The sequence below is a fragment of the Mustela nivalis genome (genome assembly GCF_964662115.1).
Source record: "Mustela nivalis genome assembly, chromosome: 10".
NCBI lineage: Eukaryota > Metazoa > Chordata > Mammalia > Carnivora > Mustelidae > Mustela > Mustela nivalis.
This window is the reverse complement of record NC_139029.1, coordinates 14,754,258-15,023,239: the sequence shown is the minus strand read 5'-3', so window position 1 is coordinate 15,023,239 and position 268,982 is coordinate 14,754,258. Positions and strand designations below refer to the sequence as shown.

The window sequence follows — 268,982 nt, the reverse complement described above, 5'->3', positions numbered from 1 at the left end:
ATGGAAAATCGAGGAACTCACTGTTCCTCTCTGGGACTTATTTTCTTCATTTGTAATATGGGCCTGCTCCCCCTGCCTCAAATCCAAGTGAGGCTAAATAATAACAGAACCAGTTTCTTGGGGATGTTAAATCAAATCTGTAAAGCTCAACAAATGGCAGCTACTATTATAAATATTATTCCCTTTTCAGGAATGTCAGAGGCAGTTAAGGTGGCTCTAAAATTGAGGGAGCCAGAAGAGGAGATGGAAGAGGAGGAAATCAGAGATAGTTGAGGGCTGAAGACAGGTGATCCTACTTTGGCCCCTTCCCCAAAATCAGAAACAGACAGATGTCTCAGGACAGAGATCCCAAGCCAGGAGACAAGAGAACCCATGGGGTCAGAATACCCAGGCAGCAGCAAGCAAGGCAATGGCAAGGCAGCCCAAAGCACCAGCAGGAGAGGCCGAACCAAGTTCTCAGTATGGCTGAGAAGCAGAGCCAGGACCGGGAACAGGAGGCGGAAGGAATGTCAGAACTACAGGAAGCCTATATAGTGGGGCCCAGGGGCTCCGCCTACGAGCATGGAAGGCTTTCAGTACTCCCAAGCACTGTCAGCTCACGGAGAGCCAGTGTCCAGATCCATTCTCGACAGCTGTCTGTCTCACAACTCGGGCCTGAAGGTGTCTGGGAAAGCAGAGAGACCATGATAAAGTGGACCTCCTTCTCAGCGCCTGCTTGACAGCAGAGCTGTCTGGGGAGACCAGGGCCAGGGTGTGAGATGGGTCTTGGGCCAAGGAAGGGCCAGAGAACACAGGCAGACAGAGGGTAGAAGGAAGTACAGGGTTCTGGGCAACTGAGAGGGGCTAAGAAAGCTGAGGAACAGAGTGAGGGAAAGCCAGAAGGTGGGAGGACAGACACAGGAACAGAAACGGAGACGCGCAAGGGGAGCACAGCGCTGAGGGACCAGAGGGCATCTCGGGCAGAGGAGCCCAGCAGCTGCCTGACAAAAGGAGAAACTGCTGAGCTTCAGAAGGCATCTGACTCCAGAAAGGGGGAGGGGGTCTAAGGGATGTGGGGGAAGGGGCGAAGTACGGCCTGGCCTGGCCCAGGCAATGACTTCATAGGCATCTCCCCCCACTCCTTCCTGAGCCGCCAGCCCTGGTGACCCCCTGCCCACATCTCAAGGGTCTAGGCCAAGCAGGCGCTGACAGGGGAGAGAAGGGGCCCTCCTGGGCTGGGCCCCCAAGCCTGGCATAGTGCCTGCTGGGGAGGAGGGGCCTAGAGGCCCAGCCCTTGTCAGCATCCCGGCCGGCACTTCGGAGGCAATTAGCAGCCCAGCTGAGCTAATCCCCCGCCTGGCGAGGCCAACACAAACAGGCCCAGGCCGGGTGCACACTCGCCTCCCTGTTTGCTGAGGGGCCCAGTGGTCCGCCAAGAATAACACCAATAACCCGGGGCCTTCTCTAGGTTAAGAGGAGGACCAGGGCTTGCTGAAGAGCTGACAGTGCCCGACAGAGCATACTCTGGCCAGGCGCCCTGGCTGCCCCAGAAAGGCAGCCACTGTTCCCAAGCCTTGGGCCAGCCGGGAAGAGGAAGCTGGACACAAGGAGCCATATACTCTGATTCAGCACCCATCCCCACCTCAACCCATGCCACCTGTGAGGGAGAAGAGCCAGCTCAGGCCTGTGCTGCCTTGGCCAGCCTGGCAACAGAGCATGCTGGACACAGGAGCCCAGAGGCAATTCAGACTTGCACCCTGCCCTCAAGGGGTTCACGGTCTAGTGAGAGACCACACTGTGTATGACCTTGGAGCAGGGCCAGTCTCTAGTCCCATAAGCAACACCCCCAGACTTATTAAGAAGGCTACGGTAGAAGCCCCACAACTGAGAAGAGCAAAGGGGACCCAAGAGAAAATAAAAACTGAGCTCCAGAAACTGATAAATGGGGGACACAGCACCAAGGGAGACAGGAGGGATCCAGAACAAACTCTGGCACAGACTGGTCCTGGACCAGGAATTACTAGACATAATTAGTTCAACCCAGCAACCACACTGGGAGAGCCCAGGCCCAAGACAAGACCCTACTCCTACCCCCCACTTCCTGATTCCACCTCCCAGCCTTCAGCAGGACAGCATCGCCTTTTTGAGCCAAACCTTCTATTCTCAGTTTGGTTCCTCACCTACCCAGGTTCTTCTGGACTTTGTAGCAATATCAAGAACTGCAGCCTCCTTGGAGCTTCTACTTGGGAAAAGTGACACAGCCTCCCGAGATGAGCCAGGCCCCTCAGGACACTGTGTCAACCATCAGAAAGAATCAGCACCATCGCTCACTGAGAATCTGCTGACTACAGGGTCATGTCCACACTAACCATCACCCACCAGCATTACCCCACAGCATGATTACAAGCAAGCAATGGAACATATGTATTTCCTATTGCATAAACCAGCTGAGAGGCCGGTGTGTGACTTAACCCCATTTCACGGATAAGGAGACCGAGACCCACAGAAAGAAGAGACTTGCGTACAGCCAGGGCCCACGCCTTCAGGCTCCTAGTCAGGATGTAGTGTGTCACCAGGCCTCTTCTCTAATCCCACAACCATCTCCACCTTCCCTCACCCCACTGCTGGCCTAGATTGACCTTTGATAGTCCTGGGCCAAAGGGCCTCAGAGCCTTGAGCCCAGCACTCCCCACAAAGCAGCATTATGTCTCTGGCTGGGCTAAGGTCAAGTCTATGACTCTGCTGGAGACCTAACACATTGTTCTGTAGGTTTCATGCCCCAGCTTTCCCTGGGGCAGAGAGTGAGGAAGGCTGGAGTCACACTGCCAAGGCTGACAAAGCCAGAGCCGGCAATAGCAGCCCAGCCCTGGCTGGTGTGGCGGAAGGTATAGGTCTGGTGCCCAGCCCCCCAGACAGGCTGTTGGGTTCCTAACCACACCCAGAAGGGGCTGAGAATCCACAGCCTGAACTCTCTCCGGAGTATTCCCATGCCTCCTCTAGAACACCTAATCTGGACCAAGGTATAGAAGATGGTATAGAGGGCTCCTCATCCCCTTCAGTTCAGACAAAAAGGGAGGTATTTTTCAAAAAGATCTTTTACTAAGAAACTGAAGAAAAGCAAACAGATCGTAAACACACAGAAACCAATGGATTGGGGTGCCTGGGTGGCTCAGTGGGTTAAAGCCTCTGCCTTCAGCTCAGGTCATGATCCCAGGGTCCTGGGATCAAGCCCCACATCGGGCTCTCTGCTCAGCAGGGAGCCTGCTTCCTCCTCTCTCTGCCTGCTTCTCTGCCTACTTGTGATCTCTGTCTGTCAAATGAATAAATAAAATCTTTTAAAAAAAAAAAAAAAAGGAAGCCAGCAACCAGAAGATTCCAAGGCAGAACTTAAACAGCCCCTAACCAGACCCCTGTAGATGCCGCCTCTCTCTCCCTTCCCGCCACGTGCCGTCTCTCCCAGCCATCAGGACCCGGGTGTCACTCTAGCTCCACTGCTGACAGCCTGGGGAATGTGAAGCAAGTTAAAACTTCTGAATCTCATCAGTTAAAGAGAGGTGAGGACAATGGCAGAGCCAAAGTGGACCCTGTTCTGATTCCAAAGCCTCTACTCTACACAGCCCTCACCGCAACCCTGTCATTCTGGAGAACCAACTGCAACACTGCATGGGGTGATACTAACGTTTGTCATCAGCCAGCACCTGGCTCTTTCTTGAAGACAGAGGGAAACTGTGTGCTAGGCTGAGAGGACAGCAGTTTCCTGGCCCCAGAAGGGTGCAGTGACACTCCAGTGTGCTGGGTCTCTCTTCTCCTGGGAGTCTTTCCATCCCTTCTCCTCCCTTCTTCCTCCCTTCTCCTGCAGCCTGGGCCGCCTCCTCGCCACCATCCCGGACAGCGGCTGGAGCCACCTGGGAAGCTTCAGGGATGGCTGATGGTTATCGCGGCCAGGACAGGGCGAGTTGCTGCCCCTCTGATTCATCACAGAGCTGGAATAAATCCAGAGAAGCGACCAAGAGGATGCAGGGCTGCTGCTAAGAATTCAGACTGCTTCAGTCTGGGAAGAGGGAGGCTGAGAGAGAGGGTAGCTCAGTCACTCATCAGAGGGGGTTACGGGGAGGGAACTTTAGACTCATTCCTCAGAAGAGCAGGCACAGTGTGGTGCCAGAAGCCTGAGCACCAAAGTTGCACTGATCTGGGAATGAGTCTCCTCAGGCCTCTTGTGAGCTGGGTGACCTCAGATAAGTTAACCCCAACAGTCCCCACTACCCCTTGCCCCATGCCATTTCTAAGGCTACTGTGCAAAATGAAGTGTAATATAGACAGTGCCCAGTCAACAGTCACCTGGCCCATTACCCACATGCACGTTCTCCTTCCCACCGGGCCAGGTAGCACAGCCATACGTGTGATGAGAGCAGCCCCCCCACCACACACACCCCACCCCTGTCTGCTCTCAGGCACCCACCTGCAACCACAGCAAGAGTCAGTGGGACAGGAGGGCCCCAGTATGGTGGCGAGAGAAGCAGCTTACTCCCCTCCAACTTGCTCTCAAGCATCAGAACCCCCCTGTCTAGCCTGCCCAGCAGAAGTATCAGTTCATTAGCAAGAAAGGGGTTCTCAACGTTTAACCTACACCTCTTGCCTTTAGAAACAAAACCCTCACGTTATTACCTCCAGCTGACATTTTAAAATAAATCTGGTATCTAACATAAGCCTTTCAAATTACATGTTATTTGTCTACCCCGGGGGGGGGGGGTTCAGTGCTTAAAAGCCCTGGAGTCATGTAACCCCAGCTTTACCACGTCCTAGCTGTGTACCATGGGTAAGTCATTCCACCTGCTTCCTTGGTTAGAAACTGAGCTACTGTGTAGATAAAACACGAAAAGCACTTAGCTGCCTGTCACACTGCTGGTACCAGGCTATTAAGCTAGCACTATTGCTGTGGACATCACAGAATGCTCCTGTGGCCATTCCCTCGCCCACGATTCCAAGCCTGGCCAAGCCAGATGTTTCAGGGTGGAACCCCTGACTTCCGCTGGGCAGAGGACACACTTTACAGAAAAACAGGCAGGCACCCCTTTTGCAGATCTGCGCTTCCCGTGAAGTACACGGCACACAGGGCCACACACACTACTGCTTACACTTTCATATCCTCCTTCTCAGACTGGGAGCTCCCACAAGGTGGGATCCAGATCCTCTATTTTAAATGGGCAAGGAGGGGCAGGGAAGCTGTTGTCGGCCATCACTAAGTAAGTTTTCGATGAACCAATACAAAAAATTATGCAATGCAGCCATCTGCTGAGCCCCAGACAGGCTCGAGGCGGACTACCTGAGGGCAGACTGCGCTGGAGCAGGCGCACAAGTGAACACCACAGATCTGCAGCTGTTATTCTGCACTCCCTCTCCAGAACAAGAGAGTCAGGCAAACAGACGAAACCATCTTCATCTACCACTATGCCTGGATTGCAGGACCCCGCACCCCTTTCAAGGCCCCAGAGAAGAGCCTCAGCCGGGGTCCAGAGTCCTGGTCCCTGTGCAAGGCCTCCCCGGAGGGCCAGCCCACAAGGCCTCATTATAAATGGTGCCCTGGACAGCCATCTGACCCACTGTCTCCTGGTCCTCTCATCCCCGCGTTCCTGAAGCCTCAGCCAAAGACAACAGTGTAGACTCATTTCTTTGGGGCCCAGAGCAGAAGGCTCCCCAGCACCTGGGAGCAGCTGGAAGTTGGAACTCAAGGACTCATCGCCGCTGGTCTCCCCATCACGTGCCAAGTGCATCTATAAACAACCCTTCTCAATGGCTCCATGCAGCTGTTCCCAAGGGGACACAAGGGAGAGAAAGCAGCTAGAATCAGGGAAGCCCATGGCTTACAAGTCAGATCTGAGCCAGGCAGAGCTTGGTCTGGAAGATGCTCCCTGGGTATAGCCAGACCTGCGCTGCTGGCCCTGTGCCTAGAGTCTCAGATGGTTCCATCACTGCCCAGCATTGCCGCCCCGTGCCAGGCTGCTGAGACCCCCAGAGGCATGGGGCCCATGTCACACTGCTGTAGGTCCCACTGTTTTACAAGCTGGCGGAGAAAGAGCTTGCTGGGGCGGAGATGCCTGGATGCTGGGCTGTTATGCGTGATCCTGTTTGCTATAACACAGCCAGACATTCCTAGGACCTGGAATCGCGCCGAGGCCGTGGAGCTAGCTTTCCCGGCCATATATCTCCAGGCGGGGGACAGGCCTGAGACATCTGAGATAATAAAGACATGATTGTCTCAGCCCTGGGGCTTGTCTCCCCTTTGTCCCAGGGCCCAGCAGCCAACACGAAGTTTAAAGACATCATCCCCCTTCTCCTGGGAAAGTACAAATGCACCAGATTCTATCGCCCCTGGGGTGAGCTTCCCAAGAGCTAGGCCTGGGATTCCTGCTCTCAGCTCACCAGAGCAGAAAGCAACCAAGGGTCCATCCACTGGCAGCACCCAGGAGACTACAAGTAACTCGGACGCATGAGAGCCACTCGGGGACATGCTTCTCTGTGTACGCATCTCTGACTTCCCCCCAGCGCTACAACACAGCAACTGTGCTGCTTTAGGGATGAAGACACTGAAGCTGAGAGAGGTGCATGGACTCATCAGAAGTCACAGCTGTTCGATGGCACAGATGGTCTCAAACCCAGATCTGTTCTACTCCAAAGCCTGCAACTTCCTTAGTAGCTCTAAAATTCCCCCCACACACGCTTTCACATGTTGCTGCTTCCCCAGAGTCCTACTTTTCAACTCCACTGGGAGCGGCTTAACCTTCAACATCTGAAGGGAAAACTTCAGATGACTGAAGCAAAATGCAGGCTCCTTAATCTGCAAACCAAGCCACCGCCGCTGCCAACCTGGTCCCCAGTGAATCACGCCCACCTGAGTATGACCACGGGAGAGCCAACAACCTGCCCAGCGGCCCGGAGCTTCACAGAAGGAAAATGGACGGCAGAGGTGCTAAGGAGGAACCTTATCCATTTTGTGAATTTGTGCAATGTCAGTCCTAGCTCTCCTAATCACAGAAGCCACTTGGTAGAAAAGGGGCACCATCCACAATGAGGGAGGGGCTCAAGCAGAGAGGAGCACTGGCCTCCAAACCAAAGGCTCTGCTTCCATCTGTGAAATCTTATAGAAGCTGAACTCTACGCCAGTTTTCTCACTTGTAAAATAAACACCTGCTCTACTTGCCTCACAGGCTTCTTGGAAGAAGAAAATGAGATGGCATTATGACCCGTGCGTATTTCTTCCCCTGCTGGATTCTTCGGCACTCCTGACTGCCCCCTCTTCTCCCTGCCTCTCTCCTGTGCAGTCATCTGAACTCACTAAGTGCTTCACACTGTGCTGGATATACGGACAGCCTCATACACAGGTTAAGAAAAGATGACCGAAACATATGAAGATTAGACGGTAGGAGACCAGAGCCAAATGCCTGCCACTGAATGGCTGAGGCCAGGCCACAGTCTGTTTTAAGCTTCAGCCTGACCAAGTCCTCTGAGCTACAGAGCCTCAGGACCAGAGGTGTAGCCGCTCCTCCCCCCCCACCCCCGCTGCTTCACACTAACATCTGCCCACAGGAAAGGACATGGGCCACATGATCTTTGACGGCTACCTTCCAGCCCAGAAGCCCATCAATCTGCCTCTCTCTACTTTTTCCATCCTCTACTTGGGGGCCCTTGCAAACTGGGGAGCCTCAATTCTATTGGATATAAAAGTTCCCTCCCTGGGGGCAAAAGCGGGAGGAGGGGGGAAGAAACCAGTCAGTAGAAAATCTTTCTGAATAACCCAGGAAAAAGCTGAAGATTCCCCTTGCTCACCCTTCCTGGCCATCTAGGCTCAGAACTGTGAGAAAACGTGGAGGTCATCTGGCCTAATGGCCCAGTCCCAATGTATGCCTTTAAGAGGACTTCTCTGCTTGCATACATTCCAACCAACCTAAATCTTCTCCACAGCTCTGAAGTAAACCAATTCCCTCCAACGCCCAACCCACACATGAACATTTCACTCTTCCTTGGCAGCCTAAACTTGATTCTGCTGCTTGGAGGGACAGAATGTGTCTGTCCATAACAAAAGATATCTACAAGCTCCCCAAACAGAGTCTACACCAAAGCTTGGCTCATGATCCGATTTTTTTAAATGGGGAGAATAAAGACTGATGCTTGGTGAACTGGAAATCATGATCACTGGCTCTGGAAGGTAGTAATGGTTCTAAGAACTACAGTACAGGTTAACGGTATGAGTGACAAATGACTGTGGGCAGTGGGCTCTTTTCCCAGCAATTTGAAAGTTTGTACTTTTTTCCCAGGGGCAATAAGCAAGACAGAAATTCAAGAAACCTTTCTAAGTCCCAGGCACACAACCAATCTGATATTTCTTGCTATTTTTCTGCCATCTAGTGGCTCCTCTAGAGCATTACAAGTCTACTCTGGCAATTTTCCTCTGTCCATCCCTCCATTATCTTCCTAAATAACAGTACCACTTAGCCAATCAAGCATTATGCTGGGTGCTTCACTTGCATTACTGCTACTCTTCCGAAGACTGCATGATGGGCATTAATTCCATTTTTCAAACAGGAAATCCAAGGCTCACAGAAGTAAAGTCACGTGTCCAGGGCTGCACTGAAGGTCAGTGGAAAATGTGCTACCTAAGTCCATCCCCATGCCCTTGCATTGTTACTGCTTGTCCTGGAGGAATGAAGGCCCCCAAACTAAAGATAATCTCAGCTTCTCCACAAATCGCTATGTGCTTCAAGCTCCTCACAGTTGGCTACCCTTAAGCAGATGACAGCACAGCCTCCTCCAGCCCCAGGATACACTGGGCACAGCAGTGAGAACTTCATCTGAACACTGGAAGGCCACGCAAAATTTCTCCATCTGAATACTGGAAGGCCAATCAATTTCTCCATCTGAATACTGGAAGGCCACACAAAAAACATACACACAATTGTTCACAGAAGCACTATGCATAATAGCAAACCCAAAGGCAGAAACAACTCAAGAATCAATCAACTGATAAATTATTTAGACAAAACAGACTGTATATCCATACAATGGAACAACAGTCATAAAAAGAAATGAAGTTCTGATATATGCTAAAATATAAAGAAACATTATGTTAAATGAAAGAAGCCAATCACAAAAGACCACGCATTGTGTGATTCCATTTATATGAAATTTTCCAATTTCTACAAATTTTCAAATTTTCTACAGCAAGAGAAAATAGGCCAGTAGTTGCTTAAGGATGGAGAGACTGGGGGCAGGGGAGGAGGGTTTAGGAGGTGAAAGCTAAAGGGTATAGGGAGGGTTTCTTTCTGAGGTAAAGAAGGTAAAGATGCTCCAAAATATATTGTGGTCATAGCTGCACAAGTCAGTGAATATATTAAAAAAAAAAAAAAAGAATTATTATACATCTTAAGTGAATTGTACGGTATGTGGATTATATCTAAATAAAACTGTTGTACCCCACACCACCCCCAAAATAGTGAGGGCTGGGCTAAATAACCTCCAAAGGTCCTTCCAGGTTGGCCCTTCAATGGACGGAGCCATCTATCGTTGGCAGTCCCAGCACTGGTAACTTGGCCTGAACCACTCAAACTCCTATTAAGACTAGTCCCATCAAAGGCCACCTGAGAAAATTTGCTCCACGCCCTCCCCTCAAGCCCCTGGGCAGCCTCTGTCTCCAAGAGGTGGCCACTCTGTCTTCCAAACTTAAGATAGCAAAACCTCAGGCATCTACACACCCAATGACTCTAGGAAAGCAAAACAGAACAGATGTAGCCTGCCTCTAGTTCTGGTCTTTTCTCCTTTTACAGAGGTCTTCCTAAGCTCCTCCTGCCTAAGCTCAACCTTTCTAAGAATATTCATTCACACTTGGGGGGCCGGGGGTGCTGTGCAGCACTATGGCGGGAAGCCCATTGGCTCTGGAATCAGATGGATCTGGAGCTGAATAATGGTTTCATCTTTTTCTTTTTTTTAAGATTTTATTTATCCATTTGACAGACTGAGGTCACAAGTAGGCAGAGAGAGAGGGAAGCAGTCTCCTCGCTGAGCAGAGCCTGATGCAGGGCTCGATCCCAGGATCCTGAGACCATGACCAAGCCGAAAGCAGAGGCTTAACCCACTGAGCCACCCAGGCACCCCGGTTTCATCATTTTGAAGCTCTGGCTAGAACAAGTTCCTGAGCCTAAATTTCCTGAAAAATGGTTATAATTAAGCTCTCACTACTGTTATGGAAACAGCATGTGTTATCATTTGGGGATCATATCACAAGTCAGACCACTGTTCAAGACATCAGAAATACACCCTCGTCCTGTGAGCCTTGGCTTAGTAACCGAATATTCTTTGAGACAACCTACTGGAAAGCACCCCCTAACTGATTATTCCCCTCACTTTACAGTCTTCCAAGCACTTGAGTAGAGAGTATGATGGCCCTATAAGCTGTGGGGCAAAACTCCATCATGTCTGCAGATTTCCTGTTTTACTGTAACGTATTAAAAACTAAGTTTGGTACTCCTCACTAACAAGAACTGCTCATCCAGTCATTTAAAAAATGGGTATCCTCTGGGGCACCTGGATGGCTCAGTTGTTTAAGCGTCTGACTCCTGATTTCAGCTCAGGTCATGATCTCGGGGTTGTGAGATCAAGCCCTATGACCGGCTCTGAGCTGGGCATGGAGCCTGCTTAAGATTCTCTCTCTCCCTCTTATCCCCACACCACCACTCTCATTCTCTTTCTCCCTCTCAAAGAAAAAAAAAATAGAAGTGAGTATCCTCTTTTGTTAAATAGGAACAAAGTCCTACATTGTATATACTGTTCCAGGTTGGTTCTGCCACTAAATGTGGTATATGTGACTTTGAGTAAGTACCCTCTATAACCTTAGACCTCTTCTAGGTATAAAAGATCCACCCTAAAAACATGTGATCCCTAATACCGATCTGTTTAACAATCAATCAAGCAATTCATCTAAGTAAGGTAGGAAAGAGGTCTGTAACCAGAAAAATGCTATCAGGTCAGACTAGCCACTCACTAAATTTTTATCCATATATATTGGTACCTTACTACCAGACCCGCTCTCTGTGCGCTCTAACTTTTCTCTTTCTACAAGACTCAAAATGGACTTGTCATCGTTCTTTTAATAAACTCCTGAGAGGCGCCTGGGTGGCTCAGTTGGTTCAGCATCTGCCATCGGCTCAGGTCATGATCCCAGGTCCTGGAATCAAGTCCCGCAAGCCAGCTTTTCCCTCTACCTGCCCCCCACATCACTTACAATCTCACCCTCTCTCTCAAATAAATAAAATCTTTAAAAAAAAATTAAAAATAATAATAATAAATAAACTCCTGAGGAGGTAAGTATTACTGTTATCCTCACAAGGAAAATATCAAAGTGAAATATCTCAGCCAAGATCACACAGCACATAAACAGTGGATATAAGATTCAGACACAGGCAGTCTGGCTCTAGAGTCCCTGTTCCTAATTACTCCTCTATACTGCCTGCTGCAAAATAGACAAGATATAAACAAATGTTCCCTGAAATGAGCAAACACCAATGAGCAAATCACACTCGGTGACTTATCATTTTGTAACACAATAACATAAAACTGATGCTTTTCTATGCGAATTCCCTAACAGACCAATCTTTGCCCTTTGTCTGACTGTATGTTCACTGGGGGGTTGAAGATATGTTACCCGCTAATCCTTATAACAACTCTGCAAAAGGTTAGCAGGTATTATCAGCTCAAGTTAAAGACGTGTCAATCAAGACTGAAAAGTTAAAGCAGTTTGTTCAAACACAGGTAGTTAGTGACAGAATCTAATTCAAATTTATATCCCTCTACTCCAAAGCATATATGTTCTTCTTACTATTCAATATTCCTAGATACCTTAATATGAAACTAGCACTAGAATGACTCTCTGAAACATAAACAAGAGCAAAATGTTCTATCTGCTTTATATAGAAAGTGGAAAATGCCAGGGTACTAAAAGAGAGGTACCTGTAAAAGCATCTAGTTTCACTACCGAATTCTATTAATGCTTGGATTGTACCGGTACGCCCAGAAGAAAGTAATACCTAAGAGAGGGAAGTATGGTGTCTGCCACTCTTAAGAACCTTTATTTATCCTACAAGCAAAAACTCAGTCAGTCTTTACTGGACATTACAATATATTAAAGTACTACAGACTGAACCAAACTTTAGAATCTCTCAAATATATCAATGAAAAGCTAATTCTTAAAGACTCAATAGTCTATTTATATATTTCATATACAGGTTTCACAGATTTTTATTAACTACCTGCCAACAACAAAAAATTCTTAAAGCTGTAGAGATGATCCTGTACCAGTGATGTTCACATCTCTTGGCAGAGCCCTAGAAGGCCCACAGAGGGGCACAAAGCAAGAGCATCTGCACTGGGGAGAAAGAAGCAGTGGGAGAGGAAAAACTGCTTGCCTGGCTTCAACCCCAGCATCTCTGTTCCACACGACACCTTTTTATTCCCCTCACAGCGCCCTCTCTTAAGATTTTATTGGGAAGAAAAGAGGTTTACTGATAAAAAGACACAAACCAAAAAGGAATAGAAAAGCAGTTTTATCTACAAATGGGGAAACTGAGACCCAAAGATGTACAGCAACCTGTCCAAGGAAACTGCTGCCCAACTAGAACCTGGGTTTCCAACTCCTAATCCGGAGAATTATATTAGTATCATGGGAGAAACGGAGAGAACATCAAACACTGTAAAGAAAGCTAAATGCAAAAACAGGACTCCATTTGAGTCACGCTACCCTTACCAGGGGCCAAGATCCCTGCGGGCTAGGGAAAGACTGGTCTTAGAGCACACTTGCATCTAAGATGGGGAAATTTCTGCAAACTCAGCACCCCCCTGAGGTGAAGTCATTCTCACGTGAGGCAAGTGAAGAATTCACAGTGCCTGCCCACCCCTCACCAGCTGCTAAGGGATGCACAGAACTCCCCAAGCGAAACAGTTGTGAAGCCCTCGAGTTATGGAGAAAATGGGGCAGCTCTTCAGGGAGTTAGAGATTCAGAATCAAGCCCAAAACCTCTCTCCCATCAGACCAATGCAGACTTTCCAAAGCTTTACAAAGGAGATCCAGGAAACTGGAAATGAGGCTCCACTGTGGGTCTGGAGCTCCAAAGGGCCAGCCCAATCACAGAGTTGGTTTAAAAGATGAGAGGTAAGGGAGAGTAAGATATACTCTCGTACTACCTGAAAGTCTTTTCCTGTTCCTAGCAGGGGGGCTGAGGGCCCCTCACTTTATAGCAGCCTAAGACCCAGAAGCCAGCAGTTTTTTCTGGCCCTAGTTTGAAGAGAACTAATGAGGATGAGGATGACAATGGCGATGATCCCTTCAATCCATTCCACTGACTGTCTAGCACCTCCTACTTGCAAGCACTGTGCTAAGCGCTTTACACAGTGTTTCATGCAACCCTCAGAACTCAGGGGTAAAGTTTGATATAGCTACTTCCATTTCACAGAGAAGAATGCAAGGCTCAGAAGGTTTAGGTTACTTGACTAAGGTCAAAAGATCAAGTTAGTGACAGAACCAGAACTCAAATCCAAAGCCAGTTATGCATTTTTTAGCACACAACGCCAAGCTGTTTAACCTCAGTCTTGCCATCTGACAAATGGTACCATCTGTCCCACCTCCCCTACAGGGCTGTATTAAGGATCAAGTGAAATCACTAATACAAACATGCCCTGAGGTTTCTGAGTCTACCACCTAAACTCCAGTATGAAAACCCCTGACCTTTGTGGAGGAAAGATGGAGGACAGAATCCCAATCACCTCACTTTATTTGAGTCAAGCTAATGAGATTTTGTGACCTAATAATGAGGTTCCTTTCTCCTACCAATCAGGCCCATATTAAATATATGGAAAACAATGGTGCTATTCTGAAGGCCATCCTGTGGGATGGTAAGGAGAAGGAAAAGGTGTCAGGTTTCAGAACCAGCACTCCCATCATTGCCACGGCCCTGGGCATTCACTAAGGTCCAGCTTTCTCACCAACAAACTCTGCCCTGTCCACTCATAAGATGCTATAATGAAAAAAAAAAAGGGCAGTTGAATGGCTGAACTTTTCTCTTTCTGTATGTAAGACTCAACATGATTTGTCATCCTATTTTTAATAAACTCTTGAGGAGTGCCTGGGTGGCTCAGTCACTTAAAGCATCTGCCTTCAGCTCAGGTCATGATCCCAGGGTTCTGGGAGCAAGTCCCACTTTGGGCTCCCTGCTCTGAATTCTTCCCATTGCAGTGAAAATCTGTTAGCTGTTAGTATTTTCATAGCACTTTTGCATTTATGAAATATGTTCACCTACATGATCTCATTTAGTCCTCACACTCAGCCCCAAGATGTAGATATTACCATTATTCCTCATTTACAGATGAAGCAAATGGAGCTTAGGGAAATTCACTGACTTATCCAAGATCACGTGGATGGTAAGGCTGGAGTCAAGACTAAGGGCAATTATTTTTCTAAAGCAGACACCATCCTGAATTTTAAATTCTGATTGACTACATAAAGCCTCTGGCTAACCCTTAAAAGCCGCTCCTAGACAATTCAGAGTCTCCCCCATCCATCAGTGTACTGACTCAGCCTCTACTCCCTTCTACCTAACCATCTTCTGCCCACACTTCTGCCATCTATAAAAACCCCATAAGGAGTGGTGTCCAGATAGTAGGTACAGTAGTGCACTATAGATTCAACTGCCAGTTTTAACTTAAATTCACCACTAGGTGGAGCTAATCTCAACAATCCAAGAAGCTCATGGATTAGCACACTGGAACAGAGCAGCAGAGCCAGAGTAAAAAGTAGCTCAATAAATAGATGGCACGGTACTGGCACAAGCTTGCCCACCTTTTTGAGGCTATGTCCCAGTAGCCCATAATCAGGGAGTTAAGAAAGAACTGTGCTTATGGCTCAAAAGCACTGAATATCTGCAAAGCCCTCTCCAACTCCTTCCCATTGAGAAGACTGGCCACGTTTACAGCTCAACCACAAACCAAGACACAGAAACTAAGACCCTATCCAATCAAGTGTTAAGTCATCAATACCAAGCCAGAACACAAAGGGCCACCACTTGTTTACTCACTCAGACTTAGATCAATCCACCCAGAACTAAATATTCACTGACCAAAGGGGGAACCTACACCCCGCCAAAAAAAGGTCTGACAAAAGCGTGCACATGCATGCAGTGGCAGGGGATGACACACACAAAGGACATCTACATAATAGGAACAAAGGAACCTTGACCTTGTTTTTAAGTCAGCAAGAGACTTCATCTCCTACAGGTCTAATTTATTAGGCTGTTGGAATAACTTCAATTTTATACTCTTTTCTAGTACTAACTTTACACTATTTGGTTCAGAGTACTCTCTGCAGGTCAACTGGAATATTCATGAGGGGAATGAAAAAGAGACCCACCACCAGTGAAGCTACACTTGTCTTGAAATTATCCGAGAAATATAGCTGCTTACATTCTAGGTTTGAGATAGAAAACCATAGTTCATCTCTAAACTCAGGTAACTCTCACACTACTGTCTAAGAAATGTAATTACTTAGGCATCTGCCCAAACTATCTCAGTGCCAGTTCACCAATAAATTATATGACCGTGAACTCTCTACATGTTCTTTCCTGGTTAAGGAGTCAAGAACTAGGGGCGCCTGGGTGGCTCAGTGGGTTAAGCCGCTGCCTTCGGCTCAGGTCATGATCTCAGAGTCCTGGGATCGAGTCCCGCATCGGGCTCTCTCCTCAGCAGAGAGCCTGCTTCCCTCTCTCTCTCTGCCTGCCTCTCCATCTACTTGTGATTTCTCTCTGTCAAATAAATAAATAAAATATTTAAAAAAAAAAAATCTTTAAAAAAGGAGTCAAGAACTGAATGCTGGTTGGAACCACGAGTCTGGAAAATCTCATTCCTCAAAGAACAGTTAAGCTGAAGACTTGTGACACAAAATTATTCTAAAATTCATGTCAGATATAAATGAAACCTTAAGAAATCATTTAGTGACATCTTTCTCAAACCTGGAGGAACACTAAAATAATGTGATGAGATTTAAAGAAGTGATGCCCCTCAAAACATAATTTGAAAAAAACAATTTAAGTGATAAAATTAAGTGACCCTATCTCCAGAGACTGCCTAAAATGACCTCAGGCATTATTTTCATTTTTTAAAAAACTAGTTCCCGGGCGCCTGGGTGGCTCAGTGGGTTAAGCCGCTGCCTTCGGCCCAGGTCATGATCTCAGGGTCCTGGGATCGAGTCCCACATCGGGCTCTCTGCTCAGCAGGGGGCCTGCTTCCCTTCCTCTCTCTGCATGCCTCTCTGCCTACTTGTGATCTCTGCCTGTCAAACGAATAAATAAAATCTTTAAAAATAAAATATTAAAAAATAAATATATATTTAATTAGGGATGCCTGGGTGGCTCAGCTGGTTAAGCGTCTGACCCTTAATTAGGCTCAGGTCACAATCTCAGGGTCATGAGATCGAGCCCCGTGTTGGGCTCCACACTCAGAGAGGTATCCACTTGAGATTCTCTCTCTCTCTCTCTCTCCCTCTCCCCACCCTCCATGGCTAATGTTCTCTAAATAATTAAATACACAAACAAACAAGCAAACAACTAAAATCTTTATAAGAAAATATTTTTTTTTTAAAGATTTATTTATTTGACAGAGAGAAATCACAAGTAGACAGAGAGGCAGCCAGAGAGAGAGAGAGAGGGAAGCAAGCTCCCTGCTGAGCAGAGAGCTCGATGCGGGACCCGATCCCAGGACCCTGAGATCATGACCTGAGCCGAAGGCAGCGGCTTAATCCACTGAGCCACCCAGGCGCCCCTATAAGAAAATATTTAGTTAGAAAACTATTAGCTTAACTCAATCCCCTTGTCTTTGTTGCTCTTCTGATGTATGGTTATTTCGCTGACACAACCATGTGACCTTTATTTCACTCATTCACTCTTGAAATCATGTATCATCCAGTGACTACTTTTAGAACCATCTCTCATGTGTCAAACGCTACTCTAGGCCAGGGACACAGCAATAATCAGGATGGACCTATGTGCCACTATAGTAAGAACAAGGGATTTACAGTCCCTGCTCCCTAGGATCTCAGAACACAATCCCAGTACCTCTCCCTGGCATGGTCAACAAGGAATAAGAAACATTGGTTAAAACAGTAATGCTTAGGGACACCTGCATGGCTCAGTTGGTTAAACAACTGCCTTCGGCTCAGGTCATGATCCTGGAGTCCCGGGATCGAGCCCCGCAGCAGGCTCCCACCTCCACAGCGAGTCTACTTCTACCTCTGACCTTCTCCCCTCTCAGGCTCTCTCTCTCAAATGGATAAATAATATCTTTTAAAAAATAAAAAATAAAAAAACAGTAAAGCTTAGAGATCAGCTTCTTCTTAACACCTTCCCAACCAAGCCATGCAGCTTAGCTCCAGCATAGCACAGAATCAAGCCAAACATGATTCCACTTAGAAAAAACCACCAAAATGAGGTTATGCTGTGCCAACAGCTCTTAGTTTCTAAGACTCTCCTACAGATCAGTACAATTCCCTTAAGGTAAATGAATCATTCTTGTCACCTAAAGAAAATCTGTCCCATATTCAGATTCACAGCACAGAATCTGGAATCTGATGGAAGCAGTTGGAGCAATCGTTCTCCAACTTGGCCGTGTTCTGGAAATACATGGAAAGCCTTTAAAAACCCATTGCTCAGTAAGCAACAAAGCCTGAAAAGCACGAATACAAAAAACTTGAGGGAAAAACTGGTTGTTTTCCAACTAACCAATGGATGAGAGAGATATGCTGTCACTGCTTCCCAACATGAGCAATGAGCTTCCTGGGCATCACCTTCACTAAGGACTGCTATGAACCCACTTTGGTCTTTTTTTTTTTTTTTAAGATTTTATTTATTTATTTGACAGACAGAGATCACAAGTAGGCAAAGAGGCAGGCAGAGAGAGAGAGTGAGAGGAGGAAGCAGGCTCCCTGCCGAGCAGAGAGCCCAATGCGGGGCTCGATCCCAAGGACCCTGGGATCATGACCAGAGCCGAAGGCAGAGGCTTTAACCTACTGAGCCACCCAGGTGCCCCGAACCCACTTTGGTCTTAAAGAAGGGGTCTTTGTGGGCTACCTGCCAATCTTAGGGAAGAAGGCACAAACCTGAACATACTGAGGGGAAACCATCACCTCAAACGGAAGGCCAGAAAAGGAAATACATTAAAAAAAAAAATAAAGCTTTAAAATCTTATCCCAAAATGTGTTAGATTAAGAGTCAACTTCCCACTCCTAAGTATCTAAAAAGAGGCGGAGGGAAAAGAACAACCCCCAGGCTGGCTTGTGAAGGGTTTTGTTTGTTTGTTTAATACATCTGAAAATGCATATACAAAGAACTGAGACATGAGAAAGCATTGGTTCGACACTAATGAATCTACAAGAATTAGGATTTGGGGAAGGTGGAGAAAATTACCTAAACATTTTTAAAAATTGGAAACTGCAACGAAGGTAAGTGAATAAAATCCCTATTAACACTTATGAAGAGTCTTCATAAGACTCCATGATTTTTTTTATTAAACTAGAGAGCCTTAACGAGCTACTCCAGGGTTCCTCATATGTAAAACAGAAATAAGGGGATTCCCCTGACTGGTCCCCATGTTGTTAAATGTTCTCCCCACCCCCACCCACACCCCCAGCTTCTTCATGAAGCAGGTCTCCATCCTCCCCACTTCAAAGAGGATGTGCATCATTCCAGACATCTGTCTCCTAGCGCCACCCCTCAAATTTCCTCAATTTACCAGGTCTTCAGCTGTGTTCTAGGAACACTACATCATACACTATTAGGCTGGACATTTCTATGCTAAGCATATAAGACAATGACTGACAGGGAAAAAAAAGTTTTTTAATTACGTACTCAATCCATTTGGTGTATTTCAAAAGGTGCAATACTTTTCTTCATTTATCAGTGAAAGAAGTTAGAAATTAACTTCAAAAAAAAAAAAATCAGCACATGGCAAACAAATTTCCTTGAAAGTCACAGTCACATATATAGTGCATCCTAGAAAAGAGGAGGGGCAAGACAGGTTCCACCCACTTTCATGAGTTTCATCAAATACTGGACCTACTCAAGGGTGGAGAGAAAAGGCAACTTTCAAAAAGGAGTATGTTATTAAATGAGGCATTTACTATACTCCTTCCTAAGAGCACCAGGTGGGGAACAAGTTTTCTAAACTAGATCTAGGAAGTGGAATGTGGAATCAATCAGTCCTCCTCCCCTTAAGGGCTATCCAATGGTTAATGAATTTAAAAAACATAACTAAATAAAATCAAACCCCACACACACTCCCCGCACCCCACCCCACCCCCGCAAAAACAAAAACAAAAACAAAAAACCCTAAATGTCCCAGATCATTCTCCAGAGTGGATGGAGCCCGGGAGCAGCTTCAACAACCCAAATTAGTCTGTTACAGAGTCATCACAAGCATGCCTTGCTTTTAAACAAAAAAAAAAAAAATTGAAACAACAAAACAAAAACTAGTACTAATCACTTTTCTGACAATACACAATTACTCAAATTAACTAGTACTGAGAGGGGGAAGGGGACCATACCTACGGGCCTTGTCTCACACGAGTGCATGTGGGTAGGTGCAGGGCATTTGTCATTATTGCAAAAACGAATTTTAATCTTTAATCTTTAGTTTGATTTAACATTGCTTTTAGTATGATGCTGACACCAGCTGTGCGGAAAGGGCTCTGGAGACACGTTCATAGCAGCACACACCTGCGGCTCTTCTTCGGTTCGGGAGGCTCCAGGGCAGCCAATATTGCTTCGTCAAATACATTCTTTAGGCCTTTCTGAAAAGGGGTAGAAAGAAAAAAATGGGCAGTCTGATTTTCAGTATAATAAAGCTGAAGATCAAATTAAAAACATTCAAGCCCCCAAGAGCCGGCAAAGAACGAAATGCTAAGAACAACTCTGAATCTCGACACAATCATCACACTTCACCAAGTTTTGTCCAGGCAGGACACTGGAAGGATCCAGCAATTCAGGAGCAGAGGAGTGGATATTCATGAATGAGACAGTGGTCCTTTGAGAAAGCTTTTTGCAGACCAATGTATGTCACAAGAAGCGAACAAGCCACATGTGTCACTTGCTCATTCAATGAGTTGTGTAATACGCTGCTGAAACATTTTACATAAACACAAGGGCAGCAGCTCTGCATTCCAATGAAACAGCGGAGTATGGAACAGGACCAAGAGCGCCGGCAGCGGGCAGTGGCATCCTTGTTACATGGAAGGCGCAGGCAAGGATGGAGAGCACAGCTACCGCAGCTGAGTCAAAGACCTTCACTCTGAACTCCCTGCATCCCACCAATCAGACAGAGCCAGGGGGCTCAAGGAAGCAACATGTGGGCACCTGATACATAGGTAAAACTAGAACCAGTCAGTGCAACAGGAATAAAGTTTCATCAGGCATTTATACAAACAATTGTATATTTTTAATTTCAAAATTCGAAGGTAACCACAATTGTATGTTTCCCTCACAACAATAAAATCAGAAGCAGGAAAATATAAAGGTGGCAGCTTTACATCTCAACATTAACAAACCTTGAGTCAACTGTTAAAAATGGATGCTGTTCTTAAAAGATAGTGTGACAAATGATTTCATAGAGCAGTAGCAGATACATTAATACCTTTCCCACCCCAGACTGACAAATACTCCACCACAGCACAGACAGCCAAAGCAATAGCAACACAAAGTTTCACTGCACAAAAGAAAACCAAAGAAGAATCCTCCCTTCCCCGTTACACTCTACTAGCAGGTCACCCTTCTTCCATAAAGTTTGTCATGCAATTACAATTACAATTGATCATAAGAGTAAAATGATGTTCATGTTATTTTCTCCATCTAGAGCTAGGAAGTGTTAAAACTCTTGCTTTTTTCCAAGAGAACATTCTTAATGCCACACCAAGTTCCCTTTTGCAATAGTAATCCAAACCAAAAGCTCTGAGCATCAGGCAACTCAAGAAGCAGAAAGTTAAACAAGTCCAACTTGACTACTGATCACAAAAAATATTCTATAAGATATTGCATTCTTGATCAAAAACTAATACAGAGGTTGCTCTTAGGTGGTGAGTAAAAAGACGCAGAGGCTTTCAAACAGGATGATTTTATTCCTTTGTTTTTAAATGCTCTTTCTACAGTAGTGGGACAGGAAGCAGCAGCAAAGAGGGGAAGGAGAAAACAGTTTAGAATATACAGCACTTCCTTTTGGGTTGAGTTTCCGGAGGCTCGAGGGCAGCTAGGATAGCCTCATCAAACACATTCTTCAGACCTCTCTACAAGACAGAGGGGAGGAGAGAGAATAGCAGCCAGGTTAGAGGATTAGAAAGACGAGCAGATATAACAGCAGTCCGGATTAAATGGGCTGAATTCACAGAAGCAACGCACCTTCAGAAAAATAAGGGCCAGAAAGCTAGATCTTAAGCCCATTATCAGGACAATAGATAGCTGAACAGAAACTTCCTACATAAAAAAGCTTAACTAAGCAAGAAAGCAATTTTTATGAAAATGCTGTACACTGACTCCTAAAATAATAGCATTTTGAAAAAACAGTATTTTAATGAAAGTAATGCCAGAAGAAAAAAATGGATATGTAAACAAAACAGATGCACTGGATAGAGCCTTGTAGAACTCTCCAGTATCTCCAATGAGAAGAATGGCACACACATTCTGGAACTAAATCAATTACAATTTCAAGCTTCTGTGAATTCAGCCCCTGAATAACTGAAGGACACAAATAGCAGACTAACAGGCATGCTACATGTTTCTAGATTCAATGACATATCTGGATGGGATTAATCAGGATTTAGAGCAAATCAGTTTCCCGGAACAAAATGGTTCAGACATTTAGAAAGAGTGTTAATTGTTCAACAGTACCACCTGGGAGAAGTTTAAGGAACAGACTCTAGAAACAGCATACGCTTCAGTTATTCAGTAATGTTATTAGAGCAAGTAACCACCACCCAAGTCATAGGAAAACAAAGAATGGGGTCCTAGAATGACTTTTAGCAAGCAGTCCAATGCTTTAAGATGTCTTCATGGATATCAGAGGATAAAGCATGGGGTGAAAATAAAGAATATTCTCAGATCTACAGGAATTAAGATGCAGAAACACACTTACACCTCAGGCAGAACTCCGACGTGACAGTGTGACTCAGTAGCACTGGTACCTTGGGCCCAGGTCTATAGACTCACCTAACCTCACCTAAATCTGAAGCCACAGGTTTACCACCCAAAGAGGTTTCACGTGTTCTTTACGTTAGTTTGATCCCAAGTAAAAATCTCCCATTAAGTCCCAGAACACAGCTCCAGTAACAAGCACCAGCCCCAGACTACCCCAGGTATTCCCACCCAACCCTGTACATATCCCAGAAGATGGGTACCCACACATCCCTTGAGATAGAAAATAAATGAGAAATAACATTAAGTACTTAAGAAGAAGCAAAGGTTAAAAAGTTTTCTTCTAGGACTTTTACAAAGTAGAAATGCTAAACAAAAGCAAAGTTCCTAGAAATTATTTCTACACATCTCAGAGCAAATTCTGGTAGTCAAATACAAAAGAAAAAGCGGACAATGGATAGGGAAATGCATTTTATAAGGGAAAAAAAGAGGATGACCATGAGAAACTAGGGCACCCCTTCATAAAAAGCAAATCCCTTCTTGCTTACTGACAAAAATAACCAATCCCCTATAAAACAAAACTAATCTTTGCTTTACCTATACTATCTGATCATAAAAAGAGCTCAGTTTTAGAGGAACCAATAATGGAATCTGGAGTCCTAAAAGTTCTATCTCCCAAACACAACCAGACACCCCATTTTCTATCTTCTCTTTTGACTTCTCCAAACATCAAAATCCGGTAAGAAAAATATAGTTGCTAAGACCTTTTCAAATTCCTACTATCTGCCAAGTGACTTATTGTATAAACGTATTTACCTTGTAAAAAATCTTAAATGGAAGCATCCAATTCTTTAAATTTTACCAGTGACCTAGAATTGGGTCCACATGGTCTATTTGCCTCCATTTCCCCCAAAAGCAACCCATACTTGGAGGAGAAGGGTACAGAAGGATGCCTACCAGAGTTAGTTATAATCTGACACACGCGTTTCACATATATCCTTCACACACACACCCCTTCTGACTCTTCTGATGGTATCAAAACACAGAACCATCAGGCATTTTTTTAAAATCTCAGTCAGTGCTGTGGATAAGAGGATATAAAATCTTCTGAACTTTAAAATATCTGCTTTTACAACAGGACTGAACTGCCAAGGAAAACTGGGTCTGGGAGTATGATTTTAGACCTGAAGCCATCCTGCAGAATATACCCAGTTAAGCATAAAAATTTTATCTTTAAATATCCAACTTGGCACTGAGTTAGAGATTACTAAATTAAGTCTAGGCCACACATACTAAGCACCTAGTACATGCATACTAGGTTAATTATATATGCCATTTGCCTTAGTATACATACAATCAAGAATACAATAGTGTTTAAAAAAAAAATTAATAAAAAGAGCAATTACCTAAACAAGTAAGCATGATAAATGTAAGCATAGTTAATGTAATTATTGGAAACCTCTTTAGCTCTGCCCTATTTTTTTTAATTTTATTTATTTTTTATTTGATAGAGATCACACGTAGGCAGAGAGGCAGACAGAGAGAGAGGAAGGGAAGCAGGCTCCCTGCCGAGCAGGGAGCCCAATGTGGAGCTCGATCCCAGGACTCTGAGATCATGACCTGAGCCAAAGGCAGAGGCTTTAACCCACAGAGCCACCCAGGCGCCCTAGCCCTGCCCTATTTTAACTAGACATGCTTGCTCAATGTTCAAACCTCAGAGCTCCAGTACCAATAGAATAAAGTAGTTCTGTGCTGTTCTGTTACCATAATGTTTTCTTTTGCCCCCAGAACAGTACTCAAAGGGAGAATCAGTCAGTAATACCATGAAGGTGGAAAAGATAAAACCACACAGGTCAGTTATAGCTCCCACTCGAAATATTCTAACACTGTTCCCTAACCTCAGAATCTGGTGTTTCCCATCAAACTAGAAGAGCCCAGTTAAATTATCCAGAAAGGGACAGGACAGAGAGGACCACATGGGAAAGGAATGTCTCTAAAAACACAAGCATTGATGCCCTTTTATAAAGCATGCTAGAGAAATAGCCAAGGGAGCTTTCTCTGACATGCGGGTCTCAATCATTATGACTAATTCCCGATGTCAGTTGAATTACCCCAGAAACTATAGCATCAGTGATCAGAATTGACAGGAAAAGATCAGATACATTTAGATAAAAATTTAAGTGTCGGGGGCGGGGGACAGTGGGGGGATCACTCACCTCCTCTCTTGCAAATGAGTGCTATCTGGAACCCACCCATAAAAAAATTTTAACACAATCCCTGACCACTACAAATGAGTCAGTACAATACGGGAGTTCACCAACACAAGAGTTTTACTCAGAGCTTAGTAATTTTCTCCACAAACACAGAACCTCTACCAAAAGAATACATACTATGAAGCTGGTCCTAGTCTTCCCCGCTTTCTTGAGCACTGCAGGCCACTGTTAAAAATAGCCCCCAAACCCGAATACTCTTAAGAAACAACCCAACTGTAAGTAAACAAGGGGCTACTCTCTCCTCACCTGTGTGAGTGCAGAACACTCCACATACTTGACCGCCTTCAGGTCACGGGCCAGCTTTTCAGCAGTCTCTGGAGTGATAGGCTTCTGTTTGTTCTTGGCAAGTTTCTCAATCGTAGAGGGGTCATCTCGGAGATCAATTTGGGTCCCAACAAGCAAGAAAGGAGTCTTTGGACAATGGTGAGTTATCTCAGGAACCCACTAGAGAAAAGTATTTTTAAAAATATACCTGCATTAATCCACAAGCCTCTAAAGCTTTACACAACAACTCAACAGAAGTTCTGTAACCACCTTTTTCAGTGCAAGAGTATCTGACCAACTCACCTTTTCCTTCACATTTTCAAATGAGGATGGAGAGACAACTGAAAAACAGACTAGAAATACATCTGTTTGTGGATAACTCAGCGGTCGTAATCTGTCATAATCCTCTTGCCCTGGAGAAAAAAAATTGGATAAGTCAGCTACTGAATCTTGGCATCCTCATAGTATCAAAATCACAAGTCAGTCAACAGATTAAGCATGCAGCTAACAGCATGCTGACCGTTACTGAGAAAGCAACTTACTATTCTAATAAAATGTATGGCTTTTCTAATATAACACTTGATGAACGTTCTTACTCAGCTAATTCAGTATTTCAATCCCTGAAAACTGGGATTGAAGCAATAAATCCATTGTGCTTTAGTTGTTTACCCTATTACCAGTCTGTAGCTTCCAATCTTTGTGTCCATCAGCAACCCAATGATAACGTAATAAAAACAGTAAGCTGTTGCTACAGAAATGGTTAAAATAAATCCTACTCAAATCTGGTTAAGAAATAACCACAGTGAGGGGCGCCTGTGGGTTAAAGTGGGTTAAAGCCTCTGCCTTTGGCTCAAGTCATAATCTCAGGGTCCTAGAATCGAGCCCCACATCGGGGCTCTCTGCTCAACGGGGAGACTGCTTCCTCCTCTCTCTCTCTCTCTCTCTCTATCACTCTCTGCCTGCCTCTCTGCCTACTTGTGATCTCTGTCAAGTAAATAAATAAAATGCTAGGGCGCCTGGGTGGCTCAGTGGGTTAAGCCTCTGCCTTCGGCTCAGGTCATGATCTCAGGGTCATGGGATCGAGTCCCGCATCAGGCTCCCTGCTCAGCAGGGAGCCTGCTTCCTCCTCTCTCTCTCTGCCTACTTGTGATCTCTCTCTCTGTCAAATAAATAAATAAAATCTTTAAAAACAAATAAATAAAATGTTAAATAAATTAATTTGTTTCTTTCTTTTTTTTTTTTTTAAGAAATAATCACAGTGAAACCATCTAAGGAGACAAATTTCTCAGTGAAACCGCACTGACACAATCCACTGCTCATCATGATTACCAAAGCATATGCACAGGCTTAGTTACTGTGTGCATTAACACCAGTATATGAAAATAAAACTACCTACAAAAAAATAACTTGGCAAGAATCAATGGATGCCACATCTGTGTGGGGATTATCCTAGGGAAAATAAGAATATTTGTATGGTCTTAAAGACTGCCAATAAACCTGCAAGGGGAAGAATGGCACTATACTGCCAGGAAACTGGACATGACCTTGACTTACCATCATCAGTTGAGTGGCAGATGAATATCGTGTGCCCCTAGATTTATATCCTGAGAAAGACACATCCCCAATGTACTATTTCATACATAATCTGAACCTAATCTGAGGAAACACAGACCAAATCCAACGGGAGGATAGGGAGAAGACCTGCCTGTATTCTACAAAAATAATGTCATGAAAGACCAAAAAAAGGCTGAAGAACTGATCCAAATTAAGAGACTAAAAAGACATGACAACTAAATGCTATACATGATCCTGTACTGAAAGCAGAAAATACTGAGCTTGGCTCAGCTGACAAAGCTAGAACAGAGACAGAGATGTTAGATTCAAGTTCTGTATCAATGTTAAATTTCCGTAAGTTGTTTATTATTACACAAGAATGTCTCCATTCTTAGGAAATACATATTTATTCAAGACTAAATGGCTATGTGATCAACTCACTCTCAAACAGCTCAGGGAAAAACAATTCATGTGCATATTACATTGAAATAGAATAATAAAGCAAATAAAGCAAAATGTAAATTGGTAAATCTGGTTAAACGGTGTATGGAGGCTCCTGGTACAATTCTCCCAACTGTTCTGTAGACCTGAAAATTATTTCCAGATAAAAAGTTTTTTAAAATATCTATACACATTTCTAAAACCATGAGGGGAGGGGAGGAGTTGCCAGGACAGGGTTTAACACTTCAATTTCGAAAATAAACTATAGCAATCCTATGTTTTAAAAGAATAGTTAAGTACTTAGTGCTACTCAACTGTACACTTAAAAACAGTTAAAATGGGGCACCCAGGTGGCTCAGTGGGTTAAAGCCTCTGCCTTCAGCTCAGGTCATGATCCCAGAGTCCTGGGATTAAGCCCCACATGAGGCGCTCTTGCTCAGCAGGGAGCCTGTTTCCCTTCCTTTCTCTCTCTCTGCCTACTTGTGATCTCTGTCTGTCAAATAAATAAAATCTTAAAAAAAAAAAAAAGTTAAAATGACAAATTCTACATTATATCTATTTTACCACAATAAAGAACTTTTAAAGGGGAGGAAAAAGGAGAGTTAAATATTTTGTATGCCAGTGAAAATTTTTTTTCCAGCATTGAGAGAAAATACAAGAATTGAGGGTAGCTATCAAAACATGATAATTAAAGACATCACTGTTACTGCCACTTGGAATGAGCAATACATTGTGAGCAGACAAAAAAGGTATCTACCTTCAGGACAATACAGAGATTAAAATACAGATTAAACGAAAAGGGAAAAAGGAAGGAGGTTACAAAAAATAAAAATAAAAATAAAAATGGTCATCACCACCTCTCGTACTGATTGCATACTTACTCTAACAATATGATAGGGTCAGAGTCAAAGGCTTTAAAGGTATGCTCTTAGAAGTGTAACTTTCACTTCTTAAAATTACCATGCAGAATGTATTATTATAGACATGGAAGAGATTTATGAAAAGAATGGGCGTAAAGAAAACAAAATCAGCCAAGCTCCTTAATTCTCTCAATCTGAACAGCCTGAGCTCTAACACTGGCTGGAAATTTGACACATTGCCTGTCAAAGCTCCAATAAAAAAAAACAAAAAATAAATTCAAAAAATAAGAAGGACATGGGGCACTGGGTGGCTCAGTGGGTTAAGCCTCTGGGCTCAGGGTCCTGGGACTGAGCCCCACATTGAGATCTCTGCTCAGCGGGGAGCCTGCTTCCTCCTCTCTCTCTGCCTGCCTCTCTGCCTACTTGTGATCTCTCTCTCTGTCAAATAAATAAACAAAATCTTTTTAAATAAATAAATAAATAAATAAGAAGGACACCTGGGTGGCTCAGTCCGTTAAGCGGCTGCCTTCAGCTCAAGTCATGATCTCAGAGTCCTGGGATCCAGCCCTGCATTGGGCTCCCTGCTCAGCGGGGAGTCTGCTTCTCCCTCTGCCCCTCCCCCTGCTCATGTGTTCTCTCTCTCTCTCTCAAATAAATAAAAATAAAATCTTTTTTAAAAATAAGTGAATACGGTGTCTAGGTGGTTCAGTCGGGTAAGCGGCTGCCTTTAGCTGAGGTCATGATCTCAGAGTCCTGGAATCAAGCCCTTCATCCAGCTCCCTGCTCAGCAAAAAGCCTGCTTCTCCTTGTCCCTTCTGCCTGCAGCTCTGCCTACTTGAGTGCTCTCTCTCTAATAAGGAAAAAAAATCTTAAGAAAAAGTAAATAAAAAAATAAAAAATAAGACAGAACTAATCAACCCTTATTTTTACAAAAATTAGTACACTCACACAACCTTTTCTTAGCTTTATTCTCTATTCAAATGGAATGAATGTACTTCAAAAAAATTAAGCCTGACACAGACTAGAAAATGGCTTCATTTCTAGTCATTCGGTCACTGCAATCAACCCATGTTAGTGCACATCAAAAACAGATCCAACTCTATATTCCTGAGCACCAGTAAGAGCATCTAAATGAATGTCCAATGTGTTACATACAATGAACCTTCTACTCAGATGAAGACAGAAAACAAATAGCCGTTCTTTTTTTAATACTATGTCCAAAGCAGTATTGGTCCAGTCATACATTTGTGAAAAACAAACCCCCAAAGCTATAAATATCTTTCTTTTCCTTTCCCAAGAAGAAAGAAATCAGAAAGGAAATTGTTCAATAAGATGAGCAAGATTCTTCATTATCCAAGCATTATTTATCCAGGTAAAATGTATCCTCTAAGAATGTCACAAATAGCTATTACTCACTTGATAGCGTTAATGTCATCACTGAGCATCCTTTACAGTAAAAAACATGATCAAGAAAATTTCACTCTACGTGCAAGTCAGGTTTTGACCACAAGTCTTAAATTATACCTACTCTAACAGCACATAAGCTAGCTCACTGCTCAACTTCCAACATTTGCCAAAAAGCAGGGATACATCTCATGGGTTGCTGACCTTTCCCTTACTTAGAATCTCGTATTTAAAAATGAAATTCAAGAAGAACTAAGTCGTTTGAGCTGAGGACTCTAGCCCATATAAAGTCTGAAAGAATCTCATGGCACGAAAAATAAATTTACTGCCAAAAGCCACATTTTTAGTTATTTCCAATACGGTACTGTAAATACAAAAAGAAAACAAATTAAGCATTTCACAGTATTTACCACTACAGACTCAAACCTAATCATTTTTTTCTACAACCAATCATTCAAAATTCAATGGCACCTAGTGATCCTGCTTCCGATGTGACATGCATGTTTCTTTCTGTTTCAGAAAGAAATTTTGCTGTAAAGGACATTATAGGCACTGATTATAGATTAAAATTTAAAATATCACATATAATGTTGTATTTCCTGAATTTGAGAGGAATACTATAACAGAATATCCTTGCTCTTAAGAAATTCATACACTGGGGGCGCCTGGGTGGCTCAGTGGGTTAAGCCGCTGCCTTCGGCTCAAGTCCCGCATCAGGCTCTCTGCTCAGCAGGGAGCCTGCTTCCCTCTCTCTCTCTGCCTGCCTCTCCATCTACTTGTGATTTCTCTCTGTCAAATACATACATAAAACCTTTAAAAAAAAAAAAACAAATACATACACTGAAGCATTAAAAAGCAAAAGGGCATGATGTATGCAACTTACTTTCAAATGGTTAAGAAATTAAACAACATGCATACAGAGCAAGAGAAAGTCTATCATTAAGAACCAGTAAATCTGGTAAGGAGCTCTTTGTACTAGCAACTTTTCTTCAAATCTGAAACTGAATCAGGACAGAAACTGACAAAAAAGGGGCACCTGGGGGGCTCAGTTGGTTTAGGGTCTGACTCCTGATCTCAGCTCAGGTCCTGATCTCAGCTCAGGTCCTGATCTCAGGATGGTAAATTCAAACCCCACATGGGTTTTATGCTAGGTGTGAAGTCCACTTTAAAAAAAAAAAAAAAGACAAAAAGGAATGTGTGTCAAAATGTAAAAATGTCTGACCCAGAAAAGGTCTTAATATAAAATACTGTGAACAGATCCCAAACATTAACAAAAGAAACTAAACTGTGGTGTGATCTGCCATACATAAGACTACCATGTCACTACCAGGACTATGACACACAAGTACAACCTTGAGAGACATCACCATGTTGTTTTAAGAGGAAAGGGAAAGTTGGGGGGTGGGGGGTAATAATATCCCCTTTCCCTAAGAATAAATACAAGCATATAGGAAGAGCTCTGTTTAGGATATACACTAAGACATCTCTGAATACAGATGCTTTTTCATTATTTTATTTATCTACATTTTTATTATTTTTCCCTAGAAGTAAAACCCACATCTTTGTAATAAAGAATAACATTTAAAAGTCGGACACAGGAAGGAACTGACAGTGGAGCAATGATTATAAACAATACAACAATTACAGAACAACTTAACATGATAAACATGTTAAGTAAAAAAAAAAAAAGCTAAATACAGAAGGAAATACACAATAGTACAACATGTGAAGGGGAAAAAAGAAGAAAATAGCTGTGGGGGGAATCTTATGAACAAAAATTTACTGTTGTGACCACAGAGACAGAAATAAAAGCTGTGACAGAGACAGCCCTGTGATCCCCCCCCCCTTTTTTTTTTAAAGTAGGCTCTAGGGACACATGGGTGGCTCAGTCAGTTAAGTATCTGCCTTTGGCTCAGGTCATGATCCCAGGGTGCTAGGAATGAGTCCTGCATCAGGACCCCTGCTTGGTGGGAAATCTGCTTCCTCTGCCAGCTACTCCCCTGGTTGCTCAGTCTTAATCTTTCTCTCACTCTCTCTGATAAATAAATAAATAAAATCTTTTTTTTTAAATGTTTTACAAAATAGGGGACGCCTGGATGGCTTAGTTGGTTAAGTGTCTGCCTTCAGCTCAAGTCACAATCTCCAGGTCCTGGGATCAAGTCCTATGCAGAGCTCCCTGCCCAACAGGGAGTCTGCTTCTCTCTCTTTCTCTCTCCCTCTGCCCCTCTTCCCTGCTCATTCTCTCTCTCTCTCAAAAAAATAAAAATAATTAAAAAAATGAATGAATGAATGAATGAATGAATACATAAATAAAATAAAAATTAAAAAATAAGTAGGCTCTGCCCCCAATCTGGAGCTTAAACTACCTTGAGGCTTAAATGATCCTGAAATCAAGAGCCGCATGCTTCACTGAGTGACCCAGCCAGGTGTTTCCACCTATCTCTGATCTTCAATGGTATTAAATGTATCGATAAGAGTTGCAGCCAGAACCTCCTAAACCCCTTATACATAAGCCATTAGCTTGGTTTAGAGACTGTATGAGAAGTACAGTCCTCCCTTGTCCGTTTTTGTTTCACACTTCAAAAAAAAAAAAGACAGAGAATTGTAGCCAGAGGTGAGACAGGAATGCTATAAAAAGAATTCAGAACAAAATTACAAAAAGTCAGCAGATTAAACGCAAATAGTCCAAGGCCATCTCAATGGGGATGAAAGCTTTAGCAGAAAAAAAAAACTGAGTTAATGGCATGACTTGAACCAGGGACAGGGACTCTGAAATTAAGGCCTCTGCAGAAGATACAAGTCTCCCCTTAAGTCTATCAAAGACAGAGAGTCACTATGGATGCCTACTGCCCCAATTCTCCAATGTTTGTCAAACCCCCCAACTTGCTGGGCTAGTAAAATCATTTCCTTAATGTTTTTTAACACCCAGAAAGATTCAGAATCTAACAGATGAAATAAATCAAATACTATTGTTAATTTTTCATTACATTTAGGAATAATCTATCCTTATTTAGCACGCCGTGCCTATAATATTTATAATAATCTGCCACATTAAAGAACATGATAGATTTGTTCTCTGATTCCAATTTAAAATGTGTAACTGATCTTAACCTTGGAACTTTTTTGTTGAAAAGCGTTAAGAATTTTATAAAGGTTATAAAAATACTGTTTGTGATAAATTAAAACATAAACAGAGGAAATCTAAGTTATCAGACTAATTGAAGCTTTGTATATAAAAGCCTGGGGTTGCTTCACTTGTCAGATCAAGCAAATTGAATTGATTAAAACAGAAAACTGAATATATTAAATTTATAAATGCAGATTAAAGTACCAGAAGATATTTAACACAGTTGTAAATGAGGTTGACTGGGATTAAAGTCTTGTCAACATAAGTTAAATAAACCAGTATTAATCAAGGGACCCTTGGCCACCTTGAGAATGATTTATTCGTAAAAGTGACTATTTTAATTTAAAAAATTTATTAAGTTATACAACTAAATTTAAAGCTTTACCCACTCCAAAACTAAATATTGAAGAGAAATAAAATATGTCCATACAAAGATTTGTGTACAAATGTACACAGCACCACTATTCACACACTTAAAAACTGGAACCCAAACATCTATCAACTTGTAGAGAGAGAACCAAATTGTGCTATAGTCACAATATGGACTACTACTCAGCAATTAGGAAAAACTACTGATACATACAAATAGATCAATCTCAAAACCATGATACTAAGTAAAAGAAACCAAGCACAAAAGACTACTAGGTTCCATTTATATGAAATTCTAAAAAAGCAAAACCACAATGACAGAAAGCAAAGCTGTGGCTGCCTGGGAAAGAACACAAGAAAATTTTTTAGGTGACAGACCTTGATAATGGTGGAGGTTACATGACTATATAGTCAGTAAAACTCAAACTGACACATAAAATGACTGAATTCTATTGTATTATACTTCACTTCAGCTAAAAAGCAAAATACTGATTAAATACTGATTTGAAATTTTAAAATAAAATATAAAATTAATTTTCAACCCCAAGAGGCCATAAGTTATCTTTTTTCTGCATACAGATTGCCTCCAAGGGCACACACAAACACAGAAAAATCCCTCACCTATAATGAAGTACAGGTCATTGTTTTTTCTATTTTCCAAGTTTCCTTCCGTACACCATTACTCTTGTAAATTTTAATTCATGAACATTTCAGGGCCTAAACCAACATTAGAAAGCCACTGATCTCTAAAATGAACTGCTTACCACTGTCCCACTGTCTCTCCATTTCACCCTCCCAACTAAATCTAGACAGTCCCTAAAGGTGAGCAGTACAGCACACTCCATCAGGGCAGTATGGCAGCTGGCAGAGAGGGAGAGGAGCACACATAAGATGTGAAGCACTTAGAATTCCTAAATATGAAAAGATTACCTTTCTGAAATTTTCCTTTGGCTAATTAAGCTGATAATAACCGAGACTACAGAGAGAAGTCAGAAATTAAGCTGTGCAGCCACTGTTAAAACAACGAGGAAATAACGCTGAGAAACTGGGTATACTTAAGGAAGAAAGCAATTTATTCCTTCAATTTCAAAAACTGACCTCAAAGGTCAATAATATGAGCTAGGTACTGGTTCATGTTCAAAGCAGTTTCAGATATAGTTAAAATAACAAACTATCTAAGAAGCTATCCGCACATGTACTTTATTTCACCCTACTTTATTTCCTTCCACACCATGCACCCAAGGAACTCCAAACTCCTATTGTGATTCCAGCTCTGGGACTGCCTCTTGAGTCAAGTATCAGCCATCACGATATCCAATCCTACTAAAGTATTAACAAAAGGCAAGTGGTTTACTAATATGCTAGTTTCCCAAAATGTCCACAAAAAAAAAGACAGACAACCAGCAACTGTTAATACTTATAGACTAAAACATAAAAGATACCAAGTTTTCACCTGCAGTATCAAAAAGTCCAAGAGTATATGGCTCTCCACCAATCATAACTGTGACTGCATAGTTGTCAAAAACCTAAAAACACAAAAATACAACATCATTAGTATGCAAGGGGATGGTCAAATTGGGATAGAACAACTCTTAAGTAAAGGCAATATTTCCTTCCTAAGACTTAAACCTCTCTTAGCCCAAATGGTTCTTATATAAAAAACCTTGCCAACTAAACCCTTTCATGAACTAAATGATTCTTGGGAAAAAGGGACAGGGAATGTACTCTGGGAGGTCTGCTCTACCCCAGCAGCCTGGATTAAAAGCCACAGAAAAGCTAGAGGTGTCACAGAAGCAGAGTCCCGAGCTACCCAAAACAAGTTTAAAACTTTGAGACAGTAAGCTTACAGTTTACCTTACCGCTCAATCTGATTTCTAAGAAATTAATTCTTCACAGACCCTTTCATTTTAATCTACAATTTAAATATCCTAGATCCATGAAAATCTTCTTCCTTTCAGGGTTCAAGACAAGAAGCGCCTTGTTACAAACAAGCCCATCAGAAAGAAATTAAGGTTCCCTCAAGTCAAGGAAAGTGTCCAAGAAAAGGCTGGCAGATTATTTGTTGAGATTTCATGAATAAAACTTATGTTACTGAATACAAACCACATGACTGAAGAGACCTTCTGTGACTAGATGCTTTTATTTTCGAATACTCTAAAACCCATGACAAACTCGGTATATACTAATATTGGTTGTGCTAAATTATTCGTGAAAATGGGAGGTAATGGTGCTAAATGAAAAAAGACCCAACGATAATTCATGGATTTTTCCGAACTGACAAATGAAAATCTTTCCAACTGACAAATGAAAATCTTTCCAACTAGAAGGATGTTATATTTTCAGATCAGCCCTGCTTCATCTAACTCTAACTTTCTGGTTCAAGCTTTAATGAATTGTTTGTAAACAAGAGTGAAAGCAAGGGCACCGGGCAGGTGGTAGTTAAAGGAAAGTCAGTTCTTGATAACAAGAACAAGAAAGAGGCACCTGAGTGGCTCCATCAGTTAAGTGTCTGCCTTTAGCTCAGGTCATAATCCCTGGGTCCTGGGATGGAACCCTTCGGCCTACTCCCTGCTCAGCAGGGAGTCTATTCTCCCTCTCCCCCTCTGCCCCTGCTCATGCTCTCTCTCTTGCTTATCTCAAATAAATAAATATTTAATAAAAAAAAAAAAACAAGGAAAACTATAATGAATGTGGTTAAGCTCTCAACCATATAGATTATTTTTTAAGTCATACCTAACCCGTCTTTCAGATACCCACATACAAACATGTATGAAACACCTGCTAGACCCCTTAAACAGAACACCTCATGACAGAAATCATAACACAGACTCAGAAATCATGTTTACAAGAAAATAATTTTAATGGAGACTGAAACGCCAAAATTCCAATAGCTGTCCTCACTCTGAAACAAGATTCCTGTATCTCTGAAAATCCCCTACAAGTCCCTCTTAACCTCAGAACTTTCCACTTACCATGTCCCAGTCACAAATGGGTCAATCCCAAAATATGATCTTATATTTAATTATACCTCAAATTCTCCCCCTCCAAGAAACTTAACCTTTCTGCTTCCTACAGCCTTGGCCTACTCACTTTATCTGCTTCGGGATATTATAAACTGTCAATTCTAATTAAACAAAATCACCAAGCCTTTAACCTGTATTCATTCTCTTAACAATGTTCATGTCTCTTAAGATTAACCTGAAGTATTCAGACATTTTCTTCCTTTTTACATCCAAACAATACTAATTTCATATTAATCATATATAGGTTCTTCATAACCCCTAAAATAACTCACTTAACATAGGTGCTTACTGAAAGCCAGGCCAACCCTAGCTCAGTGTGCATACTGAAGGAATGCCTGTGTTTAACAACATTATACCACTGGATTGGGTCACCCAACCTGGAACAAACAGTGGATCCTTCCAAACACATTCCTTCACAAGTCAGTGTCACTCCAAAGAACTCTTCTCTTTCACTTCATTGTCTTTGTTATTCCCATTTTCCCCCTACTCTTCTAAGGAGCTGATAAAAAGCATTTGTGGGGGGCACCTGGGTGGCTCTGTGGGTTAAGCCTCTGCCTTCGGCTCAAGTCACGATCTCAGGGTCCTAGAATCTCTGCTCAGCGGGGAGCCTGCTTCCCCCACCTCTCTCTCTGCCTGCCTCTCTGCCTACTTGTGATCTCTGTCTGTCGAATAAATGGATAAAATCTTTAAAAAAAAAAAAGAAAGAAAGAAAGAAAGAAAGAAAGCATAGCATTTGTGAGAGAGAATGCCCAAAGGCTTCTGCTAGTGTTCTCCTAACAAAAACAGGTCTCTGCCCTTTAAAAGCAATTTGGAGCTCCATTTACTGCTAAGACAACATCTCCATGAGATCCTCTTCTACCCCCTACAGAAAATAAACGGAGACACATACTACTTTCTCTGAAGTTACAAGACCCCAAAAAGCATCCTAGATCTCCAAGCACTGATTCCTCACTGGCCAAGTTATCCACCCACCTCCCCCAAAGTCATCTCATTCCAAGACACTGAGCATACTTCTCCAAACTGAGACCATCACTCTTTGAAGAATCTTGTCTATTGGAGTTTGGTCTCCCTGCACTTCTTGCAAACCCTTGTTATCACCCCTCTGACTCTTTACTGATTTTTCAGCTGTTAATTTTAAAGTGAATATAATTTACCCATGACAGATCTTTAAAAAGAGGACACAAAGGCAGACAAAAGAAAAATTTCAGTACACAGAGTTTTCAAAAGATCCAAATAGAAAACATTTCACTAGCAAATGGAAGCCTTTATACTTACAGTCGGTACATACTCAGATGGAAATTTGTTTGTTGTGTAGGATATCAGGAGACATGTTTTACCAACAGCACCATCACCCACAACAACACACTTAATTGTCTGCATTGCTGAAACAGTTTTGTATCCACTTAAAATACTTCAAAATTCAGTGATGACCTACAAAAAAGATGAAGGACATTTGTTTCATTTGTAGTGATATATTTATTTTTATTTCTTCTACTAGCAAAAGATTCATTCAGAGCAAGAACAGAACTAGCACCCCAACTACTGTGGCTGAAAGAACCTTAAAGGAAAAATTGTGACTAGTTTAAAGTCATAATAACAAATTAGAGTCAATTTTCTTAAGTTTCTGATCCCTGTTGTTTTCAACGTCTTTAAAAGTCCAAAGTAGTGTAAGGGGCAGCATATTTATTTCTATAATGAAAGAGAAGGAAGCATCTGTGTAATTCAGTTAAGTGTCCCACTCCTGATTTTGGCTCAGGTCATGATCTCAAGAAGTTATGAGATCAAGCCCTGTGCTCTGCACTGGGTGTGGAGCCTGCATGGGCTTCTCTCTCTCCCTCCCTCTCTCTGCCCCTCCCCCATTGCCAATGTGCTCTCTCTAATAACAAAATAAAAAAAAAGAAAGAGAAGAGGCCATTTCAGAATGAATCCCATGTAGTGTGCCACGTGACTGTGTGAAACTCTTCCTTCAGTTGTGTGTACATGTGCACGAATATATTTGTCCTAGACTGCAATACAGAAGTCACTGATTTAAAGGCTGGTCCATTTATCCACTCTTAGAGCTACAGTTACTCAGGCTGTAACCCACAGGCTACAGAGCACCACCACCAACCCCTTGTAACAGAGGAACTGGAAAAAGATCAGGGTGATCCCTGGTCTCAGCAGCTCTTTTGACACCAGGTTGCCTAGTTACTAACTCAATATTCATGGCACGAAGAGGCCAAAACCCACACATTTATAATAAAGAGATCACTCTAAAGCACACTGACTTATGAACAGATAAAATTAAGTTTACCTTACTATAGTTCTCCACTCTAAGAAGCTACTGATTACAAATGCACTGAAGATTTATTATATTTCATCAGTTCATAGATGCTTGCTTTCACATTTAAACATCTCTAAAATCAGGTGCCTGACTCAGTTGGTTAAGCATCTACCTTCTCCTCAGGTCATGATCCCAGGATCCTGGGATGGAGCCCCACACTGGGCTCCCTGCTCTGAGGGGAGTCTGCTTCTCCCTCTCCCTCAGCTCATCCCCTCAACTTGGGCTCCCCCATAAATAAAATCTCTTATAAATAAATAAACATCTCTAAAATCAGAACATGTCTTTACTGAAGGATTCTTAAAATCATTACCAGTCATCCCCCCCCCCCACATTCTGACATCTAAGAAATCAGGATAAATGGCATCTTAAAGCTAACGAAAAAAAAAATTTTTTTAAGACTTATTTATCTTAGAGAGAAAAAGCATGCACGCCGGGGAGGGGCAGAAGAAGGGGGAGAATCCTCAAAGCAGGCTCCCCACTGAGCATGATGCCCAACATGGGGCTCAATCCCAGGACCCTGAGATCATGACCTGAGCTGAAACCAAGGCCAGCCATGAACCAAGCCATTAATGAAAACTTTAAAATTTTTCTGGGAGAATAAAAAAGAAACATCATGCCCTGTATTCCTACATTTTAAGATAAAGTCCTAGTTCAATTACAATCCTGAAGGGGTTGCCAAAACCACCACCTTACTAAACATAAAAATGTCAGAACCACCTAACTGGGCTGACTGCCATGCCTACTTTGTCCTACAGTATCCATCACAACTCTTAATCATGATGAGTTACAAATTGTTAACATCTCTGTAGATACAGTAGGAGTAACTTACAGGAAATATACACTCTCCCATTCCTCATCAAAATCATCCTGATTGTATTTCTCTTTATTTAACCTCCTTTTATCTTGTTCTTTCCCTTCTGCTTATAATGCACTGAAGAAGCACTTATACTAATATAATATTAAAGGTTAAAGATCTTAAACCCTAAACTAAATCAAAATTATTTATCAAAATAATTTAGCACACCGAGTACAAATTATAGAGAATTACTCCTAAAGAATGTCTTTTACATAATAATAAAGAAGAGAAAAGAAGAATAGCTGTCTTCTCACGCTCCTCAATCTACTGCTGAAAAAAAGCGTAATGTTCTGGTTAAAAAAAAATAATAATAAGGTCTTCTGTAGAATTTCTTTTCAATTCACAGTGAAGAAAAGAAAGGTAAGCAGAGAACTCTGATCATTCTACAGAATATTTTCCAGGTGCCTACAAATCTATTTCAAGTTCAGTCCTTCTATCTTCTATTTCTCCTGATTATTGTTACCAGGTGATTTTTTTATGTAGAGTTTAATCAACAATACTGGGCAGAAAGTAATCATCGACCACTGTGGCAGAGACTGCTAGCGGTCTGCCAGTTCTTCCTTTCTTCTTTAGTAACAGAATTTTCACTTAAGCATGTGGTCCCCAATAAAGAGAGACTACATTTCCTAAATTCCTTTGCAGCTGGATGTGACCACTGTGATTAAGGGGAGTGGAAATTACAGATGAAACAACCTTCAAGAGTCGCCTTAATAGCAAAGGGAACAGTCTCCCTGCTCCAGCCTGTAGGCTGGAATGCAGACGTGATGATGAGAGCTGACGCAGTCATACTGAACCACAAGACACAAATTACATGTTAAGGATGAGTAACATAATAGGAAGGGCCAGCCCTGGACCGCCTCCAGGACTCTTAAAGAAGAAAGAAAGAAATTTCTCTTCCATTAAGTCCCTAGTATTTTGGATTTCTCTGTTACAACAGCAGAATTGATATCCTAATTACTATCTTTCACAGACTCTAAGAAGCCAATGATTTTTAAATATATCCTAAATTTAGAAGTGTTAAATGCAGAAGAAAACTGTATTAGCATCACAGAAATTCTAGTAAATTACAGTAAAACTGACCACTTTTGAGGGCTCTTTCAAAAACATCTAAGGTAAATGCTTCTTCTAAAATTTTAATTATGGTTGAAATCAAATTGTCATCCCTACCTATAAAGCTCCTTATTTTCATTCTGTATACCATACTAACAAGAAAATACAAAATCAACAGGCCACTTATAAGCTTCAAAATTCTAATGGGGGGAAAAGCCACCATTTCTTGAAATTTTTGTAAGATTCCCTAGGGAATAAGAAAGCCGACACTGAGAACAAGAAGTTCCCATGATCCGAACTATGAATATGACTGCCTCATGTGCTAAAATCACAACTACCACAAGCTGTGATGGACAAGGCTGGAGCTAGTCTAAAACACTCCAGAGAAGTGCTTTCATTCATAACTGTATTTAAAAAGAATAATTTACATCAGATTCACACTGAATTCCCTTTTTTATATATTAAAAATATAATTGGAAATTCCACCAAAATTAGCAGTCTTCAGCAGCCCATCACAAACAGCAGTCTTAGAATACGGTTCTGTCTGTGCAAACTTTAAACTTAGTATCTCAAGGCGCCTGGGTGGCTCAGTGAGTTAAGCCTCTGCCTTTGGCTCAGGTCAAGGTCTCGGGGTCCTGGGATCGAGCTCCGCATCGGGCTCTCTGCTCACCGGGGAGCCTGCTTCTCCCTCTCTCTGCCTGCTTCTCTGCCTACTTGTGATCTCTGCCTGTCAAATAAATAAATAAAATCTTTAAAAAAATAATAAAAATAAACTTAGTATCTCTCTCTGACACCAGTGAAGAATAAGAATATGTTAATGAGATCACTTTTGGGGTGTCTGGGTGGCTCAGTTGGTTAAGTGCCCACCTCCTTGGGTTTCTGCTCAGGCCACGATCCCATGGATTGTGAGATCCATCTCTGAGTCGGGATCCGTGCTCCACTGGGAGTCCACTTGAAGATTCTCTCCTTCTGCCCCTTCCACCACTCTCTTTCTCTCTCTCTCTCTCTCTCTCTCTCTCTCTCAAATAAATTAATCTTTAAAAAGAGAGGGGAAATCATTCTGGCCACCAGGAAACTTCCAACTGTGAAGTAAAACATATGGATACAACACAATTTGTACTAGAAGAAATCTACAATCTAAGTTTGGGAACAAAGGTAACACTATTTCAAATGGGCTCATAATCTTTCAGCATTTTTTTTTTAAATTAGGTTCTACTCCCAGCATACACAGGTCTTGAACTCATGACCCAGAGATCAAGACTCAACCCTAGATAAAGAGTCAAGACACAAAACCAACTGAGTCACCCAGGTGTCTCTCCTCTCTGTATTCTTAAGCACAAATTCATTAAAACTAAATGACAAACTTTCTGAGGGCAATCTTTAAGGTTTTCCAATGGAAGGTAATAGATTGTGTAACGGAGATGTGTTCTGAATTAGTCTGGCTAGATCACTGAACAAACGTTACTATTTTCAGAACTTTCAGAAGTCTGTATCTTTTCCTGTACCAGAAGAATAAACAGCCCCCCAAGTCACCTGGGTCCTTCTTTGTGTGTCCTGCCTAAAAAGCTGGAAAAGAATATCCAAAGTACATGAACTTCATTTATAAGTAACAGTAATGTTCTTAACTTTGAAGTCAGGAAAACTGGGTTTTTTGTTTTTTGTTTTTTAAAGATTTTATTTATTTATTTGACAGACAGAGATCACAAGCAGGCAGAGAGGCAGGCAGAGAGAGAGGGGAGGAAGCAGGCTCCCTGCGGAGCAGAGAGCCCGATGCGGGGCTCTATCCCAGGACCCTGGGATCATGACCTGAGCCAAAGGCAGAGGCTTTAACCCACTGAGCCACCCAGGCGCCCCAGGAAAACTGGGCTTTAATCTCTGCTCAGCACTTACTAGTGACCTGGGCAAGGTTCTTAACCTCTTTTTGCCTAAGTGTTTTCATTTGTAAAACAGAACTAATTACATCAACACCCTGCACGGCTGTTATACTGTTATAAAGATTAAATAAAAAGACCTCACAGCTCATAGCACATATCCAATATACAAAAATTCATCTACCAAGTGTGCTAGTTAAAATCGATCCTATTTCACATCATATTTTCATCCTGTGGGTCAAAACTTAAACTGGTGGATTATTACCGAATCAAAACTTTTCACAGTTTGCACATAATAGGTATACCAAAAATGTAAGTTAAAATGAACCGAATATATTTGCTATTTAGCTAATGACGCACACACAAAAATAAATGAAATAAGAAATCCACCCAAATATTTCTTCCCCTGAAGACTTCTGAACTTTTCTTTTGTTATTTCCTGTAACTTATTTCTGTATTTTACAGAGTAGTTCCTAAAAATAAGTTACCTAACAGGTGTTAACAAAATAATTTATTATGAAAATACAGCCAATCACTACTGTTAAATGACTAATTATTTAAATGTTTTTAGTCTATAAATCATCACTACCTACATGTTTGAATTCAGCCTCTAAATCAGTAATTCCAAAATTATCAGACCACCAGAATTACCTGGAATGGGTTTATTAACAATTCAGATTCCTAGATCCTCACCCCAAATCTTAAATCAGAACTCAACACTCCTGGGGCACCAGGGTGGTTCAGTGGGTTAAAGCCTCTGCCTTCAGCTCAGGTCATAATCCCAGGGTCTTGGGATGGAGCCCCCTGCATTGGGCTCTATGCTCAGCAGGGAGCATGCTTCCTCCTCTCTCTGCCTGCCACTCCGCCTACTTGTGATCTCTGTCAAATAAATAAATAAAATCTTTAAAAAAGAAAAAAAAAACTCAACACTCCCTACATAATCCTAATGTACAATGAAGCTTGAGAACTACTACTTCACATGATAGCAAGACAAGGAATACCAGCAACATGAGAACATTTTAGATCATCTAGAAGTGAACTTCTAAAAGTAGAATCAAAATTACCTACATGAATTAGGGGTATCAACAAGGCATTTTACATATTTAGTAAGGAAAAACTCATGTTAGATACTGAGAGCGCATGAATCAAGATACTTCAGAGCTGCTTCAATTACTGGCTTAACCTAATAGTGTTCCCAACTAATAATAATAGGAGCAAATACTTAAATAGTTCTTACTATGTGCTATATACTATTCTAAACATATTACACACTTTTGTACATTTTGCAGGTAAGAAAAGTGTGAAGCTCGGTAAAGTTAAGTTGGCCAAGATTACTCAACCAGTTAATGGCAGAACTGGAATTTAAATCCAAGTGGTATGACTGCCAAGCCCCTGCTCTAAAACACTATACTAGTCACTACCTCTCCTGAGAAGTGACAGTGATTAAAACAAACATGATTACTGCAAATGGAGTGGCAAGTATATACCTATGACAGCTGCCAGCACTGGGAAGAGGAAGAGAGAGGAGGAAGCAACAAACAGAGGCTAAGTTCATTTCCTATTTATTTCTTCACCCTGTAGACAACTACTAGTTTTTATTGGGAGACGAGAACAGGAATTAGTAAGACAGGGTTTGCTCTTCCCCTTTCTATATTCCCATAAATCTTCCATTTCTTTGTCTTCCTGACCTAAACTCAGCAATTTGTCAGAAACTGGTTTTGGGTCCCCTGCTAAAAGCATTGGTTCAAGAGTCAGACTGGGTCTACCACTCTAGCTATATGACCTTAATCAAGTTACTTGTCTGTGACTGTTTTCCCTTCTCTAAAAATGAAAATAGTTAAGACCTTCTTCATAAACTATGTTGATTAATACATGTAAAGAATTTAGAACAGTGCCAGGCATACAGTAAATGCTTACTAAATGTTAGCTATTACTCCTGAATAATTAAAGGCACTTTTAAGCCAATATAAATTTGTAAAATACCAACAATTCCAACCCACTTAGAAAAGAACACGTAAATTTTTTTATTTCCAAAATAATTATAGTACTCATTGTTCTTATTACAAATGTAGTAAATTTAGCTGCAACTACAAAGTGGTCAAGCCACAATTTAATTAAGACAATTCTACCAAAAATTTGACATGTATTAAGAAGTCACCAGACGAGCCACAGATGGGGAAGGAGCAGGCAACCAGGGAAAAGACTGTGGCTTTGCAATACATAAAACGCCAGCTTCAGCAACATGGAAGTAACTAGGACAGACATGTCTGTGTCCTATGTTAGCTTCCTTTTCAAAACATGTCCAATCACTACAGCAGCAAAGAGGCTATGTAGTACCAATTACCATTTTGCTATCTAGAGCATCTAGAAAAGTTATTTTACATCAATAACTAAACACTCTTTAATACTGAAGTTCAGTTATACTAGCACTTAGAACTGGGGCTGGGCAACTTTTAGCATAAAAAGTGATTCTGCCAATCACAAGCAAAATAAATTATGAAATAAGGAGTATCTACCATATTCCTTCCCAGTATCCACCATTCCACCACAGAGCCACAATAAAACCTCTATCTCTTAGGTTCTTAAATGCTTGAGAAGTCCAATTACCTGTTGAGAATATCAGAACTCAGCCCTTTTAAGTTTTCTAGAGTCCTGGAGCTCTAAATTTGAAGTCATGGAACCCTCTCTGTAGTATCATTATTACTGGCTAGCTGCCCACTAAACTCCACCAGACAATCCAGTCCCTAGGGAAAAGATCTGTATGGGGGAAAAGGAGGCTTCCTAGCTACAGATGCCCCATGCTCAGTGGTTCATTCTAGGCACATACCATAAACAGTGCATGAAAAGATTTGAAGATTAAGTTTTGCTAATAACAAGCATCTTTTGCAAAAGATGTATTTCTCAATTAGATTATAAAACTCGTGTCAAATATTAACAGTAAACAAACTGAATGAAAAGCAAGTTTAAAAAAGTAGAAAAGAAAAATAAACATATAAATAAACAAATAAAGCAAGTAAAATTTTTGGCACTTTCACTGTAGTAAATATAAGTTTTTGGTCTTTCTCCTGAGTTCCTGGTACAGAGCTACTAAAATCCCTGGAATTTCCAAAAGACAGGAGTGTAGTGTCTTTTGTCTTTCATAATGCCCCTTCCATCACAGAAGAGTTTATGCTAAAGTAACTTAGGGTGACAGTACGATGGGGCCCCCAACAGTTTCAGGAAGGGACTGCTGACCAGAAAGATCGAGTGATTAAAGGGCTGGAACTTTACCAACCTTAGCAAGGGGCACTGGGAAGCCCACTGGAGACTGAGCTCCGTGAAAACTCCTGAACAGAGATCTAGAACAAGTTGGTGAACACAAGCATGTGGAGGAGTGTGCCATGCAGAGGAAGGACAAAGTAGCTTTGTGCACTACCCCCTCCCCACACCTTGTCTATACATCTCTTCCGTTTGACTACTGAGTTTTTCCTTAACAATAAATGAGTAAATGTATTTCGAGTTCTGTGAGTCATTTTAGTGAACTGTCAAACCTGAGGGGGTTCAGGGGAACAGGCTAGGCAAAAGGCCAGACAGAGTGAGCACCCCATTTATAACTGGTGCCTGAAATGGAAGCAGTCTTGTGGGATAAGCTCTTAAAACCATGGAGTCTATACTCACTCTTAGAGTCAGTGTCAGAATTGAAGAGACATAAGTGGTATCAGAAAAAAAAGACAGTTTTCACACCAAGGTGAAATACACCAAAAATAATACTGTTTTCATCCTAAATACATTTCACCCTGAAGTAACCCATTTCATACCGAAGATACAGGAAAGAAGAGGCACTACACAAATCAAGACAATAGTGATCCTGAACTTCACAAGCCTTCCTTACCTATCCAATGGTGTGGCTGCAGGATTAGACAAAATAAATAAAATCAGCATCACCCGTCTCTCCTCAATCAAATCAGTCATGTCAGAGAGTATGTTATATAACCTTTTGCTGTAAATTATAGTAGCACATGCAAAGCGTAGTATTTTAAACATTTGCCCATGTGACTGTTAAGTAACCCAAAACAAAGTACTCAAACTACAGAGATGTATCCCATGCATTCATTCACATGTATACAGGTCTTCTAACACATCATCTTGTTTGGTTTTCCTATTATACCTCCATCATAATTACCTTCCTCCCCCAAAACAAACAATATACTATAAAAGGAATATTTCTAACTTTGAAATAAATGTTAAGCTTCAAACAAAATTTAAGAGAGGTCAATTATGAGTTCACCCGATATTACATAAAGGAACCAAAATAAATAATAAGAACTTTTTTTTAGAATTGAAATACCCTCTCATGAACTAACTTAATCCCATCATTTTGCAGTTAGTCTGGCCTAAAAGCAAAGGGCTTATCCCAAAACCAGATTGTTAACACCCAGGTATCCTGCTACTCTTTTCCAACTCTTCAGACTTCAAGCAAATAAAGAACAAACCACATAAACATCATTCTTTTCCAACTTTATAATTTGTTTTCAGAGTCCTCAGTAAACAGCAAATAATCTTAGAAATCTTTGGCATGCATTCAAAAAGCCAAAGCAATACAGCTACTGCTCCAAGTGATTTGCCCTAATTAAAATACAAAAGAAGCTTAATATGATCAACAGTTTGCCTTAGTTTTCAATAGTAAGCATATCCACTCCAATTTGGAAAATAAAATTAGAATTTTGTAAAATATTTTTCAATTACTAAAAAGCAGACAACCCTGTGTTGGTAAAGATAGTCCCCCACCTCCCCCACTCCCACCTGGGGGGTCCCTTAGGTCCCTTACATGTCTGGCTGGGTAAACTAAGAAATGCAAGGTCCTGACCACCCCACCCAGGCCATGCTGTATGGGTTATGTTCGCAGCGAACGATCTTGAAAAATATAGTAATGTCTCCCTCTAGGACAAAGAGCAGTGTTACTTCCTGCTTGCCATTAAACAGTGGGTTCCCCAAGCTCAACTTGAGCTCCTAAGCTGTGACACAAACCCACTGCATCTCCCCATGGAAGTCTTAGGGGCAAAGAGAAGCAATACAGACACTGATCTGCTGCTGGCTGTGCATTTAGTAATTAAATCTTTGCCTCTGACCCAGAAGTCTCATGTCTTCAGCCAGCATCCATAGAACAATACCAGGCTAATCTATTAGCTTTAAGGAGAGTAAAATAAAATCCCAAACCTATTTACTTGATTGAACTTTGTGAGACATCATCATTTTGTTGTGAATATAAGTTTTGTATGGAAATAATAAAGCTTCGTTTCTTATACTAACTACCAGATACATGGTTTTAAATATTTTATTCATTACTTAAATTTTTTCTTTATAGAAAATCCTCTGGAAATAATCTTAAAGTTTTCTTTCTACACCTCTCCTCCACACTCCCAAGCCAGCTAGCACATCTTCTCTAGAAATTGGTTATTTTAGTTTGTTTATGTTTCCATCTTCTAGGTGTCTATTTTAACAGGAAGAAATTAGTGAAGGCCAGGAAAGGGGTGAGCATATAAAAATGGCGGAAATTATGTATTATTGTTTTGCTTTAAGGTAGTAAAGCTAATAAAATTTTTAACTTAAAAAAAACCTTATTTTGTTCTCTCCTATCCTTGAAAAGCTGTGAATAAATTATTTTCCCCCCAAACTCCTCTTAATCACTCCTAGCATTAAGTCATTACAGAAATTTAAAGGACAAAGTCTTCATGGTACATGTCCAAAAGCCCTGTTGCTTTTCTCTTGTTGATTTTCGACAAAAGACTGGTAGATATTTTACCAAAAAAAGGTCAAAAAAAAAAAAATCAAGAGAAGTAGACCCAGTCAGAATATAAGTCATAACAGCACTACTACAGCTTTTCACTGCTATAAGATACTGGGGCTTCTCCTCTAAATGTACTTTTCAGATGCTGCATAAAACAAAAGTACCTTTGGGTTTCTGACAAATACATAGCATCTTGAGTTCTTTGAGCAAACGTCTCTCACAGAATGGCTGCAAAACTCCCAGTTATCTCCAGCTGCCGATTACATGCATCAGTATAGGGGCACCTGTATGGCTCCACTGGTTAAGCGTCCAACTCTTGATTTTGGCGCAGATCATGATCTCATCAGATCTGAGCGTGGAACCTGCTTGGGATTCTTGCTCTCCCTTTCCCTCTGCTCCACCTCCTACCACCCTCCCGCCCTCCCCCTCTACCACCGCTTCCCTATACATGCACACTCCCTCAAAAAAAAAATTTTTTTTTAAAAAGACATTAATAAATGCAGAGTGTCAGATGGCAAATATTAACCACTCATTAAAGCAATTATTCAAATTCCTCCATTTTCTGCCACTTGTGAAAGAAACTGATACATGTGAAATCACAAACTACATTAAGAGAGAAGGGTTCGGGACGCCTGGGTGGCTCAGTTGGTTAAGCAGCTGCCTTCGGCTCAGGTCATGATCCCAGCGTCCTGGGATCGAGTCCTACATCGGGCTCCTTGCCGAGCAAGGAGCCTGCTTCTCCCTCTGCCTCTGCCTGCCATTCTGTCTGCCTGTGCTTGCTCTCTCTCCCCCCCTCTCTCTGATAAATAAATAAAATCTTAAAAAAAAAAAAGAGAGAGAGAAGGGTTCTATGGGTCCTGGGGTAGACAAAACTGAAGCAGCACTCATAAAGATCTTGAGTCTACATGGGAAAAGATGATGTCTTCAGTGCTAGTAGTTTCCTGTGTCAGCTTCATTTATGAAAATGACTTCATTCTAAAATGTCTGATCCAGTAAGAACTCAAGTCCTTATTTTTATGATAAAGTTGAGTTTGCCTCAAATTGGCAAAAACCAAGGGATACTAGCCAGAGTCATCATTTTATATTATACTTGTGACCCAAAAAAAAAAAGCTTAAAAATTAAAGTAGTAAGGATTTAAATAAGATCATTTTTAAGGGGCGCCTAGGTGGCTCAGTGGGTTAAAGCCTCTGCCTTCAGCTCGGGTCATGATACCAGGATCCTGGCATCGAACCCCACATCAGGCTTTCTGCTCAGCAGGGAACCTGCTTCCTCCTCTCTCTCTGCCTACTTGCAATCTCTGTCAAATAAATAAATAAAATCTTTAAAAAAAAGAATAATTTTTAAATTTAACATTTCCAGGGCACCTGGGTGGCTCAGTCGTTAAGCGTCTGCCTCCGGCTCAGCTCATTATCCCAGGGTCCTGGGATCAAGCCCCACATCAGGCTCTGTTCGGCAGGAAGCCTGTTTCTCCCTCTCCTACACCCCCTGCTTATGTTCCCTCTCTCCCTGTGTCTCTCTCTGTCAAATAAATAAATATTTTAAAATTAATTAATTAGTTGATTGATTAATTTAACATTTCCAAAAAAATTGGTATAACTGAAGAGTATATAATAATGTATAAGAGTATTATTTAATTAGAAGAAAACTTTTTCCTCAAAATATTCAAGACCTGTAAATTAGGGAGGAGAGGAGAGGGACATCCAAAATATATTCTCCAACAAGACAGACAGCGTCAACAGATGAAACTATAGGAGTTACTCCATAGATCATACATTTACAAGACAGTATGTGCTTAACAGTGAGAAAGCCTCTGGGTGTGTTCTCTGTAACAAGAACCACTTCACAGTGTAAACAGGTACTAGTAGTATTGTGTTCAAATTACAATTCCAGGAGGAAAGGCACAACTTGACAAAAAAAATTTTTTTAGATCCTAAGGTCATGTGCAATAATACCAACAAACTTTTTTTTTTTTTTAAGATTATTTATTTATTTATTTGACAGACAGAGATCACAAGTAGGCAGAGAGGCAGGCAAAGAGAGAGAGAGGAGGAAGCAGGCTCCCGGCTGAACAGAGAGCCCGATGTGGGGCTCGATCCCAGGACGCTGGGATCATGACCTGAGCCGAAGGCAGAGGCTTTAACCCACTGAGCCACCCAGGCGTCCCACCAACAAACTTTTGATAACAGTCTTGATCTACTTTTCCACATAGAAGGGGACTTATGCACTTAACCATCTAATAAGTACCATCATTATCCTATACCTAGCCTTATCCCTCCTGCGCCTGGAACAAAGTTCAGGTCTCCTTGGAGCAACAACCCTAAGTGGAATAGCCAGAAAATAAACAAGTAAGTTAACACCTACACCACTCTGTAACATTACTGACACCCTCATATGCAATTTTTCCACTCTGGTCTCTTAATTAAGGGCAGTATCGTTCTATACTCTTGAGAAAAGGCAAGGAGATATTAAACATATTCAAAGTTCCCCTTAGTTTCATGAAAAAGAACAGATAACTATGGGCGCCCGATTGACTCAGTCAGTAGAGTATGAGACTCTTGGTATCAGGATGTGGAGTTTAAGCCCCACATTGGGTGTAGAGATTACTTAAAATCAAAATCTTTAAAAAACAACAACAACGGGGCGCCTGGGTGGCTCAGTGGGTTAAGCTGCTGCCTTCGGCTCAGGTCATGATCTCAGGGTCCTGGGATCAAGTCCCGCATCAGGCTCTCTGCTCAGCAGGGGGCCTGCTTCCCTTCCTCTCTCTCTGCCTGCCTCTCTGCCTACTTATGACCTCTCTCTGTCAAATGAATAAATAAAATGCTTAAAAAAAAAAAAAAAAAAGAACAGATAACTAAAGACACCAGCATTTTTGCTTATCCCAAATCTCAAATCTGAATTTGCCACAGCTCTGAGGTCTAGACAGAGAGAAAGAACAGGGAAAAAACAGGACCAAAATTGTTCCACCAGATTCCAGGCATCTTATTCTGCCCTTCCAATCAACTGCTGACTGCCTGGTACTATTTGAATTATCCAATATGGTGTGTACTTATTTCAAAGTCTAAGCCTTTATTCACATCATCTCTCTAAACCCTGGATGTCAGGCGTTACAACTCCTCCTATTTCTATTCTAGCTTTCCACCCCCAATTCCCACCTTTTCTGAGACACCTTCCCTAACTATTACAGCTATCAAAAACTGCCCTGCCCCAATTCTCTGAACCCCCATAGCAAGACCCTTCTTAGTCCTTAGATCTCATTTCATACCCCTCTCCCCTTCGCTTCCCATGCTCTAACTACATATGGGCTTCTTTCTATTCCTCCAATATGCCCTGTCCGTCCTGCAGGTTATCATCGATACTTGCTGGTACTGGTCCCCTGCTCTGAAAGCTGCCGACTTCTTTGGATCTCGGCTCAAATCATCCTCTTCTCAGAAAAGCCTCCCCTGAGCACATTATCCCCAGTAGTATCCAGCTTCTGCCCTCCTTACTTCTCTCATATTACCCTGTTTATTTCCTTTACAATATGGTCATAATCTATAATTATCTTGTTTATTATACTGCAATAAAGGAGACATAAAAAATAAAGAAATCTCTATAAAGGCAGGGCCTCTGCTGTGTTGCCAGAAAACAGTTCAATACTGAACACACAACAGGCCCTTGCTGAACCAATGACTCACAAAACTCCGTACTTGATCATGCTAGTTTTTTTCACGTGTCTATTCTAATAGATTTTAAGCTCCGAAAAACTAGGCTTGCACTTCCCAAGGGACCTAATGCAGTACTGACTTTATATTAAGGAGAAATTTTTTTTAATTACATTCAAAATAAAAAACTTTTTAAAAACCTTGCTGACTGAAGTTAATAACATGAAAAAAGCACGGGATTTCTGAAGAGAAGCAAATATGGGTTCAAATCTTAGCTCCATTTCAACGTTCACGTTCCATTTCAAGTTACTTCACTTCTACACCTTAAATTTCTCATGTAGGCAGTAACATCTAACTTATAAAACCGCCATAAAGAGAAACAATATATATAAAGCAACTAAATAGATCACTTGGCACAGAATAAACACCTAATATGCCATTCTCATCCCCAACTAAATTTGCAAAACCAAAATGGCCCTACAATAAAGATCAGAACTACAATTGTTCAATGAAATCATCGAAACACTATAAATAAGAGGAAACTCAGAAAAATCCTCACTTCTACTTGACAGGCTTATTTGCTAAATTAATCCTTTCTAAAATCCTCACACTCTGATCTTGAAGAGCAGTTTAAACTAAATGTCATGTTCGTAGTGAGAGGATTCCGAGTCTTACAGAAAGGGTTGTAATCCAACTCTATTTTAAGAAGAGATAAACTAACAAAACTCTACAAGTATTTACTGTAGAATAATGTGCTCAAGGAAGACAATCTAAGAGTAGTAATCAAGCACAGAGGCTTTCAAGTCAGCAGCCCTGAACTCATATCCTCTTCTTGTGCAACTTTGGGCAAGCTAGTCAACCCCTCTAAGGGGTGCCTGGGTGGCTCAGTCAGTTGAGCGTCTGCCTTCACTCAGGTCATGATACCAGGGTTCCAGGACTGAGCCCCATATCAGGCTCTCTGCTCTGCAGGGAGTCTGCTTCTCCCTCTGCCCCTCACCCCTCTCCTCTGCTCTCTCTCTCTCAAATAAACATTAAATTAATTTAGTTAATTAAATTAAATCTTTAAAAAGACTGTTTCTCGGGGCGCCTGGGTGGCTCAGTGGGTTAAAGCCTCTGCCTTCGGCTCAGGTCATGATCCCAGAGTCCTGGGATCGAGCCCTGCATCAGGCTCTCTGCTCCGCAGGGAGCCTGCTTCCTCCTCTCTCTCTCTCTGCCTGCCTCTCTGCCTCTGTCAAATAAATAAATAAAATCTTTAAAAAAAAAAAAAAAAGACTGTTTCTCCATCCATAAAATAAATAGTATTAACATCACAGGCTGTAAGAATTAACTGGGTTACTCTTCTGTACAGCACTTTACACTCAAATATGAACTCTTTTTTATCATCATAAAGCAACCCAAATAACCAATCAATTTAGAATCTGATTATCTAGACAATCTTGTATAGGGGATTGTGTTTATACTACATCAGAGTGCTAGGTGACAGCCAATCACTTACTCTTCAAAACAAAATCTGGTTTTAGATTAGGACATAATACACAAGGCAAATTTCTGCTTTCAAAACAAGAGAAAAATAAGAAACAAGGCTTCCCCATCTGGGCCAACACCTACCAAAAAAAAATTTTTTTTTTAAGATTTTATTGTTTATTTGACAGAGAGAGAGAGATCACAAGCAGGCAGGGAGGCAGGCAGAGAGAGGAGGAAGCAGGCTCTCCACAGAGCAGAGAGCCCGATGCGGGGCTCGATCCCAGGACCCCGAGATCATGACCTGAGCCGAAGGCAGCAGCTTAACCCACTGAGCCACCCAGGCGCCCAACACCTACCAAAATTTAACATGTACATTCTATGACCAGTAACTCCACTTCTCCAAGTATGCAAAGAGGTAAGCATAGGGATGTTTACCACAGCCTTGCTTACAGGAACAAAAACAGGAGACTACCTACGTGTAAACTAACAAGAGAATGGTATGTTATATCACAAAGAAATATTACACAACTATTAAAAAGAATGAGCCACAGTGCCTGATATAGACAAAACTGTGCCCCCCCCCCAATTTTTATTGTTGAAGTTCTAACCCCCAGTACCTCAGAATACGACTGACAGTATTTGGAGACAGAGCCTTTAAAGAAGTAATTAAGGTAAAAAATGAGGTCATACTGGTGGGCCCTAACCCAGTATGGCTGGTGTGCTTATAAAGAGATTAGCACACAGACAAAGAGGAAAGACCAGATGAAGACACTAAACGTGTCAGCTACCTACAGCCAAGAAAGAAGCCCTCAAAGGACTAGCCCTGTCAATACTTTGATCTTGGGCTTCTAACCTCCAGGAGTACCAGGAAATAAATGTCTACTATTTAAATCATCTATGGGGCACCTGGGTGGCTGGGTTAAAGCCTCTGCCTTCCGCTCGGGTCATGATCCCAGGGTCCTGGATTGAGACCCACATCGGGCTCTCTGCTCAGAAGGGAGCCTGCTTCCTCCTCTCTCTCTCTGCCTGCCTCCCTGCCTATCTGTGATCTCTGTCAAATAAATAAATAAAATCTTTAAAATAAAATAAAATAAAATGCAGGAGCAACCTGGGTGGCTCAGTGGTTAAGCATCAGGCATCAGGCTCCTGCTTCTCCCTCTCCCTCTGCCTGCTGTCCCCCCACTTGTGCTCACTCTGTCAAATAAAGAAAATCTTAAGAAAAAAAAGTTTTTAAAATGCAAACTACACAGAGCACCTGGGAGGCTTAGTCAGTTAAGCATCGGACTCCTGATTTTGGCTCAGGGTTGTGGGATCAAGCCCCACATCAGGCTCCACTCTCACTGGGGAGTTCACTTAAGATTCTCTCTCTCCCTCTCCATCTGTCCCTCTTAAAACATTTGTAACCCCCTTTAAAAAAATAATTCCAGGGGTGCCTGGGTGGCTCAGTGGGTTAAAATCTCTGCCTTCGGCTCAGGTCATGGTCTCAGGGTCCTGGGATCGAGTCCCCCATCAGGCTCTCTGCTCAGCAGGGAACCTGCTTCCTCCTCTCTCTCTCTGCCTGCCTCTCTGACTACTTGTGAACTCTATCAAATAAATAAATAAAATCTTTTAAAAAAAATTAAAAAATAATTCCACTTTAGACAATTTATCCAAAATGGATAAAATATCAAGAAAGGCTCCTGGGTGGCTCAGTCATTAGAGGAGTCTGCCTTCCACTCAGGTCATAACCCCAGCGTCCTGGGATCAAACCCTATATCAGGCTCCCTGCTCTGCGAGGAGCCTGCCTCTCCCTTTCCTACTCCCCCTGCTTGTGTTCTCTCGCTATCTCTCTCTGTCAAATAAATAAATAAAATCTTTAAAAAAAAAACTTTATCAAGAAACAATGGAATGTTCTAACGGTAAAATAGTTAATGCAAAAGAAAAGTGATAAAGTAACAATATACCACATGATTAAATGCTTTACATATTAAAAACAGTTGTGAAGACTACCAATATAACACCATGTTATTAAAAATATGTATTACTGGGGCACTTGGGTGGCTCAGTCAGTCAGGCATCCGCCTTCAAGTTCAGGTCATGATCCCAGGATTCTGGGATGGAGCCCCAGGTTGAGCTCCCTGCTCGGCAGGGATCCTGCTTCTCCCTGTGCTCCCCTTCCCCCCGACTCATGCTCTCTCTCTTTCTCTCAAATAAATATTTTAAAACAAAAATGTATTATCACTAATTGTTAAAATTTTGAGTTCTCATGTGTTAAAAAAAAATGCAAAAGGAGTTAAACAGTAGCTGTGTTGGCACATTCGTGGGGGTTAGTTAAAGAACAAGACCCAAGGGGTGCCTGGGTGGCTCAGCGGGTTAAAAGCCTCTGCCTTCAGCTCAGGTCATGCACGGTCTCAGGGTTCTGGGATCGAGCCCCGCATCAGGCTCTATGCTCAGTAGGGAGCCTGCTTACCCTCTGTCTCTTCCTGCCTCTCTGCCTACTTGTGATATCTCTCTCTGTCAAATAAATAAATAAAACATTTTTTTAAAAAATGAAAGAAAGAACGAACAATACCCTAGCACCTAACAGATCTTATCCAATCTTCCCTGCATCAGGACACAAGTTGGGACTTAGAGCATGTTACAATAGGCTTCTGTTCTTCCAAGAAACAGCTCTATTAACTGTTAAGTCAGCAAGACATTTAAGCACTTGTTATAGCACTACACTGGGTAAGACAGAAACCCTGCCTTTAAAGGCCTTCAAAACATTTCAATAATTTACTGAATGCCTACTCTGTGCCAAACACTATGCTAAATAGCTTTACACACATCATATATCACATCATGTATTTTACTGGTTATAAGCATTACAGAGGAACACAGCTATAGCAGTATGACTGCTACAAAATTACACTATAAACTACAAGTGCCACAGATTTTCAAGTGAGTAATGATAAATATGGGAGAGTGGTCTAGAAGAATGTAAGAATAAATCTCTTGCTAAATGGAGTATGGGCAGAAAGAGTACAAGCAGTGCCAACGTGCAAAGTGGAAGAAACAAAAAAACTGGGGAAGTCCAAGTCATACAGACTCTGAAAACTAAGCAGAGGAGTTTTCATTTAACCCGGGTGGGAAATTCATGAAGAACACCTTTGTTTTAGACAATCAATCCCGTACCTGTATTCCAAGGTGGACTGCCAAAGGTAACCAGATAAAGCAAAAGAACTCATCTAAGAAACTACTTTAATAATGAAGGATCTGCATGAGGGGAGAAGCATGGAAAACGAGTAGAAATAGTTGATGGGTTTGGGACTGGAAGATGGGTTTAAGGAGATGGCAAATTATGAGGAAGCTTTTTAGTTTAGGAAATTAGAGGACTGGTTTGTACCACAAATGGAGAAGTTAGAAGAAAAAACCTTACTGTCAGGCTGTCTGTTCTTAAAGCCCTCTTGTAAGAAAACACATAATAGCCTTTTCACAATCAGTACACAGTAATTTGGTCCTAAGTCTATCAAGGATGAAATCATGTGCCAGCCTGTATCAGAAATCCCACATACAAGCATACACTGGCTGCAAAAAATAAGTCACTCTATTATCAAGGCAACAACACACACTATAAAATGAATGACAAACTGAGAATCTTTCTCTCAAGAAATCACCAAATGAGATGCCAACTACAAAACTGACCATGACTTCCTTTGTTACATCTGATGTGGCAGAGTTACCTTCATTCAGATTCTCGGACAATCTGTCTTATAAACCACAAGCCGCACTTTAAAAGAACAAGAATACCAAGACTCTAAATCCAAAAAGTCTACCAATTTTGATGTAGATTTATTGTTAATGGGGTGAACTTCGACAGACGCATTCAACCATATACTTCAAGGCATAGTCTGACAAACATTAGGCACCGCTGTAACATCCGCACCAAAATCCAGGACGGTGCAGGGCTCCTGGCATGAGCGCAGGCATTTCAGTTTGGTTGTACAGAAGATTAAGTGTATTTTATCCATCTCAGCATGAGAAATAAAAACAACAAAGAGAGAGTTGCGAATACTCTGAAAAATAACCAGTATAAGTTGGCAACAAATCTGCCTTTTAAAGAGCACTTGAAACCAAAAGCAACACCATCAAAGCACAAACTTCTATTTTAACCATCAACTACTTCTATGGTTAATATACACATACACCGTATCTTGGAAAACTAAGCTACTAAAACAATACTCCAAATGCATTACGAAATACACTTGCTTCATGTTCATTTTTAAAGATTTCCTATAAACTTAAGCACAGTAGTACTTGTTGCGGATTGAAAGTGGTTACAATTGCTCCCTCTAGAATGTTCTTGCCTGGAAAGCTCATTTAGTCATCCCCACAGGTCTCTGCTTGAAAGTCATTTTGGAGGGCGCCTGGGTGGCTCAGTTGGTTAAGCAACTGCTTTCGGCTCAGGTCACGGTCCTGGAGTCCCAGGATCGAGTCCCGCATCGGGCTCCCAGCTCCATGGGGAGTCTGCTTCTCCCTCTGACCTTCTTGCCTCTCATGCTCTCTCTCACTGTCTCTCTCTCAAATAAATAAATAAAATCTTAAAAAAAAAAAGAAAGTCATTTTGGAGAACTCCTCTTATTTTTTTTTTAAAGATTTTATTTATTTGGGGGCGTCCGGGTGACTCAGTTGGTTAAGCGGCTGCCTTCGGCTCGGGTCATGATTCCAGGGTCCTGGGATCGAGCCCCACATCGGGCTCCCTGTTCAGCAGAGCCTGCTTCTCTCTCTCTCTCTCTCCCTCTCTCTCTCTCTCTCCCTCTCTCCCTCTCCCTGCCGCTCTGCTTACTTGTGCTATCTCTCTAGCTCTCTGTCAAATAAACAAATATAATATTAAAAAAAAAAAAAAGATTTTATTTGACAGAGAACACAAGGAGGGGGAGGGGGCGAGGGAGCAGCAGGCTCTTGGCTCATGCCTCTGGTGGGGCATGACCCCAGGATCATGACCTGAGGCAAAATCAGATGCTTAAGCCACTGAGACACCCAGGTACCCCTCGTCTATCTTATTTCAAATTGCAACCCAAGTTATACCAAACTCTGAAGCATTCCACTGCACCCGACCACCAGCTCCCCAATTATCCTCCCCTTCATTTTTTTTTTTTCCAAACAAGAATGTCCAACTCACACATTATGACGTAAATCATGAGGGCACAATTTTGTTTGGACCTATTTCATTCACTGCTTTATCCCCAATCCCTGAACAGTGACTGATAGAGCAGGCACTCAAAGAATTGTTGAATCCATAAATTTAATAAGATACTATGGGTGAGCAATGCAGCAGATCAAAAAACTTGTTCTTTGTACTCAGAATATCCCCCTTTAATGGGTCCTCTAGGCTCCTAAACCCTCTTCTGTTACTATCTGGATAAAGAACCAAAAACAAAGAAAAATTTAGTTGCTACCCTTCTGAAGAGAAAACTCTTTTTTTTTTTTTTTTAAGATTTTCTTTCTTTATTTGGCAGAGAGAGCACGTGAGCACAAGAAGGGAGAGCGGCAGGCGGAGGGAGGGAGAAGCAGGCTTCCCACTGAGCAGGGAGCCCACATACTGGATCCCAGGACCCACGGATCACGACCTGAGCCAAAGGCAGCCACTTAACCAACTGAGCCACCCAGGTGCCCTAGAAAACCCATATTCCCAAGGCATAAGTCAAGTCCACAACCTGAACTAGCTGAAGTAGTTAACACAAAGTGTCTGAAGCCACCCAGTATTATTTCCAGGGAATGCCATGTCCTGTTCCAAGAATGCCTAATTCTACCAACTTTTAAACTAGAAAACAAACAAACAAAAAATTCCTAAAAAAGCAGCATCCCTAAGAATTATGTATATCACATTGTGACTGCAACTGTAGCACAGTGAAATAGTTAATGTACATCTTACACTCAGTAGTTTTAGATAACAAAAATGTCTAGTCTAATTTTGGAACAATTCACTTATATTTAAATTAATTGAAAGTGTGGGGCACCTGGGTTGGCTCAGCAGGTTAAGCCTCTGCCTTCAGCTCAGGTCATGATCTCAGGGTCCTGGGATCAAGCCCCATATTGGGCTCCCTGCTCAGCAGAGATAATAAACTAAATAATTAATAAATAAATAAATAAACTGAAAGTATATAATGAACTTAAGGAATCACAAGACTGCCAAAAAAATTATCTCCATAATTTAGGTCTTCATAAAAATCTTTACTACTGATAAGTTCTATTTTAAAAGCTGTTTCTATGTATTGTTTCTTTTTTTAGATAGATTTTTACTTTTTTAATATTTGTAAAGAATCATCTCATTTTCATATTAAAAATAGAGACTGAGGGGCGCCTGGGTGGCTCAGTGAGTTAAGCCTCCGCCTTAGGCTCAGGTCAAGATCCCAGGGTCCTGGGATGGAGCCCCACATCTGGCTCTCTGCTCAGTAGGGAGCCTGCTTCCCCCTCTCTCTCTGCCTGCCTCTCTGCCTACTTGTGATCTCTCTCTGTCAAATAAATAAATAAAATCTTTAAAAAATTTAATTAAAAATAAATAAATAAATAGATAAATAAGAGAGAGACTGAAATCAAGAAAGAAAGATTTGTATTTTATAGGAGCAAAAATGATACTAATTTCTCCAAATGAAAGTAGCAAAGGTAAAGAATCTGGTTTCAACAGAAAACAAACTTTTTTTTAAAAGATTTTATTTATTTGGCAGAGAGAGAGAGATCACAAGTAGGCAGAGAGACAGGGAGAGAGAGGGGGGGAAGCAGGCTCCCCACCAAGCCAAGAGCCCATTGCGGGGCTCAATCCCAGAACCCTAAGATCATGACCTGGGCCGAAGGCAGAGGCTTAACCCACTGAGCCACCCAGGCACCCAGAAAACAAACTTTTTTCTCTTTAACACATGTCACATCCAGGACATGAATTAATTTTGCCCCTGATGAAAATGTACTCAATTACTAAAAACATAGTAATTTTTTTTTAAGAAAGAAGACAGCCAACCTAAGTACCTAACCCTTACGTGGACATGTAAAGTTCTATCTAGCTACATCTTTCCCCTCTCTCCCATTTCTGGGGTGACTAGCAACACAGTTTTAAGTGAAATGATTTTTCTTGACTCTGATTTAACTAGAGCCAAGGACAAGTTTTTAGGAAAATATACCTTCACTCCCACATAATAGATACAACCCGGGAGAAAAAAGAAAACATTCATCTAAAAGATAGGATCCCAGGTAGGGGTTTTTCTTGGGGGCAGGGATGGGCAGCATATGTGAAAAGGGAGAGAAAGCGAAAGAAATGCCAAACAGTAAAATACAAAGACTTTGCAGATTATTGTACAAACTCCTAAAAAAACTTAACTTCTCACATATGTGAACAATTTTTTTTTTAAAAAGTCAGAGAGAAAGTCTTTGAACCATAAATAAAATAGTTATGAATTCTAGGACTTTCAGGGGGCACCTGGGTAGCCCAGAAAGTTAGGCCTCTGCTTTCGGCTCAGGTCATGATCTCAGACGGAGCCCCACATCAAGCTCCCTGCTTGGCCACGAGCAGGCTTCTCCCTCTCTCTCTGCCCCTCCCGCTGCTCATGCTCTCTGTCTCAGTTCCTCTCTCTCAAATAAATAAAATCTTTTAAAAAATAAAAGTTATGAATTCTATGACTTTCAGAATATTAAAATGTTGGCTTGAAACTACTGCAAGCTTTTCAGAATATTGGACAACAGTCAAATACAGTTAAGTAGGATCACTGATCCAAGAACAGAAGAAACTGGAGATCATGACCCCCGTTTCAGAGTATTCCCTCGCAGCCATTGGACAATCACTTCCCCAGTTCCTAATACTGGTCTGCTTCTCCCTTCCAATACCTTGCCCCAATATTAAGTTGAGATGGAGCTACTTGCCCAGAGACCCCCCAAGATGTGTTTTAAATATAACATACTCCGTTCAATCCCAAGAATGCAACACCTCTTGAGTGGGGCTTCATACACACCAAGAACAGATCATCCATGGCCTCTACTGAAGTTTCTACCATTCATGTGTCTCAGGAACTTGAGAAAACTGTTCCCATTTTTCTATCCACAGCAAGCATTGTTTGGCCACACCAACAGTCCCTGAATCTAATGGAAATTAATAAACTACCAGATACCACATCTCCCAGTCCATTTTCTCAAAATGGGGTGAGGGGATGTCCATCAAACAAGTTTCCAGAAATTTCCAAGATGGGGCTATAGTAACTACAGTTTCCTACTTGATGCCACTCTCCTGGAAATATCCCTCAGGTATTCCAAAACACACTAGAAAAACACAGGTATTACTCTTAAAATTAAAATTATCCCCTACCCCCATTTCTACTGGTTTATGAACTCTCAGAATCATCTAACATTCCCTTTGGCCCTGTGGTGACCAGAGCAAAAAATAATATGACCTAAAATAGTCAAACATTTCCATAGCTTATATTTTGTAGTATTTATTCTACTTGGACACTTTCTTAAATACATGAGGGCATTAGATATTGATTTAAACCCTAGTACTCCAGTATGCACAGGAACTATTCATTTTTTTTCTTAGTTATCTGCTAAATGAAAATCTACATTCTAAAATCTAACAGTCTAAGGCATCTGGGTGGCTCAGTCAGCTGAACGTTGGAACTCTTCATTTTGGTTCAGGTCATGATCTCAGGGCAGTGAGACTGAGCTCTCCATCAGGCTCCATGCTCAGCATGGATTCTGCTGGAGAGCCCCTCGCTCCTCCTCTGCCGCTGCCCCTCCCCCCAGGGTCACGTGCATGCTCTCTCCATAAAAATATACATATAATCTACTACTTTATTTAAAACCTGTTAATCTCGGGGCGCCTGGGTGGCTCAGTGGGTTAAAGCCTCTGCCTTCGGCTCAGGTCATGATCCCAGGGTCCTGGGATTGAGCCCTGCATTGGGCTCTCTGCTCAGCAGGGAGCCTGCTTCCTCCTCTCTCTGCCTGCCTCTCTGCCTACTTGTAATCCCTGTCTGTCAAATAAATAAATAAAATCTTAAAAAATAATAATAATAATAATAATAATAATAATAAAACCTGTTAATCTCAAATTCCAAAATAAATATATAGTTTTCTGGGAATCAGTGATATATAGATGGTTTAAATCCACTTCAAAAGATTATAAAATTAAACTCCTCTCAAGCAGCATTCAGTTAGTAAATACTACAGTGAGGCTGTATAATGAAAATCCCACAAATACCAACAATTACTTGTTAAGAAAGTTTATTGAATTACTTCCCATTCCTCTTCATCTGCTTTTTTGAAAGACTTTATTTACTAGAGCATGAGAGAGAGAGAGAGATCGTGGGGAGTGGGGAGGGGAAGCAGGCTCCCTGGAACCATGGGGCCACGACCTGAACCACCCAGGCGCCCCAGCTCTTCATCTGCTTTTAAACAGAGTTCGAAGCAAACCAAAATTACAAATACCCTCAAACTGCTTATCAACAAAACAAATGGATTTTGCTGAAACCTCACGTATGCTTTCTTCTATGAGAAATTTTCTCATACTCCTTAACAAGAACTAACACAGTCTTCTTGTATTCTACCTCCCAGTTCTCCCCCTGGTTTCATTTTCTCTTCATTTGATCTGTTCTCGATCTCTTCTGCTCCCATAAGGAGCAGCAAACAGTGATAATCTTTTTACCTGAAAAGGATGGCTGTGCCTTAATATCCAACACTAGATGGCTTCATACTGCCACCTGAAGCAGAATGGACACAGATGCACCTGAGACACTGGTCCCAGCTCTCCTGGGGTCTCAACTTGTCCAGCCAGCCAAGAGGAGCCTCATCCATTCACTTCAGTGTGGCATTATGAATAATTTTCTATGTATGCCTTGATTTGAAAAGGATTAGGAAACACTTCTCTAAAGCATATACTACACAAGGATAGTACTGGGGGATTTCTCCTACACCAAACAGTTTAAGAAAAAGTTATTAGAAAAAAAAATTCAATCTAGTCCTTTAAAGAAAAGGATGGTAGCTAAATAGGACTAGATTTTAGTTATTAGTATTTTCCCTTGGGATTAGAAATATGGTTAATTTCAAGAAAGAGAACAGAAAATATTTGTTACATTTCACCAGCTAAACACCAGCTTTGTAGCCCACCTGTTTTCATAACCAACTATTAAAGGAATCATCGTGATCATATGCTCTGCCAAACAATGCTTTCAATAAAACATCATTTGAGTTCAAATGTGTAACTGATATTCTAAACTAGAACTTATGATTACTTAGTACTAAGCGGGCAAAGGTACTTTTAACAACTTTACACTCCTCACAGTGAGCACAGACATGAGGCGATTCTACACAACAGGTAAGACACTGTAACTCACTTTTTTTTTTTTTTTAAGATTTTATTTATTTGTCAGAGGGGGAGGGGAGAGAGCACAAGCAGGGGGAGCAGCAGGCAGACAGAGATAGCAAGCTCCTCGCTGAGCAAGGAGCCCCCACGTGGAACTCGATCCAGGGACCTCAGGATCACAACCCAACCCAAAGGCAGATGCTCAACCAACTGAGCCACCCAGGCCCCTATAACTCACTTCTTTACAAGCCAAACCAGTTTCGCCTACTCTCAGGTTAGGATCCTTGCAATAAATTCTGGTACACTGCCTAAAAGAAAGCAGTTCATACTTAAGTAGGAGGAAAAATAAAAATAAAAAATAAAAATAAAGTCCCCAACGCTGTTTCTGAAATCCCTTAAGACATCCTGCTAGCAGTCCTAAAGAGGATGCTTCAAACTTTAACGTGCATAAAAATCATGTGGGTATCTTGTTAAAATGCAGATCCTGATTCACTGGAACTGGGATGGATCTCCAAGGAGATCTTGTGTTGCTGGTCCACAGTCCACACACTGTATTTGACTTTACAACCTCGTTTATGTAACCCTGGTTAAGAGAGTGGACAAAAACTTAAGGCAGGCAACAATCTCCACTTCATTTAATAATTTTTATGGTTTCATGACATTAATCTGGGGGATGGTGGTTACTAAACTTTTGATTTGGGGGAAAACCCAGCTTCTCACACATGAGGGCCTGAGAGAGGCTGCAGTAATAAAAGAACACACACCTAGTATGTCCCAGGGAATTGTCTTAAGTACTCCACACAGATTAACTGATCTGACTCTCAAAACAACACTGTGAGGTCGGGACTACTGCTGGCCCTGTTTTACTGAAGGTAAACCTAAGTCACGAAGACATTACTCAAACTGCACGTAGATAATATATGGTAGGATTTGAATCCAGGCAGTCTGGTTCTAGAGTCTACACCTTTAATTATGATACCAGCAGTAGAGCTCCCGACAGCAAAATTAAGATGGCAAACCAAAATGGCTTACTTTTGGAGAACATGAGGCAGGAGTTAAAGAACTGACTGGGCAACAGAGGTGACAGAAGACCAATCATTGGTGAATCCCAGGACTTAACAATACAGTTTTTTCCTGTATGAGAAACTACTGTGGACTTCAGCATAATAGCTAAGTATTTCAGAAATATTCTCTACAGTATTTTTTGGTAATGTTTTATTTTTCTGGGAGAGAGCACGCACTCAAGTGGGAGAAGGGATAGAAAGAAAGAAAATCTGAAGCAGACTACGCATTGACCGCAGGGCCCCCTGTGCAGCTCAATCTCACCACCCTGATACCTTGACCTGAGACAAAATCAAGTCAGATGCTTAACAGACTGAGCCACCCAGGCGTCCCTATAATATTTTTTTAAAAGAAGGAAAACACCTGGTTTCAGGGGTCCTTGGCTAGCTCAATCAGTACAGCATGCAGCTCTTGATCTTGGAGTTGTGAGTTCGAGCCCCACACTGGGTGTAGACATTACTTAAAAATAAAATCCTGAGAAAATTAAAAAATTAAAAACAAAACACACCTGGTTTAACCTCATGCAATAAGCATTCTAAGACCAATGTCCCAGGGGCAACTAGTTAAGAAAGAGTTTTAACATCCAGGAATTTCACAGCAGCAGCAGCAAACATAACTGAAATAACAAGTAATGAAAATTGCTTTAGCAAAAATATTTTGGACTAAAAGGATGAGTAACTGAAAGCAGAAACTGGTAAGGGACAAAGCCTAGCATGACCAGAAATGTGATACTGTTAAGCAGAGTGAACTAAGTGGCAAAAATAAGCAGCTAAAGCAAACAAAGAGAAGAAAAAAGCAAACATCAAAGTCTAAATAATTTTTAGGAGAATAAGAACGGGTCATCAGAAAAACTTTCTAAGCGATGGTGAACAGTCCAGACAGTACAGCTGTGGAAGGCACTGGACTAAACAGAGGGCTAACATCAAGCAGAGTAGATTAGTAATCCTCACTTCAAGGAGCCTCCATATGGATATGGCTGACCAAGCACAAGTCTCAGGAAACACAGTAAACACGCCTATGGAATATGCAGAAAGAAAATGTTAACCCTCAGACACCATTAAATTCATTCATTTGACAAACATTTCTTGAGGCCTACTATGTATCAGGCACTATTCTAGGTGCTAGAGATACAGGGGTGTCCATGGCAGGTCAAAGTCCTGCTCTCATATCACTTACATCCTGGTGGGGGACACTAACAGATTTGAAAGAGAACACTGAATAAGACACTATCATAAAAGCCTAGAATGAAGTCCTCTGATATAGGAGGATACATGAAAGAACTATTTATGGGACATAAGTTAACAAAATAGTAATCCCTCCTTCCCCTGCAGAGGAAGCCCTTACAGACTGACGTGTTCCTTATCCTCTCAGAAAGACCCCAAAAACACTAAAGAAATACATCTAAAATGTATCTGTAAATAAAAGGACAATCTGACTTTTACTCCCAGGAATGCCTATAAATACTACTTCTAGAAAGGCAGAATAAACTGTACTTCAAACTTTTCTAAATGTGACACTCTTGAATCAAAACATTTTATTAGGGGCGCCTGGGTGGCTCAGTGGGTTAAAACATCTGCCTTCGGCTCGGGTCATGATCCCAGGGTCCTGGGATGGAGCCCGGCGGGGGACCTGCTTCCCCCTCTCTCTCTGCCTGCCTCTCTGCCTACTTGTGATCTCTCTCTCTGTTGAATAAATATTTTAAAAAAAAAATTTATTAGTGTAACCATCTTAAAAATAACCTAGAAATGTTTTTCTAATAAACCATAAAGTTCTAAGCAGAAAAAGTATCTGAATAAAGGAAAACCAATCTTGAAATTACAGAAAATGTCAAGATTTGGTCTTGTTGGGTTTTGGGTTTTTTTTTTTTTCCTTGACAGAGACAGAGAGTCACAAGTAAGCAGAGAGGCAGGCAGAGAGAGAGTGGGAAGCAGGCTTCCTGCTGATCCCAGGACCCTGAGACCATGATCTGAGCCAAATGCAGAGGCTTAACCCACTGAGCCACCCAGGTGCCCCAGTTGCAATGGTCTTGTTGGGCTTTAAGAATTTCACAGATGTTTAAGCCCTAACCTCCACTACTCTAACATCGGTCTTAGACTCCCGAAAAACTAAGTTTAACTGAATACACATTTTGGTCAGAAACACTTTAAATGGATGTGATATCTCCCAGGTCTTGAAGAAATGACTAGAAAACCGCTCATTTTTAGTGGAACTATCAATCTCTTATCCTTGCCTCAGTTTAAATATTGTAAGTTTAAACATTCTGCTATATTTTAAAAGAAATGATGCAAATTGGTGTATGTATATTTAAACTTCTTTAATGTAGAAGTCTCAAGAAATAATGCAACAGGAAGTGTTTTAAAACAAAATACCACATTATGACAGATGTATTTCAGAAGATCCAAGCCCAATACCTATCCAATCATCTACAACACCTACACAACACAGAAAAGTTGATTTAAACCTACTTCTTTAAAGTGTTTCTTAACAAGCCATGTTCTATCTACACACAAGAGAATGGGAAAGTACTTGTTCCAACATGAACTACCCTTATTACAATACCATTACACAATGGGCTCTCATTTGCTTTACAATGCTAACATTTTTCTGTGCTATATCCCCAGAATCAATGAAGGATATACAACTGGGGATGTACCTAATATTCTGAGGAACAAATACTGTGATCCAAAAGTCTGAAAATAGATACTGATGTGTTTTTGGTTAAAAATCCCAAATTCGTTTTTAATTACAAAATTAAATTGTCTAGCAAACAAAGGTAAAGTGTAAAACTGATTCTCTTTCCACCACACCCTTGCCACAAAAAGCGCACGTGAGCCAACTTAGGTCTGTACTGTGCATCGCTAAGTCATAAGGGAGAAGTTAAAACAGTCTGAAAAAGTCATTTTGGACCAAAGAAATTCTCCCACAAATCACTTCATTCAACTGCAAAGGGATCTTTCAAGTTACTGCCTACACAAGTGGCTGTAGGTGTTGTCTTACGCTATACTCCCGGGCACAAGCTAATCTTGAGATTTTAAACCTTCTTTCTAGATGCCTTTGAGACAGCCAAAAGATTTCAAAGGATCGTCTATGAACACGAAGCGCTGGGAAGCAGGCAGGATGTGCCACTGAGTGCCTGAGGCTGCAAAACGCTGTCTTCATTCGGTTGAGTCCCTGACTTGTAGGAGTTAAAACTCTCACCCCTTATACTGCGATGACGTAATCCTCCACACTGCATTTCTCTTGGACTTAAAGGGGAGGAAAAAACAAATGAACAAAGAAAATTTCACCCTTATAAGAGGAATTAAGCAAGCGGCAGAACGACAGTTTCGAGAGGTGGTTAGGTAACTCCCTGAAAGGGAAGCTTCAGCTGAATAAGCAGGGAGAACTGGAGAAGCAAACGGAAATGGTGCTAGAAACTCAACCTAAGGGCCGGAATAAAAGAGCCTGGAGAAACAGAGACCCGGCCCACCCGACCCGGCGCCGCCGGGCCGCGGAGCCGAGGGAAGCGCGTCGCAGGCACAGCCCAGGGCAGTCCGCGAGCCGCCCCCTCCCCGGACGCCACTTCCCCGCGGCGCTGGCGATTCCGCTCCCCTCCCCCAGCCCGCCGCAAAATGTCCGCGGCGGCGCCGGGAGAAGCAGGAAGTCCAAGCCGGGACGCAGGGGGCAGACCCGGCCCGGGAGCCCGAGCCACCCGCGAGCGGCTCCGCGGCCCCCGCCCTCCGCGCCCCGGCCCGTCGCCCGTCCTCGGAGCCTGCGGGGCCGGGCCGAGGGGGAGAGGGCCCCAGACCGCCGGGATGGGTGTGACCCCTTCCTTCCACCGCTGTCCGGTGACAGCCCGTCCCTGACCGCGCCCTCAGGCCGGCACCCTGCGCCCGGGCCGCGCACCTCTCCGCGGCCGAGCGCCCCCGCCTGCCCCGCCGCCACCCTCTCCCCTCCGCTCCCCGACAGAACCCGGACCTGTGCTCGCCCGGACGGCGCCGCGCGAGCCGGGCACCCCTCCCCGCGCCCCGCGCTCCCAGGGTTCCCGGGATCCCAGAGGCGGGGAGTCCCCGCGGACGGGGAGACGGCGCGGGCCGCGCGGCGGTGACGGGACGATGGGGGACCCGCTCCCGCGGGGAGCCTCGGGCCCCGCACTCACCTCAGCTTCTCCGCCGGGGCGTTGGCAGCACTGCGCGGGGTCTCCTCGGCTGCCGGACAGGGGCACGCGCCTGACGTCAGCACGCAGGGGACGCAGGGTTGGGTGCCCGCGGAAGAGGGCGGGGCCCGGAGGCGAGTCCAGGCAGAGCGGTTGGAGGCGGGGCCTGAGTTCATTCCCTCCCCCCACGCCCGGGTCTGGCCCGTTACCGCGCACGCGCCGACCAGCACGGCTCGCTAGTTCGCTACTAAGCTCCGCCCCTCTTTCTCCGACGGTTATGTTTGTAATGATGCTACAAACTATCATTTGCAGAGCGCAGCCACTAACAATGCTTTTGTTCCTTTCAGCCTTGTGAAGCAAAATATCATCCCTATTTTGCAAAAAAAGACGGAGTTTAAAAAAAAAAAAAAAAAGACGGAGGCTTTAACTTGCCTGGGGGTGATGACTTGCCTGAGACCACCTCCCTACCCCCAGGCCTGCATGGGTCCTCCACGGCTGCGCTATGCTTCTCATCTCCCTACAACACACTGTCCCTCGTTCCAGGCACTTCGGCAGCCTTTTGGTTCTGAGACTTCCTCCCTGCTACAAGGCCTTGCACTCTCTGTTTCCCCTGGCTTCCTCTTCAGCAGCCTTTGGTTGGCTCTCGGCCCTCACATGTCACTGCCTTTATGATCACCCTATCCTCACAGCACCTGTTTATCATCTGTCTTCCCTGCTAGTGTGCAGGCTTCAGGAGAATAGGAACTCTCAATCTTAGTCTCAGATGTTTCCCAGTGTTACAGGAAAATCACTTATCTTAATAATACTTCATTTGCTGGTGACTACCTCAGCTACTTGGCCAATAAAGACACCTATTTCCAGATTATTTCCAAAACATCTGATACAATAGTCATATTTCCTTCTGGGCTTTTCAATTACACAAGAAGAATAATTACATTTTTGAGTGTTTACTATAGGCATGTTGCTAACAGCTTTGCATGTAATAGTAGATAATGTAATGCTCACAACTACTCTATCAGTTAAGAACCATTATTGTTCTTTTTTGATGAATGAACTGAGGCTCAGAAACATTAAGGAAGTTGCCCAAGGTTGCCAAGCCAGGCAGTGGCACATTTTGAACTTGGACCCAAGGGGCTGGCTCTTATTGATCAACTACCCAGAAGGTGATTACAGAGAAATCAGAATATAAGCTTCAGCTGTGGTTCTACCCCTACTGACACAAAATAGTAACAATGTGGTGTACATCTTCCCAGATACAGATGGAGAGAGGTGTATATACATTTATTGCACAAAAACTGATTGTACTCTGTTTTTGTCTTTCAAAACTACACTATGAATATCTTTCCATCTCAAACGAAACATCGTTTTTAAAGGTCATATTCTACTGTGTGGACATTACAATCTATCTAATCAATCTACTATTGGAATTTATGTTGTTTTCAGCTATTGTAACTTTTTGACTACTGTAAAATACATCAGCTTGGTTTTTTTTAACTTGAGGAAATCTGGTTGTGTTTTCTCCTTCTGCAAGCCAGTTGGCAGTGACCTGTCCTTCATCCCCTCTCACAATCCCATGAATGTCCCCAGACAATGTCTGCCCTTTCCATGAGCATCAATATCTTGATGGGGTGTCACCCAACCACTTGGCCTTTCCTGCCTTTATTCTGAGAACAAGGGCTCACTTAGTACTTTGTCTTCTCTCTTGTCAGGTCTTTGTCAAAATGGCCCTCCCCAATCTTTTCACAGCCCCAAGAGAGAGTAGCGTTACTACTAGACCCCAGTCTACCCCTTCCCTTGCTGCCAGCCTAGACCCCAGACTCCTAGGGCCTCCTCCCCACTGCCCCTCTGGCTGCAGCTACCTCATACTAAGGGGAGGAGCACCCCGTGGGTCTCCAGCGCCCCTTCCCCCATGGTTACCAGCCCGGAATCCAATCCTCCTGCTGATGAAGGCTGACGAAGGCTGCAGCAACCCCTCCCTGCCAATTCTCAATCCCCATGCCTCTAGAGGAGATGTCGCCACTACTAAGTGCCGTGTGGACACGTGACCCAGGTTTAGCCCATCAGAGAATTTTAGCAGCATTTCTGTGATGAGCGTATGACCCAAAGAGAACCAGTGAGACTCAATTCTGGAACTTTGGTCAGAACTGTCCACTTGATGAATCTCTCTGCTGAGGGGAGGATGTCACCTTGGCTTTGGTGGCAGCCATCTTCCCACTGCAAGGAGAGAAACTGCCTGGGAAGGGGACTGCAACAGAGGGCAAAAAGAGAGCAGAAAGAGACAGTCAAACCAAGTCCCACTGGCATTGTTTGAGCCCTTGGATCTAGTCTTACTTAAATTTTCAGTCACACTAGCTGAGCCACATTGAGTCGATTCCTGTGACAATTGCAAGATTCTGCCACCCCGTCCCTCTGTGGCCGCGTGGTGTAGCACTTGACACCACCTTCTAGATGATTCCCAAATCTCTACCTCCTTCAGCCCCGATTCCCACCCCATTTACAAATTCCAAGTTACTCACAAGTCCCATCAGCACCACTAACAACATCTCCAGTTCCCACCTGCTTCAGGTTCTGTTGTGCCTCTATCTGCTTCTGGCCCCTGCACCCTTATACTACTTCCAGGGTCTTCCAACCTCTCTGCATCAGAGGTCCCATCTCTAGAAGCTTCCTCTGATTATCTCTGTTTCAATTCATTTTATACACCACAACCTTTGCCTACCTAGACCTCAGCTCCTATTAAGTCACTTTCTGGCTCAGGAACCTCAGTGTTTTTCCCTTTGCCTTCAAAATAAAATTCAAAGTCCTTTAGCCAGGCATTCTGTGTCCTCTGTGCCCTGATACCAACTTGCCTTTCCAAAGTTATTTCTCTTTCCCTTCTGTGCTAGTCAGAGTTGTCCAGAAGAACAGAGGCAACAGGAGGAACAGGGCAGGGAGAGAAGGAATGGGAGAGAGAGATTGATTTGTATTGCTTTGCATCTATCTATCTAAAAAGATTTATTCTTGGATGCCTAGCTGGCTCAGTCAGTTAAGCATTTGCCATTGGCTTGGGTCATGATCCCAAGGTCCTGGGATCGAGTCCTACATCGGGCTCCTTGCTCAGCGGGGAACCTACTTCTCCCTCTGCCTGCTCTCTCTTTCTCTCTCTGACAAATAAATAATTTTTTTAATCTGAAAAGGTGTATTCAAAGGCATTCACTCTCACAATTATAGATGTTGATAGGTTCCAGGAGCTGCACGGTGAGTTGACAAATTGAAACTTAAGAGAACTGATGGTATGGGTCTAGTCCAAGTCCTCAAGCTTGAGAACAAGAACCAACATTTCAGTCGCAGTCCAACAGTCAGCAGTCTCAAAACCCAGGAAGAGTCCGTGTTTGAGTCCCAAGCCAGGAAAAATCTCTGTTACTCATGGGAGAGTCAGCCTTTTTTGTTCCAGTCAGGCCTTCAACTGCTTGGATGAGGCCCACCACATTTAGGGCATGCCATCTACTTTACGTGGTCTACCAATTCAAATGTTAATCTTAACCCAGAACACCCTCACAGACCAGCACACCCAGAATAATGTTCAACCAAGTATCTGAGCCCCCATTGACAAGTTGACAATTAAAATTAATTATCCCACCTTCCATCACACAACTTATGTGTTTACACGGCAGCAAGACTGAATTACCTAGTATCATGCATGTAGGTGCCATGATTTCTTGGCTTCATGCTCCTGCTCATGCTGTTCCCCTTGCCTAGGACATCTTTCCCGCCCACCCATGCTACCTATCAAGTCCCACTCTCCTTCCCACCATAAACTGTATCTTTTACCAACACTGACCTTGTGTTCTTTCCCACCTCTGTGCTTCTGCAGCTCCAGCAGTTCTCAAACTCCTATGCTTCTCTCCTTCAAGGATTAGTGTGGATCTCAGCTCCTAAGCCTTGACTGATACCCCCAGGCAACCCATCATTCCTATTACACTGTGTATTTAAAGAATACTCTATTAAAATCATTTGTGTCTGTGCTAACTAAACCATTAAGCCATGAGCAGGCAGGGATCTTACTGTATTCATTTTTGTATCCTTTTATCTAATTTCCTGGCAAACTGCCAGCCCTCCAAAATGTTTGATAAATAATGCATGAATGAGCATACTGCCACTTTTCCCACAAAGCCTGTTCCTCTTCTGGCTGCTAAAGTGATCTCTGCTTCTTCGAAACTCCCATAGCATTCACCTGAGGGTATCTTTAGACGCTCACCCTGTTCTGTCATGTTTATCCATGCTTTCTCTACCCTACAATAAGTTCCCAGGGATGGGCTCAGCTTGGGGTGCATTTTTTGCTCCCCTCACACTGCTCCTCAGGTGCCTTAAACATAATGAGGGAGAGAACTCTCAAAACAGCATTCTTGGGCGCCTGGGTGGCTCAGTGGGTTAAGCTGCTGCCTTCGGCTCAGGTCATGATCTCAGAGTCCTGGGATCGAGTCCCGCATCGGGCTCTCTGCTTGGCAAAGAGCCTGCTTCCCTCTCTCTCTCTCTCTGGCTGCCTCTCCATCTACTTGTGATTTCTCTCTGTCAAATTAATAAATAAAATCTTAAAAAAAAAAAAAAAAAAAACAGCATTCTTTGCCAAAGGCCGAAGAGCGCAAATCCACCACCATCTCCCCAGGGCCTGGGAATCCACATGAAAGAGGCTCTTCCTTGTGGTCTTTAGTCTTAGGATTTACATGAGAAAATCCCAATTTAAGACTTTCCACGCGATTCATAGGCGATAAAACTATAAAGAAAAGCAAGGAAGTGATTATTATAAAAATCTGGCTGCTGGCAGCCTCTAAAGGAGTTTGTAATCTGGAAGAGATTGGGGGGGGAGCAGTGCTGGCAGTGGTCTATTTCCTGACCTTGGTGATGGTGACATGAATGTCTGCTTTATAATCATTCATTCTACTACACATTTGTTTTGTGTGCTTTTCTTCATGTGTAATATTTCATAAAGATATAGGTTGGAAATAAACAAAAATAAGGTCTCACTGTTGTAACTGAGGGGTTGCTGTTGTGTAAATTCCTATCACTAAGACACAAGTCTACCCTTCCCTCCTGATTTATCGGCTGGATCTTCCCCTCTCTGGCTAATCATGGTCATGGCTCAGGCCGTGCCTGCAGCCCCACTCTGCTGCTAGGACTCCAGATGGGCTCCCAATCTGACTGTCACGCCTTAAGGGGCTAAGGTCTGCTGCAGCTGCAGCACTACCCCATCAGCTCTAACTCAGGGACCTTGTCCTTCTGAGCCCCTCCTGCTGCTCAGCCTCCCTCCTCCACTTTGTGCCACATCATTGTGCTTGTCTAGAGACCTGGACCCTTCCTGCAGTCAGAGAAAGGAGAGGAACTGACCAAACCTGTTTCCTACCTGCCTTTTCTCTAACTGGCCCAGGCTTGTCTCCTTCATCTCTGTTACAATCTCTGGTGGAGACAATCTGGGTCACTGAAGAAAAGGGTGCATGAGACAGGATAGGGGAAAGAAAAGTCTAGAAATGACTGAGCAACTCCATCGGCACTGGAAGAGTTTGGTAAAAACCCAGAGCACATGGTACGGTGATGAAGTTTTAATCTGAAAAACGATCTGAGATTTATTCATGTGAACCAACTGGTAATGGGCGTGTTGTGACCAATATTCAACAGTCAGTGAATATATTATGTGCTAGGCACCTCAGATGCGAAGATAACTGATATTCCCCTGCTAAACCTCTTGAATGGCTTCTCCTGGCTCTTGTCCACATCTCCAACATCCTCAGAACCATGCACTCACTCACTGGGCTCCAGCTATCCTGCCTTCTTTGGCATTCCTCAGACAGAACTGAGCTTACTGTGCCTGCCTCAGGGCCTTTGCACTTGCTGCCCTGAATGCTCCTGTTCTGCGTGAGCCTGCTCCTTTTCATCCCACATGTCTTTGCTCAAATAACAACTCTTTCAGAAGACCTCCTCCCCACCCAGCTTGGAGTAGCAGTTCCAACCCACTACCACCCCATGCTGCTTTCTTTCTTTCACAGCCTTATCACTCTCCAAAATGATCTCACCCTTTTAATATTCTTAATATCTGTCTCTCCCTATTAAAAAGTAAATTTAAAGGCTCCTTTCCTGCTGTACCCTCAGTGCTAGAATGTAGTGCATACTTAATAATTACCTGTTGAAAAAAAACAATGAATGAAGACATAATCTCTACTCAAGGAGCTAAGGTGCCATGGTGAGACAAACAATAATCAAAACAAGTGCTTGGACAAGGGTTTGTACAAGAATCTGGGAGAATCAAATAAAAGCAGAATATTCAAAAGAGTTATACTTAACGTTTACTAAGTGCTTCCTATGCTTTAGGCATTGTTCTAAGTATTTAATATGTATTATGTCACTTGAAATTCACAAGAACTCTGGAATATAGAAATTATTGCCTTCAACAAAAACGAGGCATGAAGAGGTTAGTACCACTTGTCTAAAAAGTCATATAGCTAGCAGGTGGAAGAGCTGAAATTCAAACCCAGAGCCGATAAGGGAAAGTTTCCCAAAGGAGTGAGGGCTGATCCAAATCTAGAGGACCAGCACAGGCTGCCCAGGCCAGGTTGGGGATACTGACCACTGGAGGAAAGACTGGACATGTCCAGGTACGCAGGCATGGATAAGCAAGAGGCTCAAGGGGTAGATGAATCTCACAGAGATAATTTTGAACACAAGACAACAAGCACGAAAGGGTATACACTGTGTGATTCCATTTGGTTCAGAAATAGGCAACAGTATTCTGTGGCAGCAGAAATCACAATAGCTAAACTTTTGGGAGATTGAAGACTAGGAAAGGGCCTGAGGGAGACTTTTGGAATGCTGGCTAAACTCTGTATCTTCATCTGGACAGTGGTTATGGGGATATGTTCACTTTGGACAATTTCATCCAGTCCTACAATTTCCAGGATGTCTGTTATACATAAATTTTAAAAATTAGGATGCCTGGATGGCTCAGTTGTTTAAGCATCTGCCTTCAACTCAGGTTGTGATCCCGGTGTCCTGGGATCAAGACCCTCATCAGGCTCCCTGCTCAGAGGGGAGTCTGCTTATCCCTCTACCCTTCCCCCCTGCTCATGATCTCACTCTCTCTCTCTCTCACTCAAATATAAATTAAAAAATCTTTTAAAAAATTGAAGTTCAGGGGCGCCTGGGTGGCTCAGTGGGTTAAAGCCTCTGCCTTCAGCTCAGGTCATGATCTCAGGGTCCTGGGATCGAGCCCCTCATTGGGCTCTCCGCTCAGCAGAGAGCCTGCCTCCCCCTCTTTCTCTGCCTGCCTCTCTGCCTACTTGTGATCTCTATCAAATAAATAAATAAAATCTTTAAAAAAAAATTGAAGTTCACCTTAGCAATAGTATTGGCCTAAAAACCAAAACACTCATCAATTTTTTAGAGGTGTGGAATATTTTTGAGTCTTGATGGGGAGGTTTAATAACTGCAGAAAAGAAAAGAAAAGCAGGGTGGTGCCTAGCTGGCTCAGTGGGTGGAGTGCATAAGTCTTGTTCTCGGGTTGTGAGTTCGAGCCCTACATTGGGTGTAGAGATCACTTAAAAAAATAAAATCTTGGGGCACCTGGTCAGCTCAGTGGGTTAAGCCTCTGCCTTTGGCTCAGGTCATGATCTCAGGATCCTGGGATTGAGCCCTGTATCGGGCTGTCTGCTCCCCCTCTCTCTCTGCCTGCCTCTCTGCCTACTTGTGATCTCTCTCTCTCTCTGTCAAATAATTAAATAAAATCTTTTAAAAAATAAAATCCTAAAAAGAAGAAAGCCGAGAAATGGGATGGAAGAAATGAGAAGCTAAGAACAAGATTTAATGTGTAAAAATTAGAAATGGGAAGATGGAGAGTTCAAGAGAGGGGCTCAGAAGAAAAGAGGCAGATCAAAGTGTCACCTGAGAATTACTTACTGAATCTTCACCTAATCAGGCAGATTCAGCCACATTAGCATCTACTGGATGTTTCTGTGCTTCCGGTGCTGCGGGAGGGTGAGCCTAGCTGGAATAAGACGGGAACAAGACAGGTGTGGGAGTTGAAGTTCAGGGAGGTGACATGACTTGGTATGAGATCACACACCTCGTAAGAGCTGCAGTTATCTTTGCCAGAACCTCCAGTTTGAGCTAAGACGCAGCTAACGCTAAGTATTCACCCCACTTGGAGACAGAGTTTTGTCTCAGAGGAAGTGAAGGGGGGGGCCCTGGCTGCTTTGGTGGTGCAGTGGCTTCCTGCCCACGGGACACACCCAGCTTCTAAATCAGCACTCTGGGCAGTCGGGCTGTTGCTAGGCACCCAAGGGGCCTTTGAGCTTTCGCAGCAGAGCCAGCCAAGGGCAGTTAACTTCACCTCATTGCAAGGTCAGGTGCAGAACAGAGTGGGAAACCAGCCTCCTGAGTGAAGCCTTTCCTTTTTTGTTTTGTTTACCTCCATGCCCAGCCCTCCCACTCACTCCCTCCCATTGTCTCCCATGAATTCTAGTTGTTTTCCTTCACTAGAAGGAAGAGTGATCAGGTGTCTCCTACAAAAATCAAACTGTTCCTTGAGGATCCACCATGGGCAGGCCCTGCACTGGAGGCCAAGCACACAGAAATTCTCTCTCGAGGGAGTCCACAAACTGCCTGGGGGCACAGCCCGAAAGCTGGACCACAGTGATCCCTAGAATAGGGCATGGCATATCGACTACACTACATACATTTGCTGAATGAACAGAAACTGTAACTAAAGCTAAGGTGTTAGGGGAGCTCACAGGAGGGCTTCTGATGCCAATTCGACCCAGAAATCAAAGAAGGCTTCATGCAGGGGACCCTGCCAATCTGCGTCATAAAAAATGAGTAGTAGTAGGCTGGCAAAGATTGGGGGAGGCATAGGGGAGAGGCATTCCAGGCCAAGGGAAAATGTCCAATAAATGCCTGGCAGTGGGTGGAAAATGCTTAGCAAAATAGTCAAGCCATTGTCAAGAGCGTTGAGCTGAGCTGCCCGTGGAAAGTGACCACACACGATGCTCCTGGAAGGGCCAACTACACTTGAGTGCTCCAGGCGCCGCCACCATCACAGGGGACTCCTCATGGTCCCCACACCCCGCGGAGCTGGCCTCCTCTCTGGCAGCCAGGCCCTGGCACCCACTCACTGCTCAGGGAGTAACTGCCCAATAGATGACATATTTTTCCATGGCACCAGCCAGTTGCTCAGAATCTCATTATTACCTTGTGATCCTAACACTGGTTTTCACCAGTAGCCATTTGGCAGGAGCATTTTTCAATAACTAGATGAAATTATTCTTTTGCAGAACTTGGGAATCAAAACAATCACAAAGGGAAAATTAGACACAGGGGACAGTTGAGAAGGACTTCCCCTCGGGTTGTTCTGCATTTTCCTCCTCCTTCCTCTCACAGAATTCAAAGTGTTTAGGGTTCTTTAGAGCTAGGCTCTAGATGGACTCAAGAAATGACAATGACAGGGGTGCCTGGGTGGCTCAGTGGTTGGGCATCAGGTTTCAGCTCAGATCCTGATCTCATCAATCACAGATCAGCCCCACAAGGGGCTTCACCCTCAGCGGGGAGTCTGCTTGAGATTCTCTCCCTGTGCCCCTCCCCCAGCTTGTGCTCTCTCTAATAACTAAATGAATCTTTTTTTTTTTTTTTTTAATGACAATGACAGACATTAGCAGTAGCTGGATCACGCAGACTGCAAAGAGAAAGCACAGGAATCATCTCAGGAGGTGGCAACAGAGACAGGGAATTACTGTTCACTCAAATCCCCACAGAGCTCTTGAAACGCTGGACTTGGTCTGCTCTTTGATATCCAGGCAGTGTGACCTCAAGACAAGGGCATGGGGCTGAAGCCAGATGAAATGGAGATGGACTCCAGCCTCTCCTCTTACTGGGTTTGTCTGGGGGCAAGGAGCCTCATCTGTAAATTCCCTTCCATGGGAAAGAGTTCAGACCACAGGTTGCCAGGACATGGTGCTGGGGTGCTGTGAATTGTACCAGTTCTGCTGTCAGGGTGTGGAGGTTGTGGGGTTGAGTTGTGGCTCTGTCACTTACCTCTCTAAACATCTTATGCTTTAGAGGTTTGGCCCCATACCTAAATCCTCTCCCTTGCATTTTTTTTTTTACTGAAAGTACAAAGCTAGGTATTAGCCATAGAAGGAACTACTCTGCAGCTGCTTAAAAAAAAATTTTTTTTTTTAAAGATTTTATTTATTTATTTGACAGATCACAAGTAGGCAGAGAGGCAGAGAGAGAGAGAGAGAGAGAGAGAGAGAGAGGAGGAAGCAGGCTCCCTGCAGAGCAGAGAGCCCGATGCGGGGCTCGATCCCAGGACCCTGGGATCATGACCTGAGCCGAAGGCAGAGGCTTTAACCCACTGAGCCACCCAGGCGCCCCCAAAAAAATTTTTTTAAATGAAGCAAATCTCTGTATGTTGATAGCAACAGACACCAAGACCTATTGGTCAAGAAAAATATATAACCTAAACATGCATTTCGTGTAAATAAGAAAGGGACATATGCGTGTGTGCACCCACATGTGTATATGATTACATCTGTGTAACTGATATCTTCTGGAAAGATTTGTAACTGTTAATGGGAAGAGGCTTTACATTTTCCTTTTATTCCCTTCTATACTTTTTGGACTTTTCTATCCACGTGCAAATATAGCTTCTGCTTTGAAAAATGTCAATGGGAGTTCCCTACGAAGTGAGATTATGGGCCATTTTTGTTTTTATACTTTTTCTCTATCAAATGAAACTAAGGAATGTTATTCTAAATTGTAAGATGAGGCTCAGGTCATGATCCCAGGGTCCTGGGATGAGGCCCCCAGTCCCGCTCCCTGCGTAGCAGGGAATCTGCCTCTCCTTCTCCCTCTGTCCCTCCCCCTGCTTGAGCTCTCTCTCTCTCTCAAATAAAATCTCAAAAAATTGTAAGATAAAGATGGGAAAAAGTAAAAGAAGAAACATCTTCTTCAGGAGATTCTCAAGAGATGCTTGTTCAATTCCTACTTCCAGACATGATAGAAAAAGCCCAAGATGAGAGGGAAAGAAATCCCAGGCTTAGATCCCATCTTCACCATTTTCTTGGCCATCTAGTGTAACTGGCGAATCTCGTTTTCTTATCTGTAAAGCAGGTGTATTTATATAAATAGGTGAAGTCAGATGACAATAAGGATTAAATGAATCACAAATGCATCTATCCTAGCACACAGTAAACCATCTCAATAGAATGACAAGAGTTGGAGGAATCATTTTAATCCTTGTAGCAAAGAACTTAAGATTTGCCAGAGTAGGTGACGTTACCCAAACATATGCAGGGAATATGAAACCCAACTTTCTTAAGTAGCCTCCATGCCCAAAGTGTGGCTTGAACTCATGACCCTGAGATTCAGTCACACGCTTTGCCAACTGAACCAGCTGGACACTCCAATATGAAACCCAACTTATACCGTAGAGCTTTCTCAATTCAACATGAAGCTTAAGAGACCAGGGATCCCAAGGTAACTGTGTCGTATCCGTGACCAACTCTCCTGTTTAGTCAGTTCTCAGCTAGCTAAAGGCCAGTTTGCCCCCGAGGAACATTGGGCAATGTCTGGAGACATTTTTGGTTGTCTCTTCAGTGCGGTGCTATCGGCAGCTGGTGAGGAGAGACTACATATGTTGCTGAACATCGTGTAATGCCCAAGACAAGCCTCCACGGAAGAGAATTCTCTGGCTCCAAATTGCCCATGTTGAGAAAACCTGTGCTACATTAACTTAGGACACTTCCGCCGTCAAGCCATACAATCTCGAAGGTGGTAACTTCTGGGTCCACCGGGAAAGTTGGCTCCTTTACTTAACAGTATATTCCAGATCACCGAAGCAGCTGAGAAACGGGCACAGGCCAGGAAATTAACACCAGGAGTTCCTGATCTTTGCAGACTAAAGGAAATACTTTCATAATGCTCTGAACAAATGGAAGTATTGAAGATACTCCAACCCTACTGTGCTTCCTAACTCCTTTGCCAATGTTAAATTTTACTCTTAGAATTAGGACTAGAAATGAACCTATACGGCACCTAGATGGCTCAGTCAGACTGACTGTTGATCTCAGGGTTGTCAGTTTGAGACCCACATTGGGTCTGTAGAGAGGACTTGATAAAAAATAAAATCTTTAAGGTTTTAGGGCTACCTGGGTAGCTCAGATGGTTAAGCATCTGCCTTTAAAATCTTTAAAAAATAAAATGGTTTTAAAAAGAAAGAAAAGCTTAACCTAGTCAATAAAAAGCACAGTTCACCCTTCTGTATGTTTGTTATTCCCCAAGCATTTCCACATTGTCTCAAGGTGGGATTCTGTTATCTCCCACGAAAGTCCAATTAAAATCTCACTTCCCGGGGTGCCTGGGTGGCTCAGTGGGTCAAAGCCTCTGCCTTCCGCTAAGGTCATGGTCTCAGGGTCCTGGAATCAAGCTCCATGCATCAGGCTCTCTGCTGAGCAGGGAGCCTGCTTCCCCTCGCTCTCTGCCTACTTGTGATCTCTATCAAATAAATAAATAAAATCTTAAAAAAAAAAAATCTCACTTCCCTAACTTGGCTATTTCCTCTCTCCTCTGCTTTTAGAGAGAGAGAGAGAGAGAGAGAGTGTGTGTGTGTGTGTGTGTGCGCGCGTGCGTGTTTAAATAGGAAATGTGTTTTTGGAGCACCTGGGTGGCTCAGTCAAATGTCTGACTTTGGCTCAGGTCAGGATCTCAGGGTCCTGGGATTGAGCCCCAGTTCAGGCTCTGCGCTCAGCAGGAGGAAGGCCTGCTTGTTCTGCTCCTTCTCCCACTGCCTTTACCCCTGCACATGCTTTCTCTCAAATAAACAAAATCTTAAATAAATAAATAAAAGGATCCTACCCGTAGAGCTCAACATCTTCCTCTCTCTTCAAAAACTATACATTTCTTCTTCATACTGGGTTTTGTGTTTGTGTCCTAGCATCTAGACCAGTCCGGAAGACACAGGAAGTATTAACACACCGCCAGAATAAACACGTTCCAGCTTGGAGCTAACCAATCCCTCTCCCAAAGATTAGTTTCTGAACTGGCAGCAAGTTGATTACAGGAGCAGATGTATAAATCCAACAGCCAGGCCACAGAGGCAGAAAGGTTCCTCAAGACTGGGTCACACTGAGGAAAAGCAGCTGCTGTTTACTCTCTGCCTAACACAACCACAGCTACGGACTGCTTTCTCAGCCGTCAACCAAAGCACATGTCTCCACACACAGAAAGCAGGGTGACCTGTTTCAGGAGGAGCAGCACAGAATGGTCAGATAGCTTTAGTTCTCTTGTGGAGGTGACAAGCTGTGGAACACAGGCCATGGAAATGGGGAGAGCAAATCAAACAGATCTAAGAGTTACTCACTTCGGAGGACCCTGTTTTATCCCCTTCTCAGTTGGAATTTAAATTCTGACTGCACACAAAGGGCTGACCTGCTCCTGTCTTATCTCTAGCTCACATCTACTCCTGATAATGATCTCAACTTTCTCAAATGCTGAGTCAAAGCTAAATTGGTAAATCACCACAGGACATTGTGATTAAGCACTAAACTTTTAATAGTTCAAGGACATCTAAGATGAGTTACTGGTGGGGTTACAGAAGCTTCCATTCATGCTGCCACAGCAAGAATCAAGAATTCTGAAAGTTGAAGCAATTACCTCTTTGGATACATAACAATATATTAAAGCATGTCGAAAAGTGCAAAAAAGGAGGCATTCAGCAGAGCAAGAACAAGCAACAAGCTGATTGTCCTAAAAGGAGGGTCCTAACAGAAGCTCTTTCTAGAGCTCAGTCCCAGGAATTAGAGCTGCCTCCACCAGAGAGGTCCAAACATGGGTTCTGATGGGTTCTTATTACAACTAGTCAAAGGCAAGCCGAAAGGAAAAACAAAAAAACAAAAAACAAAAAAACCCCGAGGTTCACATTTCTCCATGACTGTTGTTGGCTCCTGCAACAAAGAGAACGTTTGGTTACTTCTCATGTGTAGGCTGAGCAAGAACCCTGTGGCAGGATTTAGCCAGTGATTCTGACCCCAGGCTGACATCTCTGGGCCCGAGCTCTGAGCTCCTCGGGCAGGACAGCCTGGAACTGCTCCTGTACCAGCATCTCCACAATCTGCTCCTTTGTGTGAATATCGGGTCTCAGCCACTGTCCCGCAAGCTCCTGCAGATGTCTGAGGACATCCCTGGGCCCAGCTCCATCTTCATAGCGGAATTTCCGGAACCTCTGCCTGGAGGCTGCCGCGTTGGGAGGATTCCTTCGTGGCATGGTCTCAAGGTCTTCGAGAGAGTCTTCATCAAGGCTCTCTTGTGGAAGCCCAGAAGGCTCTCGTGGAGCCTGGACCTGGGGAGCCGGTATTAGGACAACTTCTGGCTCCTCAGCCATCATCTCATTTGATGGTGACCTCATTTTATCATCCTGGACTTCTCTATTTCTTTGTGCCTCTAGGTACCCTTCAGTCTCCATTCTGGAACTCTGGAAAAGGAGATTGAAGACTCCTAAATGCAGAGAAAAGACAGGCTCAGCAAAAACAGACCAGAGACTGTTATAACCACCTTGATCTTGTGGATCTGTTCCAGACCCAAGTTCCATCAGCTTTCCAATCTTAACAGGATTTTTTTTTTTTTTTTAAGATTTTATTTATTTACTTGAGAGAGAGACAGTGAGAGAGAGCATGAACGAGGAGAAGGTCAGAGAGAGAAGCAGACTCCCCATGGAGCTGGGAGTCCGATGCCGGACTCGATCCCGGGACTCCAGGATCATGACCTGAGCCGAAGGCAGTTGTCCAACCAACTGAGCCACCCAGGTGTCCCTTAACAGGATTTCTTAATAAAGCTATTAAAAATTCTGTTTTTGTTTCCTCTGGATCAATTGACACAATTGAGAAAAATGTGGCAGTAGTTTAAGAATGTAGATTCTCAAAGCAGAGAGGATGAAGAATGCCGGCCTCACTAACCAGACAATCTTTTTTAAGAAATATTCCATTCATTTTCCCTGCATTACAAAGTATTTTACATTATGTTAAAATAAGAAACTATGCATTCACATGATTTATAGGAGGGAGAATCTTTAAAATCACAGGTGTTTGCTTCCACCAAGTGATGCTCACTTGCTCACTCACTCTCTCAAATAAATGAAATCTTTAAAAATAAATAAAATAAAAAGTACTTTAGAGACACTTGGGTGGCTCAGTGGTTAAAGCCTCTGCCTTCAGCTCAGGTCAGGATCTCAGGGTCCTGGGATTAAACCACGCGTCAGGCTCTCTGCTTAGCAGGGAGCCTGCTTCCCTTCCTCTCTCTCTCTGTGGGTCTCTCTGCCTACTTGTGATCTCTGTCAAATAAATAAATAAAATCTTAAAAAAATTTAAAAAGTACTTTAGGAGCTACCATCAGGGTTAAACCTAAATCCCCTCTTCACAAAAAGGAAAGGAAGGAATACAAAAGCCTCTATGCTAAGATCAAGATCCTAAGTTCCTCTACTTAGCTCATCAGGGCTGCCCCGGTGGTTCAGTTGGTTGAAGCCTGACTCTGGGATTTCAGCAGGAGGTCAGGATCTCCATGTTCAGCAGGGATTCTGCTGGAGCTTCTCCCTCTCTTTCTCTCTCAGCCCCTCCCTGTGCTCCAAGGTATGGGCTCTTGTGTGCACACATGTGCTAAGATTAGCAAACCAGCTGGAGTGGGGCAGAGGAGGAGGGGGCACACTAAATACGTGTAAAATGCTAGGGAAAAAAGGCTTTGTTTCATTTGGGTTAAGGCCCCAGTCCAAGAGAAAGGTTACGTATAGGAAAACCACATTCTATGTTATTAAAAAAGAGGGAGACAGAGAGAGACTTCAAGTGACAGTACAGAAATGACTAAATTAATTTCCACATGCAGGTATGTCTAATCAAAGAGTACGACTCCTATGATGTGGTCAGTTTTCAAAGGTCATCTCTTTTTTTTCATTAACAAACGCCCTCCCCCAAGATCTAATTCCTCCCCAGTCCATGAAGCAGGAGTGTTGACATCTAAAATTTCTTCGGACTCAGAGACTGTCTCAAATCTGTCTTCTGTGTAACAACTGATAGAGGCCAACAATCACCAACATTGACCACCTATCTTGCATTAACTAGTTCTCAGATCCTAGTCACCTCTTCTTCAAACGTTTCATAACCCATTTTCTAGAAAACCTGAACTGATTCCAGACCCTGCCATTTAGATATTCCTAGAACACACTTATTCTTTTCATACTACTGGGTTTTTGCTCTATCAACAGCATGTTCTCTTCCCCAAAAGTAAGCTGTCACTAACCTAGCATGATGAAGCCCAAAGCAAAATATCCCCATAACTCAGGGGTGCCTTGGAAAAAAAAGGAAATATTTAGTCAAGGAAAGGTTGGATGAAATGTGAGACAGCAAAATCCTGGGAACAACCTAAGTGACCATCAACAGGGAAATAATTCGGCCATTTAACGGAATAAGGGCAATCTTATGAAGCAGGAACTCAGCCTGCGAGTGCTGATACAGACAGGCGGCCATAACACATCACCACCTGACCGTATGATCCCACCTGGGGAAATTAAAATACATACACAAGCACAGATGACCCGATCTATCACAAGCACTATCTTCAAGAAACATTTTCCATTCCGTATCTTTCTATATTGCTTTCTTTTTAACTGCAACTATGTATTACTTTCCTAATTCAAAAGGAAGCAAACATTCTCCGCCTGCCCAAAACCCTTCTGAGGGAAAAACCCGTAACACACTTAGGAAAACACCCTTTTATTAATACTTCTAGCTTCCAGCCCCAGAGGTCTTTACAACCCCGACTTCTAAGAATAGTCTCAGTTGTCAGGAGGCCAGTTCTCAAGCCTGGATTTGAAAAACTGACAAACTCCACGATTTACTTATAAAGCTTATAAATCCTATCAGCTTTTGAAGATCAATGACCAGACACAATGCTCACCCTCATCCGTTAATAATGCCGACTTACTGAGCACTTAACTTTCTAGCTGACACTGTGCTAGGCAATTTATATTCCGCTACGTGACCCTCCCAGACACTCTAGTTAAACTCCCGATTCGACTCTCTACTGCCCCAGCTGTCTCTATTAACAGCAGCAGTTGATGCTATTTGAGTTTTACCCGCCAGACACTCCGCGGACGCTTTCCCCTCATCCAATCCTCCCCATAACCCAGAAGGACAGTTACAGTCACTTCCATTCACATGTAACCAAACTAAGGCCTGACGAGAGGGGATCTGCCCAAGGTCACAAGACCAGGAGGTGGGACCACCCCGCTGAGCAGAAATTTCCCGGCGTCTAGGCGGGGAGCTGAGCCGGGCTCCTCCCACCATATGGGCGCGGCTCGGAAGGTCTAGATCTGACCGGAAAAAGACTTCTGGGGGTTCAGACCAGGACCTCCTCCTCCCGAGCTGAAGCGAGCTCCAATGCCACTCTAGCCCGAGCGACCTGCAGAGTCCCCGAGCAGGGCTTCTCGGCTCCGAGGCCGACCGCCACCGCCGCCGCGGCCCCCCACTCCCAACAGACCGTGCGCCCGGAAAAGAGAGGCGGTCGGGAGGAATGGAGGGAAGGAGGGAGAGGGCGTTCACCTGCGCAGGTGCCACCTCGGAGGGTGGGGGTAACGGGGGCGTGGGCTCCTCGAGAGCCGACTGGAAGCTCGAAACCGACTCCGAAAAAAAGGAAACCACCTACCCAGCGCAATGCTTTGTAGCCAGCCACCGGAACCGGAAGTGGCGCCCCACCCGGAAGTTGGAAGTGAAGGGGAGGGAAACAGGGTAAAGGGGCGCGGCCTCTCTAGGCCTCGGCGGTACTCTGCTGCTTTGTGGTTTTAACCCGTGGTGGGCTTTGGGCCTTCCTCAGTCTCAGTTCTTCCTACCGTGCGGAGCTTTTGGTAACGCCTAGGTAGCTTCTTCGCTTAGGCGAAGTTCTTTGATTTTTTTAAGCCGCAGTTTGCAGCCGCGAGGTGGAAAGAGGTCGAAGCGGGAAATTGGGACACTCCAGTGGGCCGCCCGCAGCTGACTCAGCGCCCCACCCTGAGGTTCCACCCTTGAGCCTTTGCACCACCCAGAGGGAAGAAATCAGAATAGAGGGCTGGGTGGCTGCTGTTTGGAAGCGGTGGTCCTGTGTGGCACCCCGCGGAGTCACTTCATGGGAGGCAGTGGGCACAGACAGAAGTCTGTACTCAGACAGAAGTGGGCATGTGTCTGCCAGTCCGTCTGTCCTGTGTATGGAAGGCTTGGGCTTAGTCCTGCGTGCCTCTTCCCCAAGACTTACTTTCCAGTTGCTGATGGTTAAGAACTGAAGATTTGAAGTCACACTTTGCTGGTTCGCGTCTGGGTTCAGCCTGGGTTTGAGTCGGAAGCACACATGTTGAGATAGCACAGCTTGTGAGAGGAAGTGCAAAGATGCTAACGGAGACAGCCCTTCCATGTCCTTGCTCTTAACTTGAAGGGGAAGGGACTGGGCTGTTAGGTAGGCCACTGAGCGCCAGTCCCTGTCTCTCCACCCATTTGCCCTACTCAAATGAAACAGGCTAAAGAATTAGAGGGGCACTTCCAAAGCCCCTGCTGGGTTATCTCGACCCTTACCCCCAAACCCTCCCTACCTTCCAGGTAACCTCCCACACCCCCAACTCCACCCCATCTCACCCCCAGCCAATGTCCCTGGGGAAGAGGATGTGCCTTTTGTCTACACTGCCATTTTGGGTCAGTAAACCTCTAGATTGCCAGATACTCCAGCTGATGGTTGGATAACCAGAGCTCCTTCCTGTGCCCTTAGTCCTACCTCCACTAGGGACTGTGGCCCTTGCCCCACTCACTCCTACAGAGCAGTTTCCACCTTTCACCTCCTCTCAGCCGTGGTTTTCCCATCTGTGAGGTGAGAGGGTTGGACTACATTAAGGACCTCTAGGTGCCCTCCCCCACCCCCATTCCAATTCTTAGATTCCTTAGGACTGATCCAAAGACTGCTGGAGTGGGTTGGGAGTACGAGACAGGGGAGCGCTTTAGGTCCCAGAGCAGCTCCAATTTTAAAGGTTTACGAATGTATATGAAAAGTACATATGTTGTGGCTCTATGTAAGGTTATCATAGCGTTCAGGATAAAAATGGAAGCTTCGTGCTTTGCCCCTTCATGCCTCATCTTTCCCCACCGTTATTCACTCACTCTGCTCCAGGCACACTGGCCTTCTAGTTATTTTGCAAACCCAAGAAGCTCATCTTCACCTCTTTGGTGATCTCTGCTCGTGGTACCCTTTCCTGACACCTGCTCATCCAGGTTCCAGTTGAAAGGGAGCCTCTCTCGAGCAGCCTTTGCTGTCCCCCCACACCACCCTTCTAAAGGCAGTCCCTTCATAGCCTGTTGCTCTGGATTGCTATTATCTGTTTATTTTCTATCTCACCCACTCGAAGAATTGATCACAGGGCCAAAACCTGTAACTATCCCATCATCATGTCTCTGACGCCTAAAACTGGGCACAGGCTGGATAAATGTTTATTGAGGGCCTGACAGATCAATTGGTTAAGCAATGGCCTTCAGCTCAGGTTCCTGGGATCAAGTCCCACATCGGGCTCCCCCTGCTCTATGGGGGCCTGCTTCTCCCTCTGCCTGCTGCTCCTCCTGCTTGTGCTCTCTGTCTCTCCCTGACAAATAAATAAATAAAATCTTTAAACAAACAAAACCCCACATGAGTAATATATTTCCGAGTGCTGCAAGACATTATTAAAAAAGTGTTGAGGGGCGCCTGGGTGGCTCTGTGGGTTAATTAAGTCCCTGCCTTCATTCAGCTCAGGTCATGATCCCAGGGTCCTAGAGTCGAGTCCCGGGTGGGGCTCCCTGCTCAGCGGGGAGTCTGCTTCCTCTCTCCTCTGCCTGCCTCTCTGCCTACTTATGATCTCTCTCTGTCAAATAAATAAATAAATAAATAAATAAAGTCTTTAAAAAAAAAATAAAGTGTTGACATTGTGCTTTTTAGAAAGCACAATGAGTTCACAACCTGAGTTGAAGGCAGAAGCTTTTTAGAAAGCACAATGAGTTCACAACCTGAGTTGAAGGCAGAAGCTTAACCCACTGAGTCCCACCATGCATGTGGGGGAGATTTTCTTCATGATTTAGAAAACTAAAATAAGTTGTTGGCATTGATGCTCTAATCATTACTTTAAAAATCAAATTATTGGGGTGCCTCGGTGGCTCAGTGGGTTAAACGTCTGCCCTCGGCTCGGGTCATGGTCCTGGTGTCCTGGGATCAAGCCCTCCGTTCACAGTGAGGAGTCGGCTTCTCCCTGTCCTCTACCACTTCCCATGCTTGTGCTCTCTTTGTCTCTCTCTCTCTCCCAAATAAATCTTTTTATAAAAAATTAAATTATTGACTATATGGTTTTTAAAGAATTTGAATCATCAAGACTTGGAGATTAAAAAGAGAACACTGAATTTTTTTTAAAGATTTTATTTATTTATTTATTTATTTATTTATTTGACAGACAGAGATCACAAGTAGATAGAGAGGCAGACAAAGAGAGAGGAGGAAGCAGGCTCCCCGCTGAGCAGAGAGCCCGACTGGAGTCTCAATCCCAGGACCCTGGGATCATGACCTGAGCCAAAGGCAGAGGCTTTAACCCACTGAGCCACCGAGGCGTCCCAAGAACACTGAATTATTGATCAAGTTGTTGACACTTTAAGGCAAGATTTCCTAACTCCCTGTTGCCCATCCATGAGGAGGGTGTCAGCAGTTAGCCTCCCTCTGAGGCTAGGTGGGAGGCCCTCAGGAGCTCCACAGGGTGGAATTTTACAGGTCTGACTGCCCTTTATTCTAAAATAAACTGCCCAAGGGGAAACTGTCCAAGGGTCCTTCCCTGACCCATTGGGAAGAAGTAGTGGCCTGAAAACACCTGTTATGTGTCATCTGGCAAAATCCCTCTGACTCAACACGAATGATGACCTCGTGCTGGTTCCAGAAATTCTCGAATCCTCCCCCGCACCCTTGTCTCTGCTCTGCTTGACTCAGGTCCTCCCTTGACCTCACTCAGGCCTTGCCAGACCAGTTCTCAGGCTTTTTTTTATAAGAGCTAGAGTGGGGGCTACGGGCTGGAGGAATGTTTCTGTGGGGGAGTGTTGAGGAGTGGTGATGCAGAAAAGTGGGGAGGCAGTTGTAATACGTGGGGACCGTGGTTGGGAAAAGAAGAAAGAAAATTTTATGAAGTATTGTTGATATAATTACTTTGGAGAGCAACTTGGCAATTGGTGAAGTTGAAAATGAGCACAGCCTCCCACCCGTTTCTTGGAATCTACCCTAGAGAAATTCTCACACATTTGTACCTGGAGATATGTCCAAGGATATTCGCTGAGGCACTATTTGTAATCATAAAAAAAATTGGCCCTGCTGTGAATGTCCATCTGTAGGGGGAGAAGGATAAGTAAATAGTGTTGTGTAATAGCAGAGTGTTCAAAACTAGCAGCAATGAGCTAGAGATCTACAAAGTAGTATGGAGAGACCTCGAGACACAATGCTGGATGAAAGAACTAGACCACAGAATTATACATACAGCATGAAGATATGCTTGTACTTTAAAAAGAAAAGATTTTATTTATTTATTTGAGAGAGAGAGAGCATGAGCTGGGGGAGAAGCAGAGGAAGAGGGAGAAGCAGACTCTGTGCTGAGCAGGGAGCTTGCTTTGGGGCTTGATCCCAGGACCCTGAGTTCACAACCTGAGTTGAAGGCAGAAGCTTAACCCACTGAGTCCCACCATGCATGTACTTTTGAAAACCCAAACAATGCAATACATTGTTTATAGATATTAAATATGGGATTTTAAAACTATATAATAGAGTGGGAATACAAACTGGTACAGCCACTCTGGAAAACAGCATGAAGTTTCTTCAAAAAGTTGAAAATAGAGCTACCCTACGACCCAGCAATCACACTACTGGATATCAACCCTAAAGATACAAATTTAGTGATCCGAAGGGTCATGTGCACCCAAATGTTTATAGCAGCAATATCCACAATAGCCAAACTATGGAAAGAACCTAGATTTCCATCCACAGATGAATTGATAAAGAAGATGTGGTATATACATACAGTGGAATATATGCAGCCATCAAAAGAAATGAAATCTTGCCATTTGCTGTGATGTGGATGGAACTAGAGGGTATTATGCTTAGTGAAATAAATCAATCAGAGAAAGACAACTATCATATGATCTCTCTGATATGAGAAATTTGAGAGGCATGGCTGGGGTGTTGTTGGGGGTAGGGAAGGAAAAATTAAACAAGATGGGATCGGGAGGGAGACAAACCATGAGACTCTTAATTTTACAAAACAGACTGAGGGTTGTTAAGGGGGTGAAGGGGAGGGATAGGGTGGTTGGGTTATGGACATTGGGGAGGGTATGGGCTATGGGGAGTGCTGGGAATGGTGTAAGCCTGACCATTCACATATCTGTACCCCTGGGGCAAATAATACATTATATGCTAATAAAGATAATTTTAAAAAACAATAAAATACTTAAGAACAAACTTTAAAACAACTATATAACAGCATGAAGTATCAAGATAAATGCACAATTCATTTCATTAGTAAGGATAAGTTAGGTTGATGTCACTGTAACAAACATCCCAAATCTTAGTGGCCTGTAGCAACAGAGTTTATTTGTTGCTTGTGCTGTGTGTTGATCAGGGGGCATTAGAGGCAGTCCTCCGTGTCTCCTCACTCTGCAACCAGGCTGACCTGCAGCCACCCATTGCCATGGCAGAGCAAAAGAGAGCTCTGCAAACCATCCCAGTTCTCAAGTCTTCACCTTGGGCAGAGAGAGCCATGGGGCCAAACCCGCCCTCACGAGGTGGAGGGCAGGCAAGACGGATCCTTCTCCATGCTCCAAAGGAAAACCAGTGCTGTTGGGTAAACAACCCCACAGCCACAATAATGTCCTCTGGGTACAAAGTGGCCTCTACCCTAGTAACGTAGTTCCTCTTTTAGAAAACATGAAGCAAAAACATGGGCTTTGTTAATGCTGGAGGGAGGCTACATGGGTGTTTCCTATGTTATTCTTCATGCTGTATCTTTTAAACTTTTTAAAACTAGAAGTATATCTTTTGGAGGGGGGCAACGGGGCAAGAGTAATATTAAAAATTATAAACATGGGGTGCCTGGGTGGCTCGATCAGTTGGGGGGTCTGCTTTCAGCTCAGGTGATGGTCCTGAGTTCATGGGATCAAGTCCTGCATTGGGCTCCCTGCTCAGCGGAGAACGTACTTCTCCCTCTCCCTCTGCCTGCTGCTTCCCTTGCTTGTGGTCTCTCTCTCTCTCTCTCTGTCAAATAAATAAGTAAAATCTTTTAAAAATTATAAACATATATCCTTGCTGGGCTCATGTTTGCTTTCACGGTACACGAGTAAAGGAATTCAGTTGTTTCTATGTTGCTCTTGGCTGTAGGGCAACGATCTCTTAGACTCAGCAACATCACAGTGGGCTCCGGACCGTGTTTGAGGCATTGTGTGGGCTTCTGAGTGTGTGTCTGCTCCCGGCTGCAGCCAGGGCTCCCAACGTCATTTTCCTCACATCTGTACTCCCAGCCCTAAACTTGCTTGTTGAATGAATGAATGAATGAATGAATGACTACAGTCCCCCTTCCCTAGCCCATCAATGGAAGCAGAAAACACATGGCCCTTGCACTCCACCACGAGCCTCCCAAGGGTCTGACAAGGTCAGTTTGTCTGCAGACTCTATGCTTTTATGCCTGCCTTGAAAAGCCAAAGGTGGTATGTGGCTATATGGAATGACCAACCTCTTGGGACTCTCCTATCTTCACCACCACAAGTTTTGTGTCCTGGGCACTCCCCCAGTCCCAGGTAAATGGGGACAATTGGTGACTTGATAGCAACCCCTCTCCGCTCTCAGAGCCCCATGTTTTCCTCATTCTCATGAGAGGGTTGAATCTGGTCTCGCCTCTTACATATTGGATCTCAGATTTCATGAATAGCCTGGAAGGGAACAGGCGAGTCAAAGAAAGAAGATACACACGTTGGGGTTTTCTGAAAGATCTTTATTTTCTACAAAGAAGGTGGATCAGCACTGCCACCGAGCCCTGGTTCTAGTGGCTTGACATGACCTAGAAAAAGTGGGGAGAGCCAGAATCGTCTGGTTAGGAGCAGATTCTGAAGTCATATGGAACTGAGTTTGATTTCCAGCCATGTGACTCATCAGCTGTGGAACACTGGAAGAGTGACTCGACCTCTCTGAGTCTTAGTTTCCTCGTCTGTCTAATGGGATGAGTAATCATAGTACTCATCTCACAGGGGCCATTGATGAAACTCTTAAGGAGGTTTACGTAGTTTTAAATGGTGACTATTACTGTTATGGTGAACTATGTTAACCGTTCCTGACCATTTGTTCCCAGATAAGGTTAACACTTTCACTGGGGCCTGAGCATCCCAGTCACTCTCTCCCCACATTTCATGATTATTGCTCATGTAATCATCTCCTCCCCACAAGGCCACCCTTTGACACATCACTCTACCTTTCAGGATAGGGAAAGACCTGGACCAAAGAAGACATTTCATAAACACTTGTTAAAATAAGGAAAATAAGGCAGTTCAGCCATAGTTCAAAGCTCCATCCAGAAGCCACTGGTTGGGGCCACACCATAGCAGAAAACATCCCCAAATCCCTCTGAAATGTGTCCAAGGGCCCCTCTGCTCCTGACCTTCTGGGGTCCTTTCAGCCCACCCCCCTAGGACCTGCTGTTCTCACCCAGCCCAGCATGCGGGCCTCCCGCCTGTCCTAGCCCGCTCACCTCCTGTATCCAGTCCCTGAAGGCCGAGACTCGTGTGAACACTGTGGGCTTCTTGATGGTGTTGCAGCCAAAGGCAGACACAAAGCTGGTCACCCCGTGGACCTGCCAGGAGCCATCTGCTGCCGGGCAGTTGAGGGGTCCCCCAGAGTCACCCTGGAATGGTCAGAGAGCAGTGAGGAGCTGAGCCGTGTCTGAGATGGAAGGAATTGGTTCTGGCGGTGGGGGGTTTTGGGAACTCCCTGGGTGACTTGACCTCTCTAAGCCCCAGTTGGCTTGTTTGGGATGGGGTCTAAGATCTGTCCTACAAGATCTTGTGAGATAATAAGTATACGATCTTAGCCCAGCCCCTAGCAGAGAGGAAGCCATGGATTCATGGTAGTTCACATTATTACTAGTCAGTTATCCTATTATTAATCCTCCTGACTTCTACTGCAGCAATATTACTGTTTTATCATAACTTCAGGACCATGGAGTTGAAGGTGACTTGGGAGATCCTGGTGTCAATGTCCCTTGCTGGGCTTCAGGGGAAGCCTGAGGACCTTGTTGAGTTGCCCCAGACCAAGTCAGTGTGAGCTGGGACTAGAAGCCAGAGGCCAGGCCGGTGTGTCTGGACCCCACACTGACTCCCTCAGAGTCCTGCCTGGTCCAGAGGCTGAGTGGGGCATGCAGGTAGGATGGCTTGTCTGCCTCCCAGGCAGATGGCAGAGGTTCCCCAGGGCCCTGCCCTCCGAGCTGACTCACGTTGCACCCAGAGAGGGTGTCCCCACCGGCGCACACCATGCTCTTCCTCACGGAGCTGCCCCACCAGTCCAGCTTGGAGCAGTGCTCATGGTCCACCACGGGCAGCAAGGCCTGCTGCAGCTTGTCTGGGAGCGGCCCACCAGCTGTGGGTGACACAGGGCTCAGTGGGGTGGCAAGGGGGTGCCGGGCTGGGAGCCTCAGAGCAGGGTGGGGGCTTGGGGAAAGCAACTCTTCTAGGCTGATGGGGACTCTCCCCGCACCAGAGGGTCCTGCCTGCTTTGTCCACCAACACTTGGCACGTAGGAGACACTACAAAATGCCTAATCGAACACACTGGTGTTTGGGCGGATAGAGCGAGAAGGTGCTCCTGGAGGAGGAATGGGAGGCAAGTGCAAAAACCCATCCTGGTTATTCAACTCTCCAGCCCTAGCCCCAGGCCCTGTCTTCCTGCCCACGGTCCCTGAGGCAGGCAGGAGGGATCAGCACGCACTGTAGAGGCGGCCCCAGCCGCTGATGTAGCAGGGCGCCCCGTTGGGCAGGATGTCCCCGGCGGGTGGGAGGCAGGCGAGCTGCACAGCATCTCCCAGCTGAGCGCTGCGTGAGAGCTTGATGAGGGCGATGTCATTGCTGGCAAGGAGGAAGGAGTCAGAAAGAGTCAGGGGAGCCTAGTCCTCCAGCCAGACCAAGCCCCATCTTCCAGCCTTTACTACAGAGAGTTCACCTCCGGGGTGTCCTCACTGCTCCCTTCCCTCCGAATCGCGTGTGTTTTTAGGGCTGAGCAACCTCCCCCTACCTTGCACCCAGGCTGACCCTTGGCCTTCCTAGCTGTCCTCAACTCCTACCCTGAGGTTTGCACACTTCAACTGTGTCAGGATCGTGGAGGTCACAGGTTTGCTGTGCTCCACCCCAGGGTTCCTAATGCAGTGCGTCTGTGGGGCCTGAGAAAGGTCCCCTTTCCTCTCCATCTATCCCAGGAGTCCCGTGAGAAGGGGTAAAGGTCATGATCCTCATGGACTGTCTCTTCTGCCATGCACTTGCAAGGGTTCTGCACCCTTCTCTGACCCTCATCAGAAAAGTGCAGAGCCACCTGGACACGTGATTTTGCACCTGATTGAGGGGTTTAGTGTTCTCACCCAGTGATCACCTCCTTGACCTTCAAACCACCCAGGAAGCCCAGAAGGTCACCCTTGACATATGGTATAATTGAGACTCCAGAAGGGCAGTGCATTGCCCAAGCACCTTAGTGACTTGTTCTGGACCCTCTCAGTCCGTTGCTCCTCCCTTTGCCCACTGGGCCAGGAACCCAGGATGCACTGGGCGAATGTTGGTTGAATGGAGGAACCCTTGGATTTGGGAAAGGGGATGCCAGAGGTGTTCTGGATTCAAGTCAACTATCCAAGTGGACTTGGGAGAGTTCCTGGCCCTCCAGAGGCCCTGATGTCCTTCCATAAGGAGAGAGGTTTGGTGTAGATGGTCCTTAGAATCTCTCCTGGCTCTGATCCTCAGTGTGTGAGACCAGGGCCCAGGCTGCTGGACCCAGCCCCACTGTCCCTGGGAGTCTCCTCAGAATCATCTTTGGGTCACGGCAAGGCAGGGGGACCAGTAACTTCTGGGTCCTAGGCCGAAGCATTCACTCACCCACAGGCTACACAGTTGGGGTTCCAGAGTGGGTGCACGAAGAGGTCCCCGGCATTGATGGGGATCACCTGTTCGGGGCCCTCTTCCTCAGCCCGGTTATACTCGCCCAACACCACCTGGTAGGTCAAGGAACTCCTGCCGGTAGAAGTCAGGTCAGTCTGGGCCCAAAGCCCCCCACTACCCCAGCACTTCTGGTTCTAACGTGGAGACAGGGACAAGCAAAAGAACTTACGAGATACAGTGGCCTGCAGTCATGACCCAGTCAGGGGCGATAAGGCTGCCGCCACAGGTGTGGTGGAAGGTTCCACCCTTCTCGTACTGCAGGGAGACCTGGTAGCAAGGGAGGGAGGAGCCTAAGTGGTCTGGACCCTCAGTGAGGGCTGATATTCACAGCTGTATCGGTTGTGCACTATACAACTCTAAAGGGCATCTTTCATGCAGAATGGCATCCTCTAGAAATGTACAGTGTTCCACCTCACGACTACATTATCTATGGCTGCTTTCACACTACCATGGCAAAATTAACTCATTGCAATAGAAACCATAAGGTTAACAAAAGTTAAAATATTTATGTTCTGGTCTTTTACAGAACAAGTTAGCTGACCCCTGCTGTAGACCAGTGCCATTCAATAGAACTTTCTTTTTTTTTTTTTTTTTCCCAAGATTTTGTTCATTTATTTTTGAGAGAGGGAGAGAGAGAAAAAGCATAAGCAGGCAGGGAGGGGCAGAGTGTGAAGACTCCCTGCTGAGCAAGGTGCCCGATGTGGAACTCCATCCCAGGACCCTGGGATCATGACCAGAACTCAACGCAGACGCTTCACCAACTAAACCACTCAGGCACCCCCCCAGGAGAACTTTCTGTGATGATGGAAATGTTCTATATCTGGGCTGTTCAATATGGTAGCCAGTAGCCATATGTGGCTACTGAGAATTTGAAATGTGCTCAGCACTGAACAACTGAATTTTTAACATTATTTTATTTTAATTTTTAAAAATTATTTATTCACTTGACAGAGACACAGTGAGAGTGGGAACAAAAGCAGGGGAGTGGGAGAGGGAGAAGCAGGCTCCCCGTGGAGCAAGAAGCCTGATGCGGGGCTCCATCCCAGGACCCTGGAATCACGACCTGAGCCAAAGGCAGACGCTCAACAACTGAGCCACCGGGCGCCCCATAATATTATTTTATTTCAATTAATTTAAAGTTCAACAAACAAACGTAGCTAGTGGCTACTGTGTTGGCGCAGGGGGTCTTGTGCCCCACCAACCTCTATAAAGCCCTCCTTTCCTTTAGTGCTCTTAGACCTTGCAGCCTTGTTGTATAATTTGAAGAATCTAGAAATGTCTACCCCAAAACCTCCCTCCCTGAACACAGTGTCTGAAACTCCACTGTTTGTGCACCAAGTAAACATTGCCTTCTCCCCAGATATCACTTCTGACTTGCCAGCAGCCCAGGGAGGGTTATGGTTTGGGTGGACAAGACATCCATGTGAAATCAACTGTCCAAGAGTCTCCTGGCCTTGAAGCTAGAGAGGATACTGGAAGTGAAGCAGTGGGGCCAAGACTGAATGCCTTGCAGTCAGAAGAGAGTGCAGAGCCCATGGGGAGAAACAATGCCACCCATATTGCTCTTACCTGCCAAGGCCAGCTGTAGGGGACCGCATCCTCACCATTGACAACGCGGGCGGAGGGCTGGTAGGAAGGTCGGCCACAGCCCGAGGCTGGAAGGGAGAGAGGAGACATCAATCAACCAGAGAGTCCCACAAAACTAAGAGGAGGCCTGGGTCCCAGTTTCAGATGCACCACACACTGGCTGAACCCAGCGTGAGCTCTTTCCCCTCTGTGGACCTCTGCAGCCATGTATGCACAGTGAACATTTGGACTAGAGCAGGGGTTTCTAGAGTCCCACGAGGCTAGAATAGATATGTGACCTCCTTCCATGGCAGGATTGAAGGGCCTAGTGCACTTAGAACAGTGCCTGGTGCCCAGAGAGCCCTTGCGACAGGATAGCTAATTGTCATGAGAAGTGGTGGCTTTGGAATAAGATTGCCTGGATTCAAAATACAGCTCTGCCCCTACTTCTAGCCTGGGCTACTTCTCTAAGGGTCAGTTTCTCCGTCTGTAAAATGGGGATAATAATAGTACTGATCTCATGGACATGTTACAAGAGATAATACAAGAAAAAATCTTTAGCATTCCCTGGCATATAGAAGCACTCTTACATAACAAGGAATAACGTAAGAAAATGATTGTAAGAGTTATAGGATTACAAGAGATAATATAAGAAAAAATCTTTAGCATTCCCCGACATGAAGTAAGCACTCAATAAACGTTATCTATTACTGTTACTGTCAGTCAAGAGAGGCTGCTTGGAGGAGGTGGCCCTGAGCTGGAATATAATATGGTGGAGAGACTAGGAAAAGGCTAGACCACATGATTTGGAGTGGGGCAGAGCAGGGAGAGGAGCATTAGAGGGTTAAGCAGAGGAACAGATATTCCAACCCAGTCTAACCACAAAGCCCAGTAAAAAAGACACTAGTCTTTCTTTACTGCCCCCAACGAGGAGTCCCACCACAGTGTTTTGGTTAGCCCAGTCTTTCTCCTGAGCTGTTCCGTCCACTGCTCCCCCTCCATTGTCCTGCCCCAGCACCAAGCTGAGCCCCCACAATCATGCCCAGGTGCAAACTGAGATCCCCTCCTGTGGACCCAGGTGTTGGGTTCATGGCACTCAGGGTAGGTGACAGATTTCAAGGCTCCTGGCCCTGTGCAGCACAGGCTGGGGTCTTACCAAAGGCCACAAATAGGAGGGAACTCAGCAGCCGGAGCATCGTGAGTTTTGAGACGATAGAAAAGACACACATAACCTGGGGCTCTAATATAGAGCAGAAAGCAGATGGAGGGGGGCCGATTGGGCCCCATTCCCAGAACAGGTGGTGGAACGCCAGCTCTCTCATGGTCAAGGCCATGGCCCCCACCTGCTGCACCTGGGAGAGTGACAGCCAACAGCAAGACCCAAGGTCCCTCCAACCTGTGGCTACACAGGTGGCACTGAATGGCTAGCTGATAACAGGGGAGGGGGAAGGTAATTTCTCATGAAAGCAAGCCAGCCTCTTCCAGGAGAGAACATGGGCTCTGGAACTGGTCGGACCTGGCTTCCGATCCTAACTCTGCCACCTCCAGGCTCCTCATCCTTGGGGACATGGCTTAACCTCTCCAGACCTCAGTTTTCTCCTCTCTAAGTCAGGACCCATATTAGTATCCACCTCCAAAAAAAAATGTGTTGAGTGCTTTCTCCGTATCAGAATGTTCTAGGGAAAAGAGCCATGAACAGGACATGGTGCCAGTTTCCCTAGAGCTTGAGTTTCTTTTCTTTTCTTTTCTTTTTTTTTTTTTTTAAACGATTTCTTTATTTATCTGACAGTGAGAGACACAGCGAGAAAGGGAACACAAACAGGGAGAGTGGAAGAAGGAGAAGCAGGCTTTCCACTGAGCAGGGATCCTGATGCAAGGCTCCATCCCAGGACCCTGGGATCATGACTGAGCCAAAGGCAGACAGACGCCCAATGACTGAGCCACCCAGGCACCCGAGCTTGGGTTTTATAGGGAGACAATGACAAATCCATAAAAAGAAATAAAGACTACTTCGTGTATGTGTGTGTGTGTTTGTGTGTGTGTGTGTGTAGTTTAAAAAATAATAGTTAAATAAATACCTTTATTTTCACCACCCAACTTCAGAAATAGAACATTATAATTCCTTTGTACATCTCAAACCTATGACATTCCCTTGTTTTCATTAGATTTTCACATACATATGTATTCCTAATATATTGGTTTTCTTTTTTTTTTTAGATTATTTATTTATTTATTTGACAGACAGAGATCACAAGTAGGCAGAGAGGCAGGCAGAGAGAGAGATAGGGAAGCAGGCTCCCTGATGAGCAGAGAGCCCAATGCAGGGTTCGATCCCAGGACCCTGAGATCATGACCTGAGCTGAAGGCAGAGGCTTAACCCACTGAGCTACCCAGGCGCCCGTATTGGTTTTCTTTTTTGGCCTTCTATGTGAGTAGAATCACATAGTGATTATTCATTTGTGATGTCACTTTTATTTTGTTTTCACTATTGATTTCTGAAATCCATCCATGTTGATGTATGCAAATGATTTATTTTTACTATTTAGTTGTCCACACTTCAAATATTCCAAAATCTATCCAATCTATTGCTAATGGATATTTGAGAGTTACTCATTCTGTGCTTTTATGGAAGTGGTTCACATGTATCTGCTCTATGCCTTGGGTAAAAATCAATGAAACATAAGGTACGCAATCGTCCAACTGTACCACGTAATGACAAAGAGTCAATAGTCTCATTAAGAGGGAATGATGGTTCCTATTATTCCACATCTAAGCCAACTTTCTCATTGCCATTCTTGTTTGCCCAACTGTGAGGTGTGAAATGGTGTTTCATTGTGATTTTAATTTGCATTTAATTTATCACAAATGAGATTGATCATCTTTTATTTTTTTTAAAGATTTTATTTATTTATTTGACAGAGAGAGTGAACACAAGCGGGGGTGGGGCATGGCAGGGAAAGGGAGAGGGAGAAGCAGGCTCCCCACTGAGCAGGGAGCCTAATGCGGGGCTCAGTTGCAGGACCCCGGGATCATGACCTGAGCCAAAGGCAGATAGATGCTTAACTGACTGAGCCACCCAGGCACCTGAGTTTGAGCATCTTTTAAAATGTTCATTGGGATTCAGGATTATTTATTCTGTTCCTGCAAAAAATACCATTGGCATTTTGATAGGGATTGTGTTCAATCTTGTACACTGCTTCGAGTAGTCTGGACATCTTAATGGTATTATTTCTTCCACTCTATAAGCACAGAACATCTTTCCATCTATTTGTGTCTTATTCAATCTCTTTCATTAATACCTTGTAGTTTTCAATAGACAAGTCTTTCACCTCCTTGGTTAAATTTATTCTTGGGCATTTCATTCTTTTTGATTCAATTTTAAATGGGGTTGTTTTCTTAACTTTACTTGCTGATAGTTTTTTCATAAGTGGAAAGAAATGCAATTTCTTTACAGATTTTTGTGTACAAATTGTGCATCCGGCAACTTCATAGAGTTTGTTTCTTGATAGAGTCTTTAAGGTTTTCTATATATAATATGTTAACTAAAAATAGTGACAGTTTTACTTCTTCCTTTCCAATTTGGATGCCTTTTATTTCTTGCCTGATTTCTCTAGCAAGGGCTTCCAGTACAATGTTGAGTAAAATGATTAAGCGTGAACATCCTTGTACTGTTCCTGATCTTAGAGGAAAAGCTTTCAGCTTTTTACCATTGAGTATGATAGCCACCAAGTTAGCTGTGTGCTTGTCATATATGACCTTTATTATGCTGAGTTAAGTTTCCTCTATACCAGCCTTGATGAGAGTTTTTAATCACAAGTGGATGTTGACTTTTGTCAACTGCTTTTTCTGCATCTATTGAGATGATCAATATTTTTGGAAGGATCAATTTTTACCCTTCATTTTTTAAAAAAGATTATTTATTTATTTATTTATTTATTTATTTATTTATTTATTTGACAGACAGAGATCAGAAGTAGGCAGAGACACAGACAGAGAGGAGGCAGAGAGGAGGAAGCAGGCCCTCCGCCGAGCAGAGAGCCCGATGCGGGGCTCGATCCCAGGACCCTGAGATCATGACCTGAGCCGAAGGCAGAGGATTAACCCACTGAGCCACCCAGGTGCCCCTACCCTTCATTTTATTAATTGGTGTATTTCTTTGACTGATTTGTGGATGCTGAACCACATCCCTGGAATAAATCACACTTGATCATGCTATATGATCAATTTAATGTATTGTTAAATTCAACCTGCTAGTATTTTGCTGAGGATTTTTGCATCGATGTTCATCAAGGACACTGACCTGTAATCTTTCTTTCTTTCTTTCTTTCTTTCTTTCTTTCTTTCTTTCTTTCTTTCTTTCTTTTAGGCCTCTCTGTCTGGTTTTGGTATCAGGTTATGCTATCCTCATAAAATGTGTTTGGAAGAGTTTCTCCCTCTTCTGTTTTTTGGAAGAACTTGAGAAGGATTTGTATTGATTCTCTGAATGCTTAGCAGAATTCGCCAACAACATCATTTGGTCCTCGACTTTGTTTTTTTGGGAGGTTTTTGATGACTCATTCAATCTCCTTGGTAGGAATTGATTTGTTCGGGTTTTCTATTTTACCATGATTTGGTCTTGATAGATTGTAAGTATGTTTTTATGACTTTATCCATTTCTTCTATGTTGTCCATTTGTTGGCATATAATTGTTTACGGTAGTCTTTTAGGATCCTGTGTTTCTGTGGTATTGGCTGTAACATCTCCCCCTTTTATTTCTGATTTTATTTATTTGAGTCCTTTCTCTTTTTCTCTTGGTGAGTCTAGCTAAAAGTTTTTCAACTTTGTTTACTTTTTCAAAGAGCTGATTCAGTTTCATTGATCTCTTCTATTGTCCTCTAAATCTCTATCTCTTTAAATTTCTATTTCTGCTCTCATCTTTGTTATTTCCTTCTTTCAACTAGCTTTGGACTTGATTTGTTCTGCTTTTTTGTAGTCCTTTGAGGTGTAAATCTAGGTTGTTCGAGACTTCTCTTGTTTCTTGAAGTAGGCATTTATCACTATGAACGTCCCTCTTTGAACTGCTTTGGCTACACCTCACATATTTCTGTATGTTTTATTTCTATTTTCCTCTGTCTCAAAGTATTTTTTTATTTCTCTTTTGTTTTCTTCTTTGAATGAATCCATGGATTGCTCAGTAGCATGTTGTTTAACCTTCACATATTTGTGAATTTAACAGTTTTATTCTTGTAATTCATTTCTAGTTTCATACCACTGTGGTCGGGAAAGATGTTTAATACAATCTCAATCCCTTTAAATTTATTAAGACTTTCTTGTGATTTAACATATGTTCTATATTCCACGTGTACTTGAGGAGAATACATATTCTGTTGCTTTTGGTTGAAACGTTCTGTAAATATTGGTTAAGACCACCTGGTCTAACATGTCATTTAAGGTCAATGTTTCCTTATTGATTTTCTGTCTGGATGCATGATTTATCCATTAAACTAAGTGGGGTACTGAAGTCCGTTATTATTATTGTATTGCCGTCTATTTCTCCCTTTATGTCTGTTAATATTTGCTTTATATACTTAGGTTCACCTATATTGGATGCATTCATGTTTACAGATGTTATATTCTCTTGTTGGGTGGCCCCTTTATCATTATGTAATGCCCTTCCTGGTCTGTTCTTATACTCTTTGTTTTTTTGTTTCTACATTCTGTTTTAAAGTCTATTTTGTCTGATGTAAACATAGCTACTCCAGCTTTCTTTCAGTTTCCATTGGCATGGAATATCTTTTTCCATCCCTTTACTTTTAGTCCATGTGTGTCCTTACATCTAACATAGGTCTCTTATAGGCAGCATATAGCATATATCCATTCATCCATTCTATGTCTTTTGACTGGAGAATTTAGTCTATTTATATTTAAAGTAATTATTGCTAGGTATGACTTTATTGCCATTTGTTGATTGTTTTGTAGCTGCTTTCATAGTTCCTCTTGTTCCTTTCTTCCTTTGTTGTTTGATTACTTTTTTTAGTAATATCTTATATTCCCTTCTTTTTATCTTTTGTATATTTACTGTAGGTCTTTATTTTGTGGTTATCATGAGGCTTATATGTAATAGTTTATACCTGTAACAGTCTATTTTGATAACAGCTTAAGTTTGATTCTATTCTAACCTCAATGTTTCTACTGGCAGCAGCCGGAGCATCATGAGTTTTGAGATGATAGGAAAGACACACATAACCTGGGGCTCTAATATAGAGCAGAAAGCAGATGGAGGGGGGCCGATTGGGCCCCATTCCCAGAACAGGTGGTGGAACGCCAGCTCTCTCATGGTCAAGGCCATGGCCCCCACCTGCTGTACCTGGGAGAGTGACAGCCAACAGCAAGACCCAAGGTCCCTCCAATCTGTGGCTACACAGGTGGCACTGAATGGCTAGCTGATAACAGGGGAGAGGGAAGGTAATTTCTCATGAAAGCAAGCCAGCCTCTTCCAGGAGAGAACATGGGCTCTGGAACTGGTCGGACCTGGCTTCCGATCCTAACTCTGCCACCTCCAGGCTCCTCATCCTTGGGGACATGGCTTATCCTCTCCAGACCTGTTTTCTCCTAAGTCAGGACCCATATTAGTATCCACCTCAAAAAAAAAAAAAATGTGTTCAGTGCTTTCTCCGTATCAGAATGTTCTAGAGGAAGGAGCCATGAACAGGACATGGTCCCAGTTCCCCCTAGAGCTTGAGTCTGGTAGAGGAGACAATGACATATCAGCAAAAGTAAAGGTCATATCTAATTGTGGTGGTGGGTGTTCCGAGGAGAATGAAATGCGGGGGGCTGGGGTGGGAATGGGGTAACACATGTAGGTGGGGGACCACCGAGAGAGAAGTTCTGGCTGAGGGGGTATTGTCTGATCTACTCTTAATGGGTAAGTAAAAGTCAGTGGTGGGAATCCCTAAAGGAAAAGCATCCCAGGTAGGGAGGACAGAAGTGTCCGGGTCTGGAGGCCGGAATGGTCAAGGAGAGGGAGGTCAGTATGGAGGAGGCAGAGCAGAGAAAGTGGAGTGGTAAGGGATGAGGTCAAAGAAGAAACAATTCCTAAAGCTGAATTCTCAGGTGACCTGGCACTTCCACTCCCAGGTAGAGACCCCAGAGAAAATCCTGCACATGTGCCCCCGGAAATGTATGCAAGAGTGTTCCCAGCCCTGACTTCAACCCTCAATAGGATAATCCTAGAAACAACTCCAATGTTTATCACGGTGAATGGATGAATATATGTAGGACAGTCGCAGGATGGAATATTAGTCAGTAGTCAAAAAGAACGAATCGCAGCAACATGCCACCATGCAGACAATTTCTAGGAATATCTATTAAGGAGAAAAAAAAATATAGTTCCAGGAGGTTAAATGCTATTTAATACCCCCATTACGGGGGCACGTGGGTGGCTCAGTGGGTTAACGCCTCTGCTTTCTGCTCAGGTCATGATCCCAGGGTCCTGGGATGGAGCCCGGCATGTGGGCTCTCTGCTCAGCAGGGACCCTGCTTCCCTTCCTCTCTCTCTGCCTGCCTCTCTGCCTACTTGTGATTTCTGTCTGTCAAATAAATAAATAAAATCTTTAAAAAAAAACCATTATGGGTTTATTTGCTTATTTGTCAGAGAGAGAGAGAGAGACAGAGAGAGAACACAAGCAGGGGGAGAAGCAGGTTCCCCTCTGAGCAGGAAGCCTGATGTGGGACTCAATCGCAGGCTGGGATCATGACCTGAGCCAAAGGCAGCTGCTTAACCTACTGAGCCACCAGGCGTCCCCATTACAGAGTTTAAAACGACTGAAATTTAAAAGATACATTTTAAAGAATGAAAATATTGGGTGAATCAAACTATAGAAAAAGGCAAAGCAAAGGCGTGAGGAGCCTAGGGTTCTAGATAATGGCTGACTCAAGCTTGAGGTGGGCATGAGGAGGAGAGGTTAGATGTGAGGAACTCCAGCTTTGCTTTGGTTGTTTCTGTTTTGTTTTGGCTCTCTTGAAGGTTAACTTTCATACAATAACGTTCAACAGTTTCGACTGTGAAATTAGTTAAGTGTTAGCAAACATATACAGCTATGAAATCACCACTACAACTAATATAGAACATTCTCATGACCCCCAAATTTCCCTCCCGTCTAGTTGCTCTCTCTCCCACCCCCTCGGCTGGCCCCTGGCAACCAGTGGTCTTGCCTTCTGTCTCTTTGGTCTCACCTCTTCTAGAATCTACGGGAAAACCGAAGCATACAATCTGTATCTTTCGTTTCCGGGTATCTGTCATTTAACATAATGATCTCAAGTTTCATCTGTGTCCTATGTTCGACGCGTTAACATATTATTTAAAGTAACTGTATGTCTCACTAAATAAAAGTAGCCCCTTGGGTCGCCTAATGATATCTGAAACCGTGATGAGAGTATGTCATAGACTGAGGATTATGACTGATCCAATTCTGTTACCTGAAATCCAAATTGAGAGAGAAAGAGAGACTTAGACAAAAAGAGAAAGGGGTGGGGAAGAGGCCAGACACTGTAGGATCTTTTAGCAGGTCTGATAATAAAGACTCGGCTCTTTATTCTAAATATAAGGGGAAAGCCACAAGGCAGGGGGAGGCGAATAAGTAGGACAAGGACCTAGGATCTCGTTTCCACTTTCAAAGAAAATCTCTTTCTGGGCACTGCTGACTGTGGAGGATTATGGGGTCAGACGGAGGGGGGCCAACTGGAGCTATTTTGGTCACTGGACAAAGTAGGTGGGGCCTGGGATGGTGGAGTGAAAATGGAAGGACATGGGTGGGATCGGGGTATGTTTTGGAAATAGAGTCATGATTAGAGCCATGTCTGGGATCACCTCCATGAAGAATGCAGCACAGTGCCTGGCAGTGAATCAGTGAACTTAATTCACATTAATTTGCAGACAAGGGGCACCTGGGTGGCTCGGTTAGTTAAGCATTGGACTCTTTTTTAAGATTTTATTTATTTCTGTGTGTGTCAGAGAGAGAGAGAGCACAAGCAGGCAGAGAGGCAGGCAGAGGGAGAGGGAGAAGCAGGCTCCCCGCTGAGCAGAGAGCTGGAGGTGGGGTCCTATCCCAGGACCCGGGATCACGACCTGAGCAGAAGGCAGACCCCTAAGCAACTGGGCCATCCAGGCACCCCAAGCGTCAGACTCTTGATGGCGGCTCAGGTCATGATCTCAGTATGGTGAGATGGAACACTGCATCAGGCTCCGTGCTGAGCACATGGAGCCTGCTTGAGATTCCTCTCTTTCCCTCTCTCTACCCCTCCCCTCCCCACATGCTCTCTCTCTCTCTTTAAAAAAAAAAAAAAAAAAAAAATGTAGGGCGCCTGAGTGGCTCAATCAGTTGAGTGTCTGCTTTCAGCTCAGGTCATGATCCTGGGATCCTGGGGTTTTGGGGTCCTGGCGCCCAGCTCCCTGCTCAGCAGAGAGTCTGCTTCTCCCCTCCACCCCTCCCCCTTGCTCATACTCATTCTCACTTATGTGTGCTCTCTCTAACTCTCTCCTTCATAAATAAATACAATCTTTAAAAAAAAAAAATTGCAGGGTGCCTGGGTGGCTCAGTGGCTTAAGCCTCTGCCTTCACCTCGGGCCATGGTCTCAAGGTCCTGCAATCAAGCCCCACATTGGGCTCTCTGCTCAGTGGAGAGCCTGCTTCCCTCTCTCTCTCTCTCTCTGCCTGCCTCTCTGCCTACTTGTGACCTCTGTCTGTCAAATAAATAAATCAATAAATCTTCAAAAATAAAAAATATATATAAAAAATTGCAGAAAAGACTTAGCCCATCCTTACAGGCTGTTGGAAATAGTCCCCCAGCCAAGGACTAGCACTTAGTAGGTGCTCAGTAAATGTTTGCTGATTAGGGCAACCTGGCTCCCCAGACTTTCCTGAGTAATCCTTGACATTCCCCCCAGTGCCCTGTGCTCTAAGAAATGCCAGACTCCCTCCGGCTAGCATTCCTGACTCTGTGTGGATCCTTCATTTGGGGCCCCTACATTTTGGAAGCAGGGGAGGAGGGCAAACTCAGTGGCTGCGTGGATTCCTCAGGGCTGGAACGCCAGGCAGGAGCCGGGCAGGCTTTCTCTCAGGGGCGTGCCCCCTGCCCAGCAGCCTGGCCCCTGGAAGGAGTGTGGGAGCTTCGGGAGCAGCTGTGAAAATCCTTCAAACCTGGATAAAAATAGCCGTGGCCTCCCTTACCCCCTGCTCCCTATGGGCCTGGACATATTTGTTTGCTCAGCTTTGAAGCTCAGAGCCATTCCCCAGACCCTGAGCTGAAGAAGAAAAAGGGAAAGCAGAGGAGTGGGCAGGGGAGCAGGGAGGGGCAGCTCGGAGATGCCCAGATTCAGCCACAGAATGTCTGAGACTGAGCCTGCAAGGGGATCTGACCATTTTCTTCTCTTTTTTTTTCTGGGAGATGGGGACATTGAGACCCAGAGAACAGGAAGGCCTGGCTCAAAGCCTCTGGTTGGTCACTGCTTGGCCTGGCAGAGGGTCACCAACGGAGAAGGCCCACCTCCCCCAAGGCTTCGCACAATAAATGCCCAACCTCTGTCCAACTGGCTTTGAGCAATTCCCAACCCCTCAGTCGGCCCTGCAAACAGACAGACAACCACCCTAGCCCTCGGCTTGGTCCCCAGGGAGATGGGTCATAGCCCCCTACAATCCTTATCAGGGCATCTCCCCTTCAGGGCCCTGGGGACGCTCTCAGCTATGCGGCTGCTGGACTCCTGGAGGCTTCTGGTCTAGGAGCAGCCAGAACGAAATCCCAAAAGATGACCCTCCTCCTGACCCCCGGGAAGGGCCAGATCTCCTTAGATTAGGCCTTCACAAGCATATCCTGAATGGGAGGTGAACGCTTGGGCGTGTAGGAAAATATTTGGAGTTGGGAAGTAGGTCAGGGTAGGGTGTGTAGCTGGGGAGACTTTTTCTTAGGAGGAAGGTGTTTCCATTATTTCTCCACCTAATGGGGAATTCCATGAGGAGAACATGAAGTTCTCTTACTCATCTTTGAAGTCCTAGAAGGGGCCTGGCACATAGTAGGTACTCAATAACATGCACATTACCTTAAAAGAGGTAAAGAATGAATGAATGAAGCAAAAGGACTCTTCGAATGCCTGACTCATTCTACCCTGAAAGTGCAGTTGACCTTGACATTCGTGAAGAGCACAGCTGGAGGCCATTGGCTCTGTGTGTCCCAGAAATGCTCCGCAGCAGGGCTCAGATGGTGGTTCTGATGCTCGGCAGTCTAGAGGATATTAATAGCTATCCCACGACAATTGGGTCCACGAGAATGGAGCCCCATGAAGCAGGGGCTTTCGTCTGCTTTGTTTACCACTACGGGTTCAGCTCTCAGAACAGAACCCAGTGGGCATACAGCAAAGAATTAAAGATCAGACGGGATCAGAAAATAGGAGATCAAACATAGTTCAAATGATTCTTTCCTGCAGGACTTTTCAGAGCCTTTAAGGTACTAGTGTTAACTGTTAATCACACATAAGAAGTCCAGACTCTGGTGCCTTATCACCTTGTAGTTCCCCAGTGACCAGCCCCATCCCTCTAAGATGGGACAGCACAACCAGGATCAGGCAGGTGCCCCACGGCAACAGCGCCAAGAAGCCACCCCTGAGGGGACCCAGGGAAGGAATGGCATATAGGTGTCTCTCACCCCAGGGAAGCCACTGCCTCAGCTGGGACCCGAGAAGATGGCTCGGCAATTGCCTTGGTAAGGGGTGGGGAGCAGGGACAGCCTTCTTCCCACAGCCAGTGCCATGCCTTCCTGGGGCAGAGCAGGGGTGGGGTAGGAGAACCCCTGGCAGGGGAGACGAGGTGTGAAGCTCCCTCCCTCCCCTGCCCTGCGGCACATATACAAGCAACAAGTATCTGTGGAGCACATCCCGGACTCCAGGCACGGTCCCAGTCCCCAGCAATCCTTCTGCAAAGATGACAGGTTACCACCAGCCAGGGATAGCGTGGCTGCAGGAATTCACCATCAGCCAGGGGAAGCGTGGCTGCAGGAATTCAGAGTCAGTCCCAGTCCGCTGGATCCTCTCCATCCGCTCTCCGCCTAGCCCCACCCTGCCCCACTGGCTGCCTGATGGATGATGGGATCAGCAGACTCATTTGTCCTCTGGGCTTGGTTCAGTCACGGGAAGCCGCCAGCAGAGACCAAAAGACAGGAAGAGAGAGCAGTTGGGCTGTCTGTTTGCTAGCCCCCTTTTTTTCTTTCTTTCTTCTTCTTCTTCTTTTTTTTAAAATATTTTATTTATTTATTTGACAGACTGAGATCACAAGTAGGCAGAGAGGCAGGCAGTGAGAGAGGAAGGGAAGCAGGCTCCCTGCTGAGCAGAGCCCGATGTGGGGCTTGATTTCAGGGCTCTGAGATCATGCATGCCCTGAGCAGAGGCTTAACCCACTGAGCCAGCCAGGCGCCCCTGTTAGCTCCCTTTCTGCAGGGTCTCAGGTTTGCAGTGGCCGCACTCCTCCACCAAACGCCTTGGCTCCCAGCAGGATGCCTCCGTTTCGAGGGGCTCCTACCTCTAGGCTCCAAGAACCACCTCCTCCCTCTGCCCCTCAAGCCCAGGCCTGGTATCAGCCCCCCATTGTTGCCAACCTTGGGGAGCTTCACCGTCTCTTACTAGTTTCTCCAATGCTGCCGGCACTGTGATTAAATGTTCCTCTATTACCCCCTGGGCTTGACCTCTGTTCCTTCCCAGACCTTGGTTTGGTTGAATGTGATAGAGACCCCAAATAGCAGTGCATAAATTAAGCTAGAATCGTCCTCCCCTCTAAATGCAAAGTCCAAGTTCACATGGCAGCTTTGCTCAGTGAAGCCATTTGCTCTTTCCAGCTCGAGGTGCCTGGAGCGTGTGTTCATTCTCCAGGCATTCGTTATGGGTCCACTTGTGTCTCCCCCAGATTCCCATGTTCAAGTCCTAACCCCCAGTACCTCAGAATGTGACCTTATTTGGACATAAGGTCTTTGCCGATGCAATTAGCTAAAATGAGGTCATTTGGGTGGGCCCTACCCCGACATGACTTGTCCTTATAAAAGGGAAATTTGGACACCGAGACAGACAGCCACGGAGGGAAGACGGCCATCTACAAGCCAAGGAGAGGGCCCTGGAACAGATCCTTCCAACACGGTCTCAGAAGGAACCAACCCCACTGACATTTCGATTTCAGGCTTCCAGCACCTGAAACTCGGAGGATATGTTTCTATTGCTGGAACAGCCCCATGAGGAGACTCACGCGTGGGGCTCCTGCACCCCACCCACATTCCAGATACAGAAAGGGAAGGGAAAGGCTGCACTTTTCTCTTCAAGCACCCAACCTGGAATTTGCATACATCTCTTCTGACCAAGGTCAGAAATCAGCACTTGACCTCCCCTGACTACCCAGGAGCCTGGAAATGCCCTGTGCACAAGAAAAACATCTGTTATCATTAAAAAAAAAAAAAAAAAAAAGAGAAGGAATGGGTTTGGGGGGTAGCTATAGGTGCCTGGCACCAAATGCCGCAAACGCCTTCAGACGTGAGCAGCAAGAAGCTCTGTCCAAGGTAAACACTTAGGAAATGTATTCTTTACGGGACTTGACTTTGAGTCCAGAGGCAGGGGGAGCTCAGGGAGGTTACAGCAAGGCTGGGGTTCCTTCCGGTGGCTCCACCCTACACAGGCAGCTGGCTTCCTCCCCAGGCCGGAAGTCAGAGGCTGTCAGTGTCTGTCAGTATCAAGCCAGAAAACAGAAATCTCAATTTCACTGGCGGAATTGGTTACCCAGGGGAGGGCAGTGCAGAGAAGCCAACAGGGAAGGTGGAGAATCCCAGAGATTAGCCAAGCTACTCTTAGGATGGAGGAATAGAGGACGGGGATGCTTGTTAGCAGGAGTGCAGGAGTCAGAGCCGCCCAGCTAAAGCTGGCCCCAGCCCAGGCCTGTCTAGCATAAGCCATGGAGGAGGTATAGGGAGACCCTGACTTCTCTCCTTCTCCAGCCCACCTGTCTCCCACTAGTGCCCTCCGCTGGCTGAACCCAGCTGGAAACCAGCCATCACAGGTACTGGGGAAATCCATCCCGTGGGAGCAGATCTCCCCATTCCCCCCTGTTCAACCTCAACACTGAGAAATAAAGCCAAGGCTGGAAGAGAAGGGGAGGGATGGAACTGGAGGCCTCTGTAGGGCAGGCACCTCAGAGCAACAGGGGCCTTGGAAGGGTTCTCAACAAGAGAGCAGCATAATCCAGTGTTTGTTTGCAAACTCTAGGTCTTGTTGAGTGGAAAAGAGTCTAAAGAAGTACCAGGAAACCTTCTGAGAGACTAGCTGGGATTCTACAGGGGCCCGGGGAACCAGGATGGGGGCCACGGAGAAGCAGATGGCCAAGGACATGGGAAGTGCTCAAGAAAGATGGAGCCTGCGACTCACGGGAGAACCACGCGGGACAAGCACAAATATGCCAGGTGACCCACTTCGGTGTCCCAGATACACAGACGCTACACGGGGCTTGCCCAGGGCAGATACTCACTCAGTGCCTCCGGTGTGCAGAGACAGCCACCTTGTGTGCGTGTACACACACACACACACACACACACTCAGCAGGGCCGCACCCGCTCTGGCTTGTTCTCATCTGCCTGCCGGCCGCCCTTCACATAGGATACACCCCTGAAGACTACATTTTCTTAGAAGGCTTTCAGCCACAGGTAACAGAGGACTCCATTCAGAGCGACCCAACAGGCACCTGGGTGGCGCAGTCGGTTAAGCTTCTGATTCTCGGTTTTGGCTCAGGTCAGGATCTCAGGGTGGGGAGATCGAGCCCCACATCAGGCTCTTTGCTGGTGTGCAGCCTGCTGAAGATTCTCTCTCCCCTAACTAAATCAATTAATTAATTAAACAAAGTGACTTAAAGGTAGGGCTTTTCTCACCTCACCGGAAAGGGTGGTGGGTGGCCACTCACCACTGGCCCAGAGATGACACAGAGGACCCAGGCTCTTACAACCTTGCCGTCTGAGGCACCTGGGTGGCTCAGATGGTTAAGCATCTGCCTTCAGCCCAGGTCATGATCTCAGGGTCCTGGGATTGAGTCCTGTATCAGGCTCCCTGCTCAGTGGGGAGCCTGCTTCCCCCCTCTCTCTCTGCCTGCCTCTGCCTACCTGTGATCTCTCTGTGTCGAATGAATAAATAAAATCTTAAAACACACACACAAACACCCTTGCTCTTTACTAACCTCAACCGGCCTCCCCCCTGGGGCCGCCTCCTTCATTGTCCTGGGAGCAGACCCTGAGACAAGGATCTGGGTGCGGCTAGTTGATTTGGGAGGGGATCCTGAGAAGCGTGTGCAGGAAGCCGGGAAGTGAGACAGGGAAGGGAAGGAAGCCTAGACAAGGTGTGGTGGCAGACAACTGGGGCCCGATCCCACAGGGAACTCTGCCAGCCGATGCCTAGAGTTGCCCAATCCGCAGGGGAGAAGCCCACTCGTGGGTCTTTCTGCTCGTGTCCCCAGACAGGGGATGTGTGCACGGGTTTAGGTTATCCACATGCACAGCTCCACCATGCCTGGGGCCGGGCGTGTGCAAGCACATGCTCAGAGTATGTACACACACACACACCAGAGCACACACGTATGTGATTCACATACACGCTAGAGAGTTACACTACCTCCCTATTAAACATCTGGGCCTTAATTGGACAAAATACCATAGAATCAGTGGCTTCAACAGCAAATATTTATTTCTGAGTTCTGGAGGCTGGAAAGCCCAAGATCAAGGTGAGAGCAGGTCCAGGGTCATGGTTTCGGAGGGCCATCTTCTCGCATCCACACGTGGCAGGAAGCTGCCACGTGCCCTCTTGTGAGAGCACCAAACCCATTCACGAGCTTTCCACCTTCTGATAGCATCGTACTGGGAGGGCAGGATTTCAACAGATGAATTTGGGGGAGACACAAAGGTTCAGCTTATAACCACCTCTCACTGCTTCTTACTCTGGTCTGTGGCTTGGGCTGGGCAAAGGCTAGACCATGAACTATTTCTGATAAAAAGCCCACCCTTAAGAGCCCCATCTAAGGTAGAATTACGGAAGGGAAGTGAGGGGAACCATGGCAAGCCGGGTTTCTCCAGCCCAGGCTGTAATCTCTCAAGTTACCAGCAGGCGGTGCCCAAGAGCCATGATCGTGTTTCTGAGGGTTTTTTGTTTTTTTGTTTTTTTGGCTTTTGGCTTTTGGTTTTTTATTGTGTTTTGTGTGTGTGTGTGTTTTTCCTAGTAGGTTTCCTGGTTTGTGGAAGGGTGTGTTTGTCTCTGGGTGTGTTTGAGGGAGAAGAGAGTTCTCAGGAGCTGGTCATGGAAGTAGAGCTGAGTGTGATGGATGCCGTCACCCCCAGTGCTAGGGACGCATCCCTAGCCCTGGCCCGGTCTTGGTGCTTATTTCATGTTAGATGAATAGCTGAGTCCATGGGTGGCTGGGAGAAGAGAGAGAAGGATGACTCAGGAGAAAAAGGTGAAGAGGAGAATCAGGAAGAAGGGGGAAAAGCAGACAGAGGACGGTGCCTCGGGGTAAGAGAAACACTAAGAAGGTAGGCGGGGGAGTCAGGGGTGGTGAGGGAAGGGGTGCAGTGCCTACCTTGGTGCTTTGGCCTGAAATGTCTCTTCTCCCAGAGGCCCCCCACGCTGCCCACCACCGTGCTCCCCGTCTTTTCAGGTCAGCTGGGGTTGGCACCATCTTCAGGAAGGCCTCCCTGGGCCCTCAGTGGCGATCTGTCCCTCTTGCCTTTATGCTCCCACGGCTCTGGGACATGCTACCTGGGACCTCTCTGTTCTGGTAAAAATACGGGTGGTGGAGCCAGACAGACCCAGGCGCGGTTTGAATTCAAGCTCCACCACCGCTGTGTGACCTTGGCCAAGAGACCTAAACACTGCACCTCCATTTCCTCAGCCAGGGTAACACCAGTTGCTCCCTCACAGGGTTTTAGAGAGCATTTAAGTCAAAAAAACACTTCGCACAGGCCTTGGCATACAGGAAGCATCGAACAGAAGGGGGCAATGATTATTCTTGCCTTCTAGAGAGTCCCGACCTCAAATGACCTGCCTTGCTGTCAAGGTGTCTGCGTTGACTTGGGTCCAGAAAATACTGTCATCAGGGGTGCCTGGGTGGCTCGGTGGGTTAAAGCCCCTGCCTTCTGCTCGGGTCATGATCCCGGGGTCCTGGGATTGAGCCCCACATCTGGCTCTCTGCTCTGCAGGGAGCCTGCTTCCCTTTCTCTCTTTCTCTCTGCCTGCCTCTCTGCCTACTTGTGATTTCTGTCAAATAAATAAATAAAATCTTAAAAAAAAAATACTGTCATCAAAATGAATGGTGAGCACCCCTGGTTAATGCATGTGAACTCTCTGAAACGCTCATCTCTGCTTAATTCATTTTTTCACATGTGCAAGATTATCTGTTACAGTGTCACTCGAAATGAAACATAACTGGAAACAACCTGAATGCATATGACAGGAGAGCGCATGAATTGTGGGCTATTTGCAGAGTGCGTTACTAAAGAGTGAAAATGCTGGGAACGAGAGCAGCATGTATCCACATGGAGAGATCTCAGAGGCGCTTCATTGAATAAAAAAAGCAAATTACAGAATAATGCATTCAGTATCCCGTAATATATATAGCATTTGAAAAGATGCAAAGCGATGATATGCCATATGGCGACGCGTGGGAACAGAATAAACAGGAAGAACACTGATCATCGGAGATCGGGATGGTGGCACCCTCTCAGAAGGGGGGGGGGGGGACAGGGTTGGCAAGGTCTCCACGTGGCTGCCACTGTATCTGTAAGTTTATTTTTGAATTCCTTGAATATGGTATGAGACATTCTCTGTTTCGATCTTCACAGCAGCCCTGAGCATGAACTATGCCAAAGAGGCTCGGGGAGGCGAGGTAAAGTGCCCATGCCTACTCAGCTTCCTGGAGACAACGGTGGGAATTGAACCCAGATCTCCTGACAGAGCTGCCCTCTCTGCCAATGGAGGGCTTGTTTTTACTGAACTGCTGGCAGTGACATCAAGAACAAAAATTGCCAAGGAGCTCAATAGAGAGCTAAACTCTGCTAGGCTAGGCAAGGGGAGTGGTCTCTGGCCCACTGGGCTCAGGGCTTGGCTCATGCCTGGTAAGGGCTTGAGCCCAGGCCAACCTAGGAGAGGTTTCCCACTTTTCTGTCTTTCCTGGTGCTCTTGTGATTGGGTCAGAGCTCAGAGCTCAAACCAGCCTTGGGTAGGGTCTCTTTAGTAGGAGGTAGAAGCCTCCTAGTCCCCCGTGAACTGATTTTCCTCCTGCTCCCACAGTCTTCCCCACTTGCCACCAGCACAAGCCACCCAGGCACGAGGCAGGAGGATCACCACCAAGGAGGATCACCACCTCTAGTCCTGAGGACACTCCGGGATGCCTAACCAGGACCTCAACCACAGACTCCAAACCCTTGGGGGCAGAGACATTCCAGCTTTTCTAAGACATGGCCTGGCATTCATTCATTCTGTTCTTTGCTTCCTCCCTCTCTCTCTCTTCCTCCGTTCCTCCCTCCCTCTCTCTCTCTTCCTCTTTTCCTCCCTCCCCTCCCCACTCTCTCCCTGCCTTCTGAAAACCTACTAGGTACTAGGGCCTGTGCCGGTCACTAGAAGACCGGGTTGAGAGACAGCCCCTCATCTTTCCAGGGACTCAGTGTCTGCATGGGAGGTCAGATGTATGAACACAGAAGCACCTAATAGACATTCAGTATATGTTTGGATCCAAGTAAGTAAGATTGGTTCCTGGCCCAGAGAAGGGCAGGGACCGGCTCAGGTCCCACGTGGTGTATCTGACACCGGGGCCCCAGGACTCCAGACACAGTCGAGGCTCTTTCCACTGCATCCCAGCCTGCTGTGTGTTTGTTTGCTTTTCGAGTAGATGATTGTGAAATATTTCAAGTAAACAAAATTTTCAAGAATGGTATCAAGGCAGGGTGCCTGGTGGACTCAGTCTGTGGGGCCCATGACCCTTGATCTTGGGGTGGTAAGTTTAAGCCCCGTGTTGGGGGTGGAGATTACTTTAAAAAATAACTAAATAATAATAATAATAATAATAATAAAACGGGTTACCTGGGTGGCTCAGTCATTAAGCGTCTGCCTTTAGCTCAGGACAAGATCCCAGGGTCCAGGGATCGAGTTCCACATCAGGCTCCTTGCTGGGCGGGGAAGCCTGCTTCTCCCTCTCCCACTCCCCCTGCTTGTGTTCCCTCTCTTGCTGTCTCTCTCTCTCTGTCAAATACATAAATAAAATCTAAGAAAGAAAGAAAGAAAGAAAGAAAGAAAGAAAGAAAGAAAGAAAGAAAGAAAGAAAGAAAAACACCACATCCCTCAGGAACCCACCATCAGGCTTCATCATATCTTCCTGTGACCGCTGCCTCCTCCCCAGCCGGATCAGTGCTCTCCTTGCTTCCTGGAACATGTTTCTTTTGCAGGGCCCATGTATAAGCATCATCAAACAGAGTCTGTGAGGTGTTTTGGCACCAGCTAACCCTCTGAGGATACCTGCTGAGTATCCAACAATTCGATTCACTTCTGGCACTTTTTCTTTTTAAAGATTTTATTTATTTATTTGACAGAGATCACAAGTAGGCAGAGAGGCAGGCATGGCTTCTCTGCTCAGCAGAGACCCCAATGCGGGGCTTGATCCCAGGACCCTGAGATCATGACCTGAGCCGAAGGCAGAGGCTTTAACCCACTGAGCCACCCAGGTGCCACACTTCTGGCACTTTCTATCTGGTAGTAGCACCAGATCCCACCAGTGAAAGGGCTCTCTCTGTTCCATATGACCGTCCCCACGTCAGGCACAACCCCACCACCCCTTCCCCTGCTTTGATAATTTGCTAGAATGTCTTGCTGCACTTAGAAATACACTGTGTGTATTTCAATGTGTTTTTTGTTTGTTTGTTTGTTTGCTTGCTTAAAGATTTTATTTATCTGTTTGTCAGGGAAAGAGAGTGCGCACAAGCAGGGGGAAGTGGCAGGCAGAGGGAGAAGCAGGCTCTCTGCTGAGCAGGGAGCCCTACACAGGGCTCGATCCCACGACCTTGGGTTCATGACCTCAGCCGAAGGCAGACGCCCAATGGCTTGAGCCACCCAGGGCGTCCCAAACACTACTCACATTTATCAATTTTATCATATAAAGACTCAGAGGAACAGCCAGACAAAAAGCTCCATAGGGTGCCCAATGTAAAGACTCGAAGATGCCATTCACGGGAACAGCAGGTCTGGAATGGCTGATAATAATAAAACAGGTTACCTGGGTGGCTCAGTCGTTAAGTGTCTGCCTTTAGCTCAGGTCAAGATCCCAGGGTCCAGGGATCAAGCTCCACTTCCGGCTCCCTGCTGGGCAGGGAAGCCTGCACAGACTTCAGCAGCCCCTTCTCCTTCTCCAGTCAGGTAAACTGAGGCTCAGAACATGCAGCAAGTTGGTTTTTTGTTTTTTTTTTTTTTTTTAGATTATTTATTTATTTATTTGACAGACAGAGATCACAAGCAGGCAGAGAGAGAGGAGAAAGCAGGCTCCCCGCTAAGCAGAGCCTGATGCGGGGTTCGATCCCAGGACCCTGAGATCATGACCAGAGCCGAAGGCAGAGGCTTAACCCACTGAGCCACCCGGGCGCCCCCATGAAGCAAGTTAATAACACAGCTGGGCCTAGAACCCAGTTTCCTCGTCTGTCATATAATGAACAGCCAGTATTTGTTGAGTTGGCAACATACCGGGGATCGACCTCGTGGGGCCAGTGTTCTTGTTATCCCCCGTCTACAGACGAGGAGTCTGAGGCCCAGATGAGGGAAGGAAGCCGCCCGGCGTCTCAGAGTTGGTACCTCACCAGGAAATTGCTCTCCGGGAACATGAGGCTTTTACCTTCCTCCGTAATTGAAGGGATTGAAGTCATCTCAAGCATATTTATAGGAAGCAAGACATTGTCAGCAGTTGCTTCCGCGTCTCAGTGGGGGCAGGGGGAGGGAAACCCCTTCATATGGAAGGTGACCTCCCCCCCACCCCAGCTGAGAATCAAGGGAGCCGTTTTGTGGAGTACGCAAGAGCCAGAAATGTCAACCCTGCCACCAGCAGGCCAAGGGGGTAGGGGCCCCCACATGGGGGGAGGGGAGGAGGGGGAGATGGGGGAGGGTGTCCCAGGGTGTCATGGCGGGAGGCCGGAGCCTGAGGCCAGAGGAGGGTGAGAGATGTGAATGGAGTCATCACCATTTGTTCCAGGTGGGCAGCTTTTCATCCCGGGCTGGATTGTCCCCCTTCTGTCACCCTGCACCGTTAGGAGAGTCTGTCACACACAGCCGCTGCATGTCTGTGGGGGCTGGGGGCACAGATGAGGAGGGAATGGTGGTCATGGTGGCCAGGTGAGGGGGGAGCCCCTGAGAAAAGGTGACGGACACAGAAGGCAGGGCAGCAAGGGAGGGGGGCTCTGAGAACTCATCCAGAAGCAGGGACCCAGAGTGAGTGGTGACGAGAAACAGCAACAGCCCCTTGGACTTCCTCAGAAAGAGCAGGAAAGGCTCCACCTTCCCACAGCTCCTGGAATGGAGGTTGGAGCCGTCTTATCTGGCTATTACAGGAAAAGCTCCCCCACAAGGCTGGAGGGCTTGGAGGTGTACCTGTTCCCTGTGGAAAATGCTCAGCACGGCGTCTCCCCTGGCAAAGCCAGGATGGCCCGGTGGCAGCAGGTACAGCGGTTGGAGGGCGGAGAGCACCCAGACTGCGGGGCTTCCTGACCTTGCCCGTGTTCCTTCAGGTGAATTACTTTACCTCCGCCCTTCAGCTTCTCATCTGAAGAACGCAGGTGCTAGTCCTACCTCAGAAGGCTGGAGGGAGGGATACATGAGCAACTGCGTGTAAAACACTTAGCACAGTATCGTAGCCACTTGTCCAGACAGACAGAACCGGTAAGAAGAAATCCAGGGGTGCCTGGGTGTCTCAGTGCGTTGAGACCCTGCCTTCGGCTCAAGTCATGGTCTCAGGGTCCTGGGATCGAGACCCGCATTGGGCTCTCTGCTCAGCGGGGAGCCTGCTTCCCCTTCTCTCTCTGCCTGCCTCTGTCCCTACTTACGATCTCTCTTTCTGTCAAATAAATAAATAAAATCTTAAAAAAGAAGAAGAAATACAGAGATGTCTTAGCCTGTGTTCGGGTTATAATACCAAAGGACCACAGACCAGAGGGCTCAAAGGAACCACCATTTATTTCTCACCGTGCTGAAGGCTGGGAGTCTGAGAGCAAGGCATTGGCAGCCTCTGTGTCTGGTCGGAGCTCACTCCCTGAGGCGCACAGCACTTTCTTGCTGTGTCTTCACATGGCAGAAGGGGAGGGATGCTCTCTAGGGCACTAACCCTGTGAGGGCTTCGCTCTCAGGACCTAGTCACCTCCCAAAGACCCCACCTTCAAACACCACCACATGGGGTGTTAGGCGTCAACATACAAATTTTGGGGGAGGAGCACCTGGGTGGCTCAGTGGGTTAAGCCTCTGCCTTTGGCTCAGGTCATGATCTCAGGGTCCTGGGATCGAGTCCTGCATTGGGCTCTCTGCTCAGCAGGGAGCCTGCTTCCCCCTCTCTCTCTGCCTGCCTCTCTGCCTACTTATGATCTCTGTCTGCCAAATAAATAAATTAAATCTTAAGAAAAAATGAATTTTGGGGGAACTCATACTTTTAGTCTGTAGGTATGTAAATATATGTAAATATATATCTCTATGAAGAAATTTGTTATTAGGTATTGGCTCATGCAATTATGGAAGTTAAGACGCAGGCAAGCAGGTGGTGCGGTTCAAAGGCCTGAGAACCAGACAGCCAGTCGTGTAGATGTCATTCCAGGTCTGAAGGTGTAAGGACCAGGACTGATGGATTCCCAGCCCAACGCGGGCTGTCAGAGAACAAATTCAAGCTTTTTGGTTCTCTTCTGACCTTTGACAAGTTGGATAATGCTGGCCCACGCTGGGGTCTGCCTCCCTCAGCCGACCAATTCAAATACTCACTTCTTCCAGAAACACCTTCACAGACACACCCAGCACTAAGGTTTAACCAGCCACGTAGGCACCCAGCCAAGTTGATACAGAAGTTTACACACAGCAGCTGGGACACAGTATGCACTAGACACAGACAGGCCATTATGATCATGGTTTTATAGCTAAGGAAACAGAAGTTTCGAAAGGTTCAGTCCCTGGGCCACAGTCGCGCAGCCGGGATGGATGATGATAGGCTGGTAGGCTGGGTCTCAGAAAGGAAATACAGGGGCGCCTGGGTGGCTCAGTGGGTTAAGGCCTCTGCCTTCAGCTCAGGTCATGATCCCAGGGTCCTGGGATCGAGCCCCACATCGGGCTCTCTGCTCAGCGGGGAGCCCGCTTCCTCCTCTCTCTCTGCCTGCCTCTCTGCCTACTTGTGATCTCTGTCTGTCAAATAAATAAATAAAATCTTAAAAAAAAAAAAAAAAAAGAAAAGAAAGGAAATACACACAAAGAAATACATCTGATGTGTTGCTTTGCCAATCCCCGTGATGTGAGTACTCCCCCAACGCTGATTTCAAGCTACCAGCGGTTTAACAACCCGATCCCCAAATTCTGGAATACTTAAAAGATCGGCTCTGTGAGTCAGTCCCAGCTGACCCCAGCATGCCCATGCTGTGCCCCCGGGCCTCCAGCACACGAGGGCATGTCACAAACATTAACCCGTCCTGCACGCCAGTCAGTCTACAAGGACCCTTCCTGCCCATTTTACAGAACAGCAGATTGAGGTACAGAGAAGTTCAAATGCTTCCCCGAGGTCACGGCATGAGCCAGTTACTTGCTGACCTCCTCCCTACATCTTCTTCCAGCAAGGTGGTCGATAAACCCACACGTGAACATCATCTCCACTGCCACCCATCCCTTAGAGGGAATTTCCCAGGTCCCGTGAAGACAGGAGCCCCGTCCGCTCCCACCTTGGCTGCTCTTCCCCCAAATCCTTAAGGTGGCATGGCGAGAGGGAAGTTCTTGTTGACTGGGGCTCCTGCCAAGCCACACCTGCCCCGATGATTCTGAGCTTGAATCTGTCTCGGCTTGTACCTGCCACATGTGGGCCTGGGGAAAGCTGTTTTGGCAGCTGGAGGAAGAGGGCCTTCAGGGTGTCTGGGGGTGACTCACTGTGCTTGGGTGGGTAAAAGGCTGTAGCTAAGGGGAGGGCCAGAACCCAGCCCAAGAAAGATTTTCAGCCCTGCAGGCAAGCTGGTCCCATGCCAGGTAAGGGCTCAGGTGAGTCACACTGCTAATAGTGGCCTGAGGCTGGGCACAGACATCCTCCAGGCGGGGTGGGACAGCCAAGAAAGTTTCACGGCCCTTGGCTCTACCTGTCCCCTGGACTGACGTGGGGGTCTCCCGCCAGCCGCTGCTGAGATCACACTCGGAGCTGCCAACCTTCGCTTGCTCCTTATTTTTGACACTTTTGGGAGCCACGTGACAGAAAGGACATGGGAACACATCCCTCTTGCCATCTCAGGCCCCGGGGAGAAGGGTAACTTCTGAGTGACAGGTGGGGGTGTCAGAGGCGGGGGGGTGGGGTGGTTAATCAGCAGCAGATGTGTAAATGGGGCAGGGTCCTAAGGTCTCGGAGAAGGAGGCTGTTTCCTCCGTTCTGGGAGAACCCAGAGAAATGAGATGCCCTCCGACTCCTCATGCCTGGGGTAGAGTAAGCGCCCCTGATGGATATGGTGGGACACAAGAGGGGAAGGGAGGAGCTGCTGGGGTGGAAGATGGGGGATGGGAGGGAGATGGAGGGGCAAGGGGTGAAGGAAAGCGCAGCTGGTTTGGTAATGGAGCTCAGGAGCCAAGGCTGGAGCCGGATTCGGTGGGGCAAGGGTGGGGACAGCTGCGGCTGGAGACTGTGCAGGGCACCCACCCAGGTCATTCTGAGACCTTGGCATTTATTCCGGCAGTGCTAGGGAGGGAGAGGCACCGGGCTTGCTGGGGGATGGGGGCAGGGCTACAGCTGCCCATCAGCCTGAGTCTCCAGGCTGGGCCCCTCCCAACACCATCCAGTTCCCAGGGTCGCTTACTGGGTTGTCACTGAGTGAGAGGAGTGGCTCCCCCTCTGGATAGAGCTAGAACACCAGGTTCCAATTCTGATTGCTGGGTGAACTTGGGTAAGTCTCTTGCCCTTTCCGTGTCTCAATTACGCCATTGGGGAAACCAATACCTACCCCTTAGGGGCGCTGTAAGGATCATGTGAGAGGGTAGAAGGTCCTGGAGCCCAGCAGGTGCCCCACCCATGTCAGTTTCTTGGGGATGGGGCTGGGCAAGAGGTAGGGCAGGCAGCTTCCCTATACCCCCCTCCTGGGGGCCTCAGGGTTAGAGTCAGCTGGACCCTAACTAGCCAACCTGACTCAAGACCGTCCCTGAAAGCCCAGGATCCGAGGACAGATCCTCCCCTCCCCCAACCCAGGGAGAGGACTTTTAGTCTCTTTGACTCCACTTTGGCTCCACAGGCCTCTGTGGCCCCCAGAATAGCTAGAGATCCTCTGGAGTTGGGGAGGCCAGAGAGGGACAGTCTTGATCTTCTGGGACGTAGCCTGGCTTTCTGGGAAGATGGAGGAATAACACATTCCTCCTAAAATAATTGTCCTGGGGCTATTTCCAGAGGTTCTTAGTGCCCAGGCCAGAAATGGCCAGTGATCTCGATGTCTGGGTACCTTCAGGACAAATGGCACAGAGGCCCAGCCCTCTCGCTGGCTGCCTGCCTGCCTGTCCGGCCCCCAGCCCAGAGCAGATCCAGGCCAGGCTGAGGCACCACAAGGGAACTGTTACCACTGCTCCCCTGGTCCGCTGAGTTCCCCCACACCTCTCTTCTACCTCCTTGGGGGGCCCTCTGATCCCTCCTCTTGGCTCCCTGTTTCAGCATGACAACCATCCTACCCCAGGGCAAAAAGGCTCCATGGCTTTGGGCTCAGGAGGACCCACACAGGGCCTTCCATGTTACAGAATGTGACGGTCCTGGGTCTGATCATTCAGGAATATCCGATTAAACCCAGACCCTCTCCAGATCGACATGCCTGCGCTCTTCAAACACAACCAGATCTCGGAAGACAAAGAAGGGCTTGAAGAGCTCCTCTGGGTTGAAGGACACCAAAGACACCTGAGAACGAAGCTATGCATGCTCCTGGCTTGAGGCTTGCATGGGAAGAAGAGTGGCCACGAAGAACGTCCGAGGGGCAACTGGTGAAATGTAGGTATGGACCGTGTAGTAGATGATCATTCCCTCCCATGACCAAATGTCCTGTATTTGGTCATTGTAGCGTGGAAGCATGAGAAGATGTCCGGGATGTCCCTTGGTCCTCGGTGTAGGGACGACATCGTACCCGGACCTCACAGATGTGCTCTGTTCTTCTCCTGGCCCTGCGACCTCTGCGGAGATCGTGTTCTGCCAGATCCTGGGTCAGGCCATGAAGCATTCGAGCTCGATCCTCCTCTTTGTTGTTATTGGTGAGGGGGATACCAGAGCCGTGCTCTTATATCTTGTACCTGCCATTGTTCAATCCAGATGAAGTCTTGGGTAGGAGTAATAGCCCAGAATTCTGGAATGAACGGGGTCCCTGAGATCCGTACAAGTTCTACTCAATGCTTGTAGATTACAGCAAACTAAACATTTAGGTCCAGACTTCTCAATGAAATGTTTCACTATAAAGCTGCTTAGAAGGAAGGTCTTCCGGGAAACATCCGCACAACTTTCCACTCATCCAGGAAATACTTCCCCTCTACATGCGTGAAATCATGTTGAGGTATCGTGTTGGGGTTTACACTGATTAATAAATATCTAAAACTTAAAAAAAAAAAAACAAGAAAAAAAAGTCCCTGTTCGCTGAGCGTGTAGGAGATTCATGTCTGAGTGTTCAGGGCTAAAAGATGCTGTTTTCTGCAACTTCCTCTCAAAATAATAAAAATTCTGTGTGTGCGTGTGTGCGTGTGCGTGTGTGTGTAGTGATAAACGTGGCAAGAGTGTTAATGATTCATGGATTTGGATAAGGACTACATGGGAGTTCGTTGTCTTGTGAGTTTTCAGGAAGTTTGAAAAATTATCAAAATAGAAAGTAAAACCGTATTTTTAATATTTGAGAGAAGGACAAGATGGAGGGAGGCTTTTCTTGGCAAATCTGTCCTGAGTGTCCCCCAGGGACCAGGGCTGGGTGGAGGGCACGGAGCTTCTGAGATTTGCTGGCTGAAGACTCCTCGGGCTCTAGCCAGAGCCCGCTGTGTAGGAGACACTCTACACCGGGTCGCTGACCTCGGCGGGAAAGGAGAGATCAAGCATTTATACTCAAGAATGGGTCGCTTGAAGTGGCGGCACTCTGGGGAGACTCAGTAAACGTTTGCTGAGCCAGTGAGAAAAGAGAAGTGACGGATGCCGACCATGGCCAAGCAGAGCTGTATCAGGACCAGCACAGAAATTCCTGACTCTCAACACCAGAAAAACAACAAGGAACGCTGGAAAACATCCACCCCAGCCCCGTTGTAAAAATAGGGCCCATCTGTCCTGGAGGGCTTAGAGTGATGCGGGCCCGGAGGCAGGGGCCTGGCCAGGATGACCTCTGGAGGCCCCTCCCAGCTCTAGGATTCCATGACTCTATGACATGGCCAGCAGTCTGGAGTGGCGGCATGAAGGTATGCCCCGTGGAGAGCAACAGGAGGGCTAAGTCATCTACCTCCTAAAGACAGAGTAAGCGTGGGAGAGGGCCCTGATGTCAGATGGGGCCTAGCCAGCCAGGGAGGGAAGGGTGGGGCCCTGTGGGGGGGGGTCAGCCCTCAGTCACCTCCAATGTTTCCGGAGGAGGAGACAGGGTGGGGTTGGACCTGGAAGGAAAGAGGGAAGGGTCTGTACATTCCACTGGATTCAGACCCGTAAGATAGGGGCAGCTGAGGGCCGTGGGCCAGAAGAGGGGCAGGCAGCTGTTTTCTGGGTGGGACAGACTGGAATACTGCTCTGTTCTCACGAGGCAGAAGTGGAAAATGAGCAGCAAAAGCTGGCAGTACTGGGGTAAAGAAACCAGAGGCTTCCTTCTGGTTGGGGGGAGGAGAGAATCGGGGAACTGAGGGACAGTGGGGACAAGGAAGGGAAGACTCCACTGGCCTTGGCTGGGACAGAAGATGGGGTTAAATGGACTGAGCAGCTTCTTGGCCTGAGTAGGCCTTAGTCTCAGTGAAGCACCCACATTCGGACCACAAGGAGTAAGAATCCCAATGCCCCTTCCTCTTGGAGTATAGATGAGGAGGACCCCCCCACCCAATGCCAAAAAGCGTCAAGACCAGAAATCCTGGAAGGCTGTGACCTTACAAGTGGGCCCCCATTGGTAGACTTGTCATACTACCTGCCCCCCCCTTCTCACATGGGATTTCTAAAGTCAGAATCAACGTAGCTATGGGGTTTAACAAGCATCCCTGTCCATCTGGTTCTCCCCATGAGCGCCCCCATCCAACAAGCAGAGCAGGTGTAGGGAGAACTTTTCCTTAAGAGACTGTAAGGGGGGGGCGCCTGGGTGGCTCAGTGGGTTAAGCCGCTGCCTTCGGCTCAGGTCATGATCTCAGGGTCCTGGGATCGAGTCCCATATCGGGCTCTCTGCTCAGCAGGGAGACTGCTTCCTCCTCTCTCTCTCTCTCTGCCTGCCTCTCTGCCTACTTGTGATCTCTCTCTGTCAAATAAATAAATAAAATATTTAAAAAAAAAAAAAAAAAAAAAAAAAAAAAAGAGACTGTAAGGGGAGCCAAGTCACCCCGACACAGCACAGTCTTTCAGAGGTCACCAGACACACCCAAGATAGTACCTTGCCCCCACCACTCACAAGCCATGGAATCTGAAGCAAGTCATTTCACCTCTCTGAGATTGAGTTTCCCCACCTGTCAACCAGGAATAGAATAATGACCACTTTCTTGATTTGTAGCAACCATTCCATGCAAGACACAAGCCCAGGGCCAGGCACCGAGAGAGTAGCTATAGTATTTCATCACTTTCCGGATACATTTCTTTCTTTCTTTCTTTCTTTCTTTCTTTCTTTCTTTCTTTCTTTCTTTCTTTCTTTCTTTCTTTCTTTTTTCCTTTCTTTCTTTTTTTTTCTTCTTCTTTTTTTTTTTTTTCTAGTATCAGGTGTGTTGTGCTGTTGGTGATTAGCAACTTAATATTACCTGGAAAGACGGTGTCTCCCTCTCTCGGTGCTTGGAATTTCCCCATTAGAGATTCAGTTCTTGGCTTTCGTGGTCTTCTGGAGTCCTTGCTTAAAAGGCAAATCGGAATTTCAGAATATGGGCAAGAGCTAAATGAACAAGCAGACGGCCCCACTTTTCCCTAAGGGTTCTCTGGTCTCATTAGTTCTCAGGGCCTTGCCTTCTGAAGATTAGGATGTCTGTTTTTTGATTTAAAAATCCCTGGGCCCGGGAGGGGAAGGAAGAGTGGGCGAAGGGTGGTGTTGGGGAGGCAGAGGAAACACAGGCGAGAAAGCCTGCAGGGAAGGGGCAGGGAGCCGAGCGGAGCTGACCCAGCTGTCTTCACCAGGCCCAGGTAGCCAGGTTCCACGTGAGCTCATAGCAGGTCAACGCCACAAAGCTCATTTGCCCAGCAGCGGAGATGATGTCTGGACGCCTGGTGAGCCGTTCCAACACTTCCAGACGCCTGAGCCATGCCAACAACCTGTCCTCCTCAGCCCAGACTCCAGGCTGGCCCCACAGCCCCGCCGTGACCCCGGCCAACAGTCTCAAACGCCCCCGCACACCGTGTGGCTCGGAGTTCAGCAGGTGCAGCAGCCCCTCTGAGCAGTCTGACAGCCCCGGCTCCCCCAGGCTTCCATTGAGGAAAATCTGCATGGGCCGCCCCTACAACTCCAAGTGTGTAGAGACCAGCCACCTCGCGAACCGCCCCAAGGTGTCCAGGAGGCCCGCTTGCCGCGGCAGCCCCGGCTGCCTGCTCTGTACGGATCGCCCCTCGGGCCCCTATAGCCCCACCTTCCTGGACCAACTCATCAAAGGCATCAACTACCTTGACAGATCCACCAATGCCATCTATACCCACTGCCCCAAGTCATCCCTGAGCCTGCCAAGGCTTGCAGCCAGCTACCTGGAGCGCGCCGCCAACTCCATCCACTTGGACAGCCCAGACCACTCCTTCCCCCGCAGTTACTCCACCCCCGTCACCAGCGTGGCTGCCTCCAACCCCTGCACCAGCACGAGCATGGTGCCGTCCACCAGGGGTGTCAACACCCTGCGGTGCTTGGATGACTCTGCCAATACCAGCTACCCACGCCGGCTTCAGAGCCGGAGACTCGCGCCTGAGCTGCCCCAGAGGCCGGGCACAAAGCTGCCCGAGCTGCCCTTGTTCAGCAGTGGGATCTTTTCCTTAGGCCGTCTGCCCAAGTTCTGGGAGGCAATCCGCTCGGGCTGGAGAGCCCCTGAGCCCATCTCCAAACCCTGTAGCTGGTGGTAACATCGACCGTGAAATGCGTACACGTCCATCAGGCCGCAGTTGTAGAAAATAAATTGTGGCAACATGCTCCTTCCATGGCTCTGCTGGGGGTCGGGGTGCGGAAACCTGTTTAGATCGGATGTTAGAAACTCAAGGAGGATTTACAGAGCCAGGAGGGTAGAAGTTAACGGGTGAACGGGGCTGGGTGAAGAGGAAATACTTGTTCTAAACCCAGCTCTCTGACGGGTTGTTGCTTTTTCAAGAGAAGCCAGGAATCTCATTTTTAGATGCTAACAACAAATTCAAAAATGTCATAGCGCTCTGTAGGCCGAAGAAAAATCCTGGCAGGTGGGATGTAAAACCCACGGGCCTCGGTTTGGAATCTCTGGTTTAGGTCTTGAGTGGGTCAGTGGGGAGTTTCCCCATGGGAAGAGAGAGACTAGCTCTCGCCCAGCTCTGTGGCCAAACAGAGAAAGTGGGAAGCCTGATTGTCCCTACCATGACGTCACCGTGGCTGTCCCAGGAGAGGAGGAAGGAAGGGGTTATGGAACCCTTCAGGACTGTCGGTTGGTGTTGATTTCAGCACTGCCCAATGTGAGTAGAAATGATGATGATGGATAATTACAGCAGAACTTCCTACAGCACTAACGATGCAACAGTCACTGTTCTAAATGCTTTTCATATATTCCTCTAAGGATATGGTTTTAATGACCAAGGATTAGGGTGGATGTAAGGAAACACTTTAGGATGGCAAATGGGAGAGTCAGCCAGGGATGGTTGCCCCTAGAGAGACTGCCCTTCCTGGGAAATCTCTGAAAAATGGTTCTATCCAGGCCAGAGGGCTGGAAGGTGGCCCTTCCAGTGAGGAGGTCCCAGGTCCCAGGTTTCTCGCAGCACATGTCTGAGAAAATGTTCCCTGGGCTACCAAGGGCTCCAAACCTTCAGAGACTGGACTGATTTGGGTGCTGAGAAGTCAGGCCACAAGGCATCCAGTGCTCCACCATCCCCCTGGCTAAGGCACGGTGGAGACTGGAATTCTAGCCTGGTTCTACCACTAGCCTACTGAGGGACCTTGGGTATATCACTTTCTCTCCCCAGGCCTGTTTTTCCTTCTGTAAATGAGTAGCGTAGTTTTGAGGGGGCTCCAAGAAGCCCAGACTCTGATATTTCTGAGTCTGTCCTCCTAGACCCAAGCCAGGCCTGGGCTGAGAATCGAGAGTGTCCCCCACCCTCTTGGCCCTCAAGAACTCCTGAGTCCTGAGCCAGCTTCCCATTTCAGGCCTCAGGGCAATTTCTGTGTGGCTCTGAACTTCAGGCCCAGGCCCTTCTTCTCAGAGCTTTCCTGTCTCCTTGGAAATATGAGGGCCAATGGCAGGTCAGAGCGTGGAATGGGGCTGACCTTGAAATAATGCAGAACCTGCAGTTCCCCAAGATTCCATGACTCTTGGACAGAGTGGCCTGCTCTCGCCCAGCTCTGTGGCCAAACAGAGAAAGTGGGAAGCCTGATTATCCCTACCATGACGTCACCATGGCCGTCCCAGGAGAGGAAGAAGGAAGGGGTTACAGAACCCTTGGTTTACTGAACTCTCCCCTTCCCCCACTTCAATTTCATCTCTGGAAAACAGGGGATATCTTCCCTGGGTCCAAAACTCAGCAGTGTAACATATTCCTTTCCTTGTTTCTTATATCCCTTTCCTCCTGAGGGAGAAGACCTTGGCCTTTGTCTGGTGGGTCCTCAGTTCTCCAAGAGACCCATTCCCCACGTGAACATTTGTAGAAATACAGCTTATTAGAATTCTTTTTGGCCTGACTCAAGAGAGGGTGTCCTGGTTCCCAAATCCTCTGTCTGGCCACTCAAAGCCATCTCCTTCCTGCTCTAGGTCCATATTTGCATAAGATTTATCCCTGACTCTCCTGGAGATGCCCACCTAGAAAACAGTTTAATTCCCCCCTAATCGGAGTGTAAGATCCTTGTCTAGGACACTGCTCTTAAGGTCTCTGGTGTCTAGCCCAATTCTGGCTCACAACAGGAGCTCAGTTAGTGATTGTAGGGCCGTGTGCCCCAAGAGTTGCTCAGCAGTGGTAACTATTATTGCCTGGAGAATAGTTAGACTGTCTTCCATGCAATGACTGTTTAATAACTATTCATGATGGTGACCAACATTTATTAAGCTCTTAACTATACACCAGACATTGTTTTAAGTGCTTTCTATGTATCAACTCATTTAATCCCCACATGAATCCTTCGAGGAAGGTATTGTTGTCCTTATCACATGGATGAGAAAGCTGAGGCAGAGAGGTCAGGCATCAATGATCAGGACAGAGATGATTACAGTGCATCCAGCACAACAGCTCTTCCAAAGTTGGATGGCAGAGTCATTCTAGACAATTACATACACAGTAGGTGCTCAATAATGACTATAACCTCTTGCAAGTAGTGGGTGCTTTGCAGATGGGCACTGTGGATGCCCAGTGAATGGTAAATATCCTTGCCGAGCCCCATACATAGTCAGCGCTCAAATGAAGTTTGACCATCGGTGGGCGGGGAGAAGGCTGGATGTACATGCAAGCAACAGGATCTCTGTGTTTGCCCCCCCCCCCAACTTGCTTTTTTTTCTCAGTATTTATTTACTTGGCTACTCACGGCTCCCAAGTCCCTTGCAGCAGTCACTTAGCCCAAGTCCAGAGAAATACAGCTCGTAGCTAGAGCAGACGCTCTGTTCCACGTGGCCACACAAAGGCCACAGGAAGGCCTCCATGTCCACTGTTCAAGCCATGCATCTGTGAGGTCCATGTAAATAGGAAGCGGCATGCTGGCAACAGAACAGTGCCATGGCCCTAGTGTGCTGTCCAGCTTGTATAGAGAAGAAGCGAGGCGTCCCTGGGGCTGGGGGCGGGGGGCCCGGGAAGTCCTTCACGCCTGCACGTGTACCTCCTCATTTCCCGAGCACCCACACTAGGTTCCAGGCATGCCGCCAAGGTCTGAAACACAGGCTCTTGGCCCTCTCTGCTCCTATGAGGCTAAGTTTTAGCACCCTGTTTTGCAGAGGGGGAAACTGAGGCTCAGAAAAAAGTGACATGCTCAAGCTCCTCCAGCGGGCACGGAGCAGAGCAGGGATTCCAACCCAGGGCTCTGACCCTCAGGCAATGTCTTTTCTCTCCCGATCTTTTTTTCCTTAGTATTTATTGAATGGACTCCAAGAGAAAGAGAGGTAAACCTTGGTATCCAAAATATGCAGTAAATTAGACAAACCAAGGGTGGTGTTTAACTCCAGGGGTTTGGGCTGCCCCTCAACACCAGGGTTCTGAACAGAGTAGTGTTAACCTGGTATATGCTCTTTCTGGGAAATAAGAAACAAAGGGAGAAATTTCCTCAAAGGTCACCTGTAGTCTCCATCGCCCAATCCACCGGTCCCTGCCTGCATCGTTGGGCCACACTGGGGATAGGTGCATGACATTAGAATTATTTTTGTATGTTTAAAAAAGATCTGGCGTAGCCCTTTTCAAACAGATAATTTGATACCACCATTCTATGATTCCAGAAAATACACGCGTATTGCCAAGGTGCACGTTGGAGCAACACACCGTCCTCCTCCCAACCCTCACTCCCCCACCCATGTTTCCCCATCTCTGAACCTTATGAACCTTACTCTCCACCCCCTAGCCCTCCCCACCCCCCACCCCATTCCCCAGGCCCACCTTACCCCTCACTGTCTTTTCTGTCTCCCCCTGACTAGTTCTGATGACTCTACCTAGGGAGCAGAAAACTAGGAGAGGGAGATTCCTTCTGCCCCCACAACTACACCCACATTGTCCTCTTTTAAGGTGAAATCTAAGTAGAAGCAAAGAGCCTCAGACGTGTGCCGTGCCTGAGTTGGTACCACCATTTTTGGCAAACTTAATAGCCTCCTGGGCCCCTCCCAACAGGGCAGGAATTTATCGTGAACAATTGAACAAAGCCGGGAACTCAGAGGGAGAAGGCACAGGACATTCCAAAAGGATTTCTCTCAAGCTCCCAAAGACAACATGTGGGAACACTGCAGAAACCCCATAGCAAAGAAAAGCATGAAAGCGATGGAAAATCTGCGCGGTAGGAAGGGCTGTTCGGGCTGGAGGAAGGAACAAGGGGCCACAGGTCAGTGCCACTCATGGCCCTCCACCTTTCTGGCCTCAGATCCGTGGTCCTTAAAAACTGAGGGAACCACAGAAGAAAACACGCGGATGCATACATACCCGTTTGCAGCAAGGCTTTATTAGTCACAGTGACCTGGAAACAGGGCAAATACCCAACAACAGGATAGGGTTGATGAACTATGGGGTGTTGAGGAGACACAATACCAAATAGTTATTAGAACTCTGATGGGCAAAGTCAAGAGGAGTGCCAAAGGAGCCAACCCACCAATTGCTCACAGTTTCCATCCACAATCAAGACCCTGTAGCCCATACGTGTGTCTGTCCACGGTTTCCAGTATGGAGCCTATATGGCAAGAAAAGATTAGTCAGCTGAGTGAAACAGGGTGCTTACCCAGACAGCTAATTTATGAGCAAGTTTCTTATCTCATCTTGGACTGCTAATAAAATTTGTGACGCACGGAGCCACAGAGCCATTTGTAAGTAGCCCTGGTCTTTCCTGACATGTAGAACCATGTTTCTGAAAAGAATGTCAGGCAGGAGAAACAAGACACAAACTGGTACCCATAACGGTGATCCCTTGAGGTAAAATGCACGTGTGGACAGTAATGAAGGAAGGGAAATGAGGCTTGAGGGAGCACCGGCTCCGAGCCCTGCACAGAAATCTTCTTTCTATAGCTAAAGCAGGAGTGCGCGGGCAAGAATGTGGGGGGTGGGGTGGGGTGTGTGGAAGCTGTAAGAATTCCAGCCAAGCTGGAGGAGGGGGAGCTTGAGTGACAAATTCAAATTATAGAGACCATTTATGGTCAGCTCAGGAGTGAGCTCGGAGGCCGTATTTGCAAAGCATGTTATGAGAAATACCCGTCTTGTGAAATGTTAAATGATTTTTTTCATAAAAACAAATGGGCTCCTTTCTCAAGTATCTTGAGGAATGCTGGATTAAATAGAGTTGGCCAGGCGACTTGACTGGAGGCCTGCTCAGGAACTTTCCTGTGTCGGTGGCCCTTGAGATGGCCAAAGTGTAAGGAAGAGCTCAGGATTCCCAAACTCCTTGAGCAAGGGAAACGCTTATCTAAAGGAGCATCTCAGAGGGCAGGTGGGTCCCTGAGCACAGGTTGGGGAACCCTGCCCCGGGGCTTTGGCCCCAGGGTGGGAGCTCAGCAAGAAAGTGATTAATAACCACAATGGGTTTGGGGGGAGATATCTAGAGAGGGCAGAGGGGCCAACTCCAAGGCCATTTTCAAAAAAGTCACACCTCTGCTTAGCGGGAAGCAGAATTGGATGCGGTAGAGAATGTGGGTTCTAGAGTCAGACAGACGTGGATCTGAATCCTGGCCCTACCTCCTACTGACTGACTGTGTGTGATCTAGGCCAGCCACTTCATGCTCTGGGGGCCCCAGTTTCCTTGTCTAGAAAAGGGCCCTAACAAAATACTCTCACTTGCCAACGCCCCACAAGGAATGCGGGGGTCATCAAAGGAAATTCAGTGTTGATCCAACAGCGAGGGGAATTTATCTGCCCCAAGTACAAGCCAAAAGGGGGACATTTACATTTTTTTTTTTTTTAAGATTTTATTCATTTATTTGACAGAGAGATCACAAGCAGGCAGAGACGCAGGCAGAGAGAGGGGAGGAAGCAGGCTCCCCGCTGAGCAGAAATCCCGATGTGGGACTCCATCCCAGGACCCTGAGATCATGACCGAGATCATGACCTGAGCCGAAGGCAGAGGCTTAACCCACTGAGCCACCCAGGTGCCCCATTTACATCTTTAAGCCATGCTTGAACCAACTTGGTCTTCCATTCAAGTGAAATTATTCCAATGCCAGCTCTCTGCCAGGCACTATGCCCTTCACAGGGGATGTAGCTGGGAACAAAACAGAAGCCAGACCATCACACTCCCTGCCTTTATTAAGCCTCATAATATATTTTTTAAAGAATTTGTTTATTTGAGGGGCACCTGGGTGGCTCAGAGGGTTAAAGCCTCTGCCTTCGCCTCAGGTCATGATCCCAGGGTCCTGGGATCGAGCCCCGTGTTGGGCTCTCTGCTCAGCGGGGAGCTTGCTTCCTCCTCTCTCTCTGCCTGCCTCTCTGCCTACTTGTGATCTCTGCCTATCAAATAAATAAATAAAATCTTAAAAAAAAAAAAAGAATTTGTTTATTTGAGAGAGAAAGAGTGCACAAGAGTGAGGGGAGGGGCTGAGGGAGAGGGAGGCACAGACTCCCAGCTCAGTGGGAAGCCCGATGCAGGACTCGATCCCAGGACCCTGGGATCATGCCCTGAGGGGAAGGCAGACACTTCACCGATTGAGCGACCTGGGCACCCCAGGCCTCACAATATTAAACAATCTTCTAATTTATTGCAATTGTAAAAATGTTGAAAGAGAAGCTTAGGGGAGGTAGGTTGTGGGAAAGTACAACAGGGAACATGACCGAGCCTGGGAGGGCAGAGAAGTCTCCTGTGGTGGCATAATCTTGAAACTAAATGCTAGAAGATAGTAGGATGAAGGGAGGTGGTTGGATGTTGGGTGGGAAAAACACTCAAGGAGAAGGAAAAATACGTGGAGAGACCAGGTTGGGGGAGAGATGTGGCTGGAGAAAAGCGGGGGACTATATCTTGCCAGGCCTGGAAGGTTCTCTCCTTCTCCACAAGAACTTTTGCTGCCTGCTTAGACCTGTGTCCTCTTCTTCACATCACCTCCAAGTTTCCTCTCCTCCATCTCCACTCCCTTTCAGTACCAATTTTCCCATTCCACATTCTCACCCAGGGATATATCCTGACCCTGCCTGCATCTGTTTGCACACATAGGCACTGGAACCTTTGTACAAAATAGGTGTTTATTTCATAATTGAATGAATGTAAGTCCACAGTGAGCCCATACGGTGCCACCTTCACTCAAATGAACAAAAGGTCCCTCCCCTCGAGGCAGATAGAGTCCCAAAGCCGAGGCCCACTTGGCTGCATACCTTTGTTCAGTGAACAACCTGCCCAACCATTCACTGCAGCTCTGAAGGAATGAAGAAAGGAAAAGAAGGAAGGAAGGAAGGAGAAGCCCTAAAGCAGAGAGAAGATTTGGAGTGGACGTGGAAGCCAGGAAAAGCTGAGTCCTGGCAATGTTGGAGTGGCAAACAAGATGACCCACAAACTCCGGCTACCGGTTCCAGAAGGCACCCAACTCCTGTTTCATAGAAGCCAGACTGTTTGGCTGCTCTAACCTACCCAAACTCTTGTTGTCTCTCCTTATCTAAGGCACCTTGGGCAAGACTTGAATTGTTTCTCTCCAAGAGGATGACGAGCACCCTGAGCTATGAGTACGCACAGCACGATTTACAGGCGCCTCTGAGACTCAGCAAAGCCTCCTTGCCCCTGCTTCTCTTCGAAGCCATATGAGGAGATAGCCAGGCCCTAGACAAAGCAACTTGAGAACATTTACTAAAGATATCGAGGACGGCAAAAGAAAACAGAGCTGGCCAAATCCTTTAGTGGGAAGGAAAGGATGCAGAATAAATAGGCCGGTGACCAGTCCTCAGGGTGGGTGGGGTTCCTCTGGAAGGCTTTCTAGACAGGCCATATTTTCCTGCCCTCTGTGTCAGCCCAGCTCTTTCCAGTCTCCAGTCTTCAGCTTTACCATCTCTCTCTCCCCGACCTCTTTTAGCAAGTGAGACTTATAGCTCGGGTTTAGCCTTGACCAGACATCTACAAAGGGCTGCTTGTTCCCCTTTTCCCTTTGCTCATGAGCAAATCGTGCAAGAAGCCAAAGCTCTGGGACTTAAAGGGCCCGAGGTGGGGAAAAGACACCGAGGCAACTCACAAAATGTGATTTGTCACGGATGCTGACCCTCCGCAGACAGGCAAGGCCTCGGAAAAACCCTGCCACCGAGGCTGGCTACCTGCCAGCGCTGAAGTCAGTGAAGTTTTGCAGGCTTTTTCCCCAGGATGGGAGTTCCCCCAGCTCCGAGCGCCAGACTAGAGATCTGTGGGGCAAAGGCCGCCTCTAGCCTACAGGTTAGAAACTACACATTCGTGCAGGAGTCGCTCCTCCCTCAGACCAGAGCCCCTGGAAGGCAGAGTGTGTCCCCTTCTTCAGTTTAGGTACTCACCCAGAGACAACAGTAAGAGAAATGGTACCTTTCATTGTGTGCTTCCTATGTACCTGAAACTGGTTTGTTTGTTTTTTTTAAATAAACATATTAATTCATTTTAGCCCTCAGCAACACTGTGAGAGAGGTCTTAGTATGATTCTTCTTTTCCTATTTTCTAGATGATGAGACTGAGGCATCAGAAGGTTGACTCATCTGCTCAAGGCTGCACAGCGAGGCGGTGGAGGCAGGATTCTCCATCAGACTGAGAACAACGTGGGGACAGGGGGACAGGGACTATATCCTGCCCCTCGCCTTTAACAGATCAGGGGTTTATTTAGGAAAAGAAGGAAGGCTTCTTCCTTCCAAGATCAGACCTCCCTCTTCTGTTCCACCTATATCTCCCTGTTGGGAGCCGTAACAGTAATAACAGCCCTTACTCAGTGGTGTGCCTGGCATCTGGGTTGGGGCTAGGGAAGGACGCTCTGAGCTGGTCCCCCAGAAATACGGCCCACAGGGTGAAGAACCCAATCTTTTGAGGATAAAGCATCTGTCTGGGGGTGGGGAGAGTCAGGATGCCAGCATTCTCTCCATCCCCCCAGTGTCTGTATGGGAGGCCACAGAGTGCCCGGGAGCTTGCAGGCCATTATCACAGGGAACACACCTTCCGGAGCCCGGCCTGGTGCCATCCAGTTAGCTGGGCATTTCCTTCTGTCCACAGCTCACCTCACTTCTGACCTCAAACCCAGCCCTGAGTCTCTGGAACCTAACAAATCTCACAGGAAACAATGGAGATTTCAGTTTTTATTCTCCCTCGTCATTACTCAAAAGACTTTCCTCTAAGCTACATGCACACACGCACACACACGCTGGTTTCTCTCCACCCATCAGCCTGGGTTGCTCTGGAAATTTTCAGGCGGAAGGGAGACCTAAGCGCAGGCAGAGAGGCCCAGTGGCAAGGCCAAGGGTGCTGTCTGTGGGTGTGTGTGTGTCAGATCATACAGGAGGGGGATTTACCACCCAAGAATCTGCGTCTGGGCCTGTGTGTGCACGAGCCGTGTGTCTCTGCACCCCTCTCCCCAGGCTCTGATTTATGTCAATCCAAGTTGGTCTGTGAGTGGTTTATGGGGAAAATGGTGTGTGTGAGGGGCAATTCAGTTCACTCTCGAGTGCCCACTATAAGGCGCTGTGGTTAGTGCAGGAGAAAATGTGAAAAAGGCCAACCTGTGCGTGAGCAAATGATGTTCGCTTGTGTGTGAGCCGGGAGTGCCTGTGCAGAATTTGTGTGTGAAAACATGTCCTGACGCTTTGAGGTCTAGGGTTTGCGTTTGTGAGTCTGTGTAAAAATGTGAATTGGAACGTGAGCAGCAGCGTGTGTAAAAGTCGTGCCTGTGTCACCTGCAGGGTGACACTTTTTAAGATTGATCAAATGTGGGCGCCTGGATGGCTCAGTGGGTTAAGCTGCTGCCTTTGACTCAGGTCATGATCTCAGGGTCCTGCAATCAAATCCCGCATGGGGCTCTCTGCTCAGCAGGGAGCCTGCTTCCCCCTCTCTCTCTCTCTGCCTGCCTCTCCGTCTACTTGTTATCTCTCTCTGTCAAATAAATAAATAAAATCTTTAAAAAAAATTGATCAAGTGTGCGTCTGAGTGGGTGAAGTCTGTCGCTGTGCGCCGGTTGGGAGTGAGGACGCAAGTGTGAAGGGTCGTAGGGGGAACAGTGTGGCATATGCGTGTGTGTGTGTGTGTGTGTGTGTGTGCGCGCGCGCGCCGCGCGCGTGCCCAGGTGCGCAGTGTTCAGGCTGCGTGTGTGAAAGCGTGGGGAGCTCTCACGGCCCGAGTGAAGAGTCACGTTGCACGGTGTGAAAGAGGGTGAGAGCGAGTTTGGGGGTCCGTGCAGGGGTCGCGAGCTCGGGGAGGGGCTGTGGGGGCCCGCGCGCAGGGCCCCGGCCCCGTCCCATCCCACACTCCAGGCCGGGTTTGGCGGGAAGCTGGGCTGGGCCGCGGCCCGCGCCGAGGGGGCTGGGGGGGGCCCAGACAAAGGCCCAGTTGGCTGCGCGGCCGGCTCGGGCTCCGGCTAGCGGCGCCCGCGGTCCGGGGGCGGCCCGGGGGCGGGGCGGGGCGGCCCGGGGGCGGGGCGGGGCGGCCCGGGGGCGGGGCGGGGCGGCCCGGGGGCGGGGCCCGGTTCCCGGGGGCGGGGCGGACGGCTGCGAGGGCGGGGCGGGGCGGGCCGCGGGAGAGGTTGGGGCGGCGGGAGCGGGCCGCGCCGTCCCGAGGATTCCGCAGGCTGGCGAGCGGGCGGCTGCGGGCTGACGCCGAGTGAGAGAGGGAGCAGAGCCGGCCGGGCCATGGGACAGCGGGCGGCGGGCGCGCTGCTGCTGGCGCTGCTGCTGCACGGGCGGCTGCTCGCGGTGAGTGTGCGGGGCCGGGGGCGGGGAGTGGGTGGTGGAGGGCGGGAGCGCCCCGGGCCTCGCTCGCTGCGCCAGCCAACTTGGTTGGGACTCTGGCCCGGGAAGGGGGCGCCTGCCAGGGACCCCGGGCGAGCACAGGCCGGCGCCACCCTCCACCGTGGGATGGTTCCGAAAGGCGCCCGGGGAAACCTGCGTGGGGCCGGGGGCGGGGCCGCGTGAGAGCCCGTGGGTCGCCCGGCCACGTTGCTGAGTCTCCAATCGCGCTAGGCATGGCCCGGCCTGCCATTCCTGGGGACCAAGTGGAGAAACTTCGAGCAGGGCGGGAACTTGGCGGGGCAAGGGCACCCTTTTCTGTGCCAGCTTGGAAAAGGGGCACTCAGTGGTGATGGGGAGACTATCAATCCTCACCGGAACTTTACCAGCTCGTCTGGCCCCTTTGGGAGCTAGTCACCGGGCAGGCACAAGTAAAACCCATTTCGGACACAACTGAGGTTTGTGCGGAACACCCACGGGCCCTGGAGCCCTACAGCTCAGGACTTGAATCTATCCCTGCTCCTCACCGAGTGGCTATGTGACCTCGGGCAAGCCCAAAGGGAACTCAAAATGCACGTCTCAAAGTGTATACAGCTGAAAGCTGGTTGGCAGGACGGCATGGAAGGCGGTGGAAGTGCCTGGTACTGGACCTAGGTCTGTTTCCTAGCTTTTCTCTTCTGCAGTCCTCAGGTGCAGGGGTGGGCCTGCCACTACAGCCCACTTCCCTGCTCTGAGCTTGGATGGGCCCGTGCAGAGAAAAGGAATGCTTGGCCAGGAGAGGCTCTGAGGACCTGAGTGAACTCGAGAAGGGCGGGGCAGGGTCCGTGGGCAGGCAGCTGGTGGCAGAAGTGGGTGGGGGCACATCTGAGGAGCTGGGCCTCCCCTGGTGAACCACAGGGCCTCCCCCACCCTCTTTGAGGTGGTCCTAGGCGGTCCCTGTCCCTGCCCCCTGCCCCCCACCCCCTTCTCAGAGCCAAGAAAGGAACTTTTCTCTAAGCCAGTGTTTACCCAGTGACTGAATCCCTGTCCTCGCCTGGCTAGTTCTGTCTCACCTCTGCCCTCCTGAGTCACTCCTGAACCCCCACCCCAGACCTGACCCCTCAGCTCTCTAGCCCCGCCCACCTAGAACCTCTCCTCCCCCCACTCCCCATCTGCACTGGTTCCTTAATCTCCTCTCTCAGCCTCTCACCCCAGCACATCCCGTTGTCCTGTTGCATCCCATCTTGATCCAAACTTGATCTTTATTTTTCCAAAAAGTAGGCACCAACATAGCACATGGGATGTCTTCCTTTTCTGGAACTCCCCCAGCTCTGCTCCCCTGCTGAGGGGCTCCAGGATGCTGGGTCCTACCATGGCTAGAGTGAGGAGGTGGGTGGAGTTATTTGCTGTGCGCAGGAGAAATTTCCACAGAAATTCCAGATTGCAGCCAATCATCTCATTCACTCATTCATTCAACATATCTTCATTGAACAGCATTCCATGACAGTCAGTGGGAGTTTGGGGGTTCATTCATTCAGCAGACAGTGCTAAGCACCTACTGTGTACCATGCATCTGGCACTGCACTAGGGGCTGGGGCTTATGGGTGAGCAAGAACAGGCCCTGTCTTTGCTTTCCCAGAACTGAGATGGGTAAACAGGCAGTTCCAATCCTGTGGGATTATAGTCTCCTCAGCAACCACACCGAGGTCTTCACTGTCCCACCCCTGGCTAATGATGGAGAGCTGGAAAGAGCTTGGACCCAAGAAGTCTGGATCCCAGCTCTGTAATTTTCTAGCCTGTGATCTGAGGCCATTTCTTTTTCGTGGCCTCAGTTTTCACATCTGTAAAATGGGGTAAGAAGTTTATTACACATTTTCAATGACATCAGATTCCCAGCCCAGTGTCCTAGCAAGCCTTGGGCTCCTCCTCACCCACTGTCCTTTATCTTTTCCGCCCTTTGGTTCACATCTACACAAGAGGAAGGTAAGGTGGTCCTTAGGGAGCTCAAGACATCACTGGGGGCAGGAGACAGAGGAAGCAGTGGTCTGTGATTAAGTGTGGGAGTAATTTCAGTTCAGAGGAGGTGGAGAGGCTTGCTGGGGGTGGGGGCCAGGCCTGGGTGACTCAGTGCCTGCCTTGGCCTGCTGATCCCTTTTCTTCCTGCTGGGGCCTTAGCCCTTCCTTTCTTGGGGCCAGCCCTGCCAGGAGACAGGAATCCTGAGAGGGCTGCCATGATTACGGTGTTTTCAGGGCTGAGGAGGGAAGTCACTGAGATACCTGTTTCCTGCCTGGCCTGGGTTTCCGCACTAGGGAGCCTGTGGGCGGATGGGGGTAATGGAGGAGCTGGAGGACCCTCCCCTTCCCTCAGGAGCAGCACTATCTCAGCCCTCCCCTGGACATAACTGGCTGCCCTGCCCAACCCCCTGCCTCCCAGCCCCCAGCCTCCAGCCCCTCTTGCTCTAGACCTGGTTGGGGTGGGGTATGCTTGTAAGTGTGCCTTGGGACTTCTGGAGGGAGGGCCTTAGGCCATGGAGGGAGGTGGAGGTTGGAAGGGGCAGAGATGGACCCCCCCCATACACTAGGCCCAGCTCCCTATGTCTGGGGAGTAGTGGCCCCCACCTGGCTTGGCCCGGGCCTGTTCTCAGGCTCAGAGCAGGCATGTTGGGATCTGTGGATCTGAGGCGCAGCTGGGGAAAGAGGGTTAGAAGGAAGGTGGCAGAAGATGACTGGGTTCAGAGCTTGGAGTGCTAGGGAGGGAGGTCTTGGGGTGCCAGGCCAGATGATGATAAAATAATATGGACAGTTCACATTTATTGAGTGCCTACTGTTTGTAGACACAAAGTTTCTCAGCAGATTCTCGCATGCCATTCCCCTGCTCGGATCCTCCCTGCATTCCCCCTGCTGCTCAAGATCAGACTCAAGCCCCTGACCTAATATAGCCCACAAGGCCCTTTGGGATCCGGCCTCCCCCGCTCCCTCTCAAAATCTCTCCTCTTGCCAACTTTCCCTTTGCTTACTCACTCTAGCTATACTGGTCTTTGTTTCTCAAATATGCCAAACACACTCCCACCCCAGGGCCTTTGCATCTGCTGTTCCTTCTACCTAGAACGTTTGTTGTCCCTCAGATAGCTACATGACCCTCTGCCTCCCTTCTCTTAAGTCCCTGACTGCTCTGCCCACATTCTCTGTCCCCTTACACTGCTTTATTTTTTTTTCTTGTTGCTATCTGCAAGTATTTGCTTACTTATTTATCTCTTCCCCTCACCCCCCACCAATTTAAGATCCATGAGAGCAGGACCTTGTGTGTTCTTGTTCACTGCTGCTGTACCTTTAGCATCTGGCAGGTAGTAAGTGCTTGGTTAACATATCTGTTGAATGCATTAACGCATAGCTCCTGATATGGTCCCCATTCTCTAAGCAGAGGACATCGAGGAACAGAGAGGTTACATAACTTGCCCAGTAGCTCACAGACACACATCCTTGCTGATACTGTGAGCCCGGCTTTGAAGGCAGACAAAGCTCTTCTTGCTACTCTGCCTCGTATCCCACTTGCTTATAGCTAGCACTAGATGTTGATAAAACTGTTGTTGCTCATGTTGATAAAAGTAAGAACTCAGGTCTGAGGTCGTAGAGAAGCTGCTCTCAGACAAGGAATATCTGGGCCTGGCTTCAGGAACAAAGGTGCTCGGGATGGGTATGCCTTGTCCATCCAGCCTCCTAGGGACGCCTGTCCTGGAGGGAGCCTAGAAAGACCTAACTCCAGGGTGGCTATTTGCGGGATCACCTGTTTATTTGTAATTTGTAATTTTGTTAGTTAATTTCCTCATCGAATATTCCCCGAGGTCCTATAGACAGTTGAATTAATCCTAGGACTTTCAGGCCCAAGGGGGGTCAGGCCGGGCCCCACCCTGTGGTTTCCCCTGGTTGTTCCCTGGGGACTCAAGGTTTAGGGTGAGTCTGCAGAGGCTCCAAGGCTACTCGGCCTTGTGGGGAGACTCTCAGGACAGGGAGTGGGAAGGGCCAGGCAAGATGTGGAGAGATACAGAGCCACGATTCAGAGGCCACTGGGAGGCCAGACATGTCGGTTCTGGACCCTTCACCACTTGGGATGTGTGGGAAGGGCTCTCAGCTCTGGCCCCTGGCCTCCCTCCCTAGTCCATCCCAGCTGGAGAGGTCAGGCTGGAGAACGAATGGGTGAACTTGACTCCATCCCCTAGTAGCTTCCCAAGGATAGGGTGAGCACAGTGCCCTCTCCTCCCAGGGCCCACCCTGGCCTTGCCCCCATCTCCTTTCTTCCAGGAAGAGGGAGGTTGGGCTGAAGATCCTAGCCCTGCTGGAATGTTCCCCGAGCCCAAGCCTTGGCCTCTTTAGCCTTGCTGCCCCCTCCTACTCCCAGGGCCCAGCAGGGGCCTGCTGGCCTGCCCCAGCGCCCAGAGCTGGCTGACTGAAACCTTGAAGAATGTGTGGAACTCACTTCGCGGGGAGCCGCCAGCCTCACTGCTGGCGTTGGGTTGGGTCCGTGTCAATAGTGGCCTTGAGAGGGGAGTGGCTTGTGGCTGCTGGGGGTGGCTGGGCTAGGGGCATCATCACGAAAGCCCGAAAGCCCTGAGAACAAGGCGGCTCTTTGAGGCCTGGGAATGTGGGGCCTTCAAGTGTCAGCCGCCCCCAGAACCCACCCTCCCCTGTTTTCCCCATGCCTGCATGTGCCACAGTTGCAGCGACCTTAGAGCATCCCAGTGGCATCCTTGAGGTGTCCTTAGGAGAGCTCCTGGCTACCTACCAGACAGAGCCCTTTCCCTGAGGCACAGAGGAGGGCACCCTGTTTCTCTATTGCTCTGGTTTGTAGGGGGGGCATCTGGGGCACAGAGGCCTGTGATGTGCGGTGAATGAATGAATGGACCGATGGTGGATGTGATTAAATAGTCCATAAGCTAAAGTCCCCTACGGCTGCACATTAGACGTGAAATTCATTCAACAAGTATTTATTGAGTATCTACTAAGTGTCTGACCTTGTTCTAGGTGCTGAGGTCACAGCAGGGAACAAAAGGTCAAATTCCCTTCCCTCACGTTACTTGCAGTATAGCCTGTGCTGGAAGAGAGTAATGTCAGATGGCGATAGTGCTTACAAGGAAAGATAAAGCAGGAAAGAGGGTGGAGAGAGCGATGAGGTGTGATCCCCATCAGGGATGAGGGTCAGGAAAAGCCTCTGAGAAGATAATCCTTGGACAGAAGCATCTGAAAGAAGTGAGGGTGTGAAACCTACAGATGCCTGGGGACGGGGCACTCTAGGCAGAGGGAACAGCTAGTGCAAAGGCCCTGGGGGTCTCCGGCATATCTGTGGAAAACAGGGAGGCCCATGTGTTTGGAGCAGGGTGAGTGAGGGGGAGCATGGTCCACGTGCTCAGCCTTGGCCATGGGAAGGCCTTTGGATTGGCTTCTGAGTGAGATGAGAGGCCACTTCTCTTGCTTTGCAGAGAAGAGGATGTGGAGGGTCAAGGCCAAAAGCAAGCAAGCCGCGATCCCAGCCAAAGACAAGGGGAACTCACACCAGGGCGATGGAAGTGGGAAGAAGCAGTTGATCCCTGAAGATATTTTGAAGTTAAGGCTGACAAAATTGGCTGATGGCTTGATTGGGTATGGGGTAGGACAGAAAGAGAGGAGTCAGGGAGGTCTCCCCAGTCTGTGGTGTGAGCATCTGGAAGTATGGAGCAGACACTAATTAAGATGGGAAAACTCGGAGCACCTGGGTGCCTCAGTGGGTTAAAGCCTCTGCCTTCGGCTCAGGTCATGATCCCAGGGTCCTGGGATCGAGCCCCACATGGGCTCTCTGCTGAGCAGAGAGCCTGCTTCCCCCTCTCTGTGCCTGCCTCTCTGCCTACTTGTGATCTCTGTCTGTCAAATAAGTAAATAAAATTTAAAAAAAAAATGGGAAAACTCTGGGAGGTATTGGAGGGGAAGGCCTAGCGATGGGGGCAGCATAGGACCAACTCAGAGCGAGGACAGTCAGCCCCCCCACCCCACCCCCTGACCCCCAGCCAGAGCTGAGACCTCTACACTCTCCTGTAAATTGGGTGCTGGCGGAGTGGGGGTCTTGCCACATATGGAACTGCAGGCACGGGCCCCTTAGGACCCCACAGCCCGAGCTCATGTTTGTGTATCTATGTGTTTTATTTGGAATGTACTGTCTTCCTCCCAGTCTAGCAGGGAAGCATCATAAAGACATGGACTCAGATTCTGTTCATTGCTCTGTGCCTGGTGCTAGGCCACAGTAGACAGTAGCTGAACATTGATCGAGTGAATATGTGAATGGCCTTGGGAGAAGTCAGCAGGCCCAGAAGGCCGAGCTCCTTGCTGAGGATAGAGAAGGGGCTGCTTTGGCCCCTGGGCAACAGGGGAGCTGTCCTTCCTAGCCTCTGCTCTCTGCGGAGACCTGGAGAATGGGGCCTAAGCTGTGGTGCCCACACTGCTGTCTTCCCCTTGTCTGTTTCCACTCTGGACTCAAAGCCCCTTTCTTGGGCACCGCGATGGAGGGAAAGTGTGGGCTCAAAGGGCCCTGCCTTCAAGCCTTAGCTCAGCCCCACCTGGCTGTGTGACCTTGGGTAAGTTGCTTTGTCTGTCTGAGCCTCAAGTCAGAAATAGGGATCGTGATGCCCGTTTCCCCAGTGTACGCGAAACCCAGAAGTTGCACTTTGCTCGGTGTGTGAAGGGAAATAGGTGTTGGACAAATGGTGGCTGTTTTGTGCGAATTGTTCCTGCTGAGGGCAAGGCGAGTGATGTTTGACTAAGGGTTCCGAGTTGCCCAGCATGCCACACCTTCTGATCAAAACTGCTGCCAGCGACTAACCCAGGACCCCGCTTGTGGAATGAATGACCACGTAGATGAAAGCTGTTGCTTCTCTCCTCTCTCGCGCTCCAAGGGCTCTGGATGTAACAGCCTCTGATCTGTCACTGCCCCCCTCCCCCACTGCAGCCACAGCTGCAGGACAGAGTCCAGCCTTCCACCCTGATTGCTCCTTCCTGCTGGGGGAGCAGGAGGGGGGCACACCCCAGGGTGTGGCTTGGGAAAGGCTCGAGCCTGTGGATGCATTGTCCCCTTCCCAGATGTGTGCAGTTGGTGGGCTCCGAGCAACAAGAGGTGTGGCCAAGTAGCTCCCACAGGGGGGCAGAAAGGATGTTGGTGCATCTTAAGGGGTGTGGCGAGGGGGCTTCCTGGGGCCCCATCCCAGCTCTGTCCTCCTTCAGGCCCGAACTGGAGGAGATAAGACCTTGCCCAGGGAGGTCCCGAGGGATCCTATAGGGTCAGTGGAGCTGCACAGCCCTTACTCTGACCCCTGTGAGCTCGCATAGGAGCATGGAGCAAAGGGAAAGAGATGTAGGAGTGCGTGGTAACCTGTCCCTCCACCCTGTGCCTGGGGCTTGGGCTGCTGGCTAGAGACCTGCCCCTTCCCCACGAGGGTGTGTCGCGTCCAGGTGTTTCATTTTCTTGCATCTGGCATCGTTCCCCATCTTTCCCCCAGTCCCAGTCTGTGGGGAGTGGGAGGCAGCCTGGGGCTTGGCAGGGGGAGGACTTCAGAGTGGCCTCGGGTGACCTCACAGATGGTCTCCTGGCATGGGGCTGGGAATTCCCAGCTGCCTCTGGCCCCTTCCCAGCCCACCTCCAGGTCCCTGACCCCACCTCTGCCTTCCCCGCCTTCCCCTGCTTACCCGCAAGGAGCCAGATCTGGCCCCCACCTCCTGCTGCTGCTGGCCTCCCCTCCTCACCCCAGCTGACTCATCCCCTCTCCTTGTTTGGTGGTTCCAGTTTTCAAATAGTTGGGAACTGGGATCATGCCTCTTCTTGGATGCCTCGCTGGGCTGGATGGATTGAAGTTCTGGCTTCATAAATCCTGGCCCCAGCGGCCTCTGTCACTTCGCTTTCTCCCTCTCCTGCTGTTTGCCTTCCTGCGACCCTTGGGCCAGAAGAACAGAGACCTTGGAGTTTCCTGAGGCCAGACCAGGGTCTTCTCTCAGCCCTGGGACCTCCTGGGGCTCCTCCCCAGGGACCCCAGTTACATTGATCATCAGCCAGTGCTCAGCGAGCACGCATGTCTTCTCTTGATTAAAAACCGCCACCCTGTCTTGAGCCAAGCCCCACATGGGGCTCTCTCCCAGCAGGCATTATTGCATATAATCCCAGGAATCTCAAGGTTGGCATTATTTTTGCCATTTTGCAGAGGGGGAAACTGAGGCACAGCAGGGACACGGTTGGCCCAATTCATCCATCTCATATGTGGCACAGCTGGAAGTGGGGTCCAGGTTGTCTGCCTCCAAAGCTGTCATCCCTCCTTCTGTGGATCCAGCCGGCTGGTGTAGAGAGAGGACAGTCAGGGAGGACTGGAGGACTGGCACAGGCAGGACAGGCTACACGGAGGAGGTGGACGGGGCTGGCCTTGGGAGAGGGTACAGCAAACTGTGTATCTGCCATGTGGGCTTATCTCGTTCCGACTTCGAGGGCTTGGGTGCCTTTTGCCCCTTGGCCTCCATCCCAACTTAGTGATAACATTCCCCCGGGAGATGGATTTGGCTTTCCCTGGGACTGAGACCCCTGGGAATGTGGATCTTTCTCAGTCAGGTCCCAAGCTCCTCGTGGGAACTGCACATTTTGCCATTAGGAATTCAGTGAATTTTTGCCAAATGGGACTCACTCGGAATCAGCCTTGTGCCCACCTCCATCCCAGGGACCTGTGTGGAAGAGAAGACACAGACCACATGGCCCATTGGGGAGGCATAATCTACACATAAGTCCCAAACTGAGTCATCCGAGCATCCCTGAGCAGTGCAAGAGTCAGGAATTTTCCCATTCATTCATTCATTCATTGCCTGAGGACCTACTGTGTGCTAGACATCGTGCTAGGTGTTTTATCTGCATTGTCAACTTGCCCATGTAGTTGGGATTCTACCTCCTTTTCCCACGAAGAAGCAGCTCCGTGGAGAGCCGTGACTGGCCCAAGATCACACAGCCAGGTGCCAAGGAAGGTGGGAGTGGAATCCGTATCTGACAGTCCTCCTGGGAGAAGTGAGAGGCAGGGTCCCTCCTCTCCGGGGTCCCTGGGTCTTAGAGAGGCAGGTCCCATGAATCAGAAGCACCCAGTGCAACTCACAGTGCAGACAGGAACAGGTTGCCAGGGAAGGAAAAGATGGATTTCGTGCCTGGAAGACCTTGCAGAGGCAACAGGACCTAAAGAGCCTAGAGGATTTGGCTGGTGGGGGAGGAAGGCATCTGGGCCAAGGGGCCAGAAGTCATCTGTCCCCATTGTCCCTGGATTCACATTGTTGTCCTGTGTGTGGGCAGGAAGGCCCAGGGCTGCTGCTGGAGTCATTAACACGAGGAAAAGAATGAAAGGAAGCCACCAAGCTAGCTGAGGTGACATCCATCTCGGGTCCCCACCCTTTACCTGGCCTGACCAGGAGGCAGGAGGTCAAGGCCCCTGGCTGCCACTTAGTTGCCAACCAACTGCTGACCCTCTTTCCTGGGCTTGATTTTCCTATCCACGAAATGGATTTCTTTCTTTCTCTTTGGTCCCCCTGCCAACCCAGAGGAGCGGGAGTGTTGAGATCTTGGAGAAAACCACTGGCTTTCCCTCAAGGGATGGTGGTACGCCATTCTTTAGAGCCTCCCCTGTGACTCGTCCTACATCATCCCTCACTGATGCTACCAGTGCCCAGGTGCCAGGCCCTGAACGAGGGAACCAGATGGAGGAGGTGGCTGTCTGCTCCCTTAGACCTCACCTGTCCTTTCCTATGCACACGAGATCCCTTCTGCGGCGGCCTGCCCACGTGGGTTTCCCTTGGGGACCTGCGGCTGAGCTAACAGCAGGGGAGCTGTCAGTGTTTAGTGACTGACTGCGCATTAGCTTTGGGGGTCACAGGACTCCTATACTCCTCCTGTGTGATCCTGGACAAGTCTCCGACTTCCGCTGAGCTTCACGTCCCCCGGAGTCAAAATGGGGCCATTCATTCATCCAGCAAACTTTTATGGAGTGCCAGCCCTAGGCCAGGCCCTGTGTTAGGTATAAACCAGCCAGGGGGTTGATGGAGCTTTAGAGTCTGAGAGGGAGGCCTGCTGGTTGCTGGATTGGTCCATACGAGGTGTGGGCCTGGGGAGAGTGGTGTGCAAGAGCAGGTTTTCATGGCCACGTGGCCTCGGGGAGACGATCTGGAGTCTTTGTGACTTCGTCTAAGCCCGCATTTGTTAGTAGTGACTTGGCAGCCTGTTCTCCTTGTGGAAAGAGGGGACCCGGGGACATGGCCCCCCTGGGCTAGGGCAGGCGAGAAGACCCACAGGGCTGGAGAAGAGAGCAGGCTGGTTTTGTTGGGCATCTCAGATGAGTTCGCGGGTGTGGAAAATCACCGGGGTTATTTATGCTGAGCCTAATTAATTTAGGAGAAATGGAAGCCCCGGGTGTGGGGCTCGGTGATGTTAGGCTGGATGAAGGGGGTGGGCCTGAAGCTCGAGGGAAAGGGAGGCAGAGACCAGCTCTGGCCTGGATTTGATTTGAAAGGGTTAAGTCAGCCCGGTGTTCTACCTCCTGGGTAGGGGGAGGTGAGGTGGGGAGCGGGGAAGGGATGGCTGGGGCAGGAATGTGTGATAAGATCAAAGCTTTCAGCCTGCCCGGGCCTCACCTTGGTTTCACCTGAGCAACTTAAGGGAATTCTCTCCTTGGAGGAGGAGGAGGAGGCTGAAGAACTCCTGGGGGAGGGGGTTGCAGGTCCCACCCTCCTCCCTTGGGCACTCCAAAAGAGGTCCCGCCCCCCATCTTCCAGAAGGCTCAGCTCTTGCCCTGACAGGTGCTGGTAGCCCCAGGGACCACCTTTACTTGGTGCATCCAGACTGGGGTGGGGGGCCTCCCTCTTTACCACCCCTACAGCTCTCTCATCCTGGGGGTTCTGGCCAGGACTTGGGGAGCTCTTTCAGTGGCCTCTTGGCCCTCCATCCATTAATTCTCCATTTAACTCTGCAGGTTGTACCTAGGGATAGTGTCATAGACAGGAGACACAGCCATGAGTCTTGTCCTGGTTCCATCACTTACTGCTCTGTGTTGCTGGGCCAGTGGCTGAACCTCTCTGAACCTCATCTGTCAGCTGGGAGTGGCAATACCTTCTTGGTGGGATTTGGGGGGAAGACAAGAGATCATGTACATCTCCTACAGCCAGAAGAGACCGTCGACAAATAACAGGAGCCACTCTTTTGTGGTTTTCTTTTGCCCCCTTTGAAGATGACCCCTGACCGTAGGTAAACATGGAGGCTCCGTTTTGTCCTGCCCCCTCCTCCCCTGCCCTCTGGGAAGGTCCCAAGCCCCAGAGTCCATCCTTCTGTCCAGCACTCTTCCCTATGGGTCTTCACAGTGTTGAAGGGGAGCGGGGCAGGACAGGTTGTAAGGGAAGAGGGGGCCTGGACTCTTGTAAATGCCCCCAGGGCATTAGCCGGGCCACCTGTCCTAGTGACACCAGGTCGAGCTTAACTGGCCAGCCTGAGTCAGCCAGGTGGTCCAGGCCACCCCCTGGAGAACCGGGCCCCTCGGTGCCCCAGCCTCCACCCGGGCTCCTGCCTCCGCTCAGTGCCTTGGTTCTGCTACAGTTAATGATTATTCTGGGCAGCAGGGGACGGGGAGGCCCGCCCCCTCAGTGCCTTAACCACTGGTTGCACCCGAGGTATGTTAGCAAGCGGCTTGGGTGTTCCCTGCTTTAATGTGGCAGCTCAGCTCTGAGGCACGTGGAGGGGGGTTGGAGGGGGGAGCAGGCAGTAGGGTCTTAGAGTCACAGATTGACAGGCCAGCCTGTGCCCCTGGGGCCCAGGATTAGGGCCCATAGGATCTGGGTGAAATGGGAGGTAGGCATCATAGGCCCCTGTGCTTTGGTGCCAGCCATGTCCGTACAGTCACACATCAGGTGAGCAAGGCCCCCAGCCCAGAAGAAGCCTTGTGCTCTTCCTCACCCAGGCTCAGACCGCCCCCCCCCCCCGGGAGTCCCAGCTGGAAGGCCGTGTGAGGGTTAGGGCTTTGGGGCAGCTGGGCTTGGCTTCTGACCCCAACTCTGGTACCTGGGCCTGTGTGACCCTGGGCATGTCACTTTACCTTTCCAAGTACCGATGTCCTCATCTGAAACAAGAGAGTACTAATGCCTACTTTGTGGGTGTCCGCGAGCCAACGGGTGGAGAGTATGTAGCTCGTAATTAATAGCCAGGGAAGGGAAGAAATTATTACTGTTGTAGTTTTTGTTATTAGGAGAAAGTGAAAGTTGAACCCTGGTCCTCGGTAAAACCAGAGCAGCCGTGGCCCATGGGTGTTGGGCCCATGGCTGGGGGATCTGGGAGGAGGCAGGGGATGGGCAGGTCCCGGGAACTTGTTTGAAGAGGACATGTATGAGAAGGCTGGCTGGCTGGAGAGAGCAGGGCTCTGCAGGCTCTCTGGGTCTCCCCCAGGCCTCCTCGGTGCCCCCCCTTCCCCAGCTCCTGGGTCCTGAGGTTGGTGCAGGCAAAGTGGGGGAGGAGGGAGAAGTTTATTTTGATAACATTAGGGCATATTCCCCCACTGGCAGCTGCTATTTTGAGAGCCCCGGAGAGCAGGGGCTATGGTTAAATTAGGTAATGTTGCTCCAGAAGGAATGTGTGAAGCCACGGGGCCGAGGCCGCGGTGAGAGGACAGTGGGTTCGCGCCATATAAAATTAACTGCAACTTGGAGAAGAGCGGCTCCGGCCGCTTTATAAGGCGATGGAAGGGGGAGGCCTTGCGGGGAGTGGAGGTGATGGCCCAGGACCTCGTTTGGGGGCATCTGGGCCCGTGCCCAGAGGCCTGGTGGGCCCAGCAGGGGCTGGCGATGTGGCTGGAGGGGTAGGGCTGCTGAGTGTTCAGCCCTGTGCCTCTGGCTGCTGCTCCAGGCGGGTGGGGCCTGGGGTGACGTGACGCATGGGGAAGACAGATCCGCAGACTTGGCCGTGAATCCTGCTTCTGCCTCCTTCTAGCCTTCTGTACTTGGGCAAGTCGCTGGAAGCAAACCTCAGTATTCTCAGTGGTGAAAATGGTTCTGGCCCCCTGAAGATGTTTCTTAAGGACTGAATCTCTAGAAAAAAAAGCAGAGTTAACTTTTGTTATAACCGATGCAAGGTGGTGTTCTGACTCCGGGGATGGTCCACACACCAGCCGCTGGGCCTCACTCACACCTACTGAGTCAGTGCAGGTGTGCTAGCAGGATTCCCAAGAGACCCCCTAGGATTCCTGTTCATAGGGAAGCTGGTCTCATTTTTTTTTTTTAAGATTTATTTATTTGACAGACAGATCACAAATAGGCAGAGAGGCAGGCAGAGAGAGAGAGGGAGAAGCAGACTCCCTGCCGAGCAGAGAGCCCGATGCGGGGCTCAATCCCAGGACCCTAAGATCATGACCTGAGCCAAAGGCAGAGGCTTAACCCACTGAGCCACTCAGGTGCCTCATGCTGGTTTCATTTTATCTTGAACACCACCCCTGTGATGTGGGAATTACTGTCATCTGCTGTGAAAACTGAGGCATGGAGAGATGGCCGGCATAGAAGCTCCATCCATATTCATTCTCTTTCCCAATTCTGCCCCTTCTGCCCCTCCTACCCCTCTTTTGGGCTGGGCCAGGTCTGGGGAGAGGTACATCAAAGTTCCTGGCAGGACTGGAGAAAGTCAAGAGTATCGCCTGCCTTTGCAATTTAATTAGACTCTCTTATTTCCATGCACCACTGGGATGAGCACAGCTGGACAGAGGTCACTCCAAAGTCATTCCATAAGGGCTTCTCTACCAATCTACTCACGTGCCCTGTGGTACGGACAGTGGCCACTGCCTGACGGGTCAGGGGATCAGAGCAGGGGCTGCTCGGGGTCACCCTGTGTATTACTGGTACATTTGAGACTGAGTTCATCTAGCAGCAAGTATTTTGAGGAACAATTACTATGTGCCCAGCCCTGGGGAAGCATCCTAAATTTTCCCCAGTTCTACAGACTCTTTATTTTCCAGAAATAAAAATGTTACTATTTATTTCTCTACCACTTATCCCACGCTACACACTTGCATTATCTCTTACAACTATTAAATACCATGGCCTGTTTCTTCTTCTATAAAATGAGGATAGTAATAATAACACCGAGCTCATAGGGTTGTTATGAAGATAACATCTGTCAAGTGCCTGGCAAATAGGGTTTGTTAAATACATATAATAAGTACAAATAATCTCCCAACAAAGCCGGTCCTATTGCTGCCTTCCATTTGACAGATGTGCAAACTGAGGTCCAGAGTAAGAAGGATACTTTCCCATTGGGATTGCAGGAGAGGAGGGCAGAGCCCTAAAAAATTGAGTCCCTAAATTTCTGAGTCACTATTATAATGCAACTCACTTTGGTATATGCTGGTTTCTTATCCACTAGTTGCTGCTCAACATTGGGACATATCTTAAGGTTAAAATATATGTAAAAGATGAGAAAACCCGTCCTGGTGCTTGTTCCCGAGGAACATTGGTTCCAGCAGGAGAGTAGAGACATTTACTCAAATGGCTGTAATTAAGACCAAATCTCTAGCCCTGTCAAAGGTAGGAATTAAGTTCTGTGGATACGTGGGGGTGGGGGGAAGATGTCTTTGTGGGGGGTTCCAAAAGACTTCAGAGTGGAGGTGGTAATTTAGCAAAGCCTTGAAGGACCAACGAGTAGATTAGATTGGGAGGCATACGAACAGCATTCTAGGAGGAGGGAACAGCCTTCACGAAGGCCTAGAGGCAGGAAATGTGCCCTGTGAAAGCCAGTGCCATTCAGGGGTCTGGGGCTGTGTGACATCTGCAGTGATAAGGCCTGGAAGGCCAAGTCCAGCTTTCTTGTTATTGAAGATTTCCATTTTTTCTCAAACACTGGCTCCTTAGCCAGCAGGGATTATTCTATCATCATTTTCACTTTTCTTCATGTAAAGAAATCAAAGACTTTATAAATGGCTTGTCTGAGCTTCTGGTCAATGTGTGATAACGGGCCTAGCTCACAGAATTCAAGCCAAAAGCAAGAGACTTGATGCCCTGATTAACTGGGCAGCCTGATCGCCTACACATGTACAATTTCCGTGAGTCTTTTCCAGCATTGACAATAACCCTGGGTGGGGAGCCCAGCGGAAAGGCCAGGCCTGGGTTCTGGTTTCCCCTCTGTGGCTTGCCAGCTGTGTGGCCTTGGGCAAGCCTCAGTTTCCTCCTTTGTGGGGCAGAGACAGCTCCCCCTCCAGGCTTGCTTTGAAGGATTGGTGATGGTGTGATCTGCGCTGCCCAGTAAGATGCCCTAGCCACAGGTGATGACTTAATAAGTCTAAGATTTAGTTAAATAAAATAAAATTTAAGTTTTCAATAAAAAAATCTCGTTTCTCCATTGCCTCAGCACATTTCAGGTGCTCAGTAACCACAGGTGGCTCATGGCTACCTGACTGGACCGGGTAAACAGAACATTTCCATCACTGCAGAAAGTTCTATTGGGTGGCCTTGCTCACTGGGTAAGGGTGGCTATTGTTACTGTTACTGGTTCCCCATCCCAGCTTGGAGCCCCCCAGGCTGTGGAGGCCGGAGAGACCCCTGAGCCTTGACAGAGATGGACAGGTTTGTCCGTCTATGCCTTCCCTGCTTTCTCCTCAGCTCCCAGGGAGCTCTCCCTGTCCCTCCCCTGACCACCTGTAATGGTAAAAAGGCTCCCCTTCCCCCTTAATTTCCCACCCACTCCCCTCAGCTGCCTCTGCAGATCTGCCTGTTCAGCTGCTGGCATCTGGAATGTCCATGTCCGGCCTCCGAGATTCCCACTGCCCATTCCTGGGGTGTGGAGGTGCGCGCGGAGGCCTCCCCTGGCAGTCCCCTGCTCCCAGCGGAGGTGCCTGGGCCCCTCTCAGCAGGACGGAGATGATGGTTTGTTGTGACGGGGGCAGTGGGCAGCCTGCCCGCTCTAACACTCCCGTATCTGGGCGCCAAGCATGTTGTTTGCACTTGGCTGGGCCTCAGGGTCTGGCCCAGTGCCCTCGAGGGCTGGCCTAGTTTATCACCCTTGGTCACAAAGGCAGATCGTGGGCCTCCGCCTGGTCAGGACACCAGGAGCTGCTCCTGGGCTGGGTCCTGGGGATGAGGGGCACATCTAGAGCTGGAGGGCAGGGCCAGTTCCCGGCTGCAGCTGGCCCATGGGTGCTGAGTGGGGACAAGGCCCGGGCAGGCATAGGCAGGGCGGACACTGTTGGGGGCCAGGCAGGAGGTCACCCTGGGCAGTTCAGGTTGGTAGGGGCTCCTCGGGGCATTTACACCTGTCTAGGGAGGAGCTCGGGGTCACCTCTGATTATCACGTTCTGTCCTCCCCCTCCCATTGGCCCCTTCCCTCATCACCCGGGAAGTGGACAAGCAGGCCTCTCAGGCCCACGAGTGCTGAGGCCACTGAGGCCCAACAAGGAATTGTGACGCCTTCACAGCGTCACACCACCACTGTCTAGACGTTCTACACAGCCAGTCTAGAGCAGTTGGGACTCTGGTTTGGACACCTCACGGGCTTTTTTCCATCCTGCCCCTCCCCGTGGGAGCTCTGGGGATGGTAGTAGCCCCTGGATATCTTGCTGAGAAAGATGGTTGGAATCCTGGCCCTGCCACTTTTTCTGTGACCTTGGGCAAGCCTCTCGGAGCCTCCTCCTGGGCCTCATCCGGGGAATGGGAATAATAATTATACCTCATTCTCAGGGCGGTTGTAAAGGTTAGGCAACCGGCCCTCTGGCTGTTTTCAGAACATTCTTTTTTTTTTTTTTTTTTTTTTAAAGATTTTTTATTTATTTATTTGAGAGAGAGACAGTGAGAGAGATCATGAGCGAGGAGAAGGCCAGAGAGAGAAGCAGTCTCCCGGTGGAGCTGGGAGCCCGATGTGGGACTCGATCCCGGGACTCCAGGATCATGACCTGAGCCGAAGGCAGTCGTCTAACCAACTGAGCCACCCAGGCGTCCCTGTTTTCAGAACATTCTAAGGGTACTCCTGCCTTGGGGCCTAGACAGCCACGACTCCCTGTCCCCAGAGTGCCCTTCCCCTGGGCCCTAGTTTTCGTCACATCAGTCCCCTTCCCTAACTGGCCTCTGTAAAACAGGGGCCTCACCGCGACAGTCCTGGTCCTCCTCGCCCTGCTGTGTTTTTCTTCACAGCACTCTCACCCTCTGACAACTAACAGTTCATGGTCCCGTAGCGTCCCCAGTGAAGTGTCACCTCCATGAGGGCAGAAAACACGTGAGCGTGGTTCGTGATCCCCACGCACGTTAACAGTTCCTGGTTCCCTCCCCTCCTCTTCCGGGTCCTTCTGATCACAGCCGTTTCTCGGGCCCTGGCTCCAGGCCAGGCCCTGTGCTCCGTGAGTTTCACAGGGTCCCCGTGACAGCTTTGTCACTCGTCTGAGTGGCAGGAGGTGCTGCGGTGACTCGCCCGAGGCAAGCCAGCTGGAAAGTGGCAGAGCCAGGCTTCCAGCGGGGTTGGTCCTGCCCGAAGCTCCCACTGCACCGCTTTCTGGGTTGGGCTAACAAGATCAGAACTTTCACCCAGATTTGGAGTGCAGGATCTCTGTTTGTCAGGAGTGAATGGATCAGATTTAAGGGGGGGCTCTCCTTCCAGCCCTCTCTTCTCCTGTGGTTGGTCAAGTACAGCCATTCCCACTGCCCTAGAATGGCAGGTACCCTTTGGCCGGGGAGCCCCAGAGGTCAACTGGAAACCCCAGGGATAGGGTAGGGACCCCGGGGTGAGGGGTGGTTCAGGTCCTGGGCTGTCCCTTGGCTGTCTGGGGGCCAGTGGACAGGGTGTTCACACAGGCAGCAGACATTCCTGGTCGGAGGTGGCGGACAGCAGGAGATTTACCATTTCCGGTAACCCGAGTCCCTGGGAGATTGAGTTCTCCCTGCCAAGGACGTGCACCCTTGGCTTGCCAGCCCTTCCTGCCCTTGCCTCGGCCTTGGTCTGCCTGGGGCTGAGGACCTGTTGGAGGGAGCTGCTGAAAGTCCCAGAGGTTGAGATAGGAGGGGTCTCAGGCCTTGATCAGCCCCTGACAAAGCCCCAGCCTAATGCCATCCTCCCAGAGCCCTCCTCTGTGGAGCCCCACACCCCAGCCTTGGGGACGAGGGGGAAGGAGGTGACACGATGGAAGAAGGGCGCTGGGTTAGGAGCCAGAGACCTGGGTCCTGGGTCTGCCTCTGCCATCAGCTTGCTAGGATTTCTCTTCTTGGAGCCCCCACAGCCTGTCTGAGTAACCAGCACTGTTCTAAGTACTCTACATACACCATCCATCTCATCCTTATAACAACAGTGGGGGCGTGGGTTACGGTCACTAAAATGAAGCTCAAAGGTGGAAAGTCCCCCAATGGGCAGTGTCACAGAATGGAATTTGAGGGTGCCTGGGTGGCTCAGTGGGTTAAGCCGCTGCCTTCGGCTCAGGTCATGATCTCAGGGTCCTGGGATCGAGTCCCGCATCGGGCTCTCTGCTCGGCAGGGAGCCTGCTTCCCTCTCTCTCTCTCTCTGCCTGCCTCTCCATCTACTTGTGATTTCTCTCTGTCAAATAAATAAATAAAATCTTTAAAAAAAAAAAAAAAAAAAAGAATGGAATTTGAACTCAGACTCTTCAGCACTGGCTGGTCTTCCTTGATGCCCTTGCTTGCCCTCTCTGAGCTCTTTTTTGGCTTCCCCTCCCAGTAAGTGAGGGCTTTGGGCTAGGGGATCCCTTCCAGCCCTGGCAGAACAGGACCCAGGAATCTGTTGGAAGGCTTCCCAGGCACATTTCGTTTGAGGCTTACCTCGCCTATGGTGGATTGCGGGGCGGCGGGGGGGCGGGGAGCATAGCAGGAATTATTTTTCCCTGGGGGTTTCTGGAGAGCTCATTATCTGGGCCTGTAAGCCCTTGGATGAGGGGGTGGGGGTATGAGGGGAGGAAAGGGAGAAGGGGACAGGTTGTCCTGTTAAATCTTCACAGCAGTCTTGAAGGTGGTCATTTTTATTCCTATTCTACAGATTGGAAAACAGAGGCTCAGAGGGGTCAAGGGATTTGCCCAGAGCTACACAGCTAGGAAGTTGCCAGCCTAGGGCGTCCAATCAGCTCCAAGTGGTTTGGGGTGGCATGTGACCAACACACATTTCCTAAGATGGCTTTCTTTGATTTATTAATACAATAAAAATAGTAGTCTTCCCCCCCAAAAAACTATGAACATGCCCCAGGCTTTAAATACCTGTACATCCAAACTACATCTCCCAGGCTGCCTCTGACATCTGGACACGGCCCAGGGATCCTTTGTTAAGCTGCTTCTCCACATACGCCTCGGAAAATATGGCCAGGCATAATTACAGGGATGCAAGAGTTCAGAGGAGCTGGGCCGCGTGGGCTGGAATGAACTGGAAAGGGTTGGCACTGTGCTGGGAGCTGAGGGGCCTAGGGTGGAGCCAGGCAAGACCAGGTTCACAGGCTCCAAAAAGCCTCCCTGAAGGGCTTGCCACCCTGGCCATTTGCCAGGAACACCACGGGGCCTCTCCCGGGACCCCCTGCCCACTTGGCCCTGCCCATCCACCCCTCCCAACGGGGCATCAACCAGTCTCCAGCTAAAGCATCTTGGGCCCACAGACCTTTGCTCCAGTCCCTCCCCCTCCCCGCTGACTTCCCCAGGAACTGGGTAAAGGGCTGCAGGAATGAGGCCTGCATCCTGGCCAGTGGGCCCAGCAGGGCCAGGGACCCTGGGATTTGAACGGTTGGCAGCAAGAGGACTGAGATGACCCCAGCCAGCCTGCTCCTACCCCCCTCCTGCTGTGGGGCCCTTGGCCCTGAGGCCCCAGTAGCTGTCAGCAGGGAAGGGTGACAGAAGAGGGCCAGAGGTGATTTTTCAGCCCGCCCCTTCTCCCCCTGCTTGGGCCAGGCCCAGAATTCTTACCAGCTGCTGTCAGCAGCTGCTGAGCTTTGTTCCAGAGCCAGCCCTGGGCACCCCCCCACCCCCGCCTCTGAAGGACATCTTCCCACCATCTTTCGTAGCCACTGCCCCTGGGAAGGGGTCGGGTCTAATATGGGTGACATGGTCACATTCCAGGGTTCCTTTGATCCTATGAACACACAAAGAAATAGGAATTAATGCCCCCATTTTATGGAAGAGAAAATAGATCCAGAGAGGCCAAGAGGCTTCCTTGAAATCACACAGCTACTGCATGGCTGAATCTAGGATCCTCGCTCTGGACTCACTGTCTACCCCATGGCCTTTCTTCGGAGTATGTTGTGCAGAACAGTAGAAACTTCTTGAGGTTCCTGGGTCTGACTATCATCTTGGCTACTTAGTAGTTTAAGGACCCAAGGCAGGATCCTTTTTTTTTTTTTTTTTTAATTTATTTAAGTAATCTCTGTAGCCAACATGGGGCTTGAACTCACAACCCTGACATCCCAAGTTGCACCCTCCACCGACTGAGCCAGCCAGGCACCCTTCCAGGCAACTCCTTAACCACTTGTAGTGGAACGCTTATGTTCTTGCTTATAAAATAATAGGATCTACCTCTTAGGATTATTGAACAAATTACATGAGAGCATCAATGTTAAGTACTTAGCCTAAGTCCTGGAGTGTTCTAAGGACCCAAAATGAGATCTGGCAATGTTATGGCTCTTTGGGCGCTCCAGACACATTCCACAAATACATATATCGGTTAATAAATATTTATTTGGTACCTACTGTGTGCCAGGTGCTAGAAAAAGAACAGTGACAAAATAAACAAAATCACTGTCCCTGCTTACATTCTGTCCCACGCAGTGCTGGGAGAAGCCGCCAAGCTCTTGTACACACACTGCCGTATTAGCCACATTTTCAGATGAGAAAATGGACTGAGACCAGTGGCAAAGCAGAGCCCAGGACCCAGTTCTCCAGAGGGTCTTGGGCAGTGGCCCTGAGGGCTTCCTGGAGGAGGGGGCACTTGCACTGCCTCTCTCAGGGCCTCAAGTACTGGCAGGAGAGGTTGGGATGTGGCTACCACAGTCTGGGCAGCAACAATTTCAGGAAGGTCTTGCCTAGGTCAAGGCCTCTTGTTCCCCAGGGAAGAGGTCCAGCCAGAGCTTTAAATACCCCCATGCAGCCCAGAATAGCCCCCATTGTCTTGGCCTGCAGCTGGGGGACCATGGAGGATGCTGAGGGGAGGCTGATCCTGGAGCAGGAGGACGTCTTCCCTATATGGTAGGGCTGGTGTTTCTGGGAAGACTTTTCCATTTGGCTCCTGCAAGAAAGCCTGCAGGAGGGAAGGGCGGAACACTGCCTGGTTCTGCGTGAGCAACGTGCTGGCTGGCGGGGGAGCTCCGTGGGTGGGGGACTCCCAGGGAGGGCTGTGTGCCTGAGTGAAGGTGCTCCTTTGTGCGCCAGGGTTGTGTGTGCATTGGCCCACTGGGCCCTCCACTGTGGGCAGGCCTAGCCATGTCCCCTGCCCGGGGCCTCTTGGCACCCTCTGGTGCTCTGGCTATTTTGGGCACTGGCTGTGTTCAGGTTTGGGGAGGGATGGGTAGTCCTGCCCAGGGCCAAGGATGCTGGGGGGCACAGTCTGGATGGCCGTTCCAGCCTCCTGGATCTTTGATGGCTATAGCCTCTGCCCCGGACTTCAGCCTCAATGGGTCACGGTCAGTGGACCCCTATGGGATGCCAGCCCCACTGGCAAGGGCAAAGAAGAGTGCCAGATAATCCTTGCCCTTGGGACGTTCCCTGCTCTCAGTATCAGGAATAGTTGTGCTTCCTCTAAGCAACGGGTTTATTTTGACCTCACTGGGACACGGAGTCCAGGGACTGGTCAGGTTTCCTTCCTCCCATTGGCCACTGGAAAGCTCAGAGCCAAATGAATGGTTGCTTTCTCAGACCTCCAGAACTTGGCACGTATTCTCTATCTACTCACCGCACTCTAGACTGTCTGTCTGCTTTAGTGGGCTTCTGTTATGTGCGTGTAGTTCATTCTCTCCTGACCTTCTGGGTGTGTCTTTGTAGGCTGCTTTGAGTTTTTCTGGAAGAGGGAGGTGATGATGGTGTTGATGGTGACTCTGTTCTGGGCAGTCAGTCCCCTGCAGCCCGATGCTTAAGGCTTGGTTCTCACTTTGGGATTCCCTCTGCCAGCCCCTCCCTCTTTGCTGGTGGAAGTCATAGCCTAGAATTCTAGAAACCTAAGATTTCAGGATGTCAGTGTCCTCAAATGTCAAAGCCAGAAGGAATCTTTGGCATCATCTATGTTGAGAGCTTTCAAATTTATTACTGAGCAGCAAAACCTTTATGCCAATCAAAATAATAGTATTTTGGTTATATTCTGCAATATTTTGATAAGTAACAACAAACACAGGACATTTGCCATAGGCTAGTGCTATTTGTAGCATTTGACATTTTTATCTCATCCTTACAACAGTCGCATGAGATAGATAATGTGAACTTTTGTGTCCATTTTACAGATGAGGAACAGAGGCACAGAGGGGTAAAAGGAGCTGCTCTCAGCTAACCAGGGGCTACACCAGAGGTACTATGCAGAAGGTCTTCATGTAAAATGGGAAAGGGTGGGTATGTTTTCACTGAAGCAAGTATTTGAGAGAGGGGACCCACATTCTCTGTCCCTCCACCCCGGGCAACCCACTTTCTGAGTTGTCCCCCAAGGCTGCTGAGACCCAAGACTGGAAAGCAGTGATCGAGGCCAGCTTCATCATTTGACAGAGGGAACCTGAGGCCTAGAGAGGGGAAGGGGCTTACTCCAGACAGTGGGCTGAGCCGGAAGCCCTTTCTCAGTCCCTCCTGGCCCGCTCTGCCCTTGGAAGAGCCCCGCAGCTAAACTTCCCCTTAGAATACTCAGCTCCCCGTCTCTCGTGGGCACAGGGATCCTCTGACCTTCTGTATGGTTCTAAGGGACCAGGAGCGACCAGACATGGGGCCACCCTCTGTGTGTCCCCTCAAACAGGACTCCTCTCCTGAGAGGGCAGGCTGATGGCCAGGGAGGAAAGGGGCAGGTTCCATCTCGCTTTTCTTAGACTCTGACAGTGTTTCTCCCCAAGGAGAGGACATACCCCCACTTCCGGTCGCCTGGCCTGCCTTTCCTCTATCAGCCCTTTATTGCATGGGGCCTTGGGGCTTTCTGTCTTCAAGAGCTCCCTTTTGGTGCTTCCAGTATGTACTCTGTGGAACCCTAGTGCCATGAGCAGAAAGAAAGGGTTCCAAGTTAAGCAAGTTGGAGAAACAGTAAATAGTCACCCCCTTCCCTCTTCAGGGTGCTGAGGACACTGAGGACTCAGGGAACCAGCCCAGCTTTGTATAACTAGCCTTTCTCAGATAGGTTGGAATGCAGGACCCTCCTGCCGTGTCCAGAGTTACTGTGCCTTGGAATGGACATTAGTCATGAGGAAAGGGGACAGGGGCACTTCAAAAGGAAGGAAGGGGCCCTTCCTTTTATTTCCAGCTCTGTTGCCCTCCCCACCCCCCCACCCCAGGCCTGTCTTCAGTCATGGGCTTGGCCCTTCCTCCCCCTCCAGGAAGCAGATGAGGAAAGCCCAGGGGGGCAGGGGGAGCTGGCCTCCTTGGCCGCAAAGAGCAGCCATTCCAGCCTGTTTTTTCCTGTTGCTGATGGCTACGGGAGCGAACGGGACCAGAGTCCCTGAGACCTGGCAGCCCGGCTGGCCTGGTGCAAGGCCCTCGAGCTGGAGCCATAGCCCTGCTGACCTCTGAGACCCTCACCCGTTCCCTGGGATGCCGGTTTGGGCAGGGAGCAGGTCTCTGCTCAGTGACCAAGGGCAGAGTCTTGTCCCCTCAGAAATGGGTCCCTTGGCCAGAGGCCTCAGGCGTCAGAGATGGTAGGAGGAGGGCTCCGGGAGTACAGTGTTCCTGGTTGGGAACCGGGGAGGGGTCTGGCTCCCAGCCTTGGCTCTTCCAGCTCTGGGATTCTGGGTAAGCCATCTTCCTAAGACTCAGTCTCTTCATTTATAAACTCCATCCATTCATTAACTTAGAAAGAGCTAGTGAGCAGCCACTCGGTGCCGGGTACTTGTAGGTACTGGGGATATAGACAAAGTCACTGCTTTTGGGGAGCTGATGTTCTGGTGGGGGTGACAGATGATAAACAGGTAAACATGTAAACACAGGTAGAATGTAGGTGGAGAGGTGCTGTGAAGCAGGGCAAGGGAAGTAACAGAGAGCTGACTAGTAGATTCTGGACCTGGGTTGTGGTCTGGGTCTCTGTAAAGGTGACATGTGAGCAGAAACAAGAGCAACAGCTGGGGGTGGTGTTCCAGGTAGAGAATGTAGCAAGTGCAAAGGCCCTGAGGTAGAGTTAGGTGTGTTTGAAACCCATTGAGATAAGTGTGGCAGGGAGTGGGGAGAGCACAGCAGGGGAGGAGGGTAAAGAGGTGTGTGTAGGGGTGTGTGTGTGTAGGTCACACAGAACCTGGTTACCCATAATAAAGGCATTTCTTCTCATCCTTTGGAGAATCAAGAGTAATGGAAAGGCCGGGCCCATTAGGTTCAGGAGATGGTCCTTATTTTAATTAGTGTCTCATTTCAACACAAATTTGTGGAACCTTCCGCCCTCCCCCCTCCTCCCATAAGCCTGGCACTGTGCTAGGGGCTTCATTCACAAAATCTGTGGGCAGCGACCCCAGAGAGAATAGGCTGGCCCAGACAGGTTGGTGTCTTGAAGGCCCACAGACACTCCGACACTCCCAGGTGCCAGAGAATCTGAGAACCAGCCTGGGCCGCAGGCAGGAGGCAGGCACGTGAACACCGCAGGCGCTGTTGGCACCAGTGGTGCTTGGCGGATAATGTTCACGCCCTGGGGACCTTCTTGCTGGGCGGCCAGGCCCGGAAGCCATTCCTACTTGCCTCCCCCACCGCTGAGGCAGCACCTGGCTCTCCGGTGCGCAGGGGGGCGGGGGGGGGGAGCATTTCCCAGCGATTTCCTCCTGCTTCCCTCTAGGCTAACAGGCAGCTCAGTCAGCGCTGGGAGGAGGCTCGCTCTTGGGGTGTCTGTGGAGCAGGAGGAGAGTACAGGGACTCTGGAAGGACTGAAGGACATTGGCTCTGTGACTAACACCATGACATCAGCGTAGTCCAGGGATACTGTTCTTTTTTGGGACAAGCCCATTTAGGGCTGGTCCCTTAACCATGCTGTGCCCTTTCCCACCTCTGGGCCTTTGCACTTGCTGCATCCTCTACGTGGGACATGTGCTCTTCCTTCTGCCTAGTGCACGCACTCTGCCCCTTCACCACCCTATTTAGGTGAGGCCATCTTTCAGATCCAGCTGAATTGTCCTGTCCCCTGGGAACCTTCCCCAAACTCCCACCTGCCTCGGTCAGTGAGGGGACTCTCCTCTGGGCCCTCCTGGCCCCCCCATCCTTCCTCTCTAGAGCCCTTCCCACACCATGTCCATATATCTTGGTTTAATGCTGTATCTCCCTTAGGAACACAGAGCTCTGTGTCTCTTTATGTCCCAGTTTTATCCCTAGGACCCAGCATATAGTAGGTGCTCAAGAAATAAAGCTCTAAGCGACATGAACTGAACCTTATAGGGCAGGATGGATTGATTATCCTTTTTTTTTATAGGGGTGGAAGCTGAGGCTGCCCAGCTAGGAAGTGGCCGAGGCAGCCTGGAATCTGGGTTGCCGAGAAGAGCCCACCCTCTGCCCCACTGGCCATGTCTCTTGCTCGGGCCCTGGTGGTGACAACCCTGTTCGGCCGTAACCCCAGCTCCATGCAGAGGGACCTTAAAGGCAGGGACTGTGTGAGGTCCACCTTGGAAAGGCCCAGGCAGAGTTCTTTGGCCAGCCTTCCCAGAGCAGGTACCCCCTCATTCCACTTGCCTCTTCCAGCAGCTCTGGGAAGGAGGCAAACCAGGCAGACTTTCTTATACCTGTTTCACCACCGAGAAACCTGAGGCGTGGAGGGAGTGTTCTCTGTTTCAGGGAGCATGGTATCTGGGCCCTGTTTTCCCTTGGGACTGGGTGTTGCGGCCTCCTCTTTAGTGATGGGGAACTGAGGCAATGTGACTCTTGCTGTGAGTTTGAGCAAGGCCTTACTTTCTCGTTCTGAACTTCATTTTCTTCTTCTGTCAGAAGGGCTAATCCCCACTTGGGGGCAGTTGGGCAGGTTCATTGGTTCATTCATTTACTCTGTCTGTGTGCACGGATGTTAATTGAGCACCTAGTACGTGTCTTCTGTCTTGAAGAGGCAGCAGTGTTCAAAGCAGGTGAATATCACGGCCCTCCTGCTCCTTCTGTTCCACATCAACAGAAACGGCTGGTGTGGAAGCCTGGTGCACAGAGTGGGCACTGGCTACAGTGTGCTAGAAGGGAAGGGTGCCGAGGGGCTTATCCAAGGCCACAAGGTGAGTCTGGGGCAGAGATGGCACGAGAGAGCCCAGAGTTCCACGTTTCTGCGTCCTTATTCTCTGGTGAAGGCCCTGACCAGCCCTCCATGCTCCTTCTTGGCCCTGGCTGGAATGCAGGCTTGGCAGGTTGCGGGCCTTGGGGTGGGAAGCAGGGGCCTGCTGGCTGCTGGGCCTCTAGGCTAGCAGAGTACAGAAGAAGGGGCTCTGCTTTTGAACCAGATTCCCCTTGCCTTAGCTGTGTGACCTTGAGTAGGTGACTTCACTTCTCTGAGCTTTTTTCTTTATCTGTAAATTGGGGACGGTGGTGGGTGGTGGAGGAGCCGGTACCTGCTTGAGGGGGCTGTGCGTTTGCACGAGATAAGCCCTGTGAAAACCTGATCTTGGCACCTGCGCCCTGGAGCCCTTGCTGTGCCTCTGCCATCCTCCTTATTTGGTGGTGGTAATGGGGGGGATCATGGTTCTTCCCGGCTAACTGGCTGGCAAAGGTCCTGCACCTTGGGAGCCTGAGTGTGGGAAGCTGGCAGGCCTCCCATGTGGCACGGGCAGGGTAGGCATGCCAGAGGACGCTGTGGCCACCTCGTTTCCGGCCCGGCGCCCCTCTTAGCCTGCCAGGGGATTAAAGGCCTTTTGGCCTTTGTGTCGGGCTCACCCGCCCCTGGCAGTTTGCACGACAAAGTGCTGCCCTGACAGATTCCTTCCCCTATGCTGTCTGCTGCCCATAGACAGGGCACTGGGTAGTCTGGGGGTAGGGCGGGCACCTTGACCCTGTATCTGGGGCCCAGGCTGTTGCAGAGCCAGGGAGCACTGGTTGTGAAGTGACCTGGGAGCCAGTATTGTAACAGAGGGGGAGGGAACTTCTCCGGGTGCGTGTCCTTCCCTGAAGACCCAGGGGCCCCGGATGGGGGAAGGGACACTGAGGCAGGGCCTGTGCTGGCAGAAGGCAGGTGTGCAGGCAGGGGCTCGCTTGTCCCCCCGCCCCCGTACAGTCTCTGGATTTCAATGCGGTGAGCTCACTCCAGCCCAGATGCCTGGAGCCTTGCCCTGGGCAGCTGCAGCTACCCTGGGGACTGCGGTGCTCAGACCTTCCTGCCCAGCTGTGGGGGTGGCGGTGGGCTCAGCCCAGGCCTGGGCTGTGAGGAGGGGGCAGTGGGTGGGCTGCCCAAGTCATCCGTGAATAATACTCCGGAGCAGCCCCAAGCCCTCTGGATCCTCCTCGGAGCCAGCAGATATCTTGAGCTTCGGCCCCAAGCTGCATCGTCACCCACAGCCTGGGTGCCACCCCACCAGCCAGCCTGGAGCTTAAGTGGCAGGGCCAGAGCCTTCCCCCACATTCCAGACCTGGAGACCGAGCCTGGGTCTGAACCCATACCCCGTGCTGCCATGCATCCCTTCTTGTCCATACCCACCCCTCACCTCTACTCTGCCCCTTGCACGCTACTCATTCTAGCACTTACTGAGCTCTTACTGTATACAGGGCATCAAGCTACGTGCCTCACATGCCTTCAGCTTCCTTTACACGGTGATCCTCTGCGAGCCTCCCTTTGCTCATCCTCCAAATGGAACTGGTCATGCACCCGAAACCCAGGGAGTCATAGGCGCTTTGGAATTCGGAAGTTTCTAGATAGGAGAACGGTTGCATAGAAGCGGTGAGAACACTCAGTGGAGTCTGGGGCAACGCCTGTCGTGAAACGCGGTCACGTTGCTGCAGCAAAACCTACAGCTCCTCACCCGGAGTGGAGTAAATAGGATGTTAATAGCTTCCTGTCAGTTTGGGTCAGGACTTGGCACTGAATGAGCTTGTTATAAACTCATTTTAAAAAAGAAAACACTCTGAGTTTTCAGAGCTCTTTGGCTTTCCCTTACTGCAGACGAGGGATCACGGCCCAGCAGCGCCGGCCCTGCCCCGGTTGCTGTGAAGAGTCACCGAGGTGGTCCACACGGTGCTGAGGCTGGGGACCAGCCTGAGAAAGCCCTCAATGGAGCCAGCCCGTTCCTGTTGTCACCTCCTCCCTGTGCCGCTGCCTTCCTTGATGTTAACAACACCAAAAACACTTATCTGCACATGTACCCTTTGCAAGGCCCAAAACCCTCACTTAGGGACTTCCTGAAAAATCCCAGACCCCATATCTCGCATCTGTATCTGCACCTCCCCCTGTCCCCCAGACCTTCTCCACCTTCTGTGCCCCTCTCTAAAGGCTCCCCCTTTCCCCTCCATGCTGAGTTCTTCCCAGCTAGCCTTGGATCTGTCTTCATCCTCACTTAGGCCAGGAGAGGAAGGTCCAGCTTCCGTCCCTTGTCCCAAAGGGTCTCTGTAGGACTTGGACTTGGAGACCTGTGTGCACCCTCATCCCCACCAGGAAGGCCTAGACACAGCCCAGCCTCAGGGAGCGGTCTCCCAGAAGTTCTCCACCTGTCTGGGTCCCCCTTTCTGCGCCCCACGGGGGGGCCACCGTGCCCACACCCCTTCTCCAAGCAATTGTTCCCAGCACACTAAAACAGTCCTTTGGCCTTGGTTTATATGAGTCAGCTGCTTCCACTTCCCCCACCAGGAACCTGCCAGGTCTGGAAAATCCCCCTCTCTGCTTGGCTCCTTCCTCTCTGGCCCAAGTCGGCCTTCTGGACCCCTCCTCTCCGGCCCCGCCATCCGGCTCCAACGCCTGCCTGAGTACTGCGTTCCTCTGGGAGGAAGCTGGGCTTTCTCATTGCCGGAGATGGGCTGCAGGGCAGGAAACCTGGGTTCTATTTCTGCCTTTGACCTTGGAGCCACCACTGGCCCTCTTGGGACGTTAGACCACTGGTAGCTCAGGCGTCCCATAGGCCATCCTGGGAGCCTGTTGGGTTGGGGATGGGAACCGACCAGCCCTGGACATCCTGATCCTGCTCCTTGCTTAGACCTCAAGGCCAGCCTGCAGCTCCAGCCTCAGCCCTGCCTCTTTCCTGGTTAACAGATGCAGAATCCAGAGATCCTGGGTCTGTCCTGGTTCTGCCTGCCACTCACCTGGGCAAGTTACATGGGAAAGCAAGGTGTTGTTCCCTCCTCTGTGAAAGGGGGCCTTTCACACCTGCTCAGCTACCTCAGGGGTCATGGTCAAGGTCCAATGACACTAAGATGGAGGAAATGCTCTGTAGACTGTGAAACAGCACTGTGGTTGAAAGGTTTTGTGGAGTCACTCTCAGTGACCTCAATTACTTCCGGCAAAAGCTTAAACATTGGAACCAAACCACCAGAGGTCAAATCCCAGCTCTGCCACCTGCTAGATTTTCAAGTAGATAACCCGACCGCTCCATGTCCCCATCCCTACAGTGGTCTGTTTAACACCTATAACCTGGGTTCACGTTTATAAACATCCTTAAAGGAGTGCCTGGTGTATAGTAAGTGATTAATACATGTTAGCTCTTTCTGTTCCCAAGTAGACCCCAGACTTTCCAGATCTGAATCCAAGTTCCCTTCTGTGGTCAAGTCTCAGGCTGCTTTGGGCTCTTTCCGGGAGCCTCTTTCCGGTCTGGCTCCTTCTCGCCTCCCAGATGTGAAATACAGCTGCTAGAACCTTTTGATCTTTAGCTTTTCTCAAATGAAGCCTCTGCCTCTGCTCTTGCTGGGTTGGCCCTCGCTGCAGGCCCTGATCTGACCCCGGAAACTCGGGCCCTGGGGAGGGGGCTGCAAGCAAGGGTAGGCTGGCATGTGGAAGGGCCCGTTCCCTGGAGTCCCTGGGGTGGGATGGCTTCTATCCGGGCCCGACACGCTCTGGATTCTCTTACTCCTCTCACTGCAGATGTGTGTTCCTGACATTTTTTCCAAGTCGAATCTCACTTTGCTATTTCCTCTCTGGTCCTGACACCGCGTTCCCCGCCCCCGCCCCCCCCACCCTCGCCCTCCCAGCTCCAGGCCTGAGAGAAGCTCCGGACCTTGCTCACCACCAGAGTTTCCCTTCCCAGACGGCAGTGTCTAGGGGGTGCCGGGAATCTCTGCGCCCCATGCACACCCCCGACAGCCTGGCTTGCAGAGGGAGGGGAAGGGTGTGGCATTGACATAGAGGGAGAACCCTTCTCAGGTGGGATGTCTCTAAGCCTGCCCTCTTCCATGCCCCTAGGCCAGTCTTAGCCTCACGCTGCCCTTAGGTCAGCCAGGGCCTGCTCTGAACCCCCCTCCCGCCCACTGGGAACATTGTCCTCTACCCACAGTCAGGGAAGGAGGGAGAACCCCTCGTGGGGGATTGATCTTGCGGTTCTTAGCCAGTGAGTCAGAGTTCTCTGTGCGCACACCACTCCATCCCTCCCTCCTGGATGAGAAGGAGTCCCGGAATCTATTTCTCACCAGCTCCTGGAGGTTCTAAAGTTCATTCCTGGATACAGACCCAGTCTGGGCCTAGGCCAGAAGTCTGCTGGCCACCTAGGACGGGGATGGGCATTTGTCTGGAGAGAGGGTGAGGAAGGAAAAGGAACCGGAGGAGGGGTTTGCCCCCTGGACGGGAGGGGAAGGGGCTTTAGGCCATGAGAAGGGTAAGTCATGGGCAGTGCAGACCTTGCACAAGACTTGGTAGCGCGGTGGATACAAAGGTGACCAAATGACCCTGCCCCCAAGTTGCTCCCAGCCTAGGAAGAGAGACTGTGTGTAGATTGCATGGGAGCAGGTAATGCCTCCAAAGCAAGTCTAGTTCAGGAAGCAGCTAGACTTGATAGGGGAGGACATTTGATCACTCATTCATTCATTCATTCATTCAAGTAGTTATTCAACATGGGGCCCCTGCCTTCAGGATGTTTCCATTCTAGTGGAGATGCAGGTAATTAGAGTGTGAGCCCAGAGTGCCCAGCACCCAGTGTGGGCACAGAGGGGACTGTGAAGGCCAAGGGTCAGGACAAAGTCTCCCAGAAGAAACTGTCTTTTTTAAAAATTTAATTTAATTTAATTTAATTTTGTCATCTTTCTTGAGGTGCAAATTACATACAACAAAATGTACCCATTTTAAGTGTACAGTTCAATCACGAGAGGTATGTCCCCAGAGAACTGGCACTCCAAAAGGTTCCCTTGTGTCCTTACCCGGTCAGCCTGCCCCACCCCTGGTCCCGGGCAACTAGTGACCTGTCACTGAGGGTTAGACCATCCCTCCACTACAGCTTCATATAAGTGGAGCCCCACAGAACGTCGCCTTCTGTGTCTGGCATCTTTCCTCATGTGTGACTGAGTTCGGCTGTGTCGCTGTAAATGTCAGTCATTCATTCCTTTTTCTTACTGAGCAGTTAGAGGAGGTGATGGTGAGCTGAATTTTGGAGGGTAACTTAGTCCGATAAATAAAGGGAGGAAGGGCATTCCAGCAAAGGGACCACGCGAGAAAAGGCCAGAGCCTGCAGGGGCATGGGCTGGGCAAAGCTGGGGGCTGTAGGGAGGGAGAGAGACTGGCCGTCTCATTGTTTTCCTTCTCCTCCTTGGGCCTCTTTCCTGTTACCTTCACCTTGTCTAGCCAGTGAGGGCTGGGTCTGGCTTTCACAAGCCAGACCATTTCCTTCTGGCTGGTTTGGGCTCCCCAGGGAGGGCCGAGGCTAGGGCAGGGCCTGAGATACTCGCACCAGGTTCTCTGGGGCTGGACATGCATTACGGGGCCACAGAATATCACAAATATGCACGCTGGTGCTTGGGGGCTCTGGGGTTCCCGCAGGCTCCCCCGGGCTTGTGTTTTCCTCTACGGTATCTGATAAAACTCATTTGGAAACATCTTGATCTTATCTGAGAGGCAAGAGGCACTCACTGCCCATACCCTGACCTGAGAGAGGCAGGTGTGAAGGCCGCCGGGGCCCTTCTGCTCTGGCCTGCAGGGCGCAGGGTCTCAGCACGCCCTCTGTGGAACTTGTGCTGGGCTCAGCATCAGCCTGAGGTCACACAGAGTTGACACCACGCCTGTCCTGCCCCCATCCCGCCCAGCCGCTGGACTCCACTCCCGCTGCTGGGAGCACAGATGAGCTTGTCATTGTGGCCCCGAGGGCCGGAGCGGGTTGTCCAGCATGGCTGGAATGTGTTTCCTGTGGCTTGGAACTTTGGAGGCCAGACTGAGGCCAAAAGAGGTGGCCAAGATGGCCTGATGGCAAGCTGTCATTAGAGACAGCAGCCGCAGTGGGCTCACCCTTGATTTCTGTCTCTGTCCTATCCATCCTGACCCTGGCTACCCTTCGTGCCTATGGCCTCCCTCTTTGCTGGCCCAGGTTACCCGTTACCTGCCCATGGTCCCCTGTCTACTGCCTGGTGTCCTGGATGACCCTTACTTTCTCGAAGGAAGACGAGTCAGTCATCACTTACCAATGTGATTTTAATGTCTATTTATATGAGGATTCTTTCAGACTCAGTGAATTTGCAGGGTTGGGCTCTGAGGCCTGAAGGGTGAATGGGGCTTTGGGGAAACAGAGTCAAAATGAGTAGTTCAGCCCCAGCCTGACTCTCTTAGCCAAACCACATCTGAGTAAACCACTCCACGGCTTTGGGGGTGGGACCCGGGGTCCCGCTTGAAGTGAGGAGAGGGGTCCTGGGCTTGGCGGGGGCTGGAGAACGTGACCATCGACTGTGTGATCTCCTGCAGGTGGCCCGCGGGCTGCAGGCGTATGATGGCTTGTCTCTGCCCGAGGATGCAGAGACGGTGTCGGCGGGCCGGGCTGGCTGGAGCTACTCAGACCTCTCTGACGACGAGGACTTGCTGGCTGACGAGGCCTCTGGAGGTGAGCAGAAGGTTCTGGTGGCAGGGAGCAGAAGAGGTGAGGGGGTGGAGGCGGGGTTCTTCCCACCCGTCCTTAGAGGGGCCCTAGGAAGCTGGCCCAAGGGGGCGACTCCAGAGATGATAGCATCCTAAGCCTCATCCGGATCCTCCACTCACAACCTGTGTGACCCTGGGATGACAGCTGCTCCCCACAGCCCAGGGTGATGAGGACTGACAGGGAGGTGGCAGACAAGGCACAGCAGAGGACAGTGACCGCCCCGCACTGCACCCCGGCCTGGCCTCGCCTGGTGGCCAGTGTGACCGGGCCCATCCTATCCCAGCGCGGGCAGACAGTCAGGTCCCCAGAGTGTACAGCCTTGGTCCGTGCCCTCTCCGACGGAGGCTTCTGAGCGGACTTTTCCCGCCCAGCCTCCGCAGGCATGGGGAGGAGGCGACAGTTCTCGGCTTTCATGACCTGGCACATGACATGCCAGGGCCCCGAACCGTGCCCGACACCCAATAGATGCCCAATAAATGCCTGTTGCCACACACACCTCTCTTCTGCTTGCAGATGAGCTGGGGAGTGGGGACCTGGGCAGCGCGGACTTTCAGATGGGTAAGTTGCTAAGGGCATAGGCCCCCCTTCCTGCTCCCCACAGAAGCCCCAAAGCAGGGCTTTCCTACCACAGAGGTCCTGTCTCAGGAGCCGAGGGCCTCAAGGGCTCCATGGGCCTGCCGTGCAGGTGGTCTCATACTTGCCCAGTGACAATCATGTGACATGACTGGCAGGTCCCCACGAGTCGGGATGTGTAGGCTGTGTGGTCGTCTGTGCCCAAGGGACAAGGCTTAGGGCCACAGGCAGAATATGTCCGGTTATAATAGGTGCTGAAAGCCAGAAATGCAGCATTCAAAGGAAAATTCTCATCTCCCAGAGCAACTCCACTGTGGGGTCCTTCCCTAGATCCCTTCTTCGGGGTGCAGAGCTGGGGACCCCAGGCGGGGTTGGCCAGGTAAGGGTGCTATTTAGCTCAGGACATTTGGGCAGGCCAACTAGGGGTGGAAGTAGCCTCACCCTGGACCTGGGAGGAAGCCAAGGGTTCCTGGGTTCGGGAAGAAGGCTGGGCTTGGTGGAGAGACGAGAATCAGGCCTCCATCAGCGGCTCACGCTGCCAGCATGCGGTGCACAGTGGAGCTGGGGCCAGGCCAGCACTGGGCCTCAGAGTCCCTCCTTCTTCCAACCCCAGCATTCCGGGTAGAGAAGGAACTATTGGATGGCAAAACCCAGCAGCTCTGTATGGTTCCTGCTGCCTTCTCTGGAAGCCAGTGCTGAGCACCCTGTAGTCAGGGCCAAGGGTGGAGCTCAGCTCAGACGGCCACACGGCAGCCAGTGGCTCCCACAGGGGTGGGCCTTCACCTCTCCGGGGTGGTGACCCTACCTTTGGTGCATCAGGGGCATTCGCATGCCCGAGGGTTGTGTCCTACCTGGGCAAGTACAGACAGGAGGGTTGGCCCCTGTATGTCCTGGTCCTGACCATGACCTCCCAGCCCCTGGAACTCGGATCCTGCCTGAAGCTTTTCCCCATGTAGGTCCTTCTAGGGCTGTAGGAAGCCTGGGAGCTGCCTCTTGCTAAAGCGAGGCCTGTCTGCGGAGGCCCTGGTCCTGTCCCTACGTTCCATTTGGAAATGTCTGTGGCCTCTGCCGTGGGGCTGTCGACCACCACAGCTCTGAGGAGCCCATGCCAGCCTTCCTCCCCCGTGAGAGGCAGCTGCGAGGGCAGGAGGGGTCAGAGGTGGGAGAAGGGGTTGGTTAAGAATGGAGAGCAGCAGCCGGGCAGGGCCTGCTAGCCGGGCAGAGGTCTGCGCTTGTGAGTGGGTCCTATCCGTGGGAAGACACAGGGCCTCAGACCCTCCAGGCCTGGCCCTGGCATCGGCCCGCCACCCTTGGGGCAGGTCCAGGCAGCTGGGCCGAGTCTGAGGCCTGGAGTCAGCAAGTGGGTCTGTCATTCCCAGGGTCTCTGTGTGCTCACTTCAGCCTTGCCCCATGCTGGGAAGCAGGGGAAGCAAGGGCCGTCAGAGACGGGGTTACACCGGCCATGCCCCTTGCCTGGGGCCCAGCCCAGTACCCTGAAGCTGAGCCCCTGAGATGGTACCCTAGCCCACTCCCGCAGCCTCTGGCCCTGCCCCACTTTTTGCACGCCAGTACCCCAACGTGGCAGACAGCCCCTCGCTCGGACATCCCCTCTCTGGGATCCCCGCCCAGCTCCTCTCTCGTGTCTGGCCTGCTCCGACACCCCTCGGGGCCTCCTGCTCCCCTCCTCCCCTGCCTTGGCCTGTCTCTGTCCTCTTTGTCTCATCTGTGCTTTGTCCTCCTGTCTCCTTCTGTCTTTCTCCATCGCTGTCTTTCCCTCTCTCCCTTCCTTCTGTGTCTCAAACCTTGCTCTCCTTCTTCCCCTGCTTTCTCTCTGCATCCCCGTCATAACCTTCTGTCTGTCTGTTTCTGGCTTTTCCCATCTCCATCTCTCCCTCTGGTCCCCTCTCCCTCCCTTGCTGTCCTTCCTGGCCACTCTCTCTGCAACTCTGCTCTGCAGGCCCCGGGCTACCCTCCTGTGGCTGGTGGGGAGTCTCCGCCCAGTTCAGTGAGGCCAGGGCGACCTGGGGGTGTCCCTCTGTCTCCCTCCCCATTCCTTACCCCCCCCCCTTCCTCCCCAGCCTCTATTTTATCACACGCAACGTTCTGAGGGACTTTCTTTTTGAGTCTGAGGGCCTGGCCGGCCCCTGCCCAGGACATAGCCAGGCCCCATCTAAACACAGTGGGTGGGTCCCCTAGGGTTCCCCCACCCTGGGCACTGCTAGGACAGGGATGAATGCAGCCACCCCCCCCCCCCCCCAAGGAACAAGGCCCTAGAGGCTGTAGGCCACTTGTACTCCCCTCAGGACTGACTGATTCGGGCCCCACCCAAGGGACCCAGGGGCCCTCAGGGCTGGGGTTCAGGGGCCTGGGTGTGTGGCAGAGGAGTTTTGCAGCAGGGAGTTGATGGGATCGTTGCTTTGGGGCAGGGGTGGTCCCGTGTTGTTCCCCACCCCCACCTGGGCACAGGCAGCTCCTGGCCTTCTGCTCCTCCAGCCTCTGTCTCCAAGTGAGGTGTCTGGTTCAGGTCAAGATGAGGGCCAGGAGGGAGATGGCTGGCCGGGGTGGGCACCCAGAGACCACACCCACCCGGGGCAGCTTCACTCTCTTACAATACCCTCAGCTCTGGGGCCTGGTTCCTGGGACAGACAGGGCTTTACCTCCTGCCCTCAGCCCTCAGACGCTGGTCGTAGGGAGGCAGTTCAGGGTGGAAGAGGGAGGGTGCTCGCCCTGACCTACCCCTGGTCTGGGAGGAGGAGGCAGGGGTGGGGTCAGCCTGGAGGGTCCACACCCTTCCCAGGGCCCAGGAGAAAGGGGCTTTGTGGAGCCCTGGCCCCCTCCCCCAGGATCCAGCACATTCCTGGGCAGAGGCCCGGCCTCCTCGCCCGCGCTGGGCCATGGGGCTGAGGCCAGGGGCTGGAGGGGCTCTCAATGGGCCTCTGTGCCTGTTCACAAGGGGCCTCTGTGGCCGAGCTCACGGCCTCCACGCTTCGACCCACAGAGCTCCACCCACCCGGCCCCCAGGAGCCCAGCCCAGCATGGTCCCTGTGTTTCAGGGCATGAGCACCCTCCCTCAGTGTAGGAGTCCCCTCCTGCCCCATCCTGACACCCCAGGGCTTGCTTAGCCCAGGCCACAGAGGGAGAGGGTCCTTGCTTGGGGGGCGTGTGCACCTGGGGGCCTGGCCGAGTGCAGGGGCACAGGGAATGGGCCTTGTGGTCAGGCCCACCCAATACTACCCCCTGCTCTACTGGCCTCACCCTGTCATCAGTCCCCTCTCTGAGCCCCTTCTGCCTCAGGGCCTTTGCAGCTGCTGTACCCTCTCCCCAGAATGCTCTTCCCCCAGATTCTCCTCCATGGCTCACTCTCTTCCTTCAGGGATCCCCTTTGAGGAGAGTCCTTCCCTGGCCCCCCCGGAACATAGCACCCTACCCCGATCCCAGCACACCCTCTGCCCCAGCCCTGGTTCTTTCCCCAGAGGCCACGTATTTCTTGCTCATTTGTTTCCTTTCTCCTCCCACTAGAAAATCATCTCCGTGGGGACAGGAATGGTCATATGTGGAGTTCACAGCCAGACCCTCTGCCCTGAGAACACCACCAACCACGTAGTAGGCCATCAATATAGATTTGTTAGAGGAATAAATGCCTCTCTCAGATGAGAGGTAATAAAACCAAATCCATCCCTCAGGTTTGTTGTAATTAGAGGTAACCCAGGCAGCCCCGAGTACTCACCCAGCACGGTCAAAAATGTACTTTACGATCCTGAGCTTAAGCTTCACAAGAACCCTCGGGGGTGGGGACTGCTGTTACACGCATTTTACACGCAAGGACACTGAGGCTCATCCTCGGGGGTGAAGCGTATCACACGAGGTCACAGGGCTGTAAGTGGCAGTTTTACTCCAGCAGCTAAGCTGTTAACCACATCACTGCCTCTCACACAGTAAGAGCTCACGTTATCTGGAACCGACTGTGTGCCGGAGTCCGTCCTAAGCATTTACACACATTTTGATATTTGTAACTCATTAACTTGGCAATTATAATTAACACCTAAATTCAGGAACATTATAAGATTTAATGCCTAAAATATCTTGTACATAGTAGGGGCTCAAGAAACAGTGTGTGTGTGTGTGTGCGCGCGTGTGTGTGTGTGTACACGTACACACTAGTCTATGTATACAGTAAACATATGTTATAGACCGAGTCAGCATCTACTACATGTCAGACTCTGTTCTAAGAGCCCCATATGAGTGCTTACGTGTGTATGTATATGAGTCATTCCCAGCTCATATTAACTCATATTTATAACTGCTGTGTGAACTCATGAACATTGTATGTAATGTGTATAAAACATTATACAGGGGCGCCTGGGTGGCTCAATGGGTTAAGTGTCTGCCTTCGGCTCAGGTCATGATCCCAGGGTCCTGCGATCCAGCCCCACACTGAGCTTGCTGCTTCTCCCTCTTCCACTCCCTCTGTGCTTTCTCTCTCTTTCTCTCTCCCTCCTCTCTCTCAAATAAATAAATAAATCTTTAAAAAAACAACAGCAACAAAACTTTATACCTATCATGGGGCACCTGGGTGGCTCAGATGTTAAGCGTCTGCCTTCGGCTCAGGTCATGGTCCCAGGGTCCTGGGATCGAGCCCTGCGTTGGGCTCCCTGCTCAGTGGAGAGCCTGTTTCTCCCTCTTCCACTCCCCTTGCTTGTGTTCCCTCTCTCGCTGTCTCTCTCTCTCTCCATCAAATAAATAAAATCTTTTAAAAAACCCGACTTTATACATATCATATATGTATAGTAGGTGCTTAGAAACAGTCGTATGTGTACGCCCACACTGATCTGATATGAATTTATTAAGTCATCACATCTTAGGCGCCAACTGTGTGCCAAGCCCTACACTGGCTCTGGGGATGCAGGGGTGAATGTGATCCAGGGCTGCACTCCTCTTCGGGTTCGTGGTCTAGCAGGGGACAGAAGGGAGGGGACACCAATTCCCGATCCTCTAGCACCTGCTCTGTGCCAGGCGCCACATCTACGTGCTCGGGGAGATGGTGTATGTGAGCATGATGTCATTTATTCCCTCTAGCTCTCCAGTGCAGTCAATGTAATTAATTAAATTAATTAATATTAAATTAATAATATTAATAATAAAACGTTAATGTTTATTATTTAACATTTGTTGTTAATATTAATTAAAATATTAATATTAAATTAATATCCTCGTCAGACCGAGGAGGAAACAGAAGCTCAGAGAGGTGAGTTCAGTGCTGCAGTGTGGCTGACCTCAGAAGCCATGGTTTTCACCATGAATCCCTATAGTCCATGTGTCACCGGGCAGGATCTAGGCAGTGCAGGGTGGAAGGTGCTCTGATGGGGGGAGCGCAGGGGCTGGGGGTCCAGACCAGGTCTCTCTAACATGGCCAGGGTTGAGCGAGGAAGGCAATTCAGGCGGTCTTCTTGCAGGAGGTGATGGTTGAGCCAAGCCCTGAGGGATGAGCAGAACCAGCCACGGAAGAGTGGGGAAGCATGTCTCAGTCACTCGTGGCTGATCCCTGTGCCAGGCCAGCCTCTTCTAGAAGCCAGCTCTTTTTGTCCAGCATTCTCTGTGCCGTTGGGGGTGGGGGTGGGGTCCTCTTTTGCAACATCACTTAGCTTCTGGGTCAGGCTGCTTCCCCGATGATTGAAGCCCCCTCACTCGAAGGTGGAGGCCTCGGCTTTGACCCTGGGCAGGACTGCCAGGGCCACTGTGACAAGTACTCATACGGGCAGTGCTGGGCATGGCTGTGGACACCCAGGGGTCAGCCTGGGCAGAAGGCCTCTAGAGACCATTCCTGAGTTTCCTGCCGCTGGCCTAGCTGCCTGAGGCCACCACCTACCAGGCCGGGCCCCTCACGGTGACACCCCACTCCTCTCCACAGTTTATTTCCGGGCCCTGGTAAACTTCACCCGCTCCATCCACTACAGTCCCCAGCTGGAGGATGCGGGCTCCGAGGAGTTCCGGGAGGTGTCCGAGGCGGTGGTAGACACGGTGAGGTGAAGGGGAAGGGGCCTGAGAGTGCCCCGAGAATGGGGGAGGAGCGGGCGGCCCTGGGACGAGGTGAAGATGTCTGGAGGCTGATGGTGCTGTGTTGCTTCCCAGCTCGAGTCAGAGTACTTGAAGATTCCTGGGGACCAAGTTGTCAGTGTGGTGTTCATCAAGTGAGAAGGGTCCCCTGGGGGCCGGAGAGGGACCGGGGCAGTGGGGGCGACAAGAAGGGGAAGGAAGAGAAGCCAAATGGAGTGCATCTTTGTTGGAGCAAGTTCAGGAATTTGGGAAGACAGTTTAGACCTTAAATTGCCCCACTCGGGTCCGGGCTGTCCAGGGACAGGGAAAGAGGAGGTCAGGCCTGAGCTTCAGGCTGGGGGCTGAGGGAGGAGCTGAGGCCACGGGCTCACCAGCTCCCCGGCCCCCCTGCCCCATCCCCAGAGAGCTGGACGGCTGGGTCTTTGTGGAGCTGGACGTGGGCTCGGAAGGGAACGCGGACGGGGCTCAGATTCAGGAGGTGCTGCACAGGGTCATTTCCAGCGGCTCCATCGCCTCCTACATCACCTCCCCCCAGGGCTTCCAGTTCCGTCGCCTGGGTACAGGTAAGCCCATCCCGGGACCTGGGGCACTTCCTCGTGTCTCAGACTTGTGGGGCCCCTTCCAGGGTCCCCACCATGGGCTCTTCTAGCGTGGGGCCTGTACACCGCTAGGGACAGGGAGCTCACTACCCCATCAGTCTGCTCCCTCAGTCTCTACGCAGCGCTGGCTGGGTTTCAGTGTAATCTTGTAACCTGTTTCCTCGAACTGGTGCCCAATTAGACCCAATTTCTGCTCTCCCCGCTCTCTCTCTAGACCTCCATACGTTGACAGTTAGGTGAGAATTCCTTTCTACATACAGTACTTTGAGACCAAACACTTACGTATTTAATAATAACAGAACAGACATGTATGGAATGCTAACTGGAGGCTAGGCACTCAGTGAAGGCCCTTAATGTCCAGCTTCCCATTCAGCCTTCATCATTCCTACAAAGGAGACAGTCTTCCTCTTTTAGAGATTAAGGGACGGAGACCCAGAAAGGACAAGTGGCCTGTCCCATTCACCTGGGCAGTAGTGGAAAAGCCAGAACTGACACCAAGCCCCATGTCCATGCCAGTCTTGCCAGAACCTTTGGCGAGAGGAGATGAGTCCCCACAGAGAGATCGAGAAACTGGGCCATAGTCACACAGCTTTCAGATATAAAGGCCTGGCCTTCAAGCTCTCAGTCAGCCCGGGTTTCTTTACATGGCACCCCGTCTCCTGTTCTGACTCCCAGACCAGACAGGCCCTGTTCATTCCCCCACAGGCCCTGCTTCTCAGCCCGACTCCATCCCTGTCTCTTCCCCAGGGAAAATCTCCAAGACATCACCCTCCCTGACTCAGGGGAACTCAGAACTGAACACACTCTTTCCCTCCTGTGGGGTCGCCCAATCAGAAAAATTACATCGAAACCATCACCTCCCTTGTTCTTCACACAAAACCCCAAAGAATACACCTAAAGTTCAAGTGTGCTCTTTTGGTATTCTCCAGCCCCAGATCTGAAGATTTCCGGGCACCCAGCCTTCGTCTCCCCACATTTTAGGGAGGCTCCCCAGCTAGGGATGGTGGGACGGGCCTGGTTTGGCCCCGCAGCCCATGGCTCCCAGGTCCCACGTGGGGCCAGTGCTGATCACACCTTCCTTTCCAGCACAGACACCCCCGCCCCCTCTGGCCGCCGTGGCGGCCGCAGTGACACCAGGTGAGAGTGTAAGCCAGACCTAGGCCCAGCCAGGTACCTGGACGAGTTCCTGGATGGCGGGGAAGGAAGGAGGATCGGGGCGAGATGGCCCGGCAAAGCCCACAGCCGCCCCTTCAGCCTTTCCCCGCATCCTCTCTGGGCCAGCTTGTGGCCTGCATGCGTGTGATGTGGTATTCGCATGCGTGTGGCTTGTTAACTGCGTGTGGGGTTTCTGGAAGGCATGGGTGAGGCCACCGCCACATGTCCCATGCCCCGTGTGTGCTGTGATGTGTCTACCCTGTGCTCCTCTGCCTCGCTGAAGTCTGCCAGAAACCAAATAGCCAGACACAGGGCACCAAAGCCTGCTCCCAGCCACGCAGTGCCTGTGCCACCCACAAGTTCCGCCCTGCACACCACTCCCCCCTTCCCCCGCACCGTCCCTCTGACTCTCCTCCTACCCCCGCAGTGCCCCAGGTCTCGCGAGTCTGCACCGAGGCCGAGTTTGCCTGCCACAGCCACAACGAGTGCATAGCCCTGGAGTATCGCTGCGACCAGAGACCTGACTGCAGGGACATGTCTGATGAGCTCGATTGTGGTGAGGGGCCATCCAGGGCCACCAGGGACCCACAGACACCAGGCGGGCCAGCACGCACCTGGCCCCCAAGTCCAACAGGAGCTGGGAGGGTTTGGTACAGGCGGGGGGGGGGGGCAGGGATTCGGGAGGGGCACTGGCAGGGAGGTATGGGGAGGGCCAGCAGAGCATGGGGGCGAGGGGTGAGGAGCCACATGCCACCACCCTGTGCCAACACCAGGAGGGCTCTGTCCACAGAGGAGCCAGTCCCAGAGCTCAGCTCCGTACCGCCCGCTCTGGTGGAGACGCCACCCTTAGTGCCCCAGCTGGAGGCGACCACCCCACAGCAGCTCCCAGGCTTGCCCACTCCCCAGCTGCTGGCCCCCAGTCCAGGCAGGCCTCTGCCCTGTGGGCCTCACGAGGCGACCTGCCGCAGTGGGCACTGCATCCCCAAAGACTACGTCTGTGACGGGCAAGAGGACTGTGAAGACGGCAGTGACGAGCTCAGCTGCGGTGAGGACCGGATGGTGGAGAGCCGGCTGCGGGGGGGCATGGGAGTGGCTTGGCTGGGGGAGGCCGCTGGCTGAACCGAGCCCGGTCCCCCAGGCCCCGCACCGCCCTGTGAGCCCAACGAGTTCCCCTGTGCGAACGGACACTGCGCCCTCAAGCTGTGGCACTGTGACGGGGACTTTGACTGTGAGGACCGCACCGACGAGGCTGACTGCCGTGAGTGTGCCCAGGGCCCACCCCCCCAACCAGGCCAGCCTCCCTGCCCCAGCCCTGCCTGCAGGATGGTCTGCTCTCCCTGAGAGAGCACAGGCTCTGGGGACAGACTTGAAGGTTCCTCTCTCTCTACCCCCAGCGGTGAGGGCTCTTGGCTTTGAACTGAGCTTTGTAGGAATCCATGTGGCCAGACTGCCTGTGGCCAATGTCTCCTTGTTTCTTTTCTGTACTTTGAGGGCGCAGTGTCCGTTCGCACAGGGGAACTCTGTACTTTGTTGTCATAGATCTTCTCTGTGTTATTTATGCTTGGGTAGGGGTCAGACAAGTGTCCAAGAGGGCTTGATAGCCCAGTGTCCCCTAATGATGGGATATTTGGCATATGTGGGAGCCAGAACCTTTCCCGTAGGGCTTCTTCACAGCGAGCTAGTTCGGACTTTTCTGGACATCGTCTGCCCAGCCCTTTGTGGTCTCCCCATTACCTCGTCCATCGTTCACCTGTCCATCCATCCATTCACCCAACTCTCCGTCCGTCCGCTGTCTACACAGCCCTTCATCCATCTGTCCACCCATCAACCTAGCATCCTTCCCTCCTCCTAGCCACCTATCCCCATCTACCCAGCTGACCTCCATCCATCCTTCCAGTCAATGTTAAGGCCATTCTGGCAGTTAAATGGCTGACCCTAGAGAGTCAGACACTCTATCAGGCAGCATCTAGAGTGTCCTTCCCTGTAGGTGAAGCCTGGGGTTTGGTAGTCTGAGATTGAGGATAATTTTCAAACCACTTCTCTGTGATCCCGGGTCACGTGCCCGGGTGCATGTGGACATTCCTTCCGTCCGCCGGTCCGGCTCCTCCCTGCCGTCCTCTGCCCCACATCGGTGCCGAGAGAAGCAGCAGCATTCTGCAAAATAACAGAGCTTTCTGATGTCCTTCCCGTGGCTCCGAGCTTCCCTGACCAGACAGCCCCTTGGGAAAGAAAGTAATTGAGGGCTTTAGTTGAAAAGCCCTTCTCAGCTGGGGAAAAAATCAAAGGAAGCCGCAAGTCCTTGTTGGCAGAGCACAGGACAGAGAATGTGAAAGCCGAGTGGCCTTGGGAACTCCTGGACTGTTGGGACAGAAGCCCCAGGCTGGCCAGTAGGTGGCTGCCTCCTGGCTTCTTCTCACTTCTTTCCCTGTGCCCTCTCCTTCCTCGCCTACACCACTCTGCCTGCTCTCTCTGGTGTATGTGTCTGTCTCAAAGTCAGTCTCCCCGAGGAAGGATGTCAGTCACTGTCTACTAAAGATGCCCAGCTAGGGGGCCCAGCCAACCCCAGGCCTCGGGCCAGTCCCCGGGTGGCGGTCTCAGACCAGGTGGCAGCCCTGGGCCAGAGGAGTATGGAGCAGCAAGTTTCGGGCTGCGGCAGACCCCTTGCAAGGCCTTTCTGTGAGAGGGCACCGCACCAGGCATCACCTGGTGTCTAGGGAGGCCGGTCAATTTGCCTGTGCCTTTGGCAGAGGTCTTGGACTTCTGAGGCTGGCTGAGTATGGAGGGAACTGAGTGACTGTGCTGTCCCAGGTATAACTCTTTTTGGGTGGGGTGGGGAGAGGGTAATGTGACGAGCCATCCGATGGCTCGCTGGTGACAGCTGGCAATGTTGGGGTAACAGTGTGTGGATCTCATCAGGGCAGCTGTGGGTCACGTGGGTGAGAAGAGAGAGTGACCCTAGGGACACCAGGGGAAGGTGGGCAGGGTTGACTGTCGGGTCTGGGTAGGGAGTGGGGGTGACCCTCCCTGAGGGCAGTGCTTGCTGCCCATACTGCCCGGCTCTGTCCCCTAGCTGCCAAGCGCCCCGAGGACGTGTGCGGGCCCACGCAGTTCCGCTGTGTGTCCACGAACACGTGCATCCCGGCCAGCTTCCACTGTGACGAGGAGAGCGACTGTCCCGACCGAAGCGATGAATTTGGCTGCAGTGAGCAGGGGCCCTGGGGGGGTTTCCCGTGGCCCAGTCCACAGTCTCAGCCCTGCTCTCCGCCCCCTCTCCTCCTCCCTTTGCCCTTTACATCCCTCATTCGTGCTCTGGCCTCCCCAGTGCCCCCCCAGGTGGTGACTCCTCCCCAGGAGTTCGTCCAGGCTTCCCGGGGCCAGACAGTGACTTTCACCTGCGTGGCCATTGGTGTCCCCACCCCCATCATCAACTGGAGGCTTAACTGGGGTCACATCCCCTCTCATCCCAGGTATGGTTCTGAGCCTGGGCAGGGCCCGGGGAGATGGGGGACGCTGGGCCAGGGGCGCTGGCCTGACCCCACCACTGTCTCGGGGCCTTCCAGGGTGACAGTGACCAGCGAAGGAGGCCGTGGCACGCTGACCATCCACGATGTGAAAGAGGCAGACCAGGGGGCCTACACCTGTGAGGCCATGAACGCCCGGGGCATGGTGTTTGGCATTCCTGATGGTGTCCTGGAGCTCATTCCAAAGCGAGGTACAGCCGGTGGGCAGACGGGCCCCAGATGGGGAGCCGGGACTGCTTGATAGTGACCGGCTGCAACCCGCTCCCATGCCACCCGCCAGGGCCCTGCCCCGATGGGCACTTCTACCTGGAGCCCACCGCCTCCTGCCTGCCCTGCTTCTGCTTTGGGGTCACCAGCGTGTGCCAGAGCAGCCGCCGCTTCCGGGACCAGATCCAGCTACGCTTTGACCGGCCTGATGACTTCAAGGGTGCGTCAGTGGGTGGACAGGACGGCGGCACTGTGGGAGTGCAGGGGCAGGCACCAGGCCTAGAGAGGAGGAAGAGAGGGGAGAGGAGCATCCGCTGGCAGCTGGTTCAAGGACAGGCACGGGCGGGGGAGGGGAGCCTGTAAGAGCAGCACTTCAGGGGAAACATACGTTTTAGGAAAAGCCAAGTCCATACTCGTCTGCCTGCTTGGGTTATGAAGAAGACAGGCTCTGGGGTCAGATCCCTGATGTAAATCCTGATGATCTCTTGCCACCTGTGCCCTTGGTCAGGTGACCATCCTGTGTCTCCAGTTCCTCATCTACAGAATGGGGAAAAAATAAGAACTACCTCCCTCAGGGTTGGAAGGACTTAACAGGTTAACCTATATAAGCCACTCAGAATCAAGCTCAGTCCACGCCGAGGGCCCCGTGCATACTCTCTGACGTCCTTGTCATCATTTACAGCATCGTCATCCCCAGAGACTAAGAGGTGCCCATGTCCCCAGAGCCAAGCTTGGGCATCTTCTCAGCCTGGAGCTGACCTCCAGTTATGCCCGTTACTATCTGTGCAACCCTTGGCTTCTCCAGGCCCGTTTTCCTGAACCCAAGGGCGGGCAGCCAGACTCCGTTCTCTCTGGCTCTGAGAGGCAGAACGGCATGGGCCCAGACATCACCCGGACCTGGGTTCAAGGCGCAGCCCCCGTTGACTGCCTCACATCAAGCTATATCCCATCTCACTTTCTGCATCCCAGGGGATTGAATGCAAGGAGGGCACTTAGCTGCTTCCATAGAAAGCCCTGGGCCAGTGCTGTGGCCTGACACATAGTCATCGGGCAGTGGGTCATCCTTGCAGGATTAGGGCTGTTTTTACTCTTTTGAGAGGCAGTGGGGCTTCCCTAGGGTTACACAGCTGTTTAGAGAGTGTTTCGAGCTAGACCCCAGGCCTGGCTGATCGGACTCAGAATGGTCAGGGTGGGCGGGGCTGAGCAAGTGGCCTGTGTGTGAGCGGTGACTAGGATGCAGGGGACCCAAAAACATCCCTGGGAGGGAAGGAGGAAGGCAGGCCTGGAGGAGTGTGACCTGGTGTTGGGGGCCTTGTGTGGTCATTCTGCAGACAAAAGTAGAGACCCCTCCATGGTTACAGGGCTTGCTTTTACAAGGAAGGGGAGGAGCTAGTGCCACATAGATGTAGTCTTAGCACAAAGAAGGAATTTCTAAGAGTCAAACCTGTCCAGGGTTGGGAGGGACTGCTTTTGAAGGTAATGAAACTCCCACCCCTTAGAGCTATTCAGTGTGGCAGCCACTCGCAACAAGTGACTGTTTGAATTAAAATTGATCAACTCACCGGCATGCCTTGGGGGGCTCAGTTGGTCAAGCCTCTGACTCTTGGTTTTAGCTCAGGTCATGATCTCAGAGTTGTGAGATCGAGCCCAATGTCGGGCTCCGTGCCCAGCAGGGAGTCTGCTTGAGATTGTCTCTCTCTCTCTCTGCCTCTCCCCATCGTGCATGTGGGCTTTCCCTCTCTCTCTCTGTCAAATAAATTGATAAATCTTAAAAAAAAAAAAACACATAAATTTTGAGCATCTAGTTGCCCCATATGGCTAGTGGCTACCGTATGAGAGAATACAAGTATAAGACGCGTCCATCCTCACAAATATTTTCCTGGATAAGGTTAGTGGGTCGCTCTCTACTGCCCCCTGAGGGCCGTTCCTACCCTGACAGTCTGTGGAGAGGTCCTCCAACAGAAGGCTCTGAGAAGTCCCGCTACAAAGAATCCCCTTGACCTTTTTTTGACACTGTGGTTCCCAAATGGTTCCCAGTCATCATTCTCCAGCATTGACTTTGCCCAGAGCGTGCTTTGGGAAATGCTGCTCCAAAACTGTAGGGAAGAAAAAAAAAACTGGGTTTTTTGTTTGTGTGTTTTTGACTTGGGGGAAGACACTAAAGTTCTCTTTAAGTCAGATTTTTCCCAGAACTTTCCTATCTCTCTGGATAACTGCCTTTCAAGGCGGGTGTCTCTGGCAGGCATGCACTGTGGCCCTCACCCCTCCGTCTTGCTGTCAACAGGCGTGAACGTGACCATGCCTGCGCAGCCCGGCATGCCACCCCTCTCCTCCACGCAGCTGCAGATTGACCCTGCTCTGCAGGAGTTCCAGCTGGTCGACCTGTCCCGACGCTTCCTGGTGCATGACTCTTTCTGGACTCTGCCCGAGCAGTTCCTGGGCAATAAGGTGAGGGACCAGCCTCGGCTGCTCCAGGCAGGAGAAAGGCCAAGCTGCCCTCCTATGCCCAGAACCTACCTGGGTGTTCTGCTCCCTCTGAAGCTGGTATGCGGCAAGACAGACTCTGCTCTGGGGGAAAGATGGGCACTGACTTATTCGTTCAGAGTAAGGTGTCTGTCCACCACGCTCGGGTTGGAAGGAATGCTGACTCAGCCTTTTAAAAGGTGCTCCTGGACCATTCCCCCACACCCGAGACAGGGTCAGTGTTCCTCCTCTGGCCTCCCCGGGCAACTTTTATTCCACCACCCACATCGGACTGAGTACCCTCAAGGCAGAGCCAAGTCCCACTCATCTCTGCTTCCCTGTGCCTAGCTCTGTGCGAGGCATACAGTGAGTGCCAGGCATATAGAGGGAGGAGGAAAGGCCAAGTGGACCCAGAGCAGGCATCAGGTCGCGCTCCGCTCCCAGCCGGCTTCCCTGCCCTGAGCTGCCCTGTCTTGACCAGGTGGACTCCTATGGGGGCTCCCTGCGCTACAAGGTACGCTACGAGCTGGCCCGTGGCACGCTGGAACCAGTGCAACGGCCGGATGTGGTCCTCGTGGGCGCTGGATATCGCCTCCTCTCCCGAGGGCACGTGCCCACCCAGCCCGGCACTCTGAACCAGCGCCAGGTTCAGTTCTCCGAGGTGCGTGGTGCCTGAACTCTCAGGGCCCGGGGCAAAGGTGCTACAGGCTGGGCAGTTGCTAACGTGGACTGCCTCCACACACCTTTGTTCGTGTCCAGGAGCACTGGGTCCATGATTCCGGCCGGCCCGTGCAGCGGGCTGAGATGATGCAGGTGCTACAAAGCCTAGAGGCTGTGCTCATCCAGACGGTGTACAATGCCAAGATGGCCAGCGTGGGACTGAGTGACATTGCCATGGACACCACTGTCACCCACACCACCAGCCACGGCCGGGCCCACAGTGTAGAGGAGTGCAGGTACCTGACTTGGCAGGGCTTGGAACCACAGGGTCCCCAGCAAAGATAGGGAGAAACAGCAGGGCCTCACAGTTTCTGTAATCACTGTCTTTGTCCTGCCCCCACAGATGCCCCATCGGCTATTCTGGCTTATCCTGCGAGAGCTGTGATGCCCACTTTACCCGGGTGCCTGGTGGGCCCTATCTGGGCACCTGCTCGGGCTGCAACTGTAATGGGCATGCCAGCGCTTGTGACCCTGTGTATGGCCACTGCCTGGTGAGTAGTGCCCATTGGCATTTGGATACTGGCTAGGGGCTGGGGACACAGACAGGGTGGGAGGCCCAGGCTAAAGCCTCTTTGTGCCCACCAGCTCAGCATGAGCCTCTGGAATGACTGCCATGGCTGCCAGATAAAATGTCATGACCTCTGGATGCATTAAGAGAGGTATAACATCCAGAAAAGGGAGGTGAATGTTCTACTCTCTTCCACCTTGGTCAGAACAGTCCTGGAAAGTACTATGTTAAGGATGGTCCTTAGCAAGACAGCACTAAGGGGGAAAAGCCTGGAAATCATATGTATTTCTAAGGAATAGTGGAGGGGGCTGGGATTATGGAGCTGACAGAAGACAAGGCTCAGGACGCCTGGGTGGCTCAGTTGGTTAAGCAGCTGCCTTCAGCTCAGGTCATGATCCCAGCGTCCTGGGATCGAGTCCCGCATCGGGCTCCTTGCTCGGCAGGGAGCCTGCTTCTCCCTCTGCCTCTGCCTGCCATTCTGTCTGCCTGTGCTTGCTCTCTCCCCATCTCTCTCTCTAATAAATAAATAAAATCTTAAAAAAAAAAAAAAAAGAAGAAGAAGAAGACAAGGCTCAAGCAGAGAAAGCTACCATCTTCAAATTCCCCAAGAGCTGCGTAGGGTAAAAAGAAACAGATTCTAGAGGGCTGAAATGGCCAGCAGGTTAGAAGAAGGAGGCGGGTTTAGGTTCATATAAAGCAGGCATTTTGAACCTTCTGTGGAACAGGCTGCCCACGTGAGGTGATGAATTCCCCATCAGGATGCAGCTGGCTGCTCTCCTGTCTGCAGGGTGGTGGAGTAATCCCAGCATGCTGGAGGAGGCTGGGCCAGCCTCAAAGGGCCACGCTCAGAATCCAGTGTGGCCCTATGCTGGGGTGGAAGGCCTGCTCTGCAGGACCTGAACCACTCCTTGCCCTTCCTCCCAGAATTGCCAGCACAACACAGAGGGTCCGCAGTGCAACAAGTGCAAGGCTGGCTTCTTTGGAGACGCCACGAAGGCCACAGCCACTGCCTGCCGGCCCTGTCCTTGCCCATACATTGACGCCTCCCGCAGGTCAGAGCTGGCATGGGGCAGTGATCCTGGGGGGAGGGGCAGTACAGCAGGCCATGGGCAGACTCTGGGCAGGGAGGTGGGAGGCCCGGATTCAAATCCCAAACTGGTCACTAAATCGTTCCGTGTCACTTGGCCTTTCTGGGCCTCGGCTTCCTTCCTTCCCCATATAGTGGGCCCATCTGTCTTTCTAGTGTTGCTATGAGGCTGCAGATCAAAACTAGGTGGTCAGGGGCTTGGTCAGTAAAGCATGTGACTTGATCTCAGGGTCATAAGTTCGAGCCCAACGTTGGGTGTAGAGAGAACTTAAAAAAAAAAAAAATCTTAAAAAAAAAAAAGACAGGTGGGCAAAGAGAAGAGAAGCACCATGTCTCGTGGCATACTGTGCTTTGTGGACAAAAAATCATTTCCCAGGGTGGGAGTGTAAGCCCTGATCTGGCCCATCACGGCAGCCCTGCCCCATCCTGCTACTCGATACCCACAGATTCTCAGACACCTGCTTCCTGGACACAGATGGCCAAGCCACATGCGATGCGTGTGCCCCAGGCTACACAGGCCGCCGATGTGAGAGGTGAGTGAAAGCCGTCAGGCACTGGGGCAAGCAGGCTGTATTGGGTGGGGGACACAGAAGCACCACTAACCACTCTCCCTCTCTCCACCAGGTGTGCCCCGGGATATGAGGGCAACCCCATCCAGCCTGGTGGGAAGTGCAGGCCCAGCAGTGAGTATCCTAGCCGTCATCCCCTGGCACCTCCCCGGGCTGCCCGCTGGGCCCCAATCCAGGAGCCCAGCCCCAGCCCTGTGATCCTTGGGGAGCCATCCCATTCTGCCACCTGTCTGGCCAGACTGGGTCTATCCCATTCCCGCCTGCCTTGCCAACATCTACTTTGTGCTTCCAGACCAGCAGATCGTGCGCTGTGACGAGCGAGGCAGCACGGGGACCTCTGGGGAGGCCTGTCGCTGTAAGGTACATGTGCCCTCCCTACCCCACCCCAGGGGCTTCTGGTGGGCACACATCTGGGAGAGGGAGGAAGGAGGCTCCACCTTCTCCATAGCTCCTTGGCCAGAAGCTGCTGAGCCTGGCTGGCTAGTCTTCCCCTCCTGAGAGGTGGTCTGGCACCAGGAGGGGGCCTAGTCTGCGGAGTCAGGGAGCCTGGGCTGAAGTCCCAGATCCTTTGCCAGTCATTGTTCTTGTGACTGCTCTGTGTTGTCCCTTCGCTTTCATGTTCTCACACTGACGCACTGACGTGACCGTACACATATTAGCGTCCCCAATTTACAGATGAGCAACAGAGGCTCCGAGAAGGGTCATCATTTGCATTAAGAGTGGGAGAATCTGGAGTCAGTGGGAAAAAGGAACTGGACCAAAGCACTCCTAATCTTTTTTTTTTTTTTTTTCAAGATTTTACTCATTTATTTAACAGAGAGAGGCAGTTATAGAAGGAATAGAAGCAGGGGGAGTGGGAGAGGGAGAAGCAGGCTTTCCACTGAGCAGGGAGCCCGATGAGGGACTCCATCCCAGGACCCTGAGATCATTACCTGAGCCGAAGGCAGAGGCTTAACCCCACTGAGCCACCCAGGTGCCCCCAAAGTACTCCTGATCTTAGATCCCTGAGTGGATTAGCAAGCCAAGGGATCTGGTGTAAATCATTTTCCATCCCTGAGCCTCTGTTTTCTCATGTGAAGCATGGAAGTTTCACTTTACTTTCAAGGGACTCAGAAGAATTAAATGAGTTAATGGTTGAACAGGAACCAGCACAGTGTCTGAAACACTCCATAAAGAGTAGCAGTAACTTCTAACCAAATGGCTGTATTTCAAATCTACATGCGTTTATGAGCCCCTTACCAGCCAAATCGAAAAGGAGGAAAAGGGTGGTGGCTTAAGCTGTCCTTATTGGGAATCACTGTTCACATAGTGGCAGCCCTGCCTACAGGTGCTCTTTCTGTGGCTTTCCTGGCCTTGGGTCCCCCCCTGGAAGGGCAGACAGATGAAGCCGGAAGCTCTAGGCAGCCCCTCCCGTGGGCTGTCCTGCAGCTCCCAGCTCTGTGCCTGCAGAACAACGTGGTGGGACGTCTGTGCAACGAGTGTGTGGCTGGCTCTTTCCACCTGAATGCCCGCAACCCCGACGGCTGCCTCAAGTGCTTCTGCATGGGCGTCAGTCGCCAGTGCACCAGCTCGTCCTGGAGCCGTGCCCAGGTACCTGTGTGGCAGGTGGGGAGACAGCAGGGATGGGGGGGTGACCCTGTGCGCAGGGTGGGCCACGTGCCCAACCCAGCCCCCAGCCCCCATGCCAGCCTCTTCTCCCCCTCCCAGGTACACGGGGCTTCTGAGGAGCCCAGGCAGTTCAGCCTGACCAATGCCGCCGGCACGCACACCACCAGCGAGGGCATCTCCTCACCCGCACCCGGGGAGCTGGTCTTCTCCTCCTTCCACAGCCTCCTGGCCGGACCCTACTTCTGGAGCCTCCCCTCACACTTCCGTGGGGACAAGGTGAGCAGGGCGGCTGGGGAAGAGCAATGGCGGTGCCGGACTGCAGGGCCTCTGCTGAGCACCTGTCTACCCTGTGTCCCAGGTGACCTCCTACGGAGGGGAGTTGCGCTTCACAGTGACCCAGAGGCCCCAGCCTGGCTCCACGCCCCTGCACGGGCAGCCTCTGGTTGTCCTGCAGGGCAATGGCATTGTCTTGGAGCATCACACTTCCCAGGAGCCCAGCCCCGGCCAGCCCAGCACCTTCACAGTGCCCTTCCGGGAGGTGAGCCCCACTGCCTGCAGCCTGGGGGTGGGGAGGCACGGGGCCCAGCCTCTCTCACTCAGGGGCGTCAGTAGCCCGGGGTGTCAGTACTTGACCGCACACGTGTCCTCTCCTTGGCAGCAAGCATGGCAACGGCCTGATGGGCAGCCGGCCACACGGGAGCACCTGCTGATGGCGCTGGCGGACATCGACACTCTCCTGATCCAGGCGTCCTTCAGCCAGCAGCCAGCTGAGAGCAGGTGTGTGGGGCCAGGGCAGGAGGCCACAGGGGCTTGGGGCAGGGGTTCTGGTCTCTGCGGCGTGGCATGGTGTGGCCAGATTGCCAGCTCTCCCACATGCAGGCTGTGGGGCCTTTTGTGCCTCATTTTCCACATCTGTAAAATGGAGAACATGGGGCTGGTCCCAGGTCGGGTTCCCTAGAAGCAAAGCCTGAGATGGGGATTGGGGAGCACATGACTGATGGTGAGAACGTGGGAAGGAGGGAGAGAGAAGGACGGCCGGATGCAGGAAGGGGAAGCAGCCCGGCAAGGAAGCGGTTTCAGATGAAGACTAGTCACAGACTCACCCCACAGGACCTCTGCAGAGTCCTTCTGCAGAGGGAGAGGGGCTTCTGTGCTTTAGGCCAGGCTCTCATTGGTCACCCCAGGAGAGCAGGGTGGTATGTTCTGTCCGGGAAAGGAAGGCTCATTCTCTCGAGGGAGTGGCAGGTCTAAGTCATTTGCAGCAGCCAGGGGATGGACACCCAGTTGGAGAGCCAGACAGGGCCTCAACACCACCACAGTGGGCCTGTGAGAATTAATGACGTAATCACACGCAGAACTCCAGGGAGGGCCAGCGTGGAAGGTGTGCTCACTTGTGGTGGCTCTTCTCATTCCCAGGGTCTCTGGTATCAGCATGGATGTCGCTGTGCCTGAGGACACCGGTCAGGACCCTGCACTGGAGGTGGAACAGTGCTCCTGCCCACCCGGGTACCGTGGCCCATCCTGTCAGGTGAGCCCTGGGCCCCACCCACCTGTCTATCAGCAACCTCCTTGGTGCTTCCAGGCTCCTCCCCCTTTAGTCCTCCCCGGGCCCCACCCAGCCCCACCATCCCATGGGCACTGCCCCGAATGGGCCCCGGACCAGGAGGGCCCGACTACCACCCAATCTTCTTGCTCCCAGGACTGTGACACGGGCTACACACGCATGCCCAGTGGACTCTACCTGGGCACATGTGAACGTTGCAGTTGCCATGGCCATACGGAGGTCTGTGAGCCTGAAACAGGTGTCTGCCAGGTGAGTCCCGCCTGCCTTCCTTCCTGTCCAGGGATCAGTGGCCTCCAGGGGCCCAGCCTCAACCCACACTCTGCCCCCTCCAGGGCTGCCAACACCACACAGAGGGCCCTCAGTGTGAGCAGTGCCAGCCCGGATACTACGGAGATGCCCAGCGGGGGACCCCACAGGACTGCCAGCCGTGCCCATGCCATGGAGCCCCTGCGGGTGGCCAGTGCGTCCTGGACCTGCCCTTTCCTGAAATACCCCCTCCCATCCCCTTCCAGACTCTCTTCTTTCCAGGCCTTTCTGAGAGACAGCAGTTAAATTCTGGCCTTGCCACCGCCTCACTGTGTCGCTTTGTATAAGTGACACTTCCCTCTCTGGGCCTCCATTTCCCCATCTGTGAAATGGAGATGATAAGACACTGCCTCTTGGCCATTAGTATGAGAACTGAATGAGGGCTCAGAGTACGGTGCCTGGCACCTCACTCACTCGCCCACTCTTCCTCTCCCTTTTCCCCTGGTCCTAAAGGAAGCGCTGCTGACCTACTAACTAGAAATTTGCCCCCCACACCATCAGGGCTACTCATACTTGCTTTCTGGACACCGACGGCCACCCCACCTGTGATGCATGCTCCCCAGGCCACAGCGGGCGTCACTGTGAGAGGTGAGGCAGGTGGTGGGCAGGGTGGGGAGTGTGCAGGAGGACCTGCCCCACAGGCCTCCCACTCTCCCCTTACGCAGGTCCCCAGAAGACAGTCAGCTCTCCTCCCTGAGAGCCTGAATCCTCAGAGATCTAGGCCTGTGGTTCACCTCCAACCACCAGGACCCCCTGCCCCAGCGAGGGCAGGGACTCCCCAGAGAACCCCTCATTGTTGCTAAAGGTTCTGGATTCAAGGCCCAATCATGTTCGCTTACTGGTTCTGTGGCCTCAGGACTGTCCCTGCTCTTCTTCTCCCACCTGACTCCCTATCTGTAAAATGGACGAGTTAGGCTGATTGGCTCCTTCCCACACTGAGGCCTGGTTCCCGTGTGAGTCTGATACAGGGGCCCCAGTACAGTCCTGGGCTTGCAGCAGGCTCGCCAGGACTCTGTGGTTCTGCCCTCCTGGTTCTGCCCTCCCATCATCTAATGCTTTCTCCTTAGGTGTGCCCCAGGTTACTATGGCAACCCCAGCCAGGGCCAGCCATGCCGAAGTGAGTAGGGTTGGGGAGGTTTTTGGGGTTGGGCTACCCTGTTTCCCCCAGGGGTAGACCTGGGTTAGAAATTTAGTTCTTCAACCTGTGGCAAGTGACTTTACCTTTCTAAGCCTCAGCTTCTTTACCTGTAAAATGGGTATAGTAAAAAACTCGTGCACTCCAGAGAGCTGCTATGAGTGGGTGTAATGCCTACACAAGGTAGGTGTTCAGAAATAAATACTCCCTCTCCTGGTGATGAGTTCGATGCCCAGAGGGTAGTTGAAGTGAGGGTGCTTGGAGGCGGGTTTGGGGTTCGAGCTGTGGCTTCCCTCCACCTTAGGAGATGGCCAACTGCCAGAGCCCATCGGCTGTGGCTGTGATCCTGAGGGCAGCATAAGCAGCCAGTGTGACGCAGCTGGCCAGTGTCAATGCAAGGTTAGTCCAAACCCCTGCTCTCTAGGAGGCCCTGCACCACAGCCGTTGGGGGTCGCCCTGGCATTCCCTCTCACCGTACCCTTGGGGCTGTCCCTGAGACACCCACCCCCACCCTTCCCCAGAGGTTCCATCGCTGCCCCACAGTATGGGCCCAGTGGGAAATCACAGCAGCAGCCCACGGGAGTCGGGCCTAGGCCTGGTGGCTGCTGGGACTCCCCCAGAACTGCTGGACGTGGCCGGAAGGCTGGCCTCAAAGGCTGCCAGAGGTGAAAGAACTGCCCCCCAAGCCCCCCACACCTACCCTCCCGTCCGTCCTCCCAGGCCCAGGTGGAAGGCCGCACATGCAGTCACTGCCGGCCCCACCACTTCTTCCTGAGCTCCAGCAACCCCGACGGCTGCCTGCCCTGCTTCTGTATGGGCATAACCCAGCAGTGCGCCAGCTCCTCCTACCTCCGCCACCTGGTAAGTGCACCTGCATGTATGTGCGTGCGTCCGCGCATGCGCCGCCTCTTGGAGCCCCTCCCCCCACCCCGGAGCCCTCCGGGGTCCGTTGGGAAAACTGGCTTAGTGGCATTCTCTCTGCTTGTAAGGACACCCATCTCCAGGCCCCCACTATGGCCCCTGTAAGCACCAATCCCAGCGATCATGGACCCGACCCTCATACCCTCCCTGGGACCCCTTTATCGCTTGAGTCATCACTGAGCCCCGCACCCCTTTCTTCTCCCCCGTGGCCTCCCCATTCCCCCATCACTTCTGTCCTCGCCCGTTCTTAGCGATGCCTCCATGACACTATGATGCCTTCCCCGACCCTCCCCCACCAAGGTGACCACTCCCAAGCACAGGCTGACACCCTGTCTTCTCTCTGCTGCCAGATCTCCACCCACTTTGCCCCTGGGGACTTCCAAGGCTTTGCCCTGGTGAACCCCCAGCGGAACAGCCGCCTGACAGGAGGCTTCACCGTGGAACCTGTGCCCGAAGGCACCCAGCTGTCCTTTGGCAACTTCGCCCAGCTCGGCCATGAGTCCTTCTACTGGCAGCTGCCGGAGGCCTACCAGGGAGACAAGGTGTGATGTACAGTGAGGCCTGGCAGGCCCTCCCCAGCCGTGGGTTCTGAGCCAGGCCCTAGGGAGCCCCGAGGTCAGCCAGGATGCCAACACAAGCTGATCTCAGAGCAGGAGTTGGCCACATTGGGGTTCAGTGCCTTTACAGTCAGAGAGTCCTCAGTCTAAACCCAGGTCTCCCGCTGACTGGTTGATTGCCTTTCAATTAACCTCAGCTCCAGGGTGGCTGGGAGAATGGGAGTTCGTGTCCTGCCCATAAGGAGTACCCTCCTGCTGATGATTATTAGCTTTCAGGCAATAGATAGGTCCTGGGCGAGGCCCTGGAAATACAGGGACAAACGAGACAGCACAGGTTCAATGCCATGCATTTGCTCCCTCCAACTTCCCTCATCTAGGGCTGTTGATTCTGTGCTAACTGGGTGCTTGGTGGTGGTCTTAACTCTGATGATAGTTCCTGTTTTTTTTTTTTTTTTTTTTTTTTAAAGATTTTATTTATTTATTTGACAGACAGAGATCACAAGTAGGCAGAGAGGCAGGCAGAGAGAGAGAGGGAAGCAGGCTCCCCGCTGAGCAGAGAGCCCGATGCGGGCCTCGATCCCAGGACCCTGAGATCATGACCTGAGCCGAAGGCAGCAGCTTAACCCACTGAGCCACCCAGGCGCCCAGATAGTTCCTGTTTTTTGAGCTCTCATGGGCACCGTTCTAATAGCTCGTATGTGTTGTAAATCACCACTCCTACCCCCTGTCCTGGGAGGAAATGAAGGGGACACCCAGAAGGTGGCAGTGCTGGCCTTCAGAGCCAGGTCAGAGGCTGCTCTTGGATACTCCACTGGCCAGAGATAAACTGTGGTTTGGTGATGATGGTGGTGAAGGGAGGGGTGGAGGAGGCGCATCCAAGGGGCAGACTCCAGAGCCTGCCGGAATGTGTTCCTCGAGCAGTCCGTGCCATCCAATGGCAACCAGGAAAAGATGGAGGCCCTTGCTGGCCGAGGTCAGCACTCAAGCAGACGTGTCCCCTCTCCCAGGATCCCAGGGAGGTCAGGGACACAGGAGGGGCAGTTCCCAAGCTGCACTGTCCTTCTTCCTGGGACAGACCCACCTATCCCAGCCTCCCAAAGGCTGACCTTCTAGTCCCTTCTCCCTCTCTGGTTCCTCCCCTCCTGGCTTCTTGGCTTCCCTGTGTGCATCTCTCTTGTCCTGGCCTGCAGTTCACACATCTCTCTCTCTCTCTCTCTCTGACTCCCTCTCTTGGCATTTCGCACCCCGCAGAGGGAGGCATATTTTGCACAGATGCGCTGGGCTCACCAGGTAGGCCTGTGATCTGAGTAGTGTGAAATGGATGTGACATGGTCATGGAGTTCTTAGACGCTCTCAGTCCTGCATGGGGGAATGCCCAGACCCAAGGAGATATGGGTCTGCATGAACCCAGGCAGTGCCCGACGGCCCCACAGTCAGGGCACCGGTGTGCCCCAGCCCTATGGTACCAGGAGTTAGAGCTGGGAGGGTGTGTGCCCCAGCCACCATGTGGTCAGATCCTGGCTCCTGCCAAATTTGTCTGTGGCCAGAGTGGTGGTCGTGGTGGCAAGAAAACTAACTATGCTAAACCACGTGACTATACCCAGCCCACCAGGTTACCCTAGCACTACCTCCCCAGCAACCTTCATTAACCCTCTGAGTGCATGTGCCCCTTCAGTAGCCTAGCGTTACTCTCTGTGTGCCAGCCTGGAGGGGGGATGTGCATCGTCTTCCCCAGTGTGGGCCTTTCTGGCTACTGTATCCATGGGGAGAGGACACTCCCCGGGGCTCCGACACTGGGAACGTGGGAGGTCTGAGCTGGCTTGTGCCCCCCACCCATCAGAACCGCACATCCCTCTCAGAGGAGCAGTTGCGGACAGCTGTGACAGTTGGCAGGACCATGGGGCCCCCAGAGGGCAGGGGCCGGGCCCCGGCGCAGCGGCTATCACAGGTAACTTAGCGCCTGGCTGGGACAGGCTGTGTCTGGGGCCCCATGCAGACCAGAGAGTATAGTTTAATCAAGAGCCTTGAGCTGAGGCCCTGGCCTTCCTGAGCCATTTGCCCCCAACCCAGGCCCCAGCCTAATGCCCAGTCCCCTCCAGTGTTGCCTTCGGGAAACATTCCAGAGCTGTGAATGGCATGGGCTGGCACCATGGGCATGGATGGTAAGTGAGGCCCACGGAGCAGCCTCCCCAGCCACAGAGGCTCCTTGGGAAGCTGGTCAGAGCCACCAGCCTGTCTTACCAGCAGGTATCTTCTGTGTGGGCTTCTCCCTACAGTCGCCTGCCACCCCCCCAGGTCTCCCCTCCACTGCCCCCAGGCTCATGAGGAGCAAGAAGACATCAAGAACAAGGGCCAGAAGGCCAGACCCTTCTGAACAGTTAGCTCAGAAGTAGTAGGTGCTCACTGGGCCTGGGGCAGCCTGATGGGAAGCAAGTCATCATGGTGTCCTTTCTGTCCCTCTCTGCTCCTTTCCTCTGTCCTCCCTCTACTGGTCCCCCAGGTGGATGAGGCCCAGAGGCGGATGGATGCAGAGATCTGGCAGCTCCTTTCCAGCTTTGCTGCCCACCCCCAGCCCCCCGCCCGGGGCCTCTTGCCCCATGCCCAGCCTGCAGCTGCTCTGCAAGCAGCCCCACTTTCTTCCTCCTCCTCTTCCTCCTCCTCCTCCTCAGCTTCTGGGCTCTCTTCGGCAGCCTCTCAGGTATGTGCCAAGGCACCCTCCAAGAGGCCCCTACCCACCGTGTTTTCTAGACTGCAGTTGCTTCTGAACCAGCGTCACCAATTCTGCCGTGTCTGCCTACTACCTGGACTATTATATACTTCAAATTTCCATTTATTTTATTTTTTAAGTAATCTCTACACCCAGCATGGGGCTCAAACCTATGACCCCCAAATCAAGAGTTTCCTGCTCCACTGACTAAGCCAGCCAGGGGCCCCTCAGATTTATTTCCCTTTAAATTAGTCACATACCACTTCATTTGTGCTAGTCATACACATTTTCCAATACACAATACCCACGACATTTTTTAAAGTTTTCTGGTGTGCCATATAAGTCATTGTGAGGTCCCCAAGAGGCACACAGCAGACACGAGGAGACACCAGTCCAACCCTGCTCAGTGACAACAGTTGAAGTGGTATCTGGGTCCAGAGATAGGGAGCAAGTTGTCCCGAGAGCAGGGCCAGAACTTGAGCTCTGGGCTGGGGGCTTCTATCCCTCTGCCCCCGCCCCCGCGGCCTCCCTCAAGGGTATGTGTGTGCGTGCATGCCTGTGTACGTGTCCCTCCCAGGACTGTAACTGTGCTCTCACCATCCCCCCACCTCACCCCATCCCCCTCAGCTCTCACCACCTGTCCTTCTGTCCTAGTTCTCTCTCTCCTATGAAGGCTTCTCTCTGCTTCCTGGGAGTCTCTATTATTGGCAGCTGCCCCAAGCCTTCCTGGGGAACAAGGTAACAAGGAGTAACAAGGAGTTGGGGGGTAGCAGGGTATCATCGAATCCCAAAATATTCAAGAGCGCTTTGTCAAAGCCCTTTATGATACAGATGGGTAGACCAAACCTCAGAAAGGGGCAGGGACTTGCCTGAGGTCCGACACCTGTATCCAGATCCCTGACCTGGCCCTTGGCTCTGCATTCATTCCTTCAGGGAGCATTAATTTAGCACCTCCTGTGTGCTGTGTTACGTACGGACAAAAGACGACCCTGGCCTCCCATGGCGTAGCATTTGTCTCATGATCATTCTTGTCGTCATCAACACTGTCAATATCATTGCTATTACCATTGGCATTAGTGTTAGGATTGACATCGGCTCTGACCTGTTCCAAACACAAGAGTGCCTCTTAAGAATACACATAATGTGTAATAAAATATTCGGAGAAGCAGATAGGACAGTGTGGTCCAGGGGTGATGAGGATAAGAAAGATGGGCTAAAGCCGAGAGTAGAGCCAGGAGTCCTGAGAAGCTGGCAAGCCTGCAGGCCGTGTGCTCTGCGGGCACTCTGCTCTGGGCAGTATTTTGTATGGCCTGTATTATTACGTCTTCATGCCACCCTTCAAGCTACTTTTTACTGCCGTTTCCATCGGGAGGGAAGCAGGGCTCAGAGAGGTTAAGTGAGTTGTCCAGGGCCGTGCAGCCAGGACAGCTGGACGTGGAACTCCGGTCTCACACTTGAGAGTCTGCTCCCTGAGCCACCCTCCTGCACACTCCTGCCAGCTGGATGTGGCGATGAACTTGCCAGCATCCAAAGCAAGCAGGAAACTAGTTGTTCCACCATTTCCAGTTATACCTCACTCTGAGCTTGTTGAGAACATCCTCAGGACTGAGGTAGCTCACACCATGCCTGGCATGTCATCAATAGGCATTTAACAAATGCTCACCAACTGCCTGAACACACAAATGAACACATACATGGTCGAGGACGACACACTGGTGTTGATCTGAATTTTGCCCTGGTGGCAGATGAGAGAAAGTTCTGGGGTGGAGCCAGGGCCTCAGTGGCTCCTGTGAAAGCCCCCAGCAGGAAGCCCAAGGACCCTTCCAGCTATGAATAATGCAAAACCCAAGTCTAGCTGGCTGTGTGTGACAGAGAATCTATTGGCTTTTATAACTACAAAATCCAAGGATGTTGGCATCAGGCATGGCTGGGTCCAGGGGCTGCCTAGGACTTTCATCTCGATTGGCATCATTCTCTGGCTTCCAGTCTGACTAGTAAAGGGAGTATCTCTGTCCCAGTTGAAAGAGCAGAAGAGCCAGGTTTTCATGTCCACCCCAACAGAGGGGAAGGAAGGTGGTGGAACATGCCCCTTGACCAGACCTAGCTCACGTCTGCCCTCAAACCACATGGGCGTTCTGTAGGACAGAGCTTCCTTTAAAGGAAACCAGGGCTGCAGTTTTCAAAAAGCTGGGAAATGGATTATCAGCAGACAAAACCCACCTGCCTGAGAGACAAGACCTCTGAAGGCCCACCCTCAACCCTACCCGCATGGCTGGGAACTTTTGAACCTTCTGTGGCCTGCTCGTGATGGTCACTGTCAGTACTCCCATCTACTTTATGGAAGTTTCTTCAAATGGAAAGGAGATTGAAACTTGTTGGCTGAGTCATCAAAGCTGCTCAGGGGCCCCGCCAGCAGGTCCAAGACTGAAAGAACTGAGGGATGTCCTGTCTTCTAGGTAACCAGATGCCAAGCACAGGGGCCTCTGGTTGAATGGAGGGGACAGCAGCGGTGCAAAACTGCCTTGAGAGGCTCTGCCTCTGGCTGTTAGGGCCACTGAAGGCAGGATCAGGCTCTGACTACAGGGCTTGCCTCTATGCAGGTGGCGGCTTATGGTGGAAAGCTGCGATACACCCTTTCCTATACAGCCGGAGGGCAGGGCAGCCCATTGTCGGACCCTGATGTCCAGATCACGGTGAGCACGTGGACTCCAGCCGGGGCGCCCTCTGTCCTTTCAGCCCAGCACTCTGCCGGCCTGGCACGAGCTGGGGGGCTGAGGCCCATTTCTTCCCACCCTCAGCACCTGGTTAGACACTACCCTGGCAGAGGCCCCGCTGCTGGGAAAAGGGGGCAGTGAACGCATACGTGATTCCTTTGGGCACATGAGCTTGGGAAATCAGAGAGCTGGGAGGCTGGTGTTGTGGAGAGGCTGGGACTGGCAGAGGACCCCTCTGTTCCTGAGAGCCCCTTGGTTCCCCTCCCAATCCTGCTGCTGTCTCCCCAGGGCAACAACATCATGCTGGTGGCTTCCCAGCCAGCTCTGCAAGGCTCCGAGAGGAAGAGCTTCGAGATCACTCTCCGAGAGGTGAGGGTCGCCCAACCACATCCTGGTTGACCCTCCCCTACGGCTCATTCTGCTTTGGAGCCCGACTCTGATGCCAGCTACCCCTGCCTATCCCCAGCCAGTGCCTGGAGGCCAGGGGTTTAGATAGGGGATGCTGTGGGACTAGCCCACAAAGTCCAACACCCCTCACCCACCCTTGCTGTTGTCCCCCCCACCGCCCCACCAGGAATTCTGGCGCCGGCCTGACGGGCAACCAGCCACGCGGGAACATCTCCTGATGGCACTGGCCGACCTGGATGAACTCCTGGTCCGGGCCACGTTCTCCTCAATGCCACTGGCCGCCAGCATCAGCTCTGTCAGCCTGGAGGTGGCCCAGCCTGGGCCCTCGGCAGGACCCCGCGCCCTGGAGGTGGAGGAATGCCGCTGTCCCCCAGGCTATGTTGGTTTATCCTGCCAAGTAAGTGTGGCCAGCCCGAGCGCCTCTGCTCTAGTCCAGCTGGGTCAGCAAACTGGCCAACTGGCATTTCCATGGCCTGTGATGGCTGCCTTAACAATCATGTTCTGCGCGGTGTCTCATTTATTCTTCCGGACACCCACGAGAGATATGAAATTATCCCCTTTGAACAGATTCTTTTTGAATAGAGGCTCTGAAGGGTGAGTGGCTTACCCAAGGGCTTCCAGCTACACTCAGCCAAGGCTAAGACCCAGCTCTTGCTCCCAGGGTGCCCCCCAGAGACAGGGAGACAGCACCAGATACAAATTACCCTTGGCCAAAGCAGAGCATAGACAAGCCTCAAGGAGGTAAACAGTGTGGAGCTGGGTAGAGTTATAGGCAGGAGGGTGCACATAGCAGAAGCTAGAAGGAGGAATGTATGGAGATGTAGCCTACAATGCAGAAGGGACCCCCCCCCAAGAAAGCGGGGCTTGGGAGGTTGGGGTCACTTCCTTAACCCAGAGCAAGGCTCTGTTCAGTAGGGAATGCCAAGCTGTGAAGGGAGTGCTATGATCTGTGCTGGGCCTCAGGAAAATTCCTCTGGCCTGGCGAATGACCCCAGTGGAGTCCTATTTTAGAGGGAGGGCAGGAGGGTGGGTGGAACCAGAGGCCTGTCAGTTGCAGAGAACCCAAGAGCATCCCCATGCTTTGAGTGGAGACCGTGCCACGTTTCTAAGCATGTAGCAGGCGACTGGTCCACGCTGGATGAGTGAGCTTGGAACGGAAGGAGGGAGATGGACGGAGGGGAGCGGGCAGAGCTGCTGTGTCAGGCGGGCGGCCCAGAGGTCAAGTGTGGGACCTGCCAGCACCCGGACTCAGGAACTCCCCAATGGAAAGTACACGTCTCCTCCGTTTCACATCTGTGCACCTTTGCTGTGGCCACAAGAACTTTCAAATCCAAATATACGAACTTCATATCCTTTGAAGTGAGAAAATTTAACACGTTTTGAAGGAGAAGCCCTGGGGAGAGCAGCAGAATCCCATGTGCACATTTTCAGCAGCGAAGCAACACAGATTTCTAAACATCACTTTGAAATGTTGGAGAGGGAGGGCCTGGAGGGGTTTCAAAGGAGGGGTGATGAATAGAAATTCTTTGTTTTCAGAACCCATGATTACTCACTTAGAATGGGTAAAAACATCCTCGATCATATGTGTGCTGCCTCTTTCACTTTATTTACTGACTATAAAGGTGAAGGTGAAGACCTCCAAGGGCTCATTCCAAATCTGGGCCTCCGGAACCTTGTGTTTTCATCAAAGAGTTAAGTTTTTCAGGAGAGACCCTGCCGGAATTTTCAGGAACCAAAAGGGCATATGGATATGTGTTCTCCGTTAAGAGTGAACTGAGACATCAGTAACTCCCCAAGTGGAGGTTCCAGGCAGGATGGGGACAGACACAGTCCGAGCTTCCGAGCGTTGAGAAAGTGAACACAAAGAGGAGCAGGGAGGTTCTGGAAAGAGGATGCTGTCGGTTAGAGGAGCTGGGCCCGGGATTTCCCAGCCTGGAGCCAATGGGAATCTAGGCTGGAGAGCCACAGGAGGGAGAGGATTCTGGTCTGTAGGCTCCAGATGGGACCACAGTGGAGATAGAGACCAGCCCTCCTCTCTCCCCAGGACTGTGCCCCAGGCTACACGCGCACTGGCAGTGGGCTCTACCTCGGCCACTGTGAGCTGTGTGAATGCAACGGCCACTCAGACCTGTGCCACCCAGAGACGGGGGCCTGCTCGGTAAGCCATAGGGGGGGGGGCAGGGATCCCTTGGTCTGGGCCTGGGTGGGGCACAGGGTCTGCCTGGGAGGCAGGGAGGGGCAAGCTTGGGCAAGTAGGCCTTGGACCAGCAGTCTGTGGGGGGTGGGGGGTGCCCAGAAGAGGGAGTAACATTTTCTCTATAAAGAAAACTTTGCTTCCTGCTCTGTCCTTTCACTAGAGTGACACTCGTTCTCTGTGGAAGCATCAGGCTACAGAGACAAGCCAAAAAGAAAGTAAAAATGCCCTATAATCCTACCACCTGGAGGTAATCCCTGTCCACATTAGTGCGAGTAGAACTCTTTCGTTCTTTTTCTGGGCACATATTTACACATACCAATATGTCTTTTGTTTTACAAATAAACATAGCTTCATTGTGTTTGATGATCAGCTTTTTTGCTTACAAGTTCATGAACGACTTTCCAGATCATTGAACTATTACTTGTCTGGGAATTTTTCATAGCCGTGTGTGTGTGTGTCTGTGTATCTGTGTGTCTATCTGTGTCTGTGTCTGTGTAGAGCCCCCCATCCACCAGGGTCGAGGACTGGGTGGTTGACAGACCCCCAGCTAAAGGCAGAGCAAGCAGCAGACTCTGTTAATAAAACAAACATGAATCTCATTGGAGAACATAAAACCTACACATATTTTTATGAAGAAGCATGAATTACAAAGCTCTGCCCCACCTACCCAGGTGTATACCTTTGCTTCTCTCTGATGTCAGAGTGTTTGGGTAGACGAACGTAAAGTGCAATCAAGGGAGTCTGCTTCTCCCTCGGCTCCTCCCCCCCCTCCCCCCCGCTCCTGTTTTCTCTCTCTCATTCACTCTCACTCTCTCAAGTAAATAAACAAAATCTTTTTCTTATTATATATATTTTTTATTATCGGGAGGCAGACAAACTGTAAGAGACTCTTAATCTCACAAAATAAACTGAGGGTTGCTGGGGGTTGGGGGTAGGGAGAGGGGGGTGGGGTTATGGACATTGGGGAGGGTATGTGCTATGGTGAGTGCTGTGAAGTGTGTAAGCCTGACGATTCACAGACCTGTACCCCTGAGCAAATTAATACATTATATGTTAATAATAATAAAATCTTTTTTAAAAAAATATTTATTTATTTGACAGAGAGAGAGAGCACAAGCAGGGGGAGCAGCAGAGGGAGAGGGAGAAGCAGGTTCCTCACTGAGCAGGGAGCTCGATGTGGAACTGGATCCCAGGACCCCAGGATCATGACCTGAGCTAAAGGTAGACGTTTCACTGACTGAGCCACCCAGGCGCCCCAATAAAGAAGATCTTTTAAGAAAAAAAAAATCAACATCATCCTTTTTAAAAGTATTTGTATTGGGGCGCCTGGGTGGTTCAGTCAGTTGAATGCCCAACTCTTGGTTTCAGCTCGGATCATGATCTCAGGGGTCATGGGATCGAGCCCCGTGTTGGGCTCCATGCTCAGTGTGGGAGTCTGCTCACGTAGGCTCATGTGCACACTCTTTCTCTCTCTCAAATAAATAAATCTTTAACAAATTTTTTGATTAAATTTATAACTTAAATTCCAATATAGTGAACGTACAGTGATATATTGACATCATCCTTCTGGATAGCTGTGGGGGTGAACGTTCATTTTCATCCGTCCAATTTCCTGTTCATCTTTGTTCCCTGCAATTCGCTGTTCTAAACTCCACTGAGGGTGGACACCCTGCAGCGACCGCTTGCTGCCATTCTATAGTTATTGCTTTAAGATAGGCTCACCAACGGGGCACCTCAGTGGCTCAGTGGGTTAAGCGGCTGCCTTTCGGCTCGGATCATGATCCCAGGATCCTAGGATTGAGCCCCACGTTGGGCTCCCTGCTCAGTGGGAAGCCTGCTTCTCCCCTGCCGGAAGCTCCCCCTGCTTGGGCTTGCTTTCTGTCTCTCTCCCTTGCTCTCTCTGTGTCAAACAAGTAAAATCTTCAAAAAAATAAAAATAAAAACTCATAAACATGGCACTTCCAAATCCGGGAATTACGAAATTGTACAGTTTTTGGTAAACGTTGCTGAACAGCGAGCGGCCGACACTCTTGTGCCTTGTAGCAGTGCCAACACCACGCCGCCGGGGAGTTCTGCGAGCTGTGTGCGCCTGGCTACTACGGAGACGCCACGGCTGGGACACCGGAGGACTGCCAGCCCTGCGCCTGCCCTCTCGCCAACCCGGAGAACATGTGGGTGCCCTCCTGGGGGGAGGGGCGTGCAGAGGATGTGGGGTGGAGAGCGGGCATCCCAGGGCCTGACCTCTGCCTCCTCTGTCCCAGGTTCTCCCGCACCTGTGAGAGCCTGGGGACTGGTGGGTATCGCTGCACAGCCTGCGAACCTGGCTACACAGGCCAGTACTGTGAGCAGTAAGTTTGCAAACAGGATGAATGGAGGAGCGGCGGGGGTGGGGAGGCAGTCTATGGCAGACTTCTAGGGGAGAGCCCTGGATGCTGTGGCTCTGGCAGGTCCCTGCCAGGTTCACACCTCTCCCCTGCCCAAAGCCCTTCCAGGAGTCCCCATTGTCCTCGGGCCACGCCCAAGCTCCTGCCAGTTTTGACACCCAAACCTACTGTAGGTGGGCTTAACCTCTTGACTTGATGTTCAGGGCTTTCCACATGCTGTTCCCTCTACCTGGAACGTTCTTCCATTTCTAGCTAACTCCAGTTTAGCCTTCAGAGCTCGCCTTCATTCACCATTCAGCACATTTTTATTGAGCATCTACTGTATACCGTGTAGTGTGCCGAGGTGTTGGAGATAAAGTGAATGAAACAGATTCAGTCCCAGGCTTCAGGTTGCCTACCACCTGTCACGGAGGACGGGACAGCGAGTAGTCACATAAATACATCATTACGGGCAGTGGGGCATTCTCTGTGGGTACAGTCTGCTCCAGAGGAATTAACCAACTCAGCAGTGCTCTCCTCGGGGAGCCTCTTGGTTCTCAGACTGGGTGGGTGCCCCCTTTCTGTGTCCCTCACTCTCACTACCTAGTTCCTGTGTTGGTTTCCCCACGACTGAGTTCTGTAGAAGCAAAAGCTTCATCACGTTCACTGTCGTGTTTTCATAACCTAGCATCGTAGTTGCTTGACAAATGTGTGTTGAATGAATATTTTCCTGGAGGATAAAGGCCTCATTAGCCCCGTTGTCCAATCTGCTGACATTGCCCTGTGCTCCCCTTTCTCAGCTCAGTGAGGCCCTGTGTTGGGGCCTCTTCAGTCTCTAAAGTCCTTCCAGCGTTGCGAGCTTCCCCACCCCCCACTGGGCACACCCCCACGGGCTTCTGGCTCTCCAAGTCCACTGTGAGGCACTGAGTCCCCTAGGACCTGGGGCCTGACAGAGCTGAGCTTTGTTCCTCCTTACAGATGTGCCCCAGGTTACGTGGGTAACCCCAACGTGCGGGGGGGCCGGTGCCTGCCACAAGGTAAGTGGGGTCGAGGGGCCCAGGAGAGGGATGGGCAAGGCAGTGAGCCTCAGAAGTTTGAGAGCTGCTGTGTCCAGGGAGACAGAGCTGAGGGTGCGGCATGCCAGTCTCTGGGGAGACAGACATGACACAATGGCTCGAGCCGGGAGCCTCCTGCCTGAATGGCCTGTCCTGTCCTGCCTCTAGCAATTGCAGCCCCACTGGTGGTCCAGGTGCATCCAGCTCACAGCATAGTACCCCAAGGCGCCTCCCACTCCCTGCGGTGCCAGGTCACCGGGAGCTCACCCCACTACTTCTACTGGTCCCGTGAGGATGGGCGTCCCATGCCCAGCAGCATCCAGCAGCGACATCAAGGTACCCAGGACCCTGGACCCCTCGGCCCTGTGAGCCACCCCAGTGGGAGGGAAGGCACAGGCCGGTTTGCTGGGATCCTGTCCTTACACACAAGACCGGGTGGGAGAGGCGGTGCCTCTGCCCTCATGAGCTCCCAACCACTCCGCACCAGGCTCTGAGCTCCACTTCCCCAGTGTCCAGCCCTCGGATGCCGGCATCTACATCTGCACCTGTCGTAATCTCCATCACGCCAACAGCAGCCGGGCGGAGCTGCGGGTCACCGGTGAGTCCCTGTTCCCGGCCTCCCCAGGCCCTGTGTGGCTGGACTAGAGACACAGTGAGGGGGTTGTGCTTGGACGGGGGTGCTGGCCGTGGAGATGGAGAGATGATGGAGTAGACGCTAGTTTTAGAGACAGATCTGGCAGGATTTGGTTGTGGTCAGTGAGAGAGAAAGAAAGGCTAGGTTGATGCCCAGGGCTGTGGCCTCCAGCAGGTAGGCAAATGAGGTGCCTTGTACTGAGATGGAGTAGGCACAGCAGGAGAGTGTTTTCAGTGGGGCTCCCCCAAAGCTGAGTCTGGGATGAGCATGTACATGCCGGTAGTTTATTTGGAGGTGAGGTGAGGTAGGAAAGAGAAGGCATCCCGTAAAGGGCATGTGACCGAGCACATTCCCACCGTGGGCTGAAATTCTGGGAAACTCTAGAGTAAGCTGTGCATGTTGGCATCACCCTGCCCCCCAGGGTCAATTGATCGAGGCCTCATCTAGGAGCACCAGGTCCCCTGTGTACTGCACTACTTCTGGGGGTTAGGAGCACAGGAGTCTCCAGTGGTCTGAGAATGACTTTGGGCATAACAGTGCAGCAGCTGGCAAAAGTCAGGCAGGTGGGAAGTGACATGGCAAGGGGACATGAGCAGGGTACCAGCAGCACCTGCCATAGACAGGTCAGAGGGCTTCACAGGGTTGGTTTTGGACTTGTTGAAGTTTGAGGGATTTGAGAAAACATCTAAGCAGGTATATCAGGAAGGCATTTTGGGATGGAAGCCTGGAATTCAGGAAAGAGGTCCTGGCAGAGAAATGTGTTCAAGAACTCTCGGCACATGGGGCACCTGGGTGGCTCAGTGGGTTAAGCCTCTGCCTCTGCTCAGGTCATGATCCCGGGGTCCTGGGATCGAGCCCCACATCGGGCTCTCTGCTCAGCAGGGAGCCTGCTTCCCTTCCTCTCTCTCTGCCTGCCTCTCTGCCTACTTGTGATCTCTCTCTGCCAAATAAATAAACAAACAAAAAAAAAAATCTTTAAAAAAAAAATTCTAGGCACAGAGAAGGTGTTGAAGGCCGTGGAACAGAATGGAATTGCCCAGTGAGAGCATGGCTTAAGGACAGGGCCTATGAAGCCCCAAGGAGCTCCAGCTCAAACATGTCGAGTTGAAGAGAGAGGACAGCGAAACGGGGTGAAGCAGTTGCAGCCAGTGAGATAGGAAGAGAGCAGGGAGACGTCGTATGTTTGGGGTCGTGGGGAGGGGGCTTCCGGGAAGGCACCGTCGGCCTCACCGGCTGCCCTGGGGAAGTCAGATGTGAGCAGAGCAGTGACCCTTGAAGGTCATGCTTTGACAAGAGCCACTGTCAGTGCAGAGGAAGGGTAGAAACCAGATGAGAGAAAGACAAAGAATGGAGGCGAATGTAGACAGCAAATATAACAGTGCTGTCAAGAGTCCTGGTTCTGAAGGAAGGCCAAGAAATAAGGCAGTAGCTGAAGAGAGAGTATGAAGTCACGGGAGTGTTTTCGAAAGGAAATTCTAGAATGATCAAGAGAGAGAGGAGGGACTGACGTAGCAAGAGAGCCCGTGGAGGAAGCCGTTTGGGGCATGGAAAGACAGGATGGGGATGGGGGATGGGAGGGTCTCTTCCTGCAGGGCCGAGGCAGAGGGAGGGTGGGTGGGTTTGGGAAGATGAACGAAGTCATCTGCCTGGTAGATTAACGGCCTGGTAGTTTCGATTGCCTCAGCAAGTGTGAATTGAAGCCCTTAGCCAAGGACGTGGAAGGGAGTGCAGGTGTGTGGAGAGGTTGGGAGAAGGTGCAAAATTGTCGGGGAGGAAGGAAACTCCCAGCGGACAGAGGCGGCCAGCTGGAGTGAAGTGTCGAGAGCGGTTTTGTGGTCGGTGATTCTGAAGTGGAGCCAGGTGGGCTCGTGGCAAGAGGCTGTCAGAGCACAGGCCGCGGTGGCTCAGTGCCAGCAGGTGCACCATGGGGTTGAGCCAGGGTGAGGGAGGGAGGCACCAGGGAACACAGTGGAATGGAAGCCAGCCTGGGAGGGAATCCCCTCCCAGACGGGGTGTTGGAGAGAGAGAAAGCGGCCATAGGACAAGAGCCCGGCCAGCACCTAGCTCACGGGGGGCCTCCTGTCCCCGCAGAGGCTCCCAGCAAGCCCATCACGGTGACCGTGGAGGAGCAACGCAGCCAGAGCGTGCGCCCTGGAGCCGACGTCACCTTCATCTGCACGGCCAAAAGCAAGGTGGGCAGAGCCGGGCGGGGACCTCAGGGAGGGAGGCTCTGCCTTCTGGCGTCTGCTCTGACAAACTGTCCATTCTCCTGGCCCCGCCCACAGTCTCCAGCTTACACCCTCGTTTGGACCCGCCTGCACAACGGGAAGCTGCCAGCCAGGGCCATGGACTTCAACGGCATCCTGACCATTCGCAACATCCAGCCGAGTGACGCGGGCACTTACGTGTGCACCGGCTCCAACATGTTCGCCATGGACCAGGGCACAGCCACACTGCATGTGCAAGGTACACGGGTCATTGTCATGACTGGCCCATCCCCCTGCAGCCTTCTCCCATGCCCACCAGGACTAGCGAGCGTGTCTTTATTCAGGGGGCAGTTTGTGAACATCTCCGGAGTGCTAGGTCCCGGCTAGATGGAAGAAGAGGGGGAGGGGACAGGCAGGAGCTCTGCCCTCCCACGCCACATGTAGTGATAGGGATGCAGTAAGTCTGGGAACAAATGAGGAAGCGGCGTAATTCCACGTGGCGATGAGGGCTGGGATAGGAGTATACAGTGAGGTGGGAGGAAGGTGGCTACTCACGGGGGGGTGGTCAGGCTGGGCCTCTCTGAGGAGGTGATATCTGGGCCGAGAGCTGAAGGAAAACAAGGTGTTCAGCCACTTGAAGAGCTGGCAGAGTGTTCTTGGCGCAGGAAGCAGCATGTGCAAAGGCCCTGAAGCAGGAGCATTTTGATGTGTTTGAGCATCGTCAGGGCTGGTGTAGCTGGAGCTATGGAAGGGGGTGAGGGGCACCGGGGTGGCTCGTTGGTCTGCCTTCCGCTCAGGTCATGATCCCAAAGTCCCAGGAGAAAGCCCCATGTCTGGCTCCCTGCTTGACAGGGGAGTCTGCTTCTCCCCTGACCAATTGTGCGCACGCTCTCCCTCTTTCTCAAATAAATAAATAAAAATGTTTTTTAAAGTGCGGGTTGTAGGTGAGGAACTTGAAGCTGTGAGCAAAGGTGGATCACAGCAGGGAGTTCAGATTTTATCCTAAAAGCTCCTGGGAGTTACGGCTGGGCCTAAAGTGGGGAAGTATGAAGATCCCATGGACATTTTCAAAGCTTCCTGGGGCCACTCTGTGAACAGACAGCCACAGGGGGCTAGAGCAGAGGCAGAGAGTGGAGCAGCAAGGGGGATACTCCCCACCCTGACTGCACCCCCAACCTCCCCCATCAGCCTCGGGTACCCCGTCTGCCCCCGTGGTCTCCATCCACCCACCGCAACTCACCGTGCAGCCCGGGCAGATGGCCGAGTTCCGCTGCAGCGCCACGGGGAACCCCGCACCCACCCTTGACTGGACAGGTGAAGCCATGTCAGGACTGCCGGCGGGGCCCACCACTCCTGGATGGGTGGGGAGGCAGGGGCAGGACTGGAGGCTGTGGGATCTGCAAGCCCGCAGGCCTAGCTCTGCCAGTCCCGGGGTTGCTGATCACCCCCTCCCCATCAGGGGGCCCTGGCGGCCAGCTCCCTCAGAAGGCACAGATCCATGGCGGCATCCTGCGCCTGCCAGCTGTCGAGCCCTCGGATCAAGCCCAGTACCTGTGTCGTGCCCGTAACAGCGCCGGGCAGCACGTGGCCAGGGCCGTGCTCCACGTGCACGGTGAGGGGACAGGACTGAGGGCGGAGCTTGGGAGCACCCGGACCTTCCAGAGGGCTGTTTTCACGGGGTTCTGTGCACAGGGGGCAGCGGGCCCAGGGTCCAGGTGAGTCCAGAGAGGACTCAGGTGTACGAAGGCCGCACTGTGAGGCTGTACTGCAGGGCCGCGGGCGTGCCCAGTGCCACCATCACCTGGAGGAAGGAAGGGGGCAACCTCCCCCCACAGGTGAGGAGACCTGTCTGAGCAGGGCCTGGTCAGGCTCACGGGGTTCCAGCACCTGCCACCTTCGCTTCCCGCCTTCCTGCCTCCACTTCCTTCCCCGTCTCCTCCCCTCCTGGTTTTCCTCACATCCAGAGTGACAGCCTGCTCAGACCTCCTGTCTAGTGTACCCGAGCAGGTAGCCCCTGTCGGCCTCTTGCTTTGCCACCCGCCTCTGCCCTCTGTGTCCAACTGAGCCCCGGTATTGACTCTGTGCTTGCCTCTACCCATCCCTGCTGGCTAGCCCTCGCCAGGCTGCCTCGCCCCCTTGGGCAGCTGACCCTTCTCACTGTGCGGCAGGCCCGGTCCGAGCACACAGACATCGCCACACTGCTCATCCCGGCCATCACGGCGGCTGACGCCGGCTTCTACCTCTGCGTGGCCACCAGCCCCGCAGGCACTGCGCAGGCCAGGATCCAAGTGGTTGTCCTTCCAGGTGCGGGGGCCTCTGGGGACGGAAGTAGTGGGGAGGGGAAAGCTCAGGGAGGGCTCCCAAGGCCGACTCCATTCGCCTCTGGCCCCAGCCTCAGGTGCCAGCTCCCCACCGGTCAGAATTGAGTCCTCATCACCATCCGTGACTGAAGGCCAGACGCTGGACCTCAACTGTGTGGTGGCAGGGCTGGCCCACACCTCCATCACGTGGTACAAGCGAGGAGGCAGTCTCCCTCCCCACAGCCAGGTATGGGGGTCCCCAAGCCTGTGGCAGGGGCCCTGGGGGTGATTCGATGCTCTCCACAGGCAACCATCAACCCTGATTTCCCTCCCTCTCCAGCTTCTTCATGGGGCAGCTTGGAGCGGAGCCAGGGAGAGCTTGATGAATGACTCACCAAGGCTCAGAGGGAGTGGTGGCTACGGTCCCCTCTCGTCCACACACCTTTCTGTCCCACCCTGTCCCAGGTGCACGGCTCCCGGTTACGGATTCCCCAGGTTTCACCAGCTGATTCTGGAGAATATGTATGCCGAGTGGAGAACGAGTCGGGCCCCAAGGAGGCCTCAATCATCGTCTCTGTCTTCCACAGCACCCACTCGGGCCCTAGCTACACCCCAGGTGAGGGGCTGAGCGGGGCCAGGCAGGGACCGAGGCCTAGGATCTCCACACTGCTCCCAGGGAAGCAGTAGTCTCTTCGGTGACATCAGGGCAAGAGGGGGCACTCTAGGCCAGCTTTGGGGATGTGAAGGGACAGAGGGTGAGGGCAAGGTTGGTCTGGCTTACCTGGGGCCTCACAGTGAGGTTACTGTTTCAGATTTTGTCAGGAAGCAGCAGTCAGGATTAAACTGAGTTGGGAGTCCAGCTGACCTGGGTTTAAATCCTCCCTCCACCTTCTATCAGCCTTGAACTAAGTCATGTCACGTTTTAGGGCTCAGTTCCTTCATCTGTGAAATGGGAACAGTAGCACTACCCTGTGGCGTGAGCAGATGATAAAGGCCGTCTAGAGGAGAGTTGTAGCGTTTTTGTCCGTGTCTGTTGGCCCAGCCTGGGCACTGAAGGGCTTTGGTTGCCCACAGGCCGTGGCAGCTCATCAAAGATCAGGGAGTCACAGGTGGGCAAATGGGCCTCGAATTCGAAGTTGGAGGTGGATGAGGGAAGCAGGGGCCTGACTGTGCTGAGGTAGAAAAGCATGGTCCTAGTCTTAGAAAGGTCTCCCATCTGCCTTCCCGCGCTCTGCCCCAGGGCTGTGGGACTGGGGCTCAGGAGCCCAGGTCCCTTACTAGTTCCTCTGTACCAGTTCCTGGAGGAGGCCCTCTGGGCGGCTCCCAGCCCATCCGCATCGAGTCCTCCTCTTCTCATGTGGCCGAAGGACAGACCCTGGACCTGAACTGCGTGGTGCCCGGGCAGGCCCACGCCCAGGTCACATGGCACAGGCGCGGGGGCAGCCTCCCCGCTCGGCACCAGGTACAGCAGCTCCCAGGACCAGCCCGCTGGAGGGGTGGATAGGATGCCTCCGGCCGCCTTCCAACCCTCCCTGTTTGCACTCAGACTCATGGCTCGCTGCTGCGGCTGCACCAGGTGTCCCCAGCAGACTCAGGCGAGTACGTGTGCCGCGTGGTCCTTGGCTCCGGGCCCCTGGAGACCTCTGTCCTGGTCAACATTAAGGCCTCCGGCTCCCCTGCGGGCTCCATCCCTGGTGAGGAACTGCCAAGGGCAGGGCACACAGGAGGGGCTGAGGTCCTAGTGACCCCACCTGCCATTGGGAGGGTGGGAACAGGAGGCCCACTCTGGAGCTGGCAACTCCACTTCTCCGGGTGACCCGCTATCTCCCAGTCACTTTTCCCTGACCACGCAACTGCCTCCTCTTCCTCTCCCAAACTACCCCCTTCTCCCCCACTTCCTTGCTCCCTTCTATAAGGCTTGGCCACTGCCCTGGCCCTCTTCTCCGGGCACCTCGGCTGAGGACATCAAGTCCAGGCCACCAAACCCCCAAGCATATGAGAGCCTGGCCGGACTGGCCCTGAGGTAGACCCTTCTGGCCCTCCCTCCTGGGGGGCATCTGCTACCTTTGCTTCTTTCCCCACAGCCCCGGCACCTGTCCCACCTGTCCGGATCGAGTCCACATCCCCAACGGTGGCTGAGGGGCAGACCCTGGATCTGAGCTGTGTGGTGGCAGGGCAGTCCCATGCCCAGGTCACATGGTACAAGCGTGGGGGCAGCCTCCCCGCCAGGCACCAGGTGCGCGGTGGCAGGAGGGTGGGAGGGGCTGGCCAGGCCAAGCTCTGGGCAGTGAGTTGAGGGAGTCCTGGCCCCTAAGCTGAGCGGCTGGAAGTTCCCAGCTCAGAGGAGCCTGGTAGAGGGGCATCTGCTAGGCTCTCACACCCCTGCCCCTGGCTGCCCAGGTCCGCGGCTCCCGTCTGTACATCTTCCAGGCCTCTCCGGCTGATGCCGGCGAATACGTTTGCCGAGCCAGCAATGGGATGGAGGCCTCCATCACAGTCACAGTAACCAGGAACCACGGGGCCAACTTCGCCTACCGTGAGTGGGGCCACCAGGTTGTGCTGGGACAGAAGACAGGTTGCGTGGGGTTAGTTGTAGAGAACCGGATTGACTGGTGACCATCTTCTCCCCCAGCTCCGGGCAGCTCCCAGCCCATCCGCATCGAGTCCTCCTCCTCCCACGTGGCTGAAGGGCAGACCCTGGACTTGAACTGCGTGGTGCCCGGGCAGGCCCACGCCCAGGTCACGTGGCATAAGCGCGGGGGCAGTCTCCCCACCCGACATCAGGTATAGGTCTAGAATACGGATAGGCCAAGAAGGGGACTGGAGGGAGGCCCTAGGTGGTGCAGGTCAAGGATGGGGACTAGACAGAGGCTGGCTCCTCGGAGTCAGGGAGAGCCTTGGACGTCACTGCACAGGTGTCTGGTACAATGGTTAGAACCCAGACTCAAGGATGGGCCAGTGAAGGTGTGAATGCTGCTTCCTCCTTGAGCGAGTTACTTAACCTCTGTGACTTCTGTGTCCTTGAGCGAGTTACTTAACCTCTCCGTGCCATAGCTTCAGTGTCTAAAGTGCTGTCTTACAGAATTGTAAGGGTGCCGGGTTTGCAGAGCGAAGGCACTTAATATATGTGCAAAGTGCTCAGAGCTCTGGCCAGTAGAAATCGCTGAGCTATTGTTCATGTGATGCCATTGATATTACTGTGTTCTGAACAGCTTAGGATGCTATCCATTGTGAGATGCGTACAAGTTTTTATACTCCTAAGGAAAGAAAGTTGCAGCTTATGATTGTAAAATTATTTACTGAAAGATGCATCTTGATTTCAGAGACATTAAAAAGCATGTCTTAGAATTGATGGAAGGTGGAATTAGTGCTTGCCCTTTTCACCATCGCTCCTCCTGGCCACCTCCTACTCTTGGGACAAGTCTCCCCCTAAGCAGATGCAGCTGATAGCCAGGCCCTAGGGATCAGAGAGTGAGGCAAGCGTGCAGGTTATGGGTGCAGGGTCCCATGAGGGCCCCCTCTGAGCTCACCTCCATTCCGGCCAGACCCACGGCTCACTGCTGAGACTACACCAGGTGTCCCCAGTTGACTCGGGCGAATATGTGTGCCGCGTGGTGGGTGGCTCGGTGCCCCTGGAGGCCTCTGTCCTGGTGACCATTGAGCCTGCAGGTTCTGTACCTGGTAAGCAGTACTGGGGTAGGGTGGGGCTAGGGGCCTAGCCGTGGGAGACACTGGCAGGATCCCACGAGACCAGTACAGCCCCCCACACACACACACACACTTCTAGCCAGGGATTGACCCTCTGCTTCTGTCCCCAGCACTGGGGGTCACCCCTCCTGTCCGGATCGAGTCGTCATCCTCCCACGTGGCCGAAGGGCAGACCCTGGATCTGAACTGCCTGGTCGCTGGGCAGGCCAATGCCCAGGTCACATGGCACAAACGCGGTGGCAGCCTCCCCACGCGGCACCAGGTAGGAGGCAGGGGAACTAAGTGGGAACCTGAAGGACCCTGGTGACTACAGAGATGAGTGCACAGGCTTTGAATTCAGGCATATCTGAGTTCAGACACTGTCCTGCCAGTTTGCCTGCTATGTGACTTTAGGGCAAGTCATTTGACCTCCCTGATCCTCAGTGTCCTCCTCTGGCAAGTGGGCTCATACTGCCTACCTCCCCTGCCCCACAGAACATCAACAAGTTTTGGTCACCCACTTCTTTTCATTGGACCCAGTCCTGACACGGGGGCAGCGGAATTGACTGGTCATGAGTGGTGGTCTTCCCAGTCGAGTTGACTCGACCGGGCTGGATGCAGGGCCAGGGAAGGGAGCAGGAGCCTGGCTGGGAGCCCTGGGGCCTGACTCTGAACCTGACTTCCTCCTGCCCTGCCCAGGTGCATGGCTCAAGGCTGCGCCTGCCCCAGGTGACCCCAGCTGACTCTGGGGAGTACGTGTGCCGCGTGGTGAGTAGCTCGGGCACCCAAGAAGCCTCCATCCTTGTCACCATCCAGCAGCGCCTTAGCCCCTCCCACCGTGAGTATCTCAGGTCATAACAAATGCTGGGGTACTGCTAGGACCACTCCAACCTCAGCAGCTCCCACACCCTGCTCCTGTCTCGCCCTCCCAGCCCAGGGTGTGGTGTACCCCGTCCGCATCGAGTCGTCCTCAGCCTCCCTGGCCAATGGACACGTCCTGGACCTCAACTGCCTGGTGGCCAGCCAAGCCCCCCACACCATCACCTGGTATAAGCGGGGAGGCAGCCTGCCCAGCCGGCACCAGGTATGGAGGCATTGGGGGCGGGGGGTGGGAGCAAAAACTAGGCATACTGGCCCTCACGGGATTCCAAAGGGTCTGTGAGCATCTTTTCTGTGGTCAGTCAATTAGCAAACATTGAACATTCTTAACTTGGTGGGCCCTGGACCAATGCTGAGGATACATAGGTCCTACTGACCCCAGCTGGAACACATATCTTAACAGAACATTCTATGATTTACTCACTTACTGAATGTCCCTGAGAATCTGCTCCCGGCCAAGTCTGTGCCTGGCACTAAGGATTCCAGGTGGAACGAGGTGGTGCCTGGCCTCAGGGAGCTCACAGGCTAGGGGACAAGGCAGACACAGCCCGTGACAACAGTGTAACAGAAACCACAACAGGGCACCATGGAGTCACCAGGGATGGTCACAGCAGGCTCTTGGCTTGGATGACAGGCGAGAATAGTACAAAGGATAGAGGCACTGTCCACCCCAGCCTGGAGCCTCAGGAAGGCCCCTGAGGGCGTTCTGAAGGACGTTTGGGCGGCAGCCAGCCCCAGCGAGGTGGCAAGGCTCCTAGAGTCTGGGGCGGCAGCACTTGAGTCGTGGAGATGCTGCCCCCCACCCACTGACTTATTCATGCTGCCCCGCAGATCGTGGGCTCCCGCCTCCGGATCCCCCAGGTGACACCGGCCGACTCGGGCGAGTATGTGTGTCATGTCAGCAATGGCGGCGGCTCCCAGGAGACCTCACTCATTGTAACCATCGAGGGCAGTGGATCCTCCCATGGTGAGCGGGCACAGGGCAGGGGGTCCAGGCAAGTGGGCTCGGGGAGGCAGATAGGGCCCTGGTGCCATCACTGTTGACTAACTCTGACTGTATGGCCTGTCCTGTCTGTCTCCAGTGCCCAGTGTCTCCCCACCCATCAGGATCGAGTCCTCGTCCCCCACCGTGGTTGAAGGGCAGACTTTGGATCTGAACTGTGTGGTCGCTGGGCAGCCCCAGGCCACCATCACGTGGTACAAGCGTGGGGGCAGCCTTCCTGCCCAGCACCAGGTACAGAGTGGAGCCGGGCCAGCAAGGGCAGAACCCCTGTCACCGGGACGGGCATTGCAAGGATAAACCCTGTGGGCAAAGAACTGGAAGTGAAGCCCTTGCTGGCAGTCCTGGGGCAGTCCTCTCTCCTGCCCTGCGTAAACAGAGGGTGGCCTCAGCAGGTCTGATGAGGGAGGCCCAGGAGGAGGCCTGAGCCAGCTGGTGACTTCTTGGTCTCTCAACCCCTCTCCCTCTCCTAACCCATGTGCCCCAGGCCCATGGCTCCCGCCTGCGGCTGAACCACATGTCTGTGGCTGACTCGGGCGAGTACGTGTGCCGGGCCAACAACAACATCGATGCCCAGGAGGCCTCCATCATGGTCTCAGTCTCCCCCGGCGCCGGCAGCCCCTCCGGTGAGTCCGACAAAGGCCAAAAAGGGACCAGGAGACACAGGGAACAGTGCTCCCTGGGGGGTCAGCAGTCAGAGCTCTCACATGAGGGTGGCGGTCTGGGTCAAGGGCTTTGCAGCAAGATGCCTGGGTTCGAATCCTGCCTGCGCCGCTAAGAGACTTGGGACTTCCTCTCCTCCCTTGGCTTCGTTTCCTCATCAGCAGCATGAGGATGTCGGCCACTCCAGCCCCATGTTGCTGTTCACTATGGTGACCACCGGCCACACGTGGCAATGGCAGTCAAAGTTTAACATTTGCATCATCGTGTTGGAGTGCTTTGTAGCTACACACAGCTAGCAGCTGCTATACTGGGCGGTACAGATGAAAGAGTATTTCCGCAATCACAGAAAGTTCATGAATGCTATGAGGATTTTATTTTAAGGACTTTATTTACCTGAGAGAGAGAGAGCAGGAGCAGAGAGGGGCGGGCAGAGGGAGAGGGAGAAGCCAGCTCCCCACTCAGCAGGGAGCCCAATGCAGGGCTCCACCCGAGGACCCCAGGATCCTGACCTGAGCCACAGGCACACGCTTAATCGACTGAGCCACTAGGTGCCCAGTGAATTCTAGGGGGATGAAATGAGTTCACACACACGGTGCTTCCAGCAGTACCTGCCCCACTCCGCATGCTTAGCAGCCGTTAACTACCATTTTATCTTCGGCCATGGGTTTCCACGGCTGAGGCTCCCACCAACCCAGTCGTTCCCAAATCTGCTTCTGCGCCTGCAGCCCCTGGCAGTGCTGTGCCCATCAGAGTTGAGTCCTCCTCCTCCCACGTGGCTGAAGGGCAGACTGTGGACCTGAACTGCGTGGTCCCTGGACAGGCCCACGCCCAGGTCACGTGGCAGAAGCGCGGGGGCAGCCTCCCCACTCACCACCAGGTATGGGAGTCGGGTGGGAGGGCTGCTGAATGTGGGGCTCCTGGCTAGAGGCCCTCCCCTGAGATCCACTCAGGAAGTCCCTGGGGGCACAGTGCTTTACCCAGGTCAGAAGCCAGACCTTGGCCCCAGCCTTCCGGCATTCTGACAGCTCTCTCCCTCTGTTCCCGTTTCCCCGTCCTGCCCCTGCTCAGGCCCACGGCTCCCGGTTGAGGCTGTACCAGGTGTCCCCGGCTGACTCGGGCGAGTATGTGTGCCACGTGGTGAGCGACTCGGGTCCCCTGGAGGCCTCAGTCCTGGTCAACATCGAGGCCTCCGGCTCCAGCGCTCTTCCTGTCCCTGGTGAGGTTGGAGAAGGGAGGCCGGCCGGCGGGGAGGGTTGGAGGGAACCAGCAGGCAGAGGTCAGGAACCAAGTCAGGTGGGATGTCCGGGGCCCAGAAACTAGACTTGGGAGTCTGGCCTGTGCGGGCAGGAGTCCCAGCATCTCTGTCCACGCTCTGAGATGTTGCAAAAGGGACTCCGTGCTTCACCTTCCTCATCCGCAAAGTGGGGATCGCAAACTCTTGCGACAATACCTGCGTTCCCTAAAGGCTGGGACTGCACCTCCGCGAGTACGGGAGGGGGTCTCGAGGGGGTCCCTCATAAAAACCTTTTGTGTATTGGAGAAAAACAGCCGCATATGAAACCAACCATGATTTCAGGGAAATCACTGCCCACGACGCCGCTGAGTGTTGACGGGTTTTGTTAAGTAAATCAATTGACCGGAAAATGGGAAATAATTACTACGTGGCCGTAGCGGACGTGATCGTAGTATGGGAATTGCTGAGAAATAAACGTGATCTAGCACTTACAGGGTGCTGGGCCCTGTTCCGTTTACATGTTTCGCCCATTTCCTCCTCGCAACAAGGAGGTTGAGGTCGGTGTGACTATTCTCCCATTTTACAGATGGGAAACTGAAGCACGGAGAGGTGAAGTCGCTCTCCGAAGGTCCTACAGCTCCTGAATGGCAGAGCTGGGTCTTGAACCCAGATAGTCTGGCCCTGGAGTCTGGGTTCTTAGGCACACATTGCTCAAGTTTGAGGAAAAAATGAGTGATTTGTTTGGAGGTGCCTGCCCCTGGGCCCCAGCCACTGATTATGTTGGAAGCACAACAAGAGATAGTGGGGCCATGGTCTGGGGTGTGCCATTTCCCCCAGGCCAGCCCAGCTGCCCTGGGCTTCAGAGGAATGGGCAGCGTGGGGGGCATCGAGGCCATCTCTCCGTATGTGGTCTGGCCCCTGGTCTGAAAATCTGGGCACCCAGGGGTCAGGACTGAGGGCAGAGGGGTGGAAGCTCCAGCTCACTGAGCTCTTCCTGTGCCTCAGCCCCAGGCGGAGCCCCGCCCATCCGCATTGAGACCTCCTCTTCCCACGTGGCGGAAGGACAGACCCTGGATCTGAACTGTGTGGTCCCTGGACAGGCCCACGCCCAGGTCACGTGGCACAGGCGCGGGGGCAGCCTTCCTGCCCGGCACCAGGTACGGGGTCTGGAGAAAGCAAGATGTGGGCACTCCTCACCCTACCCCACACCTGCCCAACAGTCCTGCCTCATTCTAGCCAGGAGGGAAAGTGGCTCCAACATCCGGGGCTTTAGGGAAAATTGCAGTGGAGGCCAGTGGGAGTCAGGAGGTCAAGAACAGGCTGGGTACAGCAGAGCCACCTCCGGCCTCCCAGCACCTGAGTGCAATTTAAAAAAGGCACCTATTACTCAGAACGTTAGACTTTTTCTTGCCACAAAAAAAGTCATCAGCGTACACCACACTAAGGGCTCAGGGGGTCACCCTGCACAGGATGTGGCCTTCACAACTATATGTGACGGTCCTGGGGTGTACATAGCAGAGGACTTGGGCATCTGAAGGCCATGGCTGCCAGCCCCCCAGCTCACTCTCCCTGCCCTTGCCCTGATGCTGGTCAGGTCCACGGACCCCTGCTGAGGCTGAATCAGGTGTCCCCAGCTGACTCTGGAGAGTACTCGTGCCAAGTGACCAGCAGCTCAGGCACCCTGGAGACTTCTGTCCGAGTCACAATTGAGGCCTCCAGCCCGGGCCCCATTCCTGGTGAGTGACAGGAGCAGTGCGTGATGCTGGGACACAGGTTTACAGAATCCCTTCCTGGCCTTGCTCTCCCCTGCTTCTCCAGCAGGGCTCTGGCTCTCGGCTCCGTGAAGGTCCTCCAGCTCCTCCCACCAACCACGGGGGACCAGCCCTGGGTCTGGGTAGCATGAGCCCCAGGCATCCTGTCACTGCCACTGCCCTCAGTCCCTGCCTTCGTCCCCGGGAGCCTCACCCTTCTCATCCACCCACTGTGTCCACAGCTCCAGGACTGGCCCAGCCCATCTACATCGAGGCCTCCTCCTCCCATGTGGCTGAAGGACAGACTCTGGACTTGAACTGTGTGGTGCCCGGGCAGGCCCACGCGCAGGTCACGTGGTACAAGCGTGGGGACAGCCTCCCTGCCCAGCACCAGGTACAGGGGCCTGATGGGGAGCATTCCGGAGCAGGCTGGGTTCGACCTGCATTTGCTTTCTGCACCCCAAACCTCGTGTGAGCCCAGGCCTCCTCTGGGACCCCAGGGGACACCATAGTTTGGGGAGCAAAGCTGCTCAGTGGGGTAGTAAGAGACCCTGGGTGTTCTGGCCAAGTGGCTTGGACATGTAGGAGTCGGTAAAGGAAGCTCCCTCCTCCCTCCCAGCTGGGGCCCTGGGCTCCTGGGACTCCAGGGAGAGCTTGGCCCCTGCCATAGCGGGCTTGGGGACTCGCCTGGCCCCAGGCACTTTGGCGTGATGGCTGTTCCCTCCTCGCTCCCAGACCCACGGCTCCCGGCTGCGGCTGCACCACGTCTCTCCTGCTGACTCCGGGGAGTATGTATGCCGCGTTGTTGGTGGCTCCGGCCCTGAGCAGGAGGCTTCCTTCACAGTCACCGTCCCTCCCAGCGCAGGGTCCTCCTACCGTGAGTGTGGCAGATGCCGCAGGCCAGGGCCCAAGGGGAGACTGTGGAGCTGAGGCAGGGGTGCCCAGCCAAGCCGGCCCACCCGTGCCCAGCCTCCTGCCTGCCTCACCCCGCAGGCCTCAAGAGCCCTGTCATCTCTGTCGACCCGCCCAGCAGCACTGTGCAGCAGGGACAAGATGCCAGCTTCAAGTGCCTCATCCACGACGGGGCAGCTCCCGTCAGCCTGGAGTGGAGAACCCGGAACCAAGAACTGGAGGGTGAGCTGGTGGGGTGGGGGAGGCGAGGATCCTAGAGGCCACTGGGAAGGTGGGATCGCTGCTGTGGGAGGGGCCAAGGCTGAGGAGGCTCCTCCCCTCTGGGGCCTCACTGTCTCCTAGGTGCATGGGGAGAGGGCTGAACCCTGGAGTCTCCAGGGACCTGGGACCCTGTGAGTTAGGCTGGAGGGGTTGGGGATGCGGGGCCAAGTTACACCTACCGTCATCACAGAGGCACAAGGACAGCCTCACTGACCATACCCTGCCCCATGCCAACTCCACAGACAATGTCCACATCAGCCCCAACGGCTCCATCATCACCATTGTGGGCGCCCGGCCCAGCAACCATGGTGCTTACCGCTGCGTGGCCTCCAATGTCTACGGCATGGCCCAGAGCGTCGTGAACCTCAGCGTGCACGGTGAGCAGCTTCGGCCTGGTCTCTGCCTCCTGCTTCCAGCCCTGATTCTGAGCTCACGACCTCCAAGTTTCAATTCTGCCTCTAGCCAACACCTCCCTCTTGGCCATTCTCCCTCTCGGCCTCAGTTTCCACGTTGATGCAGAAGAGTCCCCACCGGGCAGTTCCTGAAACAAGGGTTGTGACGGGTAGAGCCCTGCCTGTGTGTTAGCAATGTCGTTCCTCTGGGTAGGGCCCCCTACTGTGTCTGTGCTCCCCGAGGGCCCCGTGCGGGTGAAAGCAGGCAAGTCCGTCACCCTGGAGTGTGTCAGCGCTGGGGAGCCCCGTTCTTCGGCTCGCTGGACCCGGATTGGTGCCCCCACCATCGTGGAGCAGCGGCTGTATGGGGTCGTGGACAGCCACACAGTGTTGCAGGTGAGGCAAGTGTTCCCCTGGGAAGGAAGAAGGAATGGCTGGAAGGATGGTTGGACGGGTGGGTGGGTGCTTGGATGGGTAGATGGGCGAGTGGGTGGTTAGGATGGATGGATGTGTGGTAAGTGAATGGGGTGGGGGGAGATGGGGGCTGGGCAGGTGGGTTGATGGACAAGTGGTTGGGCAGACTAATGGGCTGGATGTCTTGAGTAGGAGCCCTCAAGCAGCCAAACAGGAGACTTGGCGGCGGAGGGAAGCAGGAAAGGCAAGCCAGACCTGGGGGCTAATGCCCAGGTGCCTATGTGTGCCCACTTACCCAGCATCCTTGCTTTCTTCCAGATCTCATCGGCTAAACCATCAGATGCGGGCACCTATGTATGCCTGGCTCAGAATGCACTGGGCACAGCACAGAAGCAGGTGGAGGTGATCGTGGACACGGGCGCCGTGGCCCCAGGGGCCCCCCAGGTCCAAGTTGAAGAAGCCGAGCTGACCATAGAGGCTGGACACACAGCCACCCTGCGCTGCTCAGCCACAGGTGTGGACGGGGGCTGGCACCTGGGGCAGGCAGAGCAGTGTGGCCCTAGGGCCTGAATGGTAGACGTGAGATCTGAAGATGATAGTGTACCCAGGGAGGGGACTTCACTGCTGGCACCACCCAGTGATGGCTGAGGTGCCCACTCAAGGAACCCTATGAAGGGATGAGACCACCCGGTTGCTGCCTCACCAGTCTCAGGCCCGGCTCATCCCCAGGGTAGCCCAGTGACCTCTGTATCTTTCTCTCCACCCTGCAGGCAGCCCTACACCCACCATCCACTGGTCCAAGCTGCGCTCCCCGCTGCCCTGGCAGCACCGACTGGAAGGTGACACACTCATCATCCCCCGCGTAGCCCAGCAGGACTCAGGCCAGTACATCTGCAATGCTACCAGCCCCACCGGCCACGCCGAGGCCACCATCGCCCTGCACGTGGAGAGTAAGGCACTCGCCCACCCTCCTTGGGATACCCTCTCTGCCTTGCATGGAGGTCTGAGCCCCCAGGCTGGACTACATCCTGGGAAGAACCCCAGGAGTGCCATGCAGAGGGCCCCATGCCCCGCAGCCCCCCAGAGCCTGCCCTTGTCTGAGACCCACCTCCCCTCCTGGCATCCTTGCTTCCCTCATCCCCAGCCCTCTGCTGCAGACCATTCAGCTTCCTGATCCTTTGGCAGGACACCTGTGTCTTACAGCTGCTCCCACCCTGACCACTGCTCTTCCCTGCCCTGACCTCTGTGTCCCCGCCCTGCCCCCAGGCCCACCATACGCCACCACGGTCCCGGAGTACGCTTCGGTGCGGGCAGGGGAGACACTGCAGCTCCAGTGCCTGGCTCATGGGACACCCCCGCTCAGCTTCCAGTGGAGTCGCGTGGGTGGCAGCCTCCCCGGAAGGGTGACCGCCAGGAACGAGATGCTGCGCTTTGAGCCCGCGGCCCCCGAGGACTCAGGTCGCTACCATTGCCGGGTCACCAACAAGGTGGGCTCGGCAGAGGCTTTCGCCCAGGTGCTCGTTCAAGGTGAGCAGCCCTGGCTCAGGCAGGGCAGAAGGGCTTCTAGGAGAAGAACATTCCTTGCGTGCTAAGATGGGGGTTTTCTGGATCCTGGGAAGGGGAGGCATCAGGGACATTTCTCTCTCTCTCCCTCTCTTTCTCTCACACACACGCATACACACAGAACCTCATACATGTCCCCACAGGCTCCTCTGGCTCTGTCCCGGCCACTGCTATCCCAGCAGGATCCACGCCCATTGTTCAAGTCACACCTCAGCTGGAGACCAAGAGCATAGGTGCCAGCGTTGAGTTCCACTGTGCCGTGCCCGCTGACCGGGGCACCCAGCTCCGTTGGATCAAGGAAGGGGGTCAGCTGCCTCCTGGCCACAGTGTGCACGATGGGGTGCTCCGGTGAGCCGGGGGGTAGGCCAGACTGAGCTTGAGCCCCTCAGCCCAAGGTGCATGGGGGCTATTAGGATATTCATCCCGTGGGGCTCAGATGAAACTGTGTCCTTGGGCAAGTCTCTTTCACTCTCTGAGCCCAAATGTTCTCACGCATACAACGGCTTATATGAGACCACATGAGACTATCTAAGGCACGTGAAAGGCCTTCGGTAAATACTGGCTCTTGTTTATATCCTGATCCGTAGTGTAGGGGAGAGGGGACAGGCTCTGAGGCTGGATACAGACACATGACCCAGGTCTCGGCTCTGCTGCTCTGTACCGGTGTGAGATCTTGAGATCTGACCATGGTCCTGGCCTAGGATGGGTGTGGTGACGTGTGTCTGTGTTCCTGGCCTACCCTACTCCTTACCTACCTCATGAAGTTCATGGGAGACCAGAAGCTCACAGCCAGTACTAACCTCTGATGGCTCTGAACTTCTGTGCCATTGCAAAGCAGCTGTTTATATTTGCTGATGTCTTATTATTTTTTCTTTACAGAATCCAGAACTTGGACCAGAGCTGCCAAGGGACATATGTTTGCCAGGCCCATGGACCGTGGGGACAGGCCCAGGCCAGTGCCCAGCTGATTGTCCAAGGTAGGTTGGTGCCTTCGGGCCCCTCCTAAGGGCAGGAGACAGAGATGAGGGCCCAGGGACTGTGTTCCCCAGGACGCCCCTTAAATGTCTATGAATAAAGAGAAGTACTCGATGCTATCTTGAGTCCAGCACAGTACAGGAGACCTGACAGACACTGCAGGGGAGAGAGGAAAAAAGAAGATGGGGGCAGCGAGTAGGGGCTCAGACCAACCAATGCAGAAGGACAGCAGACACTCAAGTGAGGGAACCTGCAGACAAGTGCGAGTGTTCAGGAGCGAATGCACAAGAAAGCACATGGGCTCCAGGCTCATGTCCTTGGGCTAGGTGCGTGGCAGACTGGCCTCACTCTGCCTCCACTTCCCTCCTCCCCAGCCCTGCCCTCGGTCCTCATCAACATCCGGACCTCCGTGCAGACCGTGGTGGTTGGCCACGCCGTGGAGTTCGAGTGCCTGGCCCTGGGTGACCCCAAGCCTCAGGTGACGTGGAGCAAAGTCGGGGGGCGCCTGCGGCCCGGCATCGTGCAGAGCGGAGGCATTGTGAGGATCGCCCACGTGGAGCTGGCCGACGCAGGACAGTATCGCTGCACCGCCACCAACGCTGCCGGCACCACCCAGTCCCACGTGCTGCTGCTCGTGCAAGGTGAAGGCCAGCAGAGACCTCCGCGGGGACAGGGGGCATCACCAGGAAAGCGGACACGTAGCCGTCACCCTCGAGGGCACCTGCTCTGATGACGGAGCCCCACAGCCCAGTCTGATGGCAGAGATGACCTAAACACAAAACAGACACACGAGAGTGCGAAAGAACAGAGAATGCAGGGCCGACACGCCTCTGTGTCTTCAAAGGCAGCTCCTTTTCACCCCAACCCCCACGACCTGCCCCCAGACTGACAGCCGTGGGGGGCAGCACAGCGTTCCCCCGGGGTGTGTTGAAGCGTCTCAGGCTGCGGAGTCCAATGGACCCGTCCCTGAGCCCCGACTGCCCCGTCCATGTGTGCAACCAGCAGGGAGCCTCATCTGTGACCTGGGGACGCAGTGTCTCCCTTCAGAGCCAGTGTGAGGATGGAATGAGTCAGGACACGGCCTGGGCTCTCAAATGGTGGCTGTCATCATGTTGATGGCTGGTGTCTCCTTCCCACTCCTAGCCTTGCCCCAGATCTCAACACCCCCAGAGGTCCGTGTGCCTGCTGGTTCTGCAGCCACCTTCCCCTGCATGGCCTCTGGCTACCCCACCCCTGACATCACCTGGAGCAAGGTACGTGCCTGGCAGGGGCACAGTGGGCATACCTGAAGGGCAGGGGCTGGGTCTTCACCATCTTGGTGCCCCCAGGACCTGGCCCGGGCTCGGCACAGAGCTCATGCTCAGTGTTCAAGGGTCGGCCTGCGGCACGGTGGGAGGCAGACCATGCGGAGGGGCGGGCCAAGGCCCGGCTCTGGACTGTGGGTGTGTTTGCAGCTGGATGGGAACCTGCCGCCTGACAGCCGCCTGGAAAACAACATGCTGGTGCTGCCCTCTGTCCGACCTCAGGACGCAGGCACCTACATCTGCACGGCCACTAACCGCCAGGGCAAGGTTAAAGCCTTTGCCCACCTGCAGGTGCCAGGTAAGACAACACCTTCCCAACTCCAGACTCAGCAGTCGCCCTGCCCACTGCCTGGGGAGGTGTGGTTCTAACCGCGTTCTCTGCCCACAGAGCGCGTGGTGCCCTACTTCACGCAGACCCCCCACTCCTTCCTGCCGCTGCCCACCATCAAAGACGCCTACAGGAAATTTGAGATCAAGATCACCTTCCGGCCCGACTCAGCTGATGGTAAGCCAGAGAGAGGCTGCCGTGGGGTAGGGATCTCCTAGAGTAACCCCCGCCACTATCTGAGCCATCGTGACCCCCGGGTCTTACCCAGCTCCCTTAGCTCCCTCTGTCCTGCAAGCCCCAGGTCTGCCTTCTGGGCCCTCCCTTGTGCCTCCTCCTGTCTCTCTGCCCCTCTCTGCAGTACCTCTGACCTCTGCCGGGCACAACCCCACGCAGCCTCCTGCCCCAGCTTCCTGATCCTTCTGTTCTCCTCCTTCGGTCCTTTGTCTCCATCTCTCAGCCTTCCCTTTCCTCTTTCTCTTTCTCTCTCTCCCTCTCCATCTCCTACGGCTCTCTGACTTTCACTGTCCAGGCCTCCTGCTCTACTCTGGTGAGTCTCTGCCTCCCTGCCTTCCTTCAGGTAGGCCCTCTGGTGTGAGTGAAGCAAATTCCCTGTCTTTAGGCGCTCTGAGCCAGTCCTCTGTAGGGGCATCCAGAGACCATGAGAAGGCCTGGCTGTGCAGGGCGTGTGGAGGGAGGGACAGGAGCTGGAGAGTGACCGCTCCCCAGCTGCGGTCACTCACATTTGGGGCTGGGCGGCCAGGGAGCCTGTGGCTGGTGGGAGGCCCCGACACAGCTGTGCCCTCCCCCCACCCAAGGGATGCTGCTGTACAATGGCCAGAAGCAGATCCCAGGGAGCCCCACCAACCTGGCCAACAGGCAGCCTGACTTCATCTCCTTCGGCCTCGTCGGGGGAAGGCCCGAGTTTCGGTGAGACCTTCACCCTCCCCATTTACGAGGGAAGGGGGCTGGGGACCGGACTGCGGGGTTTCAGTCAGGCACACACCGAGCCGAATGAAGGAGGATGGAGGAGGCGCGGCCGTTACCCTCAGTGACCGCCTGATCTGCCAGAGCGGGCGCTGTGTGTTGGCCCGCCGTGGGAGGAAGCCGCCTAGACTCGCACAAAACTCCGGCCGAGATGCTCAGTGGTGCCGAGCATGTCTTTGCTGAGTGGGACCCCTGCAGACCAGGACTTGTCCATTCATTCGCTCAAAAACTATTTGCAGGACACCTGTCTGTTCTGTGCCAGGCACTGATATAGACAGATCAAGTTCTGCCCTTAGGGCAATAGATGACTTTGGCTGGGGAAGAGTAGCCATAAAGAGGGAAAGCAGCAAGGTGATCCCTAGGGCCACAGAGCCAAGGGCAGTTAGCGCCCCGCGGCTGCTCTGGGTAAGCCCTAGGGATGGGGGGTGTGTCGGGGAGGAAAGGATCTGAGGAAGCGGCAGGGTTGGGGTGAGCTGGGGGTGGGTGATGGGAGAGGACAAGGCAGGGACAGGAACTAGATCAGAACTGCAGGAAACAGTGACATCACCTCTCCCCAGGCTGGGCCCCCTCCCCGGCCCTTCTGACCAGCCCCGTACGCTCTCTCCCACCCCGGCCCCACCCTGGGGAGCAGGTTTGACGCAGGCTCGGGCATGGCCACCATCCGCCACCCCACGCCGCTGGCGCTGGGTCAGTTCCACACCGTGACCCTGCTGCGCAGCCTAACCCAGGGCTCCTTGATCGTGGGCAGCCTGGCCCCGGTCAACGGGACCTCTCAGGTGAGGTCCCACTGCCCCTCGCACCCCCACTTCTAGCCCCCTCCCCTCCTCTTCCCAGCCCGTCTGCCATCCGGGCTTTTCCACTCCCCAGGGCAAGTTCCAGGGTCTGGACCTAAACGAGGAGCTCTACCTGGGTGGCTACCCCGACTACGATGCCATCCCCAAGGCGGGGCTGAGCAGCGGCTTCGTAGGTGAGCCCCCACCCGGCCTCCATGCCTGGCCGAGCCTCGGCAGGCCGGCTGGCAGAGCCTATGGGGAGTCTGGGAGCGCCGCGGGGTGTGGGCTGTGGGCTGGGCAGGCCTCCTGGCACCCTCCGCTGTCCTCATCGTGACCTCCCACCACCCAGGCTGTGTCCGGGAGCTGCGCATCCAGGGCGAGGAGATCGTGTTCCACGACCTCAACCTTACAGCGCACGGCATCTCCCACTGCCCCACCTGTCGGGACCGGCCGTGCCAGGTAACCCTACAACACCATGCGCCCCTCACTACCCCCAGCTGCTGCCCCTCCACCCGGACGACCACCCTGGGAAGTAGGGGAGAGCCAGGGGGTTCTCTGCCTGACTTCTGGGGCGGCTTCACAGAACGGGGGCCAATGTCAGGATTCGGAGAGCAGCAGCTATGTGTGCATCTGCCCGGCCGGCTTCACCGGGAGCCGCTGTGAGCACTCCCAGGCCCTGCACTGCCACCCAGGTGTGTGACCCACCCTTCCGGTCACTGCCGCCCCAAGTGCTCGCCTCTGCCCGTAGCAGCTCCTCCATCCCCCCCACCCCAGGGCTGACCCTACTTAGCTCACTCTGTCACTCACCCAAGTGCTCACCTCTCCTCACAGCTACTGACTTCGATCCCTGCCACCCTAACACCCACTCTGCTCCCCGAGTTCTCACCCCTGACCCCAGTGCCCAGCTACTCGTCCTACCCCTGTCACTGCTGCCAGGCACCCCTAACACCCCAGGCACCTATCTCCTTCCCAACTCTCACCAAAGTCGCCCATGACCTGCCTCCCGGATACCCAGCACCCCACACGGTTACCCCATCACTCCTGCATTTCCCTCCTGTGCTGTCCCCCACCAAGCCTCCTTGGTGCCCCCTACCCTGCTGTCGTCCATTCCTCCTGCCCAGTCTCTGGATGCAGTCCTCCCAGGCTGGTCATGGCTCTGGGGCTGCAGTAGGTAGGGCTATAGCATCAGGACCCCGCCCTCTCCCAGGCCACCTCAGTGTCCTTCTTGCTGACCCCTCTGTCCCCCAGAGGCCTGTGGGCCAGACGCCACCTGTGTGAACCGGCCTGATGGCCGAGGCTACACCTGCCACTGCCACCTGGGCCGCTCAGGGGTGAGGTGTGAGGAAGGTGAGTGGAGCTAGACCAGAGTCCCTGGGGGAGCCCGGGATGGAGTGGGGAAGCTGGGCAGGGACACTCGGAGGTCACAAAGGGCTGTGTGGATGATAACATGAGTCCAGAGCCAGAAGGCCTCAAAGTCACGAGGCTAAACCTCTGCCCAGCCTGAATCCCTCCCAGGAGGGTCTGTAAAAGCCACCTCCCCACTCTTCCCACCGACCTACCCCACCCCCACCGACCTACCCAACCCCCACCCCCACCCCCGCTTCCAGCCTGTTCTGTGGGGCCTGAGGGCAGGGACTCCTGTACAGCTGTAGCTATTACCCAGCCAGTCCTGAGCCCCAGGGTCTGGAGCGGGCCAGGCAGGGGAGCCGGGACCCCCTCTGGGCCTGGCTGAGCTGTGGCTGCCGCAGGTGTGACAGTGACCACCCCCTCCATGTCGGGCACTGGCTCCTACCTGGCACTGCCCGCACTCACCAACACACACCACGAGCTGCGCCTGGACGTGGAGTTCAAGCCACTGGCACCCGACGGCATCCTGGTGTTCAGCGGGGGGAAGAGCGGGCCCGTGGAGGACTTCGTGTCCCTGGCGATGGTCGGCGGCCACCTGGAGTTCCGCTACGAGTTAGGGTCAGGTGAGCGTGGGACACCAAGGACAGATGGGCTCTGGGCACCGAGCTGTGCACCCCCCCTCGGCTCCCCATGCCCTAAGGAGGGCTGGAGGAGTACCCTCAGAAGTCAGACCGACCCGAGTCCCCTGTTCAGTGACATCCGTTCTCCACATGGGAGTTTGGGCAAGTCTCCTAGGCCTCTGTCGGGTTCCTCCCGGAATGTCCTGTCCGCTCAAGTACCTGTATGGCGGGCGCCTGGGTGGCTCAGTGGGTTAAGCCGCTGCCTTCGGCTCAGGTCATGATCTCAGGGTCCTGGGATCGAGTCCCGCATCGGGCTCTCTGCTCAGCAGGGAGCCTGCTTCCCTCTCTCAGTCTCTCTCTCTGCCTGCCTCTCCATCTACTTGTGATTTCTCTCTGTCAAATAAATAAATAAAATCTTTAAAAAAAAAAAAAAAAAAAAAAAAAAAAAAAAGTACCTGTATGGCGTGGGCAGGAGGGACCCTCTGCGGGCGCCATCCCATCTGGCATCCCCCCACCAGGGCTGGCCGTGCTGCGGAGCCCTGAGCCACTGGTCCTGGGCCACTGGCACCGAGTGTCCGCCGAGCGTCTGAACAAGGACGGCAGCTTGCGCGTGAACAGCAGACCCCCAGTGCTGCGCTCCTCGCCAGGCAAGAGCCAGGGCCTCAACCTGCACACACTCCTCTACCTCGGGGGCGTGGAGCCCTCCGTGCGGCTGCCACCGGCCACCAACGTTAGCACTCACTTCCGTGGCTGCGTGGGCGAGGTGAGCAGCAGCCCCCAGGGGCCCGCAGGGGAGGAGAGGGGAGGGAAGGAGAGGGTGCAGGCCAGCTCCCCCTACCCCCGACCCCACAGCAAGCCTGGGCACTTTCCTGCCAGCCTCAGCTCCCTCCTCTGTGCAGCGGGTCACTCCATCGAGGAGCGACCACCGTGCTGGATATTCCTGGCACACAGGAGGTCTTCAGCTTAGGTTCCTCCGTCGCCTGGGCTACAACCCCCGTTAACACCCATATTCCCACTTGGGTTCCCAGCTACCCTCCACTGGGCAGCCTGGCCTCTGCCCCCGGTATGCCCAGAGCCCCTCAGCGTCCCTGTGCCACAGGTGTCCGTGAATGGGAAGCGGCTGGACCTCACCTACAGCTTCCTGGGCAGCCGGGGCATCGGGCAGTGCTACAGCGGCTCCCCTTGTGAGCGCCAGCCTTGCCAGAACCGTGGCACATGCATGCCAGCCGGCGAGTACGAGTTCCAGTGCCTGTGTGCAGACGGCTTCAAAGGTGTGCGAGCCCACCCCTGACCCTGGCTCTGGCGCGGGGGGGTGGCAGGGGAATCGAGGGGAGGGTGCAGAGAGGAGGGGCAGCTGCCTTGACCCACACCTGCTCACGGTGCCTTGGCCCGCAGGAGACCTGTGTGAACATGGGGAGAACCCCTGCTGGCTCCTTGAGCCCTGTCTACACGGGGGCACCTGCCAGGGCACCCGCTGCCTCTGTCCCCCCGGCTTCTCTGGGCCCCGCTGCCAACAAGGTAACTGTCCCGGCTTCTCCCCACCTCCCACTTGTGGCCCTGGGGGCGACACACAGGGCCCGCAGTGTTTGTGCCTGCTGACCGCACCTGCCTCTCTTCATAGGCCCTGGACAAGGCACAGCAGAGTCCGAGTGGCATCTGGAAGGCAGCGGGGGCAACGGTATGTACTTCCTGTGGCCAGAGAGGCTTGTCTCCTCCCTGGCCTCCCATGTCAGCCCCTCTCCCAAGGAGCCCACACTCTTGTTTCTGGCCTGTGAGCAGGACAAGGCCACGCGAGAGGCTCATTGGGCTCAGAGTGAGGGAACAAAGAAGAGCCCAGCAACACAGAGCTGGAGCACGCCCGATACTTCTGGCTAGCTGAGCCGGCAAGGCCGCCCGGGGTGGGTCCTTGAGCCACTCTGACCTCAGTTTCCTCCTCTACATTCACACATCCTGTCAACAAACTCTTGTGTGCCCGTCCTTGCCGTTGAGGCAGGAAATACACGATGAACAAGGCAAGACCTACCTTCTCAAGGATTCCACAGGCTATTTAAAAGCAGTGATCATTTTTTTTTAAAAGATTTTATTTATTTATTTGAGAGAGAGACAGTGAGAGAGAACATGAGCGAGGAGAAGGTCAGAGGGAGAAGCAGACTCCCCATGGAGCTGGGAGCCCGATGCGGGACTCGATCCCGGGACTCCAGGATCATGACCTGAGCCGAAGGCAGTCGTCCAACCAACTGAGCCACCCAGGCGCCCCACAGTGATCATTTTTTTTAAAAAATCAGTGTTTATTAAACTTTCAGGGATGCTGGGCTAACTGTTTTGTATATAGCCATCTTTTTCCTTCTCACTAATGTGATAGGAGCAGTAGTGGTAGAGCAGCTAAGAACACGGGCTCTGGATTGAAATCCTAGCCCTGCCGCCTACTAGCTGCATTCCCGTGGGTGAGTCACTTACCCTTCTGTGCCTTAGTTTCCTTATGTGTAAAATAAAGAGGAGTGACATTCTTCCACAAGGGTTGGATAAAAGTTTGTGTCAGGATACAATTACTTAATGTACTCGAAATGCCTAGAACAACGTCTGGTCGACAGTAGGTACAGAATGTTAGCTTTTATTAACATTATGTCTAAACCACAGGATTATTGTAAGGATCCCTTTAAATGAAAGGGTGCTTGCAGCCGGCTGTGACACCCCTCGTAGGTTATTTGGCACACAGTAGGTGCTCAGGAAATGTTCACTGTTCGCATCTTTGGGTGGACAGTGGCCAAGTGACCCTACCCTTCTAGGCCCACAGGGACCAGCACTGGCCTGAAGATGGGTCTGAGCAGGTAGGGCTGGGGATGCTGGAACCACACCCAGTATGGACACTGGGGCCTAAAGGTCTGGGTGGCCATGCTGGCTCCCCACTTTCTGGGCAGGTCGCTCACACCCACCCCAAGCCGGTCTTCCCCTCCCCTCTGTAAGAGAGAGGGAACACAAGGGCTCTGAAACTTCTATGTGCCAGGGACCTAGGTGACCAGCTCTCCTGGTCTGCTCAGGGCTGAGGGGTCTCTCGGGATGTGAACTTCAGGAACTAAAACCAGGACAGGACTCAGCAAGTAGGGACAGTTGTTCATCACCCTATCTGGACCCTACTGAGTACATAAAATAAAATACATAGGATTTCAGAGGAAACCCACTGTACTGAGATAAAGTTCTCAAAATATTTAAAATTTTCCGACGATGTATTAGTGACAAATCATAAGTCCTGCTATGGCCCCTTGGGTTTGCGCCCACATGCATAACGGAAGGAACAACTCCATTTCACTGAAATGAGAGCCCCAGTATCTCTCCGTCCAAGTTCACAGGCCCCTGACCTGTGTCCAGAGCCCTCTGGGGTCTCTGGAGACTGCAGGCTCAGGGCCCCCATGGTAGCACACATTGGGGTGGAGGTAGGGGTCCGGAAGCCAGCACGGTGGCCGCCCCATCCAGGCGAGCAGGGATCTCACTGTCCCCACATCCTCCTGCAGATGCTCCTGGACAGTATGGAGCCTATTTCCACGATGGTGGCTTCCTTGCCTTCCCTGGCCGCATCTTCTCCAGGAGGTAAGATAGGTGCCAGGGGAGCCATTGGGTTCAGGGAGGGGAGCAGGAACCTGCAGCTTCTTCCCCCTCACCCGCCTCCTCCACTCCCAGCCTGCCTGAGGTCCCGGAGACCATCGAGCTGGAAGTTCGGACCAGCACAGCCAATGGCCTCCTGCTCTGGCAGGGCGTGGTGAGTGTGGGCGTCCAGCCCGGTGTCAGGGTCGCCAGCCCCCTGGTGGGAGAGAGGAGGGTGGAGGCCACAGCAGCAGGGGTCTCGGCTCTCTAGACAGGGAACCCCAACGACCCTGTGCTTCCCTGGTAGGATCTGGGAGATGCCAGCCGCAGCAAGGATTTCATCAGTCTCGGGCTTCAGGATGGACACCTTGTCTTCAGGTGGGTCCGGGCACCTGCCCCTTCCTTCCCCTCCCTGGACCCCCGTACCCCTTCAGGGGATGCCCCTCTGCTCGGTACCATGGCTCCTCCCACGAGAAGCTGCAGCCCTCCCAGGACCCCAGCCCCCCAAACCAGCTCCATCTGGCCCAGCTCTCACTGTCTTGGCCCTGTGTGACTGCAGCTACCAGCTGGGCAGTGGGGAGGCCCGCCTGGTCTCTGAGGACCCCATTGATGATGGCGAGTGGCATCGGGTGACCGCATTGCGGTAAGAAAGGCCCCCCAGGCACTGGGGTGAAGGGCACAGAGTTCTGGGGTAGGACAGGATGCTGCCTGCCTTGTACAGGGAGGCAGGCTTTGAGCTCTGGGAGAGAACTTGAAGCCTAGGTGGGCGGAGAGCCCACCAGCCTAAACACAGACACCATGGCGGTGGGGGGGGGGGCAGACACCCAAGGGGACAGGTGACAGCTGAGAGAAGTACCAAGAAGCTGTGTTTGTGGGGCCAGATCTCATCCAGTGGTGGAAGGAAAAAGCTCCAAGCAGGGGCAGGCCTTCCTGTCTGGCATCTTTGTGGCAAAGGGAGGGGTCCCTTGGAACTGGTGATGAGGCCCCCACCCCTGTTCCGCCAACAGAGAAGGCCGGAGAGGCTCCATCCAGGTGGATGGTGAGGAGCTGGTCAGCGGCCAGTCGCCAGGCCCTAACGTGGCTGTCAACACCAAGGGCAGCATCTATATCGGTAAGTCCCAGGCTTGGACCCTGGTACAGGCCTCGGGTGCCCTCCCCAGGACCAGGGAAGGAGTGGGGCCCCCACAGAGCTAGGATAGGCCAGGCTGCGGGAGCTGACATGCCCCGTCCTCCCCCGGTGCCTGCAGGCGGAGCCCGCGATGTGACCACACTGACTGGGGGCCGCTTCTCCACGGGCATCACCGGCTGCATCAAGAACCTGGTGCTGCACTCGGCCCGGCCCGGCGCTCCACCGCCACAGCCTCTGGACCTACAGCACCGTGCCCAGGCTGGCGCCAACACCCGCCCCTGCCCCTCATAGGCGGCTGCCTGGCCCACACGGACTCCCGGGCAGCGTCCCAGCCCCACGACGTCGAGTATATTATTATTAATATTATTATTATGACTATTTTGTAAGAAACTGAGGCAATGCCACGCTTTGCTGCTACTGCCCTGGGCTGGACTGGAGGGTAGACATGCCACCCCCAACACCAGCACCCCTGGGCCGAGCCGCGGGCTGGTAGGTAGGGCAGGTCGGATGAGAGCCGGTGCCTCAGAGGGCTGCCAGGACTGGGGGTCAGACGCAGTAGCCGAGTGGGCTCAGAACTGTCACCGCCGCTGGAGAGCCCCTCCCCCCACAGAGCTGGGCTGTCCCCGTCCCACGGCCCTCCGGCAGCCCTCAGTCCTACAAGAGCCAACCATGGCCCACAGCCTGGTGCCTCACCAGCTCCCTGGAGCAGGGGGCCTCGCAATTGCCTTTGCCACCCTCCTCTGGGTGGGGAAAGCTCTTTAGTGCCAACTGTGGAACAAAAGGCAGCTCACCCCTGGACAGGCCACCTCCCCCCCTCCCCCTCCCCCACCAGCCCATGTCCCAGCCCCTTTCACTTCTGCCTAGCCAGTCTGCCTCTGGCAGCCTCCACCTCCCACTGAGCCCTCCTGGCCTGCAGCCCCCCACCCCACCCCTACTCCCCAACACCTGGCCCAGGGCCCCTGCCCCTCAGGGGCGGCAAGGGAAACTCTACCCCAGCTCTTCCCCGGAGCTGATACAGGCAGAGCCCAGCACTGAGAGGGTCTCCCCGCCCACACCAGGCCATATCCCCCCACTGATCTGGAAGTGAAGGCCCAGGGGACATGGGGGGAGGAGGGCATTGGTGGTTGAAAAGAGTTAGTGCCTTGGGGGGGGGATGCCAGGACTCATGACTGGGAGGGACAGGAAGGGGACATGACAGCCCTGCCCCCATCTGCGGGAGCCTGAGGGCCCAGCTGGGGGCACGTGACCTCCCCACCAGCAGCCCGCAGATGTGGGGTCAGGACGCCTGGCCTCTGTGTCCTAGAAGGGACCCTCCTGTGGTCTTTGTCTTGATCTTTCTTAATAAACGGTGCTATCCCCGCCAGAGCTGTCTGCTGTGCCCCTGACTGGGGCTTGACTCAGTGGAACCCGAGGGGGGTCCGGGGGGTGGGCAAAGGCGGGCAGGTGAGTTCTGGGAGTGAAGAAAGGCAGCTGTGGGGGGGTGAGGCCCCTGCCCCCGCCCTTCCCAGATCTAGCAGGGTGCCAGCGGCCACCCGAGTGACAGGGCTGGTTAGCTCCATGTCCCTCACGACACCCACAAGGCAGGAGAGGAGCAGACCTTGTCTGAGGCTTTTGTGACATGCCCAAGGTTAGGTGGCCCTCCTGGGGATGGGGTAGAGCCCTAAGTCTGTCTGACCCCAGAGCCCAGGCTCCTATTTCCAAAGCTACAGCCTCTAGGGATGTCCTCCCTGATCCTGGAAGGCCAGCCCACTTGGCTACAGCCCCCCAGGAGCCACCTGGCCAGGACACGTGTAACAGATGGTGCAGCCAGGGCAGAGGCCCTGGGCACCAGCCCACCAGGCCCGCCAGTGGGAGGAGCAGCAGCACCAGAGGAGGCCCACGAGAAGGCCAGCAGAGGCTAGGACCAGTGAGCAGACCAGCGCCACACCTCGGAGCCGGGAACCTGCAGAAAGAAAAGGAAAGCCCACTCAGGCCGCACCCTAGGCCTGTTGCCCTGTCCCTGTCACATGGGGAGGGATAAGTGTGACCTTGGTGGGAGGAGTGGAAGCAGGTGGGAAGCAAGAGCCATCTACCTCCCAGAGGAGCTGTTGTACCCTGCTGTTCAGGGGCCCGGCCTGTGATGGGTGTCCTCTGGGCGGCCATCTGGAGGGTTTCTGCAGAACTGAAAGCTGAGGGGAGCGTCAGGGTCTTGGACACAGGGCCATCGGTACCGCCTGCCCGGCTGGGCACCAGAGGGGGACCTGCAGCAGGAAATAATAGAGGAACACACAGAACTTTCCAGGGCTTGACTTGGGCTCACTGAAGCCTCCCCAAACCTGTTTGAGTTTGTTACTATCAGTATTTCCATTTCATATAAGGAAAGTGAGGCCTGGAAAAATTAAGTCGCTTGCCCAGGTCACAGAGCAGGAAGTACTAGGGGAGGACTTGAGCTCACACTGCCCAGCTCCAGCGCCCAGGGTTACAAATGGGGCTACTTCTCAAGAAGGAGGAAATGTCTGTACTAAGCATTCTCTGGCCACCAAGCACCATGTTGGGCACTGGGCTCTTTACCTGTGGTATTTCACTTAGTTTAGGACAACTCCAAACGTTAGGTTTATCAGCACCTACAGCCAGGTGTTTAATTTGCAGTAAACAACGTGTTGAACCATACATGGCAGCCCTGTTTGCAGATGTGGCATCTTAGATTCCCAGAGCTTCCTGGGTACCCTGTTTTGGTCCCCCTGTCCACAGAAGTCATTCATGGTCATGCTACTCCCTGACTCTATGACCTTGGGCAAGACATTTCTCCTTCCCTAGGCCTCAGTTTCCCCATACATAAAACATGGGAGTCAGACCGGACAATGGTTTCCAAAGTAAGTCTTGAAGATTCAACTCAAGTTGATGTCCCTTGATAGGACATCAGTCAGCCAGGGTCTGGGCCTCCATCTCCAGTTAAATAGAGCATCTCTTCCTCTTGGTCCTCTGCAAAATTCCACCTAGGAAAAGCTTCCACCACTGAAATACCATTTGGAAGCAGCTGGACTAGATGACTTCCAGCATCATTCCGGCTCTAACTTGCTCTGATTCTCAGATAGTCCAGTCTACACAGGTTCCCCACTCCTGCCCTGCCCCTGCCCCCAGTCTCTGCACTGAGGCCCTGCCCCAGGGAAGGGGAGTCAGCCCTAGTTTCCCTCCTAGCAGCTCAGCAGGGCCCAGGCCGCACCCATCACTGACCTCTGCAGTTGGCTGGTGGCCAGGAAGCCTGGTCACTACCATCGCCACAGTTGTCCACGCCCCAGCGATCGCACACCAGGCTTGGGGGCACGCACCTGCCATTCCGACAGCGGAAGTAGGCACCGCAGGCTCCTGGGGCCAGGAGGAGAGGCATGAGATGGGGACCCTGAGCCAACGCCTGATGCACAGGGATGCGTAGCCCTATAGTGAGTGAACATGGGAGTTGGGAACCACAGAGAGCTGCTTCTGTGTGCGTGCAGATGAAAGCATAGGTGGAGACAGGTGTATGGTCCTCAAGATGATGCGGATGGCTGACATTTACTGATTCCTGTCTGATGCTGGCATGGCTCTCAGCGCTTCACCCACATCCAGCTCCTGAAGTTCTCACGATAACCCTACACGATAAACACTGTTCCTCCTCCCATTTCAGAGATCAGAAGACAGGCACAGAGAGCTCAGGTCACTTGGCCAAGGCTACACAGCTTGTATCAAAGCAGCAGATGAGGAATCCAGTCCCACGCTCAGGAATGCCACCCTCCCCCAGCACTCTGGGCCTCCTTGTCCCGATTTCCATCCCTCTGCAGCCCTCCTCACCTCAGCAGAACATGGATTCACTTGGTTATTTGTCAATAGCCCGTCTCCCCTACCATGATGTCAGCTCAGAGAGGACAGGGACTTCTCTGCTGTTCATCGCTCTATCCCTAGAGCCTAGAACAGCACCTGGCACATTGCAGGTGCCCCTGTAACATTTGTTAAATGAATGAATATGCACGCAGGTGAATGAATTGTATGACTTGATGTGCATGGTGTGCAGAGAGGCTGACTTACCCAGCATCCCATTCTGTGAAGAAAGCTGGTTCGGTGGGGTTGCCCAACACCCTGGCTCAGGGGTGGGCATGGGAATCAGAGCACTCCATTTCCTGGCTCCAGAAATGGACACATAGCCCACATAACTACTCAAACTTGGCACTGGCACTCTTGCTAGAACCATAAGAAAAGATACTTGCTCTCTATTTTGTTGATGTTAGAGCTATAATGGTGACCATGGGTTTGGAGCTGCGGGATCATCTTACTGCCAGATAGAAAGAGAAGCTGCCTGAGAGGGAGGCCAAGCAGATTCCCACAATGCAAAGACAGAGAACAAGGACACAGAGCCCAGGGGCCATTACTTGAACTGCTGGATCCAGCTCTACCTGAACCAACACCTCAATACCCCAGTTACAGGAGTCCCTCCCCATTCTCCTTTGGCTAAACCAACTTGAGTCGGGTTTCTTTTGTCTACAGATGAAAATAAAGACTACATAACAGGTATGGAGATGTAAGGGTGAATGTGACACAAAACACAAACAGTGGTGTGGTTGTGTATGGGCAGTCATGTGTGAGGGTCAGTGAAGGCGTGTGTGCAAGAACCAGGCAGCCTGTGCCTGCAGGTGTGAGTGACGGGGACTGCGTGTGTGGCCTAATGATGTGAAATGATCCCTTCTTCATTCAAGTGACAAAATTGATCTAAGGAAGCCAGAGCTATGATAGGGCTTCACCACTGCCTCCTTTCGGGAGTCCATGCGAACGAACACAGACGCCAGCAGCATCCCTGGCTCTGGCTGACAGCGGCACTTGCAAGCAGGCAAGGCCACGGGGAGAGAGGGGGAGGGTACGGAGGGAGGGGTTAATTCTCCATCAGCCAGTGAGCGCTGTGTGCAACACATCACAGGCCCCTGGGCCTGCTGCAGCCTGGGAGACCCCAAGGCGACCACCTTGGCCCTAAGGATTTCGAGTCCAAATTTCCCATAGTTCCTCCTAGAGCCAAAGACTAAGGGAGAAGAGAGAAAGAATCTAAAATCCAAAATTCAGGGGCACCTGGGTGGCTCAGTCAGTGAAGCGTCCAACTGTTAGATTTTGGCTCAGGTCATGATCTCAGGGTCGTGAGATCGAGCCCCACAACAGGCTCCATGCTGGGCCTGGGGCCCGCTTAAGATTCTCTCTCTGCCCCTGCTTCCCACCCCTGCTCTTGGTCACACACACAATAAATAAATAAATAAATAAATAAATAAATAAATAAATTCAAAATTCAGACTGGGCACTAGGTCAGGGGAGAAGAAGGTGGGCCTTGTCTAAAGAGGCCATGAGGGGGGCGCCTGGGTGGCTCAGTGGGTTAAAGCCTCTGCCTTCGGCTCAGGTCATGATCCCAGAGTCCTGGGATCCAGCCCCGCATTGGGCTCTCTGCTCTGCAGGGAGCCTGCTTCCTTCTCTCTCTGACTGCCTCTCTGCCTACTTGTAATCTCTGTCTGTCAAATAAATAAATAAAATTTTAAAAAATAAAGAGACCATGAGGGACGCCTGGGTGGCTCAGTTGGTTAAGCAGCTGCCTTCGGCTCAGGTCATGATCCCAGGGTCCTGGGATCGAGTCCCACATTGGGCTCCTTGCTCGGCAGGGAGCCTGCTTCTCCCTCTGCCTCTGCCTGCCTCTTTGTCTGCCTGTGCTTGCTCGCTCTCTCTCCCTCTGTCTCTGACAAATAAATAAATAAAATCTTTAAAAAAAAAATAAAAAAGAGGCCATGAGACGGCCCCTGGGGCTCTGGCGGACCAACTCAGTGTTAAAGGGCCGTCCATGGGGCTCCTGGGTGGCTAAGTGGGTTGGGCCTCTGCCTTCCGCTCAGGTCATGGTGTCAGGGTACTGGGATGGAGCCCTGTGTCGGGCTTTCTGCTAGGCAGGGAGCCTGTTTCCCCCTCTCTCTCTGCCTGTCTCTCTTGCCTACTTGTGATCTCACTCTCTGTCATATAAATAAATAAACTCTTTAAGAAAAAAAAAAAAAAGGGCCATCCAGGGCCTGGCACATTGAAGTCTAGCTCCCAGTGAGCCTGCATCTGAGTCTCAAAGTGCTTGCACTCCCACATTTGAATCCCCAGCCTGGATATCTTGCCAGCATGGGCACTAAAGTTTCTCTGTGCTTTTGGAATCTTCTGGTTTGGGCAGCTTGCCTACTCGCCATCACCGGACACAGCCTCTGCTGGGACACACAGGAGTATCTCCAGTCCTGGGGAAGCCTGCGGGGGCTAAAGCCTTGAACTCACTTTGAACAAGAGGACGTGCGCTCGAGCCGCTGAAGCCCAGCTGTGCCGCTTGTGAGCGGGGAGGCCTGGGCACTTTTCCTAACCTCCCTGAACCTGTTTCCCACTCAAAAACAGGAGGACAAGGAGACAGGTGTGGTGTGGCCGGGAGGCCCAGACCCATCGGCACGCGAAGGGCAAAGGCAGTGGGTACCAAGTGACTATTAACTACTGTGAGTTCCCCTTCCTTGCTGTCGCTGACAGCCCTGAGGGTCCTCACTCCGCTGCCCTGCAACCCTCTGAAGGGCTGAGCCAGGACAGAAGAGCCATGTGTGGGGCGCCTGGGTGGCTCAGTGGGTTAAGCCGCTGCCTTCGGCTCAGGTCATGATCTCGGGGTCCTGGGATCGAGTCCCGCATCGGGCTCTTTGCTCGGCAGGGAGCCTGCTTCCCTCTCTCTCTCTCTGCCTGCCTCTCCATCTACTTGTGATTTCTCTCTGTCAAATAAATAAATAAAATCTTAAAAAAAAAAAAAAAAAAAAGAAGAGCCATGTGTGAACTTGAGAGTGTGTAAGGTATATCTAAGTGTGCAAAGTGGTGCTGTCTGTGTAGGAGGTGTGTGATGTAATGTATACTGTATGGGAGTGTGCGGTATGGGACGTGCGCTGCTTGTGTGTCGCAGTGTGCGAGGCATGCGGGTGGGTGAGTTGTGTAAACGAGCGCAGACTTCTGGGTTGTATGCACATACACAGTGTGTGTGAGTGTGAGTGTTGGGATGTGAGGTTTGTACGTGTGGGGTTGTGTGAATGAGTGTGCAGTGTATGAATAAAGGTGTTGAGGTACGAGGGGTGTGAGTGTGGGTCATGTGAATGAGTGTGCAGGGTGTGTGGGGATGTGTGCCGTGGGGGGGGTGTTGAGGCGTGAGGTTGTGAGTGGTGTTGGATGTGAGGTGTGGGAGTGTAGGAATGGTGTGGGAGAGGGAGTTGTGAACAGGTGAGTGTGTATGTGTGAATGAGTGTGTAGGCCATGAGGGTTGAGTACAGTGAGTGTAGGTGTTGGGTGTGAGGTGTGTGAGGGGGTGGTGTGAATGAGTGTGCAGGGTGTGTGAGCGGGGGGTTGGGTGTGAGCGTGTGGGGTAGTGTGAATGAGTGTGCAGGGTATATGGGGTACGTAGCGTGCATGGGTGTTGAGGCGTGAGGTGTGTGAGTGGGAGGCCGTGTGAATGAGTGTGCAGGGTGCGTGTGGGTACTGGGTGTCAGGTGTGGGAGTGCATGGGAGTTGGGAATGGGTGAGTGTGTGCTGGCGTATGTCGGCAGCTGGTAAGGGCTGGTAGGGGGACTGCCATCGGGGCCCTGGGAGTCAGATTTATTGGGTGACTCCGGGGGTCTGGAATGCCCCCTTCCCTCCTCCCCCTCCCCCTGGGAGCGCGCTCAGCCCGCTACCAGTCCCCTTGCCCCAACTTCGTCCAGGCTCCAGCAGCCGCCCCCATCCTCCGCGCTGCAGGTGCCACACCGGTGACCCCAGGCCCACAACTGCCCCTGGCTCGGGGCCCCCGGTCCCAGCCAGCAGCCTCCACCCACCCAGCCGGAAAGAGGTGGCATCGCCCACGAAGTCCACGCGGGGCTGGCGGCCTCTGGTGAGCAGGCGGAGGCCCAGGAAGGGCCCGGAGGACGCTACAGCTGCCGGGATTGTCAGGCCGCAGAGAGGGGCCCCCAGGGGCCGCGGCGCCCCCGGCGGGCCCTCATAGAACTGCAGGTAGGACCCGGGGGCGCACGGGTCGGCCCGCGCCGTGGAGGAGGCGTTGGACGCCGGGGATGCTGGGGGCGCCCGCGCCGCCGCGGCCAAGCTGTAGACCAGGAAGAAGCGGAACTGGAATCGAATTCTGTCGCCGGCGGCCGCCGCCCCCATCCAGAGCCAGCAGTCGGTGTCCGGGGCCACGAAGTAGAACCTGCGCGAGGCGGAGTGCGAGCGCAGCAGCAGCCCGGCCCCCTGCCACGTCTGCCCACAGAGGTCCACCAGGTCGGCTGCAGGGAAAAGCACAAACCCTGGAAACGCGCGGCCCGGTTTCGAGCCCTGCCCACTGTGTGACCCCCAGGTAAGTCACTCACCCTCTCTGAGCCTCGGTTTTTTCATCAGCAAAATGGAATGATTGCCCAATCTCAGAATTTTGAGTAATTTAATTACTCAAAGGGTTGAGTAATTTAATTCAGGTCCTCAATCTCTTATTCAAAAGCTCTGGAATACGTTTCAGAATTTTCCAGATTTTTAGAAAGGTAAGGTAGGTAATACAGGAGATTATGTTGCAGCCCTCCATGATCAAACACATTATCTAGAGCAAGTCTGCTGACATAACCCTAAGCATGACAAATAAAGACAAGAAAGAGCCTCCTATCAGTTCAAGTCAAGTGTCGCCTGTACATTAGTTAAGAAGGAGTTTTGGCTTTCAGAGTTTCTCTTATTTTGGAATTGAAACTAGAGGACTGTGGGCAGGTAAAGGTTCAGCGCTCAGGACAGTGCTGTGCATTTAATGAGTGTCACAGAAGCCTTAACTATTATTAGTACCTTATCCCCGGAGGGGTAGACTCAACTGGGCCTCTGCCTACTCCAGCCTTTCCCTTTTGCTCTTTGGAAAAGAACCCTAATATCTCTCAGCTGTCAGTGAGCAACCTACCAGGTTGTCTCCTGGTCATTGGCCTAAACCAAGCTTTGTAATCCTGATTCAATTTGCGGGGTTTAGGGATTGACTTGGGACCCGATTCTGGCCAATGAGATTGAAGAGGTTTGCTGAGGGCTCTTGGAAAAGGTTTTCCTCTCTGATTTAAGAAAAAAAAAAAAAAAAAAAAAAAAAACACCTGAAAGCAGTTGTCTGAGGATGCAAGGGCCGGGGCCGTAGCAGCCATTTTGCAAGGATAAGGTCATGAGAATCATGAGAAATCATGAGAATCATGGAAAACGTCAACATGGTGGAGCTGCTAAATTAACCATTTCTGGAATCATCTGTGGCCACTCTTCTTGAGTGAAATAGCAAATGTCCTTATCGGTTAAACTCTGTTAGTTTGGTATCTGTTACTTACATCCCAAAACATCCTCACTGCTACAGAGTTGTTGCGAGGACTGAATGAGATAATGTGCAAATAATCAAACTAGCTCTGATTTTTGTAAGGATGGAAAAGAGGAAGTGGCTTTTCTGGTGCATAGTAGGGACACCAGTGGGTGTTAAGGACCAGCCAGGATGTGGGTCTTTGGGGGAAGAAATTCACTGTCAAGGCTCTGGATGTGGGAGCATTGTCTCAAATCTTCGCAGATCTAGTAAAGCCGGAACCTGCCCTAAAGGCCAACGGTGAAAGAGGGAGGCTTGGAGAGTGAATGAGTTGAGCACCTTTTATGTGCCCGGAGCTAAATGTCTTACACATTTATCTCATCTTATATGCATAGTAATAATAGTCCCTTAAGGAGCAAGGGCCCTTATTCCCACTTTGCTGGTGCAGAACCAGAACCGGAGAGGTGAAGCCGTGATGTCACTGAGAGTATGAACACGGACTGTCTGACCCCAAAGTTCACAGTTGTTGTTGTCCACCGCCTCCTTCCCCATACACACTCCAGACTCCTATTTCTGGGTGACTTGGAGTTCCAGCCTCCCAGAGGAGTTTGGGGTACCAAACAAGACCAGTCACAAGACTTTCCAGCCTCCTCCAATTCAAGGGGTCCCAGCCTATCATGGGGTTACGGTCTCTAAGGGTGGGAGGACCTGACCCCCTGCTGACCCCAGCTGAACCCCCCTCAGGCTCACCTGTTTCCAGAGCAGACACAGCCAGTGCAGCCGCCCCCAGCAGAAGCAGCCTTTGGGGCAGCTGCCCCAGACAGACCTCCATCCAGGCCCTGCTGTGCCCAGCAATGGGGCAGACTTGCAGGATCCTCAGTTTGGGGTCTTTGGGGAGACTGGGGGGGGGGGGCTGGCAGAGACTATGGCAGGACACAAGGAGCAAGGGGAGGTAAGTCCATCAGCCCTCTGGTCTCTTTATAGTGATCTTTGTGCTCCAGATCCTTCTTCAGATCAGGATTGTATCTAAGGTTGCCATGGAGATTTGGGGCTGAGGCTGGAGCCTGGGGAAAGTAGGCGGGGAAGATGGCCACTCACCCCCTGCCAGATAGGAACCAGGAACCTCAGATCCGGTTCACCCACAAGGCTTCTGGGAGGGGGGCCCACAGTCTCAGGGAACTGCTGAGCTCTGGATAAATTGACACCTTAGGGCTGAGCTTGAGGGAGGCCCAGCACATCAAAGGGCGGCTCTCAGGGCCCTACAGACGCAGCAAGTGGCAAAGTAGTGCTGGACCAGGAGGCCCTACCCCAGGGCCTTTGCACTCACAATTCCCTCCATGTGAAGTGCTCTTCTCCCATAGCACTCCATGGCTGGCTTCTTCAGGTCATTCAGGTTTGGGGTCACATGTCACCCCCTCGGACCACATTTCTCAGACCACCTCTCAGTGTGAACTGGTGCTTTCCTTCCTTGTCACTCAGTCACATCTCCCCATATATATTACTTCAGCACTCACTCAAATAACTTGGCTTACAGATATCTAGTGTATATTATCTACTGGTCCCACTAAAATTGTGTTCCACAAGGGTTATGTTGATCTCTGAACCCCTAGGTCATAGCACAGTGCCTGGCACAGGACAGGCATCCAGAAAAGAAGAATAAATACATGGTATTAAGCACATGACCTCTCTTTTGCTAGGTTCAGCTTCCCCACATATCAAAGAAAGGACTTGGGCCATTTCAGAACTTGTCCAAAACTTGTTATTAGACCAACATTTTTCATGGGGCACCTGGCTGGCTCAATCAGTGGAGCATGCGACTCTTGATCTTGGGGTTGTAGATTTTCCCCTGTTGGATATAGAGATGATTTAAAAATAAAATATTTTTGGGCACCTGGGTGGCTCAGTGGGTTAAGCCGCTGCCTTTGGCTCAGGTCATGATCCCAGGGTCCTGGGATCGAGTCCCGCATCGGGCTCTTTGCTCAGCAGGGAGCCTGCTTCCCTCTCTCTCTCTCTGCCTGCCTCTCTGTCTACTTGTAATCTCTGTCTGTCAAATAAACAAATAAAATCTTAAAAAAAAATAAAAAATAAAATAAAATATTTTTGGGCACCTGGGTGGTTCAGTTGGTTAAGCCTCTGCCTTCGACCCAGGTCATGATCTCAGGGTCCTGGGATCGAGTCCCACACCGGGCTCTCTGCTCAGTGGGGAGCCTGTTCCTTCTCTCTCTCTCTCTCTCTCTGCCTGCCTCTCTGCCAACTTGTGATCTCTCTCTCTGTCAAATAAATAAATAAATTCTTTTAAAAAAAATAAAATAAAAAAATTTTTTAAAGATCAGTTTTTTCTAAAGTTTTCTTACATGGAATATTTTATTTTATTTTGTTTTGTTTTATTTTATTTGAGAGAGACAACATGCATGAGCAGGGGGAGGAGCAGAAGGAGAAGGAGAAGCAGACTCCCCACTGAGCAGGAAGCCCAACATGGGGCTCCATCCCAGGACCCCAAGATCATGACCTGAGCCTAAAGGCAGACCCTTAGCTACTGACACACCCAGGTGTCCCTACATGGAAGCTTTAATATATAAATGACAGTTCCAGTTTCATAGGTTTGTAATAAGGATTGAGTCGCTTGATACAAGCAGGATACTGAGAATAGTGTCTGTCACACAGTAAGTGCGTACCCAGGACATGCTAGGTGGGATGCTGACTCTTAATGTCACTATTACTTAAACAGAAGTGCACCACGTTTCAAGAAGTCCCCAGGTGTAATCTTTGAGACACACCTCAGGGTCCCGAGACTCTATGGGAAGGTTAAAATCAGTGGCCCTGGGACGCCTGGGTGGCTCAGTGGGTTAAGCCGCTGCCTTCGGCTCGGGTCATGATCTCGGGGTCCTGGGATCGAGTCCCACATCGGGCTCTCTGCTCAGCGGGGAGCCTGCTTCCCTCTCTCTCTCTGCCTGCCTCTCTGTCTAGTTGTGATTTCCGTCAAATAAATAAATAAAATCTTTAAAAAAAAAAAAAAAAAAAAAATCAGTGGCCCTGGGGCGCCTAGGTGGCTCTGTCAGTTAAGCATCTGACTCTTGGTTTCAGCTCCAGTCATGATCTCCGGGTCATGAGAGCCCTGTGTCAGGCTCCATACTCACCGTGGAGTCTGCGTGAGATTCTCTCTCCCCCTACCACATGCCCCTCACCCCATTTGTTTGCTCGTGCTCTCTCCCCCTCTCTCTTCCTCTCTATAAAACAAATCCAAGACACAGCCACGGATCCTGAACTGTCTAACAGCTGTCCCTGCCAGAGCTGACATTCAGTGCCCCTGTGTGTGCCATCCAAGGCCAGGCCTGGGGTTCTCAGAGGACCCAAGTCTGCTTCAGAAGGAGCCGATTTACCATGAAGCCTGTGCAGCTGAAGCTTTAGGACACATTTCTTGCATGGGGTTATGTGTTTTTGTAAAATTTGCAAGAGTAAGATATTCTCTTTTTTAAAAAAAAGACTTTATTTATTTATTTGACAGAGAGAGAGATACAGGTTGGCAGAGAGGCCTGCAGAGAGAGTGGGGGAAGCAGCCCCACACCAAGCCCCACATCGGGCTCTGCTGGGTGTGGAGCTTGTTTTCTCCTCCCTCTCTCTGCCTGCCTCTCTGCCTACTTGTGATCTCTGTCTATCAAATAAATAAATAAAATCTAAAAAAAAAAAAAGGAAGAAGAAAAAAAAAACATAAAGCAAGGTGGGGAAATGGGAAATGTCAGAGAGCTGCTGAAATTTGCATAGGATATCCTGGGAAGACCTTGTGAAGAAGGATCTTTTGAGTGAATATCCAAAGGATATGAAGGTGCCAGCCATGTAGTTATTTGAAGGAAGAGGGAAGAGCAAGTGCAAAGGCCCTGAGGCAGGAGCATGCCTGACACAAGTGACAACAGCATGGAATGAATGCGGTGATGGGGGAGGGTAACAGGAGATGAGTTAGATCAGTAAGGCTCTCGTGGTCATTATATGGACTCCGTTTTTTTCTCCAGCCGAGACAAGAGCCACTGGACTGGGCCAAATGCTGCAGGGCCAGATAAGAGTCTATTTTAATAAGTCTGGAATTAGTGGTAGCCTGAACCAGGATTGCAAGAGGTGGAAGATTCTGGACATATATTGAAGGTGCAGCCAATAGGCTTTGCTGACAGTTTAGACTTGTGTATGAAGGAAAGGTGAGCCAAGGATGGCACCCTGGGTTTGAGCCTGGCATCTGGAAGGATAGCGCTGCCGTAACTGGGATGGGGAGGATGAGGATCTCAGCTTTGGACACATATGTTTGAGAAGACTGTTCGACTTCCCTGTGGAGAGGACAGGTGGCCGTTGGATCTCCGAGTGTGGAGTGTAGGAGGGGGAAGTGTGGGCTATGGATATAATTTGGGGAGCAGTTAGCATGTGGACGGTATGTGAAGCCACACGATGGGAGTCTGCCATGGAGAAGAGGAGAGAACCAGCAGGCTTGGACAGTGTCCCAACCCTTTTCCTGGAGGAATGCCACCGGTACCCAAGGGTCTGGAGAAAAATGTCCCCTAGGGGGCAGTCAAAGCCAATACAAGGATGAGGAACCCCGTTGTTCATCCCAGAAACAGCCGCTGGGCGGCCATGGGATGCCCCTCAGCTTAGAGGCGGGTGACAGTGGCAGCTCCATCACGAAGCCAAGGGCTGGGCATCTGAGGTCTGAGTCCTCGGTGTCTTCCCTACACATTCAGGGAACTACAGAAAAGAACAATTGTCCTGCCCAATTGCTGTGTCCTACCGTTTCCATCGCATGCGTCAGCAAGCCTGGGTCATCTCTAAGGACTCTTTCCCTCAGTCCACTTCGGCACTGCGGATGTCACGTCTCATCCGTCATTCCTGCAACTTACAGTTCAACACGCTACTAGTAGATAACTGTTCACTGATGCCAATACCAAGCCTAAGGCCTTGAATACCTTCACTCCATAAAAGCCCTGAGGCAGGTATAACCATCTCCTTTTATTGATGAGAAAGCCAAAATCCAGAGAGATGAAGGGACTTGTTCAAAGTAGCCCCAAAAGTGGGAGGTAGAGCTAGGACTGCCCATTCCCCTGGAGCTCCAGACTCCAATTCTCTTATTATATCATCCCTTGAATCATAATTTGATTCCTCATAAGGGCCCGGCCCTTGACCTTGAGTCCTAAAGTGCCTGGCCCTGTACTAGGAGCTGGGTGTATAGTGGTAAAGGACACACTTCTGTCTTTAGGCACCTCAGAGCCTAGCAAAAAATAAAATGAAAGTCTAGTTCAGCATTATGAAAGCCAAAGCTAAGGGAACAGAGAGGGCGAAGCCAGCCTCGGTTGGAGAAGAGAAGCCAGAGAATAATAAAATTAACAAGTATTAATAAAATGAATAAATGGTCATTATTACTAACAAAAATTATTATGATGATAAATTAATCATAATTTATCAAATGCTTTCTATTTGCCAGGAATTGTTTTCATGTATCTGTTCATTCATTCTTCACAGTTAGTACCATTAAGTGGGTATCAGGATCCTCATTTTAGGGACGCCTGGGTGGCTCAGTCGGTTAAGCATGATCCCAGGGTCCTGAGATCGAGTCCTGCATCCTGCTTCTCTCTCCACCTGATGCTCCCCTTGCTTGTTCACTCTCTCTCTCTCTCTCTCTCTGACAAATAAATAAAGAAAATATGAAAGAGAAGGAAAGAAGGGAGGGAGGGAGGAAAGGGAATCGATCTGGCTTTCCAGAGGAGGAATTGTCTGAGCCGAAATCTGAAATCTGAATGGTACTCAGGCAGGTGGAGAGAGGGTCCACAGTGTTCTCGGCAGAAGGGGAAGCACAGAGAGTTGAGGCTTGGGAGAGCCCACCCTTGTAAGCTTTTACCAGGCAACTTGGAACAGTGCCCCCTTTGGGTCACAGCAGGCTCAAGTATCAAAGCCAAGCAGGTGTCAGATTTGATACCCAGCCAGAAGGGACAGAAGTCAGGGTCTTTCCGACATCCAAATCCACGTTCATTCCATGACAACAATGTTAAGCAACCTTTCTCAATATCGAATCATGTGAAGAGATAGTTTTTCTCTTTTGGTTACCCATACATACTATTCATATTCTGCAATACAGAACTCAAGGATAAAATCATGAGATCAAGATCATTTTTAGAGGATTTGAAACGGAAGCAGAAATAGGGGGTGCCCGGTTGGCTCAGTGGGTTAAAGCCTCTGCCTTCGGCCTAGGTCATGATCTCAGGGTGCTGGAATCGAGTCCCGTATTAGGCTCTCTGCTCTGCGGGGATCCTGCTTCCCCCTCTCTCTCTGCCTGCCTCTCTGCCTACTTGTGATCGATCTCTCTCTCTCTCTCTCTCTCTCTCTGTTAAATAAATAAATAAACTCTTAAAAAAAAAAAAAGGGCAGAAATAGGCAGACTTTACCCCCCTACAAGTCATCAGTGAGGCCAGAAGGAAGATGTATACTGACCACTGAAACAGAAAGAAAAGGGAAATATAATGTGCAAAATAAAACAATATGTACAATATTACAAAACGAAATGCATAGCAAGCCCCTTGTCTCACACATTAGAAACCCTAGAAAAGATTTCTACGTATCTAAGAAAACACGTCTTCCGCACATCCTTGTAACATGTTTTCTTTTAAGACCAATACCTCCAGAACACCAGAGCACTTGGCAAAGAAAACAAAAGACATTTCAGAAAGGAGTCCAGGAACATATAAATAGCCTTGTACTTGTGGGGATTGGAGAATGTTCAACTCCCTCACACATTATTATAGATACAATATCATGATTAGAGGAACAGAAAGAAAACATTCAATAAGTTGAACAGATAAAATCATAAGATACTTAGAATTAAAAGAATGGAAAGTTATTCACCATAAAATTGTAAAAAAGAGTATCTTGGAGGGATGCCTGGGTGGCTCACTAAGTTAACGTTAAATGTCTGCCTTCGGCTCAGGTCATGATCATGGGGTCCTGGGATCAAGCCCCACATGTTGGGCTCCCTGCTGGGGTTGAGGGACGTTAGCTTCTCCCTCTCCCTTTGCCCCTGCCCTTCCCTTGCTCTCTCTCTTTCCCTCTCTTTCAAATGATTTTTTAAAAAGAGTATCTTAGGAGTGCCTGAGTGGCTCAGTGGGTTAAGCCTCTGCCTTCAGCTCAGGTCATGATCTCAGAGTCCTGGGATGGAGTCCCACATTGGGCTCTCTGCTCAGCGGGGAGCCTGCTCCCCCCCCCACCTGCCTCTCTGTCTACTTATAATCTCTCTCTCTCTGTCAAATAAATAAATAAAATCTTTAAAAGGGGGGGGGCAGGGGCACCTGGGTGACTCAGCTGGTTGAGTGACTGCTTTTGGCTCAGGTCATGATCCTGGAGTCCTGGGATTGAGTCCCATGTCGGGCTCCCAACTCTATGGGGAGTCTGCTTCTCCCTCTGACCTTCTCCCCTCTCATACTATCTCTGATTCTCTTTCTCAAATAAATAAAGAAAATCTTAAAAAACAAAAAAGGGGGGGTACCTTAGTTCATATTTTAGGTAAAATCTACTCATTAGAGAGAGCACCACACCAGAATCAATTAATGAATACATAAAGGACATAGCCTAGGGTTTAAAAAAAAAAAAAAAAAAGACCGTGAAATTGATAGGATCATTTGGTTATTGGGGAAAACAGACTCTGTGTTAAATATTCTTTTATAGTATATCAAATCCCTAGGGGGGAAGAGCCCAAGATTTCCCACAAGAATCAAACAACACACGGCCTTAGATGAACCAGAGAGGGTGACCCAGCGTCTTTACCCTGAGCACTTGTACCACCAAAGAAAACAAGAGATTCTAGTGACTCACGGTCATGTTGACTAGTCAGTCTGGGTTAGACTTTGACGATTAGCCACAGCACTAGTTCAGCCTACTGAACAAAGACATTTTCTGATATAGAAAACTAGCCCAATAGAAAAAAGGGGATGGGGTACCGGCTGGACTCTTGATCTTGGGGTTGTGAGTTTGAGCCCCACATTCAGGGTAGAGGTTACTTAAAAATAAAATATTTTTTAAAGGGCGCCTGAGTGGCTCAGTGGGTTAAGCCGCTGCCTTCAGCTCAGGTCATGATCTCGGGGTCCCGGGATCGAGTCCCGCATCGGGCTCTCTGCTCAGCAGGGAGCCTGCTTCCTCCTCTCTCTCTGCCTGCCTCTCTGCCTACTTGTGATCTCTCTCTGTCAAATAAATAAATAAAATCTTAAAAAAATTATAAAAAAAAATAAAAAAAAATAAACTAAAAAAAAATATATATATATATATTTTTTAAAAAAAAGAAGAAAGGGGGTGAGCCTGGGTGGCTCAGTGGGTTAAAGTCTCTGCCTTCAGCTCAGGTCATGATCCCAGGGTCCTGGGATCGAGCCCTGCATCGGGCTTCCTGCTCAGCGGGGAGCCTGCTTCCCCCTCACCCCCTGCCTGCCTCTCTGGCTACATGTGATCTCTGTCTGTCAAATAAATAAATAAAATCTTAAAAAAAAGAAAGAAAGAAAGAAAGAAAGAAAGAAAGAAAGAAAGAAAGAAAAGGAGCACTGGTTACATTCCTTGCATTATAGGATATGGTGAGACTAATGGTAGCCCCAAAATAAGAATCAAGTCACACATCTTAGTATGCTTTACATTCAGTGCTGACCAAACAAAACAGGTAGCACAAAGTTTTACTCACCTAAATGGAAATGCTACATAAGAGAAAGGACAAAGCAGGGTCCTCCATGGAGAAGGCAGTGTCTCAGGCTTTACCAGACTTGCCCCATGAGCAGAGAGGGTGAGGAAGACCTGGCCTGCTGAGCTGGCAATGGGAGGGAGGGCCTAAGCATGGGAGTACCTCACTCATACCCCGAGTCATTGAGTGGAAAGCAGTGAAATGCCAATTGAATATTACCCCCACCTTAAAAGACCACCAGAGACATGGGTCAAAGCCAATCAGCAAGGGTCCTTTATTGCAGGTTCGAACCTGGACCTCTGCAGCGCTCGTTGCCGATAACAACGAGAGGTCCAGAACTGGGTTGGTGCAGGGTTTTTATAGACAGGTACAAACAAGTTTCGGGTAGGGCTGAGCTTATTGATTGATAGTTTGAACACAATTGGGAGTCTCCTGGCGGAATGTTACATTCCTGCTATCAAGCATCCCTGTTAATGAGATTTAGGTTTAGAAGTATTTACTTTTCCTTCTACCTCCGCCTCCTTCGGTTTTTCATGGAGGGGAGGGTGACATTAGGGCTATTGATAAGGTAACTTCTTTGTTGTAAATCTCAAGGATATTTGCAAACCAGGGGAGACTCCTACCTTGCAGGACTGTGATCTCTGCAAGTTAACTATTTATCGTTTTATGGCAGTCAGGGGTGCCTGAGGAATGCTACACATACGGAGGGGAGCGGGTGAAGGGGGGGGTGCAAGGCGCCAGCTTTTGCTTTGTCCTCAGGCAGCCTCCTGCTCCTTCAGCAGCAACCCTAAATGCAACCAGAGGAGGACCTCTGGCAGCTGGAGGGACAGACATGCAACTCAATATGTTGAATTAAAATTAGAACAATTGCTGGGGCGCCTGGGTGACTCAGTGGGTTAAGCATCTGCCTTCGGCTCAGGTCATGATCTCAGGGTCCTGGGATCGAGCCCCACATCGGGTTCCCTGCTCAGCAGGGAGTCTGCTTCTCCCTCTCTCTCTGCCTGCCTACTTGTGATCTCTTTCTGTCAAATAAATAAAATCTTTAAAAAATAAGTAAATAAAATAAAATAAGAACAATTGCCAATAAGTCAGAACTTATGCAAAGGACATCCTGAAGTTATCTTGAATTCTGTTCCATGGGCAGTAGCCAATGGCCTAATAATTCGGTGCCTCAAATGGAAAAAGAGATAATTGTCTAATAAACACACAGTCAGTATGGGGAAAACCAGTATGAGAGAGCACACACCGGGTTTGACAGTCTTAGGTAACAAAAGGTTATGTCTCAGCACCGAGAAGGGTAAAACTCAAGAAGAAAAATACAATTAGAAAGTAGAGAAATGTGGGGCGCCTGGATGGTTCAGTGAGTTAAGCCTCTACCTTCAGCTCTGGTCACGATCTTGGGGTCCTGGGATCGAGCCCCTCATCGGGCTCTCTGCTCAGCAGGGAGCCTGCTTCCCCCTTTCTCTCTGTCTACTTGTGATCTCTCTCTCTGTGTGTCAAATAAATAAATAAAATCTTTAAAAAAAATAAAGAAAGCTGAGAAATGAACTGGATATATAACATCAAAAATGGTTAACTTGGGACGCCTGGGTGGCTCAGTTCGTTAAGCGGCTGCCTTCGGCTCATATTCTAGCTATATGGAGTCCCCAAACAAATGGACAGCTGGGCACAAACTCATCAATGAAATGGTAAGGGGAGAGAGGTACTAAAGCATTGTCAAATCTACCAGCCTTTTCTGGGTCAACTGACAATAGAAGAAAGGGCACATAATTTGAAGAGCTAGCAGAAGATAAATGTGGTGGACAGAATATGTTGAAGCCATGACTGGGTCACCAGGAGACCAGATATGGCTGTGGTGGGTACTTCTCAGGACTGGGGTTTACGTAGATGCGAAAGCCATAATACCAGACATACAGACACTTACTGGTATTGACGGAGGCCCCCAGGCCACAGAATCAAACCAGGAAACAAACCTTACAGTAATTACGGCCGTGGGTCTAGGCCAGTAAGAAGAAAATCTGATGCCTCCTAATCCTACAGCCACAGGAATGGTAAAAAGTTTAATGGGTTACTAAGGAAACACCTAAATCCAGCCCGGGGTGAAATAAATAGAAAATGGAACAGAGTTCTGGCAGAATAAATTGTCTAAATTACATAATAAACAATTATCCTGATACCCTAGAGCTATGCAAACCGCCAAAATACAGTCCCTTAGGGGCACCTGGCTGGCTTGGTTGGTGGAGCGTGCGACTCTCAACCTCAGGGTCACAACTTTGAGTCCCATCCTGGGTGTAGAGATTACTTTAGGAAAAAAAAAATGGAGGTGCCTGGGTGGCTCAGTAGATTAAGCATCTGACTCTTGGCCTCAGGGTTGTGAGTTCAACTCCTGCACTGGACTCCACACTAGGTGTGGTGCCTACTTAAAAAAAAAAAGTGTTTTTTCTGGGGTGGGAGGGTGGGGGGGTGTTGCCTGGGTGGTTCAGAGGGTTAAGCCTCCGCCTTCGGCTCAGGTCATGGTCTCAGGGTCCTGGGATCGAGCCCCACATCAGGCTCTCGGCTCAGCTGGGAGCCTGCTTCCCCCCTCTCTCTCTGCTGCCTCTCTGCCTACTTTTGATCTCTCTCTCTGTGTCAAATAAATAAATAAAATCTTTTAAAAAATTGTTTTTTTAGGGGCTCCTGGGTGGCTCACTGTGTTAAAGCCTCTGCCTTCGGCTCAGGTCAGTATCCCAGGGTTCTGGGATCGAGCCCTGCATCGGGCTCCCTGCTCAGCAGTGAGTCTGCTTCCCCCCTTCTCTGCCTGCCTCTCTGCCTACTTGTGATCTCTGTCTGTCAAATAAATAAATAAAATCTTTAAAAAAGATTTTTTAATTTATATATTTTTAAGATTTTATTTATTTATTTTTCACAGAGAGTCATGTACTCCACCAGGGGAGCCAGGCAGAGTGGCAGGCAGAAGCGGAGAGACAAGCAGGCTCCTTGCTGATAGAGGAGCTGGATGTGGGACTCGATCCCAGGACCCTGGGATCATGACCTGAGCCAAAGGCAGAGGCTTAACTAACTGAGTCACCCAGATGTCCCTGTTTTTTTAATCTTAAAAATAAAGAGGCAACAGATGGAGCTATGTCTCAGTCTTCCTGCTTGGCATGACTCTGTGCCATGGACATTTAATGGGACTCTTGATATAACCAAGGTGACTGGATACATTGCAACATTATCAATTTCTTAAGGAATGTGCTTGTTTGCTATGATTCTGATACTGCTTCAGGCCTGTCATAAAGCATTAAGTGTAACAGAGTCAGGGTGTGAACTGTACAGCAGATGTGTTTGTGAATTATGTCTCAGTTCTGGACACAGCTCCTTGGGTGTTACGGGTTTTTTTGTTTTGTTTTGTTTTTATTTATTTAAAGAGAGAGATCAAGTAGGCAGAGAGGCAGGCAGAGAGAGAGAGGGGGAAGAGGTTCCCTTCTGAGCAGAGAGCCCAATGCAGGGCTTGATCCCAGGACCCTGAGATCATGACCTGAGCCGGAGGCACTGAGCCACCCAGGCACCCCTTTGGGTTTTTTGCTTTTTTTTTTTTTTTTTTTTTGCGTCAAGTCTACCGTTATCATGGGCCTTTAATGCACGACCTCAAGACGGAGAGTCATGTACTCCACCAGGGGAGCCAGGCAGGCACCCCTGCAACAGCTCCCTGTTGATTCCCGCTGTTGAAGGCTGCCTGCATCCCACTGAGGGCTAGCTCACACCTTTAACAGCGTCAGAATATTTGTGTTCCCCTCACTTGTATTTCTGTAACACCTACAGTCCAAGGATGAGGTGGCAAGAGAAATATAGTAATCGTATTAAGGATCAACATGTTAGAGCTTGCTAAATTACCAGTAGCCAATCAGAGCAAGAGCGTGATTATAAACACAGGAAGCAACGCACAAAGAGTGCAGTTATAAACAGTCGGATGGGCTGGAGGGTGTCCACCCAAAATCCAAGTTCCGTCCCCCACCCAAATCTCAGAAAGGGACTTTATTTGGAAAAAAGATCATTCCAGAGTCATCAGTTTAGATGAGACACCAGGTTAGGGTGGGCCCTCTCCTCCATGACCAGTGTCCTTGGAGGGGGAGGAGCCACACAGAGAGACACAGAGGAAAGATGGAGGTAGAGCCAAGAAACGTCAGAAACCACCACAAGATGGAAAAGGCCAGGTAGAAACCGTCCTCAGAGTCTTCGGGGGTGCATGGGCTGTGCAGGTAGCTTGATTTTGGAATTTCAGGCTCCAGAACTGTGCATGAACAAGTTTATTGTTCGAAGATACTCAGTTTGTAATAAGTTATTACAGCTTCCCTAGGGGGAGGAGAATTTGCAGAAAAAGGGAGGTCTCCATTGTCAGATTCCTGATCCTGATGCCCCTTGCTCCTACCCACAGCAGGAGTGCACACTGGGGGTGCCTGGATTAAGCATCTGATTCTTGGCTTGGGCTCACTCAGATCATGACCTTGGGGTCATGGGATCGAGCCCGCGTTGGGCTCTGTGCTCAGTGCAGAGTCTGCTTGGGATTTCTCTCTCTCTCTTTATCCCTCTGCCCCCCTACCCCATTCCTGTGTGTGCTCTCTCTCAAATAAATAAATCTTAAAAAAAAAAAAAAAAAAAAGAGGGGCGCCTGGGTGGCTCAGTGGGTTAAGCCTCTGCCTTCAACTCAAGTCATGATCCCAGGGTCCTAGGATCGAGCCCCACATTGGGCTCTGCTCGGTGGGCAGCCTACTCCCCCCCCACCTCTGCCTACTTGTGATCTCTCTCTCTGTGTCAAATAAGTAAATAAAATCTTTTTTTTTTTAAATTTTATTTATTTATTTGAAAGACGGAGATCACAAGTAGGCAGAGAGGCAGGCAGAGAGAGAGAGAGAGGGAAGCAGGCTTCCTGCGGAGCAGGGAGCCCGATGCGGGGCTCGATCCCAGGACCCTGAGATCATGACCCGAGCCAAAGGCAGCAGCCCAAACCACTGAGCCACCCAGGCGCCCCAGTAAATAAAATCTTAAAAAAAAAAAAAAGCCTCCACACCTCCAGGGGTGTGTGGGTAGCCCAGCTGGTTAAGTGACTGACTCTTGGTTTTGGCTCAGGTCACCAGCCCCGTGGGGGGTTCTGCGCTCAGTGGGGAGTCTGCTTGGGATTCTCTGTCTCTCCCGCTCTGTGCATGTGCTCATGCATACACATGTGCTTGCTCTGTCTTAAATAAATTTTTTTTAAAAAATCACATTCCTTGAAAAATGGAAAAAAAGGCTACCTCTGGTCAGCTCCCACATCATTACATGAAAGCCAGTGGAGTTCACAGAACATGGTTCACTGAAGGCCTTGGCTCCTCCGACCACTACACTCATCAATGAACAACCCCTGGGAGCAGCGTAGACGTCGGAAGGAGACTCAGCTCTACATTGTGATCACACACGTGCTGAGCCACAGAGGCGGCAAGTGGCATCTTCAGTGTCCACAGCAATGCTGCCTCCCCCCATCCTCCTCCGCTGGTGAGACCCTCTAGCCCTCCACTTCCCTTTCTGGCTTTGTGTTTTCCCTGTCTTTCCAGTCTTGGAGAAATGATGGCATTAAAAATTTTACATACTGTGTGAGTCTGCATAGATTTCAAGCCTCCCTCCTCTTGGAAAAAGAATCGACTTTTAACCACACCTCTGGACCTAAAACAGTAATCCTTGGGGGCCTGGGTGGCTCAGTTGGTGGAGCATCTGCCTTTGGCTCGGGTTGTGATCCCAGGGTCCTGGGATTGAGCCCTGCCTCGGGCTCCCTGCTCAGTGGGGAGCCTGCTTCTTCCTTTCCCTCTGCCTCTCCCCACCATTCATGCTCTCTCTCACATAAATAAGTTAAAAACAAAAAGTTATCCTTATTCAAACTGATGCACATTCATTATTTCGCAAGCATTTCTTTTTTTAAATTTATTTATGTGAGAAAGTGGGAAAACACACATGAGAGGGAGCAAGAGAGAATGAGCAGAAGGAGGACAGAAGGGGAGGGAGACGCAGACTCCCCACTGAGCAGGGAGCCTGACACGGGCCTCGATGCCAGGACCCCTGGATCATTGTTGCGCCCAAATTTCGAGACCCCCCCAAAGACGACCACCAGAGTCCAGAGTCAAAGCCAAACAGCAAGGGTCGTTTATTACGAGTTCGAACCCGGACCTCCGCGCACTCGTTGCCGGTGACGCTAAGAGGTCCTGAGCTCAGGATCACAGCACTTTTTATACACTATTTTAGGGGAGGCAGGGACTTAGCATACATCATAGTATCTCATAACAAATCACTACATACCGCCGGAAAATCAAACAGCAACTCTATAATATGACTGGCGCGCTACAGAGCCGGAAAAGGGCTAGGAACAGATTATTGGTTAGGTCAAGGGGCTGTCATTCTTCAAACTGCTTGGGTATGTGTCACCTCAGGATTGGCCGGGGTCTCCCTGCCAAGCTGCGGGGTGCCAGATGGTTATTATCTCCTGTACCCAAAGCTGGGTGGGGGGTCCAGGAGCAGTCACTTTGACATGTCCAGTTCTGGGTGGGGGTTTCTCTGGCTCCAGATGGCTATTATCTCTTGGCCCAGAGCCAGGTGGGGGTCCGGGAGCGGCCACTCTGCTAGGTTCAATTCTGGGCGGGGGTTGTGTGGTTATAGAGTGCCTATAGAAAGTTTGCTGGTAATTTTCCATCTCCTCATGGGTTAGCAAACGAAGGTACAGAAGCAGAAATAGTGGTTATGGTTATAATTTAGGCATCTCATCATGATCTGAGCCCAAGACAGACACGCCACCAACCAAGCCAGCCAAGTACCTCACAAGTATTTCTCAAGCATCTACTATGTGCTAGGCACTCTTCTGGGTGCCAGGAACATAGCAAAGAGCAAGGTGGTAAGGTTCCTACGCTTGAAGAGCTGACAATTGAGGGAAGACCTCAATGAGCGAGTAAATAAGATCAAAATGAATGCAATCACTTTTTAAAAGATTGTTTATTTGAGTAATTTCTATACCCAACATAGGACACAATCTGTTCATTTAGAGACTGCGAGTGCATGTGCTGTGGGGGAGGGGGAAACAGAGGGAGAGGGAGAGAGACTCCCAAGCAGGCTCCCCATTGAGCGCGGAGTCTGATATAGCGCTCAATCACATGAACCTGAAATCGTGACCTGCGCTGAATCCAAGAGAGACATTTAACGGACTGAGCCATCCAGGTACCCACCCCACCTCCTCCCCAAACACAATCACTTTAGATATCATGATAAGTGTTAGGAGAGAAATAAACAGGGATGAAATAAAACAGTGTGAAAGGGAGGTCTGCTCTTTTTTAAGATTTTATTTATTTGACAGACAGAGATCACAAGTAGGCAGAGAGGCAGGCAGAGAGAGAGGAGGAAGCAGGCTCCCTGCTGAGCAGAGAGCCCGATGCGGGGCTCCATCCCAGGACCCCAGGATCATGACCTGAGCCGAAGGCAGAGGCTTTAACCCACTGAGCCACCCAGGCGCCCCGGGAGGTCTACTCTTAACAGGCTGGTCAGGGAGGTCTCTGTGAAGGTAACATTTGAACTGATATCTAAAAGAGCTGGGGCAAGAGCATTACTAGCAAAGAAACACCGATTGCAAAGGCCCTGAGGCAGGAAAGTGCTTGGATACTGTGGCTAAGTCACAGGGAATGAGGGTGTTGGGTCCATGATCAAAGGAACAAGACTGATGCAAAGCGAAGGTCAAGCAAAGCCTTACTTCGTGCCAAACATCGAGAATCAAACTGACCGGCCAGGGCCGTCTCTTGCAAACAAACTAGCTCTTAAGGGCAAAAGCCATGTGGTTGGGCCTGGCCACGCACAGGTGGCCAACGAGATTGTAACACAGAGAAAGCCGCACAGTCCTGCTAGGTCACACTTAAGTGACCAATTGAATTACAATTTACCCTATAGTAGATACTTGAACTAGCCAATCAGATCACCTTGGTCAGAACTGGCACCCAAAAGGCACCCAAAGGGTGGGGCCCATACTCCTTGGTAGCTAAGGATACAGTATGCACCGCCCCCCCCCCCCCATTGAATACCTCCACCTGGCCTGACCCACCCTTGTATTTGGGCTTTGTTACCTGGGACTGGTTTCCGGGACTTGTTTTTAAGTAAGTCCCCTTGGGGGGAGGGGGAGGGTGGCAGGGACAGTTTAAGTTTTACTGCATAAACAACAAAATCACTGTTTAGCCGGATGGCATCGCTCTGGCTAAATAGGCCCTTACAGAGGGCACAAACAATCACATAAGATTGATCGTCAAGTGCCCTTAAGTTTTAGTTTCCTTGTATTCTAACCAGGGTGCAGGGGACCCGAGAGCCCTTGCCCCCGGGCAGGGGGGTGGGGGGAGGGATGTGGCAGACAGATCAAGTTCAGCCACTCACCTCTGACAAAAATCCAAAGGCAGAGACACAAGTGGTGTTGAAATGAGAAAAGATTTCTGTGAGCCTGACACGGGAAAGATGGCAGACCAGTGTGTGAAAGATGGTAAAGTGCTGGAACTACTTCTAGGTTTATATAGAGAAAGCGTGAGACAAAGGTTGGGTAGGTACGGGGAAGTACCTACCCAACCAAGTGGAGAGGCTCTTCACCAAGTCAGATCAGTCCTTTGAGCAATCTCTTCACCAAGTCAGATCAGTCCTTTGAGCAATCTCTTCACCAAGTCAGATCAGTCCTTTGAGCAATCTCTCCCATCTTGAAGGGCTCAGGGCAGTCCCGGTTGCTTGAGGGGGTAGTTTTGGCTCACCACCCACCCTCCGGGGATGATTTGCCTGCGGGGTCTTTTGTCGGAGTTAAGAGATAAGCTGGAAAGAACTTAATCCACTACAGACTGAGGTCAAAATGGAGGTAGTCCTCTTCCTTGACTACTGTCATTAATCACACTTGGCTGCTTCGAACAGTTTATAATTCTGGAGGTCAGACGTCTAGAGAGGGTTTCTCCAAACTTAAATCAAGGTGTTGGCAGGGCTGGATTCCTGTGGGCACTTCAAGAGAGAATCCATTTCCTTGTCTTTCCTGGCTTCTAAAAGGTGCCTACATTCCTTGGCTTGTGACTCCTTCCACCTTCAAAGTCATCTGGGGGACATCTCTGTCTCTGACCATTCTGCCTCCCTCTTATAAAGATCCTTGTGGGGGCACCTGGGTAGCTCAGTCAGTTAAGTCTCTGCCTTTGGCTCCCGTCGTGATCTGGGATTGAATACCATGTTGCGCTCCCTGCTCAGTGGGAGCCTGCTTCTCCCTTCCCTGCTTCCCCGCTTGGGCTCTCTCTGTCAAGTAAATAATATCTTTAAAAAACCCAAGAGGAGGCACCTGGGTAGCCCAGTGGGTGAAGCCTCTGCTTTCAGCCCAGGTCATGATCTCAGGGTCCTGGGATCAAGCCCCGAATCGGGCTCTGCGCTTCCCCTTCTCTTCCCCTCACTTCCTCCTTTCTCTCTGCCTGCTTGTGATCTCCCTCTTTCTGTCAAATAAATAAATAAAATCTTTATAAAAAAATATATATATATATATAAAACAAAAAGAGAAAAATCCTTGTGGTTACATCAGGCCTATTCACGTAATCCAGGATAATTTACCCCATTTTAGTATCTTTAACTAAATCTCATCTGCAAAGTCCCTTTCGCTACATAAGATAACATATTCACAAATTTGGGGAATAGGACATGGCCATTTGTCTTACTCTGTATGGTCTTCCATAACAAAAATACCAGACTAAAATAGAATAAAAACAAATAAAATACTATAGACTGTATGACTATCAACAACAGAAATGTATTCCTTACAGTTCTAGAGGCTGGGAAGTTCAAGTTCAACGTGCTCACAGATGGTCTGGTGAGAACTCATTTCCTGGTCTATAGAAAGCGGTCTTCCCAGTGTCCTCACATTGGTGGAAGGGGCAAGGGAGCTCTTTGGGGTCTCTTATGAGAGTGCTAATCCCACTCAGAAGGGCTCCTCCCTCATGATCTAAGACACCCCCCCCCCAAAGGCCCCACCTCTAAATACCATCACACCGGGCATTGGGATTTAACATGCAAATTTTGGGGAAATGAAAATATTCGGTATATGGCGAGAACTTCGAGGGAGATATTACTCTGCCTGCTACAGCCCTTTAGGTCACACTAAAAGGAGTTCAGATTTTTTTTTAAAGATTTTATTTATTTGACAGAGAGAGAGAGATCACAAATAGGCAGAGAGGCAGGCAGAGAGAAGGGGGAAGCAGGCTCCCCGCTGAGCAGAGAGCCCCATGAGGGGCCTTGATCCCAAGACCTTGAGACCATGACCCAAGCCGAAGGCAGAGTCTTAACCCACCCCAAGGAGTTTATATTTTATTTAAAGTGTTAAAGGGAGCGCCTGGGTGGCTCAGTCACTTAAGCATCTGCCTTTGGCTCAGGTCATGATTCCGGGGTCCTGGGATCGAGCCCCACATCCTTGCTTGGTGGGGAGTCTGCTTCTCCCTCTCCCTTTCCTCCCCACTCATGCTCTCTAATAAAATCTTTTTTTTAGTGATCTTTTTTTTTTTTTAAAGATTTTATTTATTTATTTGTCAGAGAGAGAACGAGCGAGAGTGAGCATAGGCAGACAGAGTGGAAGGCAGAGTCAGAGGGAGAAGCAGGCTCCCTGCAGAGCAAGGAGCCCGATGTGGGACTCGATCCCAGGACGCTGGGATCATGACCTGAGCCGAAGGCAGCTGCTTAACCAACTGAGCCACCCAGGCGTCCCTCTAATAAAATCTTTTTAAAAAAAAAGTGTGAAAGGATGACAAAATGGAGTGATATAATCTGATTTATGTTTCATTTCTTTTTTATTGACTGATAGAGAAAAGGACCCAAAGTAAAAGGCTGGCAAAACTCCAGCTGTGATGCTGTGATTTCTAACAAATCCATGTTCCATGTTCCTCTTTGCCTCCCAGAGTTCCTAAACCCTTGGAATTTCCTAAGTAATTAGAGTGATAAATTGTCTTTTGTTATTTGTAATGACCCCTTTCCAACCACATCTGACTTTATGTTGCTGACTGAGGTGGCTTTTGGAAAGCCCCTGGGTCACCTAAGAATGGAGACTGGCTGCCAGGAAAACCAATCATGATCAGAGGGCTGGACTTATCATCCACACCTCTGGGGTGTGGAGATACAGATCGTCCATGGCCAATGATGTAATGAACCCCGATTGTGTAATCAAACCTCCATAAAACACAAAAAGGGTGGGGTCCTGAGGACTTTCTGGGCTGGGGAAGAGCAGAGGTAGTGGGAGTACTGTGTGTCCGGGAGAAGGTATGGAAGCTCTGTGCCCCTTCTCATATCCCTTGCCCTATGCCCGTCTTCTCTCTGGCTGTTCCTAAGTTATATCGTTTTCTAATAAACTGGTAGTAGGTAGAATGTTTTCCTGAGGTGCCTGGGTGGTTCAGTGGGTTAAGCCTCTGCCTTCAGCTCAGGTACTGATCTCAGGGTCCTAGGATCGAGCCCCGCATTGGGCTCTCTGCTCAGCAGGGAGCCTGAGCCTGCTTCCCTCTCTCTCTCTGCCTACTTGTGATCTTTCTGTGTTTTGGATGAATAAATAAAATCTTTAAAAAAAATGCTTTTCTGAATTCTGGGATCTGCTCTAGCAAATCAATCAAACCTGATTTGATGGGGGTGAGGGGGTGATGGGCACCTCAGACTTATAGCCAGTTGGTCAGAAACACAGGTGAGAACCCGGATTTGCAATTGATGTCTAAACGGTATGTGTGTGTGTGTGTGTGTGTGTGTGTGCGCGCGCGCGCACACGCGCGCGCAGGTGTGTGCACGCGCATCTGTGCACGCCTACGGTCTTGAAGGACTGAACCCTTAACATGTGTGACATGGTGCTGTCTCCGGGTAAATAATGACAGAATTGGTTACATTTGTGGGCTGTCTCGCTGGTGTCCCAGAATTGCTGGATGTGTGGAAAACCCACACACCTGGTGTGAGAAGTGAAGCAGTACTGTCATGTAGGGGAGACAATGGGAGTAAGTTGTTCTGTTACACTGGCATTTAGAAAGCCAGTAGAAGAGGAGGCAGCAGCAAAGAAGATGGAGAAGGAGCTGCAGCTGGGGGAAGTGGAAAGCCAGGAGAGGATACGGCCTAGAAACCAAGAGAAGGACACTTCAAGATGGCAGGAGTGGTGACGGCAGCCGGCTGAGGACTGAGAAGAACCCTGGATTAGGTAACATGGAAACTGTGTTGACCTGGATAAGAGCTGCTGCTGCTGCGGTTGAAGAGCGAATAGAAGACGAGTTAAATCGCAGCACCTGGGTGGCTCAGTCAATTAAGCGATCAACTCATGATTTTAGCTCTGGTCATGATCTCAGGGGTGGTGGGCTCAAGCCCGAGGTTGGGCTCTCCACTGAGTGGGGAGTCTGCTGGAGATTCTCTCTCTCCCTCTCCTCTCGCTGTGCATGCTCTCTCTAAAATAAATATATATATTTTTAAAGGTTTTATTTATTTATTTGACAGACAGAGATCACAAGTAGGCAGAGAGGCAGGGGGCAGCAGGCTCCCTGTGGAGCAGAGAGCCGGATGTGGGGCTCCATCCCAGGACCTGGGATCATGACCTGGGCCGAAGGCAGAGGCTTAACCCACTGAGCCGCCCAGGCACCTCTTAAACAAAGATTATTTATTTACTTACTTATTTATTTATTTGAGAGACAGACAGTGAGAGAGAGCATGAGCAAGGAGAAGGTCAGAGGGAGAAGCAGACTCCCCGGGGAGCTGGGAGCCCGATGTGGGACTCGATCCTGGGACTCGATCCTGGGACTCCGGGATCATGACCTGAGCCAAAGGCAATTGTCCAACCAACTGAGCCACACAGGCGTCCCTTAAACAAAGATCATTTAAGTCAACATGGTGTAGGCCTAGGCTGTCCATTACAGTAGCCACACCCAGATGTGGCTAATAAGCCTCTAAATGAGGCAAGTTTTTTTTTAAAGATTTTTAAATATTTTATTTATTTATTTGACAGGGAGATCACAAGTAGGCAGAGAGGCAGGCAGAGAAAGAGAGGGAGAGAAGCAGGCTCCTCGCTGAGCAGAGAGCCCAATACGGGACTCAATTCCAGCACCCTGAGATCATGACCTGAGCCGAAGGCAGAGGCTTTAACCCATTGAGTCACCCAGGCGTACCAAAGCAAGTTTATTTTATTTTATTTTTTTTAAATTTTATTATTTATTTATTTACTTGACAGACACAGAGAGAGATCACAAGTAGGCACAGAGGCAGGCAGAGAGAGGAGGAAACAGGCTCCCTGCTGATCAGAGCCCAATGTGAGGCTCGATCCCAGGACCCCGAGATCATGACCTGAGCTGAAGGCAGAGGCTTAACCCACTGAGCCACCCAGGCGACCCAAGGCAAGTTTATTTTAAGATTTTATTTATTTGTCAGAGAGAGAGGGAAGAGCACACAAGCAGAGGGAGCAGGAGAGGGAGAAGCAGGGTCCCCACTGAACAGGGAGCCTGATGCGGGACTTAATCCTGGGACCCTGGGATCATGACCTGAGCCAAAGGCAGATGTTTAAGCGACTGAGCCACCCAGGTATCACAATGAAGCAAGTTTAAATAAAGCTGAGTTGGGGCGCCTGGGTGGCTCAGTGGGTTAAAGCCTCTGCCTTCGGCTCAGGTCATGATCCCTGGGTCCTGGGATCAAGCCCCGCATCGGGCTCTCTGCTCAGCAGGGAGCCTGCTTCCCCCACTCTCTCTCTCTCTCTGCCTGCCTCTCTGCCTACTTCTGATCTGTCAAGTAAATAAATAAATAAAATCTTTAAAATAAATAAATAAATAAATAAATAAAGCTGAGTTGCAACTGGAAAATGCACACCAGATTTCCAAATACAGTGTGAAAAAAGGGAGTATTTCATTAATAATTTAAATATTGATTTCATGTGGAAATGTACACAATTTGGATATATTGGGTTAAATATATTGTTAACATTAACTTTACTTCTTTTTCCTTTTTATTTTTTTTTAAAGATTTATCGAGAGAGAGTGCGAGCAAGTGCACATGTGAGAGTAAACACAAGGAGTGGCAGAGAGGATCCCAAGCCGACTGTGCTGTACTCTGAGCCCAATGTGGGGCTCAACCTCAAGACCCTGAGATCATGACCTGAGCCGAAATGAAGAGTCCGCTGCTTAACCGACTGAACCACCCAGGCAACCCAGATTCTCCGTATATCTCACAGTTGTTCCTTCTGGACCTTCTTTCTAGGGTCCTTCCCCTATTCCCAAAACTAACTAGGTGAAGAAGCAAGTCATGTGGCTTGTGCTGGAGGAGTTTCAGGCAAATGAAGCAGCAAATACAAAGGTCCTGAGGCAGAAGGGCTTCTCGGCTGGTTGTGCACAGGGGGGAAAAGGGCAGTGATGTTTGGGAGCAAAGTTAGAGGAAGCAACAAGTGGTAGGAAATGAGGTCTGGGCCGTAAAGTGTAGAGGAGATGGGCTTTGTCATTTACTCGGAGGGGGATGGGAAGTAGGTTTTTAAGCCGAGGAATGTCCGTCTGGTTTACCTGCAGACTGCAAGAGGCAAAGGTGAAACCTGGAGACCAGTTAGGAAGCTTCTGCAATAATCCAGGTAGCACCAGGATGGTAAGGGTAACTGCAGAGTGGTTGTATCCTGTATATATTTTGAAGGCACAAGACAGGGTTTGTGAAAGAAACTGGATGTAGTTGTAAGAGAAAGATAGGTTAAACCTGACTCTAGGGGTGCCTGGGTGGCTCGGTGTGTTGGGCCTCTGCCTTCAGCTCAGGTCCTGGGATTGAGCCCCACATCGGGCTCTCTGCTAGAGAGCCCGCTTCACCCCTCTCCCTCTGCCTGCCTCTCTGCTTACTTGTGATCTCTCTCTCTCTGTCAAATAAATAAAAATAAAATAATAATAAGCCTAAAGTTTCTGGTAAGATAGCGTTGTCATCTGCTGAGATGGTAGTTTTATTTTTATTTATTTATTTATTTATTTATTTAAAATAGTTGATGTATTTATTGGACAGAGACAGTTCACAAGTAGGCAGGGAGGCAGGCAGAGAGAGAGGGGGAAGCAGGCTCCTCGCTGAGCAGAGAGCCCAATGCGGGGCTCGATCCCAGGACCCTGAGATCATGACCTGAGCCGAAGGCAGCGGCTTAACCCACTGACCCACCCAGGCGCCCTGAGATGGTAGTTTTAGAAGGATATTTGGGGGCTGCTAGAAGTAGAATTAAGGATAGGTTTTGGACCTGTGAAGTGCAGAAGAACTATTGCTTATTGGAGATGCCAAGTAAGCAGTAGGGGGTATACAAATTTTAGCATTTTAGGAGTAAGGTCAAGTCTGGAGATAACAAATTTGGCAGTCCTCAACCCACAGCTGGTATTTAAAGCCACCGGAGGAGATCAGATCGTCCGGGGAGTAAATGTATTAGAGGAGAGGTCCAAGGACAACCTATGCCACTCTAAGTTTACGGGTTAGAACAAACCAGCAAAGGACACTAAAAAAGAATGACGTCTTACAACCTAAAGACCAGGGGAGAGAGTGCCAAGGGAGAAAGTGAAAATGGGTCAAATTCTTTGGACAGAGGAAGCACAATCGAGTGTGGGCTTACCCCGGATTTCACAGTGTGCCCTTCCTATGAGTGGTTTTGGGGGTAAGCGAGGCAACAGCCTGATTTGGAATGGGCTCAACAGGGATAGGAAGGGACAGGAAGAGGGGAACAGTTCCTTCCAGTTCTGATATAAGCAGAGCAGAGTGATGAGGGGGATGTGGGAGGCAAGAGAGTGTTAAAGTGGGGAGAAATCACCGCATATTTGAATGCTGATGAAAATCATCCAGTAGAGACTGAAAAATTCACAGTGCAGGACAGTATATCCTACAAGACTCAGAGTTGTGTCAGCTGTGCTGGTTTGTATGCCCCTGATGGATCTGAAACTGCTTAAAAGTATAAAATTGAGTAAAAGTCAAAATGGCTGTCCTAATGCTTCAGCAAAGCTGTTTTTTTTTTTTTTTTTTAAGATTTTTAATTTATTTATCAGGGAGAGAGAGGGAGAGAGAGCAAGCACAGGCAGACAGAATGGCAGGCAGAGGCAGAGGGAGAAGCAGGCTCCCTGCTGAGCAAAGGAGCCCGATGT

General features: G+C 50.4%; 6 protein-coding genes and 2 long non-coding RNA genes across 15 annotated transcripts; 4 read left to right on the top strand and 4 right to left on the bottom strand.

Annotated features, from left to right (window-relative positions):
• Positions 1-19,662: 19,662 nt before the first annotated feature.
• On the bottom strand, positions 19,663-68,085 carry CDC42 (cell division cycle 42). 5 transcript variants are annotated; one of them, XM_082684650.1, is made up of 6 exons: positions 67,967-68,084; positions 36,772-36,927; positions 33,927-33,999; positions 25,022-25,131; positions 24,701-24,898; positions 19,663-19,852 (listed from the first exon to the last, which is right to left on the bottom strand). In XM_082684650.1, the coding sequence occupies exons 2-6, from the start codon at positions 36,874-36,876 to the stop codon at positions 19,763-19,765; spliced, it is 576 nt and encodes a 191-aa protein (XP_082540776.1). In that variant the 5' UTR covers positions 36,877-36,927; positions 67,967-68,084; the 3' UTR covers positions 19,663-19,762. The 5 variants fall into 5 exon arrangements, with proteins under 5 accessions (XP_082540776.1, XP_082540777.1, XP_082540778.1 ...); XM_082684651.1 differs by lacking the exon at positions 67,967-68,084 and adding an exon at positions 67,786-67,959; XM_082684652.1 differs by lacking the exon at positions 67,967-68,084 and adding an exon at positions 67,027-67,068.
• A 13,429-nt stretch (positions 68,086-81,514) lies between these two features.
• LOC309841542 lies at positions 81,515-86,776 on the bottom strand. The gene is made up of 3 exons (XR_014299167.1): positions 86,762-86,776; positions 85,567-86,321; positions 81,515-82,474 (listed from the first exon to the last, which is right to left on the bottom strand). It is a non-coding gene; the product is annotated as an uncharacterized lncRNA (long non-coding RNA).
• A 5,218-nt stretch (positions 86,777-91,994) lies between these two features.
• On the bottom strand, positions 91,995-97,998 carry LOC309841533 (proproteinase E). The gene is made up of 8 exons (XM_082684635.1): positions 97,930-97,998; positions 96,777-96,862; positions 95,377-95,474; positions 95,145-95,279; positions 93,997-94,133; positions 93,507-93,649; positions 92,766-92,918; positions 91,995-92,081 (listed from the first exon to the last, which is right to left on the bottom strand). Exons 1-8 carry the CDS (start codon positions 97,967-97,969, stop codon positions 92,064-92,066), a joined length of 810 nt encoding a protein of 269 aa, XP_082540761.1. The 5' UTR covers positions 97,970-97,998; the 3' UTR covers positions 91,995-92,063.
• A 12,754-nt stretch (positions 97,999-110,752) lies between these two features.
• On the top strand, positions 110,753-118,713 carry LOC309841548. The gene is made up of 3 exons (XR_014299181.1): positions 110,753-110,833; positions 111,040-111,233; positions 118,389-118,713. It is a non-coding gene; the product is annotated as an uncharacterized lncRNA (long non-coding RNA).
• Positions 118,714-123,891: 5,178 nt separating this feature from the next.
• LOC309841534 (uncharacterized protein) lies at positions 123,892-127,322 on the top strand. Its single transcript, XM_082684636.1, has 2 exons — positions 123,892-124,504; positions 126,332-127,322. Exon 2 carries the CDS (start codon positions 126,404-126,406, stop codon positions 127,253-127,255), a length of 852 nt encoding a protein of 283 aa, XP_082540762.1. The 5' UTR covers positions 123,892-124,504; positions 126,332-126,403; the 3' UTR covers positions 127,256-127,322.
• Positions 127,323-137,679: 10,357 nt separating this feature from the next.
• Positions 137,680-236,252, top strand: HSPG2 (heparan sulfate proteoglycan 2). Of its 3 annotated transcripts, none has more exons than XM_082684522.1 (98): positions 137,691-137,851; positions 170,791-170,926; positions 171,476-171,520; positions 177,444-177,553; positions 177,665-177,723; positions 177,992-178,152; positions 179,275-179,325; positions 179,771-179,899; positions 180,134-180,388; positions 180,482-180,601; positions 182,414-182,545; positions 182,666-182,810; positions 182,904-183,055; positions 183,145-183,291; positions 185,356-185,519; positions 186,016-186,195; positions 186,294-186,490; positions 186,598-186,745; positions 187,687-187,814; positions 188,296-188,382; positions 188,474-188,532; positions 188,711-188,778; positions 189,868-190,008; positions 190,126-190,302; positions 190,385-190,564; positions 190,685-190,803; positions 191,443-191,554; positions 191,726-191,839; positions 191,923-192,050; positions 192,398-192,484; positions 192,964-193,013; positions 193,336-193,430; positions 193,752-193,892; positions 194,303-194,494; positions 199,817-199,909; positions 200,219-200,299; positions 200,505-200,735; positions 202,383-202,496; positions 204,579-204,706; positions 204,797-204,883; positions 205,877-205,935; positions 206,122-206,289; positions 206,441-206,551; positions 208,679-208,779; positions 208,873-209,053; positions 209,983-210,108; positions 210,254-210,406; positions 210,487-210,629; positions 210,963-211,098; positions 211,187-211,341; positions 211,560-211,710; positions 212,390-212,556; positions 212,641-212,788; positions 213,179-213,330; positions 213,495-213,630; positions 213,727-213,878; positions 214,640-214,775; positions 214,913-215,064; positions 215,481-215,619; positions 215,714-215,865; positions 216,492-216,627; positions 216,743-216,894; positions 217,148-217,286; positions 218,049-218,200; positions 218,392-218,539; positions 219,563-219,714; positions 220,152-220,293; positions 220,551-220,702; positions 221,044-221,185; positions 221,302-221,442; positions 221,724-221,858; positions 222,088-222,269; positions 222,606-222,801; positions 223,058-223,237; positions 223,554-223,814; positions 223,994-224,198; positions 224,730-224,827; positions 225,200-225,466; positions 225,969-226,078; positions 226,280-226,427; positions 226,518-226,634; positions 227,273-227,384; positions 228,073-228,217; positions 228,309-228,408; positions 228,564-228,673; positions 228,798-228,906; positions 229,463-229,561; positions 229,963-230,184; positions 230,700-230,944; positions 231,281-231,452; positions 231,577-231,699; positions 231,803-231,859; positions 233,691-233,766; positions 233,857-233,935; positions 234,068-234,138; positions 234,320-234,403; positions 234,768-234,871; positions 235,008-236,252. In XM_082684522.1, the coding sequence occupies exons 1-98, from the start codon at positions 137,789-137,791 to the stop codon at positions 235,178-235,180; spliced, it is 13,260 nt and encodes a 4,419-aa protein (XP_082540648.1). In that variant the 5' UTR covers positions 137,691-137,788; the 3' UTR covers positions 235,181-236,252. The 3 variants fall into 3 exon arrangements, with proteins under 3 accessions (XP_082540649.1, XP_082540648.1, XP_082540647.1); XM_082684521.1 differs by having other exon boundaries at positions 189,847-190,008; XM_082684523.1 differs by lacking the exon at positions 179,275-179,325 and having other exon boundaries at positions 137,680-137,851.
• Positions 195,163-198,344, top strand: LOC309841540 (uncharacterized protein). The gene is made up of 4 exons (XM_082684658.1): positions 195,163-195,799; positions 196,350-196,457; positions 197,010-197,207; positions 197,871-198,344. The coding sequence occupies exons 1-4, from the start codon at positions 195,782-195,784 to the stop codon at positions 198,087-198,089; spliced, it is 543 nt and encodes a 180-aa protein (XP_082540784.1). The 5' UTR covers positions 195,163-195,781; the 3' UTR covers positions 198,090-198,344.
• On the bottom strand, positions 235,806-245,019 carry LDLRAD2 (low density lipoprotein receptor class A domain containing 2; the record flags this gene model as incomplete). Of its 2 annotated transcripts, XM_082684634.1 has the most annotated exons (3): positions 238,093-238,234; positions 242,728-243,171; positions 244,938-245,019. In XM_082684634.1, the coding sequence occupies 3 exons, from the start codon at positions 245,017-245,019 to the stop codon at positions 238,095-238,097; spliced, it is 666 nt and encodes a 221-aa protein (XP_082540760.1). In that variant the 3' UTR covers positions 238,093-238,094. The 2 variants fall into 2 exon arrangements, with proteins under 2 accessions (XP_082540759.1, XP_082540760.1); XM_082684633.1 differs by lacking the exons at positions 242,728-243,171; positions 244,938-245,019 and adding an exon at positions 235,806-237,129 and having other exon boundaries at positions 238,103-238,271.
• Between the last annotated feature and the right edge of the window lie 23,963 nt (positions 245,020-268,982).

What these genes read in the sequence shown, in the direction of transcription:
- LOC309841533 (XM_082684635.1), bottom strand. Translation starts at nt 97,969, where the DNA reads ATGCTCCGGCTGCTGAGTTCCCTCCTATTTGTGGCCTTTG. An exon ending in CCTCCTATTTGTGGCCTTTG is followed by an intron (nt 96,863 to 97,929) that starts GTAAGACCCCAG and finishes TCTCCCTTCCAG; the next exon opens with CCTCGGGCTGTGGCCGACCT. An exon ending in CCTACAGCTGGCCTTGGCAG is followed by an intron (nt 95,475 to 96,776) that starts GTAAGAGCAATA and finishes CCTTGCTACCAG; the next exon opens with GTCTCCCTGCAGTACGAGAA.
- CDC42 (XM_082684654.1), bottom strand. Translation starts at nt 36,876, where the DNA reads ATGCAGACAATTAAGTGTGTTGTTGTGGGTGATGGTGCTGTTGGTAAA. An exon ending in TGGACTTTTTGATACTGCAG is followed by an intron (nt 25,132 to 33,926) that starts GTGAAAACTTGG and finishes TTTTTTCTCCAG; the next exon opens with GGCAAGAGGATTATGACAGA. An exon ending in AGTGTTCTGCACTCACACAG is followed by an intron (nt 21,338 to 24,700) that starts GTGAGGAGAGAG and finishes TCTGTCTTGTAG; the next exon opens with AGAGGTCTGAAGAATGTGTT.
- LOC309841540 (XM_082684658.1), top strand. An exon ending in CGGCGCAGCGGCTATCACAG is followed by an intron (nt 196,458 to 197,009) that starts GTAACTTAGCGC and finishes CTGGTCCCCCAG; the next exon opens with GTGGATGAGGCCCAGAGGCG. An exon ending in TCTCTTCGGCAGCCTCTCAG is followed by an intron (nt 197,208 to 197,870) that starts GTATGTGCCAAG and finishes CTTCTGTCCTAG; the next exon opens with TTCTCTCTCTCCTATGAAGG.
- LOC309841534 (XM_082684636.1), top strand. Translation starts at nt 126,404, where the DNA reads ATGATGTCTGGACGCCTGGTGAGCCGTTCCAACACTTCCAGACGCCTG.
- HSPG2 (XM_082684521.1), top strand. Translation starts at nt 137,789, where the DNA reads ATGGGACAGCGGGCGGCGGGCGCGCTGCTGCTGGCGCTGCTGCTGCAC. An exon ending in CAGTGACGAGCTCAGCTGCG is followed by an intron (nt 180,389 to 180,481) that starts GTGAGGACCGGA and finishes CCGGTCCCCCAG; the next exon opens with GCCCCGCACCGCCCTGTGAG. An exon ending in CAGCGCTCTTCCTGTCCCTG is followed by an intron (nt 218,540 to 219,562) that starts GTGAGGTTGGAG and finishes CCTGTGCCTCAG; the next exon opens with CCCCAGGCGGAGCCCCGCCC.